General features: G+C 37.4%; 10 protein-coding genes and 1 long non-coding RNA gene across 14 annotated transcripts in view; 2 read left to right on the top strand and 9 right to left on the bottom strand.

Annotated features, from left to right (window-relative positions):
- LOC307137403 (beta-1,3-galactosyl-O-glycosyl-glycoprotein beta-1,6-N-acetylglucosaminyltransferase 4-like) overlaps window positions 1-2,774 on the bottom strand; it is a 9,915-nt gene extending 7,141 nt beyond the window's left edge. Inside the window, exons 1-3 of the mRNA XM_079835036.1 lie at window positions 2,657-2,774; window positions 1,175-1,253; window positions 1-779 (exon numbers count right to left, since the gene is read on the bottom strand). The exon at window positions 1-779 is cut by the window's left edge and continues 473 nt beyond it. Of these exons, the coding sequence (XP_079691162.1) occupies window positions 1-778 (778 nt within the window). The 5' untranslated portion in view covers window position 779; window positions 1,175-1,253; window positions 2,657-2,774. The remainder of the gene's footprint in view (window positions 780-1,174; window positions 1,254-2,656) is intronic.
- Window positions 2,775-22,593: 19,819 nt separating this feature from the next.
- gnrh2 (gonadotropin-releasing hormone 2) lies at window positions 22,594-24,310 on the bottom strand (the record flags this gene model as incomplete). Its single annotated transcript, XM_079835224.1, has 3 exons — window positions 22,594-22,632; window positions 22,745-22,828; window positions 24,173-24,310. 3 exons carry the CDS (start codon window positions 24,308-24,310, stop codon window positions 22,594-22,596), a joined length of 261 nt encoding a protein of 86 aa, XP_079691350.1.
- A 4,081-nt stretch (window positions 24,311-28,391) lies between these two features.
- Window positions 28,392-85,069, bottom strand: ptpra (protein tyrosine phosphatase receptor type A). Of its 2 annotated transcripts, none has more exons than XM_079835504.1 (23): window positions 84,676-85,069; window positions 60,099-60,145; window positions 59,800-59,887; window positions 55,796-56,194; window positions 55,661-55,678; window positions 54,364-54,448; window positions 54,021-54,094; window positions 53,480-53,616; window positions 50,228-50,318; window positions 49,976-50,052; window positions 49,005-49,041; window positions 48,819-48,916; window positions 48,498-48,617; window positions 45,785-45,951; window positions 45,238-45,373; window positions 44,997-45,146; window positions 44,782-44,875; window positions 43,964-44,040; window positions 40,313-40,447; window positions 37,442-37,567; window positions 37,180-37,331; window positions 35,852-35,987; window positions 28,392-30,946 (listed from the first exon to the last, which is right to left on the bottom strand). In XM_079835504.1, exons 2-23 carry the CDS (start codon window positions 60,117-60,119, stop codon window positions 30,872-30,874), a joined length of 2,493 nt encoding a protein of 830 aa, XP_079691630.1. In that variant the 5' UTR covers window positions 60,120-60,145; window positions 84,676-85,069; the 3' UTR covers window positions 28,392-30,871. The 2 variants fall into 2 exon arrangements, with proteins under 2 accessions (XP_079691630.1, XP_079691629.1); XM_079835503.1 differs by having other exon boundaries at window positions 44,985-45,146; window positions 84,676-85,030.
- A 1,501-nt stretch (window positions 85,070-86,570) lies between these two features.
- On the bottom strand, window positions 86,571-95,799 carry idh3b (isocitrate dehydrogenase (NAD(+)) 3 non-catalytic subunit beta). Of its 2 annotated transcripts, none has more exons than XM_079835412.1 (11): window positions 95,641-95,796; window positions 94,703-94,876; window positions 94,252-94,372; window positions 94,047-94,107; window positions 93,829-93,961; window positions 92,730-92,863; window positions 92,546-92,648; window positions 92,316-92,462; window positions 92,080-92,174; window positions 91,216-91,276; window positions 86,571-86,970 (listed from the first exon to the last, which is right to left on the bottom strand). In XM_079835412.1, the coding sequence occupies exons 1-11, from the start codon at window positions 95,683-95,685 to the stop codon at window positions 86,893-86,895; spliced, it is 1,152 nt and encodes a 383-aa protein (XP_079691538.1). In that variant the 5' UTR covers window positions 95,686-95,796; the 3' UTR covers window positions 86,571-86,892. The 2 variants fall into 2 exon arrangements, with proteins under 2 accessions (XP_079691538.1, XP_079691537.1); XM_079835411.1 differs by lacking the exon at window positions 86,571-86,970 and adding an exon at window positions 87,225-88,997 and having other exon boundaries at window positions 95,641-95,799.
- Window positions 95,800-96,100: 301 nt separating this feature from the next.
- p2rx4a (purinergic receptor P2X, ligand-gated ion channel, 4a) lies at window positions 96,101-101,238 on the bottom strand. Its single transcript, XM_079835410.1, has 12 exons — window positions 100,806-101,238; window positions 100,582-100,729; window positions 99,377-99,448; window positions 98,250-98,322; window positions 98,025-98,121; window positions 97,425-97,505; window positions 97,166-97,307; window positions 96,913-97,049; window positions 96,732-96,825; window positions 96,559-96,624; window positions 96,386-96,481; window positions 96,101-96,235 (listed from the first exon to the last, which is right to left on the bottom strand). Exons 1-12 carry the CDS (start codon window positions 100,943-100,945, stop codon window positions 96,215-96,217), a joined length of 1,167 nt encoding a protein of 388 aa, XP_079691536.1. The 5' UTR covers window positions 100,946-101,238; the 3' UTR covers window positions 96,101-96,214.
- A 3,242-nt stretch (window positions 101,239-104,480) lies between these two features.
- On the bottom strand, window positions 104,481-111,554 carry gstt1b (glutathione S-transferase theta 1b). The gene is made up of 5 exons (XM_079835636.1): window positions 111,090-111,554; window positions 110,635-110,722; window positions 105,503-105,653; window positions 105,111-105,287; window positions 104,481-104,962 (listed from the first exon to the last, which is right to left on the bottom strand). Exons 1-5 carry the CDS (start codon window positions 111,199-111,201, stop codon window positions 104,762-104,764), a joined length of 729 nt encoding a protein of 242 aa, XP_079691762.1. The 5' UTR covers window positions 111,202-111,554; the 3' UTR covers window positions 104,481-104,761.
- Window positions 111,555-111,945: 391 nt separating this feature from the next.
- Window positions 111,946-115,716, bottom strand: ddt (D-dopachrome tautomerase). The gene is made up of 3 exons (XM_079835506.1): window positions 115,587-115,716; window positions 115,286-115,461; window positions 111,946-112,614 (listed from the first exon to the last, which is right to left on the bottom strand). The coding sequence occupies exons 1-3, from the start codon at window positions 115,692-115,694 to the stop codon at window positions 112,542-112,544; spliced, it is 357 nt and encodes a 118-aa protein (XP_079691632.1). The 5' UTR covers window positions 115,695-115,716; the 3' UTR covers window positions 111,946-112,541.
- A 602-nt stretch (window positions 115,717-116,318) lies between these two features.
- chchd10 (coiled-coil-helix-coiled-coil-helix domain containing 10) lies at window positions 116,319-118,693 on the bottom strand. The gene is made up of 4 exons (XM_079835505.1): window positions 118,470-118,693; window positions 117,662-117,893; window positions 116,640-116,781; window positions 116,319-116,452 (listed from the first exon to the last, which is right to left on the bottom strand). The coding sequence occupies exons 1-4, from the start codon at window positions 118,508-118,510 to the stop codon at window positions 116,433-116,435; spliced, it is 435 nt and encodes a 144-aa protein (XP_079691631.1). The 5' UTR covers window positions 118,511-118,693; the 3' UTR covers window positions 116,319-116,432.
- An 8,294-nt stretch (window positions 118,694-126,987) lies between these two features.
- On the top strand, window positions 126,988-159,609 carry mmp11b (matrix metallopeptidase 11b). Its single transcript, XM_079834431.1, has 8 exons — window positions 126,988-127,448; window positions 137,438-137,736; window positions 148,946-149,089; window positions 153,567-153,700; window positions 154,842-155,080; window positions 155,170-155,374; window positions 156,009-156,269; window positions 157,611-159,609. Exons 1-8 carry the CDS (start codon window positions 127,341-127,343, stop codon window positions 157,733-157,735), a joined length of 1,515 nt encoding a protein of 504 aa, XP_079690557.1. The 5' UTR covers window positions 126,988-127,340; the 3' UTR covers window positions 157,736-159,609.
- Window positions 140,013-144,322, top strand: LOC307137005. Its single transcript, XR_013817862.1, has 3 exons — window positions 140,013-140,632; window positions 140,755-141,529; window positions 142,116-144,322. It is a non-coding gene; the product is annotated as an uncharacterized lncRNA (long non-coding RNA).
- A 5,496-nt stretch (window positions 159,610-165,105) lies between the features above and the next one.
- smarcb1b (SWI/SNF related BAF chromatin remodeling complex subunit B1b) lies at window positions 165,106-179,327 on the bottom strand. 2 transcript variants are annotated; one of them, XR_013817965.1, is made up of 9 exons: window positions 179,223-179,327; window positions 177,855-177,966; window positions 177,591-177,699; window positions 175,432-175,569; window positions 173,889-174,016; window positions 172,756-172,922; window positions 170,176-170,366; window positions 165,672-167,095; window positions 165,106-165,558 (listed from the first exon to the last, which is right to left on the bottom strand). XR_013817965.1 is itself a non-coding variant. In XM_079835856.1 (9 exons), the coding sequence occupies exons 1-9, from the start codon at window positions 179,304-179,306 to the stop codon at window positions 165,519-165,521; spliced, it is 1,101 nt and encodes a 366-aa protein (XP_079691982.1). In that variant the 5' UTR covers window positions 179,307-179,322; the 3' UTR covers window positions 165,106-165,518. The 2 variants fall into 2 exon arrangements, 1 of the variants encoding a protein (XP_079691982.1); XM_079835856.1 differs by having other exon boundaries at window positions 165,672-165,803; window positions 179,223-179,322.
- Window positions 179,328-288,358: the final 109,031 nt, after the last annotated feature.

A 288,358-nucleotide genomic window follows, 5' to 3' on the forward strand; every position in this document is an offset into this window, starting at 1 on the left:
TGTCGTAATACTCCGATTTGTTATTTTTCTGGATATAATGAACACTCCAGCGCCATTGCTTTCCTTCAGGCCACTTGCTCTCCACCATGTTCCTGCCTTTCAGCTTTTTTAGATCCGACACCAGCTCAGCGTTTGTGCGCAGTGGAAAGTCCTGGCCGCACAGGTTGATGACATACTTCCACTTAACCTCAGAATCTAAGAGGTCAGACAGGCAATTAAGATCCGCTTTGAGTCGTGAGATGCCTGCATACTGCACCCTCTCCAGTTTAGAGGCTATGAAGACGTTGGGGATGCAGCGGGCCAGACCTTTCATTGCTGAAATAAAGTCAGCTGAGGACTTCAGATCATAATGTATGCAATATATGTTATGTGGCATATAAACGGCCCTGAGCAACCTCTCCACAAGATCTGCATCTTGATGAACAATCAAAGAGTAAGCAAGGGGAAATTCACGCTCAAATTCAGTGCCTTGAATCGCATCATAGCCCTGTGAGACAAACCGATCACAATCAGAGGTGGCATTCGCGATCGTCTGGTCAGTTGCCTCTACGTAGGTTTTTTGCTTGCGGATGGCTAAAGTTTTTCCCACCTCCACAGGTTCCATTTCATATATTGCTGTGCAATTAATGCCATGTTTAACTGTCAGCCGTGGCCTCTCAGAGACTCTAATTTCCTGTCCTCTTCCTTTATTTACTCTTGAAAAAGATATAAGAAGTGCCAGTGTTAAAAAGATAAATATGGCATTTCTCAGTTTGAGTCGAAGCCAACATCTTCTCATTCTGTAGAGAGAAATGAAAGCTTGTGTTAGTAAAATTCATGCAACTGTAATGCACCCAGTGATGGTCCTCCCTATACACAAACTGCGTACGGCGCCTCAACCACCTAGCTCTCAAAGATGATTTAAGTAGCATATCACTTGTAAACATATTTTTTATAACATGCAAATATAAATGCGGATTCAACTTTAGCAGGGTCATGTAGAAATGTATCTACATGTCTATTTTATTGGCACATTTTATGTCTTTCAAACGAAGCTATCTATTGAAAGAAAGAAAAAATGTGCCACGAGGGAAGTAGGTAGCTATGTACATTTTGGAGAGTAGGACTGGCACTGAATGCCAAAAGATGAATTTAATGTTGTGTAGGCTACACCATACAGTAAGTGCAATCATACCTTTTCGATGCTTTGAGGTATTACGATGAAACTTGCTCAGCATTGGAAATATCCTCTGAACAGACATGAGCAGTGCCACCTATTGACATAAAATGTTAAAGCCTTGCTATAAACTTAACCTTCAAGTTTTCAAATATTCCAGAGTGCTTGAAGAATAAATATATCCAGGTTGAATGGATTTACATGCAGTTTACATTCTGGATTGACATGCTGCTTACATTTAGGAAACCCACTCCATTCCCATAGAGACTGCTTTTAGTCTGTGAATTACTTGGACTGCTTTTGTAACCATTTTATTGGCACAGATGAAATATACTGTACTTTTATTCTTAGCACATGCATTTTTTGTGTGTCGTCCATACCATAACGACCAGTTAGACATGGATTTGTTTTCTTTTTCTTGTTTTTTTTTTATTTTTACAAAACAAGAGCCTATAACAGTAGCAATGAATTAACCTACTGCAAACTATTACAACCCCAATACATTGTTATTACAAGTATTTTTTTTATTTAATGTTAAGTCGTTTTTAAGGTACTCGTTCTTCCATCCTACAGTCAGAGCTTTTGAGAATCCATCGTTCGAGTCCGCGGTTTATAATTTGTCAGTAGCCTACATTGGGTCGCGTTGCATCGCACAGAAATGAAACCACCACCCTCGCGCGTTTGTTCAAACCCTGTATGCCTTCACTTCTGTGGAACCGAGGAAGTGTTTGGCAGAATGACAGTCTTAGTTAGGCTACCATTCATAGTAGCTACCCTATGAATGGCGACTGTCAGCAACCTATGTCCCTAAATTGTGCCATGGGTTCACCGAAAGAAATAAAGTCGTACAAGGAACGACAAGAGGATTAGTAGCTACATGCTGACATAATTTTTATTTTATTTTAATTTGAGTGAATTATTCCTTTAATGTTTGTGCAGAACTCGAACACATTTTATAGGCTAATAGTAACTCGCGCGCGCACATCTCACGCTCACAGTCTAACTTCTAACGTCAGTAGTTTCATGTGGTTTTAATTACATCGTTAAAGCAGTATTTCCCCTATTCTCCCACAACACAAAATCCCATTTGTAGGCTATATATAAAGTATGGATAACTTAATTATAAAATTAGTGGAAACTTACTATTCCGCGAACGACGTCATCCGCAAACAAAGGGAGTGAAAAAAAAGTTAATTCCTCATCGACAGTAGACAAACTTAACAGAAATCCAAGGCAGCCCAAAGAAAAGTATTCGAGTAGCCTGCATGATAAAAATCCACTCGGCGTGCTGACATCTCACACACTGCTTCCCCTTTCCAAATCTATTTCAAACACACGTGCAGCAACACATTTTCGAACGATGACATATACAAAGTCCAGAAAAGACACCTGCCATAAAGTTGAGACTATGAAACAACAATTAGCCTTTGACTCGATTTGCCCAAAGATAAGCGTTTGATCTAAATTTGCTGGAAAGAATTCAAATAAGTCTCAACTCACCTTTTTCGCAAGAACAACCATCAAATGACTATTAAACATCTGTTTTGGTTATGATGGTGTTAATGTTTATGAGCACAGCAGTAAAAGTGGGGGGAAAGTGATGCTGCAGAGTTTGAACAGTTCATACCAATTGCTTGTTTTGACGTCCCTCCTACTTAACCACATGCGTGTCTGACAATTTTTAAAGAACATAATTTCCGACGAAGACAAGGATCTCGGTCTTTGTGGTGACATTGTATAACACACACACACACACACACACACACACACACACACACACACACACACACACACACACACACACACACACACACACACACACACACACACACAAAGAGAAATGAAAGTTGGGTGCTTGCCATGTTGACTTCCTACTTGTTTCTGTTTTCATTCAAGTCATATAGAGCTAGATTTGTATTAATCAAATACCTGATGGTACAAGTTGTTAATGAATAAATAATTGTGTAGCCTATATTTTGCAGTGTTGGGGAGTTAGTTTCACGTAACTAGCTTGCGTAATTTAATAACAAAATAAATGTAGGCCTAACTGTAATCAGATAGAGTTACAGAGAAAAATGTATAGGCCTAATTAAATTACAGTTAGGCCTACTTAAATGTAAATGATTTCAAAGGGGGTTACTAATAGGATTTTGTTCACAAGACTGTAGACAAAACAGCAAGGAGAATGGGACGTGAAGCAGCTAGGGAATAATATGATCTAAAGGAGAAATTATTAGCCTAAGTATAAATAAGGTTTTAAAACAAAAGAGAAACCAAACTGGGGTGCGTTTCCCGTACAACAAGGAAACTCATGTGCTTTTAGAGTACCGGTACGCTCATTTGCGAGCAGAGACTACATTACCCATACACCCTTGAGTTTTACAAGTGAAAAGCGCATGCGTCGCTTTTGCCGCTATCAGTGTCAACAACTCAAAGTGGTCCGGAGAGGGTGTGTGAAACGCGCAACCATAGCTGCTCGTTTACACTCTATGGTTAAAATACAAAGCGGTCGCGGTCACAAGTGGTGACGAGGACGAGAGTGGCAACAATTCTACCGATGACAACAGCCGCATGTTGTAGCTGGGTCGTTCCTGTTATACAGTGACTTTTCTGTCTTTATGATTTACTTACTCATATTTTCTATAAAACGAGTCACATAAGAAATGGCTTAAATTATAAATGTTGGTCTTCTTTATCACTTAAACAGATATAATAGGTATTAAAAATACTATTTTGTATTTTACACACCTTTTTATTGATATATGCATTCAATTTTATCATGTCCTCAGTGCAAAGTAATCAACTTCCACAAGAACTATAAACCATGAAATTATAAAAATCTAAAAATATTTTTAGATGTTATAGAATAGGCTAAACTACCTCTAGTTATACATATAAATCATGTGAAACTATAGTTATTTTTTTTACAATTGTCTTCATTTACTGTGTCCCTGAAGTCATCTTCCACCCTGTTAGTATGTATTTCTCGACTTCCAAAAAAGACCACAATTTCATTGAGACAATTTTCAGGAAATTACATAATTAGTTTTTCCTGCTGGAATTCAACCGTACAAAATTAAGTAAGCTTCAACTCTCACCTCTACCTTTTTGTTAGTTTTTGAAATGTTATCCTGCTTGTCCCACTCTTAAAGTTCCACCCTGTTAGGCTCTGTTATGAAGAATGTTTGTCCGGTCAAAAAAAATGTTAAAACATATCTGACATAGTTATAAAAGTTCTGTTTATCTGTAGAAGGTTAGCTAGCTAAACGTTGATCCCTCAAAGAGCTACGGTTAACTTAGCTTAAAATTTTCCACCCTGTTGATTCCGCCCTGTTAGATCTATAAACCTAACAAGGTGGAAATTCTAATTTCGTATTTAGTGTATATTGCAAATTCTATAAACACATATATACATATATAAATATTATATATAAAACCATATTATATAGGTGCAGTGCCACACATTACTGATGGCAAATCATGCAGGACAATGAGGGAAAACTCATCCACTCTTATGGTCTTCCACCCAGGCGAGTCATTTTTAAATAATAATTTGACAGCAACGTTAAATGTTTTGCATACTTATGTTTTATTTTGGGAGGTGAGGATCATTAACAGCATATACAATATATGTTTTTGAACACATTTTTTTATTACTTACCATCCTGTTAGCAAAAATGGGTACAAAAAGTACCTGTTCTTAATAATCAAGACATTCTATTCATCAATAATAGTTTTGTTATTGTTTCAGGAATTTAAAAAAATACCATGATGGCATAAGGGACATATACTATCCAATAAATACTTGTTATTGTTTAACATTTACATTATTAACATTTTGTGATAACTATGTATATGTCCCTAACAGGGTGGAACACCTTCACGGCCCGTTTCTGAACAATGAATCTACCCATAATTATTATTTTTTTAGTCCCTGAGCTTGACCAATATGTATTCCGACTAGTTAAACATGTCACCATTTTGGTAGAATGCTAAAAACATGAAAATCATGTACTTTTTTTTCAAACATTTATGAAGCCAAAATATTACCGCATACCAGGAATGACCCAGCTATAGTTTCTAACTGTGTTGCTTTTTGATTAGAAAAAAGAAAGACAAAAGTCAACATTGGCCTGCATGGTAGCCTAATGAGGTGCCATCAATGGTCTTTCTTAAATAAACCCTTATTGTAACAAATGATATAGTTAAACAATTACAAGAACTGTATGTTAGTTCTAAGGCTGAGAACAAGTTAGAAAGAGCTTTAAAATACGGACCTTCTTGAATTATTGACTAAACAATCCCCCCATAACCACGCCCCCAACAAAGCCCCCCCCCCCCCCTCTGGTGAGTACCGGCACTTTATTTTTTCCACTTCAAGCACTGCTTCTAGAGGTTTATCAAGTGAACGTCAGGATCCTAAGAGGACATTTTTCTCACTTGAGGACGGTGTCCTCATGATGAAAATATGCACAAAGAATGAATGTACCTGCACTGCAAAGAATGCTTTTCTTACTTTGTATTTTTGTCTTGTTTCCAGTCAAAATATGTAAACATTCGGGTGTCACTGTCAACATAAACCAAAACTGCAGCTACAACCTGTCCATATACAAAACATGAGCAGCGGTTACAACAAACGTTAGACACTTTCTTTCCACTTTTCAAATATTTTCTTCATTTTTAATTGAAAATAAATGTCTTTCCGATTTTATGTGTGATGGGGAAAAGAAGTACAGTGAGTTCGGCAAAAGCCGGAACTTCGTTCCACGCACCTTACCCCTACACTATCACTATTGACAGTTCCTTATGGTGATTTCCCAGTGTTACGGATCAACTGGGGATCATGTTATCTGGGGACGGGGAGTGCACGCAGCTAGTTTTACCTGGATTTCCAGTAGATGCTAGACGGCGACAGATTCATCACAGCAAATTTTCCACTGAACAGATTTAAAACGCTTTATACGTTATTGTTAAATGTTAGCATCATATCCGGCTGTGTTTTTTCCTCTGTCGCTGCTCTGCAGTTTGTTTCAGAGAAGTTTTAATGTGGTTACATTTCGCGACACAGACCACGCCCACCTTTAGTTACATTCGTTTCGATGAAATTCGGATCCAATTACACTTATATTCAATAAATTACATTGTGTCTTTGCAGTGCGTGTGTATTTGCGCATTATTTTTATGAAGCCTAGTTTGTGGCCTTATTTAAGTTGAGCAGCAATATTGCTTTGGTTAAAGGACATGTCAAGCATAAGAGTTAAAGCATAAAGGACACTCCATAAATGTTCCTAACGAGTGGTGAAAAGTGATCGCTAGGCAAATATAATTTTAGAATTAGTGACATACAGGTAAGATCAGTGAATTGCCCACAACATTTATTTGGGGGAATGTTCAACAAACATACATTAGGTAACATGATTTTGAAGCAAACAAATTGATAACAAAATAAAAAAAAGAGACAGGACAAATGCACTACATGCATGCAGGACAGCTGTTTTTGCCAGCTTCCACATTTTGTACATTCAATCTAAAGGAGGAAGAACAAACAATAGAAGAAGTTACATGTTAATGAAGTGTGTGTTTTGCAATGTATACGTTTAAAATGTTCCCATTGGTCAGCTTGGCCTTCCTGCGTATGTTTCTCTCCACATGAACGACAGAGCTGTGAAAGGTCATCTATAATATGTAGAGGGAGTCATATCATGGCCAGAAAAACATTAATAAAAAAGGTACTCTAGGCTATCAAACTGTAAAAGATTCTTTCTTACCAGTTTCTCTTAAAAGTAGTGTTGTTTTTGGCGGCATGTGTTAATTTTAGTCTAGTCTTTGTGTCAAGCTGTCATTTTAGTTTTTATTAGTTTTAGTCACGTTCATACTCTTTTTAGTCTAGTCAAGTTTTAGCCGACTAAAAGTCTGAGCATTTTAGTCTTATTTTAGTCAGAATTATCCATTACTATTTTCGTCTAGTTTTAGTCGAAGAAAACTGATGACAATTTAGTCTAGTTTTAGTCAATGAAAATTGTATTTTAGTCTCTTTTTAGTAATGCAATTCTATTTAACCCATTCAGTATAGTATAAGCACCTAGTAGTATAAAACCAAAATCTTCTTTTAGCCAAACCCATTTCAAACAAGGTTATCTTATTATATTATTGTTTCCAAATAGATTCAAAAATACATCCATTCCAGATATGGTAGACACTCTGATTTGAATTTACAACATATTTATTTTACCAACCAAACATGTTAGAGTACACACACATAAATAAAATGTCTCTTAAGGTTTGTGGTGTTTTTTCCTGTGATTTTGTGGCCACATTTCTCCCCATCTTTTTCCATAACTCATTCCGTTTTATTTTCCACTTCAATGCAATGAAAGTTTTTCCAAATGTCGTAATAAGAATAAGTGCATATTTAATTTATTAATAGGAAAAAAATATCCAAATTATTATTTAATTATTTTAATCTGTTTAAAATTAGACCCACATTATAGTTAAAATGGTTTTCTGTCTTGTATTTTATCTCAAAATAAAGGACGTCATTTTATTCCACATGGAAATGAGCCGAAATAAGTGAATACAGCCTCTTATTCGCTTATGAGGTAAACATAATGCTGCGGTTATTTTAACGGATATAATTGCTGCCGTTATAACGGCCCATTTCGAATGTTTATGTGCTTTTTTTTTTTTTTTGCTTTTTTTTTGGAGCGATGATGAAATTTCTTGCTTTCGTAAATACTTGGCAGCATTTCAGTTATAAAAGTCTAGATCTTTAAAATGCATCCAAATTACAGCAAAGCGCAACCGTACGGTGCTCTGCAGTGGCCAAAAAGAATATAAACAGTGAATTTCGAAGTGATATATTCTTGAAAACTGTGGATTCAGACGGTAATTCAATTACACGACCTTGGTGTTTGTCTAAAAACAGGAGGTAATTCAACAATAAAATCACTGACTAGCTCCTGTAAATTATGAAAACACCTTACGACCGCAGGAGAAACAATTACCGTCCGAATAGGGCTTACGAACCCCGACTTGCCGGCCATCGGCCCCTTTCTCTGTGTCAGACTTAAAGGGATAGTTCACTCAAAAAGGAAAATTTGACATTTATCTGCTTACCCCCAGGCCATCCAAGGTGTAGGTGTCTTTGTTTCTTCAGTAGAACACAAATGGAGATTTTTTACTTTAACCGTTGCTGTGTGTCACTCATATAATGCTTGTCAATGGTGACTAAATCTATTTGGGTAAAAAAAACATGCACAGACAACTTCAAATTAATCCATGCGGCTCGTGACGACACATTAATGTCTTAAGACACGAAGCGATCGGTTTGTGCGATAAACCGAACTGTATTTATATAATTTTTTACCTCAAATACGACACCATGTCCAACAGCCCTGAAAGCGCAGCACTTCCGGAAAGGAAGGTCAATGTACACAATCTAGTGTAGAGACATCACTTCCTGTGTGTGAGGTCTCTACACAATCTGGCGTAGATTATGCAAACGCCAGAAGTGCTCTCGTGCTCGTATACGTCACTCATTGTTTACTGTATACGAGCGCGAGAGCACTTCTGCCGTTTGCTTAAACTCTTTTTTTTACCCTAATAGATTTAGTCACCATTGACAAGCATTAAATGAGTGACACACAGCAACGGTTGAAGTTAAAAATCTCCATTTGTGTTCTACTGAAGAAACAAAGACACCTACACCTTGGATGGCCTGGGGGTAAGAAGATAAATGTCAAATTTTCATTTTTGGGTGAACTATCCCTTTAAAGGGGTGATGAATTGAGAAATCAACTTTCCCTTGAGCCTTTGGTATATAAAAATTCATTGTGATATACGAATATGCTGTAAGTTTCAGAGCTGAAAACGTCCTTGTTAGTCAAAGAAAAGCTTTTATAGACACAGGCCCAGAAAACGAGAGATCTCAGAATATGTCGACCACTGACGTATTAGGACGCAGAAGCACCGCCTCAAGCCCGCCCACCAACTTGTGGAGCTAAACGGGTCGTGCTACAGAGCAATAAACATGGCAGTTCCAGCTCACATGCGTAAGACATTGCGTTTGTTCGCTTCATTTCACCACAGAATCGATTGTAAACAAGATACAGGTCGAGACTGGATTTGCAGACATATTGAGATTAAAACACAATGCTGTGCCTTCTATATTGGATCCGACAGGAACGGTGCAACACACACTTATGTGAGTAAAACATGTTTTTTTATATGTGTCTATTGACTACATACCTTAGCACTAGCCACGTTTACATGCGCACTTTTTTTGTCATTCCGATTAAAATCATTCTGATTGAAAGATTCAGTGGACTGTTTACATGAGACGTTATCTAAACCGATCGGTGTTTACATGTGCTGACTTTCAGGAGGAATCCTTTTGTGACATGCGCACACAGTTTGTCTGCCGCCTCAGATTCGTTACGTATCGTGGATCAATAGTTCTGTGTTGGTAACTTTTATATTTATTTATTTTTCTGTGGGCGGACATGCAGTAGTTTAACCTAATTTATGTCCTATACAATGGCTATTTCAACAGCTGTGAATGATGAATGCGGAATCAAAAATGAATTCAATTCATTTATTTTGAAAAACACAAAATTAACAATAAAATGCACTCAAATTATTAATAAAAACATAAGATATACGGTGAAACATGAATGAAGCATTCAAGACGTGCTCAGCATCATTACTAGTAGTACTAAACATATATATTTCAGATGATTAAGGAAAGATACCATAATCACAAAGGTATAAATATTAACAAAAGTAATTAAAGTAATTAAGACTGTGGGTAATGTTACTTAACCAATTTGAAGCAGTTGTTGAAATTTTTTTTTATAGCTAACTTAACTAACGAGAAACAGAGAGCAGCTTGAATGTTCCCCGTTGAAATGGCAGCTCTCAGCGGCCACCAGGACTTGTACAGTTATATAAAAGCTATTTATTATTTGTCGTAAAGTGTAAGAATCACCTCAGAAAAATAAATTATTCTGTCAGGCGCAGTTGAAGCCTAGGACAAACGCTGTCAAGATGAGATGGTGTAGCCAGGCTATGTCTGTGTCATTATTCAAACATCATGTTCATAACATGTTACGAAATAAAAAGTTTAATACCTCAGAAAAATGAACTTTCCTCTCGTGTCAACATTAGCCTGGTGTGAGCGCGGCGCGCGCTCTTCAGTTGAGGAGGCGCGCGTTGTATATCACGTCACAGAAAGACGTGCACTCAAAGTAATCGGATCAGATCGTTTACATGGTGGAATTTTTCGTTTGATCGGTTCATGAAAAGGTTTATCCCACCCCTCTCAAACCGATTACAATTTCATTCGGATTGGCCATTTGTATTCCGATTGAGGTGTTTATATGGAGTATTTTTATTCGGATTGGACTTTTAAACCGATTACAGTGCTCCATGTAAACGCACCTATAGTGTCACAGGCTGTCACAGGCTGGAGAAGGTGTTATTGGTTTCATTCGTGATTAGACTCGGACTTGTAACCAGCTCGCAAAGCCCCGGGGCTATGTGCTTTTCAGACGGGCAATCACCGGCCAGCCGGCGTGTACAGTTTGCGATTATATACACTAATGATCGGGCGAAATGATACAGAAATAACATTCCAATCATGGATGAGATGAGAGATGGATCATTGTGTTTGTTTGATAAAGACATTTTGCGAGCCCTGGCTGTGGGCTGGGCGATTCATTCCGGTTGCCATTTGCCACACGCTGTCACTGACAGGGGGAGCAGAAGCTCATTATTAAATTTAATTTCAAAATTAAATATGCAAATCTTATCCAATCCTAGCCGTGGGCGTTTACTTCCAAGTCTTCAGTGCCGCACGCCCATCAAAACCGACCGTTTTTGAAAGTAGCCTATTACTTATTCATTATGATGTTTCTGAATGTAAAAACCACGTGAACGTCATAAATTGACCTCAGACAAAAGTATAATTTTTAAAAACAAAAAGCCAGTTCATGACACCTTTAACTTTGTTTGTTGTTGTTAACTCACCGCAGCTGCATCTAAGTGACGTCGCCTGCGTCTGCAGTTTTTTTTTTTTTTACAAAACTACAATTTAAAAATATTGAACATTTTTAGCATTCCAGCAGACATTATACAGACAAAGCACAATACAACTTAAAAAACTAAAACTAAAAACAAGTAAAATAAAAATATTTTTATTTGGCCCTCTTATCTTATCTTTAGCCTATTATGCCTACAGATATCATATTCAAATCATAATCAAATTTTATTTGTTTGTTCATGAGAGGTTTTGCAAGCCTGCATGTAGGCTATAACTCAGCACTGAATAAAAACTCTGGCGGTTTGAGCAGTGAGTGGAGTCTGACTAACTTAAAACATATTGGCCATTGCGTACAAGAGATCAACAACAATGTCACGTTGTAAATGGATACATTTGACGTTCTACAGACACAAATATGCACTGGAGCATTTGCCAATATACTATTACAGTATCAACTGAGGGTGCTCTTGCTTGCATTTGTGTCTGCAAACGGCCATTTCTGCGTCTTTCTCGGACACTTTAAAGCCTTCTTTTCACTTTTTTTCCCCCATAATTTTGGTTGCCGAACAATCGGTGCATCCTTAATATTTGTGAATAAATGTTTTGAATTCTGTATACCGGGGTGAGGTTAAAACATTTTAGTGACCATTAGTGCCAATAAAAATAGACCCCCTTCAAATTTTGCTTTTGAGGTTAAGGGGGTCTCATGGGTTAATCGGGGGGTTCTTCCCATAGACAGTAAAAGAAATGGACACAGTGACTCCATAGACTTAAAGGGGAAATATGAAGTCAGTAGAAGCACTCACTTCCTGATGGCTGAGTGTACTGCGCAGCCTCAGACTGAGCTTGACGACGTAGATGTGACGTGAGCAACCTGTCCGACAGTGGCAAGTCTTCTAGTAGTTGTGCAACGTAAAATCTGAATCACCGAATCTTGTAGCGACAGAGAGAGTGAGCAGGAGCAACTTTTGATGAATGAAGCAGGATTTGCGACATTTCTATCGCCGTTTATGCCTCCACGTCCCCCCGATTGCCTCATAGACAGTAAAAGATTGCCTGCGAGCTTCTCATCGGGTCTATACGGTACAGCACGACGGAGTCGCGTGGTTATGACGCAATCATTAGCCTACTTTTTACAAAAACGGCTTCTACGGGCGATAGTATAAGATACAAGATAATGGAGCATTTTATACATTGTTATGTTTGTTTAGAAATAAACAATGGACAAATGGAGTCTTTAAACGCCTCAGATGTAAAGATATTCGCTGTCAAAGTGAGGCCAAAATGAATGGGAGTCAATGGGATGCTAATAGCAGGTGATGGCTTGGTTAGCAATGGCTGCCCCTATGGAAGGTACGCTTTCCGGGTGCTGGATTACCCCCTTGGTTCTTCCTCCATAAGAAGAAGCTCTGCAAGCTGATGTAAGCAGTTATGCCATACGTGAATTATGTTTTATCAATAGACACTGTAAAAATCAAAAAAATACATATACTTTACTTTATAAACAAATGGACCGCAGGATGAGGAATCCTGTTGGGTAGGATGCACAACTGAGTGGCATCCCCACCTTGAAATGTTCAGACCTTTCATCCTAAGGAAAGATCTATTAAAGGGTTACTTCAGTGATTTAGCATTAAGCTTTGTATTTAAACTGGGTCATTTATGTTGTAGAAATGTGAAATTATTTTTGAATGTGGTGCCTTCTAGACTGTGAAAAGACAGAAAATGTATTTTTGTCTCATGGGGATGAAAGACAACAACTCCCAGAATGCACTTGCTTCGCTGCCCACCGCAGCTCCACTCCAACGTCGGTTTCATTTTTATAGTAATACAATAATTTCGTTCAGCTAGAGAATAAACACTACAATTAAAACTGAATGTGTCTTTTCAATAACGTGTGAGTGAGCCAAAAGAAAGAGCGGGTAGAAAACATGCGGAACAGCTCCCTCTACTAGCTGTAGTCTTTAGGCTCTGGCTAAAACATTTTTTCCAGAAATTAAATGCATAATTCTCTCGTCTCAGGGGGATATGAGGGGGGAAAGTACCATAATTCAAATATACTACCGGGTTTCTGCTGATACAAAGCGTAATGCTAAATCACTGAAGTAACCCTTTAAATACACAATGACTAATGACTAGACAAGACACACCTGTGAGCAATGATTAACCAATGAACCAATGACATGACACAAGAGACTAGGGAAGCACATGACCACAAGAGGGCACAATGAAAAATCACATGACAAACCAGGAAACAAGACAGTGAACATGGCAAACTAAGAACAAGAAACAAAAGCCAAAACACTGGACTCTGGACGTGGACAGGAGAGATGGTCGCTGGACCCTGGACATGGACAGGAGACGCCGCTGAGCCCTGGACGTGGACAGGAGACCTTTGGCTTGGTAAGCATGGCGTGAACAAAATCAGGAATTGCAGGCAGGACATGTACAGGCTCTTCGTCAGCAAAACCCACAGTCAATGATGAGCCACATAACAACAAAGCAGAGTCAATGTACTTGGCCAATGTCCAGTGAGGGGTATTGTCCGGCATCAAGTAATTTATTAAGTTATTTAATCCATCCATCCATCCATCCATCCATCCATCCATCCATCCATCATCTTCCGCTTATCCGGGGCCGGGTACCGGGGGCAACAGTTTAAGCAGAGATGCCCAGACTTCCTTCTCCCTAGCCACTTCCTCTAGCTCTTCCGGGGGAACCCCGAGGCGTTCCCTGGCCAGCCGGGAGACATAATCCCTCCAGCATGTCCTAGGTCTTCCCCGGGGTCTCCTCCCGGTGGAACGCGCCCGGAGCGGCTCTACTCTGAGCTCCTCCCGAGTGACAGAGCTTCTCACCCTATCTGTAAGGGAGCGCCCAGCCACCCTGCGGAGAAAGCTCATTTCGGCCGCCTGTATCCGGGATCTTGTCCTTTCGGTCATGACCCACAGCTCATGACCATAGGTGAGAGTAGGAACGTTGAATGACCAGTAAATCGAGAGCTTTGCCTTACAGCTCAGCTCCTTCTTCACCACGACAGACCGGTACATCGACCACATTACTGCAGAAGCTGCACCGATCCGTCTGTCAATCTCCCGTTCCATCCTTCCCTCACTCGTGAACAAGACCCCAAGATACTTGCACTCCTCCACTTGAGGCAGGAACTTTCCACTAACCTGAAGTGGGCAAGCCACCCTTTTTTCGACTGAGAACCATGGCCTCGGACTTGGAGGTGCTGATTCTCATCCCAGCCGCTTCACACTCGGCTGCAAACCGTCCCAGTGCAGGGAGGCCTGAGGAGGACAACATCATCCGCAAAAAGCAGCGACGAAATCGCGTGGTCCCCAAATCGGATCGGCCGGATTCTCCTCTCCAGTACCCTGGCATAGACTTTCCCAGGGAGGCTGAGAAGTGCAGTGTTTCCCACACATAGACTAATTTGTGGCAGTGCGCCACAGAATCAACACCGGCCGCCACATATTGCGCGTCATTATTCATTAACGTTTATTTCCTTTCTCTGCTCTCCCTCCATCTCTCTGTCACTCGTGCGTCTCTCTCTCTTTCTCTCAGACCTGCTTTTGATATGAAACTTGTCTAAGCTTTTAAAATTGAATACAAAATTCAAACAATAAATAGCGTTTTTGGGCTAATGTGGCATAACAGTTAAAGCCAGAGGCGTTGAAAAACTGAGTTGCGACATGCTCTCATCTCCCGGCGGCGCGCGAGGTCACGTGGTTCACGGAGCGCTCAATAGTTCCACACAAAGCAGCGCTGATACATTTAGGCCTAGCATTAGCGGATACACAACAGCTTCACATCACTACAGGTATTTACAGCAAGTTTTGGTAAACAGTACAGCATAGTTTGCATTGATTATTACGCCAACCACATTTACAGTATAATTTTATTATGGAGAGTGACGATAGATGCAACATTGTTACATTAAAGGATTAGTTCACGTTTAAATAAACTTTTGCTGATAATTTACCAGGCCCGGATTGGCTAATCGGGAGCACCGGGAACATTCCCGGTGGGCCGGTCTGTTTTTTTGGCCACGAGGGCCGTTGTTGTCATGGCACTGGGTTGAAATATGGATGCTGTCCCTAGGCTGCCTGCACTCACGGCAGCCCCACTTTTTTATTTATTATTTTACCGCAGTCCCACTCTTTTTTATTTAATATTTTCTCTCAGATTGCAGCCTGCAGGTTAATGATGACGTGATTATCTTTTCACTCCCTGGCCCCGCCCCCGACACAGCGCCTTGCAAGTTGCTCAAAATAAAAAAGTCCGATAAAAATGGATAATAGGAAGCGCAAAGGCGGCGCTGAAAAGGCCAGAATAAAAAAGAAGAAAGCTTTGGAAACTGACGCGGCCAAATGTTCTAAGCTGAGCACATTTTTCCTCAAAAAAACAAAACAAATGAAGACGACGAGGCCGGTAAGTAAGCTAACGTTACACTCTCAGAAAAAAAGGTACAGGGCTGTCACTGGGGCGGTACCCTAAGGTACAAAAGTGAAAAGGTACATCTTTGTACCTTACTCACCCCTGAAAGGTACATTTTAGTACCTCAAAAGGTACATATCAGTACTTTAAGAGTGCATATTAGTACCTTAAAGGTACATATTAATACCTTAAAGGTACATATTAGTACCTTTTTTGTTATGTACCTTAGGGTACCGCCCCAGTGACAGCAATGTACCTTTTTTTCTGACAGTGTAAGGTAGTTAGGAGCAGTGCAAGATGCTAGCGACCGTGCAAAACAACGTTGTCTGCAAACCACGTTCATGTATCAAACTTTTTCTTGTAGCTCTTCAGCAGCAGCCGCCTCTAGTCCGGTTTGTTGCTAACAGTGAAGAGCAAGGCCCAGTAACGTTACCAAGCACCAGTCATGAGCCCAACACCAGATTGTCATTCAGAAGAACTAGTAATAGTAACGAAGAGCCCTGCTCAATGAAAAATGCCCTGAGATAATTAATGATACCTGATGATTCAGCAATACATTCATGAAACTGACTTGACTTGATTTGAAAGCTTTGTAAAAAGGGGATATTTGTGGTGAGAAATAAATGTAATGTATAATGTGTAATGTAATGTGTCAGAAAGAGAGCCAGGACCCAGTTGTGAAGAGACTTATGCTCTCACTGTGAAAGACAGGTAAGCTGTTATTGTACCATAGTGTGTGAATAAGCAAACATTATCACTGAAAAAATGCTTTTCTTACTTAGAATCTTACTTGTTTCCAGTTCAAATATATAAATTATTCTTAATTCAAGATACATTTACTAGACAAGTGAAATGGCATAAGAAATGATGTCTTGTTTTCTGGAGAAAAAGAAAACACCCTAAAAAAATATTATTATTTTGCTTAAAACAAGCTAAATCTAAAACAATTATTTTTTAGATAACAGTGCAATACTTGTTTAATTCTTTAACTAATGTTCTCATATTTGTGAAAAATATTTGAAGTTGTAAAGCAGCTGTTTCCTTGAAAAAGAGATGCTACTGTCATTAGAAAGTGCAATACATTTTATTTTAATCTTAATTTTTTATATATTTATTTTTGTTAGATTTTTTTTTCTTAATTTCAATGTTTGGATATTTATGAATACTAATTCTTAAAGAAAATAGATTCTGATACTGTCCTGTTATTTACTGTTCTAATAAATCTTCACTGTGAAGCAAAACTTAGGCTACTGTTTTTGCACTGAATTGGAAATGATGATGTTTTTAAAAAAAATACAAAGAATTACAAGGCTGTAGAGAACAGTGCGCCTATTGCAGACTTATATTCTGAGGTTTTAATTACATTATTTTAATATAGTCAGTCGTGAACTAAAGTGGGCCGGTCTAAGGCATGAAACTCCAGGGCTGAAAATGAGTCCAAATCCGGCCCTGTAATTTACTCACCCCCATGTCATCCAAGATGTCCATGTCTTTCTTTCTTTCTGCAGTCGAAAAGAAATTAAGCTTTTGGATGAAAACAGTCCAGGGTTTTTCTCCATATAATGGACTTCAATTGGCTCCAAACGGTTCAAACGGAACATGGTGTGTCCTGAACAAAATTAAGAATCAAGAAAAGACAGAAGTAAATTGATTACATTTATATTCCCACTTACTACACTCTAAAAAAAAAAGGTTCTATATTGCACCAAAAATGGTTCTTGGCTCGTAATCATAGGGGAACCTTTTTTAGTGCTATATAGCACCAATTTTGGTGCTTCAGTGGTTCTTCAGCGGTTCTTCAGAGGTTCTTCAGCGGTTCTTCAGAGGTTCTTCACCGGTTCTTTGACTAAGGTGCTATATAGCACCTCTGAAGAACCGCTGAAGAACCACTGAAGCACCAAAATTGGTGCTATATAGCACTAAAAAAGGTTCCCCTATGATTACGAGCCTTTTTTTTTAGAGTGTAGTTACAACTGTACCTCTAGACTTAATGTAAAATATTTATCATCTAACTACAGATTCTTTGCATATTACACCCGTCAGATTATAACAATTGTTCACTTTCTCCCTGAATATCACCATAATTAAATCAAGAGCAGCACGAAAGCCTCCACATCTAAAAAGACATTTAGCATTTATAAAGACATACAATATTCAGTTCATACTTTCAAAACAAGCAGAGTCTAAAGACAAAACATGCAAACCGCAAAGATTCACAGCAACAGCTTATTTTCTGGCATCCATGTAATGTGCTTCTATAACGGATTTCCCCTCAGCCAACATCAACACATTGGACACATTTTCGCTTAAAGGGATAGTTGTTCACCCAAAAGTAAAATTCTGTCATTACTCACCCTCATGTCGTTCCAAGCCAGTAAGACCTTCGTTCAGAACACAAATAAAGATATTTTTGAGGAAATCTTTCATTGAGAAAGCTTTTGGATATAATTAAAAATATCTTCATTTGTGTTCCGCCGATGAGCGAAGGTCTTACTGGTGTGGAACGACATGAGGGTGAGTAATTCATTACTTACCCTTTAAGGAATCCTGGAAACAGCATTCAGCAGTTAGAGTTCATTACAATTCATGTTATTTCTTATTTGCCATTGTATAAAATAACAATTCACACACAGTTTCCATGTTTTATGGGAACTTGTTTCCATAGGCAATTTCTACACTGTACAAACGGCATATTCTATCCCAACCGTTAGATAAAACACACCACAACAGTTTTAGATGATTGACTTTAAGCTTCAAAAAGTACCCAGAAAAGTATGAATTGTTCTACAATCGCTGTTAGCTGCAGCCCTATATTGCAGTGAGAGAGAAAAAATGCATTTATGATAAAAGCTTGTTCCCACATTGAGAAACGGCAATATATAGGTACTGTGTGGTGAAAGTGTTCACTAAAAATAAAATGAAAGTCGGAGTGTTACAATGTGTTAGTCGGAGCTCTAAAACATCAGTCTCGTGTGCCCTTATGCTTCACCGAAACCGTGTTCTAGTCTGCTACTAACCTGAGCATAGATTTGTGGGGTTATGGACTTAACATGATCTACCAGAGTTATTAACACAAAGTCCATTATAGTAGATTTAAACATAATAATTTATTAAACAGGTAAAAAACATCAATCAATCACATACAAAATCAATAGGGGTGTGACAAGACATTTATTTCACGAGAGCGAGACAAGATTTTTACATCAGTGATGAAATGCATGAAAAATTGCTTGTAGACCTGTGCATTTGAAATGTTTTAAGTTAACTCATCATCTTGTAATGAATGTCATTTCAGTTCTGAGTATGAATTACGCTGGATTGAGAGAATAGTTCCTAGCCATATCGGTCTGGAAAATTGCAACTTTTCATTTTCTATCAGTCTTAGTACATGATGTAACTACAGAAGAGTCAAGTTTTAAATAGGAAAAATATTGAAAGTCTTTGGTCATTTTTGAGCGCGATGCTAATGGTCTAATCCGATTCAATGATGTATGCTACGCTATGCTAAAAGTGCTACTGCCAGATACAGAGATCGGCTGAATGGATTCAAAAACGGTAAAACTCAACTGTTTAACTCTAATGGACTTGGAAAATTGGACTTTTTTCAAAAAAGCGGAGTGTTCCTTTAATACTAAAGCCATTCATTGCATTTAAAGGATTACATTTTTTTTTATACAAATGGCTAAAAGCATTGAATGCATAGCTCCATAAACTAATTTAACTCATAGACCGTAAAAAAATATGGACGACGCGACTTCATTGACTTCCGCTGACCAAAGTTGAAGCTTTCATAGGCCCGCACACGGCGCTGACATCTTGGGACCGAGTCTGCGCAGTAGCGATCTCGGGACCGGAGTTGCGCAGTAGAGAATAGGAAGTAGAGGTGCGATTATCAAAAGCCCGCCCACACTCTCGCAGATGCAGAACAATTAATTATGTTGGTGTGAAATAAACAGTTATGGAAGTGTAGAAATTAAAGCTAAAGCTCCAATCTCCTCCCAAAAATCCAGAAAAAAGCCCGTTAGTGCCTCAGTGACAAGTTCACTCAGAGAAGCCGTCAATCTCAGCTGTCAATCATGACGTCACACCCCTCGTTTTTATAGCATCAAATAACTCACTAAAACTAAACTTATTTAAAAAACGAACACTTGAAATGAAATTATTGTAATAAAAACTACCTAAAATGACAGAAACCATCTTTAGGAAACAATTATTTGAAGTGTAATTAAATTGTTTAGTGTGTCTCGCGCCCATTCAAATACATGGAGAGGCGGGGTTTAGGAGCTATACTGGGACCGGCCACCGGGGGGCGATCGAGGCGCGAAAGCTTCAATTTCTGACTGGAGCACTACAGGCTTGATTTAACTCAATAATTTCACATTGAGTGGCTGAAATATTTACAATTTCGACTTATGAACTTAATATTACGTGAACTGTCATAACTTACCTTTTAAATTTCGTCATCTTCAAGTTTAACACTTAAAATCCACACTCTAAAGAGCTTTTAAAGATAAAAGGTCAAAAACAAGTAGTCTGCATGATGTATATGTGGAGAAGTAGAAACTGCGTGCCATGCTTTAATGGACTGTCCTTGTCATTGTGCAGAAAGAAATGGCATGTACTCAGAGCTGTTGGAAGCTGGAATTTCAAGTAATTCATTAAAATCATTACTTTGTAATAAGGAATACGAGACAACAAAAATTGTTATTAACTTTTTGCACCGGACTGGATTATATATAAGGATATAATCTAATAAGTCAATGAATTCTTTAAACGAACTGAGGAGGGCATCAATACGCCAATGATGCGTCTCTGCCGCAAATAAAAAAGAAGAAGAAGAAGTAGCCTGCATCCCTTTTAAAAAACAACAAATTGTATCAGAAATACAAGTAAATAGCAACATTGCAAAGTTTAATTACAATTAAATAATAATAAAAGTAAAACATAATTCGTACATACATAGGGCCAATAAAACAGAACAGAAAACTTTAATGAATTAAATTTAAAAAGCTCTTAAAAAGAGCTTTAAGATTCTTAGATGATTAAATATTTTGGATGTAGGCTACTGTTGGACCAGACCTCTTTTATAAAAACAATCAATAAAGGAATTTGATTAGTAAATTTACTGCGGTGAATGTGAAATTTAGCAAGGAGCAATAATAGATTAATAATACAGTATTCATTAATTTGAGCTTTTTGTGTATTATGCCAAACAGTACATTTACATTTACATTTATTTACATTTACATTTATGCATTTGGCAGACGCTTTTATCCAAAGCGATTTACAGGGCCCTTATTACAGGGACAATCCCCCTGGAGCAACATGGAGTAAAGTGCCTTGCTCAAGGACACACTGGTGGTGACCACTGGGATCGAACCACCAACCTTCAGTTCCATGGTTTAACCCACTGGACCACCATCTCACATATACATCCTCAAACAAAGAGAAACCCAGAACATTGCAGTTAATACATTTAGAGAATTCGTCCCCAAATAGTTGTGTGTGAGGACAAATTCCAGAAAATAAGAGCAGTTTCATCAGGGGCTAGAATTTTTTGTTTATTTGTTTTTTGTTTATTTTATTTTTTCTTGTATGTATTTTAATTGTGTGTGTTTGTTTCTATATGTATTCCCTTGGCAATGTTCTTATGTTTGTTACTCGAGCATTAATTTAAAATAAATAAATAAATACATTTTAAAAGTTTCATATTTGGGGCATCAAGTAGTCTGCATTTCATCAATCAGGTTCTTGTTGCTATGCCTAATAGTTAACACAGCAATCAATAATGCAGTAAATTAATCAGTCATTTTGCCGATCACTTGTGCGTTTGATGTGAGAACATTTATGTAGCCTGCCTACATTTCAATTGTACCTTGAAAGGTAACAAACAGTATCATCTGAGGTCTTTTATGTACCATTAAAGGTAAAGTTATTGAAAAGGTATACAAATCTGTTCTTCGAGGGAAAAAAAACGTTTTGTTTTTCTTTCTGAGAGTGTACATTGTTATTCCATGTGAATGTGAAAGTAACATGTGAAGGCCAAGTATGGTAACCCATACTCGGAATTTGTCGTCTGTATTTAACCCATCCAAGTTACACACATTAAGAGTATAGTGAACACACACACACTGCAAACCATGGACACACTCTCGGAGCAGTGGGCAGCCATTTGCTGTCCAGGGAGCGATTGGGGTCCTATCCTTGTCTTGGTTATTTAAATCCTTTAGTTTATACTGTAAAACCTGATGGCAAGATTTGAGTGGGATGAGTAGCCTATAATGTACTACATTTTCATTTGACAACACATGCTTTGTTTTGGCATTGAATTACGTTTTTAAAAGAAAGTCAATGTTAACTTGATTATGTCTTGGGCCTAATGAATTTTGATGAGTATATACTTTTGATGAGAATATCAAAATTATTTTTGATATATAGGCTATATATTTGCGCCATCTGGTGGCTAAAAAGCTTATATGCCCAGTAGGCTACACAACTTTAAAATATAAAAATTAAAATATATATTATATATAATATACAGTATATATACTTTTTAACAAGTGTAAAATATAATGTGTGTGTGTATGTGTATATATATATATATATATATATATATATATATATATATATATATATATATATATATATATATACACACACACATTATATTTTACACTTGTCTCGTGTAAATTTCTTTGAACATAGGGTAGAACAGAATTAAGACACTGAACAATTAAAACAAAATACCAAAATAAAGACTTTATTGAAGGAACTGCTGCAGATGGTTACATAATGCCGGCAGTGTAGGTTTACTCACAAACAGAACAAAATGTAGAACATACAAAAAAAAAAAAAAATCACTGAAAAATATTTATATTGATACTTTGGATGGAAATGCGGGCCTAATGTGTTTGCTGGAAAGGTCGTTTCTTTGGACACGGGCTGATGCGTCATGGTGTCACTTTCTCTTTTGGAAATCCCGTATGAGGGCATCCATCTGTTGAAGCCATTGAAACAAGTAAGTTAAGTCGTAGAGAAATACTCAAAATATTCTTTCATGACTAGTTGGGGGGTGGGGGTGGTCAAGCTAAAACAACAGCTGTACCTACCAGTATTGTCTTCAGAATGTTTCTTCCCTGGGGTCTCAGGTAGCTGCATTTTCCTGCCTCACAGAGTTTAATTTCCTCTGAAACCTGATTTTCAAGTAAAATAGAAGGCAATGTGGTGGTTTAAAATATGTCTTTCCTTAAACACACATGTAAAGACAGTAGGCTACAGTGCACTCACACACACACACACACACACACACACACACACACACACACAATCCCATCAGAATAAGTCACGTGACACTAAGATAACGCAATAAACATGAATTAAACAACATAAATACAAGATAAGAATAAACATACACTTCCGTGTATGTTTAAAGTTTGGGAAAATAGCAAGGACGCATTAAATAGCTCAAAAGTGACAGTGACATATATAATGTTACCAAAAATGTTTATGTCAAATTAATGCTGTATATTGAACTTTATATTCGTCAAAGAATATTATGGCAAGAAAAAGAATATTACACTGTAAAAAAAATTCAGGTCTCCAATTGAAAATTTTCTAGTGAGCGATCACATTTAAATTTTTCAGTTGGCCAAATTGAATTTCTTGAATTTTAATTGAAGTAAACTGCATCAATTCACAGAAATTCAATTTGGCCAACTGAAAAATTTAGATGTGATCGCTCACTAGAACATTTTCAATTGGAGACCTGAATTTTTTTTACAGTGTAGGCATCATAACCCTTTTCAACATTTATAATAAGAAATCTTTCTTGAGCAGCAAATCAGCATATTAGAATGATTTCTGGAGGATCATGTGACACTGAAGACTGAAGACAGCTTTGCCATCACAGAAATAAACTGCATATTAAAATATGTTAAAATGGAAAACCATTATTTTACTTGTGATACTATTTCACAATATTACATAGCCTATTTTTTTTACTATTTTAAATCAAATAAATCATAAAGCAAAACATAGTATAATAATAGGCCTATTTAATATTATATATAATAATAATATACATCATATTTAATATAAAATATAAAAAACATAGTCCCCAAACTTTTGAACAATAGTGTACATTTAAATTAAATTAAATGTGATGCATTTCTGAGAAAGATCTTTAACTATTTTACTTCCACCCTAAAACCCTAATTTTCACAAGAATTTACTGTAAAAAATAAATGTTTTATCTTTTTAAATATGATAGATTTTCAGTGTAAATTCTAAAAACTGATACTTTTTGCTTTTGCTTTTTTACAGTTAATTACATTTATTTCCTTTTAAATCTAATATAATTCCTCACACTAAATGAATAAGAAACTACCACGTGAAAACCTATCAATCAACCAATTTTTTACAGTACTATTTTTCGTTTTTGATTAAAAATAAGGACGATTTTTTACATTGCGTGCCACGTCACAACAAGACCATCCTTTTCTAACGGTCTACTACTTTCTTTAGTAATATTCACACACCTCTGAGGTATCGTAAATGTCTATCTCTCGCTTTCCTCCAGGGTACCAGCCATGAGACCAGTGCTGAGAGCTGGCAAACTGGACACTTAGACACAGCAACATCCCCATCAGCACAAGCAGCCTGCAGATGTGCACCATAGCTGAGGGAGGAGAACAGATTTATGAGACAAATAGAGAGTGAGAGAGGGGACCATGGCTCGCTGACACATGTAACAGTCAATCAGGTCTAAGTTTATTACCCTGAAAATCTCTACAACATAATGACGATCATATTTAAAAGACAACAAAGCACAGTGGAAGACTACAAATGGCTGTCAATAACATCATAACATCAATTTTTCAATCACAACCTATAAACCAAACTATACAAATTGAAACTCTGTTCTTACCTTCTATCTATTGGCACGTCTTCTCTAGTAGTTCCTACTGTGAAGTCCTGGTCTTGGGGAACCTGATCTGCTTTTCGCTCAAGTGAACGGTTCAGTTCAATCACAGAGCTTCTGAGATACGTCTGCAACTCATTCTCTGGAATCTTCTTCCTCCTCTTCCTCACAATTTATGTTCCACACCAGATCTCCCCTCCCTGTCTAAAAACACACTCACTCGCACACACACTCTGACCTCCCAAGTCCTCAAACACTTAGCTCATTGTGGTTCCATTGGGAGGAGAGCACGTGGAAGATGAGCTCAATGCCAATTATCGTCTTCAAACACTGTTGACCCCCATGGGATGGCATCCCCTTTCTAAAAAAAAACAAAACAAAAAAAAGCTAATTAAAGAAAGCACAAAATTATTGTTTCTATTGATGTTGTTTTTCCTATTGTATATTAATTTAGAATCTTAGTTTAAAGGGGATTGATACAATACATTTTATTTAATATATATTAAAAAAAGAAAAGTTGTTTTAAATTGTAATAATATTTCATTATATATATATATATATATATATATATATATATATATATATATATATATATATATATATATATATATATATATATATATATATATATATATATATATATATATATATATATAAAGATCATGCAAAAAGAAAACAAACCTGTATTGGTTTGTTCAAAAATAAAAATATGAAATATTATTACAATTTAAAACAACTTTTCTTTTTTAATATATTTAAAAATGTAAATTATTCCTGTGATGGCAAAGCTGAATTTTTAGCATCATTACTCCAGTCTTCAGTGTCACATGATCCTTCAGAAATCATGCAAATATGCTGATTTGCTGCTCAAAAACATTTCTGATTATTATTATGCTAATATTTGCGTGGAAATTGTCATTTAATACGTCTTTACTGTTATTTTTGATCAATGGGTCTTGTATTTTTCACTAAAAAAATTAAGGTGATAATTAAAAATAGTGTGTTTTTTTGTTAAATTGGGGTTCAGTTTATACGTTTTCCTATTTTTTTGAGTTAACTTAAAGGGTTCACCCAAAAATGAAAATTCTGTCATTAATTACTTACCCTCATGTCGTTCGACACCTGTAAGACCTCCATTCATCTTCGGAACAGAAATGAAGATATTTTAGTTGAAATCTGATGACTCTGAAAGGCCTCCATTGGCACAATGGCACGGTTCACTCTCAAGACCCTTAAAAGGTACTAAAGACGTCGTTACAAAGTCCATCTCACTACAGTGGTTCTAAAATAACTTTATGAATCGGCGAGAATAGTTTTTGTGCGCAAAAAGACTTACATCGTGATAACGATTTCAAAACAAGGCATCATGAAGCTTCGAAGCGTTATGAATCAGTGAGCCGAATCATGATTCGGATCGCGTGTCAAACCGCCAAACTGCTGAAATTTGGCGATTCAAACTGCTGAATCGACTCACTGATTCATAACGCTTCGAAGCTTCATGATGCCGTGTTTTGAAATCGTTATCACGATGTAAGTCGTTATTTAGGGGTTTTTTTTGCGCACAAAAACTATTCTCGCCGATTCATAAAGTTATTTTAGAACCACTGTAGTGAGATGGACTTTGTAACGACGTCTTTAGTACCTTTTAAGGGTCTTGATAGTGTACCGTGCCATTGTGCCAATGGAGGCCTTTCAGAGCCATCAGATTTCAACTAAAATATCTTCATTTCTGTTCCGAAGATGAACGGAGGTCTTACGGGTGTCCAACTACATGAGGGTAAGTAATTAATGACAGAATTTTCATTTTTGGGTGAACTAACCCTTTAATATTGAAATGAAGTGTTGTTTTATGTGTTTTTGAGTGAAGGGAAACATCTGTTAATGTTTAATGTTCGGTTATGTTTGACATTTGAAAGAGTTATGTTAAGTTTTCACCGTTACCATTGTGCAGAAGAGTAGATCTTATGGCTAGGTTGTGAATAACTGCATGTACTAATATTATGAAACATGTTGCTATGTTCAATAAGTAATAACTTTGCTAATGCTAGAGCAGTAACAAGTATGTTTAGACTTTAATCGCTTTTATTAATTGTACAACATAACTCAAAGTCAAATATAAACAAGTTATTTCCATTCACTGTAATTCACACCCTTTTGAGAGTCAGCTTTAACAACAAAAAACAAAAGTTTCACTAAAAAGGTTACATTTATTGTTTCATAGACTAAATAATTTAGGAGATTTTACACAATTTATTCAGGTAGATTGCAAAACGACTCAAAAATCATGTGTAATATTGTTACCATATTTTTAAGTAAATAGCACGTAACATAAAAGTATGTTTCTTACAAAAGAACAACTATAACAAAAAATCTAACTGACGCCACATTTTTGAACAGTAGTGTATCCAGCAAAAGAAGCCATTCACCGAGATCAGCTTTTAAGACATTGTACATTTTTGAGACATTTATTGTGCCATCAGCTGTCTAAATTGGATCATTGTAGATATTTATTGTATGCATACAATATTTTGCGAATTACATTTTTCTTCTTTAGTAGGCCTACTCCAGTGACCCCAATATCACACATTCTAGATGACCATGTTTTATTAAAAGAGCCAATGTCTAGCTAATTTCCTCAAAGCTGTAGAAAGTGGCCTCTGCGACCTCACATCCGTCATTTGTGACCCCCTGATCCACACAAGATGCATACTGGCCCGGACTGTGCAAACACTCCAGCCTGACCGCGGTGTTAATTACAGAGGCGGTGATCAGAGCAGAGAAAGTGACGAGTTCTGATTGAGTTCCTGTCAAACTGTGTTTAAACACGCACAGGGGTCTGTTCGGATAATCCATCCACATCCAAGGTTTGACACCAGGGTCTTAAGGGCCAGGAAGGATGGGAGACAAAGTGACACAAGGTGACGTGACTCACTCCCTGAATTTCCCCTCTGGGATCAAGTATGTCTTTCCTTACTCATTATTTCCTTTCTTTCCTTAGATTCAAGATATTACAAAAGCGATGTTGAACACAGTTGTGTTGCTTAATATATTTGTGGAAACTATACATTTTTTAAGGATTCTATGATGAATAGTAAATTAAAAAATAATTTTTTGGGGGGGTAAATATGTAAAAGCTTTTACTGTCACTGTAGATCAATTAAACATGTCCTTACTAGGACTGTCAAATGATTAATCACGAAATAATCCTTTGTGTTTAATATATGTGTGCGTGTATTAGAGTGTATAATTATGTAAATATAAATACACACACATACATGTATATATGTAATAAATATTTGTATAAATAAAATAAATATTTTACATATATTATTTATATTTTTTTCTTAAATCTATATACATGCTGTGTGTGTATTTATATATACAAATTTATACACAGTACTTACACATTTATTATGTAAACACAAACTTGTATTTTGGATGTGATTAATCATTTGACAGCACTAGTCCTTACTGACTAAAATAATTATTAAAATAAAAAATCTCACTGACCTTAAACTTTCTAATGGTATCCAGATATGGCAAGTGCAATATATATATATATATATATATATGTATATGTTTTGGAAATACACACAGTAGGATGACTGCAGATAAAATCTCAAGCACTTTTATTAGGTTTGAACAGTATCTTGTTTAGAAAGGCCGTTTGGCATTATATAATTATATATAATTTGCATCATATATATAATTATATATACATATATATTCAAATTTAACAAAACACTAGAAAAAAAGATGCAAATTAAAAAATAAGATTTTAAGACAGTAATAATACCGAATTAAAAACAGGAAGAAAAAAACAAAAAACATCTAATACATTTCAAAATGGTCCCAGTACAGTTTAATATACAAGTATCTTTTAAAAAAAGTGAAAGATAAAAAACAAAATAAAAGCAAGGCAACAGATAGGAATGAATTATAAATAACCTTACATTATGTACAGAAGGGTGCATTAAGAGGAAAGGAAAAAAAATCAGAACGTTTTAGGATTCATGGAACGTAAAACAGGCTGTGGTTTCAAATTTAGAAACGATCTGATAGAAGACAGAAACTTTTCAGATAAAATCCTCAAAATGGGGTTTTTGGAGAGCAGAATCCTTTATTTTTCAGTCAGTCATTCTCCTCATTCTTTCATTCTCTTATCTGAGCAGGAGAATGAAGTGAGCCTCCAGACACGTGGCTTCCCTTCTTGACCAGAAGATCTAGATTGCTCTCCATACATTAAGAGCTTAAGTTTTGAGGGATTTCAACCTGAAGTCTGGAGCTTCCTCCAGGATGGTTTTATATGGTATGCAAGCAAAAAAGAAAGAAAAAAATAGCATGAAAACCTGACACACCAAAAAAAAAAAAAAAAACACAGAAAAGCAACCAACCAGTAACCCTTTGGGTTCCATTACAGATTATCATACGCCATATGGGCCACAATGTCCGGTTGTGGGACTGGGAGAACACGGGCTACAAAAGAGCTGGCGGGAATATGCTTGGAGCTACAGGAACGTGATGAGGCACTTTCCCACCTCTGAAGAAGGATCCTGCCCCTGAGAGGCTGCTATTGGCACAGTGTCTCATGTGGAAAGGGTTAGTGTGACTTTAAGCAAATCACAACAGTCGACTCACACAATATTCAAGCAAATCCACCAGCATTTCATGGAATATAAAGCCCGGAAGAAGCTGTACTAGAGATCCAGAATTCATAATTATTTGATCCGTAACATTGTGGATCTGAAATAATATAAAAAGAGTTTCCATCGAGATCCCTGTTAATATGGAATGACTGATGGGCGTGTGATTTCGAGCGACACCCATTGGGTTTACATACATTTAGGAGATAAAACATACATTTCATGTAACTTACATTTCCTAACACAAGGAAGTGTGGAACGAGGGCTTAACCTACATAAAACATTCGCTGGAAAATGACTCTCTTTCCACTGACAATCAGCTTTAATCACATGACACCATCTGTGGTACTTCCACTAGTTAAAATGAGCTAAGTGTAAAGACAATCATCCTAAACTGACCTTTTGCAAGAAGTTGAAATGTGTATCGATCTGGCTCAATGGAGCTGGCAAGGGCTCGCTGACTTCTGCACAACAGCTGAAGTCCTTTACATGGGCAGGAACAGATGATCAGGTGATCATGTGTCATTTCTACTAGAATTTTCTGGATCAACTTTGCACCAGTACCTTGCGAGTAGACGGCACGGCGAGATCATTTATCTTCGAAAAGAAGGAAAAGTAACTGCCTGTACAATATGAAACCTTATTGTCAAGTACAGTTGTTAAGGCCAATCAACAGACATCCGGGCAAGTAAACACATCACTTCCTGGGTTACAATCGCAAACACACAAGTTGCTTTTTGAGTGGTCTAGAAAAGAGGAAGGGGGGATTGAATAAAACTTTCAAGGCAAAGTACACCCTCATGAGATTCAAAAAGGGGCAAATAAAAAAGTAAAAAAAAAATCCTCTGATCTAAACACTCACGGTTTCCTTTTCTCTGTCTTTTTAAGTTTATTTGATCTTCCTCTACAAGTTGGGTCTGGCACGCTACATAACAAACTTGACACCACAAAGACACTTGACAGTCTAAACATCTTACAATTCAACGGGACGGGAGTCACGCCCCCAAAAAAACATGGACTCAATGAGACTCGACATGTTATCTGTCACTCCAGTGAACACAATCGAAAAGCACAGTGAAGTTTACAGTGGCTCCGCGATTGGTCGATTTCGCCGCATGGTGCGCTACGTAGCTACAAGCAACAGCACAGTGGGATTGAGCTGCCATTCAAATAGGTTTCAGTCACTCAACTGCAGATAAAGAAGGAATTTCTTGTAAAAACACCTAGTGAAAAAAAAGCACCCTCATCTTGCTACCGCTCTGTCGCGTTTGTCTCTATAGCGCCATCTGAAAATATTCATGTATGCATGTATATACCAGTAAACTATATTAAGGTCACTCTAAAAACCGCAACAGAACGGCTTCTAAAACCAAAAAAACAAACAAAACAAAAAATGACAAGAGCATATTTACACTGAGAGAAATGGGTAAGGGCCTTATTAACAAGAGCAATATTACAAAATATTCAAGAAGGCATCTCTAATGGTGTTTTCTTTGTTGTTTTCTTTCCAACTTCGGCACCAACGTGTTCTCGTGCTTGCCGGCCAAAGGATTTTTTGGGATTCCCTTTTGCTTTGCGCTGGCAGTCCATCTCATTTAGCTGTTTACTTGAAAGTGTGGACGTGAGTGCATGACTGGGAAAGTCTGTCCGATTTTCTGCAGGTGGGCGTGGCTTTACTTAAAGTTGGCGTAGTCAGAGAAGGCATCGATGTATTCCTGGACCACTTTGTAGCAGAACTCATACTGCTCCTGTTGGGAAAAGTGGGAAAATATGAGTTGATAGGGACTTGAGATGTTTGATTACAGAATTAGAATCATAAGAAGACAAAAACAGGGGTGTGTGACGCAATATTAGACCAGTCCGATTGCAGTCTACTGTTGACAGAAACAATTGGCTGAAGCGTCTGCTTGATCTTAAAGGGTTAGTTCATAATGAAAATTCTGTCAATTAATTACTCACCCTCACCCTTCGTTCATCTTCGGAACACAAATGAAGATATTTATGATAAAATCTTTCTGACGCCCCATAGACTGCAATGTTATTACCACTTTCAAGGCCCAGAAAGGTAGGAAAGACATCGTTAAAATAGTCCATGTGACTCAAGTGGCTCAACCTTAATGTTATGAAGTGATGAGAATACTTTTTGTATGCAACCCCAAAACAAAAAGAACGACTTTACTCAACAGTTTCTTCTCTTCCGGGCCAGTCTCTGACACTGTTCACATTGTAAACTTCTGGGTTCTACGTCAGAATGTGGCTCGGTATTGGCCGACTCCTGCGTCAGCACCACGCTCATACATCCTGGTGCTCACGTGAACAGCATCAGAGATTGACACGGAAGAGAAGTAATTGATGAATAAAGTCGTTATTTTTGGGGTTTTTTGGGCACAAAAAGTATTCTCATCGCTTCATAACATCATGGGCGTCGGAACCATTGTATGTGGACAAGACCCACCCACTTTTTACGATCAATGATATTGGACCCACTCACGTTTATCGTCTCTAACATTCAGCACATGTCTGTTTACCTACCCCTAATCGATAAACACTTATTATTAAAAACATGTTAGACGCTTTATTTCCACTTTTCTAATATTTTCTTAATTTTTATTGAAAATAAATGCCTTTTCGATTTGATATGTGATGGGAAAACGAACTTAAACCGCGAGTTGATTTGTGTCAAAACTAGTTGCCGTGCGTCTTACCCCTACACTACTGCCGCTCTCAATGATATGGCGATTTCTGTAATTTTGTCATTCCGAACTATACGTTTAGCAAGCAAAGCGGTACATTTGTACTTCATGTAATTGGCATCAACTCCAGTAAAAAATGTCTGAGGACCCACCCACATTTTTATTGCTTCCGACGCCCATGCATAACATTAAGGTTGAACCACTGGAGTGAAATGGACTATTTTAACAATATTTTTGCCACCTTTCTGGGCCTTGAAAGTGTTAATTCAATTAAATAATTAATAAAGGCCTTCTGAAGCGAAGCGATGGGTTTGTGTATCCATATTTAAAAATATCTAGCTTCCGGCAGACTGCCTTCCGTATTCAACTTACAAAGAAAGTGTAACACCTCTCGCAGTTTAAAACGCTTAAGCTAGGTCCGATGTCATCGTTGCGCCAGTTACCCTTCTTTCATAAGGTCTGCTGGAAGCTAGATATTTTACTTTATAACGTGTTAAATATGGGTATTTTTCTTACACAAACGCATCGCTTTGCTTCAGAAGGCCTTTATTAACCCCCGGAGCCGTGTGGAGTACTTTTATAATGGATGGATGCACTTTTCTGGACTTCAAATTTTGGGCTGCCATTAGTGCTGGGTGGTATACCGGTTCATACCGAATACCGGTATTTATTTTTGTTATGATATGAATTTTGATGATACCGCAATACCAGTATGTGTCATGTTCGGATGTTCATAACGCAGCGCGTCACTGTTCGAGGGGTCACGTTTCACTGTTGCACTGTAGTGAGGACACCGCTGAGACCGCATCACAGCCTATGGGAAGTCCGAAATCACCCCTAAAGCCTCATTCACTATTATTCCCTACATTATCCACTTATATTGTTCACTTGAAAGAGTGAATGAAAATGAGTGAGTGAATTCGGACAGCCGTTGCGTGTACATCGGCTGTATATGCGTTATTGCGGTGCAATGGGAGATTGAATGAGAGCACTCAATAACGTCCACTATGGTTTCAGACACCACTACAAATGGCTGTCCCCTCAAATAATGCCCTATTTGAGGTTATAGGGGGCGATTTCGGATTCAGCCCCTTAATTACAGCAGAGAATTCAAAGTACACGCGGCGCGCGAGAGAGAGCGGTTTCTGCGCCGTGATGAGATTAACGCTCTCCACATGGATCATATTATAGCACATGCGAGCGCGTTTAAGTTTTTTATGGACATATTTCATATACTCTAGTGCTCTAAACATAAACCTGCAGCACATATTTCATCACGTCTTCTTCAAATGAAATGTAACATTATGCAAAGGACACTGAACTGTACGTCAGTTCATGACCGCGATGACACGATGGGTTATTCTGCTACATGGAAGACGATGTAAGTTAATAAATAGACTGACAATTCAAAGAAGAATGGGCAAAAATGTAAATGCTTTATTCTTTCTGTGTTAAACTGACGTGTGTCGGTTCAGAGACTTTAGTGCTCTTAAATGTACTGAAAATATCCTTAGACAGTTTAAATGTTCTTCCGCGTTTCTCCCTCGTTTTGTCAGTTTGTTGTTATATAGGGTTAGATTTTTAAAGGGCTTAAGGTGCCCGCAACTCTTTTTTTCTATCTCCATGGTCATATTTTAATATGCATGTGTCTGTAATGAGTGTGTTTTATTGGTTGTTGTCTCCCCACAGCATCATTTTGTGGGGCTTTGTAAACCTTTATTAACTCTAGTGTGGAATTTTTCTACACTATTCATTCGTCATGACAGTAAAACAGGGCATTCTAGTCAATCTACTGCAGCATCCGCTCTCAATTAGTAGAAAATGTGGTTAACACCCGGTCATGCATGGGGGAAAAAAATACCGTCATATACCGCGAAACCGATATAATTTAGAAAAATACTGTGATATACATTTTTGGTCATACCGCCCAGCACTAGCAGCCATTATAAAGCTTGGAAGAGCCTGGAAATGTTTTATATAAATCCGATTGTTTTCATCTGAAAGAATGTCATATACACCTAGGATGACTTATAAATAATGGGCAGTGTTGGGCACGTTACTTTAAAAAAGTAATTAGTTATAGTTACTAGTTACTTCTTACAAATAGTAACTGAGTTAGTAACTGAGTTACATCATTATAAAAGTAACTAATTACCAGGGAAAGTAATTACTGCGTTACTTTTTTTTTTTTTTTCTCAAATGTTCAAATATGTCAAATAACTTGGATGCCCCCAATATTAGATATGTTAAATGAATGAATTGGACACTAAATAGAACATTAATGTACACTATTGTAATGTTTCTGTGGGACAATGTGAGAGACACCTATCAAATTCAATGCATTATTGTAAATATTATCAGTAGGCCTACTATAGTGTTAATATTGTGTAAATATTACCAGTAGGCCTACTATAGTGTAAATATTGTGTAAATATTATCAGTAGGCCTACTATACTTTCCTTTGGTAGTGGAGCTCACGTTATCACCTGGGTTTTTAGCCACTAATTTTGTGGCATATGATGATGTGAGGCGCTTCAGAATCACTTGCCACCGGCGTGGAGAGACTCTTTCTTCCTGGGCATAAGTTGCACGTTACATAAATATTCTTACCTTTCACCTCAACGAGGGAAATGTAGAGCTTATACTTCCAGTTTGCGAAAGCTACCTTTGAAGTCGTTGGACCATCGCTGAATGTGCATATGCGTGTGCGTCATAGGTGTGTGTGTGTGTGTGTGTGTGTGTGTGTGTGTGTGTGTGTGTGTGAACCATAGACCATGAAAAAAAAATAGGTGTACTCAACCTATCAACTTCAACCTTGTCTACCACCCACCGATCATCATCAGTTATGTGTACCACCGCACCCACCTCCAACACGCCTGGCTGGTGCACGCACACGCACACGCACACGCACACGCACACGCACACGCACACGCACACGCACACGCACACGCACACGCACACGCACACGCACACACACACACACACACACACACACACACACACACACACACACACACACACACACACACACACACGCACACGCACACACACACGCACACACACACGTTGCAGGTCCACAGAGCCTGTTCGGATGAAAAGCGCTTCAATGAGCTCAATTATAGTAACGCGACTAACGCCGCATTTTTTCCCCTCAGTAACGCTAACGGCGTTGTAACGGGAGAAACAGTAATTTGTTTGATTACTCGTTACTGAAAAAAATAATTCCGTTTGTAACGCCGTTTATCTGTAACGCCGTTATTCCCATCACTGATAATGGGGCAATTTACATTTTTGGGTGAACTATCCCTTTAAGCATAATATGGTTAAGAACATTGCACACGTGTCTCAGAGAGGCTCAGTATGTTGTAAAAATGCTGGACCACTACAAACTCATCTCTGGATCTGAGTCAGAGTTGAATATAACGTGCATTTGGGAATGCAAAATGTGCCAAACATCTTCCCAAACTTGTAATGAGAGGTGCTTATAAACCAACTTGTCAAGAAGAAGAGAAGTTTTAAGGGTTTCCAGTGGTTTTCTGTCGCTGATGGTTTAAAGTTGGAAAATGAAGAAATTAAGATGGCCATAAATATTAGTATTGTAATTGTACAGTTGTACTGTTAAATAAAAATATTATATTTTTCCTAAATATTAGATTGTCTTTCATTTACAGTTAAATATTACAAAAGTAATATTTCTTATTTTGTTTATTTTCATTTAGTAATAATAATAATATTTGTTATGAATATTTATTATTATCATACTCATATTGTGCCCTACAAAGCACAACAAACGTTTTTTTTTAAATAGCACATTTTAAATAACAATTTTATCAGAAAAACTACGATTAGAGTGTTTCCCCAAATAGTGCAGCACTAGTTTTTATGCCTGACACATTTTTTTTAACTGCACCTACAAATATAGCATATTAAAACTGCAGCACGAGCGACGTGTTTTCTCACCAGTGTCTGCACCATGTGCGGTCTCTGTAGTCTTAGACTCTTCACTGTCTGAAAAACGTCCAGAATGCCCTCCGCCTTCACCCGCTCCAGGACCGTGCTCAGAGCACAGAATGTCCCTGTGCGCCCTGCGCCGGCACTGTTAACACACACACACACACACAAATCAATTACACACAGCTCTGTGGATATTAATGAGTCACTTTCTTGCTTTCCTTTCCTTAATTGCATGACCCTGAAATCCCAATGGACACAGCAGTCTCTATCTCTGTTTCACCATTACGGAGTGCTTAAGACAGGTCTTTGTTAAGTCATACCAAGCACCCATGGACGCCTTCCAGCATTACAAAACCACTAAACCTTATTTGATCTGCCAAACCAAAGTTAAAGTTGGCATTCTTGTCTAACCAAAATCCACACTAGAAGAATTATGGCTAGGTTGAATAACAATTTATGTAATAAGCCGAGTAGTGTACTGTTGTAGCAACCACAAATCATGCATGAAATAACTTCTTTCCTGTTTTTTGTTTTATGGGTTCCCTTTTGGAGAACACAAGGACAATCCAAATGTTTTTCAAGTTGAATATAGACTAACATTCAAATGTTTGGGGAACCTTTTTTTTTTAAAGAAATTAAAACCTTCAGTCGGCATGGCTGCATTAAATAGATCAAAAGTGACAGTAAAGACATTTATAATATTACAAGAAATGTATTCAAAAGAAACCCTGTTCTTTTGAACTTTCTATTCATCAAAGAATCCTGACAAAAATGAAATACAATTGATACATTGATAATTTCTTGAGCATCAAATCAGCATAATAAATTGATTTCTGAAGGATCATGTTAAACTAAAAACTGCTGAAAATTCAGCTTTTCCATCACAGGAATAAATGACATTTAAAAATATACTAAAATAGAAATTAATTTAAATTGAAAAAAATATCTGTATTAATATTTCACAATATATTTTTACTGTATTTTGACCAAATAAATGCAACCTTGGTGAGCCCGACTTCAAAAACATTTTAAAATATGTACAGACCCCCACATTTTTAATGGTAGTTTGAAATTCAGCCGTCCAAAATGAACACACCCAAAGCAGCAAACAAGAGTAAAAATAGGTTTTGCATGTGTAATGTACAATATTCCTCTAAAAAAGACACCAAATGAAAAAAGAAATAAGAAAATGTGAAAAAAAGAAAGAATTCTACTGTCATAAGGACACAAATGTATTACAATATTACTATATATTAATATACAAATATATTAATAAAACAATACAAAATAACGTTTAACGTTTCATGCTCTTATTGGCAAGATTTGTGGCTTACCTGCAGTGCACAGTGATTGGGTGGTTTCCAGACTGCTGCTGTTGTTTCTGAACTGCAGCGATGATGTTGATCATGCCCTTCCCGTCGGAGGGGATGCCCACCTCTGGCCAGCCGTGGAAATGAAACTGCCTCACAGCGCGAGACTTATTTTCCTGCAGAGAGAAAGAAAATAACAAACATCAAAATACAGAGATTAAATCAAAAACCCACACGTAAAATCACAAATCGCCGTTTCAAGAGATCCTGAAGTGGACTCACTTACTCTGTTATTGGTGACGAGAAGGTCCCTAACAGTGTAGCTTTCACTTTCCTCCTCCCTCTTCAGCTCAATGGATATGTCCCCGCAAACCATCACACCATCACTAGGCCAATATTGAGCACACTTCTCCTGTAGATAGTGGGGGGAAAGACAGATATTTTTAGGGATGGAATATGTTTTTTTTAATCAATATATTTCTGTTACAAGTCCAGTTGCATAAAGCACCTTAAGTGTAATTTTCCCTTAAGATCGCCCTTAGCGTTCCCTTAAACTTAAGGGTTTTGCAGAATATAAGCGTTACTTAAGGGTTTCTTTAAAGAGCACCTATCATGGCATTTAAAATGTTCCAAATATTGTTTTAGAAGTCCCCAACAACAGTTTTGCATGCATGCAATGACAAAAAAGACTTTAGTTTTCTTATAATATGCATTTATTTTTACCTGTTTTGACAGCGATTCTCAAATGATTCCTTTAGTGATTCACTTTTCAAAACCCCGCCTTTACGTGACGCTATTCTGCGGTGATTGGTCCGATGACCCAGTCAGTTGTGATTGGTTTAGTCTGTGCAGATATTTTCGGAAACGGAACGCCCATCAAAGTCTTATAGTGACAGTAATTTGTTAATATGTGTCAGGAGTTATGAATATGAAAACCGCGTCGGTACTGTTTGATTGTAATATGAGCCTCAGCTGATCTCATTCATAAAAAAACTCCTCTATTCTCCTCACGAAGACTCGCGACAAATCAACATCCCTCAGGGCTTTTAGTTCAAAAGTGTGCAGATGAGGAGACATATTGATAGATTCTCATATGTCTGTGTCAAATTTCTAAACAGAGGAGTATTTTTTATTCAATACTTCCTCAAAATGGGCAGTTATAGCCTAATCATGAGCGATTGAGTCTCTTATGTGTTGTTTTCAATTCATACTGGCAGCCGGAGGGCGCTCTGTGCACATGTAATCCATATATGGTACAGACAGACGAAGAAGAACCATGTGCCATAATAGAAGTCCATAATAAAAGCTTCCTGAGATCGCGAAACATACATTTGACGACTAATAAACACACAATCGCGACGATGTATGGTTTGTCTTCAAGCCACTTAGTCTTCAAATGCTCATCCTTGGGCAGATGAAAGAAGTTTGCTTTTGAGTGGCACTTCAGAACACAGCATCTCGTCGCCATGATGTTTTCTAGTTTTCACTGGCGTCTTGGAGCGCAATAAGTGGGCGTATCGTTTTCAAATAACTTGACAAGTTGACGTCATCTAGTCAGAGAAAAAGCTTCGGTCTTCTAACGATTCTTAAAAATGACTCCGAGTCGACTCTTACTTTTGAAAGAAAATAACTATATATACGGTGCACTGTCATATTTCAAGCTATCACAGGATGTTTTTGTTCACTTAGATCTATGTTACACACTACATGAAAGGTAAATTTCAAAATTCCATGATAGGTGCTCTTTAAGTGAAATGTCATTAACCCTTAGCATTTCACTTAAGTGTATATTTTTTCACTTAAGTAAACGGTAAGTGTTGCATAAAAGCCCTTCATTTTCATTTTCCTAAGTATAACAAAGTTACATTATTAAGTCTACTAACAACACACGATCGGTTGCTTTATATGTTAAACCGATTTTATTTGAGGTGTTTATTCACATATAACCATTAAAATACATATGTAGCACACATCAAACATGGTCAACGGAAGCTCAAACGTGCGTGCGTCACGTGGAAGAACAAACCTCATTGGTTCTTGTGCATTAAGAAGCACGTTTGAGCTTCCGAAACAGCTTGAATCATATGGATTTCCTTTATAAAGATAAACTAAATTCTTCTGGGAACGACAGGAGGATTAGTCCATTTAGTTTACCTCTTGTCTGGTCTTTTTCATTCATATATGGTTCTTTTTTGTTTTGTTTTGGATTATATGCAACACCCTCGAATCATTCCTTTTGTTAAGGGGAAATCACAGTTTAAGTGTCACAAAAAAGGGAAAAACTTATGGTGCTTTATATTTAAATTACCCGATGATTTACTCAAGCCATCCTAGGTGTATATGACATTCTTCTTTCAGACGAATACAAAGTTATATTAAAAAATATCATTGCTCTTTCAAACTTTATAATGGCAGTGAATGGGGGTCCTGATTTTGAAGTGCATTTATCCATCATAAAGGTACTCCACACGATGCGTTTGTATAGGAAAAATATCCATATTTAAAACATAAACTAAATCAGCTAACTAACCCCTGACCCAACGCATGACATATCGACAAACACCACTGAAGCGCAGAGGGTAGAGCAAAACAAAAAACAGCTCACGAAGTCAAAAACAAGATATTTCTAAAGAGAAATGTCGAAGGAGCTTGAGTTTGTTACCCAGTCGTATTTGCTTAAACCGCGAAAGGCGTCAGAGCTTACGCTACTCCTACATCCTATGTCCAGGTGTTACTCTTTTGACGCAAGTCAACTTGCGTAGGCCGTTTGCTGGAAGCTAGATATTTTAGTTTATAAAGTTTTAAATATGGATCATTTACTTACAAAAACCTTTCAATTTGCTTTAGAAGGCCTTTAACAACCCCCTGGAGTCGTATGGATATCTTTTATGATGGATTGATGCATTTTTTTGGACTTAAAAATTAGGACTGCCATTCACTACCATTATAAAGCTTTGAAGAGCATATAACTAAGATTGTTTGTCTGAAAGAAGAAAGTCATATACACCTAGGATGGCTTGAGGGCGAGTAAATCATGGGATACTTTTAGATTTTGGGTGAACTATCCCTTTAACCACAAGGTTACATCACAGAAATACACAAAGCTGGCATGATCACAGATGCTACAAACAGAATGTCAGGAAGCAGGTGAACCTACCTGTCCTCTCTCCTCCAACTCGGTCAGCATAACAATAGAGCAGCTCCTCCACTCCCAGATCATTCTCCAGAAGTCCTCAATGGTGTGCTGCAGGGGCCCCTGACATGCCATGTATGAGTCCTTTTGCCGATAACCCTGCATTCACACACACACAAAGTAGGTTTATCTCACACACTTGTAAACATAGGGCATTTTTCCAATTGTGATCATGGATATACATTACTGTTCAAAAAGTTTGGGGTTGGTACAATTTTAAATGGTTTTCAAAGAATTATGCTCACCAAGACTACAATTTATTTGATCAAAAATATAGCAAAACAGTAACAATTGTGAAATATTTAATATTTAAGTTTAATTTATTCCTGTAATGGCAAAACTGAATTTTCAGCATCATTACTCCAGCCTTCACTGTCACATGATCCTTCAGAAATCATTCTAAAGCCAACTAGGAACTAGGGACTTTGGGGTGTTACTCGGTGTGTTTCGACCGCAGGGACCAGGGTCTTAATGAAGTTCAGAGTAAAAATGCCCCCTTCAGAAGTCCCTGCTTGCGAGGTAGTACTATTTCAAAATTTAGGAACCTTCGGGGGTGGGACTTGGGTGCTGAACATGCTGATTGGTTGAGTTCATGCAGCATTTTGATTGGTTGACTCTACCCAGTATTTTATTTCAACCACCATTTTTCTGTTGCGGTGTGCAGTAAGAGTTGTTTGCTATTCGAATCAACAATGAAGTTTAAAAAATACGACCCATGGACCGACGACGAGGTTCAGGCTTTATAAAGCTTATATGCGGAGGACGCAATCCAGCGGGAATCGGAAAGTTGCGCGCAGTCCTACGTGACAGGATTCATTTGCCTAATCCTCACAGTACCGTGATGGCAGCAACAGCTCTGGGGGGGAAAAGTTCCTGGGACAAATTGTTCTGGGTAATTTCAGTGAAAACGGGGCTTAATATGCTGATTTGGTGCTCAATAATCATTTATTATTATTATCAATGTTGAAAACTGTTGTTTTTTGCGAAAACCGTTTTTTTTTTTCATTTATGAAAGATTCTTCGATGAATATTAAGTTAAAAAGAAAAGTGTTAATTTGAAACAGAAAATGTTATAACATGATAAATGCTTTTATTGTCACTTTTGATCAATTTAATGTGTCCTTGCTGAATAAAAGTATTCCTAAAAAAAACAAATAAACATACCCCAATTTTTTTAACAATTGTGTATATGATGACTGTAATAACAGCATATTAAAATCATTCATACATCACATCACTGCATAATTTAGATCTCCAGCACTCTTTGGGTGGTACCAAACAGATTTATTCGTGCCAGTGGACATGTGCAGAGAGAAGGCAAAATACTTTTACAAAACAGACTTTTGTTCATCAATATAGTTATCTTCCAGATTGCAAAGCAACTTGGGTTTCAAATGTAGCAGCACTAGTGATGTTTTCCTGTTGATTACCTTGATAAAGTGCTTCAGTCACACAAAATAAAGAGGAAGTGAAAGGGCTTTCAGCCAAAACAAAGCTGCTCCACTCTCACTGGAGATCTGGCCCAAAACATACTGAAGTGTCTTGATCCCTACTGCCTACTTCAAAATTAACATTTCCAGATAATTTACTCACCCCCATGATCCCATCCAAAATGTTCATGTCTTTCTTTCTTGAGTGGAAAAGAAATTAAGTTTTTTTGAGGAAAACATTCCAGGATTTTTCTCCACATAATGGACTTTGATGGCAACCAACGGGTTGAAGGTCCAAATCAATGTAATTTCAAAGGCTCTGCACGATCCCCGCAGAGGAATAGGGTCTTATCTAGCCATTTTCTAAAATAAAAATAAAAATGTATATACTTTTTAACCTAAATTGCGCCACACCACAGATTGCACAATCACGTCTGAAAGGTCATGCTAGACGTAGGCAGAAGAACCGCCCCTGTGTTTACAAAGCGCTCGTGCAAAGACTAATACAAACATCCTTTACAAACTTAAAGGGAGTTTGTAATAGTCTTCGCACGTTTGCTTGGGGCGGTACTTCCACCTACGTCTAGCGTGACTTTTCTGACGTGATTGCGCAATCCATGGCGTGTCGCAGAGCAGCGAAAGATGAGCAATTTAGGTTAAAAAGTATATAAATGTTGATTTTTTTTCTTGAAAATGGCCGATGGTTTTAGATAAGACCCAATTCCTTGGCTGGGATCGTGCAGAGCCTCTGAAGCTCTTTGAAACTGCATTGATTTGGACCTTCAACATTTTGGTTGCCATTGAAGTCCATTAGGTGAAGAAAAATCCTGGAATGTTTTCCTCAAAAACTTAATTTATTTTCGACTGAAGAAAGAAAGAAAGACATGAACATATTGGATGAGACAGGGGTAAGAGGTAAAATATTAGGACATTTTCATTTTAAAGTGAACTAATCATTTAAGCTGCGGTCTTCCTCATCATCATGGAACTTCATAAGTGATTGATTTGGAAAAGTCTACATAGGTAGCAACTCAGGAAACTCAGATTTCAATAGAGTTTTTATTAGGGATACACTTCAGTATAGAATGAAAATAAATATCTATAATCTAGGGCAGGACAATTAACCGAAACTAATCGAAACCAAAATTTAGAACCTCTAACCGAAGTAATTTTCCCATGTCGGTTATTTTGGTTTTTAAGTGACTCCGCCCCGTCAGTCACATCAAGTGCAGTTTGCAGGCACACGGAAAGATGCAGGAGCAGTTATCGTTGTTTATAGATGCTCAGAATTACTATGGTAATGGCATGTTTTACACAGTTTATGCGATTACACTGAAGCGATTTTAGACCATTAGATGTGTATTATGTTGAACTAATGCCTGATTGTGACACACGAACACTCACAGACAGTAGCTCGCACATCGCGTGAAGATCACGCGCAGAGAGGAGCGCAGAAACTCATTATCAACGCTGCCCTGTGATTTATCACTAAAGTAGCTTAGAAACTCAACCATTATAGCATAGATTTTAATACCTTTTGATTAAGTACAAACCACAGCTTCGTATTAATAGAGACGGTATGACTAATTCACACACACAATCACTCTCTCATTAATGCATTCAAATAAATGTAATGTAGGCCTATGTGGCTAATTTATCTGTATCTGATGTACAACAAACAGAAATCTGCCCCATAGACAATAACTGCAATAACTGCTGAAAGTGAACCACTTTCCAAACTTAAAATCACAAAGAAATTCACATATTAATTAGAAAAAAAATCCCACCTTTAATAGTAGAAAATATTTACAGTACAAACCTTATCAGTGAACTATGACATTTTTTTTTTTTTAAAGAACACAATAATCGTTCATTATTCGTAATCGAGGTAAAATGTTCAATTAATCGAGATTTTTATTTTTGGTCACATCGTTACAACCCTACTATAATCATTATTTACTTTTTCCCCCCACTGAGTTTGTCCAGGCCTGCTTATCTCAGTACAGACTTCCATATAACTTCATGACTGAAAAATGCTTCTACACCACACCCGAAAAGAAAAAAGCATGCTGTGTGGTCTCTCAACAGAGCGTAGAATATTGTAGCATTACCTTCAGGGTTCACCGAGCGGTATTTCGGTTAGCTGAGAGTAAATGCTGGCTGAAAACAGACGGGTTTTACTCACATCTATAAAAGAGGCGTTGATGTAGTCTGTGTTCTCCTCCCCTCGTTTTACTGGGATGATCACTCTGTTAAACTCATCTAGAAGAAACGGCAAAGATTCAGAAAGAAACACAGGAATGCACATACTGATAAATGGACACCTCAAATCACTGCAAGTCGTTTTGGATAAAAGCAGCTGCCACAAGTATAACATATAAAAAGATACAAGTATGAAGAAAGTATAATATAATTGGATAATATAAAGTATAAATTAAGCAACTCTGAGAATTTTTTTCCAGCAGAGAGCATGTTAGAAACGACTATTCAAAAGTTTAGGATCAGTAAGATGTTTAAGATTTTTTTAATGCTCATCACGGCTGCATTCATTTGATCAGAAAAACATTTAAAAAAATGTACTATTGTTAAATATTGTTACCATTTAAAATAACGCTTTTCTATTTTAATATATTTTAAAGTGTACTTATTCCTGCAATGCAAAGCTGAATTTTTAGCATTACTTCAGTCTTCAGTGTCTCATGATCCTTCAGAAATCATTCTAATATGCTGATTTGCTGCTCGAGAAACATTTCTGATTTATTATCAATGTTAAAAACAGTTGCACCACTTAATATTTTTGTGGAAGAGGCAATACTTTTTTCATGGTTCTTTGAAAAAATAGAAAGTTCAAAACAACAGAATTGATATGAAATAGAGATCTTTTGTATCATTATAAAATGTCTTAACTGTCACTTTTGACCCAAACTTATGAACGGTAGTTTATTTTTGAAGTTATTCTCCCAAATCAAAGTCTGGTTATTTAAACATGGATACACAACTCACATGGAATGATTTGCAAAACACGATTCTTCTTCATGTTGGCAGGCAGGTTCCCTGTTCTCATCTTGTCATTCTGGATTTTAATGGAGGTAAGTTTCTAAAAGAGAGAACAAGAGACGTAATAATAAATAAAACATTTCAACATGGTACCAGAACAATAGAATTCCTAAACATGCAGAACGAAGAAGTAAATAAAGAATACAAACTCTTTGTGCCACCTTAAACTCCGCCTCCATGCCTCCACAGCCAGCTCCAGGTAACGGAGCGTAGAGTTTAGACAGGTGAGACTCCAGAGACGTCACTTCTAACTCTGTGTCCCCGTACAGGTAGTGCTCTAGCAAAGCTTGGAATATAAACACATACTGCATCTGTAGGGAGAAAGGGAGAGGGTGGGACATTCGTTTTTTGACACATTTCTTGAGATAACTTTATTAATGGGAGATTTTTAAATGAGCTTACATCAGTCTGGACCATCTGGCAGCGCTGGGCTCTGATCCGTGTGACAAATCCGAAGACGTCGACCTTTCTCTCTGCACCCATCATGTCCAGCATAGCGTCTATCACAATGAAGGTCCCCGTTCTGCCCACACCCGCACTGAGATGAACAGACGAGAATCAGTTAATGGACATTACATACCTTCCAAAACCCCCCACAAAAAAACCTTACATAAGATTGAGATTTTTAAATGTTTTTGAAAGACGTCTCTTACGCTCACCAAGGCTACATTTATTTGATCAAAATATAGAGTAATAAACGACTGTTTTCTATTTTAATATCTTTTAAAATGTAATTTATTCCAGTCAAGGCAAAGCTGAATTTTCAGCATCGTTACTCTTCAGTGTCACATGATGCTTCAGAACTCATTCTAATATGCTGATTAGAAACTCAAGAAACTTCTCATTATTATCAATTTATAATGTCCTTGCTGAATAAAAGTTAATTTCTTAAAATAAAAAAATTAAAATCTTACTGACTGTAAACTTTTAGGATAATAAAGCTCCTTACCTGCAGTGAACCACTATGGGTCCAGCATACTGTGGGTTGCAGGTCTTGACCTTTTTTAGGAACTTCAGCATGCCAATGGGAGTGAAAGGAACCCCGAAATCAGGCCAGCTGGTGAAGTGAAACTGTGTGACCAGCCTCTGGGGCTTCTTACCAGACACATCACCCACCTAAACACACAAACACACACAGAAGAGACTTTCTATGTCATCCTTCTTCACCAAACAAAATCTCAACTATATTTCTGGTAATAACAGCCTTCTCTCTTTACAGGTTACAAGAATAGGCCTTTTTAAGTGTTATAATCTTATAGCTAGGGGGCAAGGTGGCTCATTACCAAAGTAACACTGATATATGGGTGTTTAATGAACTGGACGAACTTAACTGTCCCACCGGATGATTTAAAAAAAGAAACAACACTCATAAAATAAACAAAGAAATAAATCAATGGATAGACTCGATTAGAGCTTAGTGTTCCTTTACTTACTTTTCTATTCCTGATTTTGAAGTGCTGAAAGGTTAAATTTGGCAGGATTTCTCTCTATAATACATCTATAAAACATTTTACAACCAAGGAATTCCTACAGCATTTTGATATTTATGTTATGTGTACACTTTTATCACTTTCCTTAATACTGTCATTGTGGTCACTACCATCACACTATGCATATTGTCAATTTCTTTTTGTCTTGACTTATTCAGACTTAACTGACTTGTAGTTTGGTTCGGCTGCGTTCACACTGGCACAAACAAATCTGATTTTATATTCACATCTGACACAGATCGGAATTTGTTGCACACGTGTAAACACCAATCAGATTTTTTCACATCCATTCTAAACACTTCCAAATGTGGTTTTAAATCAGATACATATCTGATATCTGGACATCTGATCTGCAGCTAAACACATATATCCGATTCCACTTAGAATTCCAAGCCACCACAATGCAAGGGCGACACGTTTTCCCACAAAAATAATTTTGTCATGTTGTATTTTGAAGCAGACGTGCCTATATATTTTTACCAGCTGAGAACTCACAGACAGCTTACGAAATGTGTAAAAGAATATCTAAATTATTGCAAGGAGACAGCGGTTCAGACGCCTGTAACTAACTGTGATGGGCAACATTGTGATGGAAGTGGTATGGAAAGAATCAGGTATGCTTGAGCAGTTTGTCCTTTTTATGGTCACATCTTGTAACATCATGTCCTTTTTGGTTAGTTTAAGATGTCTTTGGTTCGTGTTGGGTTCATATTTCTGTCAAACCACATGAGAGACTGTTTGTAAGAGGACCTGGACCCCCTGAAAATGTGTTTTTTTGGGGCGCACCAGGGTTCGGAAGGCAGCGTTCACACTTATACAAATAAACCGCACTAACAGAGCAATCACACCAGATTTCGTTTGAATCAAAACAGACCTGCCAAGTGTGAACTCACGCTAAGCCTACATTTTCTTAAAATTTTCAAAATTTATATCAACATAGTAATAAATGTGCTAACACAGTTTAAAGGTTATTTTTTTCCTTCAAAACTGGCACTAATGAAGAATCACCCAAAACCCCACATTATCAGTTGTTAAGACTGTTAGACTGTTAAGACTGTTGGGTTCCTACTCTTTTTCAGGGATCATTTTCCAGTACATTTTCAATTTTACTACGACAGGAATAAAAAATGTATTGCACTCTACGTCTTTAAAAGGCATACAGTTTATTGCCATGACTTAACTATAAAAACTGTTTTTAATATGAGCTCTTAATCATACATTATGACTATGGAAGCTTGTTTACGCCACAGAATAAAAAGAAAATGTAACTTTCTCACGATTCTGACTTTTTCCTCGCAATTGCGAGTTTACACAATTGTGATATAAACTCGCAATTGTGAGTTATAAAGTCAGAATTTCAAGATAGAAACTCGAAATTGTGAGAAAAAGCCAGAATTGTGAGTTTATATCTCGCATTCTGACTTTATAACACAATTGAGTTTATATCTCACAATTCTGACTATAAAAGGCAATTGAGTTTAAATCTCACAATTCTGACTTTATAAAATGCAATTGAGTTTATATCTCGCAATTCTGACTTTATAACATGCAATTCTGACTTTATAACACAATTGAGAGTTTATATCACGCAATTCTGACTTTATAACATGCAATTGTGAATTTATATCTCGCAATTCTGACTTTATAACTCGCATTTGCAATTTTATATCAAAATGATGTGATTAGGTAGCTGCTTACCAGCACACATTCACTGCATACATTTGAGCAGTTAATAACATTTGCTAACTGCTGCAAGTGGCAACACAAGACTAAACATCATTCAAAATACAATTCAAAACTCAGAATTCCTGAACATTGCACTTTCTGCAACTAGCAGTAATTGTTTGAGCCAGTGATAAACTCTTAATACTCGGCTAAAGAAAAACCGAAGAACTTAATTTTTTTTTTTTTAAACAACAAGACTTTCCAGGACATTTTACATTTTCTATAATGTGTTTTCCAGGAATGGAAAAATTGTCATCAATTTTCCAGGTTTTTCAGAACAAGTGGGAACCCTGATATTTTGACACAAGAGGGAGCTAGCACTTCTTTTAATTGGCTTCATTATCCCATTCCAATAATTTCAAAATGCCAAAAATCAACCAATTAATCAGCCTGTCCGATATATCAGTAATGACTGTAACCTTGTAGGGAAACTTCTGCGAGTCCTACCTGCTGAATGCAGAACTTGCGGATAGTATAGTCAACCAGAATCATCATGTCCTCCACTGACACACGGATATTTCCGTAGGTCCAGCATCCCTGGTCTGGCCAGTACTGAGCACATTTACACTGCAGATATGAAGAACAGTATATCATAATCATCATCACCACAGCAGTGATCATTCATCTTTATTAATGGCCATCTTTCTCAAAGTTGCACTCTAAATCCATTATGTGAGACCGTGATAAGAGCCGAGGCTGTAAAATTAAAGATCAGCTTACTCCTCTTTGACACCAGACTACATCTGATAGATTCCTTGTGGCATTTACCTCCTTCCTCTCTTTCAGATTGGTTACCATGACGATGGTGGCAGTGTTCTGTTCCCAGATCATCCTCCAGAAGTCATTGACCGTTTCCTCTTTTGGTCCTGCAAAAAGAAATCTTAAGCTTAGCTTTTTGTTGATTAATAATTATGTCAAGTATATTTATGAAAGTCACTGAAACCATTTGTTTACCTTGTGCAGCAATGAATTTGTTTTTCTCCTGGTATCCCTGAAAAACATTTGAATGTGAAAAAGATTTAAGCAGGCATGTTCATTTCCCCTATGTTTACATTTAGATGACTTTTAATCTAACACTCACTTAATCTTTAAAAACACTAATAACATAAAAACAGTGTTAATTGTAATCTTCAGCCAATCTCAAAATGAAAATAAATTTTTTCGAACTGTACATTATAATGTTGTGATGTCTAAATTCAGTGCTGTTATTGTTAACCAAAACTAAAACATTAAAACGCTTTTCAGTAATTGGAATTAGTATAAAATAAAATATTAAAGGGGCTATATGCGTTTTTCTGAAATTTAAACTCGCAACTGACACCTGTGGCCAAAAAACAGAACTGCTCTCATTTTCTGCTCGCTCTCGCAGCGGTGGTGACGTCACATCCGCAGACAGCGCGGGAAAAGACGACCCGCCAGAAAATAGGAAAAATAGGATACAGGCTTATAGGTGCACCCACTGTGAGCGGACAAGGTGTCAGTATGCTCATCAGGAGATGTTTGAGTCATAAATGGTAAAATAAAAAGGCTATTGTTACGTTTATTTTGGGGAAAAAGTTGCATATAGCCCCTTTAATATTAGATTAAAAATGTAAACTTACATTTAAATGCCTTGGCAACTAAATAAAATACGTTGAAGTTCTAAAATGACTAAAACTTAAATAAAATTGAAGCTAAACAAATAATAAACAAAAACTAGTAAAAATTACTGTAATGCTAAAATTTTACATTGAAATGAAAATATAATTCAAAATATAAATAAATACCATATTAGTATATAAAGAATGTTATAATAAAACTGCCTGAATTTACTTTAAAATTGTATGTTTTAGGGATTTTATTTAGACAAAATAGTTTTAAAATCTGCAGTTCCATGAAAATACTCATGAACTAGAATTTTAATAACAGTGCTCCTGGGGTCTTACATTTATATAGGAAGCGTTGATGTAGTCTGAGTCAGGAACACCCTCCAAAGAGGTCAAATGCACCCTAGAATGATCATCTGAGAAAAATTTTGAAAATGACAAATAAATTAAGAAAGGATTTTATAAGGCTCATAACAATTGTTTCATTTATAACAGCCATTTTCACATAAGGAACTTTTGTACGCCTTGCAATTCTGGTAAAAGCATGCTTTATCAGCTCTGGTTCGGAGATAAGTTGTGGGAAAGCCTTACAGGGAAGGATGTTGACATATCTGTTCTTCTCCTTATTCTCCTCCTTCGAGGCAGCATCACATGAGGCTTGAATGGGACACACAGGCAATGCCTGCAGAAAAAAAGAAACCAATTCTACAGTTCAAGTAGGCCGAAAGCATTGACACGGTCCATCTAATCGGCGGTACAGGGTTCTGAGATATAAACAAATTAGATTAAAGCACTCTTTTGCGCTTCAAGCTGAACTGGAACTGAATAAGGTGCATAATAAATCAAATCTATACTAACTGGAACTATGTGTGTGTGCATGCGTGCGTAAAGTCTTTTGTGGAATTTTATACTTTATTATATATGATTGTAAAGGTCTTGTTTATGTGGTAATATCTGTGAATGAAAATTGTAAGGGTCTGGGGATTTATGGGTAATATTTGAACATACTGCTACACAAAAATTCACACTTTGTCAGACAATTAAGTTGTTATCATCATCATATAAACCAACAGCACAAATGTATCTGCCTAAGTGTGCTCTTTTTGGGAAACTTGATGTGTTTAATGCTGCCTTCACATGTTATCAGAAATGTCCTACTTCCCACTTCTGAAGTTGTGATTACGAGCTTGTCACATTGTCAAGTGCTTTGTTGTCGGAAAGAACAGGAATAGAGGAATGGAGGACACCAGGTTTATTCTTGCCTATTATTTGGGAAAATCGGTAACACGTTACAATAAGATGTCATTTGTTAAAGCCACAATATGTCATTTTCCGCCGCTAGAGGTCGCTAATTCAAAACTTGACGACGCCTTGATTTCGCAGTGCTTTTATTATGCCACAGATGACAGCTTCCGCTTCTTCCGCTCATGCGTATATGGGGTAATGCAGCGCTGTTTTGTCATATCAGATACATTGAGTGTGTTGAAAGTTATGTTATAATGCTTCTCTGTGCATTTGCTCGGCGGCTACAATGTAGAGGGCTGCATTGGGATTGAGTCCCGCCGGGTCCCGCGGGACCCAACGCAAATCTCGCGGGAGCGGGCGGTTTGAATTTTGCTGCGGGCGGGAATGGGCGGCTAATAAAAACACAGCGGGAATCGGCGGGATAGGGAGGTTGCCTAACGACATGATGGAGAAGATGTCAATAGATGATGTAGAAAAGAACCTCAAACGAGGTATTTACAGCACAAAAGCTAAGCAAGGAAAGTCTGACATTTGGAGAAGTTTCTCAATTGTTTTGGTAGGCAAAATCATGCGGTATAACGTTATATGTATCCACATATTGCGCAGCTGGCAAATACATAGCTACTTGATCATACCTCACCAAAAACGCTCAGCACTCCCTGCAGGTCAAGTTGACTGTTTGGTGTTTTTGACAAACAATACATAGAAGTTTAGTGAGTGGAAATGGATTGTTTCTAAATGTCCGTTTGCTATTTTGTGTTCACATTACGTTCTGTTGAAGCATGTTTTCTCAGGTTTCCTTTCAGTCGGTCACGTTCAACGTACGTCGGAACTGACCGACGAATTGGGATCTGTTTTTTGTTTCTCAATCTGTTTTTCTGTTTTGCAAAGCAGTCTATTTTTATGTGCAAAGTTTTTGATAAAAACGAAATTATATTTGAATGTATTTGTCTTTTTTTTTTTACATGCAGGCCAGGGAAACGAAACAAACAACCCCATGAATCTCTTTAATAATATCAATACAAATACATGTTTTTTTTCCTGCGGGACGGGAGAAGACACAAAATCAATGCATCTCTATTATTGTGCGGGAATAAATTCTCAGAGTTTTGCGGGTGCGGGCGGGAGTGGACATACATATTGCGGGAGCGGGCGGGAGTGTAACACATACGTTGCGGGAGCGGGCGGTAATGGTCAGAAAATCGGCGGGTGCGGGCGGGAGCGGGATGAAGAAAACTGTCTCATTGTAGTAGAGCCCTGCGCGGGACTCTTGTTGCACACTGCAGTTAGATCGATATTAGGCATGGTAAAACATGGTACTCGCAGTAAATCAAGAAAACGAGATTTAAACAATAAGACTACAATATATAATATGCTATAATAACAATTATTTTTTTTATGTCAATGAATGTATCCAAAACCGGAAATCGAGGGTTGATAGGCGGACGTGGTCCGTGTCCTGGTTAAAATTGCTTTTTTCTCTGGATTTAAACATTTTTGGAAACATTTGGGATAATGTAAGTACACAAGTCAGCAAAATATATAACATTGTTCAGCTGGTTTTTAAATATTGTGCCTTTAACATTAGTTAATGTATTAACTAACATGAACTAACAATGAGCAATACATTTGTTCCAGTATTTATTCATCTTTGTTAATATTAAAGTCCAGCTGTTCATTGATTGTTCATCTAAAGCATGACGCACCAAGCCGACGATTGGTCGCCAGACAACGTTGGGCCGTTTTTGAGCGTCAGCTGACTTAGTTTTTTCGGTCTGTTCTGCACTGTTGACTCTAGTCGGATGCCGTCTGTTTTTTTAGGGCCTTCATCAGCATGTAAAATCAACATTGGTTTGTTCGGTGACTCGAGACGACAACACAGTTGGCCTTCATCAGCGCTAGATCTTTGGTGTCGGTTTGGTGTGTCCCTACCCTTAGTTCACAGTGCATTAACCAATGGTAACAAAAACAACAGTTGATTTTAATAATATAGTAGTAAATGTTGTAATTAACATTAAGATTAATAAATGCTGTAGAAGCATTGTTCGTTGTTAGTTCATGTTAACTAAAGTAGTTAACTAATGAAACCTTATAGTAAAGTGTTACCGGAAGATTTTAAAGCCAAAGATCTAGAATAGACATTAAGACAAAATGATATTTAGCACCCCTTTCATGACAACTATGTAAACAAGTCAAACACAGGCTATTTTCGCTGTGTATAAAACTTACAATACGCTTTAATTGATTATTTAACGACAAGACAAGGCGATGTAGCTGTTGTGAAAAAACTAATAAAGAATACCAGTCACAGCAGCAAATTGTTGTAAAGTTCTGCCCTCTGCCATCTTTAAAGTTTACGGCATGCCCAACTCAGGAACTTGGGTATCAAAATGATCCCAGAGGTTCCCAGTGGTATACGACTTCAGATGACGTTCATGTCTAATTTTTAACTAGAAAACATAATAAATCATAATTTTTATGATAATTCTGATAGCACATGAATGCAGCATAGGATGCCATTTTTTGGGTCATTCCATAGATGGCAAAATGTCCAATTGCGGAATCAGAGCACGGCCGTGTAAGTGTTTGTGCACCTACGTTGAATTCTTCCCGGAAGAGTTTATTGTCATCGGCCATTCTGCGGTTCATCTCCTCCTCAAGCTTGTCGACAGGAAGGGGCGGGTACTTCCTGTTGGTGCTAGGAGAGCGAGCCAATAGTGGCACACTCTGAAGTTCTGTGAGGAAAGGAAGCGTAAGGAGCGGGAACGTAACGTGGGGAGGAGAACGAAAAAGAAATCAATATGAATATATTAAATATTTATATTAATGTTAAAGACAAACAACGAAAATGTTTTTTTGTTTTTTTCAATAAAATATTTTAAGAATGACTTGCAGTTTGTCCTTTATCCATGTTGTGTACAGGACAACCAACAGGGGGCAACACAGTACAATTGAAGGTAAAACGTGCTTCAATCAAATCACTCAATCAAGATGTAAAATAAAAGATGACACTAGTAGTGCATCCAACTCAATATATATAAGGTATATTAAACTTAATATATTTGCTACTTCAATAGACAAACATTCCAAAGAACAGTCACAGAAACACACACACACACACACAATCTCGTATTCCTACCTGTGTCGTCAGTTCTGCCATTGGTCAGGCGGAAGGAATTGGAGTGGCTCCCTGCCTGCTTGTACTTCTTAAACCTGCCACAACGGAGCAGAACAAAAAGCCAATCATTACCATGGTAACAGGATAATTCAGCCACATGGCCCCCCTGCTGACAATGTGGGTTTCCTAATGAATGGAGCTTCTCATCTGTTCTATTATGAGTATGCATTTGTGCACTGGTTCTTCTACTGCTTGTAACTTATAACTTTGTCTTTATGTTGCTTTTTTTAAAAGCTAGAATCTATGCTATGAGCACTTTTTGTACTGCATGGACAGCTGGAAGTTTCTGAATACTGGGACTCACCTGAGCATGTACAGGACGATGATGATAAAGACAATGACCAGCAGAGAGGACAGGGCAACCATTACCGCTATGATCGCTGTGTCATCTGAGTTCAGAGGACAAAATGAGTTGTTGAATTGCAGCTACAAATCTAAAATTGTTTTAAACACATTAGCCACCCAAGAATAAAAATGACTACACTAATATTAGAGTAGTTCACCCAAAAACGAAAGTCATCATTTACTCACTCTCAAGTTGTTCCAAATCTGAATGATTTTCTTTCTTCTGCTGAACACAGAAGATGACATTTTGAAGAATATGGGTAACCAAAAAGTTGACGGTAGCCATTTACTTCAATAAGATGAAAAAATAAATAAAAAAGTACTATGGAAGTCAATGGCTACAGAAATTCATACATGTTTGGAACAACTTGAAAGTGTTTTAATGATGACAGAATTTTCATTAGTAATTATACTTATATAATACCATTCAAAATGTTGGGGTCAGTAAGATAAAAAAATAAAAAAAGAATACTTTTATTCAGCAAGGATGAATTAAATTAATCAAAAGTGACTTACATTTATAATGTTTCTAAATATTTAATAAATAGAAATGTCAAAATAACAGCATTTATTTTTCAAAGAATCCTGGAAAGAAATTCATAAAAAAAAATATAGATATTAAGCAGCAAACTTGAGCAGTTATTTGAACACCAAATCAGCATATTAAAATTATTTCTGAAGGATCACTTGGAGTAATGGCTGCTGAAATTCAGCTTTGCCATAACAGGAATAAATTACATTTAAAAATATTAAAATAGAAAACAGTTAACAATAATAGTAATAATATTTCAGAATATTACTGCAACCGCAAAAACTTAAAAATTTGTTTTTACTGTATATAAGCATATAACAAATAATAATAATAATAGTAATATAATTGTTTATTTCAAATTATTTTAGTTAATATTATGTCAAATATGTTGTATTTTTTTCTTTGTTTTTATCACATTAAAAACAAAAACACAGAAATATTGTGCACATTTTATAAAAAAAATGTAATTGTGATATCATAGACAATATATTGGATTGATACTGACCATCGACTACTCTGATCTTTCAGATATGAGCAATAGCTATTTAAAAAACCCATTTTGGTTGACCACTTGTCGATTGTGTCTAAACTTGTGACTGGTAATGTATAAGCTACTCCCAACAGGTTGCGTAATAGATCGTGGTTACTAATAAACTATAGAAAAAGCTTCATTCTACAAGCAACATGTCAGTGAAAAATTAAATGGTTGTTAACAGAAACTTACCTTGCCCATCATCATCATCTTCATCACATAAGAAAGACAACAGAAATAGATTAGTGAATGACAGAAATAGAAAAATATAAAAGAGTAAAATGCAGTTCTTTGCAAACAGTTAATTAACAAAAAAGCGAAAGGTACCAGGAGGCTTGCTGACATCAGCTGTGGTGGCATCCGTAAGGGCAAACGAAGTGTCTGTCTCAGGCTCTGAAGAGGACTGGGTGGATGTCAGATCAGGTGTCTGGATCTCTGCTGTAGTCAAAACAGTAGTGTTGACGGTGGTGAGGGATGGGGATGCGGCAGATGGGGTTGGGGGGGCAGGTGGTGCTTCGGTGGGAACGAGCAGAGTTGGAGGGGGGGCGACAGGAGGGGCTGTGGAAATCTCTCGGGTCACCATGTTCTCAGAGTCTTTGAATACTGTTGTTGCAACAAGTTCAGGTGACGGTGCCATAGATGGGGTGGCTGATGGGGGCGCCTGGGTGACTGCGATGAAGGGTGACGTGGGAGGAGGGTTTGTAGGTTTGGTGGTCAGGACTACACCTAAAAAAAAAAAAAAGAGAGAGATTTTAAAGCTTTAAAAACAGATGCAATAAAATTCATATTCATATAACAGACTTTCATAGACCATTAATGCTAAATTGTACACTGCCGTCCAAAAGTTTGAGGTTAGTAAGATATTAAAGAAATTCATACTTTTATTCAGCAAGGACACATTAAATGGATCAAAAGTGACAGCAAAGACATTCATAATATTACAAAAGCTCTTTTGATCAAAGTTCTATTAATCAAAGAGTACTGAAAATAAAAATATGCATCATGGTTTCAACAAAAATATTAAGCAAAACAACATTGTGATAATAAGAAATGTTTCAAATCAACATATTAGAATGATTTCTGAACCAGATGATAAAATAAATGACAGAAATAATTTAGGATGTCTGCCTTTACATCATGCACATGAACTTTAATAACATCCCATTCTTAATCTGTAGGATTTACCATGGAGTTGGCCCACCCTTTGCACTTATAACCGCTTTAGCTGTGTTTATGGGAATTTTTGCATTTGTGCATGTGTGAGGTCAGGCACTGATGTTGGACGAGAAGGCCTGGCTCGCAGTCTCCACTCTAATTCATGCCAAAGGTGTTCAATCAGGTTGAGGTCAGGACTCAAGTGCAGGTCAATCAAGTTCCTCCACACCAAACTCGCTCATCCATGTCTTTATGGACCTTGCTTTGTGCACTGGTGCACAGTCATGTTGGAACTGGAAGGGGCCATCCCCAAACTTTTACCACAAAGTTGGGCGCATGAAATTGTCCAAAATGTCTTGGTATGCTGAAGCATTAAGAGTTCCTGTCACTGGAACTAAGGGGCCAAGCCCAACCCCTGAAACACAACCCCACACCATAATCCCCCCTCCACCAAACTTTAGACATGGCAAAATGCAGTCAGGCAAGTACCGTTCTCCTGTCAACCGCCGAACACCTGAATTCAATGATTTGGAGGGGTGTCCCAATACTTTTGGTAATAGAGTGTACATTAAAATAGAAACAGATATTTTAAACAGTAATAAGATTCCATAGGGGTGTAACAGTACACACATTTGTACCGAACCGTCTCGGTACAGGGCTTTCGGTTCGGTGCACGCGTGTACCGAACAGCTTCTGAATGCAATCTTTAACAGTTAACAGTCGACTTGTTTTAAGCACGAAACACACTTCTATCCGAGTTCCCACACAAACAGATTTAGGCTGCGTTCACACTGCAGGCTGAAACGACCCAATTCCGATTTTTTTGCCCTTATGCGACCTGTATCTGATCTTTTCATGACAGTCTGAACGACACAGATCCGATCTTTTCAAATGCGACCCAGGCCACTTGGGTATGTGGTCCAAATCCGATACATATCCGATCTTTTGAAATGCGTCTTCAGTCTGAACTGCCAGGTCACATGTATCCGACCCGCACGTCGTTGATACGCGACAAACGTCATCATTGTAACTCCCGTTCCTTACTCCAGTCCAGTGGTGGCGGTAATGCACAAGAAATAGTTGCTAACCGCCAATAAAATAAGAAGTATGCACCTGTTGCTAGCCAATACACTCCAACTCCAACGCGTTTCTGCACTGTTATGGGCCGCCGCAGACGTGTCTCTTCCCGTGACAAAGTTAGTTGAAGGCGCTCGCAAACATAATTGAAGGTGGATCTGGTCATTCTGAAGTTACTGACGAATTCGGTATCAGTAAAGCCACTCACATCAGTATCCCACCACTCCTGGCTGCGACTCCGCACACACACGTTTCTCTGTACCGACGTTGCTACCACTGCTCCACAAAACGCCATGGCCAAAAACCTTGCTCTCCTCCTCTTTTTTAGTTTTCTTCTTAACATAAGAAGGTTGTAATGGTGCTTGCTCCGTTGCGAAAATAACTTTAATAAAGCTAAACGAACTCCAATGCTGACACCCATATTTGGCTACTTCCGTAAACAACAAGTGACGTCGTTGACCGTTGAGTACTCTTCTGCGCATGCGGGTCACTTCTGGGTCATTTCACGTTCACACAGGAGATCACAAAAGGTCGCATTTAATTGGAAATGTGAACGGCCTTGCAAAAAAATCGCATTTTTTCAAAAAATCGGAATTGAGCATTAAGCCCTGCAGTGTGAACACAGCCTAAGTGTTCTGTCCATTGTATCATGAAATTTAAACGATAAATGCCCTTGTGACGCTCTTTAATGTGGCGTCCCTGATCACTGATCACAGTTCAAGCAGCCGCGCAACGCGCGTGAACGCGATCATCTCTGAACGCAATCGATCATTTCTTCCTAAAGAATAAACATGAATGAACATCTGAAGGTGTGTTGAGGATTCATTACAACTTACTGTCACGTATCATATGTGGTGTAATCGCTCAATCAGTGTTTCAACGGCGGAAAGACCTCAATATAACTGCTTGTAAACAGTTACCTCAGGCAGTCATTCAGTGTCCACAGACTTTTATTCACTAGAGAAATCAACTCTTTCACTAAATATATGCATTATATTAGCCTATATATTCATTATATTCTACTTAACCTGTTAGTGATGTCTTGATTATTTCATGTATGTTTAAATAAACTTGTCATGAAAATAACAGACACTGTGTATAAATGATTATATTTCAACAACGAATTGGAGAAAAAACTATTTTATTATTAGATTTAGAAGTTATTGCAAATACTACCTCATGTGAAGTTTACATGTTATTTGAGTGTTGATTATTATACCTAAAAATAAATAGCAAATTAATTTAGGTTAATAGTTTGGGCACTGTAGTTAACCTTTAATTAATGTGCAAGTAAGGGCTCCCTATAAAGTTTATAGCATTAATCTTCTAATAATATAGCATTATCTTCAATAAACTTTTAGTTACAATTTAATTCATTTAAGGACAGACACTTTTTCAGTAAACCACTGTTCAATAAAAATAAATAAAAAGCAATTTTGTAAAACTGCTGTACCGAACTCGTACTGAACCGTGACTTCAAAACCGAGGTACGTACCGAACCGTCAGTTTTGTGTACCGTTACACTCCTAAGATTCCGCAATATTACTGTATTTTTGATCAAATAAATGCCACCTTGGTGAGCATAATGAACTTCTTTCAAAAACATTTAAAATCTTACTGACCACAAACCTTAGAAAAGTATTGAATGTTCAACAGGAGTTTGGGATCTCAATGCTAACATTGAACACTAAGCATCTCACAAAACTAGGGGTGTGAGAAAATGCTCTATCCTCCAGGCAATTCCTGAGTAATTTTCTGGGCCTCAAAATTCTTTAAATTTTTTTGTGTTGTTGGTTTATGTTGATGAATAGCAAAAGTTCAATTTCATGTACTTTAAAGTAGACTTGTACTTAACTTTCTATATAAATAACTGATATGAATATTCCAGATTAAATACAATTTATCTCAATTTAATAAAATGACATCATAACTTACAGAAAGTTTTAACTCACAAGCCAAGATCAATCTGGGTTAAAGGTGACTCTGCAGGAAATGCATCATCACCAAAAAATAACAAGGCCTTCTAAGGATAATTAGTTTGTTTTTCTAATGGAGGAAATGCGACTGCAAAGCTTTTGCGTGTCTAAAAAGTGCCTTACCTGGAGGGTCAGGGAGAGTCTGGCCCGTGATGAGGGCCACAAAGGCCACATGGAGTAGCAGGAGCAGGGGATACACACCCATACTGCCCTGAAACAGAGTAAACACAAACCAAAAGCAATCTATGACACGTTTCAGTCTTATAAATGAGCACTACTTCACAAATTCTCACATTAACGGCACTACAGAGACGTTTTGGCAGGGATCTTCCCCATGGGAATTGTTGTGCTTGTCAAGGATCACATTAATTCTTAAAGTTTGGTACAGGCTGTTCTGATTGAGGTGGAGAGAAGAGACTTACCTGAAGAAACGAAGCCTGCATCACTCACTCATTCGCACAATGATCTCCTGTAGATGACAGAAAGAAAATGAGATTGTTAAATCGTTATCGTTAAACTCAGCAACTACATTAACATTTGCATCTATAATATCGTACATTTATCACATCGTTCACAAAGGAATGTCAAAAATAATTTTTACTTGAGGAAACGAAGTTGATGCAATTGTTTTAAATAATGTAAATAAAGACAAATATAAAAAGATAAATTACTTTTTTTTTGTAGTATCAAAATTGATATTGAATAGTGATATTTGACTAGTATTGGTATCAACAAAACCAATTTCCATTAATAAAATGACAGGCCATTCATAAATGTGCGCGCAGTTTCTGTATTGAGACGGAAAATGAGTCATTGCTCTCAGACTAACACAGAGATTTGAAGCTCATGCCATCAATGTGACACGTTCTGTTTAGAGTGGGTTTTTTTAATTCATGAAAACAACCTCTCTTTCTCCAAAACAAATCAAATCAAATAAATGACTGAAATAGAGTCATTATGGCAATTTGGAAGAATATCCAACGCCCTCTCTTTTACAACTCGATCCAGCCAAAATGTGCCGCACATGGCCACCTATCAAGACAAGAGCAACAGATACAAGACAGACAACATCCAAGTGTCTTTATTCATCCAGCAGATTGCCTGCGGATTTGGTCCGAAGGGATTAAGCTCTTAGTTGTGAGATGGTTTGATGCGAGGAGTGAAAATATAATCACAGCATCTGAATCCAAGAGACTGAGGGTAGCAGGCTGACCTGTGCTGTAATCTCAATGGTGTCTCACTGACTAAACCGTGATAATCCTAGTGCCAGTCTGAAGGGTCAGAGCATGAAATAATCCAGCCCGTCTGCCTCTCATCAAGCAAGAGCATCCGTGGAACTGCTGCTCCTCAGACGGTCCAATCAGCTCCCACTGGCCTCTTAGCAACGCCTGACATCAAAACATCAGCAGGCCCCCGCCCAGTAATCGCCCAAGAGATTTCGGTGGATCACCAAGAGTCAGTTTGAGCTGCTTACATGAGAATTTTAATAACTACGCCACAATTTGTTAAACCGCGATGACTTTACATAAAGAAACCTTTCTTATGGGAATAGTTCATCCAAAAAATGAAAATCGTGTTATTTGCTCACCCTCTGAGCAACTCTTACAGGGTTCAACAATAAGAGTTTTGTGTAACGGGCCTAATGGGGTCAGTAGTTCAGATTTGTATTTCTGACCCCAGGACTTTAAATATATGCAAATTATACAGTATGTGTCAGAAAATATGTATAATTTATATTTAATAAATACGTATAATTACATGTTTTCATTTAATAAATCATTTGATCCATACCATCATATTTTTCCTACTTATTTGTGGTGCTTGCTACATTGTTAGTATTGATCTTAATACTAAATATTAAAGGTGTTTTACACAACAAAGATGTACAGATTCTACTCACTGGTCCAAATTTTACTCCATTACAAGTGAAAGTTGTAAAGACAGATTTTTACTTAAGTAAAAGTATAGAAGTACTTGCTTTTAAAAGTACTTAAGTATCAGAAGAAAATGTCCATTTTAATGTCAACGCACTGTTTTATTGTTGATTTGTTGTATACTTAAAATGCCTTATGCCTCTGAAGAAGCCTTATGAGTACACTGACTAGCTTGTCGTAACGGTGGGGGAAAAATTGCTTTTAGAATGTCACAAAACCTATAGAAATGAAACAACTGAATTGACAAAAAAGACAGCCATAATAATCTTAATTTTTTTATTTAACACTCCTACCAACCCCCACAATAAAATTCTATTCTCCCATGATTCTGAACGTCTACTAAACAAAATAACATGCAATTGACTAGAGGTTCTGACAAAAAAAAAAAAATGTAATAGCTCCAGTCTATTTAATTATTATTAATATGTTTAATTGATTTGAATGAATTATTTAAAAAAATCTGTTTGAATGATTCAATGGCTGAATCCTCCTATACCCTATAGGGCACTATTTGAGGGGACAGCCATTTGAAACCATTGTGGACATTATTGAGTGCATTCATTCTATCCCACATTGCACCGCAATAACGAGCGTCCGAATTCGCTCACTTGTTTTCATTCACTCCTTCAAGTGAGCTGTATTAGTGGACTAAAGTAGGGGGGTTTAGGGGGCGATTTCGGATTCAGCCAATGACTCACTCATAAATACTTCACTTGTTTTATTACTGAATGAATCAGCATTTTTTGAACGAATCTCTTGAATGAATGATTCAATGACAAATCATTTTTTAATTCACTTGTCGCCACCTGGTGGCGAAACAATGTAATCGGTACAATCATTATTTCAAGCGTCAAGTTAAAGGATCAGTTAAACATGGAAGGCGCAGGCAGTCTGGCGGAAGCTAGATATTTTACTTTATAACGTGTTAAATATGGATATTTTTCTTACACAATCCCATTGCTTCGCTTCAGAAGGCCTTTATTAACCCCCTGGAGCCGTGTGGAGTACGTTTTTGAGCTTCAAACTCATGAGCCCTGTTCACTGCCATTATAAAGCTTGGAAGCGTCAAGATATTTATTAAAAAACTGTGTTCATCAGAAAGAAGAAAGTCATATACACATAGGATGTCTTGAGGGTGAGTAAACATGGGGTAATTTTAATTTTAAAGTGAACTAATCCTTTAACTTTTAAAAGGTGTTTGCCCTATTTTGATCGTAGACATCGTGTTTAAAAGCAAACTGTAAACTTTTATCCCAGTACTTCTGTGATCATTTGAATAACGCAGAAAGAAAACAATTATACTGTGTGGTTGAAAAGACTTTGAAACCGTTTTTAAAAGTGGCCCCCAAAACGCTGTTGTCATGTAAACGAACAGCCAAAACATATAAAAAGTTTTCCGTTTTTAGTTGAAAACGGTGTCATGTAAATGGCCCCTAAGTTTTGTTGTATAACTTGTGCCACATGTTTGATTCCTTGTTGAGGACTTTAAGTCAGGGGTGTCCAATCCTGCTTCCGGAGGGCCACTGTTTGGCAGAGTTCAGCTCCAACCCTAATTAAACACAGCTGAAGCAGCTTAATCGAGGGCTGAATCCAAAATCGCCCCAAAACCCTCAATCACTATTCCCTACATTAGTCCACTAATACGGTTCACTTGAAGGAGTAAATGAAAATTGAGTGTACATCGGCTGTTGACTTGCGGTGCAACATGGGATAGAAAGAGTGCACTCGATAAATTCCACCATTACAAATGGCTGTCCCCTCAAATAATTCCCTATTTGAGGGTATAGGGGGCCGATTTCGGACAAAGCCAAGGTCTAACTAGGCATAACTTCCAGACAGGTGTGTTGAGGCAAGTTTGAGCTAAACTCCAGGACTGGGTTTGGACATCCCTGCTCAGTGCTCAAAGCGTGCCAGTACACACCAGTACGCATCACTTCTATATTTTAAGCTGTAGCGTGCCCTCACTTTTTCTTGCATACCCGCCGACACTTCTCACATGTTGTCAGTACAAGGTACCTTTTTCTACACAGCAACGTAAGCTCACATGAAATCAGCGGCAGACTTCGGCTCTTCCCTCTTTTAGTCAGAGCTATTCAGTGTGTTCCTCAGAAGCAGAGGAGAAGTTGTGTGTATTTATTGTCAGATTGTCATGATCTCTGCATATGCAGTTTGTTGTTGTTATTGACCATTTAACCGTTAACCAAAAGTAAGAACTTTGACAGATTAATACTACCAGTTAAACGGTTTAAATGTTTTTAACGCTTTTTTGTTTGTTTTTTGATGCATGGTTAAGAAAAATATGCTGTATAGCGTTATTTGTTCACTCACGGAGCGCGTCGTCATGTGCAACCACAAACCAGATATATCTCGCAAAATGAAGCAATGGAAAGCTTACTGTGTGGGACCATTTCGACAGAAAAATACAGCAGTAGTACAAGCTCTGACTGGTGGAAAGCAAATGAACGGCGCTTCCCGAGGCTGGCCACTCTAGCGAGGCGTTATCTCTGTATTCACCGGACATCAGTGCCATCTGAAGCCTTGTTTAAGGCTTTTAATAGTGTGGTTTTGGTCAAGTTTACTAAAGTAAACATTGTCGCGCATGTTCTTCTTCCGCTGTTTCCTGATGGTTTATAGAAAAATTACCCCGAGTCGTCCTTCGACGCTTCAAAGAACAACACAACGGAGAGCGCAGGAGCCGCGCGCTGTCAGCCGAGGCTTGCGCGCTGCGGAGACAGAAGGATTGAGGTTGATTTCTGCCGCGGGTTTAACTGTCAACAGGCTGCGATTCAGACTAAACCACATCACTAAGACATGTTACTTAAAAAACAAACAAACAAACAAAAAACATACAAGGTGTGGATTGAGGTAGCCTAGGCCTTCTATTTTTATTTGACAAAAAAAAAAAAAAAATCCTACGGATTCAGTGAATTTTCGTTTTGTCATCTTAATTTGGTAATTATTTAAGTGAAAAATAATTTGTGTAGGCCTATGTATTTTATTCTTTTTATTTATATTTTATCTGATCTATATGCGGCTGTTTGCACAGTAAAATAAAATACATTTTGGCTGTAACATACGCAAATGTTTTAACAGTGGCTAATTGTTTAGGGTCCTTGTCATCACGAGACAAATCGGCATTGCAAATTGAACATGTAGCTCGACTTGAATCACCTTCTTTTGACTTAAAGTAGCATACTGCCACGTTTTCTGTTCATGAGTTCCATTTTCACTTTCAACAGCGGCATCATTACGTTCGCCCCGCGCATAGTGCAATCCTAGGGTTCGGTGGAAAAAAATTCTGGAGGTTCGGCAGAAACCAACCACGTCAAAAAGCCCAATATTCGTCCGAATCCAAACCCGAATCCTGGATTCGGTGCATCCCTAGTATCAACATCATGCAAAGAAAGTATTAAAGACACAATCATTTGTTGGTTGAACTAAAAGTAAGTAGCCTTACCTGGCTGCCTAAAAATTTTGAGATCATTTAAACTAAAGATTTGAGTTGATGCAAAGAAAAAGATTAGTTTATTCAACAGAAACTCAAACTATTATGTTATCTGAACAACATTTGTGAACCTAAGCTGATTTTACAAAAGATTTGTGAAAGGTTGTGATAAATCATGAAAATATTTTTTTACAGTACAGTACACTCTTAAACTGCCTATCCGAGTGAATGACAGAGACACATCATGTAGTTATTTTGTTCTACTAAATAATGACCCAGAAGCTGATTGTGACATTTATAGCCTTAGAGTAAAGGGACTTGTGTTTTTGATGTCAATTTGAAGTGGCAAATGGATAGATTTGTGTTCTATTTTAAATAGAAAACAAAAAGGAGTGGTTTAATATAGGGCAGGTTAAACATATTACCAATCTAGACAATTACAGTAATATAAGGCTTGTCTATATTCTAAATTAATAATGAATATGATCTGGTTGTTAAAATGATTTGAAATGAAATCAATATTCAGGGATTGGCTTGATAGTTAGTGTAGAACTAATTGTATGTGTTGTTCCTGCTTACTCTAGCATACAAACAATAAATTAAATGTTTTTTGTTTTAAATCAAACCATACAACCCCCTGGGGTGAGTACCGGCAATTAATTTTTTTCCACTTCAAGCACTGTCCCTGCATTAAGTAATCATAAATACAAAGAAAATGGCAAAGAAATTGTATAAACGCACCGGTTAAGTGTTGACTATTAAATGTTTTGAAAGAAGTCTTTTATGCTCAACAAGGCTGCATTTATTTGGTTGAAAAAATATTACAATACAGCAGCCATTACGCCAGTCTTCAGTGTCACATGATCCTTCAGAAATCATTCTAATATGCAAGCATGCAACAAGTAACGTCCTGGCAACCATTCATAATGTGATAGCATTGTGGCAGCAAGTTTTCCCAAACAGTGTCTTTATTTGTTGGATATTGTTTCACTTCGTCATGCTGCCTTAGCTCATTTTGTGCTATGAATGGCTACATGTTAACCGGTGTCCCTCCGGCGTTAATTCGGATGGAAAAATTGCAGTTAGGTCACGCAAACAGCTGACCATTTCCATACAAAGAAGATACACTCACAGTGACATCCATCTCTGACAATTTAATCAAATCAGCCTCGCCACAACGCCCGTTATTCTACTGCCAACCACACAAATTCTAGAAGCTCCTTGTCAAATATAATTTGTTTAAAGGCTGAGCATGCACATGGTTGAGCATTCTTCAGGTGGAGGGCAAATCTGAAACGATTCGAGCTGTTTTTGGCTGAGTCCGCAGAAATCCTTCAGATGGGAGGGACAGATGGTCTCGTCTCTCCTCTCTTGCTCTATACATTAATCGTCGGCCTCTATCTGTTCCCATCTCTCTTTCTGGAGTTGGCAGGAAAGCCGTAAACCCGAGAGAGCACATTGCTTCCTTCCTTCCTTCGCCGTCTGTCTGATTCCCTGCCAGATCCGTCATTCAGCCCAAAAGGCGCCACACCCTCACCTAACTAACATATCACGGAAAGCAAAACAGTATTTAGGAAATGTGCCAAGCTATTGCATAATTTTACTTTTAGTCAAATCGCTCAAATACGTATGCAAGCTGTCCATCCGCTTATTCAGGACTAATGAGTCAGGCCTGGTAATCATCTTAGTGAGTTTCAGAGGAAATGGCGCACCTCTAATAGATGACACCCATAATAGGGGTTTTCCTCAGAGATCTGACATCATTTATTTTTAAGTGCACAAATGGCCTGTCTCCAGCTCCACCAAGAGGCTTGTTCCTAAAGGACAAGCCTGCAGCAGTCTCACGTTCTCCAGGCAAACCAAAACACCGACTTGGGTGTGTGCAGAATATCTACATCCTCATAGGGAGAGTTGCATCTCAATTGCATTAGATCGCACCTCAGAGTGAAAGAGGGTTTTCATAACATGAAAATGCACTAGCGCAGAGGTTGCACATTCCTCTCTTGCACATATTGTTCCTGTTAAAAGTTGCACCAGATTTGATAAAGTCGAGATAAAGTTAAATTACCTTTACGGTTCTTCTTGTTGTTAAAGGAACACAATAATTACAATGGTTATTTACTCACATCATCATGACAAGTCTTGCGTGAGGAACAGAGATTCTCAGATTCTATTTTGTGTTACACGGAAGAAAGGAAGTCATACAGGTTTGGAACAACATGATCGTTTTAAGATAAAGGTGCTTTACATGCTGCATATGAAACATTGTTATCTGAATCAACCTACACTACTGTTGGAGTCGTTAAGATTTTTTAAAGGCACAGTATGTAAGTTCGCCCCTAGAGGTCGCTTATTCAAAACAAAGGTGTAGCTTGGTGACGGCGTTAATGAGTGTGGATTCATGTCGTCTTCACCTCCACAACCGATGGAAAGGAATCCGACAAACTCAGGCAGAAATCATGTTCATAGATGAGCTAATGTATTCAATTTGAACGAGGCCGCTGGAGCGAATGCTAATGAAAGACACCTGCGATACACACCGGTTTTGAGGCCAGGGGGGCTTTTATTATGCACTGTGCTCGGCCGCTTCCACTCTTTTCGTTGTGTATGTGGGGTAAAGCATCGCTGTTTTACATGGTTAAAATAAAAAAAATAAAAATCATACTAAATACATTTGAGTGTGTTGAAAGTTATGTGCGTTGCTCGGTGGCTGGTATGGGAGACCTGTTGGTCTTTGGTGATTCCATGGTTTCTACTAGGGCTCTGCTCAAAATATCGATACAACGATACATCGTCATGAACTCTTGACGATGCACGTATCGCTACAGCAGCTGCCGTATCGATATTGTGTGCTTTTGAATGTAACCAATTATCACGTGAGTCAAGTGGCGCCAATTTGAACAATGCGAGCAGCAGTGCAAGACATTCAAAATGGATAAGAGGATTTTAAGTTGTTACAGTTTTTGCAGTTGTTACTATTGATATGAAACACAGTCTCAGATTTCAAATTACGTCAATTTTATCCCGAAATCTAAAAACACAAATTAGTTTAGGCGCTGGGCGCGAGATCGCTCTGGTGCAGCTCGGCTCATGAGAAGCGGCAGGCCGCAGCGCGTTCCGCACATGGACTGATCTTCACCTCCGCCTAATACCAGTTACAGCCCGAAATAAACATGAATGTGCATCTGAAAGTCTGTTAAGAGATAGAGTACAACTTACCGAGATCCATATCATGTCTCATGAGATCGCTCAATCAGTGTTTCAAAGCGGAAAGACATCAGTAAATTAGCTTGTAAACAATGTCACTTAACGTCACATTTATCTCAGAAAATCCATATCCAGTGTCCATAAATGAATAAGTGAGCTAGAAAAATTGACTTTAGAGAGGAGCATTTTGCTAAATATATGCACCATATTACATATTCATTATAATTTATGTTTTTTAATATAATTTTTCATGCATGTTTGAATTAATCTGGAAAGTTTTTATGACAGCCACCATTTAAATTTAGAAATATGATTATGTAATTTCTAAAAGCTATTATAACTTTATTATTTAAAAAAAAACATAATTGAGTGTAATTTAAGTATTTGTACAAATCAGTTCATTTTTGACCTTCAGTAGGCTATTATAGTAGGCTACAACTGACTCCCATAGTTTACAGCATTAATTGTGTATCTGATTTGTATCCAAAATAATCGATATTGAATCGAGCCATTCCAAGCTTTTTTTGTGACAATTTATTTAATTAATTTAACTCATTGTTTTTGAATAACAAAAACACAATAATTTTTCACTTTTCACAACTGTTATAACACTGGTTATTCAATAAACAGATATGAGTTTACTGTTACTAAACTCTGCTCAAAAGAAATTCCAAATTGATCTATATCGTGATATGTATCGTATCGTGACTTTAGTATCGTGATATGTATCATATCGTGACTTTAGTATCGTGATGCGTATCGTATCGTGACATTTTTGGTGATACACAGCCCTAGTTCCTACGAAAGTAAAACTGGAAATCGAGGGAAACGCAGATATGACGACATTGACAGCCGATGCACGGACGCAGTGCCCTGGTTAAAATTGCTGATTTAAACACTGTTGGAAACGTTTGGGATAATGCAAGCGCACGAGTCAACAAAATATATAACATTGTTCTAGTGGTTTTTGGATATTTGAATCTAAAAATCTTACCTAATGTGCCTTTAATGTTTTTGAAAGAAGTCTCTCCAAGGCTGCATTTATGTGATCAAAAATACAGTAAAAAAAACTATTTCAAGTTCAATATATTTTAAAAGGCAATTTATTCCTGTGATGGCAAAGCTGAATTTTCAGCATCATCCTTCAGTAATTATTCTAATTTTCTGATTTCTTATTATCATTATTGTTGAAAACAGCTGTACTGCTTAATATTTTGGGGAAACCATGATACATTTTTGCTCAGGATCCTTTAATGAATAGAAAGTTAAAAAGAAAAACATATATTTCCTATAGAAAACATTTGTAATAGATTTTTTAAGGTCACTTTTGATCAATTTAATGCATCCTTACTGAATGTATACACATTTCTTCTTCAAAAAACAAAAAGACCTCAAACATTTGAACACTAGTGTATATTGCATTTAAGGTATACATTTAAACACTTCAAGCATTCCCTGAGAACCGAACCCATTACCAGCGATATGCATCCTATGGTTGAAATGAGGAAAGAAAAAAACACTGCAAAATACATTGCAAAGTGATTTTAGCTTAATTAAATCTACTGATAAATTCAGTGCAGTTCAAATCCCTTCACATACATGAGGCATACCTCAAATAATTCATATTTTTAAAGGGATAGTTCACCAAAAAATTTAAATTCTGTCGTCATTTACTCTCCCTAAAATTGTTCCAAACCGGTATGCATTTCTTTGTTCTGCTGAACACAAAAGAAGATATTTGGAAGAATGTCAGTAACAAAACAGTTGTGGGGCACCATTGACTTCCAGTATTTCTTTTTCCATACTATGGAAGTCAAAGGTGCCCCACAACTGTTTGGTTACCGACATTCTTCCAAATATCTTCTTTTGTGTTTAGCAGAACAAAGAAATGTATACAGGTTTGGAACAACACGAGGGTGAGTAAATGGTGACAGAATTATCATTTTTTGATGAACTATCCATTTAAGTATAGGTGTGATTTTCCTTTTCTAACCAATCTGGATAGTGCTTTTCACCTGTTGGATGACAAAACATCTATCAATCAATTGATTGAATGAGGGACCCGAGGTACATTTACAGACAAGAATAGACACTCTTCTGACTTTTAACATATAAACAAGTACCTTATCACCCAGATAACCATAGCAGCACAATAACAACCAGTTACTCTGTATTGAAATGGCCAAAACTGATGACTGTGATTAACTGTTTATTCCTAAACAGACATGCCTTAAAGGTCCCATGGCATGAAATTTTCATTTTATGAGGTTTTTCAACATTAATATGAGTTCCCCTAGCCTGAATATTGTCCCCAAGTGGATAGAAATGTTGATCGGTGTAAAACCGAGTTGTGGCTGTCTTTCTCTGCCTTTGAGAAAATGACAGGCCAGACTAGCCAATCCTGAAGTCTCCTGGTTTGACGTCCAAGCAGGCACGGTTTCCTCCCTTTCCTCCGCCCAGAGAATCTGGCACGCCCATGCAAACGCTCGTCGAGAGATCATTGCATCATTGCTTGTGAACGAGTGAACGCTGGCAGTTTCTCAGTGTTTGGATGTACAAATGAAAACAGAAGTCTTTTTTCAGTTCCTTCTGATCTGTGATCAGTGATTTCTGATGTGTAGCTAATTATTTATTATTCGTGCACACAATGCGGCTTCTCTCTCTCCAGACAGAACGGTGTTTTCGTGTTTTATATCTTGTGAGTCAGTGTTTTTGTACGTCCTCGTCGCGTCTATCGGTTCTAAAATGTGCATACAGTCATGAGTTTCTGCTCAACATCAGCAGAGATAAACCTCACACACGCCGAAGCTCGGCCTTCAACATCCCCGACCCACAGTACTGCATCTGGCCCACAGCGGAGGCACCAAACGCGGCGTGAGATTAAGCAGAAGGGGGGTAAGCTTGAGCATATCCGGGCTAGCCAGCCTAGCCCCACAATAAACTGGCTTACATCCGATTACTGCTGTTGTGTCTTTGTTTGCGCTGTGTACTCAACGCGCGTCACTGACGCTTTTATTTTATTTTAAAAATAATGCTATTATCAACACTTACTTTTAACTCGTTCATCTCGACAGCTGTAATGGTACTTTGCATGAGTTACAAAGTTGGTAGAATAATGATGAAGAGACGGACTCGGTGTGACTGTTTATTCAGAACTCTCAGATACAAACACAATAAACTCGCGCTGACTGACAGCGCTCTCATAACTCAGTAGTTACTATAAATAACTTTGTTAGCAATCGCTGAGCTCCGTCTCTGATACATTAGTGATGTCCGGTTCGCGAACGATCTTTCTTTTGAACCAGTTCTTTTTAGTGAACCGAATCAGTTCACCAAATCGGACTGAATCGTTCTAAACGGTTCGCGTCTCCAGTCAGCGCTGATCCATAATTTACTAAAGTTACTAACTTTCTGACATGAGTGACAGTCCCTCCGACTAGAAATAGACTAATAACCTAAAGTATATGCTGTAACTAAAACAGTTCAGACATGCTGAGAACTGATGTGAAGTGAACTCAGGTCCATCCGTCTCCCTGGCAGACTCGTGCCTGCTCGTGCCTCGATAAACCACGCCCCCTCCGCTCATATAAAATGCAAAGATGTCAGCCAATCACAACAGTGGGTGTTTTTACTGAAGTCTCACAGCAGACACGCCTCTTGAAGCAGGGCATTCAGCCACAGGGCAAACAGCAGTATAGAAAAAATGCCTTTTATTTCTAAATTATGACATTTTATGATGTAAAAGTCATACTAACAATATAAGTACAGCTCAGGAAACATTATAAAATAATAGAAAAATGCCATGCCATGGGACCTTTAAATACAGCTAAACTAACACATGATACTACTACTGCTTTCTTCATCAGTCTAACTCTCAAGCCTGAGGGCATCTCATAAGAAAAGGCACTAGTAGTCATAAGCAGGGCTCCGAACCGGTTCAAGGAACGAAAACGAAAACCGGAAACGAACAAAATTTTAAGAGGAACAAAAACGAAAACGAAATCAAAATCAATTTGAATCATTCTGAACAGAAACGTTAATTTGAAATGACCATTAACCGGTTAATAATGTTATTTTATCGTTCTCTTTAATATTTTTATTTGGCAGTGACCAATCATGAAATGAGTAGTACAGCATGTGACGTTGACGGATCAAGCGTGAGTGAAATGCCCGCGCACCAGTCATCTATGAAACTACCGTCAGTATAGAGCGCGCATTTTCATGCCTCAAGTACATTTCTTTCCCCGCTGAGGTCTACAATGAATGTGCAGGTATTGGAGGACATTCTTTTTGAACGTTTAAATAAGCAGTACGGACTTTAAGCTCAAATAGTCTGATTTAGGCTAGTTTATGGATTCCGTTTAAGCCTATCCAAGTAGGCTATAGCATCTATCAAACATTTTTCCTATAGTCTTTCAGATTGCCAATACAGGTTAATGTTTTCTATACGGTTGATGCTTTGTATTAAATGGTATGTTATATTGCATTAAATGATCAAGCTATTAGCTGACTGAATTTGATTATGTGATGCGACGTGTTGCCCAGTGTTTGCTTTGAAATTACCAGTTGACGGTGCATTAATGGTTATCCAGTTTATTTATTCTTTATTTATACATTTTTTAAATCAAGTCGTGTTGAAAAAAAGTTATGTAACGTTACAAAGAATGTTATCACTCTTCTGAAATGAATTCGGCATAAGAGGCCACTTTCGATTGTCTAACGCTCCAAAACAGGTCCGCTGTTTATGCTTTGTAATTAATGCATGCATTTCTGTTGTGGTTTTAAAAATGTTATGAAATAAATATTCAAGTTTAATTACCATGCGTTATATTATTATTGAGTGAAAATAAGTCTATTTATACATATTTGTTTAAAGTATAGGCTAAATTAAAATAACGTTATTAACCGGTATTTTTTCGAATCAAACCGTTTTCGGAACAGTAATTTTTATTGAGGAACGCAAAAACGGAAACGCTATAATATCGATTCTGCTCGGAGTGACCGATTGATATTTTTTTCCGTTTTTAAGCCCTGGTCATAAGACACGCCATGTTCCTCTTTTCCACATCCTTTACAGCAAGGCAAAACGCTCACACTTAACAGTACCACTATTCTATGAATTACCAACCTGTGAACAAGTGTGCTTGAAGTATGCCTTTAGAAACCACAAATTTAAAAAAACAAGAGCAGCAAAGAAAGTAGGGCTGCCCCCTGATAGTCAACTAAATGTTAATCGACGAGAACAGGTTTCGTCAACCAAATTTTAATTAGTCCGTTAGTTGCTGGAAAGAAAAACCTCACAGGAATTTCCAAAGTCATGCAGTCTGTGATGGACAGATGGTTAACATGACTGGACCATGTGGTAATCATGTTGGGCAGGAAATTCAAATGTTCACCTATCGACCTCAGACATGGCTTATGATTTGAAACATGTTAGTAGCCTAACGTTAGCCACTTTGCATAGCAACGTTAACCTAAATATTACACTAGTGTTTGTTTTTTTTACTGACACATTCATAATCATTACTTTTGCTGGTGCACTGCGGCAAGCTTTATGTGTGCGCTTGAGCACTAAATTAATATTTTAAAAGTGCACTGTGTAAATTTCAGTGGCATCTAGCGGTAAGAGTGCGAATTTCAACCGCTCACCCATCTCTTTCGAAGCACATAGAGAAGCTACGGTGGCCGATACAGGACAAAGATGTCGGCGTCTGAGACAGCAGAGAGTAGCTAGCGCTCTGAAAGGCAGTTTGTCTGTTTAGGGCTTCGGTAGAAACATGACAGCGCAAAATGGTGACTTCACTGTAAAGCCTGGAACAGCAGTCTGCTTTCTCAACCTTGAAACTGAAACCATTTTCCGATGGCAAGTAGTCCTATATATTAAATTAATATCATAAACGTCTGACTAGTCGACTAAGGGCTTAAATTAAAAATCTTTAGTTGGGACTTAATTGGGAGCAGCCCTAAAAGAAAGTCGAAAGTCATTGCGGTTGATTTCGGGTCAGGGAAACTGGTCCTATGTCAATCAGGTCCCTATGACATCTGTTGTACTTTTCCAAAACTCTATATTTTCTTAAGACATAAAACATTAAATTACCTTTTAAAATGTAATCAAATGAAAATATACCAATTCCTTTTTCTTTCTTTATTTTTTGGCAAACAAGGTGCTGCACAACATTACAATTAAAACATGGAAGAAAAATTTAATGATTTTCCTAAAAAAGTTATAATTATTAATTGTATTTAATTATTACTTTATTATTATTACTTTTTACTGTACAATAGTAATATATGTCATCACAATTTCTTATATTTAAACTAATTTAGGTTTTATTTTGATGGGTTGTCGTAAAGACCTTTGAGTTTCTGTGTGTATATGATATAATGTGATGATATGATTTTTATCAAATTATATGATTTTTCTGGAGATGAAGTTCTGAGTATGTCAGAGGAGATATGTAGAGGAGATAAAACCAAATCACTCATTCAAGCAGAGACACATAGACTTCATTTTAAATAGTCTTTTAACATTCACAGACACTAGCACATCTCACAAATTAAGCCCTACTTTTGATTTATTCATCCAAAAATCTGCCAAATTCCATGACATTCTGCATTAGATTGTAAATTCCATTTTATCTGCGATTCTGTCCGTGTTTTCTGCATTTAAATTACAAAATCAAAGCAACAGAAATGTATCTTCATATTTACAAATGTTTTCTATGATGTAATTTGTATATTATGGACTAATCTACATAGTTGCTTTGTACTCATTTTATAACATTCATCTAATTATTTCAGATTCTTGTTGTTCTGTACATCTGTTCTCCTTATAATGAAAATGTCCTTTAATCCTCCATGTTGTCTGTTAGCTGTGATAGCCTAATCATATGGCCGATTTATGTACCACAGAATTACATTTTGGGTGACACAGTTTATCATTTTATTTACATTTTAACTATTCTGACTGTTTCTGGCCTGCCTGATGCGATATTCTGGCCCCCGACCCCAAACGAGTTCCCCACCCCTGCCCTGATCAATACAATGCTCACTGAGGTAGCAGAGAATGCTGCAATGGAGGTCCTTTCTGCAGCCGGAGAGCATTTTCTATGGAGAGATAATGGGTATCTGTCTGTCCCCATTCACAGTTTATTAATACGCTGCTCTGCACCCTGGAGGAGTGTGCAGTGTGACAGGAATAATCTCAATGCCCCTCTTCATCCCCCTCAAACTGGGACAGCCCAGCGGACAGGCAAGATGACACTGCATCCACCGCTGTCACGAGAAGAAAACTCTTGATGGTGTTTCATAACACATACATCCCACCGTTCCTGAAACTTCCTGTGCACCGCTTCCAGCAATTCAGATGAGGGATCAAATTATTTACTCAAGTTACCTGATTACAAAATAGCTCAGGGAGAACTTTCGTTCTAGTAAACGCACACCAAAAAATGCTGATCTCAAGAAAGACAAAACAGACTCTCAGTTCAGACGAACACAACTGACCGTGTTTGCTACTATTCCACATATTTTCCCGCAAAATCAGCACAGAAAACTCAAAAAAGTTCTGCCTGGGCCACGGCTATGCTTTCTTTTATTGACTAGGTCGCTAAAATTTGACCTGGGTGAGCCTCTATCTTGGTTTGGCATGATGTTTGTGCAACTGTATTATTTTGACATATTCTTTAATATCATTTTCTGGTAAATACCTACAAATTATAGTCCATTATAAGCCCTACACAACTAAACTAACCCCGTTTAAAACCCTGTTTAGTTTAGTTTATTCTTAGACTTAAATGTTAGCATAACAATGGAATATACTTTATAACACTTTATTTTACAGTCTCCTTGTTACATATGTTACATGTACTTACTGTCATAACAGTACATTATACATAGTTACATGCAACTAACCCTTAACCAAAAACTAATTCTACCATAACCCTATAGTAAGTACATGTAGTTAATTAATATTACTCAGTACTTACTTAAATATAATTAAACTGTAACAATGACACCTTAAAGGGATCCCCTGGTGTTAAGAGTTGTATTGCGTAATTTAACATAAATTATGTCTTTACTGAAATATGTTGTAGAAAACCCATGAAAGATCTGCGTTATTTAAAAAATCCAATATATATTTGGACAATGGGCGGTGCCATTGTTTTTGTTCTAGGTCGATGACGTAGAATGGTTGCACTCGGCAATCAACTGGCGCTACCCATAGCTATTTTTACCATAACACAACTACGGCTACGGGTAGCACAAGTTGATCGAATCAAATGTAATCCAGTTTATTGTGGGGATAGCTGGCTAGCCTAGCTCGGACACGCTCACGCTTACCCCCTTCTGCTTAATCTCGCGCCGCGTAAGGTGCCTCCGCTGTGGGCGAGATGCTGTAGTTGGGGTCGGTGATGTTAAAGGCCGACCGGTCAGTGCAGCCCGAGCTTCGGCGTGCATGAGGTTTATCTCTAAAGATGTGGCCCTGCCGATGTTGAGCAGAAACTCACGACTGTATGCACATTTTAGGACAGATAGACGCGACGAGGATGTACAAAAACTAGGGATGGCCCGATACCGATACTGGCATCGGGTATCGGGTCGATACTGTCCTCATATACTCGTACTCGTACTCATAAAAATGAGCCGATACCACGCACCGATACCACGCGCGTTTTGTGAAACGAAACTGGCCACCGCGAGCCGCCGCTTTGTCTAGGTGAACGCCATATGAACGTAAAATGCCGGCGGTTTGGGCTCATTTCAAGATAAGGGATAATGACAGCGGCAAGGCAGACTGTAAGTTGTGTTCAGCTAAGGTGGCAAGAGGAGGAAAAGAAAGTACATTGTTTAACACCAGCAATCTAATTAAACATCTGAAAACGCATCATAGTGCTGAATACACACAGTTTAGGCAAGCTAAACAAGCAACTCAGCAGCCAACATTAACACCGGTTTTACAGAAGCGCGAGAAGATGTCCAGAGATAATCCACGGGCACTAAAAATAACAGAGGGAATTGCATACTTTATTGTACTTGATGACCAGCCATTGTCGGCTGTTGAAAATATAGGATTTCGACATCTTCTTGGCATACTGGAGCCGCGATACGAAATTCCGAGTCGCCATCACATTACAACCGCTATGCTACCGAAAGTGTTTCATGACGTGAAAAAGCACGTCAGTGGCCTGTTGCAAGTGACTGAGCTGAGGAGGTTAACCGCTGTCCTTTGACGCGACGCGTGCAGTGAACACACATCGCTAGTTCTGTTCAACGGCTGTTCACAAAGAATGCGTTCGTGGCAGTGAAATGGGAAATGACACAAGGTAATGAGACGCACGTTGAACTTAAGCTCACTGCTTTTAGATCGCCGTTTCATACGCGAGAGACGCAGATGCAACAACAGGAACTATAGTAGCTACTGTGTGTTTGAGATTTCATGTTCACATAATATTGACAGGCTCAAAGGTGTTATCATTGTTTTTACAAATCATTTACTACTAATAATATTATCATCCGTGTGAAGACATTTCCCCACAAAGTAGGGAATACCAGGACACACACACACATGCAGACAGCATACACTTCATTATTTAATCACACTGTCTTCACAACAGTTTGTGTTGGCTGTAGTCAGATGACTTTAGCTGTGGTCAAACTGCTAGCCTACATTGTACTACTGAAGAAATAATCTTTAAATAAATAAGCTTTTAATTGTTTAACAATATTTCATCTTTAATATGAATGAGTTTGTCTGGAATTTATCATTTTTACTTTCATATTTTTACGTTGCAGTAGTGTTGACAGTGAAAGGCTGTTCAGCTCAGTGTCACATATTGTGAATGCCGACAGAAACAGAATCACAGCTGATCATGCATTGATGATTTTGTTCATCAAAAAGAACCTGCCTCTCATTCTCCCAAAAAGTACCTTAGAAGTTAGTTCAGATCACATTGCTGACTGAAATGTTTGTTTAATTGAAACAAGGGAGCTGTCACTGTGCCATAGTTTAATTGTTGTTTAATTGAAATATGCAGTAGTTTAATTGAGACTTGCAATAGTTACATTGATGTTTTGTTTAATTGAAATATGTAAGTGTTTCATTGAGACTACACAACAGTTACATTGAAATTGAGTTAAATTGAAAGCTGCAGACGTTGTCAAACATTTCATTGATATATTGTTGAGTTGACGGTGTTGACTGTACAATACGTTTTATTTATATTTTGTCAGTTGTGAAGACAGTGCCAGTATTGAGGCTTTTTGTTTACACAGAAATATATATAATTTATTTTTTATTTGAAATTGCCTACATTTATTATTTTACTCATTATTTATTTTAGACTTGTTAAAACAAGCAGAGAAAATAAAAACAGTCTTCTAACCTGTGTTCCGTGTTCTGTCTTCTGTCTTCTTTTCTGGTAGCCTGTAATTACTTTCGCGGTAGAAATATCGGTATCGGTACTCGGTATCGGCAAGTACACAAATGTAAATACTCGTACTCGTATCGGTTTGGAAAAAAATGGTATCGGGCCATCCCTAACAAAAACACAGACTCACAAGATAGAAAACACGAAAACACTGTTCTGTTGGGAGAGAGAAGCCGCAGCATGTGCACGAATAATAAAGTTCTGTGTGAACTTGAATAATTAGCCTAAACATCAGAAATCACTGATCACAGATCAGAAAGAACTGAAAAAAGACTTCTGTTTTCATTTGTACATCCAAACACTGAGAAACTGCCAGCATTCACTCGTTCACAAGCCATGATCTCTCGAGGACAAATATGGCGCTCGCATGGACGTGCCAAATTCTCTGGGTGGAGGAAAGGGAGGTAACCGTTCCTGTTATGACATCATAACAGGAAAATTCCAGATCAGCTTGTCTGGGTTTTCATTTTCTCAAAGGCAGAGAAAGACACCCAGAACTCGGTTTACATCGATCAAAATTTCTAGCCACTTGTGGACAATATTCAGGCTAGGGGAACTAGCTATTAATGTTGAAAAACCTCATAAAATGAAAATTTCATGCCATGGGACCTTTAACACCAGGGGATCCCTTTAAAATAAAGTGTAACCTAATTTACTTTCATGTCCATAATGTGATTTATTATAGAATTCAGGATACCATGGAATTGGACATTAAATATTTTTCATTTCACAATAAATATTATGATTTTCAGAATTTTCATATTTAAATATGCACAACCGTTCAAAAGTTTGAAGTCAGTATTCTGTATTTTTAAAAAAAAAGAAATTAGGATGCATTAAATCGATCAAAAGTCACAGTATAAATTCAATAAAATAAAATAAATGGGGTTGTTTGGAACTTTCTATTCATCAAAGAATCCTGGAAATAAATGTATCACGGTTTCCATAAACATATTAAGCAACAGCACAACTGATTTTAACATTGATAACAATGAGATGTTTGAGCTGCAAATCAGCATATTAGAAAGAATTCTGAAGGATCATGTGACGCTGAAGACTGGAGTAATGATGCTGAAAATTCAGCTTTGCCATCACAGGAATAAATTACATTTCAAAACATATTAAAATAGAGAACGGATATTTCAAATTGTAATAATATTTCACAATATTACCGTTTATACTGTATTTTTGATCAAATTAAATGCTGCAATTGACTTATTTTAAAAACAAAATATTTTTCAACTTGATCGACGGTGTATAGTTTCTGTATCACTTCAGATCATAGTAATGGTTGGCATAATTAACGTGTTTAACAAAATAGCCGTTAGAAACATGCAAAATAGGAAAAGGCAGGCTAAAATGAGAAATCAGATAAATAAATAAAAAACCTGAGAGTCACATAAGATAGTTATATATAGAAGTATTTGTTTGCCTTTATTTTGATTCCTAATCATTCTCACAGTATGACTTAAGGAACTATGTGCAAACAAGTACTGAAATTAGGGTAAACAGATACCTTTGACCCATCTGGGGGGAGAGGGGGGTGTGGTGTGGTGTGGTGTGGTGTGGTGTCCTGCCTGCAGTCTTGTGTCAGGGTTTCCCAGAGAATACTCTGGTCTAGCCACATCACACACGGAGGGCAGGAAGTGGCAAAGATGAGGTCAGTATTTAGCACACAGTCAGACCGAGCCACACAGTGAGTCTATACAGTGGACATCCGAAAGAGGACTTTTTTCTCAGAGTCGACAAGGATTTTGAGGAAAAATAAGTTGTGAAAATGAAAAATCGGTCATTATTTACTCCCTCTCATGTCATTTCAAACCTGTATTCTTTCTTACACAAAAGGTACAAAATCCTAGTTTGGTTTTCAATAATGAAAGTGAGTGGGGTTGTCAAGCTTCATAAATGATGCAAAATCACTATAAAAGCATCATAAAAGTAGACTTATATTTCAAGTTTTCTAAAGCTTTACGACTTTTTGTGACAAACAGAACAAAATTGAAGTTGTCATTTATTGCTAATGCTAACCTTCTCCTCTAGTGACCTGCTAACTTTTCTGACTGATTTGTGAATTTATTTTTGTCAAATAAGTTGTGTAAAATGAATCGTCTAGTTGATTTAAATGGATACAAAAAATTATTAGAAGGATTTTAAAAAATATTTGTATATTGCCATTTCTTTCATGAACTCCCATGAATGCCACAACGAGAGATAGGCCAGACTTACATTTTTTAATGAATAATCAATAAACAATTTTGCTCATATGGAACACTTTTTGTTTGTTTCAATACTAATTCACTTTCACTGACTTGGAAATATTGGTTAGGACATTCTTCAAAAATTCACTTTTTACATTCCATCAAAGAAAGGAAGTCATACATGTTCAAAATATCTTGAGGGTGAGTAAATAATGACTTTGCATGAACCGCCCCTTTAAGAAAACAAACGTCATCGACTTTTACTCAAAATCTCAAAGCAAAAGAATTCACGTCCTATTGAGTGATCAAACCTGATCAGCCTTTAACTCCTCAATGAGATGTCTTGCAAATACTCCCAGGATCCTTTGCTAACGTAAACAGGCATGCATTCTGTCTGGGCCCTTGTGCTTACTGAAAGTAAGGAGGAAACCAACGGCCAGGACGCCACCCTCTCCACTGATCCAATGGCTTATCCTCTCTGAAATCTGTAATAAGCTAAACTGCTTCTGACTTCAGAAGTCTCACTTCAAAAAGTCAACAGATGAAAAATTACTAATCATAGAAACTGGATCAGACGTTTAATTTGTCAGAAAGAGCCTTCGAGCCTGTTAGAACAGACAAATTTAGCATTACGTGCAATGTTTATTTTGAAAAAAAAAAATGCTTCTTAAGACCAGGTTGAGACGAAACACTGTGACACTGTGTTAAACTGACGCATTGTGATTGGAAGACAAATTATGACACTATACTGAGTACATAGCACAAAAAGGCACGTTCATAAAGAATAACCACGCTGGGATTAACATACAATGTCTATTATTTAAAAAAAAAACACTATTGTTGGAATTGTGTCAGAATGTGTGTAAAATATTACATAACGCCTGTGATAATTACACTACAAAAACCCACACAAGTATTGCAGGATCTGTAAAGCCATCTAGCTACCCACTTAAGATGGTTGGATCATCGCAAACGTTAAGCTGAGGGAGAACTACAGGGCGTCATCTCTAGTTGCCAAAAGTGCAGGTCTATTTCATAACCTCATGGCTTGCAGGGAGAAGTAATAACAGGTCCAAACAGGACAAGTCGATAGAGAAACCCAAGCAGGGTGAGACTAGACCTATACATCGAATGTACGATGATGACGACATGACACTAGCAGAATTGTTAGGAATGCAGAGAACAAAATGTACAAAACATGTACAAAAATTGACCAAAAAAAAACACTGTAGGATTTCAGACATGACTTTTAACATCTGCATACATCGCTGTATGGACATAATTGTACTGTTACTTGAAGGAGTTTTGGTTCCTTGCATGCCATTGTCACATTTGGCTAGCAAGGAATAAAAAAAGGACAACTAATATTCAGAAAATATTATCGTTCTGACACTCTCGGATGAGAATGCAAAACTGGAACTGAACTGAGTTGAGCTGGATAACGACGCGATTGTCATTTCATAATTGAACATTGACACATTAAACTGAACTGAATCAACATTGAACATGAATTGAGACAAACTGACACTACCGTCTTGTGTAGAGTTGCTTTATAGCTCAAATTTAAGTTGTTTCATAAATGAAGCAACATTGAATCTGAATTGAGCTGAAAAATTACACCAATGCCTTGCGTAGCTGAGCTGCTTTACAGCTGAAAGTTAAGTTATTTCTTCGTGTTTATTACTGTGAAACTGTTTTGGAACTATTTGAATGGTAATAAAGAGCTATTTAAATAAATGTGACTTGACGATATTAATGTGTCAGTCAATACATCCTTCAGCAGTCTATTCTACCATGTGGATGGTAAAATACATTCTTCATTGTTTAACAATAACCAACACATATCCAAATGTGCCATATATATATCCGAGGTAAACGGGAACCTCTCACATTATATGCTGTGTGTGCACCATAACGTTTTTGACCTATATGATTATTCCTAAAACACACATCAAGTGGCAGAGACCAAAGATAGTTAAAATCTCAATCCAGTGTTCTCTAGCATGCTAGCACTGCAGTGGCGCACAAACTATGGCCGGATAGAAGTAAAACTCCTATTTATAACGCAGAAAATGGGCGAATTAGAATGGTAACTTTCACCTAAGTGCAGACAATGAAAGAGCGACATAATTCCTGTGTTTGTGAGACACAATCTACCAACTCCCTCACGTCCCCTCCCCTGGACACACACACACAGCCCACTCTTTAAAAACATGTAGGGACAAAGCACTGATCAATATGTTGACTTTCAGTGAGGCGAACGCACTGGACTCCCATTGTCGTCCCATTCATTATTGTTACAATGTTTAGTATGTATCCAGTCTGGTTTGATTAATATTGCTACAATGTATCCAGTCAGAAAGCATATGCATAGCTGCAATGTATCCTGTCAGGAAACATGGATAGTTACAATTGATCCCGTCAGAAATAATATATATTTTTAAAAAGTAACCAGACAGAAATTGTATTTATAGTGCTACAATATATCCGGTCTGAGATAACTATCCGGCATCGGATAACTACTATATATCCGGCATCTTTTGAAATAACGATTAATATTACAGAAATGTATCCAGTTCAAAACCACTCAGCCTAACTACATATCATTTAAGAAATCATTCATATTACAATGCATCCAGTCTGAGACAATTACTGCTACTATAATACTTCCAGTAAAAAAATATTGATATTGCAGCAAAGTATCATTGTATCACAGAAAACATTTAAATAGCTACAATGTATCCGGTCTAAAACTATTAATCGCTTTACTGATGGTTATCTATTATTGTTAATAGATAACCATTCAGAAATCATTCATATTGTTACAGTGTATCTATTCAGAATTTATTTAGGAGTTTATTTAAATGTCTACACTGTATCCAGTCTGAGATAATATTAGAATATACAAAATATTTACAGTCAAACAATGTTTTCCAGTCAGAAATTGTTTACATTGCAGAAGATGATTCAATATTCAGTCCAGAAGCAATATTGCTACAGTGTAACCAGTCTAGAACCATCAATATTGTTGTCACTGTACCGAGTGGGAAATCATTTATAATGTTACAGTTTATCCTGTTAGAATTACTATTGGTACAATATCCAGAAGCATTAATAGTTGTTCAATGTAACCAGTCTAGAAACCATGTATTTTGCTGCAAGATATCTGACTCAGAACCATTCACGCTGACGCTGATACAATGCATCAAGTCAGAAATCATGAATGTTACAATTTATCCAGTCTGGGACCATTAATAGTAACAATTCATCCAGTCAGAAATGACTTGTGTTTTCACAACATATCCAGTCTTGTGCCATTAACATCGACACGATGTATCCAAGTGAAGAATCTTTCATAATGTTCCATTGTTTGTATCCAGTCAGAAATCACGCCTGCGTTCTGGCGCACAATCTGCCTGACTTCCACTAAAAGCTATGCGTGTCTCTCTCTCGCTCTTCCTCCTCTCCCCCCTCCTTTTCTCGGCAGACCCCCCACCCCCACCCCCTCATTTTTCCCTCCTTGCCTCCCAGCTAGTTCGGCAAATGTTCGCGTTGCTTCAAACATTATTGGGTGCGCTCCCAAGACACCCCTGTGCGGTGCGTAAACGTTACATAAATCTGCGTCTGGGTCTCGGATGTGCCACAAAGGACTTTGCTTTCTTTGGCTAGACGACCCACTAACGTGACAAAACCTGAGTGACACAAGGGATATTATCAGACAAACTGAGGCGATGAACAGAACTTTGCGCTGTTAATATAGTCCGAGAAGCAGCGATGAAACTCACCTTGACAGCCCTGTCCCGCACTACGGAGCCCGGTGTTCCAGATAAAGTGCGATTATTTTCCACTTCCCCGGCCCCTGTCTCCACACCCCAGGAACCGAGAGTGTGTTCGGGGTGGGGGGCCTGGGTGATAGGAATGATCTCGGACAGCCAATTTGGAGTGGGGCAAAGCAGCGAAGGCGCCTACTGGTCTCCAAAATGCATGTCTCGGGAAGTCTTGAAGGTGTGCGTTAGCTTTCCGAAAAGCCTATATTCCTGCCCTCTCCACGACACGGGGAATCAGTATCCCACGATTTGTTCGCTGTATCCGGGCGCGTCGGTCGCCTCCTAATCCGCCATGTTGTGCCCCTGCGCCTGGAATGGGAAGCAGCGGATTCCCAGGCCAGGCCCCTCCTCTCCTCTTCCCACGCAGAGACGTCGCGACATCTGGCGGACGAGTTGCTTCCAGGAAAGGGGAATGCGCGAACTTGTAGCGATTAGGTGCAATGCGCGACCCCGCGGCCGTTTGTGGTATTGCATGTTGGAGAGCCAAGCAGTCGGAGAAGAGCACAACTGGAGGATAGACCTTATTCAGAGCAGCGCCATGACAGGTATGAAAGAGAGGCTTGAGCGATAGACTTACCGTGTTTTTACGGTCTATGGTAGTAACTCATAATGTAACAAGTATTACATTATTATTGTAATAAAATGTTCATAATGTAATAATTTTCAAAACGTAATAAAATCTTGAGCTCATAATGTAATCATTTTTACATTGAGAAATGTATTAAACTCACCAAAAACGTCACATTATTGTAATAGCATTTAAAACATACAAAAAATATTACTATTCCCTTACTGTAAATTTTCAAAAATATAAATCCAGTCTTAAACTATACCTGCGAAATGCAACAGATTTAAATATCCATGCAATTATTATTATTGTTATTAAACAAAGCATTGGTATTCCTTTACAGTACATTTTAAAAATCTAAATCCAGTCTTAACCTGCCTACAAAATCCACCTGATTACTGATATTAGGCTACTAATACTACTAGTAGTAGTAGTTTAAAGGTGCAAAAATTCAGATTTTATCTGGATTTACTGTGGATGAATACCAATGCTTTATGTTTAATAAACATATCATAATAATTGCATGAATATTTAAATGTTGCAGGTAGTTTAATTCTTGCTTTAGATTTTTAAAAATGTACTGTAAGGGAATACAATTTCTTTATGTTTAAAAAACTATTACAATAATGAAAATTACATGTTTTTGCTGAGTTTACGGTATACTGTAATAACTTTCTCAATGTAAAATGTATTACATTATGAGCTCAAGATTTTATTACATTTGAGAAAATTGTGTAGTTTTTACATTATGAGTTGCTACATACTGTATTTTCAATTGCATCAGCTGTAAAAAAAAAGATCATAATTTTCCATACAGCTTATACTGTCTTGGGTTTTTGTCTACTTTCTTAGAAAGATTTGTAGTGTTTTATCAGCAGAACAATTCAAAAACACATTAAATACATAATAGTACAACTCACTGAAGAGACGGCACAGCTTTGAATAAGGTACATGATTCTAGATGCAAGGATTTAATCTTTAAGATGCCACAGGCCCCAAATATGTCATAAAATGTAAAAGGCAGCTATATTTTCATGTATAAACACCTCATTTGTACTGTGAAAACGTATTTATAAATAGGTGGAAAATATTTAGTTTATATCGTTACTTTTTCACTATAGTACAAAGATATGTCATTATACATTTTATATATTATACAATACATAAATATTTCTGTTTCCCCCTCATTTCATCTAAACATAATGGTATGATAATGATAACATGGTTACGTCATTTAGTAAATGCTTATTTACTGTAATACTGAAAAAGACCACATACTTTCCACTATATTATAAAGTTTTATTAATGTTAATGATTGAACTTGTAGCAAATCCAATTAAATAATATATTGCTGAATAAATAACATTTTCTTAAGCAGCATCATACAGTCATTCTGTAATAGTTAGGAATGTCAGTGGTTTTGGCCAGAGACAACATATGAATCTTACAACACTTGTGCTCTGTTGTAGACTATAGTCTGAAATGTTGGGCCACTAGCAAGGCTTGAGTAAGGAAAATGAGAAATGTTGGACCAAATGCCTTTGATACTGGACAACCAGCGCTGAAGACCATGCTTAATTTGATATTTGTGGAGTGCAGGGATTGGTTTAGACAGCCAGATTAGCGATGACGGCCCTGGTGAACTCCTCGCTTGTCGCGTAGCCTCCCAGGTCTGATGTGCGAACCTACACCAAAAAGAACAATAGAATATTTTACATATTTTGCCGTCTGTTCACATTGATATGAGGTGCACTGGATAAATACATCCGTAGCTAACAGTTTCGCTCACAAACACACTTCTCAAACATTCAGCACATCCCAGGTATATTTGTTATTGACTTCCAGTTTGTGATGGTTAAACGCAAAATGTTAAATGGGGATGAATGTCTTCAAACATGGCAAGCAATCCACACAATACAAAGCGACTACTACAAAGTGACACTTTTCATTCCTTTTGGTTTTACATATTTATTTTTTTGAAATTCACATTTGACAAAGCATTTGTCGGGTAATCAATGGCACGAATAGTCCTTGAGAAATCTGTGAAATTGAAATGTGTGGTTTTTCCACCTTCCCAAACATGGTAAGATAAAATATTGAAAATATTAATACTGCAGGTGCTAAGCTTAGAAACATATGAAGACAACATGTTCACACAAGTATCACAAAGACTGAGGTAAGTTTTAAAAAATGCCTGAGAGGCAGTGATATCATTTTGCCTTTGATAGAAGTAATTATTTCCACAGTTAGTCAGCAATGGCACGGAGCAGACGTCCCGTCCAGAACATTTGCTTCATGATATGAAACCAATAATTGTCTTTCTGACTTATGACAGCAGCAGATTTGATTAGTGATGTTTACATTAGTAACAGTGAGAGTGTGAAAACATCACACTGATGGAACTTCCGTCTCAATATGCCAAATGGCCTTTGAAAACTTGATAATGAAATTCACTGAGGTCCTGGAATCACAAAAGCAATTCGACGAGGACCAGTCCCAAACAGATATGTGACCCTGAACCACAAAACTATGGTCATAAGTCGCACCGGTATATTTGTGGCAATACATTGTATGGGTCAAAATGATCGATTTTTCTTTAATTCAAAAAATCATTAGGATATTAAGATCATGTTCCATGAAGATATTTTGTAAATTTCCTAACATATGCTAAGGACTTAATTTAGACAACTTTAAAGGTGATTTTCTCAATATTTAGATTTTGTTGCACCCTCCTATTCCAGATTTTCAAATATTTGTATCTCGGCCAAGTATTGGCCTATCCTAACAAACCATACATCAGCTTATTTATTCAGCTTTGATTATGTATAAATCTCCCTTTAAAAAAAAATCTCTTATGACTGCTTTTGTGGTCCAGGATCACATATGACATAAAAGGAGGGATGAGACTGAGCAATACAGAAACAGCACAGATGAACAACTAAAAGTTAAATAAAAACTTAAAACTGGAGCAAACAAAGTAGCGCAGTAAAAATGATGTCAGATATCCACTAGAGTTAAAAAATTTGGGGTAATTTGATTAAAAGTGACAGTAAAGACATTCATATTTCTTAATGTAACAAAAGATTTATATTTTAAATGAATGCTGTTCTTTTGGACTTACTATTCATCAAAGAATCTTGAAAAAAAAAAAGTTCTAAATGTATCAATTTCCAGCCATTTCCATTTCTGAAGGATCATACGACATTCAGCTTTGCCATCATAGAAATATTACATTTTTAAATATATTAAAATAAAAACGCTATTTTCTGTAATTTGACTGCATTTTCTGATCAAATGGATGCACTCTTGGTGAGCAAGAGACTTCTTTCAAAAACATTTTAAAATATTTTTATAATTTAAATAATTACCAAGCCCAAACTTTTAAACTCAAGTGTGATTCTGGTTAAAGATGCATACTGTGAAAAACAGAAATGAAAATAAATGTACATGGATACATTAAGGAGAAAACAACAACAAACAAAAACAGAACAAAAAAAATCTGAAAAAAGAGTGAAAATGAGAGACGGGAAAAGGGGTAGGAAAATGTAGGATGTCATAGGACTGCTTTAATCGTCTGTGAACATATAGGGGGATCCGGGATAGACATTGGGTTTGGCAAGCATCCTCAAACAGTCTGATGCCGCAGGTTGGCCACAACCGCGCGAACAAAGTCACTAGTGGTGCTGTAACCCCCTAGGTCTCGCGTCTTCACCTGGGACACACATACACAAATACACACAGACAGTCACATACACCCAGAATGGGATGTAATGGAAGAGGAGGAAAGATGGAGAAAGGGGCGGTGAAGACCACATCAGAATTTATGGACAACAAGGACAAACTTGAAGGCTAGAGTCCGACTGTAAGAGAGTTTCTTTTAAGAGGAGAGGACTTTTTTTTATAAATAAATGTATCCAATAAAGGACATCCATATCAGTGTATTGAATGCATGAAAATAATGGATTAAAGACCATATTAAATTAGAATTTATATTTTGTGCCTTTTAGTTGCTGTCTTTTAGTGCACTCCTAAAAAAGTAACAATAAATATACACTTCCTTAATATAATAAAATATTTGAAAAATGTTCACACCTCAATTACAAATACCACATGTTTTTGACTACCAACAGCAAGACATAAATGACTTTAGTTGTATTAAAGCTGGAACGTTATTTTTTTTAAACCAGGGGTTCTCATTATATTTGTATATATATATATATATATATATTACAGCATTTAAAAACTGTTCATTAATATTCATTAAAAAATATTAACAGATTCAATTTGAGATTTCTAATGTATTAGTAAATGTTATTAACAAATGTAATTAAAGGGATGGTTCACCCAAAAATTTTAAAATGAGCCCATGATTTTATTCAAAATGTTGCTTTTTTTAATGAAACTTACACATGTTCAAGTGTTGATAAATAATACATGAAACTTTTTTTCCAGCAGAGGCTCTGTTCTTTCTTTTGATACATTTTACTTTCAGATAGATATTTATACAACAAGTATTCTGGGGGCCATGAAAGTTGTGAGAATCAAACTTGCTGGCTGGCAATATTTTTTTCTTTCTTTTTTTAATGCTGGTGGGGAAACGGTTAATGTTGACTAATGTAGTTACTAGTTAACTAATGGTGACTAATGTAGTTACTAGTTAACTAATGGTAACAACTGATACTTTATTGTAAAGCATTTCATTTCTTTTTTATTTGCTGTAAAGAAAGAGGCTGGAACGGATTCATTTTGAAAATCTTAAAATAAGGTCGTTAAATAAGATGACAATGATAAAATATAAGAAAAGATGAAGTTTGATAGTGAGCAGAACTTCAACCCACAGAACTAACCAAAATAAAACAAAGAGGGTTTCAATCAAATTGTAATGCAGATTGCAGAAGCAAACCTGGATGGGGGTTAGCAACAGAGTGCTGTGTTGTCATTCATCCAAAACCATTTGCAAAGGGAAACCCACCAATTCGGACGAAAACCAACACCACCAGGACTATACAGACTTGCATGCTAAACATTCATTGACAACAAGTTTTGCATCTTGAACTCGTATAAAAAAAATTTAAACACTTGTACTCACACTATCATATTCTCTACACAGTATGTAAGATGTAAGATTCTATCAGCCACACAATACACTCTTCTAACTAGGGTTGGGTATCATTTGTGTTTTTTACAAACCGGTGCCAAACCGATATTTTTAAAACGGTACCGGTGCCTAAACCGATACTTAAAGATAGAGCTGTATGACAGCTGTATCGGTTTTTTTTTCTTTTTTATTCAAAATATTTTACAAACTTGTTAACTGTCATGAACCATCTGATATTCTGATATTGAAATATGCGTAAGTGAATGGGTGTTAGTTAGTTGATCTATAATGCGCGATGGGCGCCACCATGTTAGTTTGCGCCGTAATTCAGAGAATCGGATCTGTCGGATTTACATCACGTATATTCATCCATGTCTCAGGAAATACATGAAAGTAAGTGACCGGTGAACTGGGAGAAGAATACTGTAAACTAAAGAGTTACTATATACTGTGTATCTGATATAAATAAGACACGTAGTCAAATTATTACTGAAAGGTTTGTTATTGCCACTTCCATAGACATCAGTTTGTATTTTTTGCTAGTACTCATGTGCATTTAAAGGTCCGGAACCTAAAATAAACATGATGTGTTGAAAACACTGAATAGTTGTGATATGCGTCTCTGGCTCGGCGCCAGCAAAAACGCACAACCACGTCTTAATTTAAGTGGCACCCAAATGAGGAACCCAAATATGCTTTCTGATTCGGTCAGGTAACATACCGGTTACATGCCATATTGGCACCACGTTGCGGTACCCAACCCTACTTCTAACAGCTTACATTTTTTTAACATAACATACATTTTCAGGAACACACAAACACAATTTCCTACCTTGCCCTGCTTAATGACTTTCTTGACAGCCTCAGACACCATGTTTGAATGATACTCAAGGCTGAAAGAAAAATAAACCACTCTGTTATGGTTTCCACAAAATTCAACATTGATAAGAAATGTTTGCACCAAATCAGCATTTTAGAATGATTTCTGAAGGATCATATGACATTGAAGACTGTGGCAATGGCTACCTAAAAAAAATCTATTTTAATTACATTTTAAAAATTATTATTTCATAGTTATTTTAAATAAATGTTAAATAACTGTTTTAACTGTAAATTAAGTCTATGTAGTGTTTTATTTTTACATTTATTCATTCAATTTCATACTTAAATGCTGCCTTACAGCTCTGAGCTGCCAGTGTAAATCTTTATATATATATTTATTTTACATTATACAATACACTAGGAATGGGTACAAGGGTTTTTTTAAGTAAAGTTTTAAGTTTAAGTAAGGTTTTTCAATTATTTTAAGTAAAATAAAGAAAGAGTATTGCAATAAAAAAATAGTATTTTTTCTCCTTAACCTCTTGCTGTTCCTGTCGCTTAAAAATAGAATTGCAAAAAACTGATGTGACAAGCCATCAGAACCGAACCGGAAACCGTGGTTAAAAACCGAGGTATGTATTGAACCGTGGACTAACTGTATTGTTGCATCCCTGATATACATTATATATCAGCAAGATCACAAATCATGATGTAAAATGTAAATTCAGATGGCAAATGAGCCCACATTAGATCTGAAAACCATGTTTAACATGAATAGAAACTCAAAACAGACATTAAAGGTAAAATGTAAAGCTTTAAAACAAAGATATGATGGTGAAACAAAGTAAATCTGGAATATCAATCCTGGACTCACTTGAGGTGTCTCAGCATGTTCGACGCACTGAGGAGCATAGCGGTGGGGTTTGCGATATTCCTGCCGACAGCCTGAGCAAAGGGATGTCTGGCACCCTGAAATTAAATGCAAGAATACAGGAATAACTATAAAAAATAAAATAAAAATTGCATGCTTCAAAGCAATTAATGAGTCTGAAACTGTTACAGTACATGTATTATGCATGAAGGTATGAAAAACAAGATTTAGACTCCAACCGTTTCAAACACAGCATATTCTGCGCTGTAGCTCTCGCCTGGAACTACGCCGGCTCCACCCACCAGTCCTGCCGCCAGGTTATCGATGATGTTGCCATAGAGATTAGGCATCACTAGCACATCAAACTGATATGGATTCTGCACCAGCTGTGGGCACACAGAACAATATGCTAACTATATTTATAGGTCATCCATATTGCCAGCCACTAACAAAAGAGTGGAAATAATACCTGCATGCAGCAGTTATCGATGATGATGGTTTCGTATTTAATCCTAGGGTAAAGTTCAGCCACCTCCGCACAGCTCTGCAGGAAGAGACCATCCGCAAGCTTCCTGTGGAGATAGTCCAAGGCGAGTGAGTCTATGCGTTTAGCTTCTAAAACTGTATGCACGGAAAAAACCCGTCACACTTACATAATGTTTGCCTTGTGGACAGCGGTCACTTTGGTGCGGCCCTTCTTGGTGGCATAGTCGAATGCAAACTTAGCGATGCGGCGGGATTTCTCCCTGGTGATGATCTTCAAGCACTCAACCACTCCTGTAACGCTCTGCAAGCACAGAGGTTGCCGTGATGCAGATGTACATTATCAGTTTTTAAAAAGAAAGCAATACATTTATTCAGCAAGCATGCATTAAATTAATCAAAAGTTTCAATAAGGACTTTTTTTTCTCAAATAAATACTGCGCTTTCTATTCATCAAAGAATCCTTAAAAAAAAAAAAAAAACAAGTCTACATTTTTAAATATTAACTGTTTAAGATTGTAATAAAAAAAAATACTTGAGCACCAACCACATCAGAATGATTTCTGAAGAGTTATTTGACACTAAAGAATGGAGAATGTAATATTTTCACAATATTACTGTTTTACTGTGATCTAATAAATGCAGCACAAGACACTTCTTTCATTCAAAAACATTTTTTTTAAAAATCATCAATTAACAATTAATGCACAGACATTAATTTAAAAAATGTTTTTAATTAAAAGCAAAAGAGGTAGAAAAGAGTTTATATTTAAAGTCTAACAATTTTGATGATCAAAAACAGCTAATAAATGTTTATTAATAATTTTTGGGGAGAAATATGTTGTCACCCTCATGTTGTAATAAACCTCTGTAATATTTCTTGTAAAATACAAAAGGAGAATTTCTGACTTTTTATTTCATACCAGGATAGTAACAACACCTGTCAATATATAAACAAAAATCATGATAAAAATAGCTTATATGATGCATATTATATTCTAAAGTAATATGACAGCAGACCTAAATTTAAATCACTAATTATGAAGCCATAATGTTCCCTTCCAGATCTGTAGAATTTTTCAGTCCAGTATGTGAATAGGAGCTACTAGTTCACTGAGAACAATTGGCTTACAATAAAGTTATTCATGAAATCCCCTTTGCTGCATTACCACCTCGGGTGTGCATTGTTTTTCTAATAACGCAATGGCTCATCAATTCTTCCTTACTTAAAGACCTTAAAAAGAAATAAATTATGAGCACAACAAGTACCTCATGCTCAAGAGAGCTGTATTCTCCCTCCGTCTGCTCCCGTATGATGACCAGATCCAGGTTATTGTGGCGGGTGCTGTAACCAGGAAGGCTGTTCACATGAACCACATTGGCAAACAGGTCCAGCTTTCTCCTGTACATCATAACACAAGAAATAATCAATTAATTAAAAAACTACGACAAGTAGTACAAGCAGCCATGATAATATGTCAAAGTACCTCAGTCTCATCTCATATGATGCAAGTTCACCCTTGTACTCCATAGGAGTGTGAATCTTTCCTAAGCACCAAGAGAATTAAAACATTTATTTTAATTGCCAAATTAGTGTATATATTAGTACATCAATATACAAGTCAGCTTGCACTAATTTAACATGTTAAACAGCCACTATATTAAAATGTGACGAGCAGTTAGAAACGTTACCTTTGATGGCAACTCTGTTGTTCTTCATGGAGGACAACACCTCGTCCAGTTTCCCCTCACTGGCCATGTTCTGCACCTCGCTCAGATGAAACTCTTCAAACTCCACAGGAACATCAGCTGCCTAGAGGGTGAAGTGAAAAGGGCATTGGATGCAACTGTATATACAAGTATAAGGCATGAAAGAGGGCTGAACTGGAGCACAGGATTTAAGGCCCCAAAAGAGTGAACTGGTGTGATGTCATTTCAAACAAAATCAGGCCACAGTTAAGTTTGGAGATCGAGCTTGCCACTGCTGCAAAGGTATTTCAAACTTCTTTCTAACCCTAAGTGAAGGATGAAAAGGACTTTGCTGTGAGTATATCGGAGACGTAAGGCGGTGGTGGCTAAGAATGCCACGGAAGGTTAGATGTTTAAAGGTTTCCTCAAGTCTTAGAAAACAGTTTATCAGTACCTTGAAAACCTCTTTGACAGCAGTCATCAGCTCAGGTCCAACTCCATCTCCAGGGACCATAGTGACCTTGAAGGTGCTGTCCGCACGCGCCGGGGGACTCTCCGAAACATTCTGACTGGAGGTCAAACTCAGGGAGCGGACGCACAACGGCTGCAAACGGGCACCACTCAGACCCTGAGGTTGTCAGAAATGTCACAGGTCAAGGGCTATTATGTGTTGACATCACAGACAGAGGTGAACAGCTTTTCATTTAAAATAAAGTGAATTCAATTCTGAATTTAAGTGTTATTAAAGGTCTATTCAGTCATTGGAAAATGGATTTGCATGAACCATCCATATGGTCCTCAAAGGTCTTTCAAATGCTAAAAGCCCAGGCCCATTAAACAGCCAAAATGTGTATCATTTTAAGTGAATACATTCCCCCAAAATATTGACAGCATTGACACATGAATGATTTCTGTATTCCAGTGTATTAAGTTAATTGACTTCCATAGCATGGGGAAAAAAAATAAATTGTTTGGTAACCGGCATTCTTCAAAATATCTTCTTTTGTATTCAGCAGAACAAAGAAATGTATAAAGGTTTGGTGAGTAAATTTCCATTTTTGGGTGAACCATCCCTTAGTGTTATGTAAACAACCTTTCATTCCGTATCTCTTAAAAAATATATAATTGTAATGGGAAATAATACTAATAATAAAATACATATACAGAATATATTAATTGACTTCTCCTGTGAGTTGTCATCTGATATAATATTTTTCCCAGTAACTTTAACTTACCCATCGTCATGCGTAATGCAAGTCTTAACTTTAACACGTCTACAGAAAGCAGTTTGTTTCCCAGTTAATCTTTGTATTTGGCTGTGTAACGCAAACATACATTAGTGATATTTCAGCGTAAACAGAGCAAATGACAGCATCGAGTTTCAAGACTCACCTTGGCCAATGTTACTAGGCTCCCTCTCAAAGCGGCCGCCATCATGTATTAACGTGAAGAAAAAGGTCGCTGCGATCTTCTTCCTGAACTCGGAACCGTTAAGTGTGTGTTTCTCTACTGACCCCTGTTGGATGCAAGCGTTACCGCTGCCGTGCTTCTCAACCCCCACTAGGGGTCCACAGTAAACTGAATATTACATAAATATATGTTTTAAATAAGTTATATTAGATTTAACCATTTAATAATTACAGAGCTCAATCCCTTTAACAAATCTACAGAACTATACGGTCCTCAAAATGTTTAATGGCATTTGTATTGGAATTTTAAGAGATTTATTTAATATTAATTATATTTCTTTTAAAAATAGATTTCAATTTGGAAGCAAACAGAACCCACACCACCCCAAAACTATGTAAAGTAAATCACACTGATGATTCGTATTTCACTTTTTTTTTTTATTCATGTAATTTCCCTGATTGTCCATTCGGAATTGCATTTAGAACCCTAACAAATACATTCACTTCATGATGAAACTGGCATAGATTTAGTGTAGAATCAGTAGCCGGAAGATCTTCTATGTATCTTCATTGGATAACTAATTGAAAGAAATATCTCATGTTAGTTTCTAGTGAGGCACAAGAGCTACTTTCTTTCAATAAGCAATTATAGAAAATTAACTAGGATGATGTTAAAATACCAAACAAAGTTACTAAGATAGTAAGACGTGCAGGTCATAAATACTCACAAGCCCAAAATCATCCACATATGTATACTTCTGCTCTTTGTAATGTTGCTTCTTTCTCATAAATGTCAAGACGATCCAATCACAGATAACGTTCACCTGAAATGAACCACAACATATTTTATTAATATAAGTTAACTCTAATTTTTTAATTAGTAAGTAACAGACATACGTACCAGGCCTAGAAGGGCCAAACCTGCACCTATATTCAAAAGTGTTGGTACAACATTGAATTTTCCAGCCTGTAGAAACAAAAGAACTTAGTATGTGTTGTTAAACAGCTACATTTTAATGCTATTATGCTAACCTGCCTAACACAAGTAATATTAGAAAGGTCAAAATGTCTCACCTGGCCAAATACCATGACATCAAAGCGTATCCCATATCCCTTTATAAGTGTCCTGGTCTCTGCGCCGTCACTGTTCTTGTAATATTTAGCAAATCTATAGAGATTTGACCAAACCACACTCTTTTAATGCAACATTGCTTCCTCTGAGGAACCACTTTTACTAACTGCAAACACCTCTTACCTGAAGTTGTAACCTGGTGCCACAGTATTTTCTGGGTCTTTGTTGTCTAGTCTGCGGAAAGTGTAGTGAGGGACACACCAGCTCTGAGGCATGTCAAGGTCACAATCCCACCGGATCTGCACTCCCATCACTCCCCCCTACGCAGAAGGAAAAAAGTACATCAAACATGACATTAAAAACATTTTCTAACACAAGTTTTAGGTCCATTTTAATCTTGAAACAGCAATTATGAAACATAAATTAAGTGTCTGACATGGACTGCCATGGTCTGGAAATCCTCATCAGCTTCTCTGACAATGTCTTTGAGTCTGAAGATAGGGCAGTCAGGGTCTGTTTCAGGGCTGAACACACACTCTGTCAAGTAGGAGCTATTTATATGTGGTAGGATATTCCTTCTGTAAGGACACAAGGAGGACATTTTATTCAGTCAATAAATTGGCAGATAACTGACTTGCATGGTTTTATTTTGCAGCCATCCAAGTAGAAAAATATCATGCATTTAAAAAGCTTACCTGTTGAATTTAAATTTGGGAAAACGAACACTATTCTTGACGAGCACAGTGAAGTTTTCAGCATCTGCCAGAAGTGGTGGACTGAGATGTCAGGAAGGAAAATAAAACACAATATTACCAACATTAGTCATGTATATATAATGTAATTTATTCCTGTGATGGAATCACATTTTCAGCATCACTACTCAGGTCTTCAGTCACATGATCCTTCAGAAATCATTCTAATATGCTGATTTTGTGCACATTTATTATCAATTATCTTACTTTTAAATGGTAGTTTTTCATGGTTTCCACAAAAATATTAAGCAGCACAACTGTTTTCACATTGACAATAAGAGGAAATGTTTCTTGAGCAGCATTTCAGCACATTAGAATGATTTCTAAAGGATCATGTGACTGGAGTAATGATGCTGAAAAATCAACTTTGCCATCACAGGAATTAATTACATTCTAAAATATATTGAAAATTGAAAGCAGTTTTTTTTTTAATTGAAATACTATTTCACTGTTTTTATTGTATTTTTGATCAAATAAATGCAGCCTTGGTGAGCATAATTTTTAAAAACATAATTTTTTTAAATATAATTTATAAGACTTTACTTTGGGGGATCAACAATCTTCTCTAAAGGACACCAGGACAGCACCTCACAAGTCTTCACCGTGTCATTGTAATTGACACATCTGCCAGTCCGGACACCTGAAAAATGTAAATGCATTGCTTTATGTATATAAAATGATTTGCTTGCTGTCTAAACAGTTGGGATTGCAAAGATGACAAGTCACAGTTAGTGTCATAATGCATTTAATGTAAATACTGAGCCATACCATCCCCGCGAGCATCATTGAAGCCTCTCTTGCAGTCCCGGTGAGAGGTGCATATGGAAGCTTGATCTGGATTCTATATTACACAAATTTAATACAGAAAATACATTTATTGTAATGTAAAAAAAAAGCTATATTTTGTATTAAAAATTTGTATTTTACATTTACTAAAAAATCAGCTATGTTTTTGGTATTTGATTTCAGACAATAAGGTTTGTTTTACTTTTTTTTAAAGCCACAATATGTAATTTTTCGCCGCTAGAGGTTGCTTATTCAAAACAAAGGCATAGATTGATGACGCACTGATTTGGGGGAACTTTTATTATGTCACAGACGACCGCTTCCACTTCTTCCGCTCATGCTTATATGGGGTAACGCGCCGCTGTTTTATCATATTAGATACATTATTTGAATGTGTTGAAAGTTATGTTATAATGCTTCTCTGTGTGTTAGCTCGGCGGCTACTTTGAGACACTGCAGTAAGTTACATCGATATTAGGCATGGTAAAACTCACGGTAAATCAAGAAAACAAGATTTAAACAATAAGACTAACTGTGTTGAGCTATAACAATTATTAGTTTTCTGTCGATGAATGTATCTAAACAGTTGCTCACCTGTCTAATAAAACATAATAAAGCGTCTTTGGTGTTTCCATGGTTTCTACGGAAATCGATGGGTATGATGTCATTGATATGACACGAACACGGTCCGTGTCCAGGTTAAAATTGCTAATTTCTCTGGACTTAAACATTCTTTGAAACATTTGGGATTAATTGTAGCCTACAATATACGATATAGCCTACTAATTCACGACCTAGGAAGCATATTGAGATCCAGGACGTTCACTGACAGCGAGTTCCCTTTTATTTTCATGAATCAGAGCGTGATCATAATGTAATGCTAGCCCAAGAATGATAGAAAAAAACAGATGCTGCATTAATTGCGTAAGATATTTTTAACGCATTAAACTGAAAAGATTAAATCCCATGCGTTAACGCACTAATATTTGACAGCACTACAAAATATATAACATTGCTCTAATGGTTTTAGAATATTTTAATACAGAAATCTTACCCATTTAAGTGCCTTTAAGTGACAAAAGAACCCCATACCTCCCATAATGACTCACCTCTGCACATTTGGACTGTGTTTGGTTAGGGGTGATAATCATGTTGGTCAGCACAAAGAATGAGCCATCCTCCTGAAACAATCAAAAGCATGTGTTTTCATAATATCAAAAATCTCTTTACTTCCTCATAACTGAATAATGCCCAGAGGCATGAACACTTCCCATTTCCCCTAAGATAGTGTACACTGCTAAATCACTGCTATTAGCAAATAGTATGGTATGGTTGTTTGAAAAGGGCCCACAAGGTTTTTCTAACATTATTTCAAATAAATTATATTTAAATCATTTAGTAATTCAAATGTTAAAACTCTAGGGGGGAATCAGCACCACTGAGCTCTCACAACGTTATTTACTGTAGCATACAATCGTTGGCAAATTATTTTGTAAAGGGAAATTTTGTGGGTTTTAAACTTTTCAACGCAATACTCATGTTTGTTTTGGAAAATTAAATGCTAGTTGAGTAGTGTATGAGTATTGAGCTCAAGTTTTGCATACAAACCGGCCTTCAGAAAACAAAACACATCTGTTTTTATATATTTGTTTCGTTTTCCTGACCTTAAAAACCAACTAAGTGAAATAAAGCTGTGTCCGAAATCGCATACTCTATTTTGAATAGTAATTACTTCACGGCCGCTAAAAATTATGTTCTATATAGGAGTGTGTGTAGTATGAATGTAATCTGGATGTACAACATTCACCATGTTGTCATTATCATTAATCCTCTCCCGTGGCCTCATGGGATTGTAAAGTGTCCAATGTATGCACACTTCAGAATCTCGCTAGAAGTAGGTCATCCGGGGGACTTTTTGCCTACTCTTTTATGAGTACTGTGAATTCTGACATACTTCTTTTGTCACACTGTTTTTCACCTACTATGTAGTAGGAAAGGATGCGATTTCGGATTAAGACAATTGAAAACCACTGGTTTAAGATTATTAAAGCAAACTTGTCACACCCAACATTTTTGGGGTTTTTTTTTGCCAAAGAGACATTGTTCAAATACACCACAATGACAAATATCTTGTGTATGCTAAAGATTGCACACAGCCCTTGAGTAAACACAGTGAACACAAAACAGTGTACTAGCATGCAGGCCCCAAATAGCCCTTCTTTGTAACCCATGAAGGTGGTGGCACCAGTGAGGGGTTAAGTGGACATGTAAATTGTCTAGCCTGTACCTCCTCTTTGTCAAATCGACGGACTACCTGAGGTGGGATGATGTAGTCAGCCACATCCCAGATCCGTTCGCCCAACTCAGTAGTGTTTGTTAGAGCAACGCCTTTCACTTTGGTCGTGACAGAGCTGAGGACGGTGTCCGTGTCCTGGTAGCCTTTCTTGAGAACACACACATACCTGTACCCAAATAAGGGCGTTTTTTTTAAAGAATATGATTTCATTTGAATAAAGAATGGAGTGTAAATGTGCTTACCCGATAACGTATGCTATAACTAAAGCTTGAGTGAACCGATTCAGCGTCCCTACTTTCTTGCTCCTTATCACCAATATTTTTGACGTGTAGTAGTCGAAAAAACACTGACCTACTGAATCACAGCAACCCTTTCCGCTCATTGTGATCGCTTAAGTTAAATAGTTAAAACATTTCCTCCACTCAGTTGAACTCAATCACAAGTTCAGTATGTTATTAACTTTCCACTACGCCAGTCCGGTCCAAACGTACACGCTTCCCGCTGAATTATTGTTTCACTTTCTGAGAGGTGAGATACGATCATGTCCTATTCAAGACCAGTTTTAAAGGAATAGTTGGCCTTGAAAAAAAGGAAGTTTTGTCACTACGCGGTTCCCGTATTATTTTAGCACGATTTGTTTAGTGAAATGATGATGACGCTGCTGTCTTCTGCACAATGAAAGTGAACGTGACCAGAAGCAATAAACTGGCTCAATAAACTGCATCATATTTCGAACTCTGGAAAAAAAAAAGAAGAGGTTTTATATTTAAGTACCACCGAGCTCTCACCTGACATTATTTACTGAAGTATTACAACGCAAATTCTGTAGTTTCTAAACTGTTTAAATTTGATGACAGACTGAAATATTGTTATATATATATATATATATATATATATATATATATATATATATATATATATATATATATATATATATATATATATATATATATATATATATATATATATATATATATATATTTTTTTTTTTTTTTACTTTATAATGTTTTTTATTCTTATAGAGATGAAGGTAAACATAGCAGTTAGGTGATACATTTATTGACAATACCCAGCCAGCACAGTCATGTGGGGCCCATATGGGCGTCACCTGGGCTGTCTAACTGGGGCCCAGCCAGTTTTGTCCTCAGTTTCCATGTAGGCCCCACATGGGCTAGCCCAGATGAACTGAACACTGCTCAGTGTGAACACTACAGGCTGTTAAATGTAACTGAATCAGTGTTGGAGTTAATGAGATAATTAAGTGATTAATAGAGTAAAGACTGAATATTACTGAAGACTCCTGATGATAACAAGCAGAATCACTGAAGGACAGAGAAAAACACAAAAGACTTCAGACACAACTTCACAAACAGCATTATCAGCTTCCCTTTTTACCTATTAGATTGACTTTCTGTTATCTTAGTTTTTATTGATAATTCCCACTGAGCAAAGGTGTACGTTGAAAAGACGTCCACTGAGGAGCCAGAATGAAAGTTTTTATGACGTCTGTTTTTGACGTGTTCTGCACGTCCGATATAGACGTTCATGGAACCTCAAGGTTATAAACTAGTTTGAATGTGCTCATTGTGGACATATTTCCCATTTGTAATTGCAAAGCAACTCACAGACAGTGTGTGTTTGTCCAGAAATCATGAAAATAAAAGAAACTTAGCTCACACCTTTGGACACTTTAGACAATTTAGCATCTGTAATTCACACATCTTTGGATCGTGAGAGAATCGTGGGATTCAATCCAGGATCTTCTTGCTGTGAGGAGACAGTGTTTCCCACTGAGACACTGGAGCTGCCCTTAATCACAGACATAAGACACACTTTGACTATTTCTGTCAGACGTCTACAGAAGCTCTTACTGAGAATTAACAGAGGTTTAGATGTTGATATTTATGGTGAATTTGAAGTCACCATTGTGGTGGGAAGCGTTTGCTTTAGTTGGGCTTTTGGTCCCTGTACTTGAGTTAGCTTTTCTTTGGATGTTATAACTGTGTGTGAAACACAATACTTATGGCTGAGAAAGCAAAGATAAAGTGACTTCAGGTGTTGTCAGCTCCTTGTTGATGACTAAATCATCAGAAGTCTAGAATCTGATGTTGTGCTTTTGAGTTTTAGGTTCTTGTTCGGCAAATAATAATTTGTTTATATACTATAACCTTGTGAATCTGCTGTATCGACACCAATAGCAAAAAAACAATTCACTCATCCTGAAAGATGATAAAACAGCAGGTGCACATTGTTTTGAGAAAATATTTCACATAGTCACACGCAGACATCAAGATTTTGCATATGATTCACAACAACGGTGACAATCAAGCATGAGTTTTGTACTTTGAAGCTACCCATCATGCATTGCAGCATGAAGTTTTTTTGTTATGATTGTCACCGTTGTTGTGAATCATAAGCAAAATCTTGATGTCTGCGTGTGACTATGTGAAATATTTTCTCAAAACAATGTGCACATGCTGTTTTATCATCTTTCAGGATAAGTGATTATTTTATTGCTATTAGTCCCGATACAGTGGATTCACAAGGTTATAGTATATAAACACATTATTTGCCAAACAAGAACACAAAACTCAAAAGCATAACATCAGATTCTAGACTTCTGATGATTTAGTCATCAACAAGGAGCTGACAACACCTGACGTCACTTTATCTTTGCTTTCTCAGCCACAACTATTGTGTTTCTCACACACTCAGTTACAGCAGCCAAAGAAAAGCTAACACAAATACGGGGACCAAGAGCCCAACTAAAGCAAACGCTTCCCACCACAATGGTGACTTCAAATGAAACATAAACATCAACATCTAAACCTCTGTTAATTCTCAGTAAGAGCTTCTGTAGACGTCTGACAGAAATAGTCAAAGTGTGTCTTATGTCTGTGATTAAGGGCAGCTCCAGTGTCTCAGTGGGAAACACTGTCTCATCACAGCAAGAAGATCTGGATTGAATCCCACGATTCTCTCACGATCCAAAGATGTGTGAATTACAGATGATACGTTTTCTAAAGTGTCTAAAGGTGTGAGCTAAGTTTCTTTTATTTTCATGATTTCTGGACAAACACACACTCTCTGTGAGTTGCTTTGCAATTACAAATGGAAAATATGTCCACAATTTGAACTAGTTTTTAACCTTGAGGTTCCATGAACGTCTATATCGGACGTGCAGAACACGTCAAAAACAGACGTCATAAAAACTTTCATTCTGGCTCCTCAGTGGACGTCTTTTCAACGTACACCTTTGCTCAGTGGGAATTATCAATAAAAACTAAGATAACAGAAAATCAATCTAATAGGTAAAAAGGGAAGCTGATAATGCTTTTGTGAAGTTGTGTCTGAAGTCTTTTGTGTTTCTCTGTCCTTCAGTGATTCTGCTTGTTATCATCAGGAGTCTTCAGTAATATTCAGTCTTTACTCTATTAATCACTTAATTATCTCATTAACTCCAACACTGATTCAGTTACATTTAACAGCCTGTAGTGTGCACACTGAGCAGTGTTCAGTTCATCTGGGCTAGCCCATGTGGGGCCTACATGGAAACTGAGGACAAAACTGGCTGGGCCCCAGTTAGACAGCCCAGGTGACGCCCATATGGGCCCCACATGACTGTGCTGGCTGGGTATTGGGGAGATTTATAGGAAAAACGCTAACTAAATGCTCCCCCTTTTTAAGAAATTAACAAAAAGTGCTTTTCGTGCAGAGTATGCTGCAGGAAACCACATAATATCAGATTACATTCCATAAACACACAGGGAGGAAACATTCCTCCCAGCTCTTTCCCGTGGGTGTTGAGTGATTTTCTGGAACAATGCTGTATTTAGTGTTATTGCCTAGTTTTTCAAACGATAAGGTCACAGTGAGTGCAGCAATTCAGAATTTGAGAGTGAACACAGCTGGAAACATGCTATTTCACAGTTTACTTATTTTTATGAGGTAAAGTCTACACAGAAACATTAATGATCATCACATTCATTTACTGAAAAATGACAAGGGCTTTGTCATATAAAATGTAATAAAAGCGAACTGATTTCATTTTCAGTGGTTAAACAAAATGGAAAGTATTACTGATAAAAAGTCAGAACTGATAATTAAGAATTACTGATAAAATGAGGCCTATGTTTTGTATAATTATAAAGTTTCGTGGATAACTGTCTGTTTTAACCAACAATGTCTATCAGTTTGTTTATGAGAGGAAATATTTCAAAATTTTGGCTTTCATGGGCTCCATCTTTTTGGGATCCAAGGTTTTCACTGCCTCCTGGAAAGAGAGGATTCCCTGGTGGGCCTCATCAAACAGCTCAGCCCCAATTTCTTCTCTGACTCTGTCCTTCCACGCCTTGAGCTTGGGTCTGTTCTCAAACACATCCATACCAGCACCTAAAGGCTGAAACAGACCATCAGAAATGACAAGGCATTATCAAATATAAATATTGTGTCAGATATTATTCCCCTTACATATTCAGGTTATCATTTCGCTTCATCTTGATTAATGACTTAATTGATTCGAAACTGTGAATGAATCGAATGCATACCTGCATGATTTCCACAATAGCAACCAGGTCAGCCAATGAGATCTGATCACCAGCAATGAACGGTTTGTCTTGAAGGAACTTCCAATCAAAAAGTGTCAGTGATGCATCAAGATTCTCTACAGCATTGTCCATCTTTTCTTTAGGGACCTCAACTCCCAGAACTTTTGGGATCAAAAGCTACAGCAAAACAAGAAAACAATTGAATTCCATTAACAAATAACAATTACACTCAAAAAGCTAGCAGTTAGCGGAGTATCAATTCTAAAGATTAGGTTTCAATCCCAAAGTGACAGAGCAATTGGAGTCAACCATCAACTAGGGATTTGCTGCAATCTAAGCACTGTTCTGTTCACCACAGTGCCTTTGAATGAGAATAAATACACTTCACTCACATTGAACCAGATTATCCTGGATCCATGTATCCGTATGGCAGTGTGTTGCCATGCCAGATATTCATTTACCCTAGCACGCTTCTGCAAGTCAGCTGGGTACCAGTGGTCCGGAGTGTGGAACTTCTCAGCCAGGTACATCATGATCGCAATACTAAGGGATCATTTGAACAGGAAGTAAGTTAATTTACACATTGAACAGTTTCACAAGAGGAACAAAACAGACAGGTGTATCTGTAGGCCTTTTAAAAATGTCTCTTTCATTTCGACTTTTACATTCTCTTACCCCTCCATGGCATGACTAGTGAATATAGGTGGGTTAGCAGGATTCCCAGGGGTCTTAGGATTCAGAAGTCTCCAACAATTTATCGGAAAAGATTCTAAATTTTGTAAACGATGGTGGGGAATCATGAAAAATCATCTTTAGATTTCATCCGCTTAGTTTCTGAATACACACAGAAAGAATGATAAAAGAAAAAATTGCTGAAACTACAGCCTCCAATTATTTTCTTCCTACAGTGAAGCTGATTTTACACAACAAGCAGAACTTCTAAATTCACCCATGTTACAATTCAAGAAAGAACTACAACCCACAACATAAGGTAGGATAATTTTCTAAAGACACCACCCCACTGACAATAAAGTATATCCCTGACTTAACTGAAGCGGCATCTCTACCATGCCATCATTCAAGGTCCATTTTCAAGAAGAGATCTCTGAGATTTCAGCTTCCAGTGATGTGGATTTTTTAACGGATCATTCAAGTGACACTGACAATCATCAGAAAATCGCACTCCATTACCAAATGCGAAGACCCGTCGGGGTAAATGGGCTGGTAAGAAGAGGAGCATCACAATCAACCCTGAAGAGGGGTGCTCGCCAAAGGACATTTTTATCTTCAACCTCACATGGCCAAGAATTCCAACCTCATGAAGTCTTCTGAATAAAGTGTTGAGTTTTGTTCCAACCAGAACCCTTGATCCTTTTGTTACGAAAATTGAATTGGTTAAAAAATATATATCTTCAAGACTGAAATGCTTCAACAAACATGGCAGAATTGATGATTAGTGGATGAATTAGTGGTTGGTTGAAATTGAAGCCAAGAGCCACCTTTTACCCTCATGTCTCAAACTATTTGATTAATACCTTATACAGATGGTAAAAGATATTGATAAGCTAATTTAAATGATGACCCTTCTGCAAAGAAAAAGTTTAACCTGTCAACACCTGAAAAAGATATTCTCTAAAGATTATAAGGAGTCAAGGACATTGTGGTAAGTCCATAAAGATCTAACTAGGCTTGCTGCGGTAGTCAGTCAGTGTTACTGTGTTCGGCTGACACCAATTGCATTACTTGAACACAACCGCACTGTCGTTTTGTTTTAAAGGAATACAAACTCCAGTTATAAAATGAAAGCGTCTGCTCTGCCCCATATACAGCGCGAGCTGCAGAGTTGCAGCAGGAGTCCGATTTTGAAAGCAAGGAGAGATGACTGGCAAGACGTTGGCGGAGGATTTGGTGCGCAATAGATCCTAAGCGTCATTGACAAATATCTTGTAAAATGTGGTCTAAGACTATTCATATATAAAGCAAAAGAATCACAAAATCATTTTATGCAACTTAAGCAAAATTAAGTGCTCTGTACAAGGATTGTTATTCCAAATATATTGATCATCCAGATGGCCAAGATATAGATTTGTATAATCAGGGGCCATAGTGACTGGCCCTGTTTACACTAGTGCGTTTTCATTTTAAAAGCATAACTTTTGCTACGATTATGCCTGTCATCTACACTACCCCGGCATTTGAAAACACCGCAGACCCCGTTTTAGATTGAAAACTCCAGGGTTGCTTTTCAGTGTAAACGGACCAAAACGAAGACAGGGCTGCCCACATTATGCTACCGGAACACAACAAAAACAGACCAGGGCTGCGTTTCCCAAAAGCACTGTACACGTGCTTTTGGGAATATGTATATGGAACTTTCATTTTATAACTGGAGTTTGTATTCCTATAAAAAAAAAACGACAGTGCGGTTGTGGTCAAGTAATGTAATTGGTGTACGGCCGAACACAGTAACACTGACTGACTACCGCAGCAAGCCTAGTTAGATCTTTATGGACTTACCACAATGTCCTTGACTCTATATAATCTTTCGTTGTTTGTTAATCATATGCTGTTTGTTAATTGGCCAGAGGAGAACTGGCACCCCGACTGAGCCTGGTTTCTCCCAAGGTTTATTTTTCTCCATTAGGTCACCTGTTGGGGTTTTGGTTTCCTTGCCACTGTTGCCTCTGGCTTGGCGTGCTCAGTTGGGGACAGGGGCGGTTCTAGACCCTTTTTAGGGGGGCTTCAGCCCCCTGCCCAGCCCCCCTAAAAAATGTGTGATTACGGTAACCTTTAAAGCATATGAAACTGGTGGGAGGCTTCGGCTTCGTCCCGTCTTTTAGTCAGCGTGTTCTTCAATCCGCAGCGGCGGCGAGCAGAGCGCACGTCAGAAGCAGAGGTGTGTGTGTTCATCTGAGCCTCATTGGTCCGTCACCGCTCGTCAATGTCAAAATATTCGAGAAAAACAATCAAATCAGAGTAGGCGGGCTTTATGTTCACACAGAATCTGCCGAGGCTAAACGCGAATTTTATCAGCACGACTCGACATCAAGTGAGAGAAATGTAAGCTAAGACTCTGCTTCTTTAAGTCAGAAATGTTAAACAAAGACAAAAATATTCAGGCAAATGAATAGCCTACACTTTTGTCCAATTTGAATTGAAAATAGGCCAATGTGATTCATAATGTAATTAACAAACAAGAAATATTAACAAAACCGTTTTCTTCAGATTAGGCATAAGATGAATAATGAATGTGTACATATTGTAAATTAATATTATTCCATTCGTAGCCTTCAGTAAATAAATAAAAAAGCTCAGCTATTTCAGCCTGTATTGGGCATAAGATTAGTAATGAATGTGTTTATTTTGTGAATTAATTTAATAAACTTAAAACTTTAATAAACAGTAAATTAACGTGTCTAAGAAAAGTATTCATAAAACATATAAATATCAGTATGTTTATATGTAAACCATATTTACTTTCTTCTCTGACGAATATATCAGTTAAAGCTCAGCGTTAGGAGGGGAAGAGACTGGGCAAGAGAAAAACAGAGAAAAAAGAGAGATGTGGAGATGATAAAGACAAATAATCTACAGCCCACTGACATGGTTTTCAAGCTACTGTATCTAATTTGTTGGCCTTCAGAGCATCTTAAAATGCACATATGTAGATCAGAGAAATAAACATTTTCTTGGGGGAGCTTTATAAGTATTACCTACTTTATAAGTAGGGCCTATTACTAAACAGCCATCCTGTGGATATGCATGTTAGTAAGCTACTAGTTAATAGCGCAATTTGGACCCTAAAATACCCTCACTGGGGGCTAAGCCCCCCTAAAATGAAAATCCTAGAACCGCCCCTGGTTGGGGACACTAAATTTTTCAACTAAATATCCAAATAAATCTAATTATTAAACTAAATTAACCATATAAACTAAATTACTGATCTAAAGCCCACACTGTCACTGTATGATCATTGAAATTAACTGATGACATCACCGTTTTCTCCAGAATGGCTATACGGCTGAATACAATTCTGTTGCATTATTTTCCTGTTTAACACTGTAAAGCTGCTTTGAAACAATCTGCATTGTTAAAAGCGCTATATAAATAAGGTTGACTGACTGACTACACCTAAGTTGATCATAGAGACCGTTGATGGCTATTGTATTAAAAATGCAGCCCAAAGCCATCTCTCTCAACGGCTCTGTAACATACCAGCCTAGACGACCATGTAAACAATAATACAGAGATGGAACTGCATGCTCTGCTGACTTTGTGGTCCTTTTTAGCAGCCGTTGTGCAGTTAAACGCTGTATTTTATAATACTGCAGCTACTGCAGTCTACATGAGCAAGAAGCAACTGTTCATACTTGTACGCGCATGCCCAGTGTGCATGGACGGTCATGTGACATGCGTTTTCGGTTGTGCAGTGTAGACAGAGATTGTTTCTGAAACGCAATGAAAACACCAGTGTAGACGAGGATCGTTTTTGTTTTAAAATGAAAACGCACTAGTATAAACGGGGCCTGCAGATAGAATTTATTCTCAAAAAGAAAATAATTCTCTCAGAACAAGTTCAGTCATATCAACAATAAACTTGGCAAACCATCATCATCAACGTGTAGATCAAGAAAAATGTTTAATGCCAAAAGACCCTCAATATAGGGAATATTAATGTATAGAAAGGGAACATCCATTGTGGCAAGTATAGTGTCTTTATCTAGATTTTTTATAGCTGACAAACACTGGAGAAAATCAGTAGCGTCTCTGAGGGAACTAGGAAGAGATGTTCCCATAGAAACCTATACCTGCTTTCACAGACAAGGCTTTGAGCGGTTTTAACTGAAAGCAACTTGCACTGACATATCTTAAAATGTCACCCAATCCCATTGTTTTGTCTCAAGATGTACACCAGTAATGTTTTTAAGGCACGTTTATAAAAGCTACTTAAATATCCTAACTGAACTAAGGCCTATTCTAAACTTAATCTAAGCCCTGTCTGTGAAGCCAGGCCATAATGTAGCCCTGCCCCTTTTCAGTGCTGTGCTCCTGTTATACTACTTAAACAGGAGCAAAGGTCACACTTGTCCAGTTTTGATTTTAAGTTCCTGTGAAAAAAAAAAAAAAAAAAACTATTACATAAAGAGGCTTTTGGGATTTTTTGAGTTGATTTTGTTAACCACTTGGCATGGATGAAGAGACAGATCTTGTATGTTTTCTTATGTTTAGGACAGATTTAATATTCTTAAACCATTTAGCACCTAAAACTTCTGGAATCCTGAAATGTAATTGTATTCACTCTTCTTTTAAATAACAGGAACTTTGAGTTCCTATAAATAAGTAAAATAAATGATGAAATTCAAAGACCACTAGCCCTATTTTGTTTATTGTTGTGGACAATGGGGATCCTTGGAGTCAAAATGCTGAGAGCCACTGATCTAGAACCTATTAAAAACTTGTATCACTATTAGATCTTAAAATAAATTGAAAACAAGAAATAACTTGCATTCCATAGACCACATACCTTTCAGCCAAGCAAAAGTCTCCATCTTTGATTGCTGGTAATTTTCTTAGCACGTTGATTTTCCCAAACTCTTCACCATATTGATAACCTAAGGGACAATTACGTTTTGGTAAAATACTCATGTAATAATACCAAGGTGTTGATGTAGGCTACTTAAATACAATTAGGTACAATATAAATGTTCAAAGACGTGCAGGAACTACATAACAGTTCGCCAAATTAGTGTGACTAACCACATCTGCCTCTAGGACTGCATGTAGTAGCCTAGTCTAAACCACAACTTTCTCCACATGTAATAGAAATGTGACGATAGTTCCATTTCATTATAAAATGAAGTACTTACAATATAAAGTTCACAAGCTTTTCCTTTCTATGAAAACGTTATATGAATGCTGCAAAATTAAAAGTAAAGTGCACACAAACAAACCACGCAGTTTTCCACAACGATATCATACCGTCAAACAGCGAAATCTTCTTGTGGTCGAACTGGATGTTGTTTTTCTGGGCAAAGATGTAAACAGAGCGACATGGCTGCGAAAACAGATCCAAATAAATTTCCAAAGACATTTTAAAATTACTTCACTTCTACTACACTGAAGCACAACTGAGTCCAAAACTGCAATAAAGTGACTGCACTCACTGCTGCACAAGAATAGAACTATCACCTATAGCCTACTAATACACCACACCCCGCTGAACTCTGTTCCTAAACAAAATGCCAACTTATCGTGTGTGTGTGTGTGTGTGTGTGTGTGTGTGTGTGTGTGTGTGTGTGATTTAATCACAAAGCACACAAAGGACCTAATCCTGGTAATATTTAAAGTTAGCTAATTAATAATTCGACTAATGTCAAATGAGAAAGGAAAAACTTTGGATACTTTCTTTCCATTTCTTTTCTTCCCTCTGGTACAATTAGCGCCATCTGTCGGAAGTCTAGGGTCTTTTGACCGTGACAGCTCAGAACAAAGAAATCTATTATTTGCAAATATATCTATGCATATTGCTTTGATTTTGTAAAACTACATAAACTGAAGATATCCCTATGGAAGATAATACATTAACTACTAATAAACTACTTTCTTGACTTTAGAAAACTTGTTTTGAGATAAAATTGTCTATACACTTTACAATTGCAATTTATTAGCCTACTACATGTTTATTTGTGTGCAAAAACACTGTGTTCTACCTTTCTTATTGAACAATGAGACATGAGACACAGAGATCAGACCTTAATTGGTCTACTTCCCTTTGGAAGCAAATGCAACCCACGTCATACCAAAACCCCCGAATGAATTACACAGACGTTTTATTCAAGAGCTTTTTTTATTGGTTTTGTAAATATTAATTTGGAAGGTTGAATCAATGTTCTTGACAAACACAGTCTGACTCGGTGTCTGTACTATGCCAAAGAAAATGTGTTTGCAACTGATATCCTTAAAATAAATGTGTAAGTCAAAACTCATTCTAAACTGACTACATTGGTTTTGAATATTTTCTTTGTCTTTTGTAAGCTCGTTATTAGATGATTCTTGATTCTTATATGGTCTGATTTGAACAGTAGATTGATTGATGTGGCACTTTCTCTGGAAAAGCTTGACAAACACAATGCTAATGGAATACATTATTCTAGTAACTTCCAACTTCTTAAAACTAAAAACAGACACCCAACCCACCATGACGTGCTAGCAAAATGCTTAATGCATTTTATATTTAACATATTAATAAACAGATTATTCTCTAATCACATAAATTAGTTACTTTTCAAGAAAGTCTGGAGATTTTAATGCAAAATATTCTTAATCCCATAAGAACACAACTTCCTTATAACCCAGCGGCAATGCATGTCCAGCTAGCTGAATCCCAAACAGGAATCACATATGGAGAATTACTTTTAAAGAAGGAATGCCTTATAAGAAGCTCATCACTGTTCCTTTCTTCCCAATCTGCCCCGGCTCCAGAGGGTAGAACAATATTAAAATACTGCAACAGAACACAAAAAAGAAAGACAATCAGATTCAGGACATTATATTTTATTTATTTCATTTCGTTTTCCACCCTACTATATAGTAGAGAATTTGTGATTTCGGATGCAGCCTGCGTTCCCATAATGGAAGTTCTGAAGCGTGAAAGAACATGAGCCAATTCAACCATAGACTGTAAAAAAATATGGACGTAGTGTCATTTTGAATTTATTTATGGCTGAAATGTTGCGCGTATATGTAACAAGCAAAGTATTTATCATAATGTACTTTAAATAACATTAAAAAATGTCAGAAAAATATCAGTTATGCTGTTGTTCATAAAAACCAGCAGTGACGTTGTCATCAGTGTCCCAATGGCTATATCCGAAATTGCATACTTCCCTACTATATAGTAGGTGAAAAACAGTATGTGACAAAAGACATATGTCCGAATTCACAGTACTCATAAAAGAGTAGGCAAAAAGTACCCGAATGACCTACTTCTTCCGTTACTTTCCCATGAAGAGGCCCCGGGAGAGGATTTATGAATGGCACTAAATCTATATAATTGACAGTAGGTCACATGATAATGACAACATGACGGTTCAGATTACATTCATACTACACACGCTCATACTACATAGAACATACTTTTTAGCAATAGTGAAGTAATTATTTATTCAAAATAATACCTACTCAAGAGAGTAAGCGATTTCAGACACAGCCAATGTGTAGTGAGCCAGTGTCCCTTACCAGTGCCCCGAATACTTGTACACGATGTAGGCTACTGATTCACTACCTCGGGAACTGAATAAAATGGATTATGAACCCCATGATTTGCTACTTACTATAGCTCAGGGCCCGTATTCATAAAGATTCTAAGAGTCCTCTCAGAAAACTCCTAATTTAGCTTAAAAACGTTTACGTAGGAGTCTTAGCTTAAGAGCTATTCGGGACATATCTGAGAGGAACTCTGAGCAAGGAAAATACAAAAACTTTTATCTTAGTGAAGAGGCGGGGCTGACCCCGTTGCTACGTATGACACAGTCTTTTGAAGACTGTGATTGGTTGGTTGTCCAAAAAGGGGAAAAAAGGAGCACTTTAAGTATAGGGTCTATTCTAAGCCTTCACTTTGAAATTACAAGCGCAAATTGTCCCATTTCACCGTTCTCTCTCACTCACACATTATATTTATGTATATAAATCCTTTTATTATTTACCATGCCGTTAATTTCCTATAAGGTATTTGATTGGCTTAGAATTATAAATATTGTTCCACTCTTTCCAATTACACTGATTGCTGGCATGTCTACCAGTATTTAAAGCAGCACTAGGTAGTTTTTGCTCTCGGGGTCCCCCTACAGTTGGGAAACAGTATTGTCCTCTACTACTGTCGTAAACTGTCATTCTACATCAGTGGATGCATCGCACGCGCATTTATTGACATGACAACTATGATAGCCCTGAACACTGCAGGAGGAGTTCACCTGTCTATGGAGTTCACATGCAGGTGTTCTGCTTGCGTCGCGTGTGAAATGTCTTCATCCCAGGTACAGTGGCATATGTTTCAGCATGTCATATGAATATCATTTCATGGGTTTTATTTTTTTCAAACGCCAAATGATACAGACCCTGTCAGGCTGAGGCAGACATGTCATTCAACCTATTGTAAGTCGATGTATCATCACAAGAGGTTTGAAAATATATTATAAAGGTTGAAAAGTTACCTAGTGCTGCTTTAATTGGTGGTTTGAAAGTTGGGTTCAATAATAAAACAATCTATAGCGTCTTATTAAGTCACTGTCATCCATTGTCTGCAACACATTTCTTCCTCTCAAAAGTCCTCGTCCGTGCTCCTAACAAATTTGACCTTAAGACCTCTTTTAAGGGTTAAGATGCTTTCTGAATTACTTTTTTCTTTACTAGGATTTTTTAGTTAATTTTAAGAGTAAACACCCACATTTCTAAGAATTTTCTTAGAATTTTGTCACTAGGAGCTATTCTTTGCATTAAGATTCTTTATGAATATGGGCCCAGGGGTCTCCAAACTCACAAACTTAGCTCCCACCCCAAATAAAAACACCTGAACCAGCTAATCAGTGTCTAACAAGGGCCTTGAAAAACACTGGCTGAATTCGAAATCGCCCCCTAAACCCTCAATCACTATTCCCTACTTTAGTCCACTGATACAGTTCACTTGAAGGAGTGAATGAAAACAAGTGAGTGAATTCGGACAGCCGCTGTGTGTACATCGGCTGTACACTTGTTATTGCGGTGCAAAGTGTGGGGTAGAATGAGTGGACTCAATAACGTCCACTATGGTTTCGGACCCCTTTAAATAGGGGTTTAGCGCCCTATTTAAGGGTATAGGGGGCGATTTCGGATTCAGCCACTGATTATAGCTGGTTCAGGTGTGTTTATTTGAGGTTGGAGCTAAACTCTGCAGGTGGGATTTAAATGAAGGGGGAGGGACAATTCTAGAGAGCATTTTATTGGACAAAAAATAGACACGCACATTAATGTGGTCAATCAACAATATTTTGGACTGTATTTCACAAAGACAGTATATATTAAGCTCTACATTATACGTTTTATTTAAGTAAGTAACGTTAACTAAAGATCGCCAATACATTTAAGGTAAATGTGTTAAACCCTGTGTTTTCCCGTTTGTTTTTATTCATGTAACGTACCGGTCATCGCTCAGCCCAAACTCTCCTTTCAGGAACTGGAAGATTTTGGCGCTGTGCTCCTTATTCTTCTCCGCAGTATCAGTCACTCCAATGGCAGACACGGACATGAACACACACGGGGAGCAGGACCCTGCGATCATCATCGGCAGGTCAGTCTTTACCACCAGATTCATCCTCTGGAGACATGGCGGCGGAAGTCATGATATGATCAAGGTCAAGATAACAAAGGAAAAAAATCACCTCTGTCCACAGACCATCGTAAGAACCATAACTTTTTCTCTTTTTTGCATGTAATACTCACGTCTTCGGGTTTCCCCAAAGCTGCAGCCAATGTTGAACATAGTCTTTTCAGAAAGTCTTCTGGAAACTTGCTTGCAGGTAAGTTGGTTTCTAAATCTATGAACGGCATTATTTCACAAGTTACTGCTGACAACTAATGTGAGAATTAACTGTTACAGCCCTTCCTTGTGATACACCGCCCTCTCTGATTGGCTGAAAGACAGCGACGCCTGTTCACCGAGCTCTGTGATTGGTCAGCGTGTCGAATTCCTTTCACGCCTCTTGGACGGATGAGATTCAAACAGGTAGAATCAAAGATTTTCAATGAATTTTGTTAATGAAATCTAAATAGTGTTTGTATGCTGCATACTGGATCCAATGCTCTGTTCCTTTCTGTTTGTGTAAAGTAAAAAATGCTGTCAGTATTTTTTTCTTTACTTCAGATAAACGCAGTGAGATTGTGTAATCAAGTCTTGCTGTGCAAATTTAGTTTGGAAAGAGTGTCATATCACTAGTTATCAGGCTTTTGTTTTGTAACTCTATTAGACCCTTGTAAGTCATAAACAAATCATTATCAAACAGCACACACTGTTCCACGTGCACATGCAACTGTGTAATGTGCTGAAAAGTTACACATCAGAGCAGCATGATGACATTATTTGTATGACATATGCCTTGCTTAAGTAATAAACCAAAGATAAATAGCAGCTCTTTAATCGTACAACATAATTTACATGATCATACATTCAGAAGTACCAGCATGTATTTCACAACTATCAACAAAAGTAATTCACATTAACTGCTGGAGATCGAGAGGACCAATAGTTTATTTGTCTACATTTAGTGTTTAGATCTTCCAAGTTCTCCATCACACCAGGGACGCAACACCTAAAGGGACAACATATCAGAAAGTCATTCTAAGGACAAGAGTTTTTATTTGTCATATTACATAAATGCAAGTGTATCTTTCACTTTATTCTTGAGTAATTCTTACAAAACTTTTGGTCACGTTAAGCACTTTGAAACAAAGAAATCTGATTTGGAATTTCTGTGTGTTGTATGATGAGAGGCTTACCATGTGAGAGTTTGCACTGCTTAAGAGCTTCATTGAACCCTTCGCACAAGCTCAGATCAGCCTGAGTCGTGGCGCAGTCCAGGAACTGCCTCACCTCAAAGAGACATGGGCCAGACTGAGAGGATGGAAGTCGTGAGGGCTCCTGAAAACATGAATAAAACAGAGAAATACAAGATGAGGATATGTAACCATTGCTATGCTTCTCAGTTTGTTACATATTCTTCATGAAGATAAAAAAAGTACAATCTTATCATCACCACCACCACATATGCATGCCAGCGATCAAGAAGACAAGTTTATTGTTGATAGTGACATTTTAAGGAAAACTGCACCCATGACAATTCTAATGAAAATAGCTTCTAATGCTTGATATATGTGGGCACTGTGAACTGTTGTAAACAAGTAAAAATCCCATTCATTTTCTCCACAAGGTAAGAAGTTTTTTTTTTTAACAATAACTTATAAACCATTAAAGATAGAACTCATGTGAGTTACGAGGTTGTTAATCGATGGAATATGCTTTTGTTGATCCCATCTGTTTGCATTATTTCAACTTTTTAAAATTGTTTAACAATTCCTGGTGAAAAACTACATTACCCATGATTCATAAGTCCCATGAAGCACTGTGAAAACACTCCCAAACTACTGACATATTTATATAATTTACAATAAATGTAAAATATACATAGACAATTAACATCTTGAAATCAACAGTTTTATATATATTCTTTAATATTGAGTACGATTTTTAGAACTATATCTTTATCTTTACAGTTATCGTCCTTGGTGTGAACCGGCCAAGTCTTGTAACTTTGTCTTTTTGTAAATCCTTTTTTTTTGCTTCAAATCAAAGTTTGTAATGTTTTAACTCTGGTTGTTTTGGTTCACGGCTTGGTACTCTTTAATGAAGACTTTTTAAAAATCACTAAAAATGGGAAAATACTTCCGGAACAAAGGTGGCTGAAAAAGTGGGTAGGCACAGTTGTGTTTCACAAAGAAATATGACATTTGTCAGGCATCACCTGATATGTGGGTGCTGGTTTGGGTGCCTCCGAGCTGCTGCTGCTGCCTCCACTGAAAGCACCTGAGATGGCACTGCCCATCACATGTCCAACAGCCGAGCCGACTGCCACTCCGGCAGCTGTGGTGGCCATTTGGGCCATGAGACCTGGCTGCTTGGGCTGGACCGCGGCAGGTGCCACTGCCATCGGAGGAGGTGCTGCGGGGGCTGGAGCATAGGATGGGGCAGGAGCACTGTGAAGCAAACAAGGTGAACTGTGTTATAGACTCTACGTAGTCACGTATAAAACTGCATATGCAATCCCATAAAAGTTGAATAACCCACATTGGCATAACCCTTGAAAAAGTTATATGTAGAGAATATAAGATATAAAGAATATTTTTTACATTAACCTGAATTAGTATCACGTGATACAGACATGCCTTTGAGCTTCTTTTGGCAACTTAAGATGGAAAGAAGATAAAGTCTTAAACCTGCTTACATCATTGGCTATTAAATGACAGACATTATGCATAAATAAATAAATACTAAGCAGATATTAAGGCTTTTCAACTCCTTGTCATTAAGAATAAGGTTTTTGGTCTGACCTTTTACCTACTGTTCTGGTTGTATTTATGATACACAAAGGGAATATCTGAATCCCCTAATTTCTAAGCAAAACATTCAGTCGTGTTTTTTTTTTAATCCACAGCTAATATGCAGCTAACATATCGTGTAACTTTACTCCTACATAGAGTCAAATTTAGCTCGCTGCTCGCTAACGCAGGTTTACAGCATGTAACAAAACTATCAGCCAAGTGTTGAGATACCTCGCTGGTGCTGAAGGACGACTGCGACTTCCTCTTGCCATTTCAAAGGTAGAGCGTAATTGCAATCAATGCCCACTTATTATTATTATAAAGTCTCGAACAAAGCGCGGGTGTTGTTACATCCACTCTATGCACACACACACACAGACAGAATACTGAATGACAGCCGGTAAGCGCACGTGCGTTTGACCTTGTGTGGTAACTACAGTCATTCGTTCGCGCATGCGCGCGTCGGTGTTCTAGAAATTTTGTAGAAAAGCACGGGGATTAATTCGTTCTTTTTTGGCGTAAATGTATTATGTATAGCGGTTCCATTGATCCTAAAATGATTCCAAAAATGTACTAAACTACCCACGCAAAATTGTAGAATGTTCGCTCTTAAGATATGTGATATTTACATTAATTGCAGGCTCTGGTTCATCTTGTCAGAAGCTTTCCCACTAGATGGCACTAAAATATTGGCATTAAAACCATCTCTGTGAACGAACATAGCGTCACAATAGGTAACAGTTTGGCACAGGCAGCGAGGGGAAAGAGGCTGTTTTAAATGTGTTATGTTTTATTGTAGCATGCTGTGCTTGATTGAGATTATTTAATTGTTTATTGTGGTAGCGGTCTTATTTCTCAGTTGGGAAGAATACTGTTTGTCTTCTTTAACCCATTAGATTAGATTTTTTTTTCAAGAGTGTCATTTGGATATTAGCATATGCACATATTCAGTTTTTTTGCTGGTTTTTTTTCAGTTCTTATGTTTAAAAATGTGATGTGAGGATGTTTTTGATATATTTCAAAATAAATTTTTATAAGATGCCTATAAGCATCCTTGCTTTTTAAAATCAAATTGAAGCTCTGATAAATCTTGTAATCCATATGTTGATAGTTCTGTCAATGTTTACCTCATATAATTTCATTCTTTCTTGTGAATGTCAAGCTCTGATTTTCCAACTTATTGAACATTGGGGAAAAATACTTGGGAACAGGAGCAACTTCACCATTTGCATTCATTGTATAGGCATTCTTCTAAACATTAGACAGTGTTTTTGTTTTTAAGAAATTCATAGGTTTGGAACAACACGAGGGTGAGTAAATGAGGACAAAGTTTTGGGGAGAACTCTATCCCTTTACATTTTTGAATCACACAATCATCTTTTAGGTCTAGTCTTAAATTAATCTGTGGAGAAATTGTAATGTTTAGGGGAAATGGAAGTGTAATTTGACAAAAATGCTTTTTAGTCAAATCCAGCGACATTAACATGTTGATAAAAACAGGACAAATAATGTCCAAGATTGGGTTGTGGTTACAGCTGGCCTGATAATTTCTGCTTAGTGTGTGGCATGGGGGAGCTCAAATTTACTTAAATTGGCATGATTCACACCCCAATCTCAGATGACAGGAGGTGATTCAGCATACATTAGGCTTTGTATAAGGTTCTGCCTTATTTCAACATGACAGGTGGTCTGTTCTGTCTATATACATGACTTTATATGAGATTGAACGTGCATCAGAGTTCCACAAGCGTCTGTGGTGATTTCCGAAATGATTAATAAAGTCTAAAAAGCAACTAAAAGCACAAGATTCCAGAGCTGAAAAATTACCTGCCCATAGTGATTTGTTTGTGTCAGCATTTACTATGCTCTGTCAAAATGGTGCAATAATTTTCAATGTAATGTTTAAATAGCCTACTATAAAATATTCTGAAAGAAGCTAGTTCTATATAGTAGATATAGATAGTAGGATTTGATACTATGAAAGCAATGCTCTCAAAAAATATTTAATTAAGGGGAAATTGCCCCAAATCATACAAAAACGAATTGGTCCAACTCAATTTGGGCCACTGTAATTAAGTTGGTCCAATTCAATTTAGGTCAGTGTAATTGAGTTGGTTCAACTCACTTTGGGGCAGTTTAATTCACCCTTCGCAGCAAGTTTTATTGACAGGCGATCTGACCAATCACATCGCCGAATCTGCCGTTGTGTCCGACAAAGCAGTCAGGAGAGTTTTAGTAGATTAACGTTGGCGGACTTGAACTTGGAAAAACGGTGTGTACTGACGTCTTTCCGCGGTTGAAACAACATTTCTTTTAGTGTTCATTCAGTTTATTTCATGCTTATCAATTAACTAAGGAAGAGAGAATCGGTGCTACAGCGATCACGCCACATTAAAGAGCCACAAAACCGTATTTGTTGTTTAAATTTCTTTAAAAAAAAAAAAATTTCAAAGTTGAGACTTTGTTTCATATCAAAAGTAACCTGCTCTGTCCTGTCTGTCGGTGTGCTGTCAGAGTCCTCTTTGCTCAGCGATGTATTTTCTCTACGTGAGAACATGTGTGTGGTGTGAGAGCGCCATGGCTTGTCGGACATAGCAACAGTAACTAAAGGGGGCTGGTCTTTGCGAACGGTCAATTGAGTTGGTCCTACTCAATTTGGGCCAATATAATTAAGTTGGTCCAATACAATTTGGGCCAATGCAATTGAGTTGGTCCAACTCAATTTGATCAAATACATTTTTAATTAAATTGATACATTTATAAAAATTACTTTTTTGCTTGTCAAGCTTAAATTAAAACAGTTAATTGGAAAATCAATTATAAGCAGTTTCATCCCTATAGACAATTTATACAATGAACAAATAAGACTGGTGTCACTCCGGGCATTATCAAATTTACTCTCCAAATGCAGTCCCTTGCAAAGCATACTGGGAACTACAGATCCAATGCCGAGTTGGTTATGTAAACAAAAATAATTAATGTAGTTTTAACACAAATTAATTAAGTAAACTTCTATTTTAAATATATTATGTTGATTGAACTGAATTAAATTAAGTTTTACTTTAGCTCATTTTAATTAATTAAACTGAACAAGAGACAAAAAAAATATTATTTGAGTGCATGCGCAGAGGGCGCTCCTCTTTCCTAAATTGAGTTGATCAAACTTAAATAATTTTTATAGATGACACTATTTAAATATGTTATAGACTCATTAAATATAAATACATATTACTCCTAATTAAATATATTTAAGTAAAGTGAACACAATTTAAATGTTTATATATTTATATAAATCATTTTTTGGAGTCTGTTTAGTTACCAGCATTCTTCAAAATGTCTTCTTTTGTGTTCAACAGATGAAAGAAACTATATATCACTGTGCCAACATTTGCATCTTGCATCACAGTGTTAAACAACAAGTTGCAATAAAGCCAGCTTGTGTTTTATAACCTCCACTCCTTCTCCACCAAGCTCTTTCTTGTGGTCACAGGCACATGGGATGGAGGGCTTAGGGTGAGGAGGGGTAGAGGGTATGATTCATTTCCACAGGGCTTTCTTTCATGTTTCCACTGAGTGACGTTTAATAGAGCCTCAGGGGTCTGGTTGAAGCTGCTTCCATGGTGGAGTGTTTGCGGAGTCTGGCTTGCATTTTATCAGACTGAGGGGGCCCCGCACCCCGAGAAAGGCTGACAACAACACAAAAGAAGCTGGTTTTGAACCTCTTGGTCTTCATGATCGAAACCTTCGCTTTATTGTTCTTAATTAACATAGAATTTCACAAATAAACATGTAATTAACAGCTGCATGCTGGATATCGACCCCTGTAGTTCAACTTGTAGAGCATGGCATGGTACGTATACTGATAAAATATTTTCCTTAAAGGCCCTGTTGAAAGCATACATGTAAAGCAAACATCTTGTGTGATAAGCATACGGATTGCTCGATTATTATTTGCTGACATGCACAACATATTGACCGATACACAATAACAATACAGCAAAAATAGAAGTGAGTCTTTTGTTAATTTGTTCATTAGAGGCTTCTGAATGCCATTCTTACCCCAAAGGTTCATGATCCTGGTGGGATGAGGGTTCCAGCATTGAAATTTCTTCACAGGATTCCTTATTATTGAAAAGTCCCATGGGGCACAGAGGAAGAAAAGGGGGGCTTCAGGTATAGTTTTGGCTGTATGATCTTTTTCCACTATTAACACCGTCTCCCTAAGCGTCATTAGTGATACCCACTGAATCTTAAAGAGTTGCACTCCCAAATTATATAAATGCAATACATTTGGCACTGAAACAAAGGACTTCTCTCAGTCAGTAAAACCTGTTTAATAACCGCAACAATGCTGTGGGGTTTTTTATGTGTGTGCGCGTGTGCTGATAAAATACTAATTTAGTAGGGAAACTAACGAGTTACTAAGCCAGATATCTTTCTGCTTTGAACCTTGTCTGAGGGATAATCACTTAAATAAGGTCTCTAGGGAAGGATTTCACCTGAGGAATCTAAATTTAGAGCACATTGACTAAGCAGAGAGAATTTATGCACTTCATCTCAGATGTACAGGAGAGACCGGGGTTAGTTGTCACACTTTTCACACATATTACTTTATATATATATATATATATATACATACATATATATATATATATATATATATATATATATATATATATATATATATATATATATATATATATATATATATATATATATATATATATATATATATATATATATATATATATATATATATATATATATATATATATATATATATATATATATATATACATACATATATATATATATATATATATATATATATACATATATACATATATACATATATATATATACATATATACATATATACATATATATATATACATATATACATATATATATATATATATATATATATATATATATATATATATATATATATATATATATATATATATATATATATATATATATATATATATATATATATATATATATATATTAAAGTAAATTTCTGTATAAGTGAATCTTAAAGCTATTGAACATTTCTATAATAATTTCCCTGGAAGATACAGTCAATTAAAAACACATCGATTATGTCCTGTTAGTGGGGCATCTATGGTGTAAGTTGTCACAATGGAACCTGTCAAACATATTATAGCGTTTTCAGCTAAATTTAAACCGTACAAATATGAAACATGCATTATTGTTCGCAGGTTTGGGGTTGGGGGTCTCTTATGCTCACCAAGGCTGCATAAAAACACATGTTAAAAGGGCAATAATGTGAAGTATTCTTCTATTTTAATATATTTTTTAAAATGTTTTATTTTATTTTCATTTGATGGCAATTTTATCATCAATGTTGAAAACAGTTGTGCTGCTTAATATGTTTGTGTAAACTGATGATTTGTTTTGCAAGATTATTTGATGAATAGAAATTTTAACAGCATTGGTTTGAAATTTTGAAAAAAGTCACTTTTAGCAATTTAATCCAAAAAAATCATGCTGACCCTAAACTTTTGAACACTTGTGTAACTGCATATTCCCATATGTTTAATATTTGCTTTAGTGTCATTTCACGTCCTTCACGTACATACCATAAACACTTGTGGAAGAGAACCAGCTGGAGAAGTTATGAATTCAGATCATGTGCTTGAAGATACATGAATCATTTACAGCACTTAGCAGATCTCCCATCAGGAATCTTCAAATCTGTCTTTTACCATAAAAAAAACATGAATGTCCTCCCCTGGGAAGAACCCAAAACTGTCGTTCACAATTGACTCGCCCAACCATTTTTGGAGGAATAAAAAAAGGACTATAATTCATGGTAGGGTGAAAAAAAATAAGTGTTACCAGACACCTCGTAAAACGGAGTTCAAGTGTTGAATGTCAAAAGACACATTTGTATTCCATTTACTTCTAAACATTAAAGGTTCGGGTTACATTATGAGCTGGTTCATATCAGAAATCTCCTTGATACTTTTAAATGTTTATGAGCCAGTGTGTGATGGCACGAATTGTACAATTAGACAGTCACTCTCTTAAATGGATCAATGTGGCTGTGTGTCAATGATTATGTGATTCCGTCACAGCTTAATGCAATGATGGGAAGCCTAAATATCTCCTCCCTAATGACCCCTTGCAGATGCTGACTTTGATTTTTGCAGGTGTGCAGATGAGAGAGAGAGAGAGAGAGTAGACATACCTATGTTTACGGCCAAAACATCAAATAATGGCGTAAAAAGGGAAAAAAAGCACATTTGAAAAGCATCTCTAGCTATTTTCCTGTTTGCTTACTTTGATACCCCCGTAAATGTGCTTTGAATGTTCAGTAGCAGAGATTTTACAGCAAGGAGGCCCTAAACTTTACAACTCTTGGTATATACACAGTTAAGCTCACCGCAGGCCAGTCGCAGCAAAGTGTGAGTGAGTTTAAAGTAAATATTAGGTGCTGTTGCCTTTAGTAGATGTGGTAGTGTCTATTGACATGGTATATTGCGTTCACACTGAGCTGACAGTGCAAACAGAAGTCAATTCACAATCTGTGCTTTTGCTTTTTCTGATCTCTCCGCTTTGCGCACCTGGGATGCCTGGCGGAATACAGAGAGAAATAAAACGTGTTTTCGGCCCCCTGCCCCCATCTAATGGGGGTTTACAAGTGACCCTGTTATTTGAGATGAGTCAGCCTCATTGTGGTTCTTTCACTAAAGTGAGGGGGATTGATGGATTTTAAAGGAAGTCTGGACAGTCTTCCTTTGTTTTCTAACAGCTATCCGAAGACATAATTGATTATATGTGTGTCTCATTGGCTTTGTTGTGGTTGGTTCTTCTGGTGGTGTCAAAGGGTTAACAAACACTGGCGTTTAGTTTGAGGATATTGGCAGCACTCTTAAAAATAAAAGGTTACCATAAAAGAACCATTTTGGGTTCCCCTAAGAATATTTAGTGAAAAATCTCTTAAAATAACAATTTTTCTTACAAAAAACCCATCAGTTCACTTCAGAAGGCCTTTATTAACCCCCCAGAGCTGTATGGATTACTTTTATAATGGATGGATGCACTTTTTTGGGCTGCCATTCACTGCCATTATAATGCATGGAAGAGCCAGGATATGTTTTTATATAACTCCATTTGTATTTGTTTGAAAGAAGAATGTCATATACACCGACTTGAGGGTGAGTAAATCATGGGGTAATTTTCATATTTGGGCGAACTATCCCTTTAAGAACCTTTATTTTTGAGAGTGTAGGTGAAGTCCTAGTGATGTTCAGGTGAGTTCTGGATGAAGTAAAGTGTCTAACACATACTCTGTTTATCCACAGGATGGTGCTAAAATGTTTTTTAAGGATTGGAGGGTTCATCTTTCATGTACAATTTAATTTGAGATTGTGAATGCCTCTTACGAGATGAATGCCTCTTATCGATTTATAGAACGCTGAGGGAAAATAAAGCTGCCGGAGATCATAGGGAAAAATATCTCCTTAATAAAGTTAACATCTAAGCTTCTGTCTGAAATTGTTTGAAATACTCAAATCAGTCAAATCAAATCAAACTTTTTGTGATTAGTTCCAGTGAAGTTTAGAAGTAAAAATTGGGCTTTAATACTTTTCTTTTTTTAAATCAAAGACGCTTGCATGTCCCTCCAAGGGCAGCTATTGAAAACCATCATCAGCCCACTCTTTTAAAAACTGCTTCGTATAGCACAATTTCTCTTGGTTTGGATCCAAATGCGTGGAGCAAAATTAAACAAGGCTCTTTGTTGCAGTGATGGAGACAAAGAAGGGTCTGACTCATTTGGCAGGAGTTCTAAAACAGGATATAGATATAGTTTCAGCATTTTCCCCATCCCGTGATAGTGATTTATATCAAAACAAAATGAAGCACAGCCAAAAGTTCGAGAAGAAAAATCAAGCAAGCATTCATGTGTTGTTTTTAAGCTGTGCAGTTGGTACACAACAAACAAGTGAACTATAAGCATGAGAGATGAAGAATGCTGTTTGAGTCAGTCAAAATGAACAGTCCAGTGCCGTCTAGACACTAAAGATTCAACAAAGTTGAAAGTTGGAACAAAGTTGTTCCTAAGGTCAGTCCTTGGCACATTTCTTGACAGTCTGATGCTGTTCAAAAGAGATCAGCAAAGGCCCTTTAATTTACACATGCTTCCCGGGCAATTTCCTCAACAATGGACTCTCAACACTAATGACATCGTTCATGCGCTTTAACCAGAGGCATCTGAGAAATGTGTCTTCTCATTGTCAGGTGCTTTTAGGTCAGGTGGATAAATCAAGCATGCCACTTTCTGAGCGGTGCCAAATAGAGAACACAGCCTTTGTTTCAATCTCAAAAAAGCACGTTTGTATTTTACTGCATCTCCAGTAATGTTTCTCCTCCATTGATGCATTTAACCCTTATGTTCTGTTGAGACAGGTTTTATGTTTTAGAGTTAAATTAGTTCTTAGTGAATATATTTAAAGTGGTAAAAAAGTGAAGAAAAAAGCAAAAAACTAAAATTACACACATATACATGTAGCCTACATTTTCAATATCATTTATTATTTGAATATAGCCTAATATATTTCTTTGTAAAATACTTAAAAACGTTATTTCATTTTATTAATCTGTAGATAATATAATAAATGGAGCAGGTGCACTTCAGAAATTGCCATACAATCACATATAATAAACACCATAGCAGGCGAGCACGTATTTAATAAAACGACTGACTTATCTAACTGTTAGAGAGGACGGTTACTAGTCTATCTAAACCTCTCCTGCTAACCACATCACTGAAAACCAATCCTGCTCTCTACCCACCGTCTCCCCTCTCGCGACGGAGCGCGCCAGAGGAATGGAGGGCTGGATCACGTGATAGCCGGTGAACTTGCCACTCCAGCCCCTGAAAGAAAAGTGTAATTTGAAGAAAAGAGAACAAAGAAATCAGAGAGTATAAATCCCTTGGCTAGTCTGCGCTTGGTCACAGTAAAGCTCGACAGACAGGCGCGCGCTCTCCTCTCTCTCCTCCTTCTCTCGTGCTCGTCTAGAAAAGTGCTCCGCGCGCAGGTGGTGAGTGCGGCTCTGAATCAGAGCAGGATGATGCGATCTGCACAGCTTCTCGCTGCAGTCTTACACTGCTTAGTGTGCATTCATTCTCTACCGGTTCCAGACGGGAACAGCTACAGGTACAACAAACCTGCTGCGGTGAGTGATTTTACATTTATTTTAAGAGACTATATCTAGAAAATAATAACAATTAAGACAAGTATCCTAACTTGAAATAAAGAAATATTTGAAAAAAACAACACATTTTTAAACGAATGTGAGTTGCAAATATTGACTGTCTTGTAAAAGAGGGCTATAAAATAGCATTAACAAGACTAAAGTTCTTGATGATTTATTACCCGTTTGTTACCATTCACCTGTTTCACAGGCATCTACACAAGATAGCTAGGATAAACAAAACTTGTGTACATGAGAAAAGAAGGCAACATCTCTGACCAGCAGAGTTTTTTTTCTTCTTTTTTTTCTACCACATACAAGTTAATTTACATCATAGTTGAGGTAAAATGAAATGTATGGCAACTGCCGTGGTAACAGTGGCGATTAATATTATCTAAGGTTTTTTTCTTTGAAAAAACTAAATTTAAGTGAAAGACAGCATTTTGTGTATGAATGCACCTCTTAAAGGCACAATATGTAAAAATCCAAATCCAAAAACCACTAGAACAATGTTGACTTGTGTACTTCTAATCCCAAATGTTTCCAAGAATGTTTAAATCCAGATAAATAAGCAATTTAACCTGGACATGGACCGTGTCCGTGCATCGCCTATCATACTTTTTATTTTGTAGAAACCATGGAAACACCAAAGATTCTTTAATATATTGTGTGTTTTATTAGACAGGTGAGCAACTGTGAGGTAGGCTACAGTCATCGACAGAAAACGAATCAATGTTATATAGCTCAACACAGTTAGTCTTATTGTTTAAATCTCGTTTTCTTGATTTACCGTGAGTACTATGTTTTACCATGCCTAATATACCATGCCTAGTAAGATAAGATCTAACTTACTGCAGTGTGCAACAAGTGTCTCATAGTAGCCGCAGAGCGAATGCACAGAGTAGCATTATAACATAACGTTCAACACTCAAATAATGTATCTAATATGATAAAACAGAGCTGCGTTACCCCATATACGCATGAGCGGAAGAAGCGGAAGCTGTCATCTGCCGAATAATAAAAGATTTGCCAAATCAAGGCGTCATCAAGCTACACCTTTGTTATGAATAAGCGTCCTCTAGCGGCCAAAAATGACTAATTCTGGCTTTAAGCAAACTGATTCAAACAGGCTTCCAAAACACCATAACATAATGTCTAAGGGTCTAAAACAATTTCCCTAGGAACCTTAGCATAGCCAAGCATATGAAGACTTCAGATGCAAAAGTCTCTAAGTCCGTCTGATGTTTTTCTTTAAAATAAGCATTTTTGTCAGGCTTCTATGTATAGGTTTCTACCTAAGTACCGGTACTTCTGAATGAGCTGAGGCTGGGATTTAATAGGTTTGAAGTGAAAGTATTTTATGAACGTATACTATTATGCGGAGAGCATTCACTCAGTATCGTTATCTCATTTTTGACCGAAGTGGCTTTTAGAGGCTTTTGCATTTGAACTCTTCATATATTTAGTTAATACAATTCATATTTCTGAATAAAAATGGAGTAATAGGTTCAAAAATATTGACATTTATAAATTAACTCACTTCAAACGCTCTTTCAGGTGCCATTTATTAGACAGGATGTGGTGCAAATATTTGTTTTTGGATGTACGTAGAAGATCTACTTTTTTAAAAGTACATGTAGCCATTGTTGAATAAATTAACTTCATTTACATTAATTTGTCAGTATGAATCCATATAGATGTTATTGTGTGGAGCCAACCCCAGCTCTTTTATGTTGAATTGGTTTCAGAAAAAAAAAAAAAAAAACTATAATTGTGCTGTATGGTCTAAACTTCCTGCTGATCCTCGAAGAACTAAAATCTGGCTATAAGAACTTTGTTTTGCACAAAGAAAGAGAGGGATTGTAGGGCTTAGAGGAAGTGGGCAAAGAAGAACTACAATTGGCTGTTGTAACCCAGTTGGCAAATATCCATACAGGGAAAATATCAGGCTAAAAACATATCTATTTGAAACTGTGAATGAAAGTAGGAGTTGCAACAGGGCAGAGAACAACTGAACACTGCCTTTGCTTCAGAACCCAAAGCATTACCACAAAATGACAATGAAACTTTGCATGCTGTCAAAGTATCTGGCTATAAAGAGCATTTTTCCAAATAGGAAATACACCTGCAATCAAACCAGCTCCAGACGTTTTTAAAAAACCGTGTTCATGTGTGAATGTGGAGAGGCAGCTCTGATGCGGAGCATGTGCTGTCAATTTGTTCTTGAATGTTGACAAAGCGGGAGCAAGAGATTATGCAGGCAGGGACAAGTCATCTGGCACGCTAAGCAGGATAACAAACCCTGTGTTTGCTGACAGAGGGGAAAATGGAAGGATCCAGATAGCTACCACTGCATTTGTTGACCCCCCTGAGAAAAGAAAAGCTGATGTCCTTCTTTCAGGCATTGTGCACGCATCACAATCTCCATGAGAACTGCCAAAACATTAAACAACTCAGTCAACACATAACTAAACATGACTAATGTGCAATCCACAGGCTTATGCATTCAAATAATTCCCTTTAAAATCATAAGGTAGAATTTGAATCAAATTGGCCACAGATTCTAGACAAGAATCAATATATCTATCTATCTATCTATCTATCTATCTATCTATCTATCTATCTATCTATCTATCTATCTATCTATCTATCTATCTATCTATCTATCTATCTATCTATCTATCTATCTATCTATCTATCTATCTATCTATCTATCTATCTATCTATCTATCTATCTATCTATCTATCTATCTATCTATCTATCTATCTATCTATCTATCTATCTATCTATCTATCTATCATTCCATACACCCACCCACCCACCCACCCATCCATCCATCCATCCATCCATCCATCCATCCATCCGTCCGTCCAGTAAGGCCTATACATTTCAAGGATTTTTTTATTTTTATTTTAAAAGAAGTCTTTGTAATGCCAGCGTTTCTTGTTAAGAGTTAGTTTTTTTTATATTATTTTATTTGAATTTTAGTTTATTCGTTTATTGCATCTGGTTTCAAATTCAAGAATTTAATTGGAATTTTAAAAGGTATTCTCAATTCAATTCTGAATCATGCACAATCCTGGGTATAGCCGTTTTACAATTTTAGGTAGAGGAAAGAAATAGATCTTCTTACCCATAGGCACCCTTGTTAATCAGCACCAATTATTCAGTTTGGGTTATCCTTATGACCCAATCTCAACATATGAGAAATAAGGACACGCAAGGTTAGAGAGGGTCGAGCGTACAGGTCAGGGTCATTTGCAACGCACCACCTGTGGAGTGGTTTGGTTTAGGTTTCTTGCCCGTAGGCGCATATGAAAGCATGACTGACACCAGAAACCCTGATGTACCTGGTTCTGATTCAAACCCCCATTTTCCAGTCACCTGACCTTTACATCTAGAACCTCTCACCAGCTGTTTCCTATCTCTACTGAAATTAGAAGACAAAAGAACTTATGCTCTCGAAATAACTTTATTTCAAGCTCCTGGCAACACATCAAATGTGATATTGGCTAGTTGTTCCACATGGAAGCGAAAGAGGTGACAAGTGGAAACCATTAAAACATTTATAAGCAATAGTATTTTCCCACGCTAGACTTGGATTTAGAGTAGACACTAAAGTAGGCCTACCTTGGGAGCATGTACATCCTCAATCAACATTGTCCCTATCCTTTTCCCACTAAACAATCTTCCTTTTCAGTGTAATCGCTTAACTTGTGTATACAACCCCAAAAGAATGCAGATCTCTGGAGGTTTTTGCATGTAAATATTTACCCTAGTCCGATTTCCTCTGGCATGTTCATTCTTTATCTCGAGTTGTGGCCTTTAATGTGCCAAAAAATGCCTGTAACATGCAGGCTGGAATTTCTTGTTTGTAATTTTTCTCTGGACAATGGCATGCTTGAGAGAGACAAAGAGACAGAGCCAGGATGTTTGGACCAGAGTTGCGTGGTAGATGATAGGAAGTGCTCTTGGCTGTATTTTTAGGGCTTGCTGAGTCAGTAGTAAGCAGGCATCCAAATGTAGAGTTTGTTTTGGAAACGCATAATGTTTTGCTCCTGGTGCCGGCTGTGCTGATGAATGTAAGGGATCTGTCAGGAGTGGGTGACATCATTCGGATGCCCCAGAGAGAAAGATTTGGCTACGAACAAAGAGGTTATCCTCAGGAACCCTATAGAGATGGCACAATGCCAGGCACGCCAACTCTCTCTAAACCTTCTTCTTGCTCTGACATGTCAGCTCTTTTTTTTTTTTGGATTTCCCCCAAAGGCTTGTCGTCGGCTCAGAATCTCTGTGTTTTGTTTCAGCATAACATACTGTATCGTGTTAGAGTTTTTACCCACTGACCTATTGCCCTACAGGTGCACATGCTGTGAAAATATAAGTTTATTCTTGTTTATAGTGGTAAACATGAGCAGTGTATATTACATTTATGCAGAAATGGAGCCTAGTTGTTTTACATTAAAATGACCCCCAAATGTTGGATATTTGATATTATAAATGGAGGTGTTAAAACGAATACTTCTTCTGTATGGCTTAGATCATCAACAGATCTTCCCCGCAGGCACAAATGCCTGATGTTTGAATGAGTAAAGGTGTTACTACTGCTTAAGGTGAAATAATTCCCAGTTGTTTTTGTTTCTCAGCTGACGAGAGGCATATATCTGTCAAGAAGGTATCATAAAAATGTGAGGTTTGGAAAAAGAGAGTTTTGTTTTATATGGCACACGTGTGGCCGCAGTGGTAATTGTGAAGACGTTCCGGTGGGTCTCTGAATGGACTTCCATTTTCACACGTTTCACTACATGCAGGTGGATGCTGTAAAATATGCCCAGACTTGAGGAATATCTGGTTGAGGAAACGTTCTTTATTTTGGGCTTTTGTTAAAATGAGATGTGTGCGTGTTGGGGTAAATCTTGTTGGCTCTACCTAATATTAAAATTAAAGATTTCCCAGCACAGTCCCTCAGTAGTGTAGTAAGAACCGTTCACCCCATCATTTTTGTAGTTTGACAGATGTGTTTGTATGAAAAAGCTATTAAGGTTTGTAAAAAATCTCCTTTTGTGTTCTATAAACATATCAACAGGTTTCAGTTCAATTGATTGCTTAGATTCGCCACAATTATGGATCAGTATTTCCCAAGATCTAATGATAGAGTTGGGTTGTTTGTTGAGAAAATAATGCTGTTTATTTCGAGACTTGGCTTTGAGTCTATGCTTATAGCAGTTTCAGCTGCTATAATATGCACTTGTGTGTCATTACATCAGCAACTTGATCTATCTTGTTTGCACTTAGCACCTCCACCTTTTATAAAATACTGATAGAACATTATGAAATGTGGTAACAAAATTGCGTCATAGAGTTCATATATATTTCTATGACTTTTTACATACACTACCATTCAGAAGTTTTGGTTGAGTATAAGATTAGCTTTTTTTTTTTAAACCCTTAAATGCATGAATGTTTCGCAAATCATTATTACATATTTGGGTCTTTAGAGACCCGGATCTATGTCTAATACAGATGGATCTCTACCTGTCGTGATAATATAAAACTCTCCTAATATTAGAGTAACTAAGAAAATAAAAACATAAAACAAATTGTGTTACCTTTTGGAGCTTGGAAGGGTTCAGTTTCAGCAGATATTTTATACCATCATCACTGTCCTCGTCAGAGCTCATTTTCCATCTGGTTCATATTCGTGATCTCAAACATATTCTCAAAAATGTTGAATGATTCTTCAAAATTGATCACTGACATCTTCACCAGATCCACCATCAGTGACACTAATATTTGATTGTGTTTAGTACATGCTCTGCAGTAAATCGCTGAGCCATTTCAAGTTTTGGCGATGGTACTTCCTATTCTTTTGTTTTCTGCCTGCGGTAACTATGAGTGAAACATCACTTCATCATTGCCACCTTGTGGAATAAAGGTGAAGTGCACTTATTCAGTCATCAAGACTCAATTATTGTCGTGCAGAAAAAAATATAGTTACACTGTTACACACCTCAGGTCGTTTGCGACCCGATACAATTTTTACAAAAAAAAGAATGAAACGCAGTCATTCTTTTATAATTTTATATTTTCTTCTTGTTATATTGTTTATAATGGATTGATTGAGAAATACTAAGAAGGTTGATGTCTAACTTTAAAAAAATGAATGAGGAGGAGGGTAGTGAATGACGTCCTGGGTCACTTAAGACCAGAGGTATTCTTTTTAGGCTTAAAAAACATTAAATGAATCCAAGACATCAAACTGATCAAAAGCGACAGTATAAAGACATTCATAATATTATAAAAATGTTCTATTTTAAATAAATGCTGTTCTTGAAAAAATCCAGAAAAAATGTATCTCAGAAAAAACACAGACTGTCTGCTGAGTTTTGGTTTGAAATGGGAGTATGTGTGTTTACTTTGGCTCAAGGGGTCTGTTTTGTTGATTTAGGCTTTAACCTTTAACCCTTGACTCCCGTTGAACCTGAGACACCCGGGTGTTTTTCTTCCACCTCTGTCGCTCCCTAAGTAGACTTGAGGCCAGTTTGTCATTACCGAGAGGTTTGACTGCTCTACAATAAACAATCTTGACTGTTGTACAAAAAACTTGCCTGTCTCCAGGTTGTTTAGACACTGCTTAAATTACATGCTTTCAACATGTATGACCATTTAATGATGGTTCAGCCCATGGAAAGTCCATGCACACTCAGCGGATTTGAGAAACAAACGGAGAGTAGATAAAGTGCGGTGAATTCTTCACTTCTATCTGTGGAATTTGTGCGGTTCCTCATTGCCGGGGGTGTGGGGGTCATGTTTTAGCAATGCTATCAAGTTCACATGTCAGTGGATTTTTACTAAGGTACTATGTCTCGACTTGCCCACAAATATTTGGTTGTTTTTCCTTTTATTTGTCAGAATTTGTCTTGAGTTACACCGTGTTCTAAATAGATGCGACGCAACAAGTGTCCAGCAATAAGCCATTTGTCTGTTCACACTGAATGTGACTCTGTTTAGCCAATCAGATGATATTTGATGTTTGATGCTGTGTTATAGGGATGATGTATTTCTTTTAGGCCAAAACCCAGAAATTTGCATTTAAGACCTTCCGGTTCCATTATCCTGAAGTCAATGGGTTTTTTGAATGTTTTTTTGATTAAATGCTTGAAATAAGGTTTGTGGTGCACGGTGGTCGTTTTATCTTGTTACACTGTGTAAATTATTTAAAATAACTTTTTTTCTTTTGTCAAATCAACTTAGATAATTAATGTGGTTCAGATACATTTTTTTTTGAGTTTCTGTGGATTAAACCAATCTCCTTCATTGTATTAACTCAAAATTTTAAGGCAACCAGGTAACTTATTTAGAGTTAAAACTACTTTTTTTTAACTAAAACCTGGAATAAAAACCAATATATATGGGCCATTCTACAGATCTGGTTCAAAGTCAGAGTTGGAAGCATCTTGACAAATGTTGCAACCCGTTGTATGTATGCAAATTGTATAATATCCAATGTACACATTTCTAGTAATGTCTAGTTAATTCTCATATTGTGTTTACAGATAATGTTTGAATATTTTTCCTCTCCCCAAATTTGTCGCTACCAAAACACAATAATATATAATTTAATAAGAAATGTGATATTAACCGATTAAGATTTTGTTTACATCTACCTTGTAAATATATGTTTTGGTTTTTATAAAAAAAAATTCACAGGTAAATCAATAGCAATCACTATTTTAACAATATATCAAGTGTAATGTTTGAGATTTATTGTATTTTGAATCCAATATTTCTTTGTAAAATGCATAAAGTTAATCATACTGATTTCAAAGTTAAGGATTCATTAGTTTGAACATACATTGAACCAAACACTATCATAAAATCTTAGTTGATAATTCAATATACTTTATTTTTAACATCCCATGTTTAGGTCATGGCTGCACACTTTCGGTAGTGACAGTAATGTTTTGGTAGCGACCACATCACATTACAGAATTTTAACTCACATACTAAAACATACTAAAATACTAATGATTTGTATAACTGTACTACAATGTGTACTACAATTACGTGTTCCCTTTTGTCACTACAATGATGACATGTTTCGGTCGTGACTGTTCTAGTAGTGACAATTTTAGATACTTTTGAGCCTATGGCTCAAAAATGCTAAACAGCACATGTTAGCACAGTTCTGAACAGTTGTACACACATAAAAACGAAATGTTATGGAATAACACCCAGAAAAGAGTGCTTAATTGCAGAAAAAAATGTGTTTGGTAGTGACATTCTTTAAAGTTACACACATATTTTATATAGAGCTTGCTGATATTTAAAATTATTATTGTGGGTTTCAATAATAGAAGGATCTTAGTAAACATCTAAGATTTGAATACTTAAATGCTTTTTAAATGTGTTTTTTTTTTGGGTTCTGGGACAGCAGTTTGCAGCAATTCTGTAGAATGGCCCATAGTAGTTGGTCCTATCTGCTCTCTGTGATAAAGAAACACTTAAACAAATGCTTTTCTGGGACAGCAGTTTGCAGCAATTCTGTAGAATGGCCCATATAGTAGTTGGTCCTACCTGCTCTCTGTGATAAAGAAACACTTAAACAAATGGCTTTTCTGGGACAGCAGTTTGCAGCAATTCTGTAGAATGGCCCATATAGTAGTTGGTCCTACCTGCTCTCTGTGATAAAGAAACACTTAAACAAATGGCTTTTTTTCTTTTCAGACTTCCTGCTTTATATTTCTAAATGTTTTATGGTTGTCTAAATATATCTTGTGCTTAAATTACAGCTTTTAAAAGACTCCTTATGGCTACGAGTGGCGGAAGGATTTTTAAAAGCATAATAGTTCACCCCATACCACCCCTGGCCTATTAACCAAGCACAAATTAGAGAGAAGTAGGTGTAGAAGAGGAAAAAGAGAGAGAGATGGGTTTCTAAACCAGGACAGCTGGAGTAGAGAATTTCAACGAGGTTTGGGGAAGGAGAGAAATTGGGGCAATCTGACTTTCCCTCAGGCAGCAAACCTCCCAGTCCATTAACAAAACCATTTCCTTGAAATTTGGTTGAGGAAATTGACTGTGATAATGCTTCTTGCAAATGATTAGTGATGTAAGACCAACTGTTGCATAACTATAATTTGACTGCTCGCGATGTACAAAAGGCCTTATTTGCCCTCTTCACCTTCACCAACCAGAACACCCAAGCAACCACCGAGCAACACCCTAGAAACTACCCAGAACACCCTATAGCAACTAGCAATTTTAGTTTTATTTATATACTATTTTAGTATTTATTTTGATTTTGATTATATTTTTATCAGCTTTTATTTAAATATTTTTGTTAATGTTTATATATATATTTTTTTAACTAATTTTTTAAATAAACAGTTATATATTTTATTTTTTCAGTTTACATTTAGTTACATTTTAATTTTAGTATTTTTGTTTTATGTTTTTATTTTCATATTGTTTTTCTATTACTATTTAGTCATTTATTTTTTATTTCAGTTTTAGTAGTTTTGTAGTGGGCTTTTATTTGTATATTTTAGTTTCTTTTAGTTACGTTTAAATTTTAGTTTTTATTTAGTATATTTTGTGATTTTTAAATGTTTCTCTTTAGCTTTATTTTTATTTAATAATTGTATTTTTTGTTTTAATGTTATTACTTCAACTTAAACGTGGTATATTTCAGTAAGTTGCTATGGCAACATTCCTAATCTTCATTTAGGTTTTTTTAAGTTTTGCATCTAATATTTATATTTTATTTCAGCTTTATTAACAAAAAGATTTGTAATTTGTAACAACACTGATAGCATCACCTTAAAAACCTTGAAATAGCCAACGCAAAACAACATGCTAAATGAAACCTCATCCACCAAACCAACCCATTTTAATTGTGTAGCACCTGAGAATGAAAGTGTTTCTGGTCAAAGGTACTTTGATTGACAGCTTGTGTATGTGTTGACAGGACTGGCCTCAAAAGACCCATCATCATGGCCACAAAAAGAGGGGCCAACTTCATTATGTTCAGGATACCCTGAGTGAAGACTCTGGCAATAAGAGAGTGCACACACACTCGGCTCTTCCCAAGAATGACACTCAGTTCTGGAACAGGCCTCGCTGTGGAGTCCCAGATTACCCCTCAGAGAAGGGAGGAAACGCCCTTCATTACTCAACCCACAAAGTAGGTTTGCTTGGGGGCCGTCATCGCCGTAAACGCTTTGATTTGTTTGGAGGACGCTGGGACAAAACCGACCTCACATACAAGTAAGACTTGCACGGATAGTGGTTGTGGTTGTATCTGGTTCCTGTGTCTACAGTTATTGAGATGATAGACATAAAATGAATGAAACATAAAGCGTAAATGGGAGAAAACAACTTTGATGTACTATTTTGAGCCTTACACAGCAAAAGCCTTAGTGAGGCAATGATATAGCTAATTTTTGCTATTCTAGCTCCCAGTCAACACACATTGGACCGAATCTATACATTAAGGGTTTTTATTTCTTATTAAACAGTGTTTTTAAATGAAACATTCGCTTTTCATGGCAGAAATACACTATTTTATAACCCACATGGGAAATGCTAGGAAATAAATCAGAATGTTTCTCTCTTTATCTTCTCACATTTCTTATAGTTCTTATCGGTTTTAAAGAAGACCACACACCCTTTCCAGCATTACACCCATTTAATTAGAAGCAGTAAACTGTCTCAGACTCGGGACTGCATGGCTCCAGAACACCGCTAGAAATATGTACCAAGTCCCCTTTGATTTAAAACAGTAAATCATTTTCTTAACCCTTAATCGTCCCTTGGGGTCCAGCTGACCCCACTGGACTTTTCCTCCATTTTTTAAAAGTGTTCCCTTCATCTCAGGGCCATGAGACTCGGTGACTTTTCCTAAATAATCTATCTAAACATGCACAAAAAATCTGGGCTTGATTTGGTTGTTCTAAGGGTGTGTAAAAAAAAAGTTACCGTTTAAGTCCCTCGGGGTCAGATTGACCCCACATTGAAAATGAATGGGAAAGTGTAAAAAATGAAAAAAATTCACTTTTTTTGTCAATTTTTTTTTACTAAATCCAGTATAAATCTGAAAATTTCCACATTTATATCAAGGTCTGGTCCTAGAGCATAAACACAAAGTAGAACGAACTTTCTATCTCATACACACACACGTACACACACACACAAACACACACATGTGTGTGACTGCAACAGAGAGTATTTTTATTGAAATTGGCAAATAAAATCAACAAAACTGGCATAAATCTGAAAGATTTTCATACATAAATGAAGTACTAATACTAGAGCACAAATGCAATATGGAACAAGCATGTTCACTCACACGCACACACACACAAACACAAACACAGGTGTCTGGAGCATTTTTTTGGATTTTGGCAATGAATGGGAAAATGTAAAAAATGCTTTTTTTTCACTTTGTTTGTAAAAAAAAATCAACTAAATCCAGTATAAATCTGAAAATGTCTACATTTATATCAAGATCTGGTCCTAGAGCATAAACACAAAGTGGAACGAACTTTCTGTCTCATACACACACGCACACACACACACACAAACACACACATGTGTGTGACTGCAACAGAGAGCATTTTTATAGAAACTGGCAAATAAAATCAACAAAACTGGCATAAATCTGAAAAAATTCCATACATAAATGAAGGACAAATACTAGAGCACAAATGCAACATGGAACAATCATGAGAAAGAGAGGGAAAAGGGCAAATAAAAGAAAGATGAAAGGCAGCTTAACTTTTGCATAACTTCCCTATGGACCTCTAGTGGATAATGTGGTCATTGCACTCTCTTTCTCTTTAACTATAATTCCTAAAGTTTTTCCACAAACCTACAGATGGCGGTATTCTATCCCTAACACATAGAGCAATGTCCAAAAACTATTTATATTTATTTAAGATCATCATTCAAGTGATTTTTTCATAAAAAAAAATATTTTTAATGAGCTAATTTATGACATAGTTAGGTATTTGTGCAGCAAATAGGTAAAAAACTACCAAATACCCACAAAAACACAGCATAAATGTATAGTTGAGAAGTAAATAAAAAAAATGATATATAGTTTTCCATGTAAAAAAATTATATTTCCTTATGCAATCACTCTGTAAAAGTTTGGGGTCTATCTGACCCCAAGGGACTCAAACGTAAACCCTACTTGAGGGGCGATTAAGGGTTAAACACACACACACACACGCTGGGTTTTCATGTTTTATGGGGACTTTTCATAGACATTATGATTTTTATACTGTACAAACTGTATATTATATCCCCTACCCCCAAACCTACCCATCATGAAAACTTTCTGCATTTGTACATTTTCAAAAAGCATAATTTGGTATGAATTAAAAGCCGTATTGCCATCCTTGCAATATAGTCATATAGCATAAAGTCACAATTTTGGGTTATAATGTCAGAATTGTGTGATATAAAGTCGCAATTGCGGGTTATAATGTCAGAATTGTGTGATATAAAATCGCAATTGTGAGTTATAAAGTCAGAATTGTGTGAAATAAAGTCGCAATTGCGGGTTATAAAGTCAGAATTGTGTGATATAAAGTCGCAATTGCGGGTTATAATGTCAGAATTGTGTGAAATAAAGTTGCAATGGTGAGTTATAAAGTCAGAATTGTGTGATATAAAGTCGTAATTGTGAGCTATAGTCAGAATCGTGTGATATAGGAACAATTGCGAGTTATAAAGTCAGAATCGTGTCATATAAAGTCGCAATTGCGGGTTATAATGTCAGAATTGTGTGATATAAAGTCACAATTGCGGGTCATAAAGTCAGAATTGCATGATATAAAATCGCAATTGTGAGTTATAAAGTCAGAATTGTGTGATATAAAGTCGTAATTGTGAGCTATAGTCAGAATCGTGTGATATAGTAACAATTGCGAGTTATAAAGTCAGAATTGTGAGATATAAAGTCGCAATTGCAGGTCATAAAGTCAGAATTGCGTGATATAAAATCGCAATTGCGGGTTATAATGTCAGAATTGTGTGATATAGAATCGCAATTGTGAGTTATAATGTCAGAATTGTGTGATATAAAGTCGCAGTTGCGGGTTATAAAGTCAGAATTGCATGATATAAAGTCGTAATTGTGAGTTATAAAGTCAGAATCGTGTGATATAAAATCGTAATTGTGAGTTATAAAGTCAGAATCGTGTGATATAAAGTCGCAATTGCGGGTTATAAAGTCAGAATTGCATGATATAAAGTCGTAATTGTGAGTTATAAAGTCAGAATCGTGTGATATAAAATCGTAATTGTGAGTTATAAAGTCAGAATCGTGTGATATAAAGTCGCAATTGCGGGTTATAATGTCAGAATTGTGTTATTTAAAATCACAATTGAGGGTCATAAAGTCAGAATTGCGTGATATAAAATCGCAATTATGAGTTATAAAGTCAGAATTGTGTGATATAAAGTCGTAATTGTGAGCTATAGTCAGAATCGTGTGATATAGTAACAATTGCGAGTTATAAAGTCAGAATTGTGTGATATAAAGTCGCAATTGCGGGTCATAAAATCAGAATTGCGTGATATAAAATCGCAATTGTGAGTTATAAAGTCAGAATTGTGTGATATAAAGTCGCAATTGCGGGTTATAATGTCAGAATTGTTTGATATAGAATCGTAATTGTGAGTTATAAAGTCAGAATCGTGTGATATAAAGTCACAATTTTGGGTTATAATGTCAGAATTGTGATATAAAGTCGCAATTGCGGGTTATAATGTCAGAATTGTGTGATATAAAGTCACAATTGCGGGTTATAATGTCAGAATTGTGTGATATAAAGTCACAATTGCGGGTCATAAAGTCAGAATTGCGTGATATAAAATCGCAATTGTGAGTTATAAAGTCAGAATTGTGTGATATAAAGTCGTAATTGTGAGCTATAGACAGAATCGTGTGATATAGTAACAATTGCGAGTTATAAAGTCAGAATTGTGTGATATAAAGTCGCAAATGCGGGTCATAAAGTCAGAATTGCGTGATATAAAATCGCAATTGCGGGTTATAATGTCAGAATTGTGTGATATAAAGTTGCAAATGCGGGTTATAATGTCAGAATTGTGTGATATAGAATCGCAATTGCGGGTAATAATGTCAGAATTGTGTGGTATAAAGTCACAATTGCGGGTTATAAAGTCAGAATTGCGTGATATAAAGTCGTAATTGTGAGTTATAAAGTCAGAATTGCATGATATAAAGTCGTAATTGTGAGTTATAAAGTCAGAATTGCATGATATAAAGTCGTAATTGTGAGTTATAAAGTCAGAATTGTGTGATATAAAGTCGTAATTGTGAGCTATAGACAGAATCGTGTGATATAGTAACAATTGCGAGTTATAAAGTCAGAATTGTGTGATATAAAGTCGCAAATGCGGGTCATAAAGTCAGAATTGCGTGATATAAAATCGCAATTGCGGGTTATAATGTCAGAATTGTGTGATATAAAGTCGCAAATGCGGGTTATAATGTCAGAATTGTGTGATATAGAATCGCAATTGCGGGTAATAATGTCAGAATTGTGTGGTATAAAGTCACAATTGCGGGTTATAAAGTCAGAATTGCGTGATTATAAAGTCGTAATTGTGAGTTATAAAGTCAGAATTGCATGATATAAAGTCGTAATTGTGAGTTATAAAGTCAGAATTGCATGATATAAAGTCGTAATTGTGAGTTATAAAGTCAGAATCGTGTGATATAAAGTCGCAATTGCGGGTTATAATGTCAGAATTGTGTGATATAAATGCACAATTGTGAGTTATAAAGTCAGAATCGTGTGGTATAAAGTCGCAATTTTGGGTTATAATGTCAGAATTGTGTGATATAAAGTCGCAACTGCGGGTTATAAGGTCAGAATTGTGTGATATAAAGTCGCAATTTTGGGTTATAATGTAATAATTGTGTGATATAAAGTCGCAATTGCGGATTATAAAGTCAGAATTGCATGATATAAAGTCGTAATTGTGAGTTATAAAGTCAGAATTGCATGATATAAAATCGCAATTGTGAGTTATCACGATTATCTCAACATGGGGACAGGAGAGCTGTCAGTCATATAAATGTGAAAAAGTTTTTGGTGAACCCGTTTTGATTGACATGATGACCTTTCTATTGTAGTTGTCTGGTCATCACTTCATGTTTTGACTGATTTGCCTCGTACATCTTTGTCAAAGATGGTTCCCACCGGACATAGGACTCTGTAATCTGAAGTCAGTGAGGTCATGACCCGATCAGGAGATGATGTTACATTTCAGAGCACTCATGTGTGTTACGGCAGCGGAGCCCAAATGTTTCTAGTTTTCTCTTCAGTGCTCAGCGGGGGGTGAGATGAGGGCCCAGACAAAGAAAACCAGCCGTACAACCACTGATTAAAACTGCCCCTTGATTTATGGCCCTTCCCATAAAATATCGCAGCCCATAAATCTCCTGTGGTTCTCCATCCAAATCAACCAACTTTGCTGTAGGGCAAACTAGTCTGTTCGTCTGCATACTGTAAAGACAGAAGTCAGAACAGATAAATAGTTTTTTGGGTACTAGGGAAGTAGGGACAGATGTTTTCTTCCATATTGTGACGTACACCTGAGTGAAACAGATTATCGAAAAAGAAAAAAATGGGGTCCTGGACTGGTTTTACCCATTTGTTGTTTATTGGATGGAGGCAGATCTGAATGCGAGCTTTCAGTCTATTGTAAGAAAGGAGTAAAGGGATAGTTCACCCCAAAATTGTCATCATTTACTCACCCCCTGGTTGTTCCAAACTTGTATACATTTCTTTGTTCTGTTGAACACAAAGGAAGATATTTTGAAGAATGTGGGAAACTGAACAGTCCTGGGGCGCCATTGACTTCCATAGTATTTTTTTTTTCCTACTGTGGATGTCAATGGTGCCCCAAAGCGGCCTGGTTACAAACTTTCTTCAGAATATCTTCCTTTGTGATCAGCAGAACAAAGAAATGAGACATGTGGATGAGTAAATAATGACATTTTCATTTTTGGGTGAACTATCCCTTGAAGCAGAATAAATAATTGGAGAAGTCCAGCACACGTCATCAGAGAGAATTCTGTCATTTTACTGGAAGATCAAGTTATGACATTTTAATAAAAAATGATGAGGTTGGAAAAAAACAGGCATGGATGGACAAATAAGATCATTAATCTTTCATTGATTTTAATGTGAAATATCCATTTAATTATGACATTAAAGTGAAAATGAAGAATTTAAGAAAGATTCATTTTAATATTGATCCATCCATTGCAATTATTAATTGCTTATAAAATTTAAAACAAATATATAGCAAAACATTTTTTATTTTTTTGGTCTCAGTTTACATTTGGCTAGCTGGGTTGAGCGAGACAAACTCAACCAGGTTGCACCCTGAAAATGAAAATTAGATTCCTTTTAAAAAATTTGAAATCATTGTGTTATTTAGGTGCTGCCTCATCAGAATCTGATGTCAAGACTGCAACACACGCACATACTTTATCCCCAGCAAACCCCAGTCAGCACCATTCTAATGCTGTGCCACTATGAGCTGTCGTGACTCACGTCTCTGAAGGTTGTTTATGGGCTATAGCACCTCACTGTCCTCTGTAATTTGTCCCCTCACTTAATGACGGACTGTACATGTGCACAGTGAGCTCAAAAACACCAATCCCCATCCTACCCCCACTCCCACGCTTTCAATTGAGTTTCTTTACTTTTACGAGTGTTTTAATGAGTATGTGTTTCTAATGTCACATATGTGTGCAGTTTTTTGGGGTCTGGAGTAATTTGCATCTTAGGGTTCGGTTCTCTTGAAAAAAAAACAAAAAAAAAAACATATTTTGCAATGGAAGCATCCAAAACAATGCTGTGTTCTGGGCTTAATGCATTTTTTGTATGTGCATACATATGGCCATGTTTACAGCTGGTATTAAGACTGTTTTGGTCGATCAGATCACGAATGGACAAGGGAGACACATACCCGTTTACACCTGGTATTTTAATCCGTCTCTTTTGTCCACTTTCAACCACTTCTGTCCTGATTTCTTTGAGGGGAGGGACTATGAGTGGGTAAATGTATTTTTTTTTTTTGTGAGATCTTTCGATCTAATGGAAGAAATAAGCTTGCGCAGTTTACATATGAACACGAGGGAAAAACATACGGAGGGTATCAGCTTTCGTTTCTGCTCTAACAGCTGCAAGGCCATGTTAGAAATCAGGAATGGTGTGCGAACATTGTGCTTGGTATGTTTTTCATCTTCAAATCAAACTCGGGTCACCAGCCAACAAAGGCTGTGTTTACTCTTGGCATTAACATGCGATCACTGCGATCAAGCTGATCGGATCATTAGCAAATCAGGACATGGCGTGTTTACATTTGTTCACATTAAGTGGCCTCTGTATCTGGATAATAGATCGGATTTCTGTTTCCTGCAAAATATTTAAATGAGGTCTGTGGCGCTTGAAAAGCAGAAACTTCAAATGGCTTCTTAGCTTAAAACAACTTTCACTTTAGCCTCTATCAATGGCAGTGCACCCATCATGGAATTTTTGTGATTTATTCAACAAAAGTAACGTTACAATCGATCACAAATAGAGTACTAATCTAATTATTTAAGTTTCCCAACATTAATCTTGTATGATGAAAAGATTTAGACGCATTTCATGATTGAAAGAGCGCGCAAGCATTTAAATTGTATGTGTAATATACTAGTAAAACACATGCAGAACATCTATCACCTTAGTTAGCGGTGCTATATAACACCTTAGTCAAAGAACCGTTGAAGAACCTCTGAAGAACCGCTGAAGAACCACTGAAGCACCAAAATTGGTTCTATATAGCACTTAAAAAGGTTCCCCTATGATTACTAGCCAAGAACCATTTTTGGTGCCATATAGAACATTCCGATCAGAAACGCGTTTACACTTGTCTTTTCAGTGTGTATGTGGACAACATCCGGATACAGGTCGCATGTTAATGCCAAGTGTAAACGCAGCCAAAGTATCACATCCGGTAATAGTGCACTTCACAAAGTCAGTAGGCGGTCTTTTGTGGCTGTTTGAACACATTTGATCACATGAGTGTTTACACTACGAAAGCCAGCTGGTCTAATGCGGTTTTTTTTTACTAACTCTGGAAGTGGTCGAAAGTGGACAAGCTCAAAATGTTTTAGACCCCGAATACAGCCAGGGCCAGTTAAGGCAGTTGCATGCTCAAAAGGTGTTGCTGTTTCTGGAAACCTGTTTGCTTTGACCTCATATCTGGAGTTAATGCATGTATGCTATTAATGTGTTCCAGCCTGGAATATTTATATAGGCCTACTTAATATTACAATGGAATACAGACAGTATATACTCATTGTATCTCTGTACTTTGAAGATTTTGTTTATAAAAAAATACAAATTATTTCTGTGGTAGATAGGGTGACCATTTCCATAACACCAAAAAGGAGGACACTTTGCGGAATTTAGTGAGGCAAGAATAATTGCATAGGACTCTGGTGTACTCACAACTAAGCTACAATACAATTTTGTCCATCATATCAATGGTATCGTGATACAGTGATTCTGCAATAGCCTACTCTATTCATTGCCAGAAAATTTGATCTACGATATATCTTCTTGATGTAGACCTATGTGTAACAGAAGAGGCAAAAAAGTGTTTGTTCACAGTATTTGTATTTATTCAAGACATTGTGATGTCTGTTTCGAAAACTGACCGCTGAGATGAACCTGTCTTGCAAAGTGCACAGTGCCTGAAAACATAACATTTCTGGACTTCTGGAAATAACAGAAATACATAAATAAACAAATAATGAATGCAAAAAATAAATAGATGCACATTTCAGTTCACCCTCTGCAGCAGCTCAGGCAGCGCTTTGGTATCTGAAATGTGTGTTTATTCATTTATTTTTATTTATGTATTTCTGTTATTTACAGAAGTCCAGAAATGTAATGTTTTCTGATTATTTGGTTATGTATTTCTGTATGACTGGTGATGCTTGACTGCATGATTATGATAGATTTTACAAAGCTCTGCAGCTGAGATTTTTTCATCCTGAGGTGATGTTGCTTCTCGAAAAAATGACCTAAGGGAAGACGTAGCCTACCTGGGGCTCGTTGGTAACTTTTATGTTTTTCTGTGCTGGCATGTCGGTCAATGGCGGCTTTCCCTTGACTACTAACGTCCACTTCACAGCGACACAGTGTGCTTTTTGATATAAATTCGTGCTCTTTCGTCCATTCCGGATTAAATGAGATCTGAGCGTCTGACATTTAGGTATGTTAACGTTATGATATGACGTAGCCAGCACATCGTGGAGGCTTGTTTACGTTTTTAACCAATGATATATCCGATATTAATTTGACACTGCTTTCAGCCAATCATTCGTTTTACCAGAGATCTTACAGCATTAGACACTATGCTGCTGCGTCCAAATAAAGATTCTAGAGTGGGGTTTTATAGGCCGATTCAGCGCAACTCCAAAAAGGAGGGCAAATGAGTGTCCGGACTTAAAATCCGGACTGTCCGGTCAAAATCCGGACATATGGCCACCCTAGTGGTTGAAAACGCTGTGGCACCAAGATCGGCTACTATGGGGGCCCTTGGGTTTGTTATAGCCCCAAGGCCCTACGTGTTCTTAATATGGGCCTTTAATGGATACAGCTGTATTCAGAGCTGTCCACTTGTGATCCGATTGACCAAAACGCATCTTAATACCAGGTGTAAACAGGGCCAAACATTTTATTTTGACCAGCTGAGAACTCATGAAGAGCTTAAAAAAAGAGCTTAGTAAAAATAAAATGTAAATGTAAAATGTAAAGCAGTCAAAAACAGGGGCAGGAATTCCTCCGTCACGACCACAAACAAAGATCTGCTACAAGGAGACGGCAGTTCAGATGCATGTACTGAACTGTAACGGACAATGTTGCTCCTTTGAAAAAACAGGTTTGCTTGAGCATTCTATCCTTTTTAGGGTCTCATTTTCCTGTTTTTGGTTCGTTTACATGTTGTTGGTCTGTGTTGCGTTTATATATAATTCGAACCGCACCAGAGTTTGTTTGGAAGCGGACCGAGACCCATCTTTTCAGTGTTCTCGGACCACTTGTTTGGTGCGGACCAGGGTTTGGATGGCAGCATCAACACGCGTTCAAATGAACCACACTAACAGAGCAATCACACCAGAGTTTGTTTTAATCAAACCAAACCTGCCGAGTGTGAACACACCCTTAAAGTTTAGTGTGACTGCACCTTCATTGGGTAATGATGAACGACGCCTATGCAGCAAGTTCATCCCTATAGAGGCCCCTTGTGGTCCCTTGGGGGACCCCAGTTTAAAACCCCTTGACTTATATTCGTTTTTTGGGGGGCCACTGTATTAGATGCTTAAAAGTCACTAGTCTAAACCTGGTTTAAATATGATCTATTCTTTTGTGATTGTAGCTCTAGAGTCAAGAGTTAAGAACTTGATCCTATATCTAATTAGAACAGCGAATATAGCAGGACAATGTTTAAAGCCACAGACTACCACACTGGGCTCTCTCCCGCTGTCATAGCTCCTGTCTGGGCTTGCAGACAGCAGAGGCCCCATGATCTGAGACGGTCTGGGGCTCCAACATGCAGCCCAGAGTGATCCCCCGTCCCGCAAAGCTAATAATGACCAAAGCATAAAGGTGTCCAAGCATGAAAACAACACAGAGGTACCAGTCACTATAGCTGCAGGCCAGGAGCTAAACAATACTTCAGATGTGCTGCTTTAAAACATTTCATTATTATTATTTTTTATGAAATGCACCAGAGGGAAGCTTTGTGGAACATGATACAGACTTGTAGTCCACCCGTTTAAATGCACTCTGTGGGGATTCTGCTTGTGAAAATAAGCATGCCTGTCTCCATCACTCAGCAAGCTTTATAATGCAGCTCGTCTTTCATCAGAGAGAAGTTAAATCCTCTGGGCTTACTCCATGAGGGATGAAAGTAGCATTTACATTTTTAAATGGAATTCAAACATCTAAACTGTTTATCGAGAATAGAAAGAGCAATTGTGTGTCTAATCTAGTCTAGTATTAAGATCTTGTTAAGTGACAAGTGAAATATGATGCTATGTATTTCTGCAAGTCTTATGCACTTAAACGAACCCGGATAGGGGTGCCATCACTGTCACACACTGATCAAGTATCACATTTGTTTTGTGATTTTGGTCAGAGAGCGTAGTAGTAGTGGGTATCGCACCTAATCCATAACTAGGCAAACATTGAGACTGTGCTTGTCCAGTCACAACAGACAGATTATGATACAGTCCCTATGTTCACCACCAAGAAGGGTAGCAAACGTGTTTAAATAAAGGGGATTATTGAGGTCATGCACTTTCATCCAAATGAAAGTCGCACGGGTGGTCTGTAATGAGCGTTTATGAATGTTTGCGCTCGTGTTACAGGATCATGCGGGCCCCTTGGCAGATGAGTTTAGAGAAAGTCAGACAAGTGATGCGGGAGGCACTGCAGGCCTGGAGTGACGTCACCCCTCTCACCTTTACTGAGGTCAACAGCGGCCGGGCGGATATCACGATCGACTTTAACAGGTACTAAAATGAAGTTTTCACTGTCCACTGTGTGCTTGGCATGTGTCAGAATCCATGATGACCTCACTGTGTTTGTTTTAAAGGGGTCACATTTTTTCATTAAATTTTTTTTTCACTTGAGGTCCAGTTAATGTGTCTTGCATCAGAAAGTCATAATTTTTGCATGACCATTTTTCACCCTGTTTGATATTTTTTGTACCTTTAGGGCAGGGGTGTCCAATCATGATCCTGGAGGGCCACTGTCCTGCAAAGTTTAGCTCCAACCCCAATTAAACACACCTGAACCAGCTAATCAAGGTCTTATTAGGCATACTAGAAACTTCCAGACAGGTGTTTAGGCAAGTAAGAGCTAAACTCTGCAGGACAGTGGCCCTCCAGGACCGAGTTTGGACACCCCTGCTTTAGGGCCATGTTAATGTGCTCTGTTGTGATTGGCTAACATCGTTTGAATATATAATGAGCTTGTTTATGGGTAGAAAGATTTCTTTGCAGCTTAATTTCAATAATATTCTTATATGTGACCCTGGACCACAAAACCAGTCATAAGTCGCATGGGTATATTTGTGGCAATAGACAACAATACATTGTATGGGTAAATTTTTTTCTTTTATGCCCAAAATCATTAGGATATTAAGTAAAGATCATGTTCCATGAAGATAATTTTTTTAATTTCCTACCATAAATATATCCAACATTTATTATTATTAGTAATATAACTTGCTAAGGACCTCATTTGGACAACTTTAAAGGCGATTTTCTCAATATTGCGATTTTCTTTTGCCCCCTCAGATTCCAGATTTGTCCTATCCTAACAAACCATACATCAATGTAAAGCTTATTTATTCAGCTTTCATAGGATGTATAAACCTCAATAAAAAAAAAAAAAGACCCTTAGGACTGGTTTTGTGGTCCAGGGTCACATATTGTCTTTTTGGATTTGGAAGAAAAAGCTCCGAAAATTAGCCTAAATTATGTTCATGTTATGAGTTTGCAAGTTACATCCCAAAGACAACGTTAGAGTGAAAAATTAACACATTTAGCTACTACTTTCAATTTATATTCTATAAATCTGTATTTTATCGATGAAAACTGATCTGGCCTCTCATTTCACTGAGCTTGTAACACCACATTGTCAGTTGAAAGAAGTGTGTTCATTGACACAAAAAGTAAAAGTTTCCACTTCACTAGTCAAACACAGACGCTTTTTATCTCCTCTAGAAGTGGGAGATTAGAGAGGGTGTCGGTTTAGGATTATAGGTCAAAAATTTACACTGCACGTCCATTCATGCACGTGTGTTATTTCTTAAATTCCCATAGTAAGAAAAGTCATAACTCGGTACACCTGTGGGGTTTAGTTCTGCATATGGACATGCAACACTGCGGCTCAAAATCCCACTTTTTGAAAAACTAACCTGGATGTTAAAAAAGGATGTCTGGATGTCTTTATTTGATAGCAGATTATTACTACAAAGCCCAGTTTGATGCTCACTCCCCTGTACACATGACAGAAACACGATTATAAGAAAACACATGTATGCTTTGTGTTTTATGTTATTTTTTGAGAAAATTGTCTATATTGTTTCATTTGTATTTCGAGATTCATAATAATAGATAAATGTTGTTTTGGCACTCTTTAATGTGGCGTGACAGATCCCCAATTCCACCTCAGTTCAAGTGCCCAAATGGGTCATATCCGCTTTAATAATAGTTAGTTACATGAATTATCAACATTATCTAAAAACATGAATTATCATCAGCAGGTATGTTGAAAGATACCGTACAACTTACCGAAATGTATAATCTCTTGTGTCTCGTCTCATGTAATTGCCCAGAAACCGCGGAAAGAGGTTGATAAAACAGCTCGGGAACAATGGCACCTGAGTGACTTTACCCCAGGAAAGTCGGTCCGTGTAGGCCTAGTTCGCTAGGGAAAAAAAGCAAAGTTATAAAAGTAAAGTTGTTAAATATAAGGATTTTTTTTACTTAACTGTTACTGATATCGGGTCGTTCCTGTTATACAGTGACTTTTCTTACTCTATGATTTACGTATTTTTTCTATAAAATGAGCCACATAATTATAAGAAATTGCTTAAATGATATAGTTAGGTCTTCTTTATCACTTAAACAGATATAATATATATTAAAATATATTATATTTTATGTAGTTTTCTTTTTTTTCTTTTTTTTTTCAATTCTCTTCATTTGCCATGTCCCTGAAGTCATCTTTTACCCTGTTAGTATACTTTCTCGACTTCCAAAAAAGACCACAATTCTATTGAGACCATTTTCAGGAAATTACATAATTTATTTTCCCCGCTGGAATTCAACTGTACAAACTGAAGCTTCAACTCTCACTTCTACCTTTTTTTTTGTTTTTAAAATGTTATCCTGCTTGTCACACTTAAAGTTCCACCCTGTTAGGCTATGTTATGGAGAATGTTTGTCAGGTCAAAAAAATTTAAAAACATATCTGACATAGTTATAAAAGTTCTGTTTATCTGTACAAGGTTAGCTAGCTAAATGCTGATCACTCAAAGAGCTATGGCTAATTTAGCTCATAATTTTCCAATAGAATAAATTGTATTTAGTGTATTTTGCAAATTCTATGTACATATATATATATATGTACACATATACACATATATGTATACATATATATATATGTACATAGAATTTGCAAAATACACTAAATACAATTTATTCTATTGGAAAATTATGAGCTAAATTAGCCATAGCTCTTTGAGTGATCAGCATTTAGCTAGCTAACCTTGTACAGATAAACAGAACTTTTATAACTATGTCAGATATGTTTTTTTGGATATAGAATATATTCATAGAATATATTATATAGGTACAGTTCCACACATTACTGATGGCAAACCATGCAGGACAATGACAGAAAGCCCATCTACTTTTAGAACCCACATTCGTGTTCCATCCTGTTAGATAAGTCATTTTTAAATAATTTGACAGCAACGTAAAATGCTTTGCCTACTTATGTTTTATTTTGGGAGGTGAGGAGCATTAACAGCATAAAAAGAATATGTTTTTGTGCAATTTTTTTTATTTTATTTACCATCCTGTTGGAAAAAATGGGTACAAAAAAGTACCTGTTCGTTATAATCAAGACATTCTATTCATCAATAATTGTTTTGTTATTGTTTCAAGAATAAAAACAATACTGATGGCATAAGGGACATATACTATCCATGAAAAGCTTGTTATTGTTTAACATTATTTACATTTTGTGATAACTATGTATATGTCCCTAACAGGGTGGAATACCTTCACGGCCAGTGTCTGACCAATGAATCTACCCATAATTATTATTTTCTGAGTCCCTGAGCTTGACCTATATGCATTCCTAACAGTTAAACATGTCACTATTTTGGTAGAATGCTAAAAACATGAAAAACATGCAACTTTTCCCCAAAAATATTATTAAGCCAAAATGTTACTGGATAACAGGAGTATTTTGTTTAATATAATCTCCAAATTCTGTCTTAAATGTATGAAAATTGTTTTAGACAGAATTCTAATTCTACAGGCCATTTCCTCGAACTAATTTGAATGACTAGGCTATATCTTGAACAATTTGGAGTAGAAACGTAGTAACTGTCACAACTGAGATGTTTTTTTAAATGCAGTGATTGAAATGCTCTCATTTGACATAGATGTCTTAATGGGGAAAAATGCCTGCTTTACAGTATGCAGCACAAGACCCATATAAATGTCTTTTTCCACAGTAGGTTTTGCTCAAGAGAGCCAATGGCTAGTGGCTTTCTTCTTGACGCGCTTCATTTTCTCAGTTTGAAAACTAAAGTCCATATAAAAACTTGGCTTCCTGTTAAAGCACTAATATACAGTTAATGAGATACACACGTTTGAAGCTCCAATGAAGGATACCGCTTTTCTTCAAAGCAGAGTGAAATATCTAGATCCATCTCGCATAAAGCAAAACATCTGGGGTCAATTCATGTAGTTAAGTGTCAATTTCATTTGTTCAAACTCAATCTCAGATTCCATCAATAGGATAGCAGTTGACCGAACATTTAAGGGTTTGTTTTGGCCAGAATAGTGGCTTTCTTTGACCTTTAAGGTCTGCCAGATTTAAAGATCTATGATCCTGCAAGGCTTTGTGCGTGATTTAACCTCCCGACATTTCACAATGGAAAATGTAGGGTTTAGTTTATTCAGTACCATTCAGCCAGGGTGGAATTTGGCATTCCATTAAAACAAGGGAATAAGGAAAGTTACTGAGGTGTGGCAGTTACAGTAGACTATAATGTGGCACGGCTACATGGTATTACAGCAACGCCTTTATGCAGGCCATTATTCTTACCCTCATTTAACCATTCCATGAAGTGTACTTATAAAATTCTTTTCAGTGATCAGCTCACTAGGCATGTTGCTGAAATAAGAGAATGAGAATCATTGGTATTGTCCTGTTGCCTGAGAGACTGTGTTTCACATTCAGGTACTGGCACGGAGACAATCTTCCTTTTGATGGTCCAGGAGGAATTCTGGCTCATGCCTTCTTTCCCCGAACATACCGGGAGGGAGACATTCACTTTGACTACGATGAGTCTTGGACAGTGGGCAACAGTATGGGTTAGTGAGAATCCTGGTTCATTTGGTGGCCTGCACTGTAAAAAAAACAACAGATTTTTTGTTATTGTAAATAAAACAAAGAGTATGTTTTACAAGAAAATACTATTTCAATCTTTCTACTTCAAAATTTCACATTTAATTCATTGTGTTACGTGATGTTTCTTTGTAATTATTTGTGAAATGTAGCCATTTCTGAGCGAAAATAGTTTCTGCACCTTTTTCCCCAGTGTAGTTGACACAATATTTGACCAAAAATAACAAAATATATATACTTTTTTTTTAACAATTTAGTCAACTGCTTATAATTTAGTTAGTCTAGTACTTATAAATAAGCAATGTCACATGAACAAAAGCGCTTTTTTTGTACGAATTTGCTTATATTGATACCAACAGCACGAGTGTTGCTTTATTCAACTGTTTGAACAAGTTTGAACAACTTTTGCATTTTAAACATTTCAAGCTACATTGTCAACTGTGCGAAAATACTTCCAAACGAAGTCCAAGCAAATCATAATTTGCACATCTCTGAGCAACACACTGTAGTGTTTCATTTCAGACTGAATCAGTGTTTTGTTTTTCATTTAAAGGACTCACTCATTAAAGCCATTGGCTGCGTCTGAAAACCTAGGCAGCTGACTTGTTTTCTCAGGCAAGGTAGCCTTTGCGAATAAAGGTACCTCACGAAACAGACAGACAAATGGACAGACTTCTGAGGCAGCATAACTGTGGAATGATCTACAGCAAAATAGAGAGAGCTTTGGTTATAACTAAGCTAATATTTAATCACTACAATAGTATTTTCTTGCTAGAAATGACGCCAAAAGTCGAAAAAGTTGATCAAAAATGTACATATACACGTAAACTGACCACCAACCGCAACTTTCAGTTGCCATCTTTATTTTTTAGCTCAACTGTCACAGAATGGAATTTTCGGACGTGCCTTGATCCTCCGAAGAAAGCATTTTTACGTTTTCGGATGCAGCTAGTCACTTGTTTTGTACCAGAATGAATATGTGACTTTAAATGAATCGGTTCAGAGAATGGTTCAGGACTCTCTCATAAAGCCAGTCACTTGTTTCGAAGGAATCAGTGTGCTTGAACGAATCCGTTGAATCACTCAATGAAATTTTCTTTCTACTAGGCACTGACCTCCTCCAGGTGGCTGCTCATGAGATCGGTCATGTTTTAGGACTGCAGCACTCCATGGAACCAGGCGCAGTGATGTCGCCTTTCTACACCTTCTCCTACCCGCTCCAACTGAGTGAAGATGACAAGCGAGGCATACAGTCCCTCTATGGATCCAAACATTCGGTGGATAGAAGAAAGAAGGAAGAGAGACCTCCCAAAGTCACAGAGACCAATGAGATTGAAAGTACAGTGGTGAGTTATATGACTGATTCTGTCTGATCTTGGAAATCTTTGGAATCCTTCTTATTCTCTTTTTTACTTCTCATTTCCTACCTTCCCAGCCTGATGCTTGCCTAACTGACTTCGATGCTGTATCCATGATTCGAGGCGAGCTTTTTTTCTTTAAGTCGAGTTATGTATGGCGGATCCGTGATGGTAAACTCCAGGCTGGATATCCTGCACTAGCATCCAGGCACTGGAGAGGAATCCCAGGCAAAATTGATGCAGCTTTTGAGGACAAGTCTGGAAATATCTGGTTTTTCCAAGGTATATTGTCTCAAAATAAATAAGATGTACAAACATTTGTGGTGGGTGAGCAATTTTTTTTTAAGTCTCTTATGCTCACCAAGTCTGCATTTATTTGATCAAAAATACAGTAAAAACAATAACAGTAGCTGTTTCCATTCACCTATTTTTATGCTAAAATTTCATTTGAGCCGGATACATTTTTTATCCGTTAAGAAAACATGCGCATGAACAACAATGGAAACATTACCGAATAAATGTATCGCGTTGACTGCTTTACATGGTTATGACAGGAGTTGAAATATGGGGTATAATTTACATGGATAGGTTTAGTATCATGTAAGCATGTACATTTTTAAGTTTTGCAGCTATACATTTGAAACTGTGTAGATGTTATGTTCGCCTGCTTGTTTATCATTTATCATTTGTTATTTTACTTTTTACTTAAATATTCCTTAAATATAAATATAGAAATCCTGCAATTCCAAGCATGCATTTCATGCATTGTACTTTATAATCCAGATATCCTTTGTTGCCCTAATTATCCTGTAAACTGAGCAGCCTTAGTCTAGTAAACTAAAACAAGCGTTCATGAATGGAAAATTCATCAGCCGCTATTTAATGTAACCTCTCTCACCCACTATTCTCTCTATAGGCCAAAGTTACTGGGTGTTTGATGCAGAGCGGCAGATCACAGGGCCGGACTCTGTACGCCGACTCGGTCTAGCAGTGATCGACATCCAGGCAGCCCTTATGTGGGGGGAAGATAAGGCCCAGAAGATCTACTTCTTCAAAAAAGGAAGCTACTGGCGATTCAACCTGAAGGAAAACCGCGTAGACAGCATCCACCCTCGCAGCATGAGGGACTGGAGAGGCATACCAGATGACATTGACGCTGCTTTCCAGGACCGATTTGGTACGTTTGTCACTGAGACATGGACTATGTTTAAATGTGCACCAATAATGTGATTATTTCCAATTACTCCGAGTAAGATGTTTACATGACACAAGCAAACCTCTTTACTCATGCTTACATTCTGATTATTCACTAAGAATTGTGGTTGTTTTTACCACCATTATTCACGTACCCCAATCACCATCAACTTGTCAACATGAACTCAGTTTCTTTGGCAACCTAAAAATGTAACGGTGTAACGAGTGTAACGGACGTAGGCCATTAGCGACTGATCCTATATACTGCGGTCTGTAGTGTCCTTGTTAGTGTGCCCACCTCCCACGGCAAAGACCCCGGTTCGAATCCCGCTCAGAGCGGGTCGAGTAAAACTGGTTACATTTGGTGCCATTGACCCGGATGGGAATGAAGTTTAGGGGGGAAAGTGTAACGGATGTAGGCCAGTAAGAGCTGTGAGTACAAACCTCACTCCCCTGGCCTCCAGAGGCGCACTAGCGATTGCGCTCTTTAGTGTCCATGTTAGCGCCTCCTACGCCAGCGACCCCGGTTCAAATCATGCTCGGAGCGGGTCAAGTAGGACCAGTTACATTTGGTGCCGTGATCCAGACAGGAGTGAGGTTAAGGGGGGTGACTGTAACAGACGTAGGCCATTAGTGACTGATCCTATATACTTCGGTCTGTAGTGTCCTTGTAAGTGTGCCCGCCTCCCACGGCGAAGACCCCGGTTCGAATCCCGCACAGAGCGGGTCGAGTAAAACGGGTCACATTTGGTGCCGTTGACCCGGATGGGAATGAAGTTTAGGGGGAAAGTGTAACGGATGTAGGCCAGTAAGAGCTGTGAGTACAAACCTCACTCCCCTGGCCTCAAGAGGCGCACTAGCGACTGCGCTCTTTAGTGTCCTTGTTAGCGCCTCCTACACCGGCGACCCAGGTTCAAATCATGCTCGGAGCGGGTCAAGTAGGACCAATTATATTTGGTGCCGTGACCCACACAGGAGTGAGGTTTAGGGGGGTGAGTGTTAACGGACGTAGGCCATTAGTGACTGATCCTCTATACTTCGGTCTGTAGTGTCCTTGTTAGTGTGCCCACCTCCCACGGCGAAGACCCCGGTTCGAATCCTGCTCAGAGCGGGTCGAGTAAAACTGGTTACATTTGGTGTCATTGACCTGGATGGGAATGAAGTTTAGGGGGGAAAGTGTAACGGATGTAGGCCATTAAGAGCTGTGAACACATTATGAGGGTGCATGTAAACGTAGTCATTGTTTCTGAAATGTTTTTGATGTTACAAAGGTTATTCTTGATGGAAACGAAAGAGTAATTTTTTGTTCCTTATCTTGCCACAGGCTTCGCCCACTTCTTGAGAGGGAAGCAGTACTGGAAGTTTGACCCAGTGGAAGTGAGGGTGCTGGAAGGATACCCACGATATATTGGCATGGATTTCTTCGGTTGTTCTGCAGCCCTGTATTGACGAATCATGGGTGCAACTAGGCATGACTAGCAAATTAGTTGCTAAGTCAATTATCTTTTTCTCAACTAGTACCCCACAGACAGTTTGGAACCAATCAAGCTCTAGTGTAGGTATTCGAACAGGGTTATTTTAAAAATCAGGTAAAGTGTTAGATATGCAGTCTCCATATCTGACCACTGGATTAAACACTTTTCTGTGGTTTCAAGCAGATACTGTGTATCTACTCAGTCTGTGACTCAAGATGCTACATCCGCGCCACTTTACCATATACTGAAATTGACTGTTGCTTCTCATCTGCAACACATTAACTCTCATCTCAGGAAAAGCAGGAAACTCTGGCCTTAAAATATTTTTTCGTACGTATTGTGTACTTGATTATTTATTATTTGTATATTTTGCCAGTATTGATAGTTTTAGGAAAACAGCCATTTTTTTTGCAAAATACCATATTGTGCCATTAGATAAATTATTTTACAAAAATAAATAATTTAATAGTTAAAAAAAAACAGTGACATGCGGTTGATTACCATAGAAGATAATTTTGCCATTTAAAAAAATGCATTAACTATAATGCACTTACAATGGAAGTCCAAGTGATTCCTAAGGGTTTAAAGCAGAAAGGTGAAGCTTATCATTTTTATTGAGGTGCATGCTAATACAAATACTAATTCATAATCTGAGTTGTAATGTTATCTAAATTGTCCTTTGAGAGGTGGGAATGCGTGGAAGAACTGGTAATAGACAGTGTGTCACAGGTGCTGTTGCTAGAATGTGTATTCAATCTGGAAGATTACTTTAATGCCCTAAATATTTCAAAATAAAAGTGCCCATATTTACTTACATTAGCAGTTTAAGTTCAGAGGCACTTCTGGTACAAATATAAGTGATACAAATTTTGTAACCAAGTCGAGCTAGTTGAACATTTTTTAATTTTGTTTGTTGAAGCATTGAAGGGCCTGAACTACAGTGTAGACCCATGACTGATGCTGCACTTTCAGCATTCAGGGCTGTTCACACTGACAGCGATTTCATTCATTTTCAATGAGAAATGGAAATGTGACAGTTGTTGTCAGTGTAAATGTCCAAGTCTGTGAGGACTTATGAAGACCTGTTCTTCAATAGTGATAATGTATATGTTACAGTGCTGGTCACTGTTGCATATGTTGTGTAATTCCAATCAAACTTTTTTTTGCATAGTGGGGCTACTGAGGTATATAATCCTTATGGCCTGGGTAATGATGGTTTTTGATCTAAGGAAATTGTACACTTCTCATTCACTGTTATCATCATTTTTGACATGTAATCAATTCTTTCTCTTGTTATTGTTTTTAATGATCCATTTACTGTGTAAATATTTTGTAAAAAGAATTGTATTATATTTCCAGCTCCAATAAAAGCCTCTTTTTGTTTATTGTATTCTGTCTAATTATCTGTTGTCTGGCCTCATTTCAGAGATAATTTGATATTATGAATAATCAAAGGTTCTGCATATAGCATTTGCTCATAAATTACTTTTCCTTTACAGGTTGTTTGTAATACTATCAGCATTTGTGTTTCTTCAACTTGGGTCACTTTTATGTCCGAAAAGTTGCATTTTTATGAAGCAAACAGACTTTATTTTCCTTTTTTTATATATGAGAATCACATTAAAGTCTTGGAAATGATTCACTATGTCTTCATTATTTATTTTGCAAATTTTTTACCCTTTCCTCATAAATTACTTTCCTTCACAGCTCATTTGTAATGTTATCAGTGTTTGTGTGTTTCTCCGCTTATACTTCTATGTTCGAAAAGGTAATTTTTATGAAACATCAACTTTCTTTTTCTTTTCTTTTTTTTTTAAATATGAGAATCACATTAAAGTCTTGGAAATGAATCACTGTCTAAGTATTATTTATTTTGCTACTCTCTCTCTTTTTACCCTTGTTCTTGACTCTCAATCCATCATAAATTAAAAAAAAGTAATATTTGAAAATATTTTGCATTTAAAGGCATAAGTTCACCCCAAAATGAAGATTTACTCACCCTCAAGCCATCCTAGGTGTATATGACATTCTTCTTTCAGCAGAATATAATCAGAATCGAAGGGTTATTGTAAGAAAAATATCCATATTTAATAAAGTAAAATATCTAGCTTCCGGTGGACGATGATGACGTCGGACATGGCGTAAGCGTTTTGAACTGCGAGAGACATTACACTTTCTTCGGAAGTTGAATTCGGAAGGCGGTCCGCCGGAAGCTAGATATTTTGACTTTATAAAGTTTTAAATATGGATATTTTTCTAACAAAAACCCATCGGTTCACTTCAGAAGGACTTTATTAACCCCTGGACCCGAGTGGATTACTTTTATAATGGATGGATGCACTTTTTTGGGCTGCCATTCACTGCCATTATAATGCGTGGATTAGCCAGGACATTTTTTTTATATAACTCAGATTGTGTTCGTCTGAAAGAAGAATGTCATATACACCTAGCATGGCTTGAGGGTGAGTAAATTATGGGATAATTTTCATTTTTGGGTGAACTATCCCCTTTAAAAAACATTTTATTGATTTGTTTTGATATTCTAAAATTAGATTTAATTCCAAAAATGTTTTAAGTAATTTCCACCACAGAATGTCATCAGACGCAATATAACACATGAAATGTGATAGAAATGACATTGTGGTGAAGTAAAAATGTCCAACATTGTCCATCCCACCCTCAACGGTCTGGTTCTAATATGTTCTATCAGAGGTTTCGGGATGGAAATGGAAGACGGCTGTTCCGCAGACCCTCCTGCCGAGACAGTTCCAGAATCCTGCTGTCTTGGCTTGTTTTCAGACTGTAATTCCCCTTTCCCCCATTTCTATCACACAGAGCAAATTTGTAACACAATGACATTGCAGCATGATGACATCATTATTTCAGTTCCGTTTTATGTGAAGCATCTGTTGGCGCCATCCTTCGCCAAGTTAACACATTTAGTAGGGTTTCACTTTAGTGACTACAGATGTCGGGCTGCTTTGGACAAAACACAAACCCAGATCCTTGTGTTATCAAGGATTTGAATCAGAATCTGTTCATAATCGTGCTTGCTGAACAGGCTCACCAGAGTCATTTTTTTCACCTCAGAAAGCCACTTCTCTGACCTTTTGTAGAAAGTCTTACACCAAATCTGATTACCAGGCTCTTTAACAGTCAAAACATTTCAGAAGTATTTTTGTGTTCTATGTTTTTCATTCAAAAGTCTCTAGTTCTGTTTATGTATATTACATCCTCCAAAAATGTAATTATTTTCAAGGTTTTCTAACACCATATTTAATAAAGTAAAATACCCTAAACCCCCCCCCCACACTCTTGACGACTAGCAACAAGCCAGAACCCTTTATGTCAGTTGCTGAGTTAGTGATTTTTGCACGTCAACACTCATGTTCCTATTAATGAAGAGCCATTGTTTTCTTGTTCAGTAGTCACCGAGGCCAGACGCTGTACCAGACGTCTTAAAGTGCTGCTGTTACGCATACACATGTACTTCTAAGAGTATGTTGTAAAACACATGTCTGCATTTTGAACTTGAAGAAGGACGTTTGCCTTCAGGATAAAACAAGTCTACACAAGTCTAACCACAAGCATGCGCACACAGCCGACCCGATCGACCCCTGCAATATTTCTCTCATTCAATTAAAAAGCAGATCGTTTGTATGTTGACATATTTCCTATAAATCAGAGAACATTGCAACTGAAAAACATGTGCCTTTTAGTGAATGCTAACCTAACTATTCAGAATAATGACTGGTCCTAATCCTGATCAGTCTGAATCATGATCTGAGACAGATTTTCAGTTTGTTAATCATGTACTGACAACCTCTCCTGATAGCTGATCTTCATAAGATTGGAATGTCCCATTTGTTTGTTCGAATAAGGACAAACAAGCAATAAGCCTTATTCATTGCAGTGCCATCTTTTATTTTAATGGGAATGAAAGCGAGGCTGTGAGGGATAGACATAGCTCTTCAGTGGGTTGTACTATTATTAGGGGCCAAGGACCGAAGGTATCCGTTAGTTTCCTCTAATTCCTTGTCTCATGGAAATTTTTCCGCCATTTTTACTTTTCTGAAAAACCTACTTTTTCAAACTCGTCCTAGACAGTTTGTCTGATTTTCACCAAAATAGGCTCAGATTATTTTCAGACGATGCTGGCAAAAAGTTATTAAAAGCGCGGCAAATTGGATGCAAGGCTAAATCTCCTCAATGTTTTAGCATATTGAGATGAGTCTTGGTACATTTAATCACAAACATGCAGCGTTTCAGCACAGCGCCACCTACTGCTCAGGAGATATGAAAAATGGTTATTTTTACTTATAACTTCTGAACATTTTGACCAAAAATCATAAAAAATGGTCCTTTTTGATTCGGTGCACCGTACCGAGTCAGATAATGTCCAAGTTTTCAATATCGGCCATTTTAGGCGTCACCCATTTTGAATTTGGTCATAGCGCATTAGCGTATATTACAAAACTCGGTATGTGTCATCATGCCGTGAACATACTCAAAACGTTTCGGAACGTTCAAACCCTTTCAGTCAAAAAAAAAAAATGCTAATAACTTTTGATTAATTTGGCCAATTTTAATGAAATTAAAAATGATTAAATTCTTGATAGATTCCTTTAGCCTGACAAGCCAGACCCACATCAAGATGTTGGGTCTGGGAACACACCATTGGCAGGGCTCAATCCGAGGGGCGGGATAAACGGTTGTCTTTCAAATTCCCACTGTTCGCAATAGCTCTACAACCAACCAGAGCAACGAAGAAGGTGAAGCGGAGCTAGTTGATAGATTAAACTTTCGCCGTATCCGGTCGGCAAAACCCCGAACACAACTTTCTTTCTTAAGAATGACTTCAGTGCCGTTCTTTTCTCAAAGAAAAGCTTAACTCCAAGCCTTTCAGAGTCGCGGCCAAAGCCGATTCGAAAGACCGTTGTTCGCCAGCTGCTTTGTTTACAAGTAGCACGCGGAACCGCCGCAACTCTGCTGTCATTATGTCAAGCCTGCCCACCGACTCGATGTGATTGGCCTTACCAGAGTTTGTTTTTTCCAGCTCGCAAGCCAACGGAGAGTTGCTAGACTACCCTGGCTGCAAATTAGATTTGCTGCCGCTAGGGTGCGTCTAGATTTCTAGCCTAAGAATCTTTGAGTCATATTCGGTTGAACTTCTTGTCCGCCATTTTGAACTTCTTCGAAAGCCAACTTTTTCTAACTCCTCCTAGACCTAGAGGTGGTCCGATTTTCACCAACATTGTCTCAGATCATCTTTCAGACCATACCGGCCAAAAGTTATTAAAAGCTCTTCGATTGACCAAACCGTTCTCGAATAACGCATTAATGAATTTGATGGCATGGTGCCAAGCTGATTCTGGGGCTGTAACACAGCAAGGCTTTGCCAAATTGACACCAAACTTTGTATGTTATGGACTGCTCACACAACATCAATTTGGTAACAGCGCCACATACTGGTCAAAAGTGACCATAAGCAATTTAATCATATTACATGTGATTGTTTTTGTGATTTTTCAGCCATTTTGACTAGAATAATCTAAAAATGTATTTAATTACTCGTTGCATAACTCATTGTGCTTTTTTTCTTGACCACGATAATCGCTGCTTTCAGCAATATTTGAATGTTTTTGGATTGTTCTGCTATCTAAACAATGCAAAAATATTTTTCCAAGAAATTTCAGTAGACAAAAAATTCCTGACAATATGAGCTGTGGAAAATTATAAGTGATCTATAGCTTTATACAGTAGATGCCATTGAAAACACACAAGTCTATCCCTCACAGCCTCGCTTTCATACCTGTCACGCTGTGAATAAGGTATTTGAAGTTTTGTGGGTGGGTTTAGGGGTCAGGTACAAGCTAACTTGACTATCAGATTAGCAATTAGCAAGGATACGCCTCTTGATTATTGCACATGAAATTCACCTTCTTCAAACTTACAAGGTGATATTTGTCAAAGCTGCAATGTAAATAAAAGGAAAATGGCAGCAATTATTTACAACCCATGCCATTAACTAGTTCGTTTACAGGTAGAATCTTTAGTCAACTGTTTAAATTAAGTTTGACTAATACAGAAATGCTGTGTCTGTTCCCAGTCAAGTTACTTCAGAAGCCTATTAGCCTATAATAGAGTTTTCTTGTTATACTTTAGTCACGCATAAAATCCCGTCACAGTCACAGAGATGCTTGTGCTTTGGTTTTAGTGGTCAATTGCAAGAAAGAAAAACATCATAATAATGGAGTAGCACATGATCTGGAAAATCACCTTGCATCAGTATGAACCATTTACATCGATTTTATAGGTATCAAATATTCAGGGAACACAAAGAATATATACAGTAAAAGTCTGAAATAGACCTATTGTTTACTATTGCATTTTAGAGCTTGCTTGAAAAGCTTCATGAACTTTTATCAAGAATAGAATGTCATTGATTCTTACTTAAGCGCACAGCAAAGGTCAAGGTGGTTGGAACTCTATTGTATTTATTTCCATTACTTTTTATAGAACCACCAATTGCATGTGCTGTGATAGATTTGCACAGGGTTATGGGAATGCATAATCTATCACAGGCATCGGCTAATGAGGGCTTTCTGGGTTTTGATTGAACTGCTTCCAGTTTCCATACACATTAAAGACACATCATCTCACATTTCAAAAGAATGCTTTGGAAACTGAAGCAAGCGGTCCTTTGTGCATGACGTATCTGGTTAGGAGAACAGATTTTAGGCCCAGCTGATGCATAGAATGAGATATGCATACAACAGAACATTTAAACATAAGTTAAAGGGATAGTTCACCAATTTTTGTTATTTGTATTTGTATTTGTTTTCCTACTATGGTAGTCAATGGGGAGCGAGATCTGCTTGGTCACAAACATTTTTCCAAATATCTTCCTTTGTGTTCAGCAAAACAAAGAAATGTATACAGATTTGGAACAACTTGAGGGTGAGTAAATGATGATTTTCATTTTTGGGTGAACTATCCCTTTAAATGACTGCTGAAACTTTTTTTAAGCATACCAATATAAACCAAGATCAATTTATATTTCCCACAGCTTTTAAGCAAGGAATCGGTATGACGCAAAGTGCAAGACTGCATGGTATATAAAAAAACATTCACTATATAAATTAAAATAAAATTAAGATTTTATTAATTTTCATGATTCCTGGAAATAATAAGTATTATATTATTAACATTTAATTAAAATATTTTTTTAATTTTTTTATTATTTTTATAATTATTTAGAGGTTTTCCATGAATGTGAGATCACTGTATTTAATAATAAAAATAATATATTTATCTACATATATACACAGAGAATCATAAGAATACAATTTGCCATTGTCTTTATTTTTTAAAAAAAGCAAGTCAAGTTTATAGTATGCATTAGCACCCTTAACGAAAAACAATACTCAATCAAACGTTCTCAACAATGTCCTGTTCTTACAACCAGACTACACAGAAGTCTCTATAACTGGAGACCAGAGAAACGGCAACGACAGGCATTCTAATGAGGTGTCCCGAACAGCCTCCATGAGCACTGTAAAGCCTGGCTGATGCAGGATCAGAAGTTAAAGGCCTGGTATTAAGAAAGTGTGTAATGCTGTGTGAGTTGAGGAGGTCAGAAGGCTGGAGGAATGTTATCTAGAGCTGTGTGGATCTGTGCAAAGGCCTCCAGCAACCCTGAGGCCCGTCGAGAGACTGTGAGCTTATCGAGTGGCAGCATCAGTAACGTCCTGTCTTTACCAGGCAGGGGCGGTGTTTGCAAGCCGTCGCATACGCCTGTGAAACAAGGAATAGTATTTAGGTGAAATTTATGAATTCAGTATAAATAAAATGTCTGTAAAATAAATAAATAAAATGGAGTTTAGTAGGCACGGTCAATTTTTTCTCACCTTGTGTTTCTGTCCTGGTCTCTGATCTTCTTCTCCATCTCCGCGTCTGTCAGGGTCTCCAGCAGAGGGCACCACTGGTCGGCATCACCTGTGTTCCGAATGGCAATCTCCACCGTCGGTAATGGGTTCTCACTACGGGAAACGAGCCAGATGGAGTCAGAAGTGGACAGCATGACTTAAACATCATGGAAGACCAATGATGCTTCATTGATGACCACTGAGGCACAAAGGTGATGAATGCTATATAGAAATATCTATTAAACTTAAGAAAAACTATTTATATACACTGTCGTTCAACAGTTTTTGATCTGTAAGATTTGTAATGTTTTTAGAAGAAGTCCCTTATGCTCACCAAGGCTGCATTTATTTGATTAAAATAGAAAACAAAACAGTAATATTGTGAAATATTATTAAAATGTAAAATATCCTTTTCTATTTGAATATATTTTAAAATGTAATTTATTTATTTGATGCAAAGCTGAATATTCGGCATCACTACTCCAGTCTTCAGTGTCACATGATCCTTCAGAAATCATTCTAATATGATGATTTGCTGCTCAAGAAGCATTTGATCACTATCAATGTAGAAAACAGTTGTGTAAATAATTATTATTGTTTTTTTTTTAGGATTCTTTGGTGAATTATTTAGCAACATTGTACTACCGTTCAAAAGTTTTGGCTCAGTAATAATTCTTTTTTTGGGGGGGAAAGAACTTAAAGAAATTAAATACATTTATTCAGCAAGGATGCATTAAATTGATCAAAAGTGACAGTAAAGAAAGACTTTTATAATGTTACAAAAGATTCTATTTAAAATAAATGCTGTTCTTTTGAACTTTCTATTCATCAAAAAATCCTGAAAAAATTAATTTGTTTTCAACATTGATAATGATCAAATGTTTCTCGAGCAGCAAATCATCATATTAGAATGATTTCTGAAGGATCATGTGACACTTAAGACTGGAGTAATGATGCTGAAAATTCAGCTTTGCATCACATAAAAATACATTTTCAGATAGAAAAGTTATATTACAGTTTATTTTTTATTTTTAATCAAATACATGCAGCCTTGGTGAGCATAAGAGACTTCTTCTAAAAACATTACAAATCTTACCGATCAAAAACTTTTATATACGATTTACTTCTAACCATCATACAGAAATCAAAAGCCATGCTATGGCAGCACATGCAGGGGTCAAACAGAGCAGTCACAAAACCACTGTCTGTTCTAGTATCACTAGGTTTATACTATGTCATTTTTAGGAGGAAAACTGCATTAGGCATATACAGGGACAAGTCCTGCAAAGATATTCAAAAAATACATGAAGTAAGATGAAAGTACTCAGCTTCCCGGGGTATGAAACGTGGGGGTAAGAGGGAGAGAAGATCAAGAAATTTTGAAGTATATTGACCTGAAATCAGACCTATTGGAACAGACAGTGGGAGAAGCAAACAATTAGAAGGTTATAGCAAAGCAAAAACAAAAAGCAATGAAGTTAATCACAAAAACTCAATCTTGTAACATGTTAACTGAAGCACAAAGCAAACAATGTGTCATTTTCACCTATGATCTACAGACAGCATGATCTCATGGGCGAAAATTTAATGCTAACCCCCACAAATCCCAACCACTAAAAGGCAAAGGTGAGGTTGCAAGCCATGCAAGAGAAAAGCAACTGAATTATGAATCATTATGGAAGCAAAAATCAATGTAGGCTGTACTGCAGGGAGAAAATGAAGTTACTTTATAACTAACGGAGGAAAGAGAAACATAAGACTACTTCAGGGCACAATAAAGAGAAGGCACAATGCTTGAACGGTTGTCTGCTTGCTGTCGGACAAATAAATGAGATAGTAAAGAACCAGTGGATGGCCCAGACCGCATTAAAGATGGTCTCAATTTAGTGGCGTAAACAAGACATGCCATGCGTGTTTGTGTGTATATGACCACATATTGGAAAATCCACTTCATACGACCTTATAACACAGTAAATCATTGTTTAAAATGGAATCAGGCCCCAGACATCTCTACAGACGCATGGGATATACAGATACAGGTCAAACAATACAGTACAGCACAAACAAACACAGATATCAATGTAAATATTACATGCAAGAACACTATATATGTGAGACATATGCTACCGTCCCAAAAATCAAGAGTTTTGAAAGTCTCCTCTTATGGCTACATTTATTGGATCAAACATATAGTAAAACAGCAATATTGTGAAATATTATTACAATTTAAAAATAGCTTTTTTCTATTTTAATGTATTTTGTAATGTAATTTATTCCTGAATTTTCAGCATCAGGTTTCAGTGGCACATGATCCTTCAAAAAGCATTCTAATATGCTGATATAATTTTTATTTTTTATTTTTTATAAATGATGAAAACACTTAAAAGGGGGGGTGAAAAGCTGTTTCATGCTTACTGAGTTTTTTACACTGTTAAAGACCAGGATTCCCATGCTAAACATGGACAAAGGTTTTTAAAATAAGTTGGACGTTTTAAGGAGTATTTCTGTGGCAAAAATACTCCTTCCAGTTTTGGAAAGTTTTTTTCGAGTATGGGTATCTGATGTCAGCAAGAGCGGAATGTCCTTGTACGGGCCGTACAGGCTCTTCTCCCGTAAGGGCGCGTGCGTGTGACCAGAGCGAGCTTTAGGGAAGCCGGCTGCGCTGCAGTCACAAGGCTTCACGAAATCAACAATGTCACCAAAGAAGTGTGTTTTTGGTTGTCAGGGCAAGACAACCCTGTTTTCATTTTCCCAAAGAACCCAGCGTTAATGGGACAGTGGATGGAGTTTGTTTTTCCGGAGCAGCAACGGAGTTGTGCAAGTGATTTTGTTTGTTCCCTGCATTTCGGTGACGATCGTTTTATAAACAAGGCCCGGGTCAACTCCGGATTTGTGACTCGTCTAACGCTGAAAGATGGAGTGGTCCCAGCGATTAAGGTTCACGGTCGTGCATTGGAAGAAGGCTAAAGGTAAAACTGCTTCAAATGTCTTTGATTTGTTAGCTATCGGCGTGTAAGTGCACCTCAAGTAAACATGACGTACAAAACTGTTCCGCTTGCTACTGCTAATTTTAAGTCCTCATAAACCATGAGTAAACACACACAAATGTTGTAAAACTCACGCATGACAAGCCGCTAAGCAAATATATACAGTTAACGTTACAGTGCATACCACATAGAGACGTCCTGCTGTAGTCGTTGCTGCTGCTGCTCCTGTTCAATTTCAGCCTCTGGATCAGATTCTGGATCATTTATGTGTGGTTGAATCTGATTGATAGTCATGGTTTATTTAAGATAAGGTTTTCTTTTCCATGTTTAAGGATGTCACAGCTTTCAGACGCTCTCAATGCAATAGCTGCGCACGATCGTGGCTGTTTAGCTCCGCCCACACGACACGCCTCCAGCCGCTCTGTTTTTTTTGGAAAGACTCAGTACAGCGTATATTTCTTTTATAAATATGATAAAACTAAAGACTTTTCGAAGATATGAAGGATGCAATACTACTCTATATAGGTACTCAAGATTTACACAAGATTGACTGAAACTGAGTGTTTCACCCCCCCTTTAATGTTGCTACTTAATATGTTTCTAGAAAACTGTTATATATTATTTTCAGGATCCTTTGATGAACAGAACATTCAATAGTTCAATTTAAGATAAATCATGTAACATTTCTTTGTCACTTTCAATTTCAATTTATTGCATGAATAAAATGTATTAAAAAAAATACATTTTATTTAATACGTTTATTTAAACATTTATTACTACTGATTAATTTCTTATTACTTGAAAATGCCATATCATGTCTTTTCACTCCACTTGTTTGTGGCTGCTATGAGATTTATAGCTCCTTGCTTGACAGTGATTATAATGCCATTCCAGACAAATAACCCATATAAGCATCTTTCTCATTGGTAAATGGGTTTTTGTGGCGAGTGAAAAAAGAAAAGAAACCTACACTCAAAGAAGTTGGATCATTTTAAAGGCATGCATAGTTTTTTTTATATTTCTGTGAAAACTGAATAGGTTCTCAGTCTGTTTACAAAATACCTACTGATTCTTGGTTAAATTCCAAGGCAATATTACAGGCTAGGGAAATAATTCATTCTCCGCCTTATGACAGTGAAGCGGCTGTATAAATACTAAAGAACAAATCATGTCTCAACAGTGAGCCACAGAGGGAAACCACAGCGAGTGTTCCTTTAAACTAACTGTACGGTTTATAAATGAGTTTGGGGATCATGTCAGCAAGCAGAGATTTTGAAAACAAGAAACTGTCCTAAAATGACTCCTTGGGGAATCCAGTGTTTCTAGAGAGGCTTGTGCATAAAAAAAAAACATGAAACTACATAATTTATGGACTACCGTCCATACTACTATAATTTTTAAACACCTTTTCTGCTTGTGTATATGAGAAAGCAAAATAACAACTTGAACTTGAGCATTAACCCACAGGCCAGTACTGGAAGTGCATGCGTGTTGCCCACCTGAAGGCGTACGTCCTCTGGTGCCAGCTGAGCTGTCCGCGGATGCTGTAGGCGATGGTGGTGACGAACTCTCCTCCGAGGCCCAGCTCAGAGCAGAGCTTCAAAGCAAACGTTTCTGGCGAGTTCTCTTTCTCTGACATGTCCCATTCGAACTGGTCCACCAGAGAGATGTTCCCCACATGAATGTTTAGCTGAAAGCACAATGCAGGTCAGCAATGGAATTAACATGCATTATGATTGGCCTGTTTTCAGCATTGGCTACATTCACACTGTTAGTTCACTGTTACAACCGTGTTTACAATGTGCGCTACAATGCAGCACGCATTAGTTTAGAACGGCGATTAACTAACCTGTACAATAAGCTGTTTAAAATGTGCATTCTCCCGATCAATTTTGAACATCCAGATGGTATAATCAAACATATCTTGTGGAGCCCTCTCTGAGCATGCATTTATTTTTCATTTTAACTGTTTGGAAACGGAGCGTAAAAGTGGACTTCAAAGGTTTCTTATCCTGTTGCGCCTACCTCTGTAGGCCATGATCAGCGACTAGTCGATGTCAAGCTTAAAGCGTCATGGCATGGCATTAAGTCAACTAGTCTGTGCAACCCTATTGAAGAGTGGAGCATTTGGCAGGAGTAGCTCTGGTGGAGAACAGTGACTGGATCTAAAACCTTCAGATGACACAGAGCTCATATCTCCATCGCTGTAAGTTACCAAAAGCGAAAGCACACACGAACGGTAGACAGGCGTTTGTGCAGCGCTGAGCGGCACTCTCGCACTGTATGACGTGACAGACAACTAGTTGTCCAGTCTTGTTCCGTTCACACAGTGCAGTTTTTCCGAGAATGGGGTTGTGGATCCTGGAAATTTACAGGTGAGAATTTGGTTATAGAATTCGTTTGTCCCTCCCGTAAATAACCAAACTGTGTGTGAACGTAACTGTATTAAGAACTCAAATACAGGACTGACAATCATATTCTTCTGCTGTGTGAACACGGCCACAAAGAGACAAATATTAATCAGGCCTTGATCAGCTAAATGAATTTAAGGGTTAGTTCACCCAAAAATGAAATGATGGTCCCGTTTTTCCTGTGTTTTTGAAGCTTTGATTCTGTTTACAGTGTGCAATATAACATGTGTTCATGTTTCGCGTGTAAAAAAACACAGTATTTCTCACACAATTTACTTATCTGTGTACCGCTGTTTTCACTGTCCTAAAAACGGCCTGATGATTTCCTTGTTCTATGAAGTCCCTCCTTCAGAAATACGTAACGAGTTCTGATTGTGCCAGCGGTTCCCGTGTTGTGATTCGACAGCAGCTTAGAGCACGTTGCCCGGAAAGGTCATGCCTCTTACCATAACGGGGAGATGCATGCGCTCAATGTTATTGTAAACATGTCAATATTACCGTATCAATTTGAGCCGGAATCAGACCCGGGATGAAAATAACAGCATCTCGACGACACGGTGACAAACACACTCTACAAACGCAACACTTCCTCTTCTCCACGTGGGAGAGCAACAAGACCACGCCCCTTTTTTTGCATATTCTTGTGGGCGGAGGTTAGTCAACAAACTGTTCAAATTGACGTCATTAAAGCAGGAAGTACAGGGATGTAGTACAAACCGGCCGTTCGCTGTAGGCTTTGAAAGGGAACTTCTGTTAAATAAAATATCTCGCTTGGCATTGAACGTTGAGCTTTATAATTTTACAGGTATTATTTATGCTCTAACAGCAACATTACACACTAACTAAAGTTTGAAAAATTGGATCACAAAGAACAGGACCTTTAATTACTTACCCTCAGGTCGTTCGACCCCCGTAAGACCTCCGTTCATCTTTGGAACACAAATGAAGACATTTTAGTTGAAATCCGATGGCTCAGAAAGGCCTCCATCGGCACAATGCACTGTACACTCTCAAGACCCATAAAAGGTCCTAAAGACGTTGATACAAAGTCCATCTCACTACAGTGGTTCTACAATAACTTTATAACGCGACGAGAATAGTTTTTGTGCGCAAAAAAAACTAAATAACGACTTATATAGTGATGACCGATTTTAAAACACGGCATCATGAAGCTTCGAAGCGTGATGAATCAGTGAGTCGAATCATGATTCGGATCGCATGTCAAACCGCCAGACTGCAGAAATACGTGACTTTGGCGATCCAAACCGCTGAATCGACTCACTGATTCATAACACTTCGAAGCTTCATGATGCCGTGTTTTGAATTCGGGCATCACTATATAAGTCGTTATTTAGGTTTTATTTGCGCACAAAAACTATTCTCGTCGCATTATAAAGTTATTGTAGAACCACTGTAGTGATATGGACTTTGTAACAACGTCTTTAGTACCTTTTATGGGTCTTGAGAGTGTACAGTACATTGTGCCAATGGAGGCCTTTCTGAGCCATCGGATTTCAACTAAAATATCTGCATTTGTGTTCCGAAGATGAACAGAGGTCTTACAGGTGTTGAACGACATGAGGGTAAGTAATTAATGACAGAATTTTCAGAGTCTTTAAGTCCAAAATTAAACCCTTCTTTGCTTTTGGGTACCACTGTAAAACACACCTTAATGATGACCCTCTGGTCTGTCTGCTCATCCAGAATGCTGTCGGTAGGGTAGGACTCGATCTGCTGTCTAATGGCTGAGGCAATGGCAGGTACGAAGGTGAGAGGATTCAGGTCCAAGTCATCGCACAGGATCTCAGCAAACATCTCTGGAGTCATAAGTTTCTCTGGAGATGCAAAAGCAGACACTTCTGCACTTAAATGTGTTTAGCATGAATGGATCTTGCATTTAACAGCAACAGAAAAGCAAAAACAAAACAAGTTAGTTTTTTTTTTAAAAAGTGTTTTTTTTTTTTAAATACTTTTATTCAGCAAAGATGCATTAAATTGATCACAAGTGCCATTAAAATACTTCATTTTTTAGAAGATTTATATTTTAAACAAATGCTGATATTTTTATGCATCAAAAAATCCTGAAAAATTGTATATCAGTTTCCACAAAATATTGTTTTCAACATACTACTATTATTATTATTCTTATTATTAAAAGTAATAATAAATGTTTCTTGAGCACCAACTCAGCATATTAGACTGATTTCTGGAGGATCACGAGATACTGAAAATATACTAAAATATAAAGAAAATGTACATTCAATTGTAAGAATATTTCACACCATTAAAACACACACACAGACAAATAGTGTCTGAACTTAATGCTTTTAATTTCTTTATTAAAGTAATGAGAAGGACATTTTTGCACCTTACTGTGATTACTATTTGGGGGGAAATTATGCTTAAAGGGATAGTTCACGCACAAATTAAAACTCGGTCATCATTTACTTACCCTCAAGTTGTTCCAAACCTGTATGAGTTTCTTTGTTCTGCTGAACACAAAATAAGATATTTTGAAGGATGTTTGTAACAAAGCAGATCCAAGCAACCATTGACTACCATGGTAGGGGAAAAATACTATGGTAGTCAATGGTTGCTTGGATCTGCTTGGTCACAGACATTCTTCAAAATATCTTATTTTGTGTTCAGCTGAACAAAGAAACTCATACAGGTTTGGAACAACTTGAGGGTGAGTAAATGATGGGTGAACTATCCCTTTAACAGTCATGAAAATAACGTGCATAAAACGTGAGCTTCCTGAAAAATTCAATAAGAGATTGTGTATTTTGTTACCGCCTTACCGTTCATGTTCCAGGTGAAGGCATCTCTGAGCTTCTGCCCATCAATCTCCATGTCCAGCCGGATAGGCACCAGGACCTCGGCCTGGGATGCATTTTCGTGGATGACTGCCGGGTCGTGGTCATCGAAACTATGCATTGAAGGAAAGCAGAGACCCATAAACACAATCTATAATTAATTAGCACCATGTGTGCAGCATGTGCTTTTAAACTCTGAACAACAGCCCGCATTTTTCCTTTATGTCCTGCCCTTTACTGACACAACAAATTCCTGAATGTTTAACAGCCTACATATGTGATTATGTGACAGATTTAAAATACTTGTCTTGTAAGTAATGACAGCAGAATGAAATTGGAGCATTGCTTTTTTATGCCAACAGCTGGCTGGTGGCATTCCAGTCTGAATGGTCTCATTTAAAGCCAACCATTGACATTTACCACAGTCCTCAGAAGGGTATGTTGACAATACTACAAGGGCCATTACATTCAGCTAAATAACCCAAAAGGACTTCCTCTTGGCGTAAGATGATGTAGGTCAATCGAGGACCTAAAACCACAAATGCATCTGACTAATTTTTGTTTGTCTTAAAAATGGGACCTTCATCAGGTTATCTTTCCGTGTGGGAAGTGATGAAGAAGGAACTTCAGCATGTCCAAAGAAAAACGAGCCTATCAAGGGTATTTGCTTTTCATAACATAATCAGAAAAGATTCTGTTAGCGATAAACAACATAACCTGAAAGAAACTCTTAGCAATAACAAGCCAGTGTTTTGGACTATTGCTTCTTCTGCTGACCCAAAACAACTCAGTCATGGTAAGTATATAGCCGACATGTGTTTTGGTTCCTTCATAAACATCCTCTGGTTTGATATTGCCCTGATAACATCATGTTACAATCAACAGTTGCTTAAGTAATTATCCAGAGTTTTACATTTCTTAATTACATTTAGATTGAGTAACATGCTGATGATTGTTGACAGGTCTAACCTAAGAAATGTTTAAAGATCTGTGAAATGCTTGATGAGCTCATTTTCTTTCCTGTGTTGACATATTTCCTTCTGAAATATTTCAAATGGAGGCAGACGGCATCAATTTTGGTTAGTTTTCCCTAACCAAAATTGTCAACATTTAGAAGTACGCTGGCATATACATTACCAATCAAAAGTTTGTGGTCAGTAAGACTTTAATCTTGAAAAATAAATAATTATATGAAGCTTCACAACCGTTTTCAACATTGATGATAAGAAATGTTTCTTGCACACAAAATCAGCATTTTAGAATGATTCTTGAAGGGTCATGTCTCACGTGACAATGAAGACTGGTGTAATGGCTGCAAAAATGGCTGCAGCTTTGAACACTTTTAAAATATATTTAAATAGAAAAGCAGTAATAATAATAACTTGCAACATTACCTTTTTTTTAATCAAATAATTGCAGCATTAGTGAGCATAAGATTAAGATTTAAAAAACATCTTACATACCCCAAGCTTATGAATGGTAGTATAAACAGAGGGTGAACTTGTCAAACTCTCATTACTCATCTTACCATAGTGGAAATGTCCTTTTCTTGTCACGTCCCATTCGGTTTCTGTTGATAGTGGTGGAACATGGCACTGCGTCCAGGTGGTGGGAGCTGTTGGGTAGGGTGGGCACCCACTGACTGTTCCTCTTTGCCTTCTGCTCCCTAAATTACAGATACAGAGTTACAACAACAGAAAATCCAACAGAAAATGTTCTTTTAGGCTACATAGTACACAAATAGCTATACAAGTCTTAGGCACGTTAGTATTTTTTCAAAAGTATTTTAGAGCACATTTTATCTATGTATTCTATATAAATTATTTATATATGATAATTATACATAAACAGTTTTTAGAACGCAGTTTCTGGGGGGACATGCACATATGTGTGTATATGTATATTATATACATGTAATTTTTATCCTAGGTACACTTCAACTGTGAGAGACTGAAAATCCAGAAAACCACTTTGTATGATTTTTAAATAATTTATTTGCATTTTATTGCATGACATAAGTATTTGATCACCTACCAACCAGTAAGAATTACGGCACTCACAGACCTGTTAAGAATCCCTCCTGTTCTCCACTCATTACCTGTATAAAAGACACCTGTCCACACACTCAATCAAACAGACTCCAACCTCTCCACAATGGCCAAGACCAGAGAGCTGCGTAAGGACATCAGGGATAAAATTGTAGACCTGCAAAAGGCTGGGATGGACTACAAGAAAATAGGCAAGAAGCTTGGTGAGAAGGCAACAACTGTTGGCGCAATTATTAGAAAATGGAAGAAGTTCAAGATGACGGTCGATCTCCCTCGGCCTGGGGCACCATGCAAGATCTCACCTCGTGGGGCATCAATGATCATGAGGAAGGTGAGGGATCAGCCCAGAAGTACACGGCAGGACCTGGTCAATGACCTGAAGAGAGCTGGGACCAGTCTCAAAGAAAAACATTAATAACACACTACGCCGTCATGGATTAAAATCCTGCAGCGCATGCAAGGTCCCCCTGCTCAAGCCAGCGCATGTCTAGGCCCGTCTGAAGTTTGCCAATGACCATCTGGATGATCCAGAGGCGGAATGGGAGATGGTCATGTGGTCTGATGAGACAAAAATAGAGCTTTTTGGTCTAAACTCCACTCGCCGTGTTTGGAGGAAGAAGAAGGATGAGTACAACCCCAAGAACACCATCCCAACCATGAAGCATGGAGGTGGAAACATCATTCTTTGTGGATGCTTTTCTGCAAAGGGGACAGGACGACTGCACCGAGGGGAGGATGGATGGGGCCATGTATCGCGAGATTTTGGCCAACAACCTTCTTCCCTCAATAAGAGCATTGAAGATGGGTCGTGGCTGGGTCTTCCAGCATGACAACGACCCGAAACACACAGCCAGGGCAACTAAGGAGTGGCTCCGTAAGAAGCATCTCAAGGTCCTGGAGTGGCCTAGCCAGTCTCCAGACCTGAACCCAATAGAAAATCTTTGGAGGGAGCTGAAAGTCCATATTGCCCAGCGACAGGCCAGAAACCTGGAAACGATCTGGAGAAGGTCTGTATGGAGGAGTGGGCCAAAATCCCTGCTGCAGTGTGTGCAAACCTGGTCCAGAACTACAGGAAACGTATGATCTGTGTAATTGCAAACAAAGGTTTCTGTACCAAATATTAAGTTCTGCTTTTCTGATGTATTAAATCCTTGTCATGCAATAACATGCAAATCAATAACTTAAAAATCATACAATGTGATTTTCTGGATTTTGTTTTAGATTCTGTCTCTCACAGTTGAAGAGTACCTATGATACAAATGACAGACTACTACATGCTTTGTAAGTGGGCAAACCTGCAAAATCGGCAGTGTATCAAATAATTGTTCTCCCCACTGTATATATATCCGCGTGGAGCATACCGGCTGTGGTCAGACTCTATGCTTACAAAAATCTCCCTGGATTATTAAAAATAACATCTGATATATATATCATATCATATATAAATCATTTATATAGAATACAAAGATAAAATCTGGTCTAAAATAAAAATCCATTCACAAAACTGCCAGGAAGTGTCCATATGTGTATGAATAAAAACAACCCCAGTACATGATGCTGTATTTATTATATTTGTATTACTTCTTGTTTTCCATTTAGTACTGTACATCAAATAACTGAGGACCACCAGACTCCTCACCTGAGATACGCCGGAGGCTCTGTGCTGATGGACACTGCTTTGTACTTCTCATCATTCCCCTCGAAGATCTCCTCACATTCAGACGCTTTCAACAGGGTCACACTGGTGGCTAAAGTGGAGTAACAATGATCTAACAAAAAAAGAACACGGCACAAACTGCTGTCCAGAAGCAGGACTACAAGACTATGAGGTAGGTGCTGCTTACAAGTGCTTTCTGGACCTAAGACTCTGAAAAAATCATTCAAAGGGAAAGGAATCACTTACCATGTGATGATGCTACAATCTTCTTCCGCTCCTCCACGGATGCAAGGCGTCTCCATAGTGACGGGTACCGCTTATACAGAGAGCCTCTGAACATACGCAGGTAGTTGCCAACCTAAAAAGCAAAGACACAGTTAATACTAAATGTGTTTGAAGGAAGACACTGAATATTTTTTTAGTTTTTTCATGCCCTGGTAAATTTTGGTCAATTTCACTCCCATAACATGACTTTGTTTCAGACTAGTGGAAAGAAGACATCCGAAAAATACCCATTTGAGTGTTTATTTTATTACATTTTATCTCTTTGCATCTGTAGATTTCAGTTACAAATTCAATACATATCCTTAAAGGCTGTATTCTTAAAATTAGTTTTTTTTTTCTTCTGCACTGAGCCAGAAATTGCCACTTCAGAAGCACTTACACACAAACCGATATTATAGTAGGTTAATTCATACATTATGCTGGTTTATAAAACATTTTATTCCTAAAGATAGATAAAAAAAAATGTTCTGGCTGTTGACAGCATTTACTCTTTTAATTGAGTATCAAAAAGAGATATCCAAAATTTTCCAAATCTTTAAATAATGTTAACAAAATGAAACATGAATTTTGAACCTGGCTTTATCCAATGTTCAGATTTCTGTTCTGGAAATGTATAATTTTCATACATTTCCAGAACAGAAAACTGAACATTTACGACTGAACCGCATCCTACTCTTACTATCGCTGCCATTGAAAGATATGCTAGAGTTGTATACTAATAGTGAATTTCCGAATTCAACGCATGTGAATGGTGTGACAGAGTGTAATGTTTTGAAAGAGTTTTTAAATAATTTATTCGCTCTCATATTTTACCAAACACTCGGTCACCATTCAGTTTCATTGTGAAAACAGATACAATGAAAATAGATGGAGACTGAGGCTGTCAGTTCCTACACTCTCCTTTTGTGTTCCAATGAAGAAAAAAAAAACCATAAAGGTTTGAAACAACGGGGTGATAATGTGATAAATAATCATATAATTACTTTCTGTGTGAACTATCCCTTTAACATGTTATTTAAATGAAAAACTGCTATATTTATAACGTTATATGCCAACTTGTCTGGCCCGAATACATATCGCACTTCAAATCTGACTTTTATAGATCGGATAGGCAGGTGCTTCACTTTATAGAGAAACGGGGATGATTGCAAGCTCTATTGGTCATTTAATCATTCATTCATAACGTCGATATGCAGATATCAGCATCTTTAACTGGCAACAACCAACAAAGACAAGTCAAAGAAGATGTTTTAGTGTTAATATAATGGCTACATTCATGCATATCAGGTGTAAACATACGCATAATTCTCTGCGAGATAGAAAACGTACCTCTGAACCTATCATGTAAAAATCCCCCTCTTGCTCGAGTTGAAATTTTATTGGTTTTTGTCCAAATGTTTTACTCAACGCCATCTTTGCGAACACAATGAGCGACAACGCGCATGCGTATAAAGGAAGCGGCGAGGTGGGAAGAGCTCATGCTCTGGGGCGCCACGCTGCAGGCGTGCAGAAATGCCTACTGTTGGAGGACAGCTTACTGGAAATGTTACAATACGAAGACAGCCTAAAACAGCAATAATAACTTAAAGTCATTAAATCAGTACTGACAATTCTACGTTTCTGCGGAATATTGCAGTAGGCTATTTATTATAAATGATTAAGTTTAAGTTGAAGCACTACAATTATTATCTAGAAATAAATACAAACTAAAAACTAACACTGAAATAAAAATTAAAAGTAATACAAAAAGCACATAGCCTACTGGAATTAGGTAGCCTATACAAATTATACAAAATTAAAAAGAACATGAAAACCAAAAATCTACAAACATCTAACCTAATTTAAAATATTGGTAACTATAAAGTAAAAACTAAAATAACACTAGTTTGAGTTTTATAAGCCAATTTGAGAGTTATTTGGCAGACTGTATATTTAATATACATTTTATTTAGGTTTGTTTGCCATTGTCATGCTCAAGCTGGAACAACATGAACAAATACAATAAAAGGACATTAATTTAATTATGATAAAAATGCTTTTATAAATGTAACATTTTTTGAAAAGTGTTCCTGTGCTTCTCACATTTTAAGAATCAGTCATGACCTTTCACTCAAGTTGTGTGTTACTTCAATATTCAATTAATTAATTCACTTTTAACACACTTTTAAAGGGCTAAACGATCCATGCATCGTATTTGTTTAAAATGGTTTTGAATGGTTTTAATTTGAAGATTCGCAGATGGGAGTTTCTTAGGACAATATGATATATTCCAATGCATGTATATGAGCCAAAACACGGAACAAGCTAAAAGAAAGGCCAATAAGCATTAGACTGCTAAAAAAACATTTACTTTACTAAGAAACTATTAAATCAGCATTATCTATTAAGCCCACAGGGTTTCATGAGTCATAATCTAAAGCCAAATTATTAAAATTTATTTGCAGTTATGTGACTATGCGGTCACTATGCTAATTAGATTGGGAAGTTTGGAGGAAAATGTGCTTTCAATTAAAGGGTACAGACATAAATGTTTAAATTAGACCTTTTAAAATGGTAATCAGCTATGACATTTCCATTAGAAAGAGGGCATTTGCTCATTCTACATTCTTGTGGTGGTATTTCCTAAAAAGGTGGTGAAACTCGTACATCTGCAGCACTTACACCTGAAACATGGCCCTGATGGATAGAAGCTGGCATACTCACTGATCTAAGCCATTAACACAGGTCACAGCCTGAACTCGCTTCATTAACGCAAACACATATTTTCATTAAACATGCTGCATTAAACGACACATTATCCTTTGGCTTGTTAACAATCAGTCATTACCAATAAGATTCACAGTGAAATACTCTTCCTGAAGCAGTTTAATCACATCCTTTGGCATCCTTTATATACGATGTTATCGTATATAATAAATAAAGAATAGTGAAATTGATATACTTCACCCGAAATGAACTGATCCTGTTATGAAGTTTATTAACTAACATCACATCACAGGTTTTGGGAGGTGAGGGAGGAGAGATGGTGGTGGGGTGGAGGGTGGAGGGTGGTGGTTATCTCAGGGCCCACCAGCACAAGTCCGGGGAATATTCTTCTAGAAGTGCATTTTTGAGGTCAGGCACTGATGTTGGACAAGAAGGCAGTCTCTGCTCTAATTCATCCCAAAGGTGTTCTGTCGAGTTGAGGTCAGGACTCCGTGCAGGCCAGTCAAGCTCCTCCACACCAAACTCGCTCATCCAAGTCTTTATGGACCTTGCTTTGTGCCATACCCAAACTATTCCCACAAAGTTGGGAGCATGAAATTGTCCAAAATGTCTTGGTATGCGAAAGCATTAAGAGTTCCTTTCACTGGAACTAAGGGGCCAAGCCAAACTCCTGAAAAACAACCTCACATCCATCCATCCATCCTCCATCCATCTAAAAAAAGCACTTTTTCTTTATGAAGAGTTTTTTTCTCTTTCAAGGCTCAATCTACATAAAATTCAGTACGAAAGAATGTTACATATGAGATTGAGTTTCCATCTTCTTGGTACATAAGGGACACCACGCCGATAATTGAGTGTTTTTTGCAAAATGAAATAGGCCCCAAGTGTTATGTGACCCCATTTCATAGTCAATCTGTTAAGTCAATTAATAAAGAAAATCATAATTTTACAAGAGTGCTCCTCATAGATAGTTTCCCATTAGAGATTCAAACATAGAGGAAGATAATAGAAAACACAGAACTGAGCCTCAGAGGGAAAAGAAACCTCAATCTAATTATATGCGTTTCTTTACTCAGTCGTTTTTCTTTTTTTTACTCATACTGGTCTATAATCCTAATGAAATGATGGGATAATCCCACAGATCTATCACTGCCTGTTTGATTAAAGGTACCTTAATCCGCAGTGGCTTAGTTGTAGCTTATGAATGATACATCTTTGCTTTTCTATATTTAGGGGGGTTAAACACTAAAACGCAAATGAGACTTAATTGATAAGCTTTACTTGCATCCATTTTCCAAGTACAGTATGTCTTGTCTGTTTCAGATTCTGCTGTCCACGCCTGTTATGAACACTAGATGGCAATCTTGCATAAATGTTCCTCAACCCAAACTTAAATATACGTTTAAATGCCCTCATAATTTTGAGATGGCTTCAGTGAGACTATGGTGAACTCTGTAAATTACTCAGTCTGTCAGCCTTTAGTCACTATTGAAATGTGTATGCTGAGAGAGTGTCTGATCCATTTGAATGTTTTTATGTATGATTCATATATTAAACATTTTCTCAAACGCCTGCCAAAGCCCTCAAGGCCAGCAGAGTTCTGCAAAATAAGCAATGAAATTAAATGCAGGCACATAGCATATTTCTCAAATACAGGCGACCTTCTGTTGACATTATTGTGCTTTTGTGTGTTTTGCAGCATTAAAAAAAAAAAAAGAAGTGAGTCTTGCCTGAAAATGTTGTATTTATACTTCTCTGTGTGTAAGTGCATATTCATCTGAAGGAAGACCATTTTTTTTTCAATATGTCTGGTCATAATCCAGCACTCACAGCGGCCATAAACTTTACAGCGCACACAGGACTTCCAATGCATTCAATATTGCAGACATAAAAACCTGTCTTCCTGAAAGGAATTATTATGATGAATTCCTGACATAATAATTTAGTGCACATGGACATACAGTACTTGGACAAGGCTCAGCACTGGCATGATTATTTCTGACCCTACAAAAAGCTTTTATTCTTTATTATAGAGATGTATTGAAGTGCCAGCAAGCACTTTCAAACAAAAAAAAAAAGGACCAGGAATCTTCCATAGTGGGAACTAAACGTCTGAGACCACATTGAAAATCTGGCATTCAAATTCAAATAAGCCTAGGGAAAAAACAGAAAGTTTAAGGATTTTAAAAAATGACAAGAAAGAAACATTATGACAAGAGATATTTCAGATTCTGCTCTATTTTAAGGTAATTCAATTTCAAGGATAACGTGAACTCCTTTGTATGGTCAGATGTTCTTGCTTGAAGCATTTTTTGCTTTTGGTACAATACAATAATACAATAATAATCACTTATTTGACAACATAGTTTCAAACAGCCTACATTTTAATCTTGTTACACACTAATTAGAGGTCAGTTCCATTTGCTTTATCAACATGACTGTCCCTCATGACTGTCGTTTACTAAATAAACAAGGTTGAGTTATGTATATTCCAAATTCAATTATAACAATGACATAGCTTTTTGATATTTGGTTAGGGGTTATTAAAGCTATGCATGCAAGGCTTTTCATTGCTGCTTTTTTTTTCAAATGTCAGTTGCTTTTCTACGCAAGTCAGATGGGATTAGAGCCTTGTGTTGTTTAGTGTAGATGAAAACATCAAATTTCATAAACTGCCATGAGAAGAAAAATCAATAACACCTCTGCCCCTTCCCATGATATCATCTGCGAATGTTTTCAAAGCCTGATCTTGTTGACACAATAAAGATGGCCCTGGAAAACCGCCAGAAATCTGCACTCATTTTTGTCAATGTTTTGGCCTAATACTCCATTCACTTCTCGGCTCAACTCTCTAACATTTTAGACAGCTGTGAGCTGCTGTCCTTTTCACCGCTGATTCCCAGTAAACGATTTTCTGCGCAAAAGTTTGCGTGCTTCTATCAAATGTACGTGCATTTCAAGCCTGAGTGGAATTTTCTAGCGAGAATGAAATGGTTAATTATCAATCAAACAGGTTTTTGTTTGAATAAATCTATTTTTCAATATATTCTACCCTTAATATTCAAATGTTTGGGTTTGATTTGAACACTACTCAGGAACCCATCCAGAAGATTATGATCATGTTTTTAATTACGGCTGCCAGTGATTGATGCATTGTTGTTGTGAGTGCAAATGAGCATTCAAAGCATGAATTTTAAGAGGGAGAGAGAGAATGTGATAAAGGAAGAGATGAGAGACAGGCACTTTAATAATATGTCATTTGGGATGGCTCGCATTCAAGTGACTCTTTAGTAAAAATCATTCCCTGCCTTATCCTGATGATGCCGCTCTGGGCCCTCAAATCCCAATGTAATTCCACAGAAAATCTCTTGAACCGCTCAGTGATGAGAATGAAACTAAACTGAGCTGATGCACTTAAGAGGACACTTCCTTTACAAATGTCACTTAAAGGGATAGTTCACTCAAAACTCAAAATTTGTTATAATTTATTCACTCTCATGTCATTCCAAAAAACTATCTTTCTGCAGTGGAATGAAAAAGGAGATGAGTAAATGGTGACCAAGGGCTGTAAAGCCACAAAATAACTAAAATCATCATATTTTTGTGGTATACACTCACCTAAAGGATTATTAGGAACAATATACTACTACTGTGTTTGACCCCATTTCGCCTTCGGAACTGCCTTAATTCTACGTGGCATTGATTCAACAAGGTGCTGAAAGCATTCTTTAGAAATGTTGGCCCATATTGATAGGATAGCATCTTGCAGTTGATGGAGATTTGTGGGATGCACATCCAGGGCACGAAGCTCCCGTTCCACCACATCCCAAAGATGCTCTATTGGGTTGAGATCTGGTGACTGTGGGGGCCATTTTAGTACAGTGAACTCATTGTCATGTTCAAGAAACCAATTTGAAATGATTCGAGCTTTGTGACATGGTGCATTATCCTGCTGGAAGTAGCCATCAGAGGATGGGTACATGGTGGTCATAAAGGGATGGACATGGTCAGAAACAATGCTCAGGTAGGCCGTGGCATTTAAACGATGCCCAATTGGCACTAAGGGGCCTAAAGTGTGCCAAGAAAACATCCCCCACACCATTACACCACCACCACCAGCCTGCACAGTGGTAACAAGGCATGATGGATCCATGTTCTCATTCTGTTTACGCCAAATTCTGACTCTACCATCTGAATGTCTCAACAGAAATCGAGACTCATCAGACCAGGCAACATTTTTCCAGTCTTCAACTGTCCAATACATAGTCATGAAACTCTTCCAAGCAGCTGATTGGTTCTCTTAAAGCCGACCGCTTTTGCCAATAGATTTGTTTGTTCTATGTAACCTTTCTGTCCCAAAACAACTCAACTCAGTACAGCATGCCATGGGAATTTATAGCCACCCCCATTCCTTCATTCAGAATCTCTCCAGATCCTTCAGATTCCCAACTTCATGTTGGTGTTTCTTTTCTTCAGTTCTCCCCACTCATTTTCTATATGGGTTCAGGTCAGGGAACTGGGATGGACATAGTAGAGGTTTAATTTTGTGCTCAGTGACACATTTTTGTGTTGAATTTGATCTTTGCTTTGGATCATTGTCCTGATGGAAGATCCAACCACAGCCTATTATAAGATTTCTAGCAAAAGCGGTAAGGTTTAGAATTTTTATCTGCGGATATTTGCTAGAATCCATCTGAACAAGATGACCTCCCACAACATTAAAGATCCAGCAGTAGATTTAACCGTGGGCAGAGGTACTTTTTAGCCCTGTTTGCACCAAACATGCTGCCAAAAGGTTCTCTTTTTTGTTTCATCTGACCACAGAACCAGATCCATTTTGAAGTTTGGTTTAGGATTGAGTTCTGAGGATTTTTCTTGAAACCCTCCCAAACAACTTGAGGTGATAAAGGGGTTGTTTTTTAGGCTTTCTGACCCCAAGACTCAACTAATCTCTGCAATTCTCCATCTGTGATCCTTGGAGAGTCTTTGGCCAAACTTTTCAGTCTTTGGGATTTTCAATGCTTTAGCTATTTTCTTACAGCCATTTTTTCTATTTTGTGAAGCTCAACAATCTTTTGCTGCACATCAGAACAATATTCTTTAGTTTTACTCATTGTGATGAATGATTAAGGGAATTTGCCCTTTGTGTTTCCTCTCTACAAGAAGTCATAGCTAGTTCCTAGTTACCCTGATGAGCTAAAACTGTAAATATGAATGGGAATATACTTAATATGTTTTACTCATAAAAAATCTAGGGGTGCCAATTATTGTGGCCAACGTGTTTTGGAGAAAAACGTTTATTTCATAATGTGAGTTTCCCTCCAGTTTCCATTCTTTTACTTCAATGAAAGGTTAGATTTTTGCGATTTTTTTTTTAATGAAAGATCAAAAGGTTAAACAATGTATATTTATTTTTACAGGCATCTTTGATCATATTTACCAGGGGTGCCACTGAATACCACTGAAGAATTATATTTTTGTGGTTTTTGGATGAAAGAAAGTCAAATGGGTTTGAAACAACATGAGCGTGAGTAAATAACCACATTTTAATTTTAGGGAAAACATTAAGCATTAAAACAAATATGTTCCATGCTGAATTTAGAACTGTTTACAAATATGAAAGCACAACAGAAGCAATACCAACACCACTGCCTGTGGCAGTGGAAAGTTGGTATAGCAGTGGATTTTATTTTCATTTATGCTAATTGTTTCAAGAGTGTTTGGAAAACAACTTTTCCATTGTTTATTTAGTAGCATGTGAAATAATCATGCTCGTTTTTCTTTATTATTAACAGGTTTATGTAATTATTATAAGATAATGATTTTTTAATAGGTTGGACAGTTGCCCTGAGGTTTCGCATGAAAAAGCACAGTTGATGCCCTCCAGATATTGTTTTAATGCAGCTTGATACAGTTATTTGCATTTTTCATGTTTTTTTTTTCTGAGATCAGCACACTAGACACATGAGACCATGCTATACTTGTTAGTTATGTATCATGCTAAATATTCAAGTTAATGTTCAGCAAACACACACACACACACACACACACACACACACACACACACACACACACACACACACACACACACACACACACACACACTCACACTCACACTCACACTCACACTCACACACACACACACACACACACACACACACACACACACACACACACACACACACACACACACACACACACACACACACACACACACACACACACACACACACACACACACACACACACACACACACACACACACACACACACACACACACACACACACACACACACACACACGTTTCACTTGCCAAATCCACTCGCACTCCTGTCATGTTTCTGACAATCCTGTCTTTCCACTGCGTTACTGAGCACAATCCACAGGATGAGGACAGGATTTTCATCAAATGTTTCGAACTAACTTGAATAGACAAGAGTGTGCTCAATGTCTGATCCTTCTATATACATTCAAATCACAACTTTAAACGCTTCAATTCAATTTCAGTTAGATGTCCCTGAGAATGACAAAAGGAGATTTAAACCATTGGATATTTCTGAGGAGGGAAGGAATCAAATAAACAATAAACTTTTTACAGAAGTCATCGTGAAAAAAAGGCCTGCGCCATCATGTTTGCTCTCGTTCTTATTGGTGTACAGTTGATGAACAGTGGATGAACAGTAAACATCAACTGTACACCTAAGATTGAGAGAAAACATGATGGTGCAGGCATTTTCCCCTATGACGCCTTTTGTCATTCTCAGGGACATCAGTCTGAAATTGAATTGAAGCGTTTAAAGTGTTTAACCCCTTAACTGTCACAGTCAAGCTCGGGCGCTCTTTTTTTAATGCCTTTTTTTCCGTATCGCATATTAGTAAGCATCATCCCAGCGGTTACCACCAGTGTGTCCTTGACCAAGGCACTTTACTCCACGTTGTTCCAGGGGGATTATCCCTGTAATAAGGGCACTGTAAGTCGCTTTGGAATCATCCTCGACATTTGCAAAACAGTAAGTGCATTTCTCAAAACAATTTGTACAAATAGCAGAACACCATGGATTACCTGCAAAAGCCAGTCTCTTGCTCAAAATCATTAGTTAATCTCTCAAAAGTAAATATCTGTGTCAATGAACATGTCAGTGCCATCAGAATGACAAGTCCTTGTGTCATTGTGTATGGATAAGAGAGTCAAATTGCTTATTCGTTTTGTCAATATAACAGTGTACTCTGGAGGGATGTTCTGATGTAAACTATGGCTAAAGTTTTGATGACAATTATTGTAAATTGTAGGTTACACCTTAGTGTATGTTAGCCTGGTCCTACCAGACTCTCGTACATTTAATTTGTAATGTACAGAGAGTCTGGCCACTCTCCATTGACAAGCGTTTACTTCCTTGAGGGCGGGTACTCTGATAAAGTTTAAAACTATTGGATCTGCCCAGTGCCACTCTGGATCTGCCATAACCAATCGCTAACGTTTGATCGTGACGTATGTCATGTGCCGTTCGCCTTTTTTTCACATGGAAATCCGTAAAAATAACTGTGCAGATTGTGCACGCCACCTCAGTGATTACAACCTCGTGCATTCGGATTGTGACTTATTCACGGTGGAGGGGAGAGTTTTGTGTTCGGGAACGTGCTGCTCACGTGGTCCATAACATACTGTAAGTAAATAAAATATCATATGCTTGGTATGATAAGAATAAATGCTGCTGTAAATAACGGCCCAATTCAAATGTTTACGTGCTTTTCTTTCTTTTATTTTTTGAGCGTGATGAAATATATTGCTCTTGAAAATACTTGCCAGCATTTAAAGAAATACAAGTCTAGAAATGACAGCGAAGTGCGGCCGTACGGTGCTCTGCAGTGGTCAAAAAGGATATAATTCACGAGTTCACACTTACATCAAATTAAATAGAGTAAATATTATGCGTATTTGGCGTGCTGTCCGGGGGAGGGCTCCGGGCTCGGAATTTTGCCCGAACCCAGAGTACCCCCCCTGATGGAAATAGTCTAGAACTAGACTACATATATTAATTTGATGTCTTATGTGAGTTTAATTAAGTGAGGAGAAGGGGTGGTGGAGGGATGCTAAGAAACAGTCAACGACAGGAAGGTAAATCGGCTGTCTATATACACCTCCTATCGTTGATTTTTTAATGAGCTCCTCTTGTGTTCAATTAGGTTTAATTATCTGGGTCTGCTCCACTTAACAGTTTTAATTTCCTGAATGTGTTCCTCCCGAAATTTGTTTATAAAACATCAAACAGTGAATTTTGAAGTGATATATTCTTGAAAACTCAGAGATGTGGATTCGGATAGCAATTCAATTACCATACGACCTTGGTGTTTGTCTAAAATAGTTGGTTTTACTGGTGGTGGGAGACGGACGGCAATAAAATCACTGAGCCCCTGTAAGGGATGACAATGCCTTACGACTGCATGCGAGACTATTAACATACCGGGGCTTCAGCCAACTCCATCAACACTAATGGAGCGAGCTGGAAAATAAAACTTTTCTTAAAACATCATGGCCTCCAAAAAAACTCAGCAAAGATTCTTCTTGCTCCGGCTTTAACTTCTAGATATTTGGCAGCGGTGCCACAACTGAATGAATGGCTTCGCTCGCATCTTTTCTCCACCGCCATTACTGAACTACAACTCAAACTAGCGCACAACATCAATAGAGACAGAGCGACACGCGTCATAATCTGAAGACCACGCCCACCGGGGGGGAAAACAATCAAACCGTCTCCATTGACTTTGCATTGCGGGAGGCTGCCTCCTTGTCATTTCGGACTTATTACAAAAAACTGAACAATGTATAAAAGCTGATATGTGACAAAGTGAACTGCAAACAAGCTAAACAAAACCCAGAGGCAAAAACCCAGACGTTTTTATAAGCTGTTGACCCAAAAAACGAGCGTTTAAGGACAAAAAAGTGGATTCAGGCCATTGAGACAGAGCGCTACAGGTCATATTACACTGATAACTACGGCGACTAGAGGGGAATGTAATCAACGACAGGAAATATCATATATAAAATGGACATTTGGATATTTGACTTAACAGTGACAAAATGTTTACTGCACACATACACATACTGAGACATACTGAGTGTCAGGATCCCAAAATTTACCCATTCATCCTGCTGAAGCGTCACTTCGTATTGCCTGTATCCACTTTTCTCTTCTTAAACGCTCGTTTTTTTGGGTCGACAGCTTATAAAAACTTATTTCTGTGTTTTTTAGCTTGTTTGCTGTACACCTTGTCACATATCAGCTTTTATACATTGTTCTGTTCTTTGTTATAAGTCCGAAATGACAATAAGGCAGCCTCCCGCAATGCAAAGTCAATGGAGAGCGTTGGATTGTTTCCCCCCCCGGTGTGGGCGTGGCCTAAATACGCTCTGTCTCTATGTCATCGTTCTCAGCCACTCCCTCTGTTCGCTGATTGGACCGGTAAAAATTTGTTTCGGAGAAAACCTAAGACTATACAGCAGTCCCAGACGGAGTACTGAAGTACTGTAATTTGTTGACATACCATGTCATTGCGATACAGAAAGGAAAAGACAGCACTGCATGGCACAAAGAAAAACAAACGTGAAATGTGAACATAGGACAATCTCCTTAGGGAAAAGGTACATGGAGTGCTGTAGGAATTACAGTGCGGTCTTCCTGACGTTCCTGTCTGTTGGGCCACAAATTCTCATCCACATCACAGCGAATATCTTTAGAAAAAAAGTCTAATGGAAATGTATAGAAATATGCTTGACATATTATGACAACTTGTTCAGCCATTTTGCATGTAAAGACTTATGCTACGAACTAATGCCTAAATGTTGTGGGGGGTGAGACTATTCAACAGAGACCCATTATAATAAATTTTGATCAACATGACATAAGCAAGTGATATTGTAGGAAACAGCAGATAATTGTACAGAATCATTTGCATGGATCTACCAAAGCATTTGCAACTTGTTCAAAGAAATGAGAAACTGCTTTTTTTGATGTGCACAAGTGACACAATTTTGAGAATTTCAATTCTGATCTGAGAAATGTACTGAAAGCGACTGAAAAAAACTGTAACCAGGTGAACCTTGACCTGTCAACAGTAGGATCTTTTCAGTTGCTTCTAAGGGAAAAAAAGATTTTTTTTTTTGGATTCCCTTATCTACTTTAATGCTACCTTATACCCATCACCTTTCTTTTTATTGGAATCAATCCTATTTTCCTTCTGGTTTCTGGGAAGCATCCAATTCAGTTGTCAAGAATGCACTGGGCTCTGAGATGGGAACGGTGATGGGGTCTGCACATATCAGTGGTAGGCGATCAGAGGTTGACTCCATCTTGACTGTTTAACGGCTACCCTAGTATCCTCCCCATGGATCACACCACTGCGAGATAAATCTGCCTAAGGTTTGAACAGCGAGTGGGTCTATTTACCTGAGTTGATTGGCACCGTGAAAATGAAATGTTAATCTAGGCAGTGCTCGTCAGCCTGCCGTGTCTAAAAGCATGAAGCCATGCCAGAGTTCTCTGACTCCATTGTGGACTTGGAAACCATTAGCGTGATTACATTGGAACAAAATCCTTCATTTCCCCAAAGACCTCTGCCAAATGGTATAAAACTTGAATTCTATTCTGCACACTAAAATGAAGAAAGGATAATAGAGAGATTACAGTTTTACTCAGTCGCTTTGGCACATTTCTCAGATCAGAATTGAAATTCTGTTCAATCTTCACATCATTGTGTCACTTGTGCACATCAAAAAAGCAGTTTCTCATTTCTTTGAACAAGTTGCAAATGCTTTGGTACATCCATGCAGATGATTATGAACAATTCTCTGCTGTTTTTCTACATTATCACTTGCTTATGTTATGTTGATCAAAATGTATTATAATGGGTGTATGTTGAATAGTCTCACTCCCACAACATTTAGGCATTAGTTCATAGCATAAGTCTTTACATGCAAAATGGTTGAACCAGTTGTCATAATATGTCAAGCATATTTCTATTCATTTCCAATAGACTTTTTTTCTAAAGATATTCTTTGTGATGTGGATGAGAACTTGTGTCCCAACAGACAGGAACGTCAGGAAGACTGCACTGTAATTCCTACAGCACTGCATACAGTTTTCCCTAAGGAGATTGTCCTATGTTCACATTTTGTTTTTCTTTGTGCTGTCTTTTCCTTTTCTGTATCACAATGACATGGTCTGTCAACAAATTACAGTACAAACAATAAAAGTGTAAATGCAAATCTTTTCCAGTCTCTTGCAATCAAACTCCCACATACACTAAGGTGTAACCTACAATTTACAATAATTGTCATCAAAACTTTAGCCAGAATTTACATCAGAACATCCTTCCAGAGTACACTGTTATATTGACAACATGACTAAGCAATTTGACTGTCTTATCCGTACACAATGACACCAGGACTTGTCATTCTGACGGCACTGACATGTTCATTGACACAGATATTTACTTTTGAGAGATTGAACTAAGGATTTTGAGCAAGAGACTGGCTTTTGCAGGTAATCCATAGTGTTTTGCTATTTGTACGAATTCTTTTCAGAAATGCACTTACTGTTTTGCAGATGTCGAGGATGATTTGATAAATGTACCAAAGTGCCTGAGAAAAACTGTAAGTGTATAGCATAGGTGCATAAGCAAACTGTGCTAGTAAATTGCAGTTATTTTGTCAGTTTTCTTAAAAAAAAAAAAAAAGGCTCATTGGAAAACCTTCCCTTTACCAACACTTTTGGCAAAACTCAACAAATCTACCTAGCCTATACATACAATTCACTGCGGTTTCCATCTGAAATTAACACTAGTGGCAGTACAACACTAACACACTTTAATCTTCTTCACACAAATTATGATTACAAGGGCAGAATAGATTTATTTTCATGCTATGATATGACCTCAAAACACTTTTACCATAGTGCATGATTTTTAAATGAATACATTTTTTTACGTTTGCATCACATACTGTATGTGGACGTGTAGAAGCAAAATTGCATGGTTCCCAGCAAGCAATACCCATTTTTTCACCGTCTCGGTTAACCATAGACCCGACATAGTCCAGCTATGACTGAGTAAACCACTTCTAGCCAAAATAATCTTGAATTTGGTTACATGTCGTTTTTGCCAAAATAACCTGCGAGATGCTTTCACACAGGATGCGGAATACGCTGTGCTGGCCGCTGGGTTTAGCGTTGCCCTTCATATACAAAGCAATTTAAGCTTTGCTGGCCAGAGCAAAGTAGGCAGAGTTTTCAAAACTGCTCATCCATTATGCTTTCCGTGCTTGTTTCGATGCACCGTTTCTATTGGCCGCGCGGGTAATCGTCACAGAGGGTTTAAATAATTTGAACTTTGACCGCGGCATGTGCGCAAGCTCGTTAATGGTGCGCTCCGCCATTTGGAATGAATGGATTTCTTAGCGCAGCGGTGCTGTTGCCGCGTTCTGTGTGAAAGGCCCATTACTCGTGATTCGTGCGAATCGTGCAAGTTGAAAAATCTAAACTTTGGCGGATATTCGCGCCACGTCAACCAATCAGGAGCTTGCTCTAGTAGTGACAACAATGAGATTCCACACAAAATCATATGTGGATACCCGGAGCTGTACGATACATCTTCGTACTTTATAGAAACAGGGATAAAAAGGATCTTGATTGGAAGAAAGTGAGGAGGTCGGACAGTCTGGTAAGTTGTAAAAAACAATCTTTACTCAATTTGAGCTATATGTTGTGAAGTGAATGTCACGCGTAAATGAAAAAAGAGTAAACTCAAAATGTTCAAGCGCCCAACTAAGCATGAATAGCGTGATTTATTCGCGCAAGTCGCGTCTGGTGTGAACGAACAGTCATGGTCACGCTCACATGACATTGCAGTTCTTCATCATCATGAACGTTTATTATCTACATGCATTTTGAAGCCATATCAGTTTAAACTTCTGATATATGGTTTTCTGAGTGCACACATCTGAAGCACGCACACAGAAGCTGGTCAGACGGCGCGTCCCGTGAGTATTAAACTAAGTTCTATTTCACATCTTGTTGTGCTTAAACTGTCAAATACACACAAGGTTATGTCAAAAACGAAAATTTTCACAGTCGGTTATGTCTGTTAACATAAACAGCAAGTAAAGAAATGTGTTTATTAGATCTGTGTATTAAAGGGAAAGCAGCGTAATGTACAGTACCTACTGCTATATATGCTGTTAACCCTTTCAGTTTAAAATATTCTAGTTGACCCCCCAGAGTGAGTTTTTTAAGGCAACCGTTATTTTAGAACGTTTCTTACTGTTTCCATGGCGATGCTCATCAGTTTCCCGAAATACAAGTAAGTAAGTGGCTGGTGAACTGGGAGAAGAATAGAGTAAACTTTATAGTTACTTACACTATGTGTATCTGATATGAATAAAACACGTCTATACATTATTTTTGAATGGATTGTTATTGCTGCTTCCATAGACACCAGTGTGTATTTTACAAATGTATTGTTTTACTAGTACATAATATGTGTATTTAAATGTTTGAAACCTAAAATAAACATTATGCGGTTGAATGCACTGCATAGTTGTGATATATGACAAGGGTTGTGCGCTTCTGTCACTGGCTCAGCGCCAGCCAAAGCGCAAAAACACAAGCTGTGTCTCATTTCATTTAATTTTGAAGGCTGCGTCCTCCGGAGGACACATCCTGTGAAAAATGCGGTATACCGAGTGTCCTCAATCAGAATTAAATGAGGCGTCCTTCGTAGGACACTCAGACAGAAAAGGAAACAGGAAGTATCACGTTGCTATGCCAACATGTTCACAGCGTTGTTGCGCTCTCACACCAGTTGAAAATGACTATGAAATGTTTCTTGCCTTGACAGCAAAGTACTGTTCAAAACGTTTAAAAATCACTAAACACTTGTAATCCTGTTTACCACAACTATCTATTTGAGGTAGATTACAGCTTAAAAAACAAAATACTTGCATGTATATCTGCCTGTGAAAGAAGGGCGCATTTGAAGGTCGCTTTCAGAGTGTCCTACTTACTTTTCTGAAATGAGACAGCCTTGATGACGCATGCAGCCTTCGAATGCGACCACTGAAGGACGTAGCCTTCGAAATGATTTGACTTTGAATCTGTCAGTTATGTGACGTGACTGAACATTCTAAACCCCATATGTGGGACCGTATCGCCCAAAGGGTCAATATAAATCAAACAATAAAAGAAAAAAATCACTCACTGCTCTTGACTGAATAACTTTAGTAGCTTTAATAAAAATACATTTCTTACTTGTTGCTAAGAGATAAACATGGCAGACTGTGTAGAACTCACCCAGGGCGGGGTCTATGCTTATATGGCAGAGTCCATCAGCAGTCGTGGGCAGAGCCTGTGCAATGTGACGTCACATTGCATTTAAACTGTAAACAGCTTATTCTGAGACACTGCTTATGATTTAGAGTGGTTAGATTTTTACCATTATAGGGTGGTTGTGTACACACTGCCGACACACACATCCTGTGAAAATCTGCTTGACTTTGAACCTCCTAAACACCTTTGCTATATGGCAGGGGCGGACTGGCCATCGGGAGCACTGGGCGTTTTCCAGGCCCGTTGCTACATAAATATATATGAAGAATGAATAATAGTAAATTGATGTAGCCTAGTATATCCTTCCGTCAGCCCAGATGACGAATGGCCCGCACGGCACACGTGAGGGGAAAAACTCAAATCTATTTAGCCTGATCAGTCTCAGTGGAGTAAAAGCGCTCGTCAATGTCAAAACATTTGAAATATCCAATCAAATCGAAGGAGGCGGGATTTATTGTCCACAGAAACCGAGCAGCGCAGCACTTGAATGCGAGCCGAGGTAAGATAAACACTTTAACCATAGGAGTCAATACAGCAATATTTTCAGACTGTTTTCGATTAAAAAAAAAAGTTCAAAAATACACATTTATTTCCAGGGATGCAAACTACTGCTGACCTTTTCGAATTTCTCAGATTGTAATGCCATTTACGTTATTCGACACACAATGCACAAAGAAACATTAACGTAGCAGTTTTCAGCATATCAGAGTAAATGTTTGTGTATCTGTTTCCAGGCTTCAGTAATATCACAGTCATTTGAAAATGATTCATAAAACTCAAAATATTATTTTCACTAAAACATGGTTAAACTGGCAACTTTCATATTCAAGTATGTCCCGTGAAGGAACGTGTCATATACTAATATAAATATAGGCTATAATTTGCTAGTTAGTTCACATGCATTATTTTACACGATAACAGTTTGAAATAATTAAGACTTTTTAATAATAAAGACAAAAGTTTTTGAAAGGAGAAGGCTGAATTTATTTGATTAAAAATACAGTAAAAAACAATATTAAGAAATATAAATACAATTTCTAATAGCTCTTGTGAATATATAGTAAAATGTTTTTTTTTTATTCCTGTGATCAAAGCTGAATTTATCATTATTACTCCAGTCTTCAGTGTCACATGACCATGCAGATATTATTCTAATATGTTGTATTTTTCATAAAGAAAGCCTTCAGGACCAATATAATTTTTAAACTTGAATTTTTAAACAATTGGAGCTCTATTCCATAAAATGACAGATGTCAAGCTCCTGAAAGGACAAATGCTATAACCACTTTAAAGGCACCATAAAATAGTCCACATTCTGCACTACATACGTAAGTCTTCTAGACCATAGCATTGCTTTATATGGACTGATTTTATGGTAGGTATTGAACTTTAGTGATATTAAACTTCACTGTATGGAAAATAATTAAAAATGTGTAAAAAAAAAAAAAAAAATTTATTAATTGCCATGTGCACCAAGAAAGACCAATTATAACCTAAAAAAGTATGCCTGTCATTCATGAATGTTAATGATAAGCATTTCAATAATAAAAAAAACATTTATATTTCTGTCTAAATAGCATCTATATTTTTATGTTAGTAAGTGGTGTTTAAAATTGCTCTGTGCATAATGAGCTAGTGAGTTTATGGTGAGATGAAAAACTTTTCTTCAAAAGCAAAATTAATTTCCTATTATCACTGTAAAGCTGCTTTGAAGCAATATGTGTTGTAAAAAGCGCTATATAAATGAAGGTGACTTGACTTGACGTGTTGCGGACCAGTTGTTATGGGCCTCTTTGTGCCAGAAAGTCTAGGGCCACTTTTTTGCCCCAGTCCGCACCTGCTTTATGGCACTCAACACACCCAGATTGGTGCTGTTTGCCCTGCATCTCCTCCCAGAATGCAATGTCTCTCTTCAAGATGCTTACAGGCTACTCACTCGTCCACCTGCAACACTCAAACTCACTCGTCCACCTGTCGTCACGCTAGAGTGCTAAGCCCCCCATTTCCAATGGAAATTTCACTTCTGATTCACGGTGCAGGTGTGATGGCTGCCCTACTTTGAAAAATGATGAGAGCACAGGAGCTCTCACAGAAAGAGCCCATTTTCCCTTAACACCTGGGCTCTGACGATCCCGATGACCCTCTGAAGATTCAATCGGTCACTCATTGTCCTTTAAATAAGCCTCTTGGCTCAATATTTCATGATACTTTTGTTTTTCACATTAGCCAGGCTTGCGGATTCTGTGCAAACTTGTTCTTGGTGAGGTCAAGGGGCTTTTGACAATATTGCTGATTAGAACAGCCGGATGAAACTATAGCACTTTTATTAAATAACAGGGTTCTGATTAGCTAATGAGGCTTCTAAGAGGTAAAAGAGGGCCGACGTTTCTGTAAAGGGCTAATGCTGGACAGCACCACTCGTGCTTGATAACATTTGGCTCATTAGGAGCGAATTAAAAACAGACCCGCAGCTGTGGTCAGCTTGTCTTATTATTTTTATTCCACACACAGCGAGGTGGCTTGGTTATTATAAGCCACATTTGTTCATGTTTTTTAGGTGGGTAATATATTCCATAATAATTTTCGTTGATGCTGATGGTCCCTTTTTATTGTTTAGTTTAGCCTTGGTCATATTACACTGTAAATCATATGCTCTGCGAATCGTACGCAAGTGTCACGCTCCAGGCTGTTGTTGACAGTAATGTGGACCGCTGACTTCAATGATGAAAATTACCTCAGAGGCGTGCGATTTATGTCTTTTAGTTTTATTTTTCCACTTCATATCAGTAAACTAAATGAATGAGAATGAAAAGTGGGCAGAGGTGTGATAAAACTGGTGCTTTCCCTCCCCTTGCATTGCTTTTTTATGCATGAGGCACTTGGAGGATGACATAAACAATCTATGCGTTCCCACTTCAGGCTTCTAGAGATGTTCTGTGTAGGACGTGTTGTTCACACATTTAAAAGTGCAATTCACTCTAATTTACCGTGAAATGTGAAAATCACAAGTAGCTTGACCGGTCAAGGGCACGCTGTTCAGTGAGCGTGTGTAGTAGGCAGGCGAGATGCATGGATAATGCATCGTACAAAGGTTTTCAGAAGCCATATAGTGTGTAAAACAAAAAAGCATGGGCCTGCCATGTTCCATCTGTCACTTCGATCAAGACAAGCAGACCCTTTAAACTTACGGCATGTCGGGGAAACTGATTGTAACTGACAAGACAATGAAGCAGATAACGTGAAGAGAGGTGTGTGTGTTTGTACTTGTGCCAGAGCTGGTTATTGAGATTATTTGTTTGATGGAAAACAACACCAAGGCTTAACTTAGCCAGTCAGGTAACAGGATGAGTCGAGGGAGACACCTATCAGATGACAGATTACATTCAGGAAGCCAGTCCTATCCTGAAGGACAAAAAAAACAACAGTTTTTTTAGTTTAAGATTGTTCATTTAGCTAAACAAATGAGCAGGGTATAGGCTTGTAAATTTGCCATACAAGCTTATTAAGAATGCGGATGCTCTTAGGCATCAACAAGCACAGTTTCACAGTCAGCTGGCCATATACACTTTCCAGCACATAGACAATGGGGCAAGACCCTTAGACAATATGACCTTTTTTAAATGTGGCAGTAAACTGTAGCTCTAGCAATGCAAATTAAGTATGAATTCAAACGGTGTGTTTCAAATTTTTTATTTATTTTATGCGAAACATGCATGTTTATTAAAGCTACTTACTTAACCCTTACTTAGTGACCCAGGACGTCATTCAATACCCTCTTCCTCATTCATTTTTCAAAGTTAGACATCAACCTTCTTAGTATTCCTCAATCAATTCATAATAAACAATATAACAAGAAAAAAAGAAAGAACGCCTGTTTTGTCATTTATTTAAAAAGAAAATGTATAGAGTTTCTAACAACCTGAGGTGTGTAACAGTGTAAGTACATTTTTTCTGCATAACAATAATTTAATCTTTGATGACTGAATAAGTGCAATTCACATTTATTCCACAAGGTGACAATGTCTGACACACAATGATGAAGTGAAGTTTCACTCATAGTCACCGCAGGCAGAAAACAAAAGAATAGGAAGTATCATCAGCAAAACTTGAAATGGCTCAGCGATTTACTGCAGAGCATGTACTGAACACAATCACATATTAGTGTCACTGTCACTTGATGGTGGATCTGGTGAAGAAGCTGTCAGCGATCAAAACATTGATTTTGAAGATGTTGAAAAATTATTTTGAGAATATTTGAGATTGCGAATATGAGCCAGATGCTGAATGTACCGGAAAATGAGCTCTGACGAGGACAGTGATGATGGTAACTATGGTAACTAGTTGGTAACGATGCAAAATATGCTTTGTTTTATTCCTCTGTAATTGTTACTCTAATATTAGGAGAGTTTTATATTTTCGCAACAGATAGAGATCCATGTTAGAGACCTTGGTCTCTAAAGACCCGATTATGTAATAATTATTGGCAAAACATTCAAGCATTTAAGGGTTAAATAATTAAACTAAGGCCTAATCCTGGCTCAATCTAAGCCCTGTTTGTGAAACCAGGCCTATAAGCAAAATTGCACCAGTGTTAGTTGAGTTTTAGGCTAGGGGTAGGGTTAGGGTAAATAAGAGGTTATGGGAGTAAGTTGACATGTACTTGCAAAGTTAGCACTAAGTAGAATGTCTGTTGGTGGACCATTAAAATTAAATGAAGTGTTAGCAGATATTCAGTAGACAGTCTAACAATACTCTACTAATACTCTAATGACTAGATGACATGTAGGTGCAGCGGTCCTTATAGTCAACAGAATGTCTAAAGGGGCCAACAAAAAGTGTTACCGATTTACTAAACCTTAATGCATTAAATGTGAGCAATTGTATTTTGATTGACACACCTTACTTTTAAATTATTAGAAGATACTTATATATTCAAAGTTACACTGCAGTGCGAAACGACAAAGCTGAGTCTGCAAACCCAGAACTGCAGGCTGAAAACTCATAATTAAAATCCATAAAGTTTCCTGTTGTGCTGAGGCCCCATGGGAATCCATATCAGTATGAGAAGCACCCTGTCTAAGTAGCTCAGATAAATACTATTATCATTGCAAAATGGGCTGAGTCACATTCTCCATGCTAGTTAGAGATGAAGATACACTCTGTAATTTTCAAATTAATCCAGGCGGCTGACGACTGAGCTGCTTTCGGATGATGCTGAATTCAACTGAACTACATAGTGGCAATCCTTCGGGAGTCCACTATGCCTGGTATTCAAATGCATGAACCTTCCACAAGGTCAACACGAGAGCTACAGCCATTGTGGGCTGTGAATGATACTGAAATATGAATTTCAGTACAGATACAAATTCCACTCAGCAGAGTTGACAAAAGTTTGAAGAAAGATACACAGATTGAAAGAGCAGCAAGTTTACTTTTCTCCAGAGGAAATATCAGTCAGCACTGATAATGAATGCACCGTTCTGCTTGTTACTGTCAGCGGAAAGTGGTATCGGTTTGGCATTAAGGGACTGGCTGGGAGTGGCACCTGGCGCTTCCTGGGAGGTAGATGAAAGGATAATAAGGGCCAGTCGTGAAGGTGATGTACCTGAGAGAAATTGTTGCTTGGTGTGATAAAAACAGCTACATTTTCACTTGCACACACAAGCATGTGTTAATTAACACCTGTCTATGACTCCTGAGAAAAGAAAATATGGCAAATTCACCTTGCTGAAAGCTTTCCCATCAAATGAGGGAAATTAAATAAGAACGCTCCTTATGTAATTATGTTAATAGTACAAAAATACCTGCACATCTGAGCTGTCGCAATTTTCACACTCTGCATGCAGATATATACGGTTGCAAGAAATTTGAAACGTAAAAAATTCAACCCTCAGGGCCTGGACAGCTTGCATTTCTTGATGGTACAATCAATTCCTAAGGTTATCAGAAGATTTTACATGGAGAATGTAAGGCTATCTGTTTGCTCAGCAGAAGTTGGGTGACGTGTAACAGAGGCCAGCTAGTAGTTGCTGTGCAAGTAAACCTCACTTCTCTGGTCTCAAGAGACTCTCTAGCGACTGTCCCTAGAGGTTGTAGCCTTTAGCCTCCTTATTAGAGCGTCCTACCCGGGTTCTAGTCCTGCTTGGAGTGGGCGGTTCAAACAGGAGGGGTTACAGGAGGACAATCCACAGTTTTATAAAGAGGAATGGTGCAAAATTCATCCCGAGACACATGCTTTTTCTGTCATGCATTTTAAATGTTTACACATACAGGCATGAAAATGCATCTTTTTTGCGTGAATTTTTGTAAGAAGATTGTGTTGTGACTTAACTGAAGCTCAGATCAAAAAGCATTACCCATTTATACAGAAATGTACAGTAAATCCATAGGTTCACATGCACTTGCAACTGTAGAAAAGCAATATTTACCTTCGGAAAGAGTCATGTGTATTGCAAAGGTCTGACAATATTTACGCTTTGTCACTCCATCAGCCTGCTTTTCCTCTCCTTGTCTGCTTGTCAGTCACACCTGAATCTGTCCTTCACAAAGCCCCTGTTCTATCTCCACCTCCCTATCTCTTCCGCCTGCTTGCTCCTGTGGGTTGGCTAATGGAAAGCATGTTGGTTGTGGTTAAATCTCCATAGGTGGCAGAATAAAGGGATGCAACACACGGCTCAGCAGCCACCTCACAATACCGATTCAATTGCTGTTCAATTCAAGATGAAATTCAGATAGCCGTGTGGCAGTTTCATTTCCTGGTGGGTTCTTGCTGCACCTAATGCTGAACGTCCTGTAAGGCTCAACACAAATGTGATTGCAACTTTTACACATTCTGTCCACCTCCCGAGCTGTTTGAGCGTGTAATCTGTGAGCTCCTGGAGAGAAACCTCCAGAGACACAATTTGCACATATCTAAAAAAATCTTTTTGATATAGATTTGTTATGTTTCACTGGAGAACTCCTTTGCTTTTTTATTTTGAGTAAAGAATAATTGACTCTTGCCTACAGCCCGAGATGCTGGGATAGGCTCCAGCACCCCGCGACCAAGTGCTTTGGAAAATGGATGGATGGAATAATTGATGCACAAATGAATTCACATCCGAGTGGCTGCTATACCTCAGGTCAGAATTAATTTCCTCAAATTCAATGGTTCAGACTCAACTGACCAATCGGTAAGCCCCGCCCCCCTTAGTTACTGTTGCTAACTCGGACAAACAAACGGAGTTGCTATATCTTACAATGTAGCCTACAGCTGTCAGTATGAAAACCTTATCCCAAGATGTTAGACACAGATTGTAGCGTATACCCCGTCCGAATGATGGCCAAACTTTACTGATGGTTTATCAAGTTTATTGCATCGTTATTCACTCAAAAAAATCATCGTAAGAGCTGAACAAACAAAGCATAAGAAGTGCGCATTAACGTCTCATTCACAAAATATCTCTCTCCGTTGCATTATCATTAACATACACAGCAAATTACACAAAAACACTCAAACAACTAACAGTAAACAAACATATACACAGACTGTATGCCTTTTCGAGGGTGCAGTTAATAACTGGTAAACTTTGTATATGCAAAACAACTCCGATAAACCATCGGCTCTTCCTTTCGTCACCCGGAGACTATAATACTCATCAAAATAGGAGTCCTCCTTAGGAGGACAGATAATGTAGACCTTAAACATATCTAAAATGAAATTAATTTACATATAACCAGTTTAATATGGAGAGGCACTGAATGTAGACCTTTATGTTTTTCACCTACAGTGTTACATGACGTGAGAACAGTTAGTTAGTAGGTTTGTATGTTAGTAGGGACTTTAATCGTAACTTAACGAGAGTATGACAAACAGAAAATCCTCTCAGGATCCCTGGAATCAGTGTTACAGTACCTCAGGCACGACGTTTTAGCATTTTTGTAGCATAAACACCATCAAACCGATGAGAGCTTCGGATTTTCCAATGCATCTCTATGGCGCGGACACCTAAAGATGTCCGAGTTCCGGTCCCAGCGCAACTGATACTCAACTGCTATTGGCTCATCTGCGTGTGAGGGGAGGGGCTTACCGATAGGTCAATTGTTGGGGAAGCTATAAGCTACTCATAATTTGAAGTAGGCCTAGTTAAAATAAGCAGGTTTTGAAAAAGTAACTGTAACAAAATGTAGAGTAACATTGACAAATATAAATATTGACAAAATGAAATTGTGAACTGATACATTTACATTAAAACATGATTTACCAGATCTTGACTGATCAGAGGCAATTTTTAAGAGTTATTTATTAGTCAGATGGCAGTGTTGCACATGCAATAAAATGCGACATTAAAAATCTCTGTACAGCCTTTGTTTAAAGTCGGCATGAAATGGAAGTCGCCATATTATTTTCTTCCCTGGTTTCCGTTAAAGAATACAAGGGCACATGAATGAAATAAAGATGCGCAGTGCATGTATAAACCCTGCTTTCCTATCCAGGGGCCCTATTTTAATTTATTACCCCTTATTTATAATTTATTACCCGTAGCAAATTTTAATTGTTATACATGATTTTTATGGAATGCTATGCAGAAAATGACCCTATACTTTGCGAAAGATTTCATGCTGAACTCTGTGACAGCCCTATGGTAAAGTCTACACTCTAAAAAAAAAGGCTCGTAATCATAGGTGAACCTTTTTTAGTGCTATATAGCACCAATTTTGGTGCTTCAGTGGTTCTTCAGCGGTTCTTCAGAGGTGCTATATAGCAGCTTAGTCAAAGAACCGGTGAAGAACCTCTGAAGAACCGCTGAAGAACCTCTGAAGAACCGCTGAAGAACCACTGAAGCACCAAAATTGGTGCTATATAGCACTAAAAAAGGTTCCCCTATGATTACGAGCCAAGAACCATTTTTGGTGCAATATAGAACCTTTTTTTTTTTAGAGTGTATATCTAAACCTTAGACTGTAAAAAAAGTGAAATTGCATAAACAGTATAATGCGTTTTGAACTAACCTGATCTTATGGCAATTTTGTATTCTACGAGGTTGCTAATTCATATAAATTTGTATGACTGTCACAGTTCTGTGTTTGTGTTTTGGACTTTCAATTTGTATTTTGATTCTTTCCTGTGTTCCTTTGTTCAGTTTCCTGCCTGTCCTTTGTTCCTATGATTACCCTCGTTAGTTAATTTTTCCCAGCTGTGTCTGGTTAATCATCTTGTTCTCTTATCTACTTACAGTTTTTTACAATCGTTATGAATATTTTTCCAATACTTTTAACAATTTTCCTAAACTCTTAACACAGTTAGCACACCTGTCTGTGTAGGCTATACCTACAGTTTTTCTCAATTGTTTACATACAAATACTGGTACTTGAGACACAATGACCACAACATGTAACTCATGCACCAACCCCCTGAACCAATTCTGCTAAACTGCAAGCACAATTCCTGCTTTACACTCAAATTGCAGTTCTAAAGCACACTTTTTTCAAAACACTATTTCTGCTATTTTCATGCAGAAAATCTCTTGTTTTAACAAGGAACACACTGCCATTCAAATATGCACACTGACTCATCACATGGGCAAACACCTGTCACACAGTTTTACAATTAGCAAACAGAGCTTTAACAGGTGAGCTCGTCTGTTTTGGAGCAGCATAGTTTTTTTTTTTTACTGTAACTACTGTATACAGTAAATTCTTCTGTTGTTTTGTATGTAGACCACTGTATTTTTGTACATAGAGATTGAGGAGTTAGAATGCACGGTGGTGCTCAAAGAAGGGCCAGAATTAGGGTAACAAATGAAATAAGAGCTACTATCATAGACCATGTCATAAACCACAGGCTATCATACAGAGAGGCTGGTGAACGAGTACAGCCAAATCTCAGCCGGGACACAGTGGCATCCATTATCCAGAATTTTCGAGACACCAACAGGTAGGCTATTGTACAAGGGCTTCTCCTACTGCAAAGCATAAACACTTTTACCATGTATTACAGTGGCATGCCTCTGGTCTCTAACAGTGTTGCCACAGTTACTTTGAAAAAGTAATCTGATTACTGATTATTCCTTTAAAAACTAACTTAGTTACTTTACAGATTACTTGATTTTAAAAGTAACTAAGTTACATTACAAGTTACTTTATTAGTTACATTCAGCAGTTGCCGACAACACCCCTGCCACCCCTTTTATAGAATAGCATTCTATAAAGCTATTCTTAGATGGGTCATTTCTTTTTTTCTGCAGCAAAAAGAAACAAAATCATGTGTTAGGGTTTTAGTAGACATATTGTAGTGTGTTAGTGAATTATTGAATTAATTTCGAAAATTAGTGTCGGAGTTTAGTTTACAATGTGTGATTTTGAGCATGAAATTAAATGTTTTGTCAATTGTGTGTTGTAGGTGTGTTAAGAGTTTAGGAAAATTGTTAAAAGTAGTGAAAAAATTGTCATAGCGTTTGTAAAAAACTGTAAGTTGCACCCTCACGTTCAGTCTTTGTCTAGTCACTTATGTTAGAGTAAGTGAGTAAGAGAGTAAGAGTTACAACGACTTCACTCGTACGATTTTTGCTAAATCATACGTATTTTAAGAGTTGGTCAATTCGTATGATTTTGTACAAATGATCTACCCCTAACCCCGCCTCTAAAACCATCACTGCAGTATAGACAAATCATACGAATTAATATGAGCATGGTTGTTCAAATACGTACAAATTGGTTGTGAGATAGCGTTGGATGAACTACACTAGCCTTCTACCGGCTGGCGAGCTCTGTTGGTTGCCGGTTGTCGGTTGCTTTCTGCATTGGGCTGTTATTCATGGCAGACGTCATGCCAGGCTTTTTTTTCCTTGGAAGAGAGACCTATTGTTGTTTAGCTATTTAAATAATTTTTTTTCTGAGCTTTCTTATAATACAAACAAAGGGTGCTTGATTATTGACTTTATCTGAGATTTGATTTTGTTTTTGTGTGTTGGATGGCTATTGTTCACGTAGGCACCTGTTCACAGGAGTATCTTGTTTGGTCTCCCAGTGCATCATGGTTAATAAGCAAGTGATATATCATTGTCACAGGACACAAAGTCAAGTACATTGTCTAAATTATTACATGACTACTTTGCTAAACAAATACATAAATGGACATTACATAGTTTTACCATGATAATGAGATACATGACAATAAGAATTTCTTTTTGTTATAATTCTGAGGTAATTATACAAAATCTTTTTTTCAAACCAATCAGAACCTAGTATTCTATGGCCATGTTCACACAACAGCAGAATACAGTTGTTAGTACTTTATTTGAGTCCTAAAGGGTTAGTTCACCTAAAAATGAAATTTCTTTCATTAATTACTCACCTTCATGTCGTTCCAAATCTGTAAGACTTCCGTTAATGTTCGGAAGACAAATGAAGATCTGAGAGCTTTCTGTCCCTCCATTGACAGCTACGCAACTACCACTTTTTGACACGTCAAAAAGTTCATAAAGATATCGTAAAACGAATCCATATGAATTGAGCAGTTTAGTCCAAATTTTCTGTTGAACATATGATGAACATATTTAATTTAGGCTTTTACTGCTTGACATGCGAGAGCAAACCTCATTGGTTCTTGCGGAAGCTCAAACTTGCTGCGTAACACACGAGAATTAACCTCATTGGTTCTCGCACATCAAGTGTAGCCTACATGCTTGAGCTTCCGTTGGTTTACCACAACTGATGTGTGAGTTGATGAATGTTTATATGTGAATAAAATTCACTAAATTCAATCTGTTCATCATATAAAGTGATAATGTCTCTTCAGAAAATTTGGACTAAACTGCTCAATTCATATAGATTAGTTTAACGATCTCTTTGTGAAATTTTTTAAGCATCAAAGTGGTAGTTAATGTCAATGCGGGACAGAAAGCTCTCAGATTTCATTAAAAAAAAAAAAATCGTAATTTGTGTTCCGAAGATGAACAAAAGTCTTACCTGGAGCAACATGAGGGTAAGTAATTAATGACATAATTTACATTTTTGGATGAACTATCTAAGTTACTCGAGTAAATTCTGTTTTTCACAGTTCAGTTATTTACGGGAGTTAAAACCGTATTATTTGACCGAACTCACACCCGTAAATTTTCAGGACTCACAACTGCATTTTCGAAAAACACACAGACGAGCTGTGTGTCATGTTTTTTGTGTCACTGTTCTCCACCAGAGCTGGTCCCATCTGTTTTGTGTTCTATGCGCGACTTAAAATACCCAGATAAATTATACATATATCCAGATATAAAAGCCACTGTTGATCATTGAAGATTTGATGGATTAACTTGTGGCTCGATTGGACTTTTGTCATATTAAAAGTGATAAGACTTTTCAGTTTTATGAACGTCGCAATCTTGGATACTACTTTGGTCACTGTCGCTGTGGTTACTGGTAAGAGAATACAGGCTTGACTCCCATTCATACAAATAGTTTTCGAGACACTACCGTAAGTTGCTGTTTGAACGGGACATTTCGAGACTTACACCTTTCAGTGCATGTGGTTGTTATTCCCAAAAACTGATGTGTGAATGTAGCCAAGATGTATTATTTTATGTATTTTGAGCCCGATCACACGAAAATGCGTATAAATAGTACGAGTGTGCAATGTCATGGAATATATACAGCAACATTTTTTTTGGTACGCAGTTTTTCGTGTGCATATGATACGCACTTTATGGTGTATTATACGCACGAACCCACCACCCATCCTACCCAAGAGCGTGTCATATACACGCCATAAAGTGTGTATGTGCATATGCAAGCGAAAAACTGCGTAGCATATGCACATATTTTTGGCCTTTACATTCCACGATATTGCACACTCGTGCACTCGATTGCACTCTATTGCTTTGTCATGAGATCGTGTTGGGGCAGCACGTGTTGAAGCACCTTGATCAATGTCACACTAAACTTGAGAATCTGAAACCATTAAGTTCACAGCCCACATGCTTAGTGAACAAGCAACAACTGTTGTTGGAAGCCGAGGCATTCATCTCTCTTTGGGGGCTTGCAGTCATTTGGATGGATGGATGGTGCTCTGCACTTATGCCAGTGTTATTCTGAAGTCAAGCACCCCATTCAGCCGGTGTGGGAGGTGAGCATTGTTGGCTCTCAACCAAACAGGTTTTTCTCTTCCATCTGGCCTGTCATTGTGATGTAGACACTCTTGTGTAACATCAGTGGGATGGATTCTGAAGAGTGTCGGCTGGTATGCTGCAAAGAGTTCACGAGGGACTTGACATCTGGACTTGTCACAGAGCTCTGCCATCATTGAATCGCAATGAAAATACTGAATGTAGCAGGATAAATCACTCAGCCACTGACTTTTGGTGTGCAGCAATTCGTCTAGCATTTCTAATATATTAGATATTTGTCAAGTTATAATACATTTCATTAACATTATCAAACATTATATAATATTTAATTAGTTATTTAAAATAGTTTTTGGAATCCAGTGTAAACTTTTGCTCTGGTCTATAATTGTTAATATTTTTATTAGTCTTCCTCAGTTTGAGTGTATAACATTTTATCATAAACAAAAGAGACTTTTAAAAAAACTGAGTCAATACTTGAGCCTAACTTGTACCATATAGACAGTAACTGTAAAAAAAAATCAATGCCGAGAATTTTGCTTTGCCGGCTGAGGTCTTTTGGAGAAAGAAAATAATTATTTTATTATTTTTCATGTCTGTGATTGAAAGTTTTGCAGGACTGCATCTCTGTATGGTACATGAGTTTGTCTGTCATCTTAAAAACAAAGTTGTTAAAACTGTGTTCTAAGATTATAGGTCAGCCACTTCAAAAAGTATATGATTTATCACAAGATCTCAAGATATAATCAAATTAGATTAAAGCATTCCTTCATAAATCAAACAGTATTAGGGTTGAATAACCTACATATAAATTAAACTTATACTGGGGTTTTTGATTACATTTCTTTATTTCATCTTATGTGATTGTAAAAGGAATAGTTCACCCAAAAATGAAAATTAGCCCATGATTTACTCACCCTCAAGTCATCCTAGATGTATATGACATTCTTCTTTCAGACGAATACAATTATTCAGACGGAGTTATATGAACTGAGAAATCAACTTTCCCTTGAGCTTTTGTATATAAAAGGTCAAGATAATATAAGAATATCCTGTAAGTTTCAGAGCTGAAAACTTCCTTGTTAGTCAAAAAAAAACTTTTATAGACACCAGCCCCAGAAAACGAGAGCTCTCAGAATATGCGGACCTCTTACGTAACAGGACCTAGACGCCGCCTCTACAGATAAATATGCTTCTGTAGCCCCGCCCACCGACTCGTGAGCTAAGGATTGCGCTACCAAGCTAAAAGCATGGCATTGCAGTCCCTGCATAAGCTTCCTTCTGAACACACACTTATGTGAGTATAGGCTAAAACATGTTTTTTTATATGTTTATTTAAATGTGTGTGTTTGTGTGTCTGCGAGAGTGTGTGTGTGATTTAATCATTGTGTTTGTTTGATATTTTACAAGTCCTCTGAGCATTTCCCCAGACGATTCCCATATGGACTGATGGTAGCTGAAGCTCATTAAATATGCAAATCTTATCCAATCCTAGCCGTGGGCGTTTACTTCCAAGTCTTCAGTGTGGCAAGCCCATCAAATGCGAGTGTTTTTCAGAGAGCCTCAAAACCAAGGCAGAAAGTAGCCTGTTACTTAATCATTATTAGGGTTGGGCATCGAGAACCGGTTCCAACTAGGAACCGTTTAAAAAATAACGATGCCATTGGAATCGTTTAGAAAATTTGTTTTCGATTCCGATCATCGGTTCCAAACGCGCAAGTTTTGGTTTCCATAGTGGCCACCGGATTTCCGGAAGTGCTTGCCGCACCCATTTGTTCTGTTGCAGCCATGGAGCACGGTAAGCGGCGCTCAAAAGTGTGGCTTTATTTCACTTTCACATGTGACAAACTTATTTCTTGCACGGGAGGATGCACTACAAATATGTGGTGTACAAATTAACGAGTGTAGTGTGTTTGATGCGCAGGTCTCGTTCTCCTTGGGCAACCCTGCGTTAACCAACGTTATTAAAGGGATAGTTCAACCTGAAATGAAAATAAAGCCATCTTTTACTCACCCTGCTGTTGTCCCAGTGCCTAACGGTGTCCTTCTAACTTCTTCGGACCTCAAAAGCAGAAATTAAAAAAAAATAGTCCTGGACGCGTTCCTCTCTTTTATGGCAGTGAATAGTGACCAGGCTAAAACATTACAAAAAATATACAAATGTATCATGCAATGATACTGGGAGATGCGCGCCATATCTGGAAAGAGTTCAGAGGCATGCTATATAAGGTTTTGCGAGAAAGAACCCGTATTATTCAGTAAAAACACTGAGCTCGGCCGTTACTCTGAGCGCGCTCCTGTGTGTGCGCACTCAGAGCCATCAGCAGGCGCCGGCGCTCATGCCTACTATAACTTGCACTGTTGTCGTGGCACCCAGGATAAGCACACACACACACCATTTTGAGGAATCAGGCTCAAGAGAAACAAACGCGACTCTCGTCTGTTCTATAATGTATTTGATAAGAAATAATACTAATAATATAACCTCCTTAAGTGAATGTTGTGTACCGGTTGTCATGACAATATTGCGTGAGGCTACAGACGGCTTGGAGTGCGCACACACACAAACGCGCGCATTTGAACAACAGCAGGATGAGTAAAAGATGGCTTTATTTTCATTTCAGGGGGAACTAACGTTATCCCTTTTACGTTACCTCATCACAATCAGGTAAGTGATTGCAGTGTATAAACAAAGCCCCAAAATTGCTAATTGTGGTGAACATAAACGTTACTGAATAAATTTTTTTTCCCTCGTAGATAAATGTAGCTTTACGCAAATTGCCCACGCTTTAGCAGTCCTAATATGACTGCTGCTAATGCTATTGTTAAACCGGTGGAGACTCGGTGTGAAACTCCATTCACCTTTGCATCAAAGCAGGGGAAAATGCCAGACTAAGTCCCAAAACTAAAACTCATTATTGAATCAAAATAAAAATTTCCTCAGTGAAATGAGCCTGTGACATGTTTTGACTCCACCCCTCAAAGAATCGGAACCAAAATCGAAAGTAAGAATCGGAATCAGAATCGTTCAAATCAAAACGATGCCCAACCCTAATCATTATGATGTTTTTTAATGTAAAAACCACATAAATGTCATAAATTGACCTCAGACAACAGTATACATTTTTTTAAAAAGCCAGTTCATGACACCTTTAAAAAGTCCTGGCTAATCCAAGCTTTATAATAGCAGTAAGTGTTGCTCTGTTTTTGAAGTCCATAAAAAATGCATCTGTCCATCAAATAACGTGCTCCACGCGGCTCTGGGGGGTTAATAAAGGCCTTCTGAAGCGAATCGATGCGTTTGTGTAAGAAAAATATCCATATTTAAAACTTTATAAAGTAAAGTTCTGGCCGATCGTATTCCGTGAAAAAAATGTTGAAAGTGCCTCTCGCCATTCAAAATGCTTACACTACGTCTGGCGAGCGTAACTGGTAGAGTAAGCATTTTGAACTGCATGGCACTTTCAACACTTTTTCCATAAATTGAATACGGAAGGCGGTTGGCTGAAACTTTACTTTGTGGTTTATTCTGCGATAACAATCTGAATGTACATTATCCCTTACTTAACTAATGCACAGATAATCGTGAGTTAATGTATGACTCATGAAGAACTAAACCATTTATTAATGATTACTGCCTCAGCAACTAATGAAGATTCTATATGATTAATAGATTAAGTCATATATGAATTGTTATTAGTTAAATGTGACATATAATATGTTATTAGGGAATTAATACATGACATATTTAACTAATAACAATTCATATATGACTTAATCTATTAATCATATAGAATCTTCATTAGTTGCTGAGGCAGTAATCATTAATAAATGGTTTAGTTCTTCATGAGTCATACATTAACTCATGATTATCTGTGCATTAGTTGAGCATGAAATAATGCATATTAGTGCACCCATATTGTAAAGTGTTACCCATGGTTCTTCACTGTAGATCTGCAGTTTGTAATCCAAATAATCCCTTCAAGCATTTACAAATAACAGCCCATCTAAAAGTATAAGACAAAAACAAACCAAAAAATATACCATTCTGAAATGTCCTGTAACAGCTGTTCTTGCGCAGGTTCTGATCGATCCTCTTCACTAATATTCTCTGGGTCTGATTCAGGCTCAAATTAATAAGACAATATTGACACCATTGTTTATTACAGTACACCTGAGCATATGCAATTAACCGGAATGGTAAGGGCCGTGACATTTCCGGACAAAGTGAAGTGCACTAGGTGGTTAGCGAATCACAACTCACTGGGCCAGCTAACCAATCTGAGCCCATTGTGTAGTTCTGAGGAAGGGGCTTCATAGAACCAGAAAGCTATCCAGCCATTTTTTCCGAGAAGAGGACACAGTGGTGTAGAATAAAGCTAAATTATGTGAAAAATAATGTTTTTTTTTTTTTCAAACGAAGTATGAACACATGTTAGACTGCACCCCATAAACACAATCAAGCCTTCGAAAAAAGATGATCAACCACCCCTTTAAGAGACTAGGTACAACCCTTTTGGACCATGCGCCAGGCACAGACCATTTTTTCCGTTGTTAAACTAGCAAAAGTAGATTCGGACACGCCCTAAGTGCATCTGCGCCATGCGCTTCAGACCATGAGCTCATAGGGCCCCATATCTTATATAATATCATTACAAATTTTCAATAATGAAAATGGATACCTAGTAAAAAGTCCAAAATATAGTTTCCTATGCTTGCTGGATTCCACTAATTACTTCTTGCAGCTGTATTTATTATTATTTTTCCTCATTTTGAACAGCTATAACTTTTTCTCTTTATGCTGGCAACTCACTAAACTTTGTATATGTGAAGTGTCTACAGCTAATTGCATTTTATGTAATTTTTGGTGGGGTGGAACTTATGGTTGCCTAGCAACTAGCTGTTAAATTTGCAATATTCAAAGCTTCAGACCAACTACTTTGAGCTGGAGACTTCATATGAGAGTCCCGCTCCTCATGGGGAACCAATTTGCCTCAAGGACCCAAAAGTTTTGCCATTCTTTTTTTCAGTATTCTACATATAAAACCTTTAAAGGTCGTCTTCTCATGAGCCATTCATTCAATGAATCTGAGATTTTTTTAGACATTCTGCTAATTGCTTCTTGCAGCTAAATATGTTTCTTTTTAAATGCACAAGAACTTTTGTTTTAAGAATTCCTAGATTTTACCAGTTCTTGGGTGGCATTATATTTATAAATAGTAGTGCCATTTTAGAAGCCATTTTAACAACCCGCACTGAATAAACCTGACAATAAGACTGGACGTCACCACAATAACAATTAACCACTATATGTCCAAATAATTTTTATCAAATACTTATTTGCTCACAGAAATATAACATCTGAGTTGCACAAAGGTGTTTTTTTTGTCAGCTGTTATGCGTGTGTGTATTTTAATCATCAATCTCAGGCAGTTTGGTTTGCCATAATGAGCATCACTGGTGACCTCTAGCTAATCCCTCCCAATATGCAGTTCTGCCATAAACAGGGAAAAGTTCTAGATGCTGTATTTGCTGGTTTAGCAGGCTGCTCAGCTGTGAAATAGACCTTAAACTGTGAGCAATTTCATAATAAGCCCACTGCTTCATCCCAGCAGACCCGCAGAGATAATTATTAAATTAAATTTCTAATTACCAAATTCTGGTAGGCTATTTGTATGTTTGAAATCCACTGCAGAAATTTTCAATCTGGCATTCATATATACTTTCACTCAGAGTTAAGGAATAATAAGAGTCGAGAGGCCCCAGGTTCTCCCTTCCTCTGCTACTTTCATTTTCTGCTTGTACGGAATCAAAATCCATTTATCTTTGTGTGCCTAGCAGAAAAGAGCAGTAAATGATTACCGGAGGGCATGTGTGCGTGTATGAAACCCACATACAATGAGTGAGCACAATCTAGAAGAAACTTCTACGAGCCACTGTTTTTCACAGATTTTTGTTCCCACTCTGGCCAATTAATAGGAATCTTATTCTATATGCGTCTCCACGAGGGCAGTACATCACTGTCGTTCATGGATGCAGAATGAGCGTAGAGCTGAATACTTGGGCTATATCTTCTCCTGCCAGATCCCTGTTTTTGGCAGGCCATCTCATGGGGGCTGAATCATTCGTTTACTTCACTTTTCTGTTGTGACATCTTCCTACTGAGTGGGTAATGAAAAACATCAATTTCAAATGCCTGTTTTTACTTCCTTCATATTTGTTATTATTATCTATTGTTTATCTCTCACAGTTAGTGTCTTTTCTCCTGTAGTGATTTTTTTTTGTTCTGAAACCTGAGATTGTTAAAAAACGTCTTTTCTTTTTGCTTTTGATTCTTCTATGTCATTGCTCTTCTAATTTGTATTCTTCTTGTTGCCATGGAGTCATGAGAGAACACAAGGAGTCATGAGAGCACATAGGGGCAGATATTCAAACGATGACCGTATTCACCCTTGTGTATTGCTGCTCTTCTTCTGAGCTTTTTTTGTTTATTTTTTAATGTAGTTAATGTAAGAACTTCTTCACTTTCTGTTGTTTACACTTCACATGTCTGTGTTGTGGTCATTGAAGTGTCTTTGGGCCCTATCATACACGTGGTGCAATGCGGTGCCAGGCGTGACGCAAGTGTTTTTTGCTGGTTTCATCCTGACACAGTTATCATTTTCGCGTCCTGCGCCACATTGTTTAAATAGCAAATGCATTTTCGCCCATTTGTGCGCACATGGGTGTGCTGAGAGAGAGAGAGAGAGAGAGAGAGAGAGAGAGAGAGAGAGAACTAGCTAGATAATTTAATGCATGGACAAACTTATGCAATTAAATAGAAGTAAAATAATTGTTTTACTACATCACGTGTTTGCACAGAGTCTAATGTTGCATTGCACATTCGTATACGGTAAGCAGCAGTCGCAAGCAGTAGCACACATTTTTTTTTTAAATTTTGTATATTATTATAGCAATCATCATTATTTTATTTTACAGTACACCAATACGGAAATGTAATAGGCTATATGTGCATATCTGAAATATCAATATATGCAATATATGCTCATATAAAGTAAAAACATATATGAAACCTAGGCTATTAGAAATTGGAACAATTCTATATTGACATATACATCTATCCCATAAATGATATATGTTTATGTATGTATAATACATATTTTGACATATGTGTCATATATGAAATATCCTAATACGCTCATATAGAGTAAAAACATAAATGGACATATACTACGGGCTTGGGGGTAGGGGCTATTCCAAACCAAAAATAAAACCTTTTCAAAGTAACAGAACCCTGACAAAAGTTATATGTAAAATGCTTGTTCATAATGTGTACGTTTGCCGTCAACCAAATTTTGCAGTTACTCATGTGATACAATTTCATACAAAATTAAGAACAATTTGACAGTTTAGACTGCCCAAAATTAATAAGAGAATTCTATGAGCATACAACATGTGTTACAATCAGGTTCTAGGGAGATGAAGACAGAGACGAAGTAGATGAAGATAACTCAGGGTTTTAATAATAAGTCTCAAAATACAGCAAACATGTGAAACAGTGTGCTCGTGCACAGACAATACCAGACCATGAACTGAAGACGAACTAGAACTAAATACACAGATGAATTAACACAGATGACGAACATCAGGTGACACTCAAATGACAAACAGCTGATGATGACGATTAGTGTCCATGGTGACTGAAGACGGCGGGTAAACAGAACAAAGGAAGACATGTGACAGATGAGACCAAACTGAATGTCCATGAAAACAAAACCCAACAGAACATAACTGTGACAACATGTTTGTATATGTTTAAATAAACCTTTAACAAATATAAATTATTACAAATATATATTGTTTACATATCTTAACATATACTGCACAGTACCATACAGAGATTCATTATATAAATATCTGTAATATATGCATATATACATTTTTTTATAGGTGTTTCATATGTGGTATACTACTATATCAATCCATATAAAATCCTATACGCATACTGAATGTTTGCATATATGTTGTTTAAATAAACTTGCATATATAAAATAGACATATATTCTTTACAAATATGGGATTAACGTACAGTACCATTTAAAAAGTCGTCATATAAATAATTTTAATATATGTATATATAATAATGCTTCTATGAGTAATTCATGGTATAAACCTATATCTTCATATATCTAGAGGATGTATATATGTGCCAATAATGTATTGCCTTATATAAAACTGACATAACTACTCGGATATAGGGACATATATGTACATATATTACATTTCCGTATGGGCACCCTGTAATCCTGGATGAAAAATGGGCAACTTGGGGAGATAAGAAAGGAAGGAAAATAAACTCCTTTTTACATCCTCGCTTAGCTTCATACTTAGTAGGACAATAAAATAAACAAAATAAAAAAATTCACCCCCTCTCATTATAGCATGCATATGGATCAGAGGGCAGTGTTCTGATTTGTTTTATTGACTAAACAAGGTAATGAATAATCTCTTCCCTTTTCTTCATCACAGGCTTTGATCGCTTTGTGCTTGATGAAGGAAGCCGTGTCCTGGCTATGTGTGCCTGTAATGGCCCGACTAATTAAAAGTCAGTCTGGTAGGTTGAACTGTCTTACAAGCTGGTCTTGCTGTCAAAGACATTCTTGTCTGATGTGTTTTTTTTGTATGTGGTTATCATATTTGTGTAAGATCTAAACAGCATGTTCATAATGTATACCATCCAAAATAATCAAGATTACAGCAGGGCCATATGAAAATGGACGCATTGTAAACCTTAGCAGTTTAGCTCATAAATATTAGTCATGAATATTAATGAGGGAATATCATGCGGCATAACTGATTTAATGAAAGGCAGGTAAATGGGCGCTAATAAGAATAGGATTGCTAGGATTACATGATCGCTCTTTTTATGTGTCTCTTCGGTGCAACCGTTTTGCAAAGGAATGGCATAAAGAACTAAGCTGACTGTGCTGCCGCCTCACATTGACTGCATTTCGGGCAAAAAGCTGTGCTTGAGAAAAGGGTCTGTCTGCATCCCGCAGTATGACAAACCATGCCCCTACAAGTTACGCATACAACTACAAGTTATGCCAAGTTAAGCATGGATGTTTCTGACTGAAATGTGTGTAACTCATCTTAGTAGGAAATAGCATAACAGCATAACAGCTACAATCTAAAAAAAAAAAGGTTCCAAATATGGCACCAAAAATGGTTCTTGGCTCGTAATCATAGGGGAACCTTTTTGAGTGCTATATAGCACCAATTTTGGTGCTTCAGTGGTTCTTCAGCGGTTCTTTGACTAAGGTGCTATATAGCACCGCTAACTATGGTGCTATATAGCACCGCTACCATATACAGAACATGTTAAGATATGGTGCTATATAGCACCAAAAGTGGTTCCTTTATGATTACGTTTTTGGTGCCATATAGAACCTTTTTTTTTTTTTTTTTTAGAGTGTATTAATAAAATAAACTATACAATCAAATACAGACCTATGGTAATTATAGCTAAAAACCTACCCCTAAACCTTACCCTAACCCTTCAGTAGTTTCTGTAGTTTCATAAAATACTTTAAATCTGAGGTAAAACAAGCATGATGACTTACGGCGTCTGCTGATCAATGCATATAATATGATCTGTTTGACTTATCACTAGGTGGCGATAGTGAAGCTTATTAAAACAAGGAAAGTGTAGTAGAAGAAGAGCAGTACTAGTTTACAAGAAAACAGTTCGACTGCCCGCAGCGTCTTCTGGGATTTCTAACGGTTCGATTCTCTCTTGTCTGAACTTTCAATGGTTGATGATGACGTAGAGCGAGACCAAAAGGACTACAGGCGACTGTCAACAATATCATGTGAATTCTGCACCTACGTAAGGAAATAACTATCTATATCAGCAGGTATAAATAGTCTATATTCGTCATTCAAAAAGGGAAACCGAATCTTGGACTGCTGCAGATATACAATCTGTAAACAAAGCAGCGCTTGCTTATCAAAAATGCTGACCACTTTCTTCATTCCAGGCGGCTCATGTTGTTATTAAAAATATTTAAAAATATTGTATTAGAACAGCTTTCTGTCTGTGCTGTCTTGACTATCAGACACCGATTCAACATTCTCAACCAGCTAATATACCACAGGGTTCAACCAAGTGTGCCGCACAAGTCCTGAAAAGTGAAGCCAAGATGTTGCGATCGCCCTCAGGTGGCTGGATGCAGTATATAGCTCATAAACAGTGCGGGGAGTAACGCGTTACAAAAGTAATGCATTACAGTAACATACTACTTTTTGCTGTAACGCAGTAGTGTAAGGCATTACTAATCAATTTTCAGTAATATTTTACTCTGTAAATGTTCAGTAACGCTTGCGTTACAACACTCTTTTAGCCCAAAATGTAATTGTTCAACCCCCCCCCCCCCAAAAAAAAAACCCCCAGCAAGCCCACGAGACATTAACGAATGAAAAATGCAAGGAAGTTATTACCTGTTCGTGGTAAGTCAACAGCCGTGTGTGGTGTCCAAGTTTGCGGCGAGCGCATAGATTATGAACACCTCCGCAAATGGACGAGGCGTGCGCAGTCAGCAGATGCTCGCGCTGCAGAGCCAAACAAAAGTATAAACAAGGCTCAATGGATGAAGATGGCAGAAGACGACTGTAAAATTGCGAGATGAACGCATGCGCATTACTTCGAGTTTGTCAGAGATAAGACAAGAAGAACGTAATAGTCAAATGCAAATGCAGTCAAATGCAAATGAGAATTAAAATAATGACAACAATAAGAAAAGAACAAATATGCATCTTGTCATGGCATTAGAGTTTACATACAGTTCTGTTGTGTGAATAGACCCAAGCTATCCCCAGATATTGCCAGATAATCACTTTACCTCTACCATACTTTAACAGACTTAGATCATTTGTTAGTCATCCTTTCTTGCATTGTCTTGAGCCTTCACTTTGCCAATGATATGCTATATTAGTAGCCTGGATAGCCCACAGTCATTATGCTACATCATATCACCTTCTACTAGATGTAAAAGGCTCTGTAGTAGCCTACATTTTGTTATTTTAGAATGTTAAGTTCTACTTCTGTAGTTATTTTGATGAAAGTAACTCAAAAGTAATACAGGAGTAATGTAACGCATTACAATTCTGAGACAGTAATATTGTAAGGTAAAGAATTATTTTTAAATAACAGTAACAAGTAATCTATAATGTATTACAGTTTGGAAGTAACTTACACAACACTGCTCATAAACCCCATCCTCTCCTTGTAATCTAATGGGAGTTAGACACTCTTTACAATTATCTTACCAAAATGTAAATTTTTCCCTGCACAGCGGCCTGGCGCTGTTAGTGAAGATACAGTCTGACAGAAAGATTTCAAATGAGTGATTTGATCTGTCCATCTGTGTGGACTAATTTACTCGTTCGACCTGCATGCTAGTGAAAAAATTGAGAGAATTCCCCACATTATAAGCGCAGAACATTCAATGAGTAAAATGATGCGCTATAGCCACAATCCCAAAATTCAGGCCTTGTAATATAATGATTCTTTCTCGAAACCAGCTATTCCCTTGTTTTACAGCTTTACAGTAGCTTGCTTTTTGTAATAGGGACATATTTAAAAAAGAAAGCATGTCTGGGTGAAATTTTCAGAACTCTCTGAAGTTCTCTCTTTTCTTTGCTTCCTCTCTCACTCTTCTTCTCTGATCGTTTCTCTCTGTTGTCAGTCTGCAGTGTTCAAAATCAGGGCATTGTGCGCGAGTGTACATGGTAGTAGGAAAACCATACCAGGCCAGTTTAGATATTGTCCTACAAATATAAAATGTTTTTTGATTAGACACAGAGATATGGTTTAGCTTTGGAAAGAAAATGTAAACAACCTCACATCTATAATTGGATTGGAATAAGATAAATCCAGTCTTATAAACCAGATAAAATGGTGAGATTAAATAATTGTATAATGGGCAAGCAACATACAGTATCTGATGAAAAAAATCACTGTGATAAAATCAGACATTTCAGAGGGAGTTTTAAAGCAAAGCTGTTGCTTTGAAATACAAAACACATTGTATTAAAGGGATAGTTCAGGATAGTTCACTAAAAAAAAATGAAAATTAGCCCATGATATACTCACCCTCAAGCCATCGTAGGTGTATATGACATTCTTCTTTCAGACAAATACATTCGGAGTTATATTTAAAAAATGTCATGGCGCTTCCAAGCTTTATAATGCCCGTGAATGGCAGCCAAAATTTTGAAGCCCAAAAAAGTGCAGCCATCCATTATAAAAGTAATCCATACGGCTCTAAGGGGTTAAAAAAGGCCTTCTGAAGCGAATCATTGGGTTTTTGTAAGAAAAACATATACATATATACATATTTAACACGTTATAATGTAAAATATCTAGCTTCCCGCGGAACGCCATTCCATATTCAACTTATGAAAAAGCATAACTGCGTAATGTATGACGTCGGATGTAGCGTAAGCGTTTTGAAATGCGAGAGGCGTTACACTTTCTTTTTTTAAAATATGGACATTTTTCTTACACAAACCCATTGATTTACTTCAGAAGGCCTTTATTAAGGCCTGTGTGGATTACTTTTATAATGGATGGGTGCACTTTTGTGGGCTTCACATTTTGGGCTGCCATTCACTGCCATTTATAATGCTTGGATTAGCCAGGACATTTTTTTATATAACTGTATATTGTATTCGTCTTAAAGAAGAATGTCATATACACCTAGGATGGCTTGAGGGTAAGTAAATTATGGGATAATTTTCATTTTTGGGTGAACTATCCCTTTAACTTCTCTTAAATTCTTTCTTGGATAACTTTAATATTTTTATTTTAATTAGCTGTAACAGCTCAGCACTTACTGCAAACAAAAATAATCATATAAATAAATAAATAAATAAATAAATCAATAAATCAATAAATCAATAAATCAATAAATCAATCAATCAATCAATCAATCAATCAATCAATCAATCAATCAATCAATCAATCAATCAATCAATCAATCAATCAATCAATCAATCAATCAATCAATCAATCAATCAATCAATCAATAAATAAATAGACATAAATAAATAAATAAATAAATAAATAAATAAATAAATAAATAAATAAATAAATAAAACCTTTCTTGTGATAAGGGGAGAATTTGTGTCTTGGTAAAGAGGCTTCTTTTGGCAGGTGCAAAGACCGATAGTGTTTATCCCATAATTAAAATCCTCTGGGTGAGAGTGGATTATACTGAATATACTGGTATACTGGTATAATCTCTGCTTTAGACCCATCCTATTCCTTTCACAGAGATGTTAATATCATAAGATAATGTAGCATGTACAGGCTCTTTCACTTTCAATATTAGGGTACAAGCTGAGAGTCGATAGCTTTACAACACTCTTTAAAAACTAAATTAACATATTTTCCAAGAGAAGGAGTGACTACCAGGAGTTTATGGAATCACACGTCTCAGTGGCTGCATCACAAGGCAACATTTTATTATAATGCTTAAAAAATAAATGCATGGGAGGGGACTATTTGTTGAATTAATTTTAGTTTTCTCCATTGGATTCCCCCCCCCCCTCATTTTAAGGATAAACCATTATAGATTTATACGCTAAAACGATATTAAATTGAACAAATTTCTGAACATGAGAGTCTAATCAATGTTGTACACTTGATGGACTGAAGCTATGCGGTAGTCTTTACCAGTTTACTCACTCACTCACTCACTCACTCACTCACTCACTCACTCACTCACTCACTCACTCACTCACTCACTCACTCACTCACTCACTCACTCACTCACTCACTCACTCACTCACTCACTCACTCACTCACTCACTCACTCACTCACTTTATTTTATTTTATAATTCAAGCATTTCCTCCAAAGCATTTGGGTCATCACAGCCAGCTTTATAATTTTCAAGTGTTGATGTACAGAGTACCATCATCCTTTTCTGCAGTCCTTCTCATTAGGAAAAGCTGCTTGGGCTCATTACCCAGAGGCCTTGGATCATTTCTTTTGCATGTGTTCAGATTCATAGGGTGTTTTCACATATAGTACATTTTAAATGAACCAAACTCAGTTCAGACTAAGTGAACCAGAAAAGATTTAATTTTGTCCGATTGGATCACTGAATAGTTGTGGTTTGCTATTGCTCTGATCTCATGTGATTGACAGGTTGTCCCGCCTTCACGCAGCGAGAAACTTCATCAGAGAAGAGACGCTGCTGTAAGTGGAAGGGAAAATTATTTTGATTAAAGATGATGAGGGCACATGAATAAAAAAAAAATTGCACGGATAATTCATTTATAATAAATACTGCGATATTCCATAGAATACACCCATCCATCTATCCATCTATCCACCTATCTATCTTCTATCGATCTATCGATTTATCGATCTATCGATCTATCGATCGTTGTTTTTTGTTTGTCTATCTGTTCGTCTGTCTGCTGATCTGTCTGTTTTGTTGCAATGCTCAAATTTACTTAGAAATGCAGTTTGCTTCGTAGTTGGCCTGGATAAGCTGAATAATTCTCTGAAAAGATTTTTACAAAGTTCCTTTCTCTTTCAGAGCACAGAGTGCAGTTCTAGTTACAAAGCCAGTCATTGATGTACTCAGCCTCTTTGCAAGGACATTTGCCCACTTGTGTCGTTCCAGACCTCTCCTCCTACCCACCTGCACTTCAGAGCCAAACCACTCCACTCCCAAAGCGCGTAGCAGTCAGCACTCAGAGTGGCTGTCGCTTTAAAGGCAAGTTTGCTATTCAAGTGAAAGCAACTCCCTGGGAGAATTCAGTTTGGTTTTGTGGATTCCGTTTGAAGTCTGTTTCAGAGCATTGTCTGCTTAAGACGCAGAACCAATTGAACATGAGGCATTGTTTATTTTCTGCCTGCTAGTGTCCTCTGTATAGGTCACTTCAAAGAATATGTGCTGAAATATGGGCTTTCTATTCGGACATTGTGATCAATTCTTAATGTTCTTGATTATTTGTGATGATGTAGGGTTTTACTAAACATTGGCTAGGACACATCAAACCCCTTGTATATAGACTGCATATGAGAGAGAGATTATTATACAAAAATCTATATCGTAATATTCAGTCTGATGTTTATTTAATGCAGTACACATGTTTGAGTTATTGTTATTGATTGAATTTGGTTTATTAATTTCAGAAACCTTGCACTTGTCTTTTATTAACACTTTGAGAAATCATTAATAATGTATTGCCCTGCATTACTTGAAAGTTCTCAGAAACCCTCTGGTGGTCGATTTTTCGTTTACCGGCATCTCATTAAACTTTTCAATGTTGATTACAAAAACATGCATGATTTAAGGGGAAAAAGTTACAGTATTTGGACGCATGTTCCTTGCTAAATACTGGGGATGTAACATATCACAGTTTATCTGTGATCCGTACAATCCCCTGGACCCACGGTTTGGCACTTGTTTAATTTGCAGATTAATTGCAACGTTTAACCATGATAGTGAAAGTGTGCACGTGTTTTGTCTTGCCAGTTTACACATTTAAGCAAATTTAAACCAGCACAAGAAGCGGCAAAAGAGAACTCAATTCGGTATTCACACATTACACACACACACACACACACACACACACACACACACACACACACACACACACACACACACACACACACACACACACACACACACACACACACACACACACACACACACACACACACACACACACACACACACACACACACACACACACACACACACACACACACACACACACACACACACACACACACACACACACACACACACACACACACACACACACACACACACACACACACACAGACGTGCATTTCAGATAGCACGTGATCACTGAATTTATTCTTCTTTCGCGTCTTCTTGCGCTTGAAATGGATGCATACAAACATAATTATGTCAAAATGCCCCACTTGGCTATATTCATGTAAAAAATGTATTATGACTCTCTGTGGTCATTAAAAATCCCAGGATGTCCTTCGACAAAGAGTAGGGGTGTAACCCTAACATCCTGGCCAAACTTGCCCATTGGCCCCTGTCCATCATGGCCTCCTAATAATCCCCATATATATATATATATATATACAATTGGGTTCATCACTTTGTCTCCTCTCCACCAAAAAGCTGGTGTGTGGTGGGCGTTCTGGCGCAATATGGATGCCGTCGCATCGGCAGTGGATGCTGCACATTGGTGGTGGTTGAGGAGATTCCCCCCTTCAATGTAAAGCGCACTGAGTGCCTAGAAAAGCGCTATATAAATGTAACAAATTATTATATCTTAAGTGAACGTAAACAGTATAGAAAGAAAAATCGGATGTCTATCATTATATGGGATCCATGCATTAGGACTTAGGCCGGGTGCACACTGTATGATTTATAATATACGACTGTACGAACAAGATCCCAGTGTTGGGGAATAGTTAACTACATTTTTCAGTAGCTTGTCAGTAGCTCAGTTGCTTTTAAAACAATGTAGCTTTTCCAGTAGCTAACTACTTTTTCCAGAAAGTAGCAGTGTAGCGCGACCAAAAGCTACATTCTGTTTAGTGTTTTGACGAGCCTGCAATGCATTGAAGCAGCACAGTGTTTTCTTCTTATTTGATCACATACTAAAATTGCGCGTTACCGCCATCTATTATTTCATTTACGCATCTTGCGGCTTTACGGTTCACAGAGAATAGATCGTCTGATGATTACGTAAAGAACATGCAGGAGTGGGTTGATAACTTTACACGAGTCGACTAGTAAAGGTTACACTTGATTTATAGCCTACCAACAAAAGATTAAAACGCTGTCTGCATCGAAGACTTCAAGCACATAGCTACAGGTGAATAATAGCCTTTTTAAATTGATTATCTTGCTATCTATATCTATATCTATATCCATATCTATATCTCCGCCATAGTTTAATCTGTCCCACCAGTTTTATAAAGAACCTGAAAGATCACGAATGTGGTGTTTGCGTCATTGCACTAGCAAAGCATCTGTCAATTGAACTGAAAACAATATTGTGATATAGTTTAGTGCACTTATTCCACGGCAAAGGATCTGATCAACATTAAATAGGTGGCGCGGGTTACAGAATGAATTCCACAATGTTCACGCAAGCAGCGCATGCTTCGTGTCTCGGAGCGGCTCTGCGCGCACACACACACACACACACACACACACACACACACACACACACACACACACACACACACACACACACACACACGTTGGGTTTTCATGTTTTATGGGGACTTTCCATAGGCGTAATGGTTTTTATACTGTACATACCGTATATTCTATCCCCCTACACTGCCCCTAAACCTAAACCTAACCCTCACAGGAGACATTCTGCAATTTTACATTTTCAAAAAACATCACTTAGTCTGATTTATAAGATGTTTTCCTCATGGGGACCTAAAAATGTCCCCACAAGGATGAGGATTTCGGATATTGCTATCTTTGTGGGGACATTTTGTCCCCATAACGTGATGATTACCAGTCCACACACACACACACACACCGTATGATGCATTACTGAACTTGCTGTGAGTTTACCAGCATTTTTGTCTACTCCTGTACTGCTTATATTTTGTTCTTGCATTGATGTGACATGACATTTGTAGCGATTTTGCACTTTGACAGTCAGTTTGAGATATAGACTGAGTATTGCATATTTGGATAGTTTACAAAATAAAACTTTACTCTTATCATTATTGTATTACATTTTGTGGTTTAAACCCCAAACGTCTCCGGTTACATATGTAACCTCTGTTCCCTGAGAACAGGGAATGAGCCGGTGCGTCAGAAAGACGCAGCGCAAGTGGGAGAGATAAGGAAGGCTGCCCGGAGTTGTTGGATGCACCAGCGTCGTAGGGCCTATAGCAGGCAGGGCAGATGCAGTGCGGAGAGCGGTAGCCGCGCGCGCCCGTTGCGCGTACACACACTAGCAGTGTTTGTCTCGCGCAGCTGAACCGTGGCTCGTGTATTGCAAATACAGACAAATATTGTCCATTCTGTCACATTTTCCGGTGTTCTTCTCCGACCCCTGTCTGTCTCATGCTTTGATTTATGATGGGCAGCATATATCTGCTGCAAATGCGACCGTGTTCCCCTCTGTCTCATACACACATGCATATAACATGTTGTATATAAGTAGTTCACATGATAAATGTAACATTTAAAAGTTAAGATATGCTTCTAGTTTTAATAATTTAAACATGCCTTTGAAGTTTGGGCAAAAACTTCTGGCGGTGTTGTGTTTTCGTGTATTTTTTATTTTTTTTTCCACAGCCCTGGATGTCATATGGTGATTGTGAAACACACGGAACACTTCATGGTGAAATTTGTTAATCAGGTCAGCTGAATTAAAGCCACAGTGCATTGTTCTGATCAAAATGTATATGATTAACATGAAAAATGTTAGCCAATGTGTCAGACTCGGTAGACAGCCAGTTAGGAAACAACTTGATATAACAATTTTTAATACTGTATGCTAAATTGTGGATGATTAAGTTATATATATCATATGCTGAAGTAAATTTCTGGAGTGTTAACGATTAAAAACAACAACAACAAGAACCGTACAGAACCGAAAACCGTGACCCTAAAACCGTGATACGAACCGAACCGTGGGTTTTGTGAACCGTGCCACCCCTAGTAAATACTACTGTTAGACCTTACTTTACTTGTAACTGTGTTATAGTGTATTTAACTATGCTTGTATAGTGTATTGTTTTTTACTGACTGTTCACTTGTCTTTAATAATGTTTGAACTTTTTACTGATCCAAAAAATGTTCTGATCCGTGACTCAAAAAAACGTTAAATGATCCGAACCGTGAGTTGTGATCCATTGCACCAAATTCTCTTCTGAAATCATGAAAATCATTATTACACATTGTGCAATTGTATGTCGAAAATGTCAGTATTGTCATTTCCAGCCTCGTTGTATAATAGAGCATTTAATAGCCTCAAAAACTTTTTTTCCTCTTACAGTAATAGCTCCTAATAAGTTTATTCTCTTGCACCCATAGGGATCAAATAAATCATTGTAATAAAAGTAACACTTATAATGTGCTTTGATTGTGCTTGGCCTCCTAGTTGTACGCTGCTGACTGACAGCTAAATAGTTTGCCTGCTCATTCTCCAGTTTTTTTCTTTGTCAAAATGCTAATGCCTCTGTGATATTGTATGCGAGAGGATTATTATATAGTTTGAAAGTGTTGCTTGAAGGTGCTTGACCAGATATCAGTGAATATTTATTCGTATTGTCCATGTAATGTTTGGCACATGCTCGGATTATGAAAACCATGGCTGAGCAGAACATAATCAATGTCCACACAGTGTTTTTGAATATTTAAGTACAACTCTATCTCAGTGTGAATCTAACAGTGTGGTTTGGGGGGAACAGGCTAATTGAAGAATAGATGACTTGCAAACTGAATCTGCACAATAAATGGCCACATGACACAAGAAAGCATCCTTCAGGCTAACCAGTAAAGTATTTCTCAGCATTCTGCTCACGGGTGGTGCTCACTGTCCAAGGTCCCAAGGAATTATGGGCCAGGGCAGCTTTTCTAGCTATTCAGCAGGGAGCATCTGCTGTTTGAATACGCTAATGGTACTGTGAAATGCCTGACTGATCATTTTGTGTATTTATCTTTTATTCTATCTTCATTTCACTAAACTCTGGTGGCGGCTCACTGCTGTTTTTCTCTTTTTTTCTTAAACAGCTTGCAGTTGGCTGCACAAACCTGGATCCAAATCTCATTGCGTTCTGAATTACATAGAATTAAGCTTGATTATCCAGGCTGCAATTATACTATCACATTAGTTCAGTGGTTGAAAATAGGAGAGGAAAAGTTAGCGTGTGATCTTTAAAAAAAAATATAAGTCCATCTACTTTGATTACAGGCTTGTATTAAGTGTAAAAGTGCTCCCAAAACTGTAACTTTTTTCATGCTTAACGGAACAGCTAATTCATCTCGGCAAAGATTGATGCACATTTTTAAGAATGCTATCAAATGATGAACGGTTTCTTAGTTGACAAATTATATCAAGGGCTCTGGATTACACAGTTATGAATCCTTTGCGATAATGTTTTGACATGTTATTTGGTTGGTTTACAGAGCTCACGCTGAACGTTTTTGCAAAGGATGACAACAGCACAATTTTTTATGCATTTATCAATGTCTGATTTTCTTTTATACTTGGAATTATTATATACCGTCTGATTCTGTTGTATCATGAATCCAGTGGTGTAAAATTAAACATTTGAGTAAATAAAATTACTTACTGTATAAGTAACTTTTTGGCTACTACTTGGAAACCAGCACATCCAGTGCATGTGGGCTTTGACAATTAAAATTTTCTTTAAAATTTACTTAATTTTATTCATCCATTATATTGAAAATACCTTTTTGAAGGATATTGGATTACTTATATGCCCCTTTTGAGCACTTGAGCTTAACCGAGACTTGAATGTTTGTTGAGGCTGTTGTCAACCTTGATTTATTGAAATTTTAGTTTAGAAAATAAATGTGATTGCTCTCCTCACAAATGAACTGTTTCTTATTTTCATTTGCATGTCTCTTAGATGTTGATGAGTCGGACTGGTGCATTTATGAGTAAAATACTTTATACTCAGACGTTCTTAAAGGGTCATGAAACCCCAAATCAAATTTTTTGAGATGTGAACAGATATGAACAGGCTGCACATCGCTGAAAACACTAAAAGCATGTTATATTTGTAAATACGACTCTTACTTGAGATGGCTTTAATTCTTTAATGTCCTCGCCAACTCTTCTCACATCCTCGAACAGTGTGAAAAAACATTCAAACGTTCACGTCACTTCCCGTTCCCCAACCCTTAAAGTAACCGGCTAGTGCCCTAAACATGGACCAGCACTGTGTAAAGGCACATTAATCGCATCTTCTTCAACTGAAATATATGCGCAAATATGGACAATGATACAGCCGTACTGTCTGATCATGAATGCGATGACACGATGGATTATTCTGATACACAGAAGACAATGTAGACCGAAAATGCAAAGAAGAATGGGCAAAAAAGTAACTATGTCTTAATTCTTTCTGTGTCAAACTGACGTGTGTTGTTTGTTAAGAGACTGTAGTGCTCTGAAAATATTATTAGACATTTTAAATGTTCTACCGCGTTTCTCCCTCGTTTTGGCAGTTTGATGTCATATAGGGTTAGATTTTTAAAATGCATCAATGTGCCATCAACTCTTTTCTCTCCGTGGTCATATTTTAATATTCATGTGTCTGTATAACGAGTGGGTTGCAGGTCTTGTGTTTGGTGTTTTATTGGTTGTTGTCTCCCCTCTACACTCCCAGCTTTTCACTGTATTATACACCCATTTTCAGAGACTTTTTGCAACTCTGAGATATGGACGACATGCATGACACTTTAAGGCTTTCAGACACTTTCATTTCACAGACAGGGCTTAGACTAAGCCAGGATTGAGCCTTAGTTCAAATGTGGAATTTATTTTATAAACGTGCCTTAGAAAAAAATTACATTACTGGTGTACATCTTGAGACAAAACATTGGCACTGACATATTTTAAGATATGTCAGTGCAAGTTGCTTTCAGTTAATCAAACATGCATTTTAATTTGGGACTATTTTAAGTCTTGTCTGTGTTGAGTCCCATTGGAATCGGAGACATTTTCGCTGTAGGTATCTGTACTTGTACTCAAGTATGGTTTTCAGGTACTCTTTACACCTCTGCCTAAATCACAGAACTTTTGTTGGTGCTATAATCTTCCCCAAGCATTGGTGATCCAAATTATTCCTGTGTCATCCAATTTCAAAAACCTTTTTGCCAAATTATTTTCAAATCTTAACTTCATCTGGGGTTGTTATGCACCCTGGAGAGATGACGAGAGGGCCTATGACACGGCTGTCAGGAATAATTCCAGTGAGTGGCAGTCTGTGTTTGCTGCGTCGTGTTTTCAGAGCAAGAGGGGGTGAGTAATTTGTCCATTATGCCACAATGGACAGCAAGATGGGCACAACTTTAGAGTCAGAAGGGACAGAGAAATCCCTCTCTGATTTGACTGTAACGATGAGTAAATTGATGAAAAACTGAATATGAGGATCTCTAAAAGAACTTGATTTCTAAACTGTGCATGCTGGTTTGGATTCATTTGAATAGTATTTATGCTTCAAAGTGAGCTGAATATGAACTGATTTGGAGTAGGAATCCCTGTTGACTCAATAGAGAGAGTCCTATCTGCACACATTAGGATAGGTCGGGAACCGTGCAAATGAATGCCATCTCATTCCCACTGATGTAATTAGTGAAATTAACTGGTTGTTGTGATTTGTCTTTCCATTTAATTAGTCATTTATATAAAGTGTAAATCCCATGTGGCTATTTAGAAAATGAAGTAAATGATCTCTTCAAATAATATTTCATAAACACAGCTTGAAGGGTTCAGAAAAAGGCCAGGTGGGAGAGCGGGGCACAACCTAACGTCTCAGTTCGTGTAAATCCACTTGGGGTTGAGAGTATTTATTTTTTCCCACATTCATTTCCCACGTCTAGTACAATTATGTGGTTTTGTTTCATTGATACAGTGTATACTTTTTTCTTGATTTAGGCCGCGTGTCCACCAAAGCTTTTTTAGGCGGCTGAAAACGCTAGGCGCTCTGCTGAAAACATCTCGCTGTGAGCGCTTGAGAGCGTTTTGGCAGTGCAGCGTTTTTTTCAGTTGAGACTCTTTATAATATCCGCGGAAGTTACAAGTATCTCATTTCACAGATAGTTTGTTTCTGTATTGATTCTATATAAAAATGCTTATACAGTGTAACATGTTTGCTCTGGCTCTTGTTTTAAATTATTTTGTTCCGTTATTATACTGCTTGTTGTCATCTGTTGATGTTGTACAGTACACGCAGAATGTTGCGGTTGGTCGGTGTTGTATTTGTCCCGCCCCTCCTCCACTCTGATTGGACGGCTGGGTGAAAAGTGACAGTAATGAGCGCTGCGTTTTACTCAAAGTTGAACATTCTTCAACTCTAGGTGACCAGTAAAAAACGCTGAACGCTCAGCGCTTGAGCGTGAAATACTCGCTCAGCGCCTCGTTACGCTCATGCCGTTCTAAAAACGCTTTGGTGGACACACGGCCTTACCCCGAAAGAATGGAAGTGAAATGTGTCAACATGCCCCATAGGTGCATGGGGTTCATTGTAACATGTGAGGGGCACATAACATGACCAAATGACAGCTTAAAATGTTATCTGATATAATAAATAAAAAAATATCCATGACAAACTAAAATATTTTGTCAATAAAATACAATTTACAATTTACTTTTTAAAATAAAATAATGGCATTTTTTGAATTATTAAAAAATACACAGTTTTGAGTTTGACAACAAACACACCGCTAAATACAGCTATACAACATAGTTAAAACATAATAAAAATTAATAGTTTCTTAACATTGACTCTCAGTCATTATTTACCCTTTTCTCATGGTTTCTCAAAAGAATGAATAAAAGTATAGAATATAACAGCATTGTATACCCTGACAAGCATATTTCTAATAGTGTTACTCATTGTAACACAGTGTTACAATGCACCCCATCTGCGCAACTAGGATTTAAACCGCGGCTCGTGTCTTCTGCTGGTTAGATCAGCATTAAAGAACGATAACAGATAAAAGATTAAAATAATATCAGATTTGTCTTATTTTAAATAAACACAAAAAACAGAGATGAAAAATGAACTTAAGTAAGAAATTTACTTTTGCTATGGTTAAATAAATGTTCAGTGATATATTCCAAAGATTTTTTAATTTTGGCGCATTTTTTTCTCTAAAAACTACTAAATACACTAAGTTTTGTCATCCTGGCATGTGCAGAAAGTTTTAAACCATGCGTGTTACAACTAATCCAGTGTTAGGTTGTGCCCCACACTCCCCTACTCCATACAGGGTCCAAATAAACTTTTAGCTACACCTGCAAATGGCTGTTAAATTGAGAAAATGTAACCACCATAAATATTTATTATCATCCAGAATTTTGTATTGTGCAATTTTTTTTTTTTTAAATGTGTTTTGTTATTTTGCCACTTTTTTTCACATAACAGAGGACAATGATGACCTTGGTAAGATTGGGAACTTGTCCAAGCATGCTAAACTGCTTCTCTACCATTTCATAAAAAATTTTACTTAAAAAAAATCCCCCCTGCAGTCAATAATTTTATCCCTTAAAATTAATCTTTGATAATCAAAATGACATATTTAAACTTGTTTTTTTTTTGTTTCCTGTGAAAATAAGTTCTTCATGCCTTATAGAGAGTAGTCCCTAGCCATATCAATCTAGGAACTCGCAACTTTTCATTTTCCACCGGTCTTAGTACATGATGTAACTATACACATCACAACATGTAAATAGGAAAATTTTGCCGTTATTTTGTCACTTATTAGCAGTAGGCTAGCTAGCAAAAAGTCGGTGTGTTCCTTTAAAATAGCTTGAATGTAACTCTACACACCCTTGCATAATTTATTATGCGTGAATCTATGAATGTGCAAATTAGTGCGTACACTCAAACACACCACGTGAGACTACCTGATCCACTTGTTCAACTGTAGTAAATGGCAATGGCTTAGTGGAAATATTGGTTTAATTCAGCCATATAGAGACCGACAGCTGCCTTCTAAAAATCAGCATCCTTAACGTGATAATACACAGGACAATGTTTTGAGCAATGTTCCCGTCAACTGGCAACCAGGTGAGACACAGGGCCCACGACCAATCTAAAGTATCCAGACAGAAATTTGTTGCCCATTCTCAATGGGAAAGTGCCCAAGCAACATTGTCAGGCAAAAGTTGTCCTGTGTATCATCACCTTTAGAAATGGCTTGAACATCATAGAAAATCAATAAGGCATAGGCCTATAGTTCATCATATCTTCGTAATATATATAATATACATAATTCACCCGCTATATTAGCTATTTGTACCTGATTTTTCCTGTCTCTTCTTAAATGTGTTCTTGCTCTCTGTGGAAAAGCCCCGCCCTGTATGTTGACGGATTGTTTACATATTTAAGATGGTAGGATTCTAGGGGTTGTTTCAAACCGCGTTTTTGAGACTGCAGGTTTAATGAGAAAATACAGCAATGCTGCTGACTGATGAATTTGCATATTGTATTGAAGCACCACATAGACAGACAAATAAACAATTCATAAATTTGGATTTTCTCCACAGGGGTCTTCACATTTTTTCCCCTATATGACAATGGGAGTAATTTAGCTGTTTTTCCTACTATGTTGAAGATACAATTCAGATTGAAACACCTAGGGCCCTATTTTAATGATCTGATTGCATGGTCTGAAGCGCATGGCGCATGTGCACTTAAAGCATGTCCAAATTCACTTTTGCTAGTTTAACAATGAAAAATCAGTCAGCGCGCCAGGCACATGGTCCAAAATGGTTGTATCTAGTCTCTTAATGAGTCATGGGTGTGGCACATATTACTAACACGCCCTTTAAAGGGTAACTAAACCCCTGCTCAGAGCTTAACTCCACCCACTGGCAAATTTTGAAAAATGCTGGAAAAGTGGGCAGAGCCCAGCGGAGACAGAGGGGACGAACCAAGGGCGGGGCTGAGCGGAGGGCGTGCGCCTGAGACCCGCAGTGACGGGTTGATTGACAGCTGTCAGACTCGCGAGTCGCAAAGATGGAGAATGACTGGAGTGACGCCAGCTTTGCAACAGAGCGGTCATTTCTCCTACCTTCACCTGAAGTGGAGGAGGGTGGATTGTCTGCAGACACAAACCCGGAGCCTTATCAATGCGAGCCGCTGGCTCAAACTGTGTTAACTCCCGATGCAGACGATGCTAGTGAAGCAGCCGCGCAAGAGAACCGACCTAATCTATCTGCGTCCGCGGCAACCACTTGCGTGTCAGGGTTTGAAAGCGCGTCTCATGTATGAAAATTATCTGTACACATGACGGGTGGCAATAATATCGCAAGAAAAGCCTGACGTGTACTGACAACTGCATTATTTAACCGCATTTTCTTCAATACAATGTTAAAGCAAGTGTCAAGTCAGTTTCATTCATAATGTTTCTACCTCATTTAATATGACAGTTCATACTGGAGTGAAGCCGTTCTCATCATGTGATTGGGGGAAACATTTCTGAGGGCGTGGTGAGCTCGCGCCAGGGGCGCGGATAGTGAGCCGTTGGAGGTACCATCCTACGTCACGATGTACCACAACGTCCAATAGGAAAATTCAACTGCATTAGCCACCGTTCAACCTTAAGAGGGCAGCACTTTGGCGGTTTTACACCATATTTTATAGAATTAAAACACTTTATACTCAAATGTCAAAACATTTACTCGAATCAATGAACAGCATTAATAAAGCCCTAGTATTACAGATCATTAACTAAAAAAAGTTGTTTAGGGTTTAGTTACCCTTTAAATAACACAAAAAATACTGCCCTATTGACTTTAGTCCAGGTGTTTATTGGTCAATGGTGCAGTTGTTTTCAGTTGCCTCAAAATAGCAACACGCCAACAATGCGCCTGAACACACCTCGCTTTCAGACCAGCATGTCTATGGGCGAACAGATGGGTGTGAGTGCATTTGCTATTTTAACAACATGGCGCTGGACGTGGAAATGATAACTGCTTCGGGCTGAAACTAGCAAAAACACTTGAGTTGAGTGTATGATAGGGCCCCTAATGTTTGACGTACCAGCCAACTGGCTGGTTTTATTTAGCCTAGTCAAGATGTTTTTGTCCAGTAAAATTCAATGATTTTTGTGCTCCACTGCTGTATAATAGAGAACGAAATTCAAATGTGGAAAATTCAATTGTTTAAAAAGTACAGTATATAAAACATTTATCAAATTAATTTGTTTTACTCTCATTTAGCGAGTGTTAACTTTGGATCCTGGCTGTAGCTACAGTATTGATACAAACTGTTGGGTGATATCAGTTGTATTGTAGTAAACATTGTGCAAAACTGTTAAGAAAAAACAGAAAACAATAACTGTAACTCTCATTATCTTTTTTCAATCAGCTTTTGGGATGTTATCCAAAACCATCCTGTCTTCCTAAGTACTCAATCTAAAAAATAAACCAACTTCCATTAAGCAAGACAGACTTTGAAGAATCTAATCATAGCTGTCATGTGAGGTCAAGGTGTTAAAGCTTTTCAAAAAGAAGCTTAAGACAGTGATGTCAGTGTGAGCTTATGGAACTTCACAACAGTGCATTAATAGGCCTACAAATTGCAATCCTCTGTGAAATAAACTAAATGATACAGTTTTCCTCAGTCTTTCTGATTGTAAGCTTATCACACAACACAGGTTTGTTCTCCAGGGTATAAAAACAGATCTTGTCTTCCTTCTCTAAATTGTGAGTTATGGAATGTGATGTGATGTGACTAGAACATGTTCTGATTGTTCATCTTAAATACTATTTAATATGTGCAACTCACACATTTTTTTTCGGGTCCAAGAGCCCTTGATGGATATATAGAGAGATACCCTGGCCTATAATATTATTCCATTAATGTATGTATTGTACATACTTTACTGTGATGCTTTCATTAGGCATTCATTATTGATGTACATATTGATGACATATATTGATCATTTTAATATTTTTTTTTTTACTTGTGTACCTTTTTTAATATGTAGGCCTGTTTAATTCCACTGTTTAATGGTGCACTATGTAACTTTTCTGTCCGCTATTCAAAACCATAGACAAAAAATATGGACATAGTGTCCATGACGTCACCCATAGGATTCTGAAGAGAAGTTTTGAAGTGTAAAGTAGGGTCGAGGCCGCGTGTCACCGCGCATCACACCCGGGTAACTGAAAATAGGCAAAGAGGCGGGGCGTGGGTGGAGCTGAGGTGACGTGATGACTAACAGGCAGCAGACAAACGACAATCCACCTGTCACTCAAAGTGGCCACGCCCTTAATTATGCAGAACTTTAAGGCTTTATATAATGTAAATGAATGAGTTATAAAAATATTCACCCCCCTCACAGTTCTCATGAAGGTCAACAAATATAGACCAAAACCACAATTTGTACCAGGCTGTAAACATGTTTTTTTCTGCTGTAAAGTTGGGCATTTTAACATGGGGCTCATTGAGATTCTAAAGGCACATACATCAAGCTGAAAATCTTCACTGTGTGATTCAACCATAAGGTCTGGCAAAGAATCTGCAAAGCTGAAGCCCTACGGGTGCTCATTCATAGTCTTACTTCCAACGTGATCCAACTATCTCTTTAAAAAGTGTATCTGTCCTCGGTTGGCCTGCCTAGTGGCCAGTCAATGAATTGCAGTTTAAGTCACTTCCTTATTGGCTTCAAGAGAAACTGGGGGAGGTTGCCGCTTGTTCCAAGCGCAGAATCTTGGGACATGTGGTCTTCACCTCACAGCCGGTGGAAAAGAATCGGAATAGGACTCGGTCAGAAATCTTGTTCATTGATGGGATTATTAATGTTACTGTAGTATGAAGCAGAACAGGACCGAGTGTTGTGGGAGCTGAGCAAGGCCGCTGGAGCGATTGTTAATAAGATGAAAGCAACACACGCCTCGCGACAGCGGGACTTTTATTATGCCACAGCTGCCGGCACCATTTCTGCTTTTCCGGTCATGAGTACGAGGTAACGCAGCTCTGTTTATCATATTAGATACATTTGAGTGTGTTGAAAATTATGTTATGACGTTACTCTGTGCGTTTGCTCGGCTGCTGCTATGACAGTTGTTGCACACTACAGTAAGAGTAAAGCGTTTCTCAGATATGCAGATATGATGCAATTGACAGGCGACTCCCTCACACGTCCCGGTTCCTTGGTTAAAATAGCAATTTTCTCACAACTTACAAATAGTTGGAAACATTTGGAATATTGTAAGTACTCAACTGAACAAAATATATAACACTGGCCTAGTGGTTTTAGATATTTTACTCCAAAAATGTTACATACAGTATTGCAGCTTTAATGTGAGAAGGACCATGAAACATTTAGATGTACTTTAGCTTCTTAACTTCAGCTTTGGTTGAAGTTAACTCAGCATTATTACATTTATTTAAATTTTATTTGCACAGTTATTTTGATTAATGCAAATGTTCTCTCTTTTTCACAAAATAAATAGTTGAGCTCAATAAATAATTACTGGACCCCCTGCAGTACTGTATTTTTAATATGTGCCAAACCAAAATGGTGGTGTTTGGACTCTTCTTTTGAAAGCAGATAAGAATTATGATTGATTTATAGATTTTATTTGCATAGCCCAGATCAACTTGTAAAGAATAACATAATTTATAGTCACTACTAGGCATTGTCATTGCTTTTATATAAACACAGCTTTTGTTTCGACCAAAACAAGTCATCTTCATTTTGAAAGTCCCTGCAGCCAAATCGTTTTTTGTCCAAAGCACTGTGTTTTGGATCAGTAACAGCTTACAAATTAATTTAGGATGGATCAATTTGAGCACACCAACATGGCAGTTTAGAGAGTTTCTTTTTATCCTGTGTGTGAAAAATACACTATCATATAGCTCTGCTGTACATGCAAGTCATTATTTTGTCCTAAATGTTCAATATTCCCTGTTACATTAGACCTACTGCCTAGTCCTATAAAATGTCCTGAAAATATTTCATCCAAACCTCTTCCCAGTGTTGCCTACATAGCCTGCGGACTTGTCAACATTACATCTCTGTTTAACCTGCCATTCTTCCCTCACTCTTTATGAATTATTTACACCATCAAATAACACAAAAGACCCTTTCCCCTAGCTATACTTTTAGACGTCCTATAAATTATTGAAATCAGGTATTTCCCCCGACTCAAAGAGACTATCCAAAGGCTAATTTTAATGCAAACAAGATGAAATGAACTCTGGCATTTAATGGCATGTTGTTCTGTTTTTCGATTTTAATTGATGTTTACTCCTCTTTGTTGACTGTGTTTTGCTTTCTTCAGGATCGTATGAGGTTATAATTTTTATTTTTCAATGTGTTGCTGTAAATGTCATTCAACGTGCAATTTGTTTCACTGTAAGTTTTTTCCCTTGCTTGCTGCTACATAATAGTTTTTCTTCCTTCAGGAGAAATGGTTGACATGGCTATGCTTTGTGCATGAAAAATAGTATAATTAAATTGCGAAGAACAGAATGTATAGCATAATATAGCATTTTCAAAAAAAAAAAAATATATATACTGTATATATGATGGCTTTTAAATTTAAGAGAATGTTATGTCCATAAGTACAGCTGTGGTCAAAACCTGTCACGTGCTGGAGAAAGCAGACGGAGGCGAGGATCTAAATGCAGGGTTTTTAATAAAATAACACATTGAACCAAATTACTCCAGGACTAAAGAAACAAAGGAACAAAAACCACTAGGACACACAAACTAGAAGCAACCATAACATGTATAACAACCCACAAACACCAGTAAGACACAAGCACTATACACAAGGGAAGACTAGCTTAACAAGATAACAAGAGGGAGTGGCTAAATTGGAAACACCTGGGAGAACTAATCAACATGAAAAACTACAAAAGAACTACAAAACATGACACAAGACAGGAAATAACAAAAGTCCTCACAAGACAGGGAAACACAGGCTGGGATCATGACAAAACCTGAGTTGTGATGCAAGAACCATGTTTTAAGAACAGCTGTAGCCTTGTGTATCCAGCAGTGCAAAACAGCATTTATAAAACAGCAAAAATAACAGATAAAAGAAGGAAATGGGAGAAACATTCCTTGAAATAATTTGTACAACAGCTTTCAAACGTAACCTATATTCCTTGTGGCAGGCCAACTGAGGACATTTACATTTTTTAAAGAGATAGTAGGATCACGTTGGAAGTAAGACTATGAATGAGCACCCGTAGGGCTTCAGCTTTGCAGATTCTTTGCCAGACCTTATGGTTGAATCACACAGTGAAGATTTTCAGCTTGATGTATGTGCCTTCAGGCGGACTATATGTCACACTGGTGTTATTTGAGAGGAACCCAATGCTGTCCAAACAGCCCCGGGTCTGTTAGCAGAAACATTAGCTATCCATCAAGACACTTTTATCGCCTGAGCTCAACTAGAGATGAAGAATGTTTGTGGTAGATAACGTTCATTTTGGAGGAATGAGCCTATGCAGAGCACATTTATTTTTTTACGGAGCAAAGCTTGATGAATTAAAAGTAATAATCATGATCATCATTTAAACATTGTTCAATGGTCCTCCACACTTATTCATCAGACTGAGTTACAGAACAGTGTCTTGAGTGATTGATCGATTGAATTAGGTCTACATTACTTGGAAAAGCTACCTGTTAGCATTGTCGTTCATCACAGTTACTCAGACGTTACAGGACTTTCCCTGGCTAGGATGATGTTTGTTGGGCAGCCTGACCAGATAAAAGGACCCCAAAACCAATCTAAAACCATTTATTTGGCCAATATTTTCTTTTCTTTTCTTTACTTTCTTTTTTTTCAGAAATCAATGGGAAGTTCCTTGATTGGAATTTGGAGAATTTTTGTATTTTCTTTTTTTCCTCATAGAATTGAATGGGTAACCAGGGTTTTGTTTCTCCAAGCTAATTGCACGAACAGAATAAATTTTTTTAAAAGGTAATTGTGACTTTTTATTTCACAATTCTGACTTTTTTCTCGCACTTCTTATTTTTTTTTCTCAGAATTTCGTGATATAAAGTCGCAATTGTGAGTTATAAAGTCAGAATTGCGTGTTATAAAGTCAGAATTGTGAATTATAAAGTCAGAATTGTGTGATACAAACTCGCAATTCTGAGGAAAAAAGTCGCAATTGTCTTTTAAAATGTTTTATTCTGTGGCGGAAACAAGCTTCCATAGGATAGCCTAGCTACTAAGCTGAGAGATATTATTAACTTTCCATTCTTTTAAAATAACATTTCTAAATCATGTTTATTTTATTAGTTTATTTTAGTTTACTTAGTTGGGGAATTTATGTTAAATTTTCCATTCTTGTTAACACTGTAAATCCCATTGATTTTAAAATTATATATATATATATCTGATCTAAATCAATTAAATCAATGAATCATTTAGATGTCTTCTGATGGTTATTCTGCTTTATGGAAACCCTGCGAGGAAAATGACACATACAAAAACAACTGAATCTGATTTAACATGCATTAAATCTTGTGAATGTGAAATGGCAAGCTCTTATGTGAACGCCAGTTCTGATAAACCTGAAAAATGGATACGCAGGAGTGGGAAGGATCTCGCTGTTTGCCTGAGTACAAAGCAGCTCATTCCATTGCTCGCATAGATTCTTCACAGACAGACGATACAGTCAGGATTCCAATTCTGTGTTTGTGAGGAAGACTTCAATAGGCATTGGGAATGCAGTGCAGAAGACAAGCATTTCATCTCTTTAATTCATGCAACTGCTCCATTGCTGCGGAGGAGTTTTGATGAAAGCTCAATGTTGGCTCGTTGAAAAACAGAGACGTTCACAGGACATTTCTGAATCAATGTCTCTCTTTGCTCCTAAGAGACAGAACCGAAGATACAACAGTCTCTATAGGCTTTGTATTTACTGACAGAGACAAACGTTCTTCTTTTGTTACGACAAGCCTGTCAGCTTGATCAATTCTGAAAGGAAAGGACATTCAACCATGACTCAAATATGCCGCCTTTGTATTATTTCAAGTTATGTAATTACGTTTAAGGCTTTTATAATGATAATAAAAGAGAGTCAGACAAGAGCACAAGATGTAATATGTGCTTTATTTTGTAAGCTTGGCCCATTTAATTGCTCGAGCTGAATATGAATGTTTTGCAATTACATTTGGGAAAATTAGTTTTGTGTGATGAATCAGTTTAATATGATTATTATCTCAATTAGTCCTTGCTTACCACATAAAACATATTAATTGAGGCTCAGGCTACAGTTGTTCCTCGAATGTTGTAAACTAATTAGCTCAAACGATAATTCTGTAAGAACTGGGTAACTTTCTCATTAGCGCTATAGCTCAGTGAATGCCATTAAGCCCATCTTATGAAGCATCTAGAACTTTGAAGTGCGTCCCAAATCTCTTATTGCTAATGAGCCACACAGTTTTTAGACAGAACTTAGTTGAAGATAGCATGAAATAACTGGATCTAATGTGCCTGGTGGAGTGTCTGGTGCTTTTAACTCGTTGATACAGATAACTGTGGACATGTTTTAACCTCATATCCTTGGAAAAGTTTGAGAATTGGCAGAACTGACCTTTCTAAATGCTTAAACTGTCTGTTTCAAAAACATACAAGAGAAATAAGGTGAATGGACTGAAATGTGCTAAACTAAGACATTATGTCATACATGGCAACTTATATTCTCTACATAGTGTTGTCTGGTTCAAGGTGTGAAGATCATAGATTTAAGTACTTGTCCTTAAGCTATTTCCAATGGGGACTGGAAGAACTTATCAGAAATATAGGAAATATAAATACCCTTCAGTCAAGAAATGTGTTTTCATATAATGGATCATATAATGGATTTACCCAAAACATGTTTACATGCACTGTCAAGTACCCAAATGAAGAGTTTTAGCACCCTTTAATCATAGACTGAAATATAAAGTAATTTAGTGAGATATAAAGTCACAATTGAGGGATAAGAAAATAATATTGTGAGATATGAAATCATACAGACTATTTTGAGCTATACAGTTGTGAGATCTATCTCACTATATGAACTTATACAGTGGCTCACAATTGCAACTTTATAGCTCATAATATAGGGCCACAATTTGATTTATATCTTTCATTTTTCTTATCTATGAGGTATATCCAAGTCACAATCAAAAACATTGTGAGAAATAAAATTATATAAAATCACAGATTATGAGCGATTAAGTTGCTTGCAGCTGAGAGCTACAGCATTGCAGTTGTGAGATATAAATTCATTTTATAAGATATACAGTCACATTCGAAAGATATAAGCACATAATGTGAGCTTTAAAATTATATATTGTGAGCCACAGGGTCATATTGTGAGATATAAAGTTAAGCTATTGTGAATTTGTGAGATATAACACTGTAGTTGTGAGAAGTTCATAGTCAGATGAAGTTGCTATTGTGAGATAGAAGGTCATGTTCTGAGATGATATTACGTCATTGTCAGATACTGCATGAAGTTGAATTTATGAGATGTAAGGTCATATTGTGAAATATGAAGTTGCTAGTGTGAGATATAAATTCATATGGCCAGATATGAAGTTTGCATTTGTGAAAAATACATTTGTTTTGTGAAATATAATCCAATTCTGTGTTGTTTACCTGTAATGACTGTGCCCTGCTAAGATTCACTGTGTTTCTTGCTGTCTAGTGCTCATTCACATACAATAAACCTCTATTTGCTGCACACCCCTGGTAGCTGGACTGAGTAATGAGCCTGAATTTCAGTGCTGCCAAACCATCTTTCTTAGTAGTTTAGCTCAGGGAAAGACAGCTAGGGTGAAACCAAATGAGACACTGCTGGTCTATGGCTTAGTGATGGATACCATTGTTTTAATGTTCTCATCGTTTTACACTTTGTGGATGCCAATTAATTTACCATTTGTGTTAATGGAGGTCACTGTTGCTCTTGCTGCAATTCTGCCCCAGGTTCAGTTATTAAAGCACCACAGTCGTGTTGCAAATGAGTCTTAATCAGATGTCAGTGTGAAATCCATAAGCCTTCATGAGTCATTTGTGTAATACAACACGACTGCACCCCTTGTGTGTCTGCTAATATGATTATAGAAAGCCAGCATCACAGATTGAAGGTCGCATGAGGTGGTAAATGAATAAATGAATTGATCTGTGCGTACTGTGTGACTGTACTGAAGTGGGATGTACTCAGTTTCTAAGCATGCAGGTGCTTTCTCTCAGGTCCAGTGTTTGTACAACAAAGAGAGCGACTGCCATAGAGAATATCACGTCTGTGTGTGCGCATTCTCCTTGCTAAACCCCTCCGCCCTTCACCCTGATTGCAGCAATTATGATCAATCCAAATAGTTAAGTATGCATATTAATAACAGTCATCTAAATACCCTCATTATCATTATGTTTGCTCAGGTTGTAAGTAATTACTTGCGGATCAAAAATATGTTTAATTTACTCAGCTTGATAAAATATATCAGTCGTTCCCTTACAGTAATTTTCCTAAAGATCATGAGGTGAATTCTAAATATGTATAGTGCGGAAAAAACAACAACATTTTATGTATTTCTCAAACATGCTCACCATCATGATCTCAATTACTAATAACTTTGGAGGGTGACTTTTTTGAGTTTGCATACAGTCAATGATTTATCACATGTGGATTTAGATATATTGGTAACACTTTACAATTAGGTTCTATTATTTAACATTAGTTAATGCATTATTTAACATGAACTAGCCATGGACAACACCTCTATTCAGCATTAGTTAATATTTGTTAACGTTAGTTAATAAAATACAGCTGTTCATGGTTTGTTCATGTTAGTTCACAGTGCATTAACTAATTTTAGCAAGATTCTAATAATGCTTTATAAATGTTGAAATGAACATTAACAAAGATAATAAATGCTTTATAAATGCAGTTCATTATTAGTTCATGTTAACGAAAGTAGTTAACTAATGTTAACTAATGAACCTTATTGTAAAATATTTTTAGACAATGCAGTGTGTGGCTGTCTTGCTTTGATTTATTGCTCGTAAGTCACTCATTTGGCCAAAGCCTAGAAATTACAATTTGTAATTTTAGTTTATGGACCTCAATATTAAGTAATTGTGCATTTGGACCTTGTTGAGAGTCTAAGGGTGCGTTCACACTTGTAGTTTGGTTCGTTTGGTCCGGACCACAAAATAAAAACAAAACATATGGTCCTGGTCCGCTTATCGTTCACACTGGCATTTTTAACAGCGAACCGAAAGTTACCAAACCAAAGGCATAGGGATACGGTCACAACCTGATTGGTCGGCTTTTATGACGTATATTTCACAACGGAGCTTGCTTACCGAACATTCAAAACAATGCTGTGTGCTGGATTGAACACGATCATTTTATGCGTGTACATATGGTTTTATTTTTACTAGCTGAGAACTCACGAAGAGCTCATAAAATGTTAAAAACATTCAAAACAGCACCAGGATTTCCTCCGTTGTATGCCGAAACGAAGATCTTATATTGATGAGGCACTTTATCTCCTCGTTGCGCTATGTTTGCGCTCGAAGTTACTCATTTCGGATACACCGATCTTTCCGTGTCGTCAAATCAGTTGACTTGTAGCGTTGCATCTTGTGACAGCATGTCCTGTTTTTGGTTCGTTTACATGTCTTTGGTCCGTGTTGCGTTCAAATATCAATCGAACTGCACCAGAGTTTGTTTGGAAGCGGACCGAGACCCATCTTTTTAGCAGTCTCGGTCCGCTTGTTTGGTGCGCACCAGGGTTCAGATGGCAGCGTTCACATAGGCTATGTTAAAATGAATCGCACTAACCAAGCAATCGTACCAGGGTTCATTTTAATCGAACCAAACATGACAAGTGTGAATGTACCCTAATTCACTTTGCACAATAACCATCTTGGAAAGTCCTCCAGTAGGCAAAATTCTATTGTGCAATTGTATTTAGAATCTGCTTGAATGAGAAAAGACAGAAATAAACCAAATTTGTTAAGGTTATGTTCAAATAACATAAATCCTTAAATGTCCAACAACAAAAAGTATTATATCATGATTAGAATATAGGAAACAAGTTGTATTGACCAGTGTTATTATTGTTAACAAAAATAATTAAAACTATTAAACATGTACATTCATTTAAATAAAGAAAATTAAAAAAGCAGTAAAGCAATATTTACTTTTAGTCAATGTTAGTTGCCAAGGCAACATTTCTAATTTTAGTTTAAGTACTAAAATTACTAAAACTGAAAAATACAACTGAAGTAAGAACAATAAAAAAAATTTAATAAAAGTGTAACAATATTCCACTGGAGGCAAGTTGTTGGACCCAAGTGCAGCTTTATTCCAAACAAAAACATAAAACAAGGACTTCAAGGCAAAAGCAAACTATAACGAGCTTTAACTAACAGAACTCACCGACAGCGGGTTACAACATTCAATACTTGACAAAGACACATGGCAAACATGAGGGCTTAAATACACACAGACTAATGACAAGACAAGTGACACCTGTGAACAGTGATGAGACAATGAACCAATGACATGACAACACATGAGGGCATGGGGATCACATGACAAAACCAGGAAGTGCATGACAAGACTGTGAACATGACTCTAAATCATAAGCAAGAACATGATAAACTAAAAACATGAACAAGGAACAAGGAACATGAACCAACACCAAAACACCCTGTGACAAAAAGCTAAAACAAATAAAACTGACAAACACTAAGGCAGCTTTCGAAATCGCATACTTCCCTACTATAGCCAAAAAACAGTAGGCTATGTGACAAAGACAATTTATCATACTCACAGGTAAAGTACCCAGATGTCTCACTTCTTCTGGAGAGATTCTGAAGTGTGCATACAATGGATACTTTACTATCTCATGAGGCACGGGAGAGGATTTATGAATGTCAGTGAAGTGACGTAACTGGTTGGTCATGTGATAATGACAACAGGGCGAATGTACGTCCAGATTACATTCATACTACACACATTCATAGTATATAGAACGTACTTTTTTAGTGGACATGAAGTTATTACTTATTCAAAATAAGTACCTTGAGAGTATAAAATTTTGGATGCAGCCTAAAACTTTAGTATATATTAATAAATATAATACCAGATCATGATATTACATGATAGTAAAATAACACTGGTATAGGCCATGTATTGTGCTTTTTGTAGCTTTATAGCCCTTTTTCCCCGTTTACTTCATTGTATAGAAAAGAGTAGCTTGAAAATTGTACTACATCTCTCTATTTCTGTTTGATGGAGGAAAGAAAGACAAATATATTTGGAACACATTGAGGTTGAATAAGTGTTCAGAATGTAAATTTTTGGGTGAATTATTCCATTAAATTAAACAATATTATTATATCTTATACATGCCATTAGATCTCATCTTCCCCAAACCATCTCCCGACCTCCATGGTGCAGCCCAAAAGACTGAACATAAGAAAACTAGAAACTATTCAAGGACAACGTACAGACTTGCATACTGTTCAAAGTGGTCTCAAACTGATATTATCACCGAGCCCTGCATACACGAGAGTAACACTCAGATCTCCAGGATCCTGCTGGGGAATGGAGAATATGACAGAGAGGCAGCAAGAGACCAGGACTGGCGAAACCTCCCAAACAGGTTATGCATTTAAAGACGACAAAGTTTGTAATTGCCGATGGCTATGTTTCAGAGCACCCTGGAAATTGTTACATATTCTTTTTGATGGATCTCCGTGTTTATTGAACTCAGAACTGTATTCACCCCAGCTAGTCGCTTTAGCACTTTTCCCATGTTTATAATTATGCCTAATATGAGAGAAATGTTTCATCTTGAGCCTCAAAAGCAGTATACACACTGTAAGAAGTGAAAATGTGCAGTGGTCTCCTTAAGGAGCAATTTCCGCCTGAACTGATCCATAAATTGGGTCTCTGTTGGAGAAACCCAGAGGTGGAGGTTGAAAATTATTTCAAGTCACAATAGAAAAGTGACCCTAAATACATATCATAATAACTATGTTCATAATTGTTGTAACTAAACTTCCCACTGAAGCTAAGCAGGGCTGAGCCTGGTCAGTACCTGGATGGGAGACCAAATGGGAAAACTAGGTAGCTGCTGGTAGAGGTGTTAGTGAGGCCAGCAGGAGGCGCTCACCCTGTGGTCTGTGTGGGTCCTAACGCCCCAGTAAAGTGATGGGGACACTATTCTGTAACAAGCACCGTCCTTCGGATGAGACATTAAACCAAGGTCCTGACTCTCTGTGGTCATTAAAACTCTCAGGATGTCCTTCGATAAAGAGTAGGGGTGTAACCCAAATTTGCCCATTGGCCTCTGTCCATCATGGCCTCCTAATCATCCCCATATATATATATATATATATATATATATATATATATATATATATATATATATATATATATATATATATATATATATATATATATATATATATATATATATATATATATATATATATATATATATATATATATATATATATATATATAATTGGCTTCATCACTCTGTCTCCTCTCCACCAATCAGCTGTGTGTGGTGGGCGTTCTGGTGCAATATGGCTGCCGTCGCATCATCCAGATGGATGCTGCACATTGGTGGTGGTTGAGGAGATTCCCCCCTTCCATGTAAAGCGCTTTGAGTGCCTAGAAAAGCGCTATATAAATGTAACAAATTATTAATTTGTAAGTCATTATATTAATTTTAGATTTACAGTTAAACATAACCCTGAGGCTCCATTACTTTAAACTCTCATTCCAAATGTCTTCAAAATGCTGATCCAAAATGCAGATTCATTAATTGATGCAATAAATGTTTTTTGACATTTAAACTGCTTATGCGCTGCTGTGACATTTCCTCTGCTTGCTTGGCCAGTCTATGTTTATGGTGGGTTGGTACCCAAAATATTTGTTATATCATTATTCAGCAAATCTTAGCGTTGACAGTAGACATATAATAGTTATCTATCTGTCTGTCTGTCTGCCTGTCTGTCTGTCTGTCTGCCTGCCTGCCTGCCTGTATACTGTAATTATTACAATATTTTAGGAAATATGGATATGAAATATGAACACGTTTGCTGATATTATGCTGTGTATACATATGTGTGTGTGTGTGTGTGTGCATACACACAATTTTATTTCGTTTTTAAGCATTTGTATGTATTTTATTAGTTCATATGTTTTATGTATTATATATTATATTATGCATAAAATGAATCTGCATTTGGATCAGCATTTTTGAAGACATTTAAAATGAGAGTTTAAAGTAATTGAGCCTCAGGGTTATGTTTAACTGTAAATCTAAAATAATATAATGACTTACAAATTACCCTGTTTAGCAACAATTATGAAAATAGTTATTATTAATATGATATGTATATGTATTTACAAAAAATTTCTATTTACAAAAATATGAGTTTTCAACATTGAAAATAATAATTTAAATTTTTTTTTTCAACAGCACCAAATCATCATATTAAAATTATTTCTGGCTGCTGGAAATTCAGCTCTGCCATCATAGGAATAAATTACATTTGAATATAAATTACAATTTTAAATTGTAATAATTTTCACAGTATAACTTTGTATTTGGGTTTTGATCAAATAAATGCAGCCTTTTCCCCAAAAAAATATTAAAGACTTACTGACCCCAAATTTTTGAACGCCAGTGTGTATATAGTATTAGCCTATATATTGCATATAATAACTTTTGAACTAATATGTATACCTTGCCTCACCAAATGCCTAAATATAATGTGAAGTATATTATGTATATATATATTGACTATTTTAGCCTAACCTGTGCCATGCTTTTGAGAAGTTTTCTGTGCAGTGTTTATTTTATTGAAAACGTACTGTAGAGGAAACCATGTATTCGCTTCAAGAGGTTTCATGCCATTTGCCTTTAAACAGTTCCTTTTATCCTTCAGGGAATAAAAGAAAATATATTTTTAATGAGCTTCCACCATTGATGAAACAATACAAGTATGAAAGTCTGAACTGTAAATAATCTGCATTCTGTTTGGTGTTAAGTTACACCATCACTTGTATCAGATATCTGTCTCTCGCCATCTGCTTACCCATCTCTCCTCATTCCACCTCACCTCGCTTTACCTCTTTCTCCCCCTCCCTATTCTTTTCTCTCTAAAGTTTAAAGATTATGGGTAAAGTTTGTTGCTTTTGGATGCGCAAAGAAAGTTCTAGAACTTAGACTGAGAGTGATGTGCATGATGGGCACAACCTAACTTCCCCTGCCTTGTCCTGTTAGATTGAACAAACAGGTTTTTGAAAAAGTAACTATGCTGCAGTAGATTTATGTCCAGTATTAGTATAAAGAGGTGGAACAGATTGGAACAACAGCTTGACTCTTCATTCTGTTATACATCAAAATTGTTGGATGTGGATGCAATTGCTCCCATTTCCTCCTGCACGATGCTGGTCGTTTGAGCAAACAGGTACATTCCACAGCATGATAAGTGGAACATCACAGTTTGAGCACATATTTAGTGCATAGCACCATGACACTGTGTACCAGTGTACTGTATGTCAGTAATTACTATAATGGCTTATGTGAATGCAGCTTGCGCTTTCACGTATTGGCACAGAATAATGAGGAGAACCTGCACATTAGAATTTTTCCCTGGCTCAGGGGTCAGGAGTCATGGAATGTAAAGATTTAATCAGAAATTCAATTATCATGCAGTGGACTGATGTGACTTGGGAAAAAGAAAAAGCAGCTCTGAATGAGAACGGGTGCAAGGTGAAACATGAATGGCTGTGCTTATCTTTGAGATAAACAAGGTTATTCATTGTGCTGAGTAAAGGCAGGCAAGAAACCATTATGCAATTATACTATTATACAATGTACAGGTGAAAATTCAAACCGCTTTCATTCCTGTAACAAATTTCTGTTTAAATTGGCAACTATCAAAGGCCTGTTAAAGGTGTCCGTTAAAAGGATGTTAAATGTAGATGTTGGATATGGTGTCAGGGTCCTGCCCTGATAATCTTGTCTGTTTTGTCTTTGTTTAATGTTGCTTTGTTTGTCTTGTGCTTGAGCACATGGCTCTGTCTTTATTTGTGTTGGCCATGTGCTCCTCTCGTCCCACCTCCTTGTTTCCTGTTACCACAACCCCTTGTTTAGTCGCTGGCTGTTTCTCATTATGTGTTCTTGCATCCTTGTGTTGTCGTACTAAGTCATCATCAACTGTCGAAGTTCAATTAAAGAACGCAAGTACAGAAGATGCATGAAAGTACCCAGATGTGTTCTGGATATCGAGGATGCATCGAATGCAGACTTGAGAGAATGGAATGGAAAATCACAGAAGACGCTGTGGACGGTCGACGTATGAAATCCTGTAAGCTTTAAGAGATTCCCGTTTGCAAGCTCGCAAAAACTTTCTTTGTTTTGCTTAATTTTAATAAACTGATTAAGACCTGATGAATGGCTTCAGTATTGTATTGGCATATTAAAAAGAATCTTAACATTGACAAAGCATAGTTAAACGTACATACTCACTTTCACAAATACATGCGGTAAAATAAAATAAAATAATATGAAAATAAATGTCTATAATGGTATGAAAGAAATGTTTTATTAGGCTATGACATTTGTTTGTGATGATGTGTTGTATTTATTGTGCATTAGCCACTACTTAAAGGGATAGTTCACCAAAATGTTTATGATGTTTATCTGCTTACCCCCAGGGCATCCAAGATGTAGGTGACTTTGTTTCTTCAGTAGAACACAAATTAAGATTTTTAACTCCAACCGTTGCAGTGTGCCAGTCGTATAATGCATGTGAATGGGGTCAAATTCTATGAGAGTAAAAAAAAAAACATGCACAGACAACTTCAAATTAAACCCTGCGCCTCGTGACGATGATGTCTTTAGACATGAAACGATCGGTTTGTGTGAGAAACCGAACAGTATTTATATTATTTTTTACCTTAAATACAAACCAACACCCTTGAACACGCATCACTTCCGGAAAGGGAGGTCTATGTAGACGATATGGCGTAGAGATATGCGCGTCGCTTGTATCCCATTGAGATACGCCTTATTGTGTACATTTGACCTCACTCACCGTAAGTGTTGCGCTCAAGACTGGTGGACATAGTGTTGTATTTGAGGTAAAAAATTATATACTGTTCGGTTTCTCACACAAACCGATCGTTTCATGTATTAAGACATCAATGTATCGTCACAAGCCGCAGGGTTTAATTTGAAGTTGTCTGTGCATGTTTTTTTAACTCTCATAGAATTTGACTCTATTCACATGCATTATATGACTGAGAGACTGCAAGGGTGGGAGTTAAAAATCTTAATTTGTGTTCTACTGAAGAAACAAAGACACCTACATCTTGGATGCCCTGGGGGTAAGCAGATAAATGTCAAATTTTCCTTTTTGGGTCAACTATCCCTTTAAAATATCTTAATTCTCACAAGGACGTGTCTTTGCATTCTTGGAATTGAGAAACAGCCGTTGTCTAGTTCTCATGTGCCTGATTGTGTTCACCTGTTCCTCATTAGTGATGGCCGATTCTTGAATGAATCGTTCTCAGTAAGTAAACGGTCAAGCTGGTTCACTAACTGAACTTTAGTTTGGGGTTGATGATGCACAGCCGAAGTAGCACATTAGACTCAAAAAGAACCGAATGAGCCGGTTCAACCAACTGTCGAAGTTCGCAGAGGATTACAGAGGAGTCTGATGAGTGAGTTGACGATACTATGCATCCACTAATATTCTTTTGACTACTTTTTACTCCAAACTCACTTCATAGCAACAGTTGAGCATCCTTCTGTGAGATGATGTGGCTTCTTACACAGAATAAGGCACACAACATTATTTCGTAGTATTATATACAGTGATAAAGGCTATGTCGATTAGAATTTGAAGTATAAGTATGTACTTTATTATAATGAAAATATCCGAGAAGGCTTGAAGAACTCAGATAAACCATATATGGTTGCAGTCGTGTGTTGTCATGTTTAATCAATCTTCTGTTTATTCAGCTACAGCGATAGTATGGTGCCCATAGAGGTTTCCTGGAATGACGTGCGTTATTCTACCCATTAGGGATGCAACAATACAGTTAGTCCACGGTTCAATACACGGTTCAATACATTAACCACGGTTTTCGGTTCGGTTCGGTTCTGATGGCTTGTCACTTCAGTTTTTTGCTATTCTATTCTTAAGCGACAGGAACAGCAAGAGGTTAAGGAGAAAAAAGACTATTTTTATTGCAATGCTCTTTCTTTATTTTACTTAAAAGAATTGAAAAACCTTACTTAAACTTAAAACTTTACTTAAAAAAACTGCTCGGGTTATGTATATAACCCTTGTTCCCTGAGAACGAGCACTGCATCGAGACGACACTTTGGGGATGCTCCCTTAGCATCAGCGAATCTGAAACCAGAATGCCAACTAGGCCAATCCGATTGGCGTGCGTGATGACGTAACCTTGACGGCATACCCGGAAGTATAAAAGGGGAGCTGGAACGTAATGTCGGCAGTAATTGCTCTGAAGCATGCGCTCCAGGCGCGCCGAGGTGTGGCATCGGGATGCAGTGCTCGTTTCCTTTCTCAGGGAACAAGGGTTATATACATGACCCGAGCAGTTCACTTTCGAGGGAACTCGCACTGCATCGAGACGACACTTTGGGGAACGAATCCCAACTAGGCCACACTGAAGGGTAGCGCCTGCCCTAGTGTGAAGCCGGAGACCGGGCACAGCTAGGACTGGAGCACCCTAGCACCAGGCGTTGTAGGGAGATCCAGGCTATAGAACCTGATAAATGTGTGTGGGGTAGCCCACCCGGCCGCCTCGCAGATATTCTGCAAGGGGACCCCAGAAAGAAGGGCCACCGAAGAGGCCATGCCTCTGGTGGAATGAGCCCTCACGGCCACAGGTGAAGGCAAACTGCGCACCTGGTAGGCCATGGTAATCGCCTGGACAATCCAATTACTGATTGTCTGAGTAGACGCAGGCAATCCCTTCTTAGGTGAGCCAAAACACACCAACAGTTGTTGTGATCTCCTCCACTGTGCAGACTTCGCCAAATAAACTCTGAGCGCCCTAACCGGGCAGAGTAGGTGAAGTCTCCCCTCTTCCGCCGTCACGTGAGGCGGAGGATGGAATGCCTGCAGAACCAAAGACCTGACCACCCTTGATGGCACCTTAGGCACGTAGCCCGGCCTAGGGTGTAAGATGGCCTTTACTCCTCCCGGGGCAAACTCCAGGCAGGTTGGCGTTACCGCAGGTCTTTCCAGAGGCGGCTGGTGCAGCATGCGTTCGCGGGAAATCAATGTGGCCCGAAGCGTCATAGACGGCGGGATTACCACATCCATTTCCCCAGAGCGCCACAGAGGAAACAACCTCGGTTGTTCCTCTGCGGGAGGGACCGCTCTTAGAAGCCCTGCCGCAGCTAGGACTTCTTCTCAGCAGCCTTCCGCGCCTGAAGGACGTTCCGTAGATCGCCCTTAGGAGCGGAAGACTGCTGCTGAGAGCGTCGCCTCTGTTGCCAGGCTCCCGGGGGAGGGGCTCTAGATGCGAGAGCCTCCTCCACCCGAGGCATCGCCCCATAGCCAGCCTCGTGTGCCCCCAGAACATTGGAATAATCCAACACCGGAGGATTTGAAACACACGAGGAATAGGGCTTTTTCCAAGATCTGCACACCTCAGTGTGTAGATCCGGGAAAAAAGGCAGGCCCCGGTGAGGTGTTTGAACCCGGTGCGAGAGGAACCGGTCATCCAGCCTGCTGGGTGGCTGAATTTCCTGAGCCTCTTGTGGCCAATTTATGTTTAATTTGGCCACAGCCCGGGTCAACACCTCTACCAACTCCTCTTGGGCGGGTGGATGAAGCGCTGAAACAATTTCTGCTTCATCCCCCGCCTCGGTGCCTATTTCCTCCGGCTCCTCAGAACCGGAGAGAACGAGCACCGGACCTCCCACCCCGGGGGAAGAAGCCGCAGAGCGGGCTTCCACACGGGGAGGAAGATCCTCGGAACTGTCAGAGGAGGATCGGGAAAGTGCCGCAGCAGTCCCGAAACCCTCTGACAAGTCCTGCTGTGAACCCCATGATCTGCGACGCCGAGCCGCCTCAGCGACCGCGGGTCCAGAACCATGGGGCTCACGAGGCTGGCCGGCCTCATCAAACACGGCCAGCCGAGAGCGGAGCACCCTGAGCGTCAGCTTCTCGCAATGCTCCCAAGCGGCTCCCTCGAGAGCCGCTCGAGCATGCTGAACGCCCAGACAGTGCACACACAGCAGGTGTGTATCCGAGCCCGACATGTAACGAGGGCAAGGATGCACACACTGCTTAAACTCTCTAGTTTTCTCACACTCCATCATTCACACACTTTTTCACTGACGTACAACAATAAATAGACAGACAGTTTTGACACAGAGCGCTATGCTGAAGAGCGATAACTGCCGACATTACGTTCCAGCTCCCCTTTTATACTTCCGGGTATGCTGTCACGGTTACGTCATCACGCACGCCAATCGGATTGGCCTAGTTGGCATTCTGGTTTCAGATTCGCTGATGCTAAGGGAGCATCCCCAAAGTGTCGTCTCGATGCAGTGCGAGTTCCCTCGAAAGGGAACCCTTGTACACATTCCTAGTGTGTATAATATAAAAAATATATAAAGATTTACACTGGCAGCTCAGAGCTGTACAGCAGCTTTTAAGTATGAAATTGAACGAATAAATGTAAAACTAAAACACTACATAGACTTCACTATAAAATGTACATTGATTCTTATTAAAGCTACTGTATTAAAGTTTTTCAGTCAAGAGCAGTGAGTGATTTCTCTTTGTCTTTTGTTGTTGTATTAACATTAAATGGATAGTTCACTCAAAAATGAGAAATTAATACAGGTTTGGAACAATATTAGAGTTAGTAAATAATGACATAATTTCAGAGGTGAACTGTCCCTTTAAGGACGGCGTGTTCACTATAGGCTGCGCTGCTTTCAATTTGCTTTCAAGACCTCGGTGCATCTAATATACAGACACACGCCGATTTTACTTTCACTTTAGACATAACCGACTGTGTTTATGTAAACCTTGTGTGTATTTGACAGTATTAGCGCAGTAAGACAGCTTAGTCCGGTAATCACGTGTTTGACAGGCGTTTAGTGCTCGCGCTCGGAAAAGTGCATGTTTAAACCGCGCACAAGGCTTTAAAACGCATACAAAAAATGAACTTTCTTGATTGTGATTAACTATAGTGTTCCGTGAGTATAACTCTACCACTAACTTGTGATGTGAATGTATGTCGTGTTGTTCAGTATTGGGATGGAGGCAAGTGATAGAATTTGTAGAAAAATACTTAATTAAATGCAAAACCGAAAAACCGCAATTCACAGACGCGTATTGAACCGTGAATGCCGTACCGAACGGTTCAATATTATATTGAGAATTGTGGCATCCCTACTACCCATATATCTGGAGTTTCTGTGCCAGGTTTAATTGCGATTAATGCATTAATGTGCAGCCTAGTTGATTATGCTTACAGATTATTTAAAGGGTTAGTTCACCCAAAAATGAAAATTCTGTCATTAATTACTCACCCTCATGTCGTTGGACACCCGTAAGACCTCCGTTCATATTCGGAACACAAATGAAGATATTTTAGTTGAAAGCTGATGGCTGAGAAAGGCTTCAGACAGGCCTCCATTGGCATTCAGTACATTGACACTTCCAAGATCCATGAAAGGCACTTAAAACGTCGTTACAAAGTCTATCTCACCACAGTGGCTCTACAATAATTTTACGATGCGACGACAATAGTTTTTGTGCGCAAAAAAAAATCAAAATAACACCTTTATCCAACTTGTTCTCGACTTCCGTGTATGCCTCCACGACGCATGCGCAAGAATATGACGCAGATCCGGCGTTCGGACATATGACCCAGAAGCGATTTGTTTACGAGCAGAGGAAGATTTCATGGATTCCCGAACGCCGGCGCTACGTCATATTCTCGCGCATGCGTCGTGGAGGCATACACGGAAGTCGAGCACAAGTTGGATAAAGGTGTTATTTTGATTTTTTATTTGCGCACAAAAACTATTGTCGTCGCATCGTAAAATTATTGTAGAGCCACTGTGGTGAGATAGACTTTGTAACGACGTTTTAAGTGCCTTTCATGGATCTTGGAAGTGTCAATGTACTGAATGCCAATGGAGGCCTGTCTGAAGCCTTTCTCAGCCATCAGCTTTCAACTAAAATATCTTCATTTGTGTTCCGAATATGAACGGAGGTCTTACAGGTGTCCAACGACATGAAGGTGAGTAATTAATGACAGAATTTTCATTTTTGGGTGAACTAACCCTTTAAGTTGTTGAGCCGAAATTCTTTCTATATACTTTAGACATAGATGTTTGTGCATCAATGTCTGCAGTGTGTGCTGTAGGTGCTAAACTTTTAGGAATCTTATCCAAGATGTAGGCTACTCAAGTCATATCTGACATAAAGGATCTGTGAATGAAACTGTGACTCCAGACACCATTAACTTAAGTGAATAAAAAGCTACAATCACCAATATGCGTTCACACAAATACAAATGTGAATGTTTTAATATGCATTGACACAAATTACTTTATTTGAATTGTAACAGTCGGTCTTATTGGTAGAAGTTACATGTATTAAAATGGTCTGATCAAACTGTGTGAGATTGAGAGTGTTTAAGAAAGATGAATCAAACAACAGAAATAAGATGAATAAATAAAGTGTATTTACAATAATCACAGGGAACGTAAAACAACACAGTAAAACCAGGAAACCTCAGTCTGTTAAAAGCATAGAGTCCTCAAGGCCATACCCTAAAACAGTCCGAATGATTCCCAATGTGTTGCTAGTCCCAAAGTGTAGTGTCCACCAGTGTATATACAAAGTCCACGGAAGGGATAATCCCAATTGTGCTGGAAAGGAAAGTCCACACTGGAAACTCTGCAATCCACTTGGCTGGTAATTCTCAGGTGGTCGATTTGTATAGCCCCCTCTTTAGTTTGCCATGCTGCCTCCTTTATTCAGGTATACTTTCTGTTTCCTGTCATGTGATCAGTCACATGACAGGCGGACGCAGTAACATTTAAAGACATTCACACATTAAAACAGATAATTGGACTAAAATGGACTAAAATTACTAAGACAACATGTAAACCTATTAAAACTCAAATATATACATAAAATCATTATAATACATAGAGTGGTTAAAACACACGTCTTGTGTGACAGTGTCACAAATGTTTCTTTGATATAACATGCATAGTGACATAATTGCGTAATGACATAAGGAACCGATCGTTTTTTTGAACCGGTTCTTTGAGATGAACTGTCTAAAAGAACCAGTTCTCGGAAATTCTTTACATCACTATTCCTCATGTGCTCTGCTCCCTTTATATTGTGCTCCTTTCCCTCCTGTCTTTGCTGGTCCGTTGGGTTCATTGTGTGAGAATTTCTTGCTTGTCAGTCAGTGCTACATTTAGTTTTCTCTGTCAGTTCTAGCTTTGTATTTCTTTCCCTTTTGATTTTTCTGTTTTTTCTTTGTTCCTGTTTTTTTAATTCAAGTTCCAGTCTTTATTTGGATGCAGTTCTCCCAAGCCTTATTTTTGGCTTCGCTCTTGATTTTGATTTATCTGTCATCTAGTCTTTCTAATTCTTTTCTCTATAGTTCCAGGCAAGGTTGCAGTCTTGTTTTATTTCTTTTTGTTTGCAAGTTCATTATTTGTGACCCGTGCTGGCAAACTGAGTCAGAAGCAGTTATTTTCACATTCTCCATTAAAAAACCTTCCAAATGAATGAGCTACAACAGTTTGAAGTCAATAGAATCAGCAAAGTCAATTTTGAAAACTCATTTTGCCAGCAAGGGTCACATTTATTTCTAGAATCTTTGCTAGCTCCAGTTATAATTTAGTTTCTTTATTTTGTTTTCTCTAGTCATAGTTGTCCATTTTATTTTGCTTTTATCTCTTTTTTTGTCTCTCCTGTTGTCTTGAGTCTTGTCGTGTGTGATTTCCTCGTGTTGGTTTCTGCTCTGCCTGCTTCCCGTGTCTTACCTGGTCGCTGACTCTCCTAAGCTGGCAGACAGCCTGGTGCTTCTCCAGATGCTTCAGCAAGTGTCGAGCCTCTGGTTCCCTGAGCCAATGCCTTGTCTCCCTCGTTGCCTTAGCATCTGGAGCTGACTCATCCCCGACCAGCCTGTTCTCCTGTTGTGTGCCCTGCGCTTTTGTTTGGACTGTGTTCTCGCCTCACCTATTTTGTGCCTTTTGTTGTCAATAAATATAACTCCCTGCTCATTCTGCATCTGGGACCTCCCTCTCATAATCCTGATATACGGTGTCTCCCTCCAACTTTTGAGCTAACTACCTAGATGGTGTTTTTAGTCACCTACGAAGTCCATATCAGTATTTAATTTTGGCCATAATTTCAAAATCACATATCCTTCCAAAAATTCGTTTCGGTTCGGAAACCCATACCTTACACAATGAAAGCCAGAATCTTAGCATTGGAACGAAAAATAATTTAAGTCTTAGTGATGTCTGTTTATTTTTATTGTGTCTATTTATTATTTTATTGTTTATAAATCATCCTTATTTGGATGGGGTCCTGTCATATCTTAATGATTCATTGTTGAGGCATCAGAATCACCAGATATTAACAGTTTTAAAGTCCCTGTGAAGGGCATTCTGAGATTTGTTTCTAAACACATTATAAATGTTAGAAATGTTTTGCTGAAACGCGTTACAAAGACTGTGACCTGTGTAGTACTGAATTGTGGAGTTAGACCGTTGAACAGTTTTTCACCATTGCTGTGTTCAGGATTTTTTTAGGCGGGGGTAAGACAGTGGCTCGCTGATGCACTGGAGCCACTGAGCATATGGTCCCTCCCCAACACTATCATAACTGTTGATGACGCACTGGAGACACTGAGCCTGGCTCCTCCCCTAACACGATCATAACTAGAGCACATTCGCATCAGTTCGCCCGCTCGATCGCGAGTTACTATCAGTCAGGGGTGGACTGGGACAAAAAAGTGGCCCTGGACTTTCTGGCAGAAAGCGGCCCATCACACCCGCTCTGCAACACACCTCACCATAAACCCACCAGCTCATTATACACAGAGCAATTTTAAACCGAAGCTATTTATACAAAAATATTAATTATATTAACTGTTTTATCGATATGCTTATCATGAATGATACTTCTTTAGGTTATAATTTGTCTTTCCACACATGGAAATGCACATGGCAAATAGGATTTTTTTAATACAACTTTTTAATTATCTTTTCCTCTTAAGTGTATTAAGTTTTGATATTAAACTTACTTAATACACTTAAGTTTAATATCACTAAGTTCAATACCTACCATCAGACCATATATAATGCTATGGTCTAGAATACTTAGAATGAAGGGCAGAATCTGGACTGTTTTAGGGAGCCTGTCTAGTGGTTATAGTATCTAGATATCTGTAATTTTATGGAATAGAGCTCAAAAAGTGGAAAAGAGTTTAAAAATTATATGAAAAATACAGCATATTAAAATGTGAAGGATCATATGACTCTGACTGAAGTGTGGAATAAGGACGATTTTAGTCAGCTTTTACAGGAATAAATTACATTTTACAATACAGTCTCATAGAAAACTATTGGAAATTGTATTATTATTTCTTAATATTTGTGGTTTTACTGTATTTTTGATCAAATAAATTCAGCCTTCTTTCAAAAACATTTTTAAACGTTGTTTAATTATTTTAAAAGAAAACATTTTAATTACAACCCCAAATCAGAAAAAGTTGGGACAGTATGGAAAACGCAAAAAAAAAAAGAAAAAAGAAGTGATTTCTAAATTTACTTTGACTTGTATTTCATTGCAGACAATATGAACAAAAAATATTTCATGTTTTGTCTGGTCAACTTCATATCAGTTGTAAATATGCATCCTTTCCTGTCATTCAGACCTGCAACACATTTCAAAAAAAGTTGGGACAGTAAACATCTTTAAACAGTAGTTTACATCCCTGGAAATTAATGTCCACCATTTAAAATCGTTAACAGTCTGGAAATATTGCTGTAGCCTATTGACTCGTCATATTCAGCTGTTTATCTTACCTCAGATTGCTGCGCTGCTCGGCTGCTGTGGACAGTAAATCCCACCTCCTTCAATTTGATTGGATATCGCAAATACTTTTGCACCACTGAGACTGATCAGGCTATGGTAAATAGACTAGTTATGCCTCAGGTGTCTGCGCGGGCCATTGGTCTAGGCTGACAGAAGGATATAGGCTGCGTAATTTTACTATATTTAGTCTTCTTATATATTTACGTAGCAACGGGCAGGCCCACATTGTCCAGCGGCCCACCGGGAAAACGCCCGGTGTGCCAGATGGCCTGTCCGCCCCTGCTATCAGTACCGTTAGTTACTACAGCTCGTTGGATGTAAGCGCGCACCAAGTACGTTGCAGACAGCATAATCAAAACTTCCGCGATTGTATTTTTCCATCAAATATCATTCAAGAGAGTGAACAACGCACATCAATAAAGGAATGTTATTTCACTATTTAAAATTATATGTATTGGTAACCCGTGTGGAAAACACATAGCCCCGGGACGTTGGGTTTTGCGAGCCCTGTGACAGTGGTAAGTTATGTTTAGTTAGACATGTACTCAATGTAACATTGTATTTGATTTGCAATACTATCACATATAAAAAAAAAATTCTCACATTAGTGTGTTGCTTCATTCATTCATTCATGTAATCTCATTCTGTCTGCAAATCCAGTCTCTTATTTACAAATCCGTGGTGAAATGAACATACGTTCAATGTCTTCCCCACGCGAGCTGGATATTCATTAAAAAAAAATTTCAACCTCTCATTACTAATATTAGTGTAACGTACTGCTCTGAGACAGAAGGAAAAGGATCCAAACGCAGCTTTATTTTAGAATAATCCGCAAACGTAGTCAAAAAGAGGCAAGAGGTCATAACAGGTAATCAGTCCAATCAGGCAAACAAAACAGGAGAGACAGGCAAAAGGGTAATTGTTATGACCATCTAGGGGTCAGCCGTAACAGGAAGAGGAAGTAAAGAGTCTCACTACCAGAGAGATTCAGAAAAGAAAAGATTTATTGATACAACAAGGTTTTTCGTCAGGGGCAGACCAGGCCAAAATAACAAACAAAAGAATCCTGTTTAAACCTCTACAATTCCTAATTTTGAAAATAAAGAAAACAAAATACAGTTTAAACTTACCTACCTGCCCACGGAACGGGCAAGTAATCCAAGATCAAGAGACATGAAACCAGGGAAACCACTCAGAAATGCAGAGTTACACTAAACAAGACTTCGCAATGAATGACTGACATGACCAGGCTATTATAGTGTGAGCTAACAAGGTAATGGGGTGCAGGTGGAAGTAATCAATGAGTGCTGATGAGTACGGGCAAAGGATTGTGTGAGATGTAGTCCTTGATAGAGTGACAGTCCGGAGTGGAGTGCCCTCTGGTGGAAACCACGGGAACTCACACTGGTGAATTGTGACAATTAGAATCCGAAGGAAGCTTATGCAGCGACTGTGTTCTTCCACAACCAGGCACAGCGCAATATCTTGCTATCTTCGGCATGTGTATTGCTCGGTAGCATGATCAGTTTAGCTCCATGAGTCGGTGGGTGGGGCTACAGAATCAGGCGTACATATCTATCTGTTGAGGCAGCGTTTCAGCATACGATGATGTCAAGGGTCGACATATTCTGAGATCGAGCGTTTTCTAGGCCTGGTGTCAATAAAAGCTTTTCCTTGACTAACAAGGAAGTTTTCAGCTCCGAAACTTACAGGATATTCTTATATCACGATTCACTTTCATCAGCCCTTTAAGCAATATCACAATATTGTCAAGTCACCTTTATATATAGTGCTTTATACAATAAAAATCGTTTTAAAGCAGCTTCACAGTAATAAACAGGACAATAACAATCAATGATGCAATTCACACTGCACTGACAGATGCCGACCTATGCAACAGACACTTTGTTGAGTTTTGACGGATTAATGTGTTACTCGTCATTGTCTGTTGCTGTTGGTTGGTGTTTATACAATGCTGTTAGGTTGGCCACTGTCTCTATTTGGCGGAGCAAAAATAAACAAAGTAGCCTACCTAACAATGTTATGGTGCTTTTCCACTGCATGGTATGGTTTGATACGGCTTGCTGGGGCTCTTTTCCACTGTATGATATGGCTCGGTAAGGCTCGTTTAAATAGTACCACCTCTCTTGAGGTTCCAAGTGTGCCGTACCGGTACTAAAATTTGACGCGTAAACACTGCAGATCACTGATTGGTCAGAGAGAATCGTCACTACCAGCTACCACTACCGTCACTACCATTTAAATGCTTTTGTGACAGTGAGGGATTGAGACCCTAAACACATTGCTATATACAAGATTAGCTTACCCTTGTGCGCCATTGGGCAAATCAAGTGATGTTGTCTGCGCTTTGTTGTACGAGTGACCAAGACTCTCTTGTTTTTTAAAAAGTATTTTGTTTTGCTGTGTCAGCCTCCTTTGAAACAAACGTCTTTGTCTTGCAGTTAAAAACATCCACATGGTGCGAAGTAGAGGCGGTACAATCACAACGATCATTCTATAATATCACACACTTTAAAGCGGGACTAACTGCAGTAGAAAAACAAACCGAGCCAAAGCGAGCTGAGCCGATCTGAACCGAGTTGTACTACGCAATAGAAACGTGAAACGAGCTGAGCCGTAGCATTCCGAGCAGTACCATGGAGTGGAAAAGTGCCATTACAAAATGAATTCCACTTCCAAAGAAAGCCACAGCTGAACTAACTGCTGCACATACTTCTGAGGCATCGTAATTGTTTAATGGTCTACAGCAAAATAGAGAGAGCTTTGGTGATAACTAAGTGAATATTTAATTACCACAATAATAATTAATCGCATCAAAAGTGGAAAACGTAGGTCAAAAACGTTAGCCTGACAAGCCAGACCCACATCAAGATGTTGGGTCTGGGAACACACCATTGGCAGGGCTCAATCCGAGGGGTGGGATAAACGGTTGTCTTTCAAATTCCCACTGTTCGCAATAGGATAGCGCTACAACCAACCAGAGCAACGAAGAAGGGGAAGTGGAGCTAGTTGATAGCTTTGTTCTTTTCTCATAGAAAAGCTTAACTCCAAGTCTTCCAGAGTCCCGTCCAAAGCCGATTTGAAAGACCGCTGTTTGCCAGCTTCTTTGTTTACAAGTAGCATGCGGAACCGCTGTAACTCTGCCGTCATTATGTTAAGCCCGCCCACCGACTCTATACACGATGTGATTGGCCTGACCAGAGTTGGGTTTTTCCAGCTCGCACGCCAACGGAGAGTTGCTAGACTACCCTGGCTGCAAATTAGATTTGCTGCCACTAAGGTGTGTCTAGATTTCTAGGCTACAAAAACATACATTTAGAAACAAACTGACCACCAACCGCAACTTTCATACGCCATCTTTATTTTTAGCTAGCTAAAAATAGCTATCAAAGGCAGCGAAGGATACATCTATCGATCAGATAAAGGTATCTCAGGAGACAGGAGACCAAACTTGGAATGCATCCTCTAAAGGCAGCACTTTTCAGTTTTCGGACATAGCCTTTGACTATTTCTGAACGAATCAGTGCTCCTGAATTTATTTTAAGTGAATGAATGACTCAATAATGCATGAGTCTTTTGTTGCCATCTACTGGCATAATGACGTGTAGAAAGGTACAATCAAAAATTGGATTTAAAAAATATTTGTGTGTGCTCTCTATTTTCTGTTTTTTTGTTACTAAAATAAAAAATTTAAGGATTATTAGCATGCCAAAGTTAGAATGAACTAAGTTCTAGTTATGTTTGAGTGAGATATGCTACTTAGAAAGTTGACCACACAGGCACTCAGCATTTCATCAACTGAATAATTTACTGACAAGGTCTTCTGCAGTTCATTCTTGGGTTACAAAAGAATTCGGATCAATGTTTAGACAGTTATTTCCCAAATATGCAGCACATATTTGAAAATATTGACTCTAAGTTGACGTTTTCAATGACAGTATTTCCAGTAGTCTTTACCTTAGATACCAAATATTTTGATGTCTTTAATATTCTTAGCTTGTGGCACATGCAGCCTTAAACTCACATTGATCATATTGAGCTTGCAATATTGGTTATCCCATGAAAAAAAAAACAATGTCAGATGTTAACCCTTTACTAAAGAAAAAGAAACATCTGGCCCTTCTGTAAAAAAAAGTAAATTTTCTGAGTCCAAACAAAGTGGTTTCTTGAGGCCACAGGCTGTTCTGTTACTGCAACATGTTGAGATATTTTAGATTATAGCAAGACTGTCAATCAAAACCAAAGTTAATCTTTAAAAGTTAATCATCTTCTCTATAAAAATCTCTGTGGTGATTGCTTTGGTATTTTTCAAACTGAAAAGTTGTACAGGTATAAGCTCTATCAATGTGTATTTGTTTGAAATCTCTCCTAAGAGTGTATTATAGTTTTTATGGATGAATCTTTTCAGTGGTAGAGGTTTTAAATGAGATTGTGTATACCAAAACAATATGCTTTAAAAATATATATAATCATACAATCAATCAGAATGAGTCCGAGCAGTTAAAAGTCTGACACTATATAAATGTGATGTGAGTGCAGACAGAGATCTCTACGTTCATTCTAATTTAAATCCCTTCATCTCTCATCAGAAATTAATGTGATTGTTCCTTGTATTATATAATGAATGTGAAGATGTTTTGAAGTAGGGTTGTGCATATCTGTAAAAGTCTGAAATAAAATGATCATTGGATGTAAAGTATGGGCTGTTATGATTAGACTCTCTTCCTGAAACTGTAATGAAATATTCAGGCAATTTTTGATTATAATGCAAATTATGGTTTTCAAGTGCAAATCACTATAAAACATTTTTTAGTGGTAGTCATTAAAAAAATGCACACACACACACACACACACACACACACACACGCACACGCACACACGCGCACACACACAATAAATAGAAAATATAAACATTTTCTAATTTACTTTTTACCCCCTTTTACTTTTACAGAATGTATAAATTAATTTTGATATAATGCTAAATATTTATATATATATATATTTTGTGGTTTAGTACAGTGTTATTAGAGTGTTATTAAAGTGTTATTAATGTAAAATACAATTTTTTTTCTATTTAAAATGTTATTTTGACAATTTAGTTGAATAATTGAATAACCGATGACAGACAATGCAGAATACCTAACAGAATACTAACACAAGTAACAACATGCCACTTGGTGCCTTCTGTGTTAAATCTTATCTTTTTAATTTAAAATAAAAACTATAACTTTTACTCCACCGATCCTTCTTTAACAAATAGACACAAAAAACATAAAACAATGTCATAGATCACTATATTCGAGAGTCACACAATTAGATCAATTACAGCTAAACTTTGACCCCTTGGTTTTCACTCCTTACTCTGAATTAGGGATGAAACAGTATGGAAATTTCACATCATGATTACAGTGACCCAAATTATCACGGTTATCAATATTATCACGGTTTTGTTCAAATGAGATGAAAGTGTTCAAAAAGAACTGATGCACACACTGAAAACATTTCAACAAATTTTATATTCGAAAATCAACAAACAACAAATAAATCAAAATAAATCAAGCGGCTCTATGCACTTTTTTTAGATAGATTCTATTCTGTAGGATTTCCTTCTTTATAATGGCCGTCGTCAATAGCAACGCATAACTCATAAATAATAATAATTTTATATAAATATAATCTCTAATATTATCTCTGTAAATATATTCTCAAGCAATATTCTCATCAGTGTTCTATCAGCTATGACACATTTAAAACTAGCATAATTTGTGTACGAGCCCAAACAGTATCGTAGTGAAATAATGCATATCCATATTTTCATATGATTTGACAGTTTATTTGATTAAATATCAAAAATACAAAAGGTGTGCATCATATCTGACACCTAGATGAACACTTTACAGTCAGTTTTATGACTGTAAATCATTCTCTTCATATGCTATTGAAGTTAGAAACGTGTATACCAATGTTGTATGTAACTTTAGAGACAGTCCCTAAATTCCCGAATCTCGAACATCAAGCCAACATTATGATGTCATATCAGATGCGCTGTGGTTTTGCTGTGTTTGTTTGAAACTATATTTTCGCTGCTGAAATAGAACAAAAACAGTCAACCACTATATAATGAATGAATCTCCTGCGCACATCGCACGTTTTGAGTGCAGATTTCAGTGAGTGAGAGCGCGCTCTGAACAAAACTCCGGCTAATCTGAACACCTCTGACACATTGCATTCATAAACTCACTAGAAACACGTGTGATTGGTTATAATGTGCAACGCGATTACATCAGATGGCTTTTGAGAAGACTATAATAAGTTCAACCGCCAAAGTAGTGTGAGTGACTGTGTTACACACCACAGCCGAAATTATCCCTTAAATGTCACCCTAGTCTTGTCTGAACTTGTTCGTTAGTCTTTGGCTCAAGCTTCACGTTATTATTTCCCAGAAGTAGTTTTGGTATTGAGGTCAAAGTCCACTTACCTTGCATTTCCCCTATTACAGCGACTTTCTTCTTGCATGTTCTGCAGACAGGGTGACAATCTTTGATTAAGTTTCCCTCAGGACTTTTGTAAAAGCCAAAATATGACCACACCTCAGATTTGGTCCTTTTAGAAGGCTGAAAAATCTCCCGGCGCTGTCACTGCCTTCTGCCCTTTCTTCTCGTTCTAAAAACTACGTCACACACTGCGCCTGCACCAGACTGACGCTGACAGGACAGGGTTTAGCACGCGTTTTCAAAATCGTGATAATCACACGCGGTCTTAATGATAATTACATTTTAAACGATTTTACTAACCGTTAGTACATTTTATCGTGGTTTATCGTGAAACCGGTAATTGTTCCATCCCTACTCTGAATGTTAGATGTACTGTTCATGGGTTAAAGGTCAATTGAAGGCTTTTACCTTTAATTCCATAAAAAAAAGCTGAAGTTGTATCAATGTGTGTCAAATGCAATGCGCAAGTGAGCTCAGAGAAGATACATCCGATGCAGTCCTGATGAGTCACAAAGGATTGATCTTGTGTCTGTGTGCATGACTTAAAGTGCATAGAAGAGGAGACAACAACACTTGCTTGCTTTTATCTCATTCCCCACTCTCCCTCTCTGCTTTGGCCTCGACTGCACGCTTTCAGAAATGCATCTTCCACATCAAGGCACCAGTAAATGGGGCCAAGTTCTTCATCAAATAAAATAAATAGCATTATTGTGCACTTATTTCAGTTGGTTTTTCCACATAATTATACTTTATTTCAACTTTGTTTCAATAAACGAAAACATTACTGAAAATGTTCAACTTTGTTTTATTTTACATAATTATGCTAACAAATCCAACATTTTTCACATATACCAAAATTAAGTTTGATTGAGTGACAATCTTTTAATACAATCTTGAAAAAGAAAACTTAATTGGTTTAGTCAAATGTGTAGTGAAAAATGCAAAAGTAAAAAAAAAATCACCCAATTTATCACCTTATTGAGCACAGTCTTTGCCATTTGTCATTTGTTTTCCTCCTTTATTCCTGAAGCGTTTTCCTAAAGTAATGGGAGTGTTAACACTACTTGGAGACACTAGACTTTAATATGAGACTCCTCTGTCTTTTAGGCTGACCCACGTAGCAAATGCTATTATCCCCCCACTAGAGTCTGATAGAGTTTCTTTGTGTACCCTGCTGAAAGTCTGACCACATCCATAACACTTCCAGCAGTGGACCTTCGTGACCCCATTTGAAGAAACAATTTGTTGATTTCACACTCTTTCACCTGCATGGGAGAAAATAGAAGGTTACCGACAACAGAGGAAAGGTTGACAGAAGTACTGCATTATGCCTCTAAGGCATTCTTTAATATAGTGCATGCCAAATGTGTTAGCAGCCCATGTCTTCCCTTAAATCAAAGTATTACACTGTATTACACCTTTATTTTTCATTGTTAGTCAGAACAGTTTAGTGATGTGAACTTTTAAAGTTCACTCGAACATTAAATCTGAAGTATGTAGTTTCAGTATCACTGTTAGTCCTGCCCCAAACTCTCATGATTGGCTTACTTATAGTTGTCTCTGCATTTAACAACATACACATTTTTTAATGAGTGCAGTTTTTTTTCCTGTATTGACATGTCCTATATTTAGGCTTGTCACATGATTTGCTAAGTATACTTGCTATAGTCAGGTGTAGGTGGGGCAGGATTTTCTTTCGAGGCATTTGATTGGACAAAATCTGTGTAGTTCAAGATGAGTCATCAACAATTCGGGCCCTATAATACACCCGGCACAACGTGAGGGCAGTAGCGACGCAAGTGTTTTTAGCTAGTTTCAGCCTGATGTATAGTTATCTTTTTAAATATGATAAACTATAAAACTATTAAATAGCAAATGTACTTGCGCCCATCTGTTCGCCTATGGGCGTGCTGGTCTAAAAAAACGTGGTGTGTTCAGGCGCATTGTTGGTGTGTTGCTATTTTGAGGCAACTGAAAACGACTGCGCCATTGACCACAGTATTTTTTGTGTTATTTAAAGGGCGTGTTAGTAATATGCACCTAGAGGCAGGTGCAAAATTATAATATTTCTATGTAGATTTATTTCTTTTTATTTCAGTTTTAGTTTAAGTAGTTTTAGTACGCCAGTTTAGAATGCCTGTTTTCCCATTCATTTTTTGTAAAAATTGTATAGGGTTGCTAACAACCCAAGGTGTGTAATTGAAAGTATTTTTTTTTTCCTGCACAACAATAATTGAATATTTGAAGACTCAATAAGTGCAATTCACCTTTATTCCACAAGATGGCAACGTCTGATACACAAAGATGAAGTGACGTTTCACTCATAGTCACTGCAGGCAGAAAACAAAAGAATAGGAAGTATCATCAGCAAAACTTGAAATGTCTCAGCGATTTACTGCAGAGCAAGTGCTGAACACAATCAAATATTAGTGTCACTGTCACTTGATGGTGAATCTGGTGAAGAATTTGTCAGCAATCAAAATATTGATTGTTGAAAATGATAGTTTTGAGAATATGTGACCAGTCACGGAAAGTAGGGACACAAGTCGGTTCTGGGGCATTTTGAGTTATTCACAGATTAAGAAAGTGTAGTCTCCAAGCTTTCCAACGATGTGTAACACATGGAAATCTGATCATATTTGGAGAAGTTGTGGCCATTTGAAAGTAGGCACTCAAAAAACCTTAAAACCTTAAAAGATTTTGCAGTTCTCACCTGTTCTCACCTGCTGGGAGTGACAATAGGGCTCATTTACATCTCATTTAGATAAGCCATACCCCCTGTAAAGCTCCCTCCTGTAAAGCTGCATGCTGCATAGCAACGACAGACCCAACGGGATGCGTTGTGTAGCATTAGGACTTTTTGAACAGGATTCTGTGATAACCGTGATCATTTTGGTCACTATAATCATGAAATGAAATTTTCATGCCATTTCATTTCTAGTTATGATCAACTATGATATACTAAAATCAACTATAATTATGTATTTTATAGTATAATATGCAAAGTACAATTTTCTATAAGAAAAAAATATAGAATTCTAAAAAAATAGAAAAAATTCTATATTTTTTAATGTTTATTTTATATTTTTCTATATTTTGTTCTTTTCTCTGACATTTAAGGGTAACATAGGCCTACAAAGACTCTTTTAGTTCTTAAACAGTTTGGATAGTTAATACAGCGTTCCCACAGCTTGGTTAACTTCAAATTCAAGAACCTTTCAAGGACTTTCCAGGTCCAGCTTTTTTTTTTGCGTTTATTTTTGGCCATATGACAGAGGTCTGAAATTCTATTTGTCATATTTCTGTTTTGCATAAAACTGAAGAATATTTGGTACATCCTATAGTGTATTCTAAAATGATCTGATATTAACTTTTGCATGGATTTTTATTGAAAAGAGCTTAGGCTCATGTAACCAGTCTATTTTTGCAATATTTCACGGTGTGTCTGTGAAACGCTTAGGTACCGTATAGTTTTGTGCGCGCGTGAACATCACGGCAACGTACAACACAAAGTACCTCACGCAGGAAACACTCAATGTAATGCATAAATGCAAGTAACAAACGTAAATCAAGCATAGTCCACGAAGTGTTGGCGAAATAACACATTATCGGACCGGAGAGAATAATATGGAATTTCTTCCAGAAAACTTCTTGCACAAAATAAATTCAAGCACTTTCAAGGACCTGTATGTATGTTTATTTTCAGTCATGTCGTTGTACACAGCCCTCTCTTTCTGCACAAGGGAAAGATGATTGTGTTGCTTCTTTACTGCTTCAGACTTTCTATCATCTGGAAGGTTTGCACTTCGTGTCAGCTGCTCGTTATTGCTTTAGCACTGCTCAGTGCGTGGCCGGCCACCAGAGTTTCCAGGTTTTCACAACAAAACCCACACAATTGCTACTCAAAACTAGCCCAAAACAAGCCCAATCACGTTTCAGGGGGGCTTCTCCGGTAAAAATTGCATTTGGGGGGTAAAATATGTGTTTTTTTGGCAAGGTTGCCTACTAAAATTCGCATTCCCGGGGCTAAATATCACATAATTGGGGTCTCTTCAACCTGCGGACATGAAAAACAGCCCGCGGCAACAGTGTTGAAGTAGCCCAACCGCGGACTTGGCAACACTGAGCCACGCTTCCCTTGGAGGGCGGGGGCAATAACAAAAGAAACATGCCTCTGCTGCATGCTAGAATCTCCGAAAAACAAGCCGATTTCAACCTCAAAGTGTATGCTTTTAAATATACCAATACTGCTATCTCAAACACCGAGAGGCTTCTTCGTAATCTCAACTAACAGATTCTGCAAAAAAGCGAAAATCACCAATTTTGAAAAAAACCTGCTTCTTTTTCATTTTGCTCGAAAGTTGTGCTGCCGACTTGTGTCCCTACTTTCCGTGACTGGTCACATATGTTTGAGATTGCAAATATGAGCCAGATGGGAAATGAGCTCTGACGAGAACAGTAATTAGGGTATAAAACTAAATCTGCTCAAACTGAACCCTTCCAAGCCCCAAAAGGTAACAAAATTTGCTTTATGTTATCCTTCTGTAATTGTTACTCTCAAAAAAAAAAACTCAACAAAATGTATCACTTTAGCTTTAAAAAGCGTATTCAACACTTATTTAAGGCTTAAGTGAACTCCATTATTGGGGTTCTTTAAAATAAAATGCATTCATTATTTGCAGTCCATTTAACGGGGATGAATTTTGATGAAGTTTCCATAGAGGATCAGTCTTTTTCTTACTTCCCTTATTTTTGGTAGCTTATCTGAACCTAAGATCTGGATGGGCTGTCAGTAATTTCCACATCCTTGGGTGCTGACATTTGAGTCAGTTGGAGAACTTGAAGAAAAAAGGAGAAAAGGAGAAAAAAAAAACAGGATGGCTACATTTATCACACCATTTCATCCATATCTCTCTGAATTTTCCGCTTTGTGGTTGTAGTGAAGGTATGTGTGTGTGTGTGTGTGTGTGTGTGTGTGTGAGGGAGAGAGCTGGAGTGTGTCCATTTCCTGTGCAATCTAGTTGAATCATCTCAGACACCTTTGATCTAGTTTTTGCATGTTTTCCTCTCCATCAGCTCTGTGATGTATTACATCTACATAATTTTAAAATCATGTTGATCTGTTCTGAAGGCGTCAGTATCTAATCTTTCGGCAATGCTGGGATTTTATTTTCTCCGGGTGAGGCGATAGGAACGTTTTGTCTGTGCCCCAAAGGAACCTCGGCTAATGACTCAAGATGTGTGATTTCCTCTGAGGGAAGAGCCACAGGAAAACATTTTGACTGAAAGCCGAGCTCAATATTGCTCTCATATATATTTATCACTCTCAGAATTGCAAATGCTGTTCTGTGTTGAAGTGTGTGTCTCTGGTTGACAGGATTTGTCATTCGTTTCCATGGATTCTGGAAAGAGATGTCAGGAAAATAGACACTGTGCTAAGTTCTGGTGTAAATATTCTAGCATAGTAGACCAGATTTTTATGTTCCTGAAGTATATCGATGCTGAACGCTAGAGTCACGAGACAGTTGTAGAGACTGCTTATCATTTATGCGCCTCAATAGCCTAAGTTTATGTATTCATCATATTTCATATTCTCCCTCAGTCCTTCTTCACAGTCCAGATCTTCCCCTCTGGGTCTGCTTTAGAAGACACTTCATGGCAGGTTTTGCAATCTGCCTTCTTATGTGCTGGTGAAAAATCTATGTGCTTTAAAATCTGTCATTAAATACACAACAGCTAGGAAGATGGATACACTTTACATGGTAAGAGATTTCCAGTGACTGTCTCTGAGAAATTACACACACCGTCTCTGTGTGTGAATATGACAAATGGGCTTCTCTTTTATCAGAAGAACCCAGGCAACACTTTTATTTATAGCATTTGTAAAAAAAATTCAAAATTTGTTTTTGTCTTCTTCCCCCATTGAAATTATCCTTCCCTCTGGCTCTGTAAGTAATATTTTAGATAATAATATATATCAGAGGTCAACCTATGTCTTAGAAAGAGAAATCTTTGTTAAAGTGTAGAGTGCTTTTACCCTGAGGGAGCCATTAAGATACATAGCTAATGCAAACTGATTTTCAAGAAGCCCTTGTAATTATTACAAGAGAAGTAAACTCTAGGGGCCCTAGAGAATTTGTGTGAGAACCATGTGAGGTTTGATATATGTGAAAAATATCACAGATGAACATATGATGAAAGATCAGAAGGTAAATGTTAAAGGTAAATGTGCAATTTCTCTGTAATAATAGCAGTTTTCAAAACACTCTTTCATTTGCCAACCAAATAGGTAGTCGTGCCTCGGACTCAAGCCAATGGTTAAGGAAAAGTTTTCAGGCAACTTCATATTCATATATTTAAGTAAATATTTAAATATAAGTTATGTACCATGGGTGCAATGTACCCTTATGCATATTGGTACTGTAAAAGTGGCAATGATAACCCCTGCCCAAAGTCCCTACAATGGACTCGCGAGTGTCGGACCTGACCTTGGAGCAGTGGAAGAAGGTTGTCTGGTTCGATAAGTCCCATTTTATTTTACATTACGTGGATGGCTGTGTATGTGTGTGCCGTTAACTTGGGGAAGTGATGGCACTAAGATGCACTGTAGGAAGATGACAAGCCAGTAGAAGGAGTGTGATGCTGTGGACAATGTTCTGCTGGGAAACCCTGGGTCCAGCCCTTCATGTGGACATCAATTTGACATATGCTACCTTCCTAAACATCACTGCAGACCAGATACATCCCTTCATTGCAATGGTATTGACGGATGGCAATGGTCTCTTTCAGCAGAATGTTGCGCTTTACCCATATACTGCCCATATTAGCCCCTTATCGCATTCGAACCAGACTGAGCGAGGTGCTGTAATAATGTAAAATATGTAAACAAAATATGTTTTTTTTGAACAATTAAAGGTGCAGTATGTAATATTTATCTATTGACAGAAATATGTTTTGTTTTTATTACCTTAGAATGAGCCATTTCTATCTACATGCACCACAGGTCCCCTTACAGTAAAATCGCCATTTTGTGCCATTATGTTTCTACAGTAGCCCTAAATAGACAAACTGCTCTACAGAGCGCTAGCTACTCTCTGCTGTCGCAGACGACAACATCTTTGTCCTGTATCGGCCACTGTAGCTTCTCTGTGCTTCGAAAGGGAGGGGTGAACGGTGGGCAGCCCCAAAACAAAATCAAGACTTTCGTAAAAAGGGCATAATATGACCCCTTTAATATTTTGACATGTGCACACTGCACGAATATACAGTTTCCTGCAGTTGTCGTATACTAACCATCTTTCTTTTCTTTGTTTTAAAAAGCAGACTAAATATTTATCTATTTAGGGTCCTAATTAGGAGACGACGAGCACGCAAAACTTTGTGCCATGATGCTTATACAACCCCAAATCAGAAAAAGTTGGGACAGTATGGAAAACACACACACACACACACAAAAAAGAAGTGATTTCTAAATTTACTTTGACTTGTATTTCATTGCAGACAATATGAACACAAAATATTTAATGTCTTGTCTGATCAACTTCAAGTAATTTGTAAATATGCATCCTTTCCTGTCATTCAGACCTGCAACACATTTAAAAAAAAGTTGGGACAGTAAAGCATTTACCACTTTGTAATGTTGCCATTCCTTTTCACAACACTTAAAAGACGTTTGGGACTGAAGACACCAAGTGATGAAGTGTTTCAGGTGTAATTTTGTCCCATTCTTCCTGCAAACAAGTCTTAAGCTGGGCAACAGTACGGGGTCTTCGTTGTCGCATTTTGCGCTTCAAAATTCTCTATTGGAGACAGGTCGGGACTGCAGGCAGGCCAGTCAAGTACCCGTACCCTCATCCAGCCAGGACTTTGTAATGTGTGCAGAATGTGGTTTTGCATTGTCTTGTTGAAATATGCATGGACGTCCCTGGAAAAGATGTCTTCTTGAAGGCAGCATATTATGCTCCAAAATCTCTATGTACTTTTCAGCATTAATGGTGCCTTCACAGAAGTGCAAGTTACCTTTGCCAAGGGCACTGACACAACCCCATACCATGACAGACCCTGGCTTTTGGACTTGTTGCTGGTAACAGTCTGGATGATCCTTTTCTTCTTTGGTCCGGAGCACACGGTGTCCATTCCTCCCAAAAAATACCTGAAATACTGATTCATCTGACCACAGTACACGTTTCCACTGTGTGATGGTCCATCCCAGATGCCTCCGAGCCCAGAGAAGTCGACGGCGCTTCTGGACACTGTTAACATAGGGCTTCCTTTTGGCACAGTACAGTTTTAACTAGCATTTGTGGATGTAACTACGTATTGTGGTACTTGACAAAGGTTTGCCAAAGTAGTCCTGAGCCCATGTGGTGATATCGCTTATAGATTAATGACGATTCTTGATGCAGTGCCGCCTGAGGGATCGGAGATCACGGTTGTTCAGCTTAGGCTTGCGCCCTTGTCCTTTACGCACTGAAATTCCTCCAGATTCCTTGAATCTTTTAATTATGTTATGCACTGTTGAATGTGAAATATCCAAATCTCTTCCTATCTTTCTTTGAGGAACATTGTTTTAAAACATTTCAATAATTTTCTCACGTATTTGTTGGCAAACTGGCGATCCTCTGCCCATCTTTGCTCCTAAAGGATTAGACCTTTCTTGGATGCTGCTTTTGTACCAAATCATAATTACAATCACCTGTTGACATCACCTGTTTCAAATCACATCATTATTTAACCATTTTACCTCATTACTAGCCCTAAATTGCTCCTGTCCCAACTTTTTTTGAAATGTGTTGCAGGTCTGAATGACAGGAAAGGATGCATAATTACAAATGACATGAAGTTGACCAGACAAAACATGAAATATTTTGTGTTCATATTGTCTGCAATGAAATACAAGTCAAAGTAAATTTAGAAATCACTTTTTTTTTTTTTTTGCGTTTTCCATACTGTCCCAACTTTTTCTGATTTGGGGTTGTATTAATCAAGCATTAAAATCACCCATTCCCGTGCCCCAAACAAGGCATCTGCAGATGAGAGTCCAAATCAAGCACTTGTGGGACAACGTTGTCCTGCAGAACTTCACAGACGATGAGTGGAAAGAGAATTTTTGATTTACACGACAGTCATTTATTATATTTAACAACATCAACATGTTGCGTTCGCCATATGTCATTACGCCAATTTGGTTTTCAATCTGATAGTGTTTACATGTCCTATCGAATGGATTAGAAATGTTTTATCCCACCGCCTCTCAATCTGATTGAAATTTCAATCCGATTGATGTGATCACATAAAGCAGTTTTTTCGTATTGGACATTTAAACCAACTGTAATCGGAATTGTACTCCATGTAAATGCACCTATTGTTCAGGAATGATTTGATGAACATGATGAAGATTTTAAGGTTTTTCCCTGGCCTCCAAATTCTGATTGAATGTGTGGGATGTACTGGACAGTGTTGCCAAGTCCGCAGTTTTCCCGCGGAATTGGGCTACTTTTAAGTTGTAACCATGGGTAAAAATCTTTTTTTGCAGGTTGATTTCCACCTCCGTAAACATTATTTCAGCAATTCAACACCCCAAAAACACCCCCTGACTTACAAAATCATTGGAGAATTCAGCCGCCGGATAGAGAAAATTGGGTTGTTTTTGGGCTACTTTTGACTGGCCATTGGGCCACTTTTTTTTGCACAGACCTGGCAATCCTGGTACTAGATGAACAAGTCTAATCCATCACCATGGACATGAAGGATCTGTTGCTAATGTCTTGGTGCCATATAGCACATGCCACCTTCAGGGGTTTTATAGAGTGCATTCCTCAGTACTACTTGGCAGAACGTGAAGGACCAAGAGCACATTTGGTCATAATGTTTTGGTTCTGTGTATATCAATGTTATTATACTTCGGACACTAAAGAGACCTTTCTAGTGACCCAGGTGAAAGATGCCTGATCACCTACGTGTAGGCTACATGAAGCTTAACTTTATTTTGATGGTCCCTTTAACACATTCTGTTGACCATAAGTAAAGTTGCATATACATGTCTACTAACTCTATAGTCAACAGAATGTTCAAAAGGGACCGTCAAAATAAAGTGTTACTGAACATATGCCATAGACCTGCTGCAGGAGGCAGGATCACTGCAGATGTGGCCAGAGCAATAAACTGCAATATTCTTCATATAATACATAGAATGTTCTCACAACCTGGTTTACAGGCACAGTGATGAAAAAACAAAAACAAAGATGTAACAAACAAAGGCAGAAACTTTGTTACTCAGGAATCTAATCGGGATAAAAGTCTCATACTTTTCAAATAGTAAATGGTCCATTGCATCTGTCACAAGATAATGAGTCTTGGAGATGAATTGGGGTCCATTCATTGATGGGGCATCAAACTCTGCCAGCATATGGAAGACAGATGAGACACAATCTTTACGTCATACCAGAAAATTTCTCCTTTTATGATCAGCTTAAACAAACTTCAATCACTCTTTGTTTTTCATTTAGTTCCATCTGTCAGCCGCTGCGTCTTTGCTGTAAGTACACTTTAGATTTTGATTTTATCATCATTCCAGTTAATGATTTTGTCTTGCTTTTAGGGTCACCACATCGTTCTTTAAGATGCAAAACCATTACCAGTTGACTTATCTCACTCTACTCAAAGGGTATCATATGTGGATGCACACACCATGTGCCTGGCACAGTTGATAAATCACTCTGTGTTCCTTTCCTTCTTTCTTGATAAAATGTGGACTGTCCTTGCTGAATAATCGCAGGCTTTCTTCAGCATTAGCTTGGGACTGGGCTGATTTATGGATCTGTTGTCTGAAAGCATGTCTGAAATGGGCTGGGCAAGATTAATTGTGCCATTCACACACTGGCAGCACCGACGACCTAGAGGCCAGAATGCCATCAGGATCTGATGTAGTCACTTGCTACATGTTCTTATATTCTCTTGTTCATTAGTATGACAAAACACACTGGAATACTGTATCTCTGCCTAGTTAAAGGTGAATGTTAAGGTTAAAATATTTGAGGTGTGTTTGACTGAATAATGTCAGTTTTTAACTATTCTAATTTCATTACTGCATTTCCTTTTGCTGCCACTAGGGGTGCAGAAATTATACTTTACCTGTTACTTAAAGGGATACTTCACCCAACAATGAAAATAAGCCCATGATTTACACACCCTCAAGTCATCCTAGGTGTATATGGCATTCTTCTTTCAGACGAATACAGTCAGAGTTATATAAAAAAAATGTCCTGGCTCTTCCAAGCTTTATAATGGCAGTGAATGGCTGATTTTTTTTAAGTTCATAAAAGTGCATCATAAAAGTAATCCACACGGCTCCGGGGTGTTAATAAAGGTCTTCTGAAGCGAAGCGATGGGTTTGTGCAAAAAAATTTAAAACTTTAAAAACTAAAATAAATAGCTACCGACAGACAGTTTATGCAAGTTGACTTACGGCAAAAGAATAACCCCTGGCGCATGCCTCTCACAGTTCAAACAAATAGGGCTGGGCAACAAACTCAAGCCCCTTTTCTCTTATATCGAAATCCTCCGGCATTTCTCTTTAAAAATTCTCGTTTTAGACTTCTAATTCATGACTGGTGTTTTGTTTTGCTCTATCCTCTGCGCTTCTGTGTTCGTCAGTACGTTATGCGTCAGGTCAGGGGGTTACTCTTCCGCCCGGAAGCTAGTTATTTTAGTTTTAAAAGTTTTAAATATGGATTTATTTCTCACACATGAGCATCGATTTGCTTCAGAAGGCCTTTATTAACCCCCAGGAGCCGTTTGGATATTTTTATGATGGATAGATGCACTTTTATGGACTTCAAAACAGATCAGCCATTCACTGCTATTATAAATCTTGGAAAAGCGTCTGAAAGAAGAATGTCATATACACCTTGGATGACTTGAGGGTGTGTAAATCACGGGATAATTAACATTTTTAGGTGAACTAACCCTTTAATAGGTTGGTATATTAACATTATATCAGTTAATGAAACTAATATTTACTGTAAATTTAAAGACATCATGAACTGCATTGATTTATTGTTTTATAATGTTTCCTGGGGTGCACTTAATGTTAGAATGATTTATATATAAAAAATTGTCATAATTTTTAAATAAAAGGCATTTTCCTACCCTGATTTTAGCCCTCTGATTTGAACACTCTGTTTATAGGGGCATGTCTGCTGTGAGACTTTAGTGTACATGCCCACTGCTGTGATTGGCTGACATCTTTGCATATGAAATAGCTAAGTATTACATTTAACTCTCTCAAAAGCATTTCATTTTTACTGTTACAGCTCTAAAGGAGTCCGTTCGGATTCATTCTCTAATCGAAAAAAGTGTTGATAATAGCATTATATTTAGATCTATGACATTATATTTAGATTGTGGCATGAAAGGTTGCAGTGATGAATGTAACCAATCACAGACAGGCATAAATGCAGTGATCTTGTCATTGTAACTTGATTTCTACACAATAACGAATTATTTAATTATAACTAACAGTGCAAACACAATGTAAATAAGAGAGTCGTTGATTATTATGGGAGTTTTCAGAAGTCCAGAACTCAGTCACTGATAAACTGATGTTTTATTGACAGCTCCAGCAACTGCAGCGTTCTTTGATCGCCTTCTATCAGAAATCACTGTTCACAGATCAGGCATTAGAATTAACACGGTTACGTACATGTTGTCGCATACTGTCGAGCCCATATATCGAAAAAGTTACAACCGAAATTGCATCCACAGTGAAATGTACCGTATACAAATAAATAATGCTCAACTGAGACATTCACATTGTTGAAAATAAATAAAATAAACACATTCCTAGCATTATAATCCTTTGGAATTATTTGTAGTCCATCCTATTTTGCTCTTCTCTCCTCATCATCTCACTAACACGGCAGTGAGCGGGGCCAAAGTTGCAATGAGGAAGTAGGCATTGATTTTCTTCTACAGAGGCAGTCTTCCAACTATATTTTAAAAGGCACATTCCACAATGAGTCGTTATCTGGTCTTGGTAAAAAATAAAAGCTGTTTTTGGACTAACAAGGACGTTTTCAGTTTTGAAATTTACAGGATATTCTTATAGTGTGATGTCAAAAGTGTAAGGATATTTTACGGTAAAGTTCTGGCAACCACAGCTGCCGTTTTTTTACCGTACATTTTACAGATTTTTTTTTTTTTTTTTAACAGTGTATGATTCAAAATGAATATAATTGAAATTTGCATAACTTCTCTACTTAACATAATTTTAAAACTTAAACATTTCACTCAAGTTATGCTGCTATTTCCCAGTTTGGTTCATAAATATTGAAATATGATCAGTGTGAAATAAAAAGCAATATGAAAAATCATTTATTAGCTGCCGTTCTTTACCAGTGTTAACATACAGGGTCACTTCTCCTTCAGCACTGCACAGACATTAACAGGCAAGAAATAATCTAAATGACCTGAAAGTTGAGTCACCTTTATTAAAACTTTATATAGTAAGAATGACAGGATAAAGAGAGTTATATAAATGTTAACCGGGGCAAGAGTTGGTGACCTTTAAAGTGGGGAATAATTATTCATTTTAAAGCCATTGGACTAGATCGCTCACCTGACCTTTTGAAAATGAACAGGACTTATAGCCTGGTTTTTTGCTGTCATTGCTACTGCTTCTTTTGGTTTCTTTTTTTTCTTTTTCTTGGAAGGACTGCTGCAGATGAAACCAATCTGAAAGGCAGGCAGCAGGTGAGTCTAAAATGGATCCTTGAGGTTGAAAATGGCACTGATGTGGCTGGTCATGGATCAAAAACTCAGTGTGATTGGATGAGAATAATTCTGGCATGGCCTCTGGTGCCTCCAATGCATTTAAACTAAATGTGTAGCTCCTTTAAATTTCATTTCACTTCTCTTTAAGATTCTCTCAAGATCATGATCATAATAAGACTTTAATGCCAAGTTGGAAACAAAAAGGAAAAATGTAATTGATCATTTTCTGAATGCATATAAATAAATAGAAGACGCAAACAAATATTTCTAATTTGCTCAGGTCCCCTTTTTCCTGTTCCATATAGTCAAGAACAAAGTGTAAAACATGAAATAACAATAATCTAATTTCTGCTGGTTAAGCAGGCTGAACATTTTAATGCCATGGTCCATTCTCTGGATTACTAGCATGAAATTGCTGCGAAAGTCAGTTTAGTTTGAATTGACGAGAAAGGCCATTGCTAATGTAAATCGTTTGAAAAGTAATGACCTATACTCTGAATTGAGCTAAAATGCAATTTAGCCATCAGTAAAATATAATACTTGAACATTTAACATGAAAAATTAAACTAATACAAGTCATTTTGAAGTTTTATGCTAAAAATATACAAAAAGTCTACAACCTACAAGATACACTTACCTGAGAAGCAGAATTGTGGATTGATTGATTGGTTGATTGGTTGATTGGTTGATTGATTGAAAACTGATACTATGAAAACGTGTAGCTTTACTTGGAAAAGTTTCTGAGAGACAATATGGTTTGCAGTTTCATTTGTGAAGTCACACAGCAATATAAAGGGGATTTATATTAAAAGTGTCTCTGTTATGAGTTTTTCTCTATGCCATCTATGTCTGCTGTCTACATATTAAGATGCCGTGTTACTGTAGTAGATTTGAGCCCATCTCTAGATTGGGGAAGCAATAAGCCAGCAGAGCTCTTACTGTGTTATGGAGTATTATGAGAGCGGGTACCCTTATTAAATATATCAAAGCCATTTATCCCTGTCACACAAAAGTCTTTTATCAAGCTCTATAATTTATTTCATGCTTAAATAATTTCTGCTTTTATCTGGCCCACTATTACATGGTATTTGCCTGGTACTGTGAAATGTATTGATACCCTGAGCTCTGTTCACTGCATACAATTTTTGCATTTTATTTTATATTCCATTCTGCAAAGATGCTGACATTGTGATTTAAAAAGAAGAATCAGTGATTGGCCTCCATTTGCAGACAAATTAGTTTTTTTTCCCCACTATATGGCACTTTATCTATGACAGTCTATGAAAATCATAGTACTCGAGTCATTTTTTTGAGCACAGAAGCCAAGGTTTATTTTTTTTAAAGAGCAGTGAGTCAGAAAGTTTGGTTTTAGAACAGCTTGAAACTGAGATATGCCCTAATGTATGCAGTACATCGGATATGTATACTTGACTTATCAGCTGGTTGTCTAATACGTCAGGTTGTGCTGTAATTCTCTGGATCCCTTCAGGCACGAATTTACAAAGTCATATTGATAGCAGTTCCTAATGTGTTCACATTTGTAGTTTGATTCTCTTGATCAGGGCCGTGCAGAGAGTTCTTCAGAGGCAGGGGCTCAAATGTAAAAAAGGGGCAATATGTAAATATATATATATACATTAGGGGTGTAACGGTACACAAAACTGGCGGTTCGGTACGTACCTCGGTTTTGAAGTCACGGTTCGGTACGGATTCGGTACAGCAGTTTTACAAAATTGCTTTTTATTAATTTTTATTCAACAGTGGTTTAATGAAAAAAAAAAATTTGTCTGTCCTTAAATTAATTCATTTATAACTAAAAGTTTCTTAAAGATAATGCTGTAAACTATATAGGGAGCCCTTACATATTGCTATTAAAGATTAACAACAGAGCCCAAACTATTAGCCTAAATTCATTTGCTATTTATTTTTAGATATAATAATCAACACTCATAAGCTTCACATAAGGCAGTTTTTGCATTAATATCTAAATCTAATTATTATAATTTTTTCTCCAATTCGTTGTTGAAATATAATCATTTAGTGGCTGTAATTTTCATGACAGGTTTATTTAAACATACATTAAATAAACAAGACATCACTGACAGGCTAAGTGGTATATAATGAATATATATAGGCTAATATAACGAATATATAGGCTAATATAGTGCATGTATTCAGTGAAAGAGTTAATCTCTCTAGTGAACTCACAGCTGTGGACACTGAATGACTTCTGAGGTAAATGTGATTCTACATGACATTGTTTACAAGCTGTTTTATTGTCTTTCCGCGGTTGAAACACAGATGGAGCGATTACACGACATATGATACGTTTCAGTAAGTTGTAATGGAGCCTCAACATACCTTTAGATATTAATTCCTTTAGGAAGATGATCGCGTTCACTCGCGCTGCCGCTTTTAGTTGAACTGATACGCGTCAATCTGTCACGTCACATAATAGAGCGTTAAAACGGCATTTATCGTTTGAATTTCGTGATAAAATGGACTGAATACTTAATATGTTCGTGTGGGAACTCGGATTGAAGTGTGTTCCGCGCTTTAAACAAGCCGACTGTTAACTGTTATAGATTGCATTCATAACCGTTTGGTACACGCGCGCACCGTACCGAAAGCCCGACACGTTAGTTCGTCTGTCCATGTAATTTTCAACCGATTTATGAATAAGAACAGAAAATTACCTCCACTTCACATGCCCAATGGAATTTGAACTTGCTTTAAGATCACGATTGGTTGGTGTATATAGCCTACATGACAAACGGGCATTGGTGAATTGTGTAATACTTTAAAATATATAATATATAGATTTGTAATTCAACACATTAGCTCTGATTATGGATGAAAAAAAATATTGGTTTACTTTTTTTCCCGTAAGGCCACACACTCTCTGAAAGGACCATATTTGGCTCGAGAGCCGCTTCCGATCAGAGGAAAATCAGCAATCAATCAAAACGCACGCAACCCATAGCAACGCGTTATGGCAACGCCTCAACAGAAATTGTCTGACTTTTGAGCCGTTCGTTACTATTGTATACATTGTCATCAATGTCATGTTATAATAATCACATTTATTTAGTTTTATTGACCACGATATTATCATTGATATTTGTCTGAGAGGGGCACTTTTGATTCATTGTGAAAAAGGGCAGGGGCTCGAGCACCCAAAGCCCCCCCCTCTGCACGTGCCTGCTCTTGATTCTTTTAGTCTGGACCAAAAAAGAAAGTCCTCATGTTCACGGTGTCATTTTTACCACCAGATCTAATGTTCCAAACAAAAACAGCTTTTATGACATACATTTAGCAAAAGAACTTACTGAACAACCAAAACAATGCTGTGTGCTGGGCTAAATGTGTGTATCTGGTCCGCTTGTTTGTTGCACACCAGGGTCCATTCACACTTATTCAAATTAACCACACTAACAGAGCAATCACACCAGATTTCATTATAATCGAAATCCAAACCTTTCAAGTGTGAACACACCCTGAGAAGAACTCTCAATTGTGTAATTGGAGGTATAAAGGGGGATGCACATTTAAGAAATTAAAAAAGGGTTGTGTGAATTGGGAATTGCATGATTGATTAAGATTATGCAGGTTCAAGCAATATGACTGCTCCATATTTTACGGCTCTGCTTTCTGCAACATCGTGGGAGATGCAGGGATTTATTAAACAGCACTGCATCAATTAATCATAACAGCTTTGCAGGATTACAAGGGAAAGATCTGAAAATTTTTGGCTGAGCTGAGTAAGGTTGTTATGTGATGTAATTGGCATGTTTAAAGGGAAATATCAGATTTTTTTATCTTTACATGGTGTAAAATGATCAATATTCATCAGCTGGGAAGATTTCACGCTGTACAATGCTAGAAAATATCAGTTGACTTTTGGAAACCACAAACTTATAATTTTTTTTTATTTAAATGAATGAAAATATTGGATGACAAGAAGGTCATGGAAGGTCAGTCATTTGGATAATTTGGATAATTGGATAAAGAAACAATATGATTTACCTCTGTACAGTATATTGCACAAGACAATATATAATTTCATGCAAAATATAGGCTATAGTATACATATTGGGATATGCCACAAGGCAAGGTACATATAAAAGATTGTACTAAAAAAAACGCATATGTGTAAGACGATCAGCAGGAATTATGGATTGAGAGCCGGGTAAAAAGGCCAAAAAGCCTGTGGGTAAAAACTGTTTCTGTGTCTGACTCAGATGCTCTCGAGACTTTTCTCAGATGTAAACGGCAAATAGGCCAAAATAGGGGTGAATAGGGGAGAACAGGATTGGAATAAAGAAAGTTTTTTTGAGTACCAAATCAGCATATTATAACATTTTAGAATGATTTATTATGTTTTTGAAGGATTTTATCGGTTAGTATGTAGCTAATACAACGTTTTCTTAGACTGGAGTTATATATGTTTATATATGTTTTTAAATGGCCTATATAAAAATGGAAAAATATAAAATTATTTCAAACAGTAATAGTAATATAACTTTTGGACTGATATTCGTCAATATATAATATGGCTTCGCTTCGCTTCGGAAGGCCTTTATTATGATGGCATAAGTACAAACATATATACACATACACACATACATGCATACATACCTACATACATACACACACACACACCCACATATATATTGTGTGTGTGTGTGTGTGTGTGTGTGTGTGTGTGTGTGTGTGTGTGTGTGTGTGTGTGTGTGTGTGTGTGTGAAAGAACAAGCTTCTTTGTGTTTGTTAATAATTCTATTCAAAACGTTTCTGAAGTGTAAACAAGAGATGCAATCAACTGTAATCTCTTCTCCATGGTACAATAGTGAATATGTGAATATTTATGGCCATCATCCCTGGCTGAATATAGAATCAGGTGCCTCTTGGTCTGATTTATCATGGTAATTAGGAGGTAAAGGACATACTAATTATGCTGCTCAAGACACTTCATCCCACTGCCGTCTCTCTCTCTCTCTCTCTCTCTCTCTCTCTCTCTCTCTCTCTCTCTCTCTCTCTCTCTTCTCTCTCACAAACACACACACACACACATTATTATTTTCAATTTTATGCCTTTTGCTTAATTATTATGTGCCGTTGACTCCTTTCAGTCTTCTCACGTAGAAAGGAAATAGTTGCCCATGTCAATCAGATCCTAATGTCTAAAACAAGATTGCCGGGACTTTATTCAGTAGATTTATTCCTTACAAAAGATAGAACTTTCTTTTTTATTTTCTATGCATTGCTTATACAGATACAAATCTCTATTCTTCTTTTAACAACTGAAAGTCTGTATTTGTTTTCTCTGCTGCACCACATTTTGTCTTCTGCAGGCTCTGGGTGTCTCAGAAACATTCCCATATTTAGATGGAGGGGACAATTGGTCATGGTAACATAAAATCATGTTTCATCTTCTCTTACTGCCAATTAAAATAGGATAAATTGGAGGGTTGACCAGAGAGGCCATAAGACCATGACATATGTTGCTCTATAAAGACTGAGGAATGAGCCGAATCATTTAATTTAAATCCAAACGGGCTTACATTGGTCTGCATGGGGCAAAGTGCACAATTAGAGCTTAGCAGCTGGATCGTGATATATAATCAATTATAAAGACTTGAGCTGGATTTCTGTTTACAGCAAAGCAGATCCACGTTTTCTTTGAGCAAAATAGGTAATGGTAAAACGCCATTTCCAGAAAAGTTGGGACATTTTGTAAAATTCAATGAAATCTAGAATCTGTGTTTTGTTAATTCTCTTAAACCTTTATTTAACTGAGAAAAGTACAAATAATAGATTTCCAAAGTTTTCACTGACCAACTGAATTGTATTATGTAAATATAAACAAATTCTGATTTTGACGATTCCAACACACTCTGATCTTTTCTTTTAATTACATTTTTAAATAATTTTGCCCAATCTCGGCTGAGACAAGACTGCTCAAGTCATCTTTGTCTGATTCTCCTTTTCATGATGGGCCATACATTATCAATAAGAGACGGATCTGGACGGCAGGCAGGCAGTTAGTCAAGCACATCCTTCTAGAGTGTAGAAGTGTATAGTGTCTTGAAACCACTCTTTTTTAGCATATGCAGAATGAGGCATGCATTGTCTTGCTTCCCAGGAAAGGGGATACTGGGACAATCCCAGTCTCCACATCAATGATACCTTCACACATACTGTAATTTGGAGGCTCACACTCTGGTGCCAAACAAAAACAAGGCTTAATGAATGAAGATGGCAGAAGAAGACTGTACATTTGCAAGATGGATGTATGCGCATTACTTCGAGTTTGTCAGAGATAAGGACAAGAATAGTCAAATGCAGTCAAATGCAACCTTTGTCTAAAACCGAAAGAACTATCGACGTCGCGAAATAGCACTGGCAAATAAAAAAAACATCTAATAAAGTAATGACAACAATAAGAAAAGTACACAAAGTACAAATGTGCATCTTGTCATGGAATTAGAGTTAACATAGCCTACAGTTCTGTTGTGTCTAATATGAGTAGACCCAAGCTATTCCCAGATATTGCCAGATAATCACTTTACCTCTACCATACTTTTAACAGACTTGGATCGTTTGTGATTCTGTCAGTCATCCTTTCTTGCATTGTCTTGAGCCTTCTCTTTGCCAATTATATGCTATATTGTTAGAAGCCTGCGGTCATTATGCTACATCATATCGCCTTCTACTGGATGTAAAATGCTCTGTAGTACATTATGTCATTTTAGAATGTTAAGTTCTACTTCTGTAGTTATTTTGGTGAAAGTAACTCAAAAGTAATACAGCAGTAATGTAACGCATTACAATTCTGAGACAGTGATATCGTAAGGTAAATAATTACTTTTAAATAACAGTAACAAGTAATCTATTATGTATTACAGTTTGGAAGTAACTTGCACAACACTGTATTTAACACAGTAGCACGATGGTTTCTCATTCAATGAGGGCTCAAAGGTCACACATATTCAACAGAGGTTTTCTGCCTTACCCTACATGGACTGGCATATCCCTGGATCTTTTTACAATATTATGTATATGGTAGATGGTGAAAGACCTAAATACTTAGCAATTTTGCATTGAGCAATGTGATTTTTGAATTGTTTGACAATTCTCTCATGAAATTTGGCCATGATCCATTGCTTGCAATTACTGAGTCTTTGGGGTCTGGATGCTCCTTTAATACCCAAAACGATACCCTCACCTATTGGTAATTCACCAGCTAATTGTTTCAAAACAGTCTAACTTGGATATTCTATAATCTTTTCACCTTTATTTTGCCTCTGTCCCAATTTTTTTTAAGTGTGTTGCAGTCGCCAAAATCAGAATTTGTGTATATTTACAAAATATAAATATAAGTTGGTCATTGAAAACATGTGAAATATTTTTTGTGTACTTTTGTCACTTAATTAAACTGTCACTTAGTGAAGTTCCAAACATAATTTAGGGAGGAACGAGCCCATCTAATCTTCCAATCAACAGCCAACAGCCAGAGTATTAAACACCTCCCCAAACTCCACTTTTATCTTAGGTACCTTGCCCTACATAATAATTTAGTCACTATGGGGGTATATCAGAGTTTGAATTGAAACTGCTTCATCCAGCCCCTCCTCAGTAGACAGCAAGCCAAATAAGCTTAACCTAAATATAAGATTATATGGGCAAATTAATTTGCTAAATTAAATTGGTGATTGTATTGCATTTTTTCAAATGTTCTAACTTTTCTGCAATTGGGATTGTATGTCTATATGTTAAAATAGGTTTTCAAATGAGCTCATTTGTATGGTTATTTGCATTTATTTGTACTTACAATGCACACACCGTTTAAATGATCTGGAAACCAAGCCCATTTCCTTGTAGTAATGTATCCATTATCACAATACATTAGAAGTAATGTGAATATTATCAGTCACAATTCTCTGGAATCCAATAGATAATAAGTATGTTTCTAAATATTGTCTTTTTCATCCTTAAAGGAACTGTATGTAAGAAATGTATTTCAATTAATCATAAAATCGCTCTGATATGTCACTAGACATTAAGAAACGATGTTAATTTCAAATACTTATATCACTGACAAC

The sequence above is a fragment of the Gobio gobio genome (genome assembly GCF_949357685.1).
Source record: "Gobio gobio genome assembly, chromosome: 14".
Lineage (NCBI taxonomy): Eukaryota > Metazoa > Chordata > Actinopteri > Cypriniformes > Gobionidae > Gobio > Gobio gobio.

Bases quoted from the DNA above. Each gene is read 5' to 3' on its own strand.
- ptpra (XM_079835503.1), bottom strand. From the start codon at position 60,119: ATGCAGGCTTCGTTTCTTCAG. The intron at 50,053-50,227 runs GTAAGGCTTTCC...AATTTTTCTCAG, and splicing joins ATATGTCAACATCCTTCCCT to ATGATCATTCTAGGGTGCAT. The intron at 48,917-49,004 runs GTAAACAAATGG...TTCTTTTTGCAG, and splicing joins CAAATTCATTGCTGCACAAG to GACCAAAAGAGGAAACGGTC.
- idh3b (XM_079835411.1), bottom strand. From the start codon at position 95,685: ATGATGGCGGCCGCTTTGAGAGGGAGCCTAGTAACATTGGCCAAG. The intron at 92,864-93,828 runs GTACTTGTTGTG...CTGTGCTTGCAG, and splicing joins ACAGCTCTCTTGAGCATGAG to AGCGTTACAGGAGTGGTTGA. The intron at 92,463-92,545 runs GTATTATTTCCA...GTGTGCCCACAG, and splicing joins TCGATAACTGCTGCATGCAG to CTGGTGCAGAATCCATATCA.
- p2rx4a (XM_079835410.1), bottom strand. From the start codon at position 100,945: ATGAGCGGAAAGGGTTGCTGTGATTCAGTAGGTCAGTGTTTTTTCGAC. The intron at 98,323-99,376 runs GTGAGTCATTAT...TGTGTAATATAG, and splicing joins CACAGTCCAAATGTGCAGAG to AATCCAGATCAAGCTTCCAT. The intron at 96,826-96,912 runs GTAAGAGGTGTT...AAATCTCTATAG, and splicing joins GCACCAGGTTACAACTTCAG to ATTTGCTAAATATTACAAGA.
- gstt1b (XM_079835636.1), bottom strand. From the start codon at position 111,201: ATGTCTTTGGAAATTTATTTGGATCTGTTTTCGCAGCCATGTCGCTCT. The intron at 110,723-111,089 runs GTATGATATCGT...ATTGTCCCTTAG, and splicing joins GAAGATTTCGCTGTTTGACG to GTTATCAATATGGTGAAGAG. The intron at 105,288-105,502 runs GTGAGTGAAGTG...GTTTTGCTGTAG, and splicing joins CCAGGATAATCTGGTTCAAT to CTTTTGATCCCAAAAGTTCT.
- ddt (XM_079835506.1), bottom strand. From the start codon at position 115,694: ATGCCGTTCATAGATTTAGAAACCAACTTACCTGCAAGCAAGTTTCCA. The intron at 115,462-115,586 runs GTGAGTATTACA...CCATGTCTCCAG, and splicing joins CTTTGGGGAAACCCGAAGAC to AGGATGAATCTGGTGGTAAA. The intron at 112,615-115,285 runs GTACGTTACATG...GTTCTGTTGCAG, and splicing joins TTTGGGCTGAGCGATGACCG to TATTTTAATATTGTTCTACC.
- chchd10 (XM_079835505.1), bottom strand. From the start codon at position 118,510: ATGGCAAGAGGAAGTCGCAGTCGTCCTTCAGCACCAGCGAG. The intron at 117,894-118,469 runs GTATCTCAACAC...TTTGCTTCACAG, and splicing joins CGTCCTTCAGCACCAGCGAG to TGCTCCTGCCCCATCCTATG. The intron at 116,453-116,639 runs GTAAGCCTCTCA...TTGTCCCTTTAG, and splicing joins GCAGTGCAAACTCTCACATG to GTGTTGCGTCCCTGGTGTGA.
- mmp11b (XM_079834431.1), top strand. From the start codon at position 127,341: ATGATGCGATCTGCACAGCTTCTCGCTGCAGTCTTACACTGCTTAGTG. The intron at 149,090-153,566 runs GTACTAAAATGA...TTTCACATTCAG, and splicing joins ATCACGATCGACTTTAACAG to GTACTGGCACGGAGACAATC. The intron at 155,081-155,169 runs GTGAGTTATATG...CTACCTTCCCAG, and splicing joins ATGAGATTGAAAGTACAGTG to CCTGATGCTTGCCTAACTGA.
- smarcb1b (XM_079835856.1), bottom strand. From the start codon at position 179,306: ATGGCGTTGAGTAAAACATTTGGACAAAAACCAATAAAATTTCAACTC. The intron at 175,570-177,590 runs GTGAGGAGTCTG...TCTGTAATTTAG, and splicing joins GAGCCTCCGGCGTATCTCAG to GGAGCAGAAGGCAAAGAGGA. The intron at 165,804-170,175 runs GTGGGCAACACG...CGTTTCCCGTAG, and splicing joins CAGAGGACGTACGCCTTCAG to TGAGAACCCATTACCGACGG.